At 36.5% G+C, this 213573-nt stretch overlaps 1 protein-coding gene across 1 annotated transcript; it reads right to left on the reverse strand.

Annotated features, from left to right (window-relative positions):
• Positions 1–56708: 56708 nt before the first annotated feature.
• On the reverse strand, positions 56709–213361 carry Tdh (L-threonine dehydrogenase). Its single transcript, XM_090380883.1, has 8 exons — positions 213297–213361; positions 192534–192725; positions 167456–167498; positions 126380–126450; positions 118964–119286; positions 96978–97065; positions 74184–74450; positions 56709–56836 (listed from the first exon to the last, which is right to left on the reverse strand). The coding sequence occupies exons 2-8, from the start codon at positions 192718–192720 to the stop codon at positions 56709–56711; spliced, it is 1107 nt and encodes a 368-aa protein (XP_090237009.1). The 5' UTR covers positions 192721–192725; positions 213297–213361.
• Positions 213362–213573: the final 212 nt, after the last annotated feature.

Genomic DNA, 213573 nt, shown 5'->3' on the forward strand with positions numbered 1-213573 from the left:
CAGCCCTTATTGAAGAGGCATTGAGAAACTCCTCTGGTATATGATGTGATTTGAACCCAGACTTCTCCAAACAGGTGACTGATTTTATACAACTACCTGTTACAAGTTCAACAAATACATATATTGTATACTGCTTTATGGCTATTGCAAAGGCAAAGTTTGTTTGTTATCAACTGTGTTTGAAGAGGATCAGTTTATAATCAAGAATTAGTCCTGAATAAATTCCCTGTTGTTGCCCATGTAGTGGTATTGGTCATCCAGTTTTAATTCTGGATCTGGCTACTATGAGCAATAAAACTATTGCATCCAGTAGGAGTTAAACTAGAGTTTAAATCCTACTGGCCATAGGAACACATGAAAGGGCAAGACAGTCTTCTTAACCTCGTGTAATTTCAGTGAGGCCAAATAACATTAGATTTTTTTATAATTTTGTAGCTTTATAATTTGTATAGTTAATTTAAAAAATAGTGACTCTGTACTTTACAGTTTTTTGTATTTTTATTTTATTGCATAAAAATAAAATCTAGATAAAATATAAAGTAAACAGTATTAGAAAGCAAGCACCAAAAATTTTGGATTACTTAAATATGTCACTGTCAAACATCGTAACTAGTTGATACAGGCGCCTCCGTAGCCAGGTGGGAAGGAGTAGCAGTGCGTAGCACACGCTTCTTGATTAGACTGGGGTTCGAGCCCATCACCACCAAATACGGAAAGGTCAGGGAATGACCACCGTATATCCCGGAGCAATATGGCCTTAGTTGCTAATGCTCCTAAAAATCAAATAACAAACAAATAACAGTTGATACAGCAGCATCCTGCTCCTCAGTTGAGAAAGTGTGTTGGCTGTTCATCTAGTTTTGAAAATGTATTGATGTGTGCAGGCAGAATGATATATACGGCATTCTACTTGCATACACTAACACAAATGCCATCCAACTTGAGTTTTTGAAAACACTCATCTAGGCTGCTGCATAGAAATACTTTGTTTACCTTTCAGCATATAAGACATTGCATGTTACTTGCAGCCTTTTGAATGCTTATTTGGCATTTCCCTTAAAAAATTATGTATTTTACTATAATCATTTCAAATTATTACAAATGTCCTATTGTTAGTTTTATTACTATCTGATTGTTGATTTTTGTATGTGCAATAGCAAATAAATTAATATAGCAGATAACGCACTGCAATCCCCAATACAAGTTTACACCCTCAATATGAATTTTTGGTGCAAGCCCTGATCTTAATTATAAAGTAATATAACCAGATATAATTATTAGGTTAATATGTTTACTGTCCGAACACAAACTTGCATCAAAACAAACTGCAATATTTTGTGCCTCAGTGCAAATATATGTCCATTGAATTCAGCTGTAAAAGGGAAAAGCACATGAAATGAGCAATATCAGCACAGTGGTTGAACCATTGGTTATATTATCTGGTGAGTATGGGCTTGGCACACCCAAGGTCCTGAGCTGGATATCATCATTCTTCTCTTTCTTGGTGAATCCGTTCTACTTCTGGCTCTTGTTTTTTCTCTCTCTCTCTCTCTCTCTCTCTCTCTCTCACACACACACACACACACACACACACACACACACACACACGGTAATTCAGAATTTTTTTTTTTTTGGCTGGTGCAGCATAAGCCTCGGGCTTCCTTGCACCATATAGCTAATAATAATAATAATAATATTGCATTACTGGGATTTTTCTTAGCATCAATTGTATTGTCTAGAGAGCGCTATAAAAGCTGGATACTTTGTTTACAGTTCCATATGTCTTTTGCTTATGTTGAAGTTATTTTATCTAGTTTAGTATTTTCCACAAGAAAAGGTAAATTTTTTTTAAGATTATGCTTGCTGAATTTTAATTCTTTAGTTTGTGAAAAACAAAATATCATCCTTAATATGTATCTACTGATAAAATTTTGTGTAAAAGTGTTTTCCTATAAAATTTTACCCTAAAGGTTTATTATAATGGATCCACAGCCTGGGATATTAGGACTGAAAAGGAACAGGGATGGACAGTATGTTGAAGCTGATGACATTGGATCAGCTCTTTATAATATGTTTACCTAATACTGAAATAGAATTATATTCAAGTGATGTGGATTATGAATCTCATTCAGATGCATCTGTTGATGCTACAAACAATAGATGCTGGCATTACTTGGAGTGATGATTCTTCACATATGCAATCCATTTGCTAAAAAGTACTGCCTATTTGTTCCAGTGTCCCAGAGAAGCACTCCAAGGCACAAATAAAGGACCAACCTCACAAATGTAAGTGGCAACAACCTGTTAATTAATAGGTTGCTTAATTCTTAACAATGATATTACTGTTTTATGTTGAAGAATACCAATAATATTATTGTTTTATGTTGAAGAATACCAATAATATTAGTTTTATGTTGAAGAATGCATAATAATCCTGCATCTGATTGGATACCTGCGGGTTAGGTTATCAGTAACTTTGCATTTTTCGGGTCAGGTGTAGGTTCAGTTTTTGAATGTAAATAATTTAATACAATAATATCAGAGTATATTAACTCATAAAGTAACTGTTTTTATTAGTTTTTTTTTTTTTCTAAGTAACATTATTTTCTAAGTCAGCGTTTCCCAAACCTTTTTAGTTATGGAACACTTTTCATCTCACAACATATTCACAGAACACTTAAGAAACACAAGTTTAAAGTGTAAAGTGTGTTTAGGGTGAAGCGGCACCAGGGGTTTCCCCCATCTCCGTGTAGTTTACATTGTGGGTGAACCAGTTGACTGGAAAAGCCAGAGATTCAAAAGTGTATGGACTTTGTATATGTGTGATGCCTTGTACCGTTGTTCATCTGGTCATTTAGCCGCCAGACCCCTACTGAGGCCCGACGTTGTCCCACTTTCGCCCCGTGGAGGCAGACCAGGTACTCACTAGTATATAGTTCACTCTGGCAGGTCCTGCCACCTAATTTCCTGAGATTTCAGTGGCTAGGACCTAAAAAAAAAAAAAATAAATAAAATATCGTGTACGCGTCGCGGGGAGTGCTAGAAGTCCAAAATGTTGGGCAAAATTAATTTATATTGATGATTTTAGATTGTCTGGGGCATGTTCACGTTGCTGTCAGATAGAGTGGGGTGAAGGCTGAAGACTGGGGGGCAGATAGACAGAAATATGGAGCCGAAAGGAAGGCAACTCCAGTTTACAGTGGGGCATGCCCAATGCCCCACCAGAGGGAAGAAATAGGGTGGCAGGGGGGAAGGGGACAGCAAACTGTCCCCTCCCCGCTCTGCCAGGAACAGGTAAGACAGTGAGCCAAACAAGGGAGCTGGCTCAGGTTGCCAATGTGGCCTGTGTGCATGAGTGGGAGCAAACCAGACCGTAGGGTCAGGTCCACACCATCCAGAAAAACTTGAGGCCCAGCAGAGGCGATCCAATGTTGGTTTGGCTGAATAGGTTGTGCAAAATGTCACAGTTGGGAGTCATTCTTGGGACTGTTGTCCTGTCCGGTAGTCAATGTTCTGGGAAGTGGAGTTTTGTCACTTCTCATAAGAGTTCCAGTTTTGTCTTGCATGAAGGATCAAGCAGTGAAACCTGACATCTGGTTGGGGGTCTCTGAGAAGCTTTGTTTGACACATCTATTCGAAGTTTGCAGGCAGAGGAATGGTCAAGCGTCTAGCATACAGGTTCTGGGCAAACTTGGTGAATGCTATATATGAGGCTTCATCTTCCAGTAAGTAGTGTTCCCGGTTTTTGGGATTAAGGCGCACTTGGATGATTAATTCAACACGAAGATCTTCATAAAATTCGCAGTCATACATCTGGTGTCCCCAGGTCTCCATAGAGCCACATGCACACATTGGGTTGTTTTCGAGTCCAAGAAGGTGTAATTTGTGGCGGATCGCTCCATGTCCTGTTAGGAGATACGTGCTGTACAATCCAGGGCAAAGTCATACCGGATACTGTGGGTATATTTGTTGTAGATCGGGGAGGAACCTCTGCGTGACTTCCCCTTTTGTGGAGGTCGTCCAGCGATGCTGCCATACTGATCGCAAATAGATCTGGAGTCTTTTCTTCTCCACTGTCCGATTTGCAATTGGGTCTGTGGTGTGATCCTGGAAGGTAGTTGGATTTTCGCGTCTAAGCTGCTGTAACATGCCTAGGCGAATCACTTCAAGATCAAGAGGGAAGGTCCCAATGAGTACTTGCAGCGCATGAGTAGATACAGTGCGGCACGCTCTGGTGAGGGTTATTAAAATCGGTTTAGCGGGAGCCAAAGAACTGTTGCTAATATTATATTACATATGACGCATTGTGCATTAGGAGCATCTTTATTTCCAACATATGTAAAGCCGAAATTCAAATAACTGTCATTATACTTTCGTTTTGGTCTTTTATTAGTTGGTTTCTGTTTTTTCACTTCGGATTTTTTGGGAACAAAAGGCTGCGATTGTTTGTCTTCACTTTGAAGTGTGACAATATTGTGTTCGTTTTCATCGACCACAGTTGCACTACTAGAAGTACTTTGCTTCTCGTTTTAAAGTTCCTGTTTTCAACCCCAAATCCATGGCCAAATATTTTAATAATAATATTTCAAAATACTAATAATTACCAAAAAAAATTTACACAAGAAAGTGAGTTTAATTATGATATCGGTTCGCTTCCTCCTCTCCTTCAACCCACATACTCCAGGCTAAATCGCATACGAATGGCATACTAGATCACCACATTGCTACTTTTTCGTAGATGTCATTACCCCTCTGCATACTTCTCTATGCAAAGTCCGCAAAAATAGCGTTCCATGGTCTATTTGATAGTCTATACCAGTATATTAATAACTGAAAAAAAAAAAAACTTATGTTAACTGTTATTATGATACAAAAGTGATGTACACTACAAATATGCAAAATTTCTTTTATTTTTTTAAATTATTAATTACGATTTTTCGTGAAACCCTTTTGCACATCTCATGGAACACTAGTGTTCCACAGAACACAGTTTGAAAAACACTGTTCTAAGTTATCAGGTGTATAGCATTATATTTTCCGTAGCCGAGTGGTCAGGAGCGGGAGTGCAGTAGCACACGCTCATTTGAGTAGACCAGGGTTCAAGCCCCTGACTGCTGAATATGGTCGATCTGCCAACCCGCACTGGACCAGCATGGCAGATTATGATCCATTTCCCTCAGCATGAATTGTTGAGGCTTCCATCCTGCAGTGGGTTGATAATGGCTGCACTTTACTTCTTTTTTTTTTACAACACTACTCCTCTATGATATCTTGATAAATTGTGTAGATACACCTGATAAAGTACAATTATACACCAGATAAAGTACAATTAGTTTTCTAAATTTCTTTATTTTCTAGATAAAAAGCCATTTTGCTGAATGAATTAATTTTCTAGATTTAAAACTATTATTTTTTAATCTTTCCCCCTCCCCCTCCCTCTCACATTTGCCAGACTTAAAAAGTAGAAAAAAAATCAATGTCCTTTTTCAATTTATGTATTAACCTTGATGATATTATTTTTGTTGTTGTTTTAATATTGCAGTTATGATTATGAAGCACTTAGTGCTACAGAATTAGAAACTGAATCTATACTAAAAATGAAATCTTGCAGTACAAAATTGAAAGAAGAACATCATTAAAAGTTTCCTAAAAATTGCAGCTTAAAAAGAATGCTTAACTTTTCAGAACTGTATTCATCCCAGGAAATTCAGAATTACTATATAATTTAAATAGCTTATTGTCATACATACAAAATTGTCTGCATTTACAGTTTTCACTTTTTATTAACATAACTTTTACAAATAAAAATATTTATGTTCAAACAAACCCTTCAAGATAATAAAGATATAAATATGGATATAAAAATTTGATTTGATTTTTTATGGTTCATGGGCAGCTAGGTCAACTTGATGTCTCAAGTCCAAAGATAGAAAGAAGGTGGGAGATATATGAAGATATAAAATAATACAGTATATAATTAAAAAAAATTAATAGAAGAAAAAATAATATATTATTCGTTATATTATATATAGGTATATTAGGGCTAGCTAGGATATATATATGAAGGGAAGCCATTATGAGTGTAAGACAGCAAATATCAGTAAGGCTTAAAGGAAGGTTTTATAGGACATTGGTGAGACCAGGACTACTATATGGAGCCATGTTGGCCTGTAAAGAGACAAAAGGAACAGAGGTTGCATGTAACGGAGATTAGGTGGATGTATTGCATTACAAGGAAGGAAGGATAAAGTGACAAATACTTTTGTCTTTCCACAGAATTCCCTCCTCCTGTTAATCCGCTTTTATTCTATTTAGGATTTTTAATATTTTTTCTCAGCTTTATGCCTTTTTATATTCTAATTTTCTTGTGTTCATCTACTTTACACTATACTATACTGTACTGTCAACAGTGGACCTAGGTTTAGCCTTTTTTTTTTTTTTTTTTTAATCATTTCACATTTGTGGTATTACTCCACATGGAATCTGCAAATTTTCTTCCATTATCTGCATAAAGTACTGTATCCTGGTGATGGTGGTGGTTGTGTTGGCACTTGACATTCCTCCATGAAAAGAATCTTCCAGCAAAAATTGTTGATTCAAGGTTGATGACAGACTTTCTCTACCTTCCTTGCTACCTATAGAGACTGTTTTACTGGAGTAGTTTTTGAAATGGAATTTTACACTTTTCACAAAAACTTTTTTTTTAATTAAAAAATATATTTGTGTGCATGTATTTTGTATTTTTTTTATTACTTCGATATATATTTAAACAAAAATAAGTTTAAATGTATAATTTTGAAATTTTTTTTGTGCTTAGCACCATGGGTAATCTTAAATAAGATTGAAAATGGAAGTGACTACTGGCAGCTAATATATATTTAAAACATTAAAGTAGTAAAATAAAATGTATAAGGTTTAAATGTAAGAATGAAAAAGATAAATGATAGAATAGGTTATAAATAATCACAAAAGAGCATAGGTGAGGAATATTCCCTAACCCTCAAAGGTTAATAGTGTGAAAAGGGAAGCGATAATGATAATTTTAAAAAATTCCCATATTAACAGTTCATTTTAATTATATATATATATATATAGTACACACACACACACACACATATATATATATATATATATATATAATTAAAATGAACATATAATAGTACATATTATATTTTACTATAATATAATATGTACTATTATAGATACTGAATATGTGTATAAACATAACTTATAAAAACTATGATAGTCTGTATAGGTCTACAATGCCATACCCTGGAAATAAACATAATCAGTAATAATATATAAATATATAATACAATAATGATTATGTAGCTAATTATTGATAAACAGATACATTGAAAGGGACTTTTTCAAGGGCTAATCCTTTCAGTATATCCCACCAATAATTAACGAGCTATCTGTTTCTGATTGCTATCTGCTTGTTTAACTAAGTCCAATTCTTAAACTTAAACAAAAGTAATGTATCTGTTTATCAATAATAAGCTACATAATCATTATTGTATTATATATTTATATATTATTACTAATTATATGTTTATTTCCAGGGTATGGCATTGTAGACCTACACAGGCTATCATAGCCTTTATAAGTTATGTTTATACACATATTCAGTATCTATAATAGTACATATTATATTTTTTCTATAATAACTAGATTACAGACTGATGTAATGTTCAATCTACTATTGATGGCATTAATCTGATCTGGAAAAAAACTTTTATACATTTATCCCTACTTTTCATATATATATACATATATATATCCGTATTAGGCGAAGAATTATTTGTAAATTTTAACATTATAGATAACTTAAGGTTGTTAATGAGATCAGCACCGATTAATGCCATCTAAGTGAAAGATTGTGCATTACATCGGTCTGTATTGATATGTTCTAGATATGATAGAATGTGGTAGAGTAAAAATATATTGGATTGGCAATGAGGTAGCGGGTTGAGTGAGATAAGGTGCAGTCTGCAAAAGACCTGTGCGTCAAAAACCCCCAAGTAACATGCAAAGGCCAACGCCGGCACTGTGGAAAAAACCTAGAAGTACAATATGTAATATAAGGTGAGAGGAAAACAAAATGAGATAAAACGTAAAGCAAAAAGAGATAAAAGTAGTAATGGTAGTAACATAAATTGAAATATGATAGAGCAAAATTATAAAATAATAAGGCAAAATTATAAAATGTGTTAATTATGGGTTAGTAGATATATTGAAAGGAGACTTTATTTAGGACTAACCCTCTCAATATATCAGCCCATAATTAACATAGCTATCTGTTTCTGTTGTCAACTACCTGCAAAACTACTTACTTGAGCGTTTTTGACGCACAAGTCTTTCGCAGACTGCACCTTCTCATTCAACCCGCTACCTCATTGCCAATCTGATATATTTTTACTCTACCATATTCTATCATATCTAGAACATATATATATATATATTATTTATTTTTCATTTTCAATGAAACAAAAACAAAAGTTTTTGTTTCATTGAAAATAATTCGTAAAAAATTACAAGATTTTTAGATTTTCAATTTTCAAATTGTTTTGTTAAAAAATAAAAATTGTATATAATTATTAATGAATTCCATTAACAAACGGTCATGCATTGGTATACCGTAAGTAGAATTCAAAAAATTTAAAAACATTTTTCATAAATAAAAAAAGAAATTTGGTGCCACGTGACCTTGTTTGCTGCTTTTTGGCAGCAAACAAGGTCACTTAATATAAACCACTGCCAGTTTATATTAAACACTCCGAATGTAATGAATATATTACTCAGAAAAACTTGCAGGGATAATAGATATATACAGGGTGATTCACAACCAGTGTGACAAACTTGCAGGAGGTGTAGGGGGCACAAAGACGAATCGGAATCACATACATTGCAGGGTCCGAAATGCCTTCGTAATGTGGTAGAGGATGTTGAACGGGAGGTCGCATGAACAGCGATCCCGCTGGAAGTCAGCATTTGCAAACCATTTCTGTTGAAGAAGCCAAGTAGCAAAAGTCCTCTGGAGTGGATAATCTACAGGCTCCAATGATTGGACGCGTTGCAGATGGTATGAACTCATTTGGTTTGTTGACAATATCCTCCATACAGTGGATTGGGAAATACCCAATCGTTGGCCTATCGTTTGAGTACTCGTACTTGGATTGCCTTCTGCAAGACATAGGACATTCTCCTCATTGTCTGGCATCCTTGTCGTCGTTCGCTCTCAATTCATGGTACCTCTCGTGAAACAACCAATCTCACATAACCTTCTGTGCACACATGCAAAAATCGTATGATGAGGAGCACGCCTGTGCAGGAAACGCTCCTGGTACAAGCGCAGAGCAGCACGCCTGTTACAGTCCGCAGCTCCATACGCGAGGTACATGTCAGCCAGTTCAACGTTTGAATACTCATCCATCCTACTGCCTCAGGAACCGGTTCGCAAATGCTGACTTCCAGCGGGATCGCTGTTCGCGCCACCTCCCATTCAACGTCCTCTACAGCATGACGAAGGCATTTCGGACCCTGCAATGCTATGTGATTCCGATTCGTCTTTGTGCCCCCTACACCTCCTGCAAGTTTGTCGCACTGGTAGTGAATCACCCTGTATATGTATATAATATATGCTCCATTCTGTTGTATAAAAATTGGAAATGTGATAACATTTTGCAATTATCAAAATTTCTCTTTGATTTTTAAAAGAAGGTATACAGCGGAGTGGAGGAGATATATCTCCTATCACCACAAGGTTATCTGGATAATACATTGGTAGCAATGTGAAAAGGCTAGCAATGACAATTTCAAAAATTTTCCATACTGACAGTTCATTTTACTTTTCCTATTTTTAAAAAAAGGAAATGGGGGAGATATATGTGTTATCCCTGCAAGTTTGCCTGGGCAGCATAGCACAGGATAACTCTGTACTTCACTCAGATAATGGAAGAAAATTCCCAAATGTGATTATCAAACTGGCTTTTACCAACATGAACTGCTAAATCCTTGGATTTACCACACAGAGCAGTAATAAAGTGAAATATGTTGATATTTAGGGCTTTTACAGCTTGAAATTGCCTTTTCCAGTAAATCCTAGGAATTTATGGATTTTTACAGTAACATATATACATTAATAGAAAGACCACTCAAAAACCAATAATATAAAGTCTAAAATTGATGTGAAATATAAAGTAATTTCGAGATTTCTCTACCATCTAAACTCAGTATTCAGAACCATACCTGTTGTTTGCACTCTTACCAGTATTCTTCTCAAGGTAATGGGACCTATTAGCCAGTCTTATTCTATTAATGGTGTGTGTGTGTGATGTGTGGTTGTTCAGGTGTATATTTGAGTGGAGATGGGAATGTGAATATGTGAATGCATGTTGGGGTGTGGGAGTATGTTAGTATATGTGAGTGTAATATTTGTTTAATGGATATAAATAAATTAAACAATATTGTGTGAGTCTGTAATTATTATTTTAAATTTCATCTTTATTTTTTAGACTTCCATTACTAGTTTTTGGGTGGTCACTGATGGTTATGGAATCGATGTGCAAGAATTTGATTTCAGCCAGACAGTAACTGATTATTTGGAACAAACTTTTATCTGGTGTTGTGGAAGTGGAGAGTTTGAATAAAATTAAGGATTAGATAAATTATTAGAATTGCATCACCTTGTTGCAATATGCTTAATTTTTTAATATTATATTTGTATATGTATATTGTTTGCTGTTTTTTATTAGAAAAATATTCCATTAAGTAACCCGAGTTCTGCATATGCTGCCAGTAAGAGAATGAATGCTTATAAATTGTGTACCCACACTTTATAACACATTAAGAAGGCATGCCCTACTAATGCTAGCTGTCTAGGCTGGTTATTGATAATAAAACTGTAGCAGTTGTTTCTGTTGCTACAGAATATAAATTTTCCATATTTAAAAAAAAAAAAAAAAAAAGGCATTAAACAATTAAGCTTTTAATTATTGACATTCTAGACTTTTCCCTTTTCAATCAAAGAATTTTTTCCTCCTCTATTATTGGGTTCTGGACATTTTTAAATTAAATTTAAAAAAGTATTTAAAATAAATTCATAGATTTTAATAAAACATTAGTAGTTTTGCTATAGGGAATAATAAAAGTCTTTTGATTATTCCTTCTGCATTCTATTGAACTCTAAAGCACAGTAAGCAAAGCAAAACAGTTTGGCCTGTTGTGTACTGCAGTGATCTGTGAAAGCTACCCCTTGTATTTTATGTATCTTGTCTTTGGTATAAACTTCAGATCTTCCTTGATTGGATCTTTTCCATTGTTTAGATATCCTATTCAAATCTGTCTCTTTGATTTTCAAGTCTGGTGATTTTATCAATCTTCTATTATGTCATCTATGTTCACTCCAGTTTCACTCTCCATTCCATTTTGATAACAGAGTGCAGGCATCACATTGTGCCTAATTTTGGTATTTTTAATTTTATCTTGTCTTTGCATTCCAATGTACTGTATTATTGTTCATTTTGTTAATTATTTTTGTATTTCTCTTCATGATAACTTCATAATCTGTTAGTTTCTAAATGTCTTTAACTCTAAAAATCAAATTGACATGATTTACATTGACAATTAATAAATTGTCTACGTTTGATGTGGTCTCAGTAAACTCTCTGCCGAATCTTCTTCATCAATGGAAATCTATTAAATTTATTTAACAACCTCCTGAATGAAAGGGTTCTTGTATCAAACTTTAATAATACATCTTATCACTCCATATGCTCTTCCGGAATCCCTCAGGGCAGTGTGCTATTTGCAATAATTTTCTTATGAAGACGTTAAAATCTTTTCCACTTCAAATTCGATTCAATTCAATCACTATCATTACACAAGACCTTATCTGTGATACACGTACTCTCAAAGAATTCTCCTCTTCATACCTTAACTCTTTTAAAAAAAATCTTTCCCTCAACCTCTCGAAATCTAGTCACCTTCACTTTTTTCTTAGAAAGAAAAAATTGAAGAAATTCAATTTTTTGAATTTCTTTGAATTGAAGAAAGAAGAAATTGGAAATTTCATCTTTCCTATCACTGCCTCGCTCATTTCTCAGACCATCCCTCTTGTATCTGATCATAAAGATCTTGGAATTTACTGACTCCAAATTCAACTTCTCCACTCATTTAAATTACCTTTCAAAACAACTCACAAAAGCCATTTGATTGGCAAAACATAACCTGCAACATATCCACTCCACCTATATTATCATCCAATTAGTCTCCCAAATGATCAAGCCAAAAATTCTTTATGCTTGGTTTGAAATGGTTTCAGGAAAAAGGAACATTTTGATGATTCTAGATTGTTGCACAGCACATTCTGCAGAGGTAGTTTTTGAGTTTATGAATATATGGCTATTGTTTATACCTCTCCATACCACCACTGGATCAAGGCATTATTTATGACCTCAAGAGAGAGCATATAGAGCCCATCTGAAGAAGGGAACAGTATGCAAAAGTGGAATGTCTTGGATGCTATCTGATGCTGTTATTGCTTGAGACAGTGTTGCACCAAGTGTAACACTGTCCCATTTTTTAAAATGTTTTATTTTTGCTATTTTATTTATTTTTTTTTGTTATTATTTCTTATTATTGTTAGCTATATAATATCGGTGTAAATACACCATAGTTTATCCATAAATTTAACTACATAAGTAGTGTAACAGCAATGTTTGATTTTTATCTCATATTGTGGCCACCTTGATGAGATACCAGGTATTGCACTACTTCGAATAAATAATGCTTCTCTAGTAGAGGAGACTACTGTTATTTATTCTCAGTGGGCACCACCACCCAGATGTGTTTCGGAGCTTGTTGGCTCGCTCATCGGTGGGCGGGTAGGTACCCTGTTAATGCAAACATGCCATCATGGTTGCAAAGTTAATTCCACAATATGAGAGATGCCAAATTTACACCGATATTATATAGTTAATTTCACCCATAACATATTATGCCTTGTGCATTTAGTCTTCAAAATATTATCATTATCTTCACCATTTGGCACCTCTCATATTGTGGAATTAACTTCGCAACTGTGATGGCATGTCTGCATTATCAGGGTAAACCGGCGAGTGAGCCAACAAGCTCTGAAACGTGTCTGGGTGGTGGTGCCCACTGAGAATAAATAACAGTGGTCTCCTCTATTAGAGAAACGTTATTTAATCGAAGTAGTGCAATACTGGTATCTCATGAAGGTAGCAACGATATGAGATAAAAATTAAACAATTCCATTACACTACTTACGTAGTTAAATTTATGGGTAAACTATGATGTATTTACACAGATATTATATCGTTAATTTCACCCATAACATATTATGCCTTGTGCATTTAGTCTTCAAAAATTATTATTGTTAGATATATGTATAAAAAAGAAAAAAAGAATGTAAAGTTTGACACTTTTGGCAGACCTCATTAATTTGAACCCCAGTATTAAAAAACATGAAGTTTTGTAATACTGAGGAATTTTGAATTTTGTAATACAATATGGCCTTTGAATTATTTAAGAAGATATATCTTGTTAATCTGTATATCTTAAATTTAAAGATGGCCAGAGCCTTATGAATCAGCATTTTCTCATTGTAGCAATGCATGCAAATGCAAAATTTAAGAAAGATTGGCAAATTCTGGACATATGGGGACCTCCATGAAAGCAAAATTATTGGCACCTTTTCATGATAATTCACAGGAAATGGTCAGAAGTGGCATTTATCAAACACAGCCATTGTATACACAACAGAGATCAAGGCATGATCTGAAGTCAGTTATCTATCATAGGATAGCAGCGGGAGCACTATCTGTTTTAATTTCTCATTAGATATAATTCTGCCAATGCATATATAAAAACACATATGTGACAAAATAGGTGGACAGACAATAAAGACAGGAGAGTATTGTGGTTATTTTCTTTTGTCGCTCATAGGAGCTGCATCTGAGCATTTTATTTCATAGTTAAGTACTCTGCAGATAAAATCTATAATTTCTAAAAAAAAAAAGTGTCCAGAATACAAGCATTTTTGTTTTATATAACAGAATATTAAATTTTTAAAAATATGTTGGAAACAACTGCTACAGTGATATATATATGCAATAAAGAAATGGTATATACAATAAAGAAAGCTTTTTGACACTGAAATTTAACACTGGGATGATTTTTTTTTTTTTTTAAGTTAATGGAACTGAAGCAAATTGGTAGGGTTAGTGAACATATATGGAATAAGTTAAATTTCAAACTAAGTATAATAATGTTTTTAATTATTGAAATTTCATTTCTTCATTTGATAAAATAAACTTATAATGTATCCACTGTGTGGAAATACACAATTAAAGAATAATTTTTACATGATACTTAAAGATAGTTAATTGGATCTCCTGTTATAATCCTGTCTGGGATTGAAAGAATGTCATAATTTTTATTGTAGAACAGGATTGGTGATCGGGTGGTAATTTTACACTGGAGACAGTTTGTGTATTTATAGAATTTTTTCTTCATTCAATATCCTCTGCACTCTATTAGTGCAATTCGTTCAAGCACAATATATAATCATGCTTGGAACTTTTATGTAATGTCTAAGCTTTCATCGTATACTTATTCCTTATGAAAATCATGAACATCTTGTATGTGTGTTGATATTTTGAAGAGCTGCAATTTAGATATAGTTTAGATTCAGCACTGTGAATTGTGTTTTATGTATGAAAATATACCATAATATTGTTTTAAAAATTTATACCCATCCCTAATTACTTGTTATAGTGAATTGATCTGTAAAACTTCTTGAAGGATTTGCGATTTCAACGAATCCTTACTCAAGGTTAAATAACAGAAGTTCAATGTTATTAATTCATTTGAATTTTGCAGGTGATACTCATACTGGAATCACATTAATTTTCAAACAAATATAGTGTACTAATATATTTTTTGAAAATTAAATCATGCAATGCACCACTGCCTTGCAAGTATACCCAAGTTTATTCTTTGATCAGTTGCTTGGCTGTACCTAACCAGTGATTCATTTTATTCCTTTCCTTAAAACAGATAAGTATTTGAATATTTTTAATTCAACAAATTAAGCATTCTAAATATGATTAATTTATAACTGTCATTAAAAATTTAGCAGACATTTTTCATGTAACTTAAGTTATATTTTACAGAGGGAAAAATCTGGAACCAGTAAGGTCATTGTTTTATCAGTGGCATAGCAATAGATCTACATTCTTGGGACAAAGTTCAAAATACCATCCTCTTTGGTGCCTGAGATAACCCTCCCCACTCCACTATGCTTTTGCATTTTTTAACAAGATTGTCAGATTGTATTGAGAATTAAGCTTACTTTTTCATATACGGGAAGGCTAGAATTAATATTAATATCATAATGTTAATATCATTAAAACAGATATGAACATGTTTTAATGTTTAAAATAACAATATACTTTCAGAACTTATTAATGTTGAAACTAAGTTCTATAACCCATTTCAGAAATACAGGGCTTACCATCAATATGAGATGGCAGTAACTAGTTGAAATGGCATTCTGAGTGGTGATATGCATTATATATAAACTAGAATACCTGTGATGCATATTTCGCCAAAACTGTTTCTGAGAATTAGTAAAGATTAATATTTGAAGTAAATACTCCCTCATCTCTCTTCGCTGCTAGCTAAGGTGTCAGTGGGATGAACTCGGGTAATAAAATGACTGAAATATGCAATTTGATAATTTTTTACATGGTATAACTATATGTCCCTAAAAAATTACCATTATTGTGCAAAAATTAACAGGACCTTGAAACTGCTTATAAAGTTGTCTGTGAGAAGAAACGCTAACTTTGTTGAAAGTCTGACCCTGAGAGATTTGTTGATTATGATGACAAAAGCTAAAAAATTGCCTTCTCTTCAAGTTAGCCTCATTGGGAACTAAATCAATTCTTGAGATTTGAAAATTGGTTGGAAAATTTTTTTTTGGAATTTTTTTAAAATTTCAATTTTACTGCTAAATAAAAGCTGTTGCTAAAGGAATCAGGTCAAAAGCTTATTTAGTCTCTGAGTTATTCAAGTTCAAAAAGTACCACGAACAGAGGGACACAAGCAAATTATGTATACAATTATACTTCTTATGTAGGAAGTGCTGTTTGTTTACCTATATTATAGTGAAATACCATGGCAAATTGTGTAATCTGGAGGATGAGAACCTACTTTGAGAATTTTATGCTTTTTTTTTTTTTTTTATTACAGGTAGTACAATGTACAAGAGTGATTCAGTAATGATCCTCATTTACCTGGAATCCCTGAAGATGGTAGGCTGAAACAAGGCACATTTATTAGTCTGTATCTACGTAGCCACAGGGACACATTTCTGCCACCGATTCTGGAGGCCATTTTTTTCTGCCACTGATTCTGTAGGCCGCTACTTACTCAGTCATCATCAGGAAAATCTGTCAAACAAAAAATGGATTTGAAATGTGAATTTAAAACTAACATATGAATTTTTAAGCAGGGAAGTTGTAATGGAACAACAATATCAACAGCACACCTTTAGTTAGCATTTCTTGTCATTTTTACTTTTGTTGGAATGTTCCACTGGTGGTGCCCTTCGGAAGATAATCAGTGAGGATTACTCTATTCTCTAATTCCATAAAACTGGCAGCATAACCTCTACAGCCACATTGCATTCTTTTTAGAGCAGTGAATGAGCATGCATACGAGTCTATTCTCTGTCTGGTAGATTAATAAATTTGTTTATTTCCTTATTTTTGTTTCTACTGTTTAGAATGGTCCTTGTTTGGGGGTTAGGCTGGTGAATCAAGATCTCTCCAACAGTCACTAATCTCATCTACAGTCTGGTTATTGTTATATATTCACCTTCTGGAAAGATGACACTAGTCAAGAGAGGTCTGTCAAGCAGAAACATTATACAGGTGCAAATAGTTTTGTTGTTGTTATTTGGTTTTTAGGAGCATTGGCAACTAAGGCCATATTGCTCCAGGGATATGCGGTGGTCATTCCCTGACCTTTTCGCATCCTCCGTATTTGGTGGTCACGGGCTCGAACCCCGGTCTAACCAAGAAGTGTGTGCTATGCACTGCTGCTCCTGCCCTGTTTTACTATTATCATTTCTTTTATTATCATTTGTTATTATTATTTTTCTATTTCATTAGTAAGGCCCAACATATGAAGATCAAATCTGTGAAGCACACTCCAATATTGGGTAAATAGATTTTATAAGCAGGAATAGTGTAGAATTTTTGAAGCAGCTAAGACTTTTTTCAGTGCCTATATCACTCAATGGCAGCAGGATGGGCAGTCCTTATATACTGCAATCTTCTCCTCATGAATTACTTTTTCACATTTATATTCTTGTAAAAATAGGAAACAGATAATTGATCTTTAATCCACTTTGTCCATGCTCAGTAACAAAATCAGAATCAGTTATGATTACTGAAATTTTTGCTACTATAGAGTGTGAGTTATCTGACAAAAAACAGTAATAAGTAAAATTTCTGCACTTATTCTTGTAGGTAAATATGGATCTTTACTGAACAACCCTTTACAAATGGACTAAATGCAATCATCTGAATTAGTTTTTTTTTTTTTTTTTTTTAAGCTAATTCATAATTTTCAATGGACAACTTTTACAAGGAGTTGAGATAATCAGGCATATCTCTAAATTAATGTATATGTGATACACTTTTTTTTTAAATTTTACATTATTGCAGATACCTGTTATGTCTTTTGATCTTTATATTATTATATAGATTATAACTTAAAACAATTTATGGCCTCTTATTGCAAGAATTTACTTACACAGGGATTTTGGAATTTCTCATATTGTGTAAATATTCACTTCTAGGTTGTCTGCTTAAATTCTGAGTGCCTACCTGCCCACTGATGAGGGAACAATAATTTTCTCTATTGGGGAAGCCATTATTTATTCAAAAGCCAAATGGATAGGCAAACTCATTGAAGGGTTTCAGAACATGAGATGTTATAATAATGATGCTGTTCTTTGCAAACTTTATTTGCATTCCTTATGAATTTACTGCATATTAAAATGATGCTTTTGTACTACCCAATAACATCTACGTTATAACAAAATTGGATCAGATGGATTTTGAAGCATAATGGTTAAACGTGTTAAAAAGTACAGAATTATAATTTCTTTCCATTTCAAAGTGAATGGAAAGAAATTATAATTCTATTGTCTCTGATTGTGTTTTGAATGTTTAAAGTTAAAATTCGGTATTCAAGTTATTAATAATCCTAAATACACCGGCGAAAATTTTAAAGTAATTATAGTTGGCTATGGAGTATATGACAAAAGGCTTCAATTTCCTCAGTATAAATCAGCATAATACAGTAATAAATCTGTATTCTTTCCTTTATTCTATTATTATCCTTTTTTTTCTGTTTTATTATTATCATTTGTTATTATTTTTTTTCTATTTCATTAATAAGGTCTGACATATGGAGATCACACCTGTGAAGCACAGTCCAATATTGGGTAAATAGATTTTATAAGCAAGAATAGTGTAGAATTTTTGAAGCAGCTAAGACTTTTTTCAGTTTCTTAGTGACAGAAACTGACAATCAGGCAGAATGAAATCCATCCTTGACTGAACATTTTTATTAATCATTATCTGCTAGCATGGCTTCTCAGGCAGATGCTACTTTTTAAAATTTTTCTGTTATTTTTTTAATATAATATCAGTGTAAAGACACCATAGACAACTCTTAAAGGAAAAACTATGATAGTAGTGTAAAGGGCATCATTTCAACTGTATCTCACATTGTGCACATCCTTCACAACGAGTTACCATGTATTGCACTACCTCAAATAAATAAATGCTTCACTAATAGAGAAGACTATTGTTACTTATACTTGGTGGGTACCACCACCCAGACGGCACCGTTTCAAGGCTTATTGGCCTTTCATCGGTGGGTGGGCAGGCACCCTGGTACAGCAAACATGACAACCCATTGTGAAGATGATCCCACAATATGAGATGCCAAAAGGTGTGCGTGATAATGTTTAAGTAAGACTAAATGCAACTGGGCATAATATTTTTAAGAGTTATAATTAAAAAAAATTTTAAACTCTTAAAAACTCTATACAATATTGGTATAAAAACACCATAGACAACTTTTAAAGGAAAAACTATGATAGTAGTGTAAAGTGCATCATTTCAACTTTATCTCATATTGTGCACATCCTTCACAACGAGAAGGACGTGCACAATATGAAAGGCCAATAAGCCTTGAAATGGTGCCGTCTGAGTGGTGGTACCCACCAAGAATAAGTAACAATAGTCTTCTCCAGTGCGTTTTTGGGACGGTACACAACGGCATAGCATACCGACACCTTTATTAACAATGATGTGTGACATTTGGATGCAGTACACTTCGAAATTTGTAATATTCCGTAACTTTTTTTCATGTTTACCTGCTATTCAAATAAGCTTAAAGTTATTTAACTAATTTTGCATTTTTCGCTGGTTATTGTTAAGATATTTTCAATATAAAACTTTATAACCATTTTTAGAATTCTAAATTACTAAGTCGGACCTCTGTTTAATGAACAGCAGATTTTTATAGCAGATTTTTTTTTTAATTCCCCTTGGAAGTTACATTTAAAATACAGTAGTTTCCACTGAGCGAAGAAAATTTTCATATAACAAACAGATTAGGACAAACTTAACTCAGTACGCCCTGTTCGCATTTCTGGCATTCATGTAATTAGTGCTGCTGCACAAATTAAGAGAGCTAATGGGATTACCATTCAACAACTTAGGGATACTTGTAAAATCTATCCAACCACCTGTTCCACATATGGAGAAGTTGCGCTGGTCAACAGTGAACAAATAAAGGGGTATTCCCGATGCTGACAATGGGCTTTGGTCAACCTTCTACTGTAGGTTGACCCTGTATGGGAAAAGGTTGGTGTCCAACCTTTTCCCATACAGGGGCCATATTCAAAAAATTCAAAGTTAGATTGCTTTTGCGGGCTGCACTGAGTGATTTGAGAAAATTAGTATGTTACATTTTTCCATATCTTGTTACAGTCAGTCCTCGTATAACACGTGTTTACACTACACGAATTCGATCATACATGATTTATAAATAGGGGAACGATATCTTATATAACACAAACCGAATTTGCTTTTGTGTTTACAAGAAATGGCAGTCGAACGCGGAATCACCCCAACCGAACGCAACATGATAGGAATGAAGAGAAGATTCTAAAAATGTATTTATGTTTTTTACATCAGTGAAGGGGAAACACATTTCACCATAATAACGTAAAATTCCAGCTATTGGTATTATCGCAAATGCAATTAGATCAAGTTTACTACCAGTTTATAACAGATTCCACTAACAGAAACGCAACTGGAAATTGTTTTATGGTAGTAACCCCTAGAAATGTGCTTTAGTAAAATGTGAGGTGTTAATATTGTATCTCTGCCTTTACAGTATTATTTATTCAGTTGCTACACGCACGCAGCTTTGTTTATGTGTATCAAGTGTGCCTCCTTGTTTTGTAATTGTGCTTTATTCCCTAAAAATGAGTAAAATACTTAAAATGTGTGAAAAGGAAGTGTCCTGGTGAAGACACTGCAGATTTAGAGAGAAAAAGAAAAGCAATATCGATAAACAGAGGCGGACTGGGTCAAAAATTCTTACCCGGGAAAATTTATAGTGGCCTCATACTATGGTTTATGGCCAAAATCACACTGGACTCCGGCCCATTGGGGTTTCCCCAGTAAGGCTTATGGCCAGTCTGCCTCTGTCGATAGAGAAAAAATATGAAATTGTGAAATGCTTTGAGCGAAATGAAAGACCGTGTGATATTGCATGTGCTACAGACCTTTGTGTCTTCCAGACACAAAGAACTGGAAGAGATGGAACGGCTGTCATCTGTTTGGATAGAAAATCAAACAAAAAACAAGTTTGCTTACGATAGAAGCAAAAGCATTAGTAATATTTTATTACGTAATAGTCGTAATAAAATACTTACGTATTTTATTACGACTACAATTTGGTTACAAATACTTTAGGTCGGCACCTAACCCTATTTTTCCCATAGGGCCTGTTGTTTATATTGCACGATTTTGCATTGCACGAAGGTTTCTAGGAACACAACTATCGTGCTATACGAGGACTGGCTGTACATGTAAAAGTAAAATTGAAAATATTTGAAAATTTTATTAAGCACAATACACAATTGCATTCACTGAACAAAACATTCAATGAGAAAATTTTTTTGATAATTAACAAAATTTAAAATGCTGTTTTAGTTCACTTTCTGCACAGGCTGTAGGTTGGACACCACTGTGAATCAACTGTAAGCACCCTGTTCGAGAATTAGGAGAGAGTGATTTTCTTTTACCCTGACAAATAATCATCTGTTGTTTCATGGAAGTGCATTATCCACAGTTTTCTGTAAATTTTCCCTATCTCTGTTTACATGGTCACAGTATCCGAATGACACCAACATTTTGGACAGTTTCAAAAAAAAAAAAAAAGAAGAAAAAATTCAAATTTAAGAACTAGTGAAAATATCAATGATTAGAGATGGAGAATGAGACAACGAGAATATTAAACCTTCTAAACATGAAATGTTGGCATTTGTTGAAAATGAAATTACAAAATTGTCAATTAGGTTACAGTTAAATGAAAGCGATGCAATTTGTGGGTTTCTGGGATAACTAATTGAAAAGACGGTTTCGGAAGAATTGAAGCATTTGATGAATGCTCTGAGTACAATACCAATTTCATCGAGTGAATGTAAATGAGGATTTTCACAAATGAATCTGATTGCCAGCCCAACCAGAGCTTCGTTGATGACAAAAACAATTTCTTCACTATTATTTCCATAAAATTGTAAGCCCACCGGTGACCTTTGATCCAGCAAATATGTCAATTCGTGGCTGCTTCAGAAGTGTCATTCAGCAACAGACAAGAACAGAAGTCAGCATAGTGCATCAGATGAGAACTTATTAAAAATTTGGAATATTTTGCAAAAACTTTATTATGAAATTATTTTTACTTATTTTATTTATTTTTACTTATTACTTATTTTACTCACATTATACTTATTTTTTTTATATGTACTTGAATAATAAATTTATGCTGAATAAATTGTGTGTTAATATACTTGATTTGTTGTTCTTATTCCAAAAACATTACTACTAAAGTAACAATATCAGGAAAAAAATTTTTAGTCTTTTCATATCTTTTTAATTTTCAATTCTTCCTGAGAGCAAAGAATGAGTACCAGCACCTATTTTTTTTTTTTTTACAAAAAAAGCACTAATCGTCTCCATTAGTGAAGCATTACTTATTTGAGGTAGTGCAATACATGGTAACTTGTGAAAGATGTGCACAATATGAGATACAGTTGAAATGATGCCCTTTACACTACTGTCATAGTTTTTCCTTTAAGAGTTGTCTGTGATGTTTTTAGACTGATATTATATAGATAATTATAACTCTTAAAAATATTACTTTTTTATTATTTTTTTAAATATACCTAAAAGAGGTACATAATTTTTTTATCTACCTTTCCCCAACAATATTCTCTAACCCGTTATACTGTATTTTCTGTTTTCATTTCGACATACTATGAATTACAAGACATTAAATGAGTATTTTGCATCTGCATTCACACATGAGGAGTTATTAAGGGAGTAAAATGCTGGAAGTTTATCAAACTGTAACAGGGTGCTTAATGATTTTGTTATAACTGAGAGCAAAGTGGAGGAGAAATTGTTGAAGTTCAACATAAGAAAGTCACCTGGAGTGGATGGGATCTATCCAGCTATATTAAAGGAAGCGGCACAGAAAATACGCAAACCCTTAGCCATAATTATGAGAGCATCCTTGGACTTGGGAAGTCCCCATGGACTGGAGATGTGCAAATGTATCCCCAATTCACAAAGGGGGATCTAAGGGAGGGTGACATGAGTAATTACAGACCAGTTAGTTTAACTCCTGTTCCGGGTAAAATAATAGAGTCACTGGTTAAAGAAGCATTGCAGGATCATCTAAACAAGACTGCAGTAATAATTCAGACAGCATGGGTTTGTTAAGGGAAAGTCTTGTCTGACAAATTTGATTGGTTATTATGATGTGTTTACAAAGGAACTGGATGCAAAAAATAATTTTGATATTATTTACTTGGATTTCAGGAAAGCTTTTGACACTGATGCGCATGGAAGACTACTGTACAAATTAGAGCACTATGGTATTAGGGGTAAGTTGCTACAACAGATAAAAGGGTGGTTGAGTGGGAGAAGACAGAGTGGTAATCAATGGACGCTGTTCTTCGTGGACTAATGTTATTGGGCGCCTCTGTAGCCAAGTGGGAAGAAGCAGCAGTGCATACCACACGCTTCTTGATTAGACCGGGGTTCGAGCCCGTCACCACCAAATACGGAGGATGCGGAAAGGTCAGGGAATGACCACCGCATATCCCAGAGCAATATGGCCTTAGTTGCTAATGCTCCTAAAAACCAAACAACAACAACTAATGTTATTAGTGAAGTCCCTCAGGATTCTGTGTTGTTTTGTATATTTATCAATGATATTGATGAAGGTATATCAGGCTTAGTGAAGTTTGCAGATGATACAAAGGTTGGCAGGGTTGTTAATGACAGTAATGGCAGTGTGCTACTGCAACAGGATTGAGAAACTTTGGGCAGATGGGCTGAGAAGTGGCAACTGAAGTTTAACTTTGAGAAATGCAAAGTACTGCATACGAATAACCCCAGAGAAACATACTAACTGTGTGGTTCTACACTTAGGGTTGGGGAAAATGAAAAAGACCTGGGAGTAATTGTGCAGTCAGATGTTTTCTGAGCAATGCAGACAGGCTGCCAGTGCAGGTCACGGGTTATTGTCGATTATATACAGGAATTTTGCTAGTAGGGAAAAGGTGGCGATTATCTCTTTGTATAAGACAGTGGTCAGGCCACGTCTTGAGTACTGCGTATAGGTTTGAAGGCCTCATTTTAGGAAGGATGTAGAGTTGTTTGAGTGTGTACAGAGAAGGGTAACAAGGTTTGTAAGGGGAATGAAGGGGTCCTCTTACCAATATAGGCTTAAATTCTTCAAATTGCAGCGGCTGGAGACAAAGCACCTGCGAGGTGATCTGATTGAGGTGTATAAGATAATCCATTCAACCTTGAATGGGTTGAGCACGCTGAATTCTGATGGGATTCTTCCGTTTGCTCAGATTACGAACCTGAGGGAGCATAAATTCAAATTGAAGAAAGACAGTTGCAGAATAATAGATGTGTAGAAATTTGCCAGTGGCCAGTTAATTGCTGGAACAAACTTCCATCTGTCGTAGAAGTTGATAGCTTAAATAAATTCAAGGAGGAACTGGACAAACTTTTAGAGGAATGGATGTGTGACATCCATTCCTCTAATTTTTTTTTTTTTTTTTTTTTTGGCTGATGCTACATAAGCTCATGCATCCATTACTATTACATAAAATTTTTGATTGGCATTTAACAGATACCAGGTGAGCTAAAGCATCTATCTTTCTTCTAGACAATTCTCATTCCCATGTGGTGGCTGTGAGATGCCAGCATTAGTTGTCTGATCTTGCTGTAATGCTTTTATTTCACCAGCTGAACACTAACAGCTGACAAAAATATAGATTTTCACATCGTCTGCCAGATGTCCGAGTTTCAGCCTGTGGGATCAGGGACCTTGAAAATTATAAAAAAATACATTAACAGTTTTATTATTATTATTGATTTCTCTCATTTATTGTTCATTCATTATTTTTAATTGGGTTTAGCAAATCATAATTAATATGATTTTAAAGGCTAAAAATTGATTGATTTTTTTTATAATTAAAACAAAACGTGACGATATAAAACTTAGAGGGCTGATTAGATTAAATTGTTCATAGATGTATAAATATCCTAATCTAAGCCAAGGCATAAGGCATGTAGTGAGTTTTTGGGCAATTTGATGCACTTCCATGAACTGGTCGTTGGAACTCCAGCATAATCTTTAAGCTTCTTATTAGAATTTATGCATGAGAGCATGGTACTGCTTAACAAATATGACATCTGTCTTGTGTCTAATAAATTAATGTCTAGTATCATATATTTAGAAATAATAAATTTCGGTAATGTAATTCAAAAACAAGCTGTTTTAAAGAACCCATTAATTTAAATAAACAGTATGTATTAGTTTACTATTTTATCAGGCATGAAAAGAATATATATAAATCAGAAAAGTGAGAAAAACAATTTCTGTGAAGTTTGAAAATCTATATATACATTACCTTCCAATAGGTATCCAGGCACACATTGGTTTCATGTTGATGTCACTGCCATTCATTTCAAGGGTGTATCAGAATTGTACACTGTACACCTCAGATACTTTCCTTTCCTAAAATGAGGTTTTGAAATCTGTATGTAGTATACCAAGAGTGGTCTAACCATTGCCTTATGCAGTTCAACCAAGTATCTCAGTATCTGTAGTATATTCAGAGATATGGTTACCCAAAGAAATTCTTCCTCAAAATCATTTCTCACACTATGAAGAAATCCCATCTTATCCCTTGAAGGTTTCTTCCCCTCTCAGGGAGAGAGGGGGGGGGGGAAGATACAACAAAAGAAACTTTTCCTATCATTCAGAGATAGGAGAAAAGACCTTCAGGATAAATAACTGACACCAGGCCAAATATTCTTCTTAAGTAATAAAAAGTTGAAGTGGATCCTCAGGGATCCCCTTGCCATAAGTGAAAACTATCAATTTCATATTAGAAATTTACATATTCTAGCCATAGACAACAACCAAAGGACGAGGAGAGAGAGTTTACACAGCCTAAGGGACAACATTAACAAAGGGAAGATAGTTCTCTCCCCTCCCTCAGCCTCCACTTCCTTCCAATATGTTCATCCAGACAGGCACTGCTACTACACTCAGGGTAGTGGAGAATGACCTGCAGGTAATTGTGCAGGCAGATATGAAGGTTTCTGAGCAGTGCAGACAGGCAGCCAGAGCAGCTCATGGCATCTTGTCAATGATATACAGGAATTTTGCTAGCAGAGATAAGGAGGTGATTATCTTTTTGTATAAGGCAATGGTGAGGTCACACACCTTAAGTACTGTGTACAGGTCTGGAGGCCTCATTTTAGGAAGGATGTAGATTTGCTAGAATGAGTACAGAGAAGGGCAATGAGGTTGGTGAGGGGAACGAAGGGGTGTCCTTACCAAGAAAGGCTTAAGTTCTGCAAATTGCAGGTTCTGGAGACTAGACACCTGCAAGGTGGTCTGATTGAGGTGTTTAAGGCATTCAATGAGTTGAGAAGGTTCAATTCTGATGAGATTCTTCCTCTTGCTCAGATTATGAACCTGAGGGGGGCATAAATTCGAATTGAGGAAAGACAGTTATAGAATAGACATGTGGAAATTTGCCCTTAGCCAGTGGGTTGCTGATTGCTGGAACAAACTTCCATGTGTCGTTGTGGAAGTTGATAGTTTAAATAAATTCAAGGAAGATCTGGACAAACTTTCGGAGGGAATGGATGAGTGAAATGGGAAGGTTTTTTTTTTTTTTTGGCTGATGTATAAGCTTGCTTTCTTGCATCATATGCCAATGCTAAAGGTACTCCCTCAACCCCACCCTAGGTGAAGTACAGAGATCCAGATCAATTACTCCACCAGCCATCATGCTCCTAGAAATCCAGATCAATTGCTCCACCAGCCATCACAGTTATTCTGTTGCTTTGTATCAAGTCTGGCAGAACAGAGATCTACCTGATTTGGTGCAAATAGAGTGAAAGCATAATTAATCCCCTTCCCCATAACAATAAACTTGCTGAAAAAAGCCACTCCCTGTACCTCCTCATCAGTCTACAGTACTGTACAATCAAGTCCATGCCAGTGAATTTGAACCAAAAGGACATTTGTCATTTGAGTGAACAAGCAACCCAGATGCCACCTGGACTTTTGCCCATATGCATCTAGTTCTTATCTGTATGAAAAGTCCAAACATTTAATTGGTCAACAGTAATACATATTGAGCTCTCAGTTAGGTTGCTTGTCAGCTCTGTATGTATTACTTATTTTGTTTGTTCCCAAAAGAACAACCAAAATAAGAGATTATATACTTGACCATTTGGCCTTGTGGCAGGGACAGGCCATCATACCTCCACCATGAGAAGGTAGGGCACTACTATCTTAACTCAACAATTACGATGACTTTAAGCTCACTCAACTAGAGAAGCAACATAAAATAAAAGTTCCATCACCTTTATTACTGATTAACTTCAAGGTCACCCATCACACAAGCAGGCAACTGTCTGGCTTGCATACCATCAAGCAACCTCATAGGTGATGCTCCCAGCAGTCAATCAGGTCTAAAACAGTTCACATATCCAACTGCAAGGACCATCACCCCCAACCACACCACTGATAAGTTAGCCATAATTGGTCCTATGCCATACAATGTCCAGCGCTCTTGTATATTCGGGACAATTCTTGTCCACAGTAGTGTGACTGGAGGGAACCTTTTGCCTTCAGAAATTGGCACATGTCGGGGACTCATCCAATTCGGGACAAATCTTGTATAAACTGTCACATCCTCCACAGTACCTGCAGAAGGGGTCAACTCTGCAGTGCTTAGCAACATGACTGAATTACCTGTCTGTTTGAGTAAGAATCGGGAGGTTCTTGACCTTGTGTTACATCCAGTCTATAAAGACCTTCACATGGTCCACTGAAGTCTTTCTTATCATCCCAGTCATCTGGATGACATAATTAAAAGTTGGATGATCACGAACCTTGTTCAGAACCTCTTCACAAACCTTGAACCTCTTCAGAAGTGTGTTTCCTCCCCAACTAATTGTAGCAGACTGCATATGATCTACTTATAGTACCATTAAATCCCTTAAATCGTATGCTCCTTCCACTGGTTCAGAATCCATACTGAGAATGCGTTGATTGCCACACCTCTCATCCCAGAATTGGTCAATGTCATTGTTCCATAGATGTAATCACTTTAAGGCCCCTCAATTCTGAACTCTACAAGGTTACTTACTCCACTTGAGCTTATCTGTCACTGCTGATGTCATTCTGGAATTAAAAGAAAATATTTAAAATTCAAAGCAAATTTTAGCTTATCTTATGTTAAGGTTGATTAAATAGAGTTAATATTAATATTATAGATTTTAGAATATAGCAAAACTATGGTATAAAAAAAAAGAAAATTTAATATTATGATACAATAATTTAAGGTATGCTGATTGTTTTTGTAACATAAAACTATTAGAAACATTATGGAAATGGTAGTGCATCAATGTGATTTTTTGCATTATTTTAAAAGTTATCATTATTAATTTTTTTTTTGTAATGAAACCCCAAAAAGAAAATGTATTAGAATCTATAGTACTTCATACTAATCATTATATTAAGAACTGTTGTCGTGTACAACTTGTCAGTACAAGATGGAAATGAAAATTCTTGTTGCAATTATGAATAGGTAGACCAAATGTGTCAAAGTATTTTGGTGGATTTTGAAATGACAGTTTTTATCATTGTGCTGCTATGTTTTTTTGGAAGTATAAGGAATTTTCACATTTCTAATAGGTGAAATTGTGTCAGAATTAAATAATGCATTATTTATACTGGAATGCTATGTTATCACAGATCTGCATTTTGGTTTAAAAAAGAAAAAAAAAAGAAAGTCACTTGTCAATCAAGTTTTTTTTTTTTTAAAGAAATTATAATTATATATACTGTTTTATAGTGAAAATCTGTTTATTGTATTCACCTATATTTGTTGTTAATTATTGAGAAATGTTGATGATAGTCATACTGAAGGTGTATTAAACTTGAAAGGGGAAAGTCCAGTATATGTTATAATTTTTTAAATACATATTCTCTTATTATTAGAAATACCCACCAATCCTTAAAATGTGTTCCTACCAAAAATTTTGCTCAATACAGTAATACATGAATGGAAAAAAGAAATGTTTTTTTCCATTCATGTGTATAAAACAAACAAACAAGCACTAAAATGCAGTTAATTTTTAATTTGTATGAGTCTAACCTGAAGATGTATAAATTGTGGTTGAGACAGTAGCCTGCATGAAACAGTAAGCAGATTTTCTTGTTGTCAGTACTACCTGAACTTTGATGTTAATTAAAAAAACAATGGAGAAAAATATTTTAATATATGGACCAGGTTAATCACTTGGGGCTTGTCCATTATTGTAAAATATAACTTAGACTCTATTTTATTAATCAAATATTTCTGTTTATTGTTTCAAGCAGGTATGAAATTGCTATATGACTGCCAATAAGCTTAAAAAAAAATAATAAATATATATGTATGTTGCTAGATAAAGTCATTCCCATATGTCAACAATAAGTAATAAATAATAAATGTTGAATTTTATGAGTATCAAGTAGGTTTTCTATTCACACTGAGGAAACTATAATGGAAAATTATAAAATTTTATATTGTTGAATAATGAAGATACGTGGAATTTATATGTCATATGTGGTTCTTAGAAAGTATAAAATGCCAGTAGAAGTAAGATATTGTATTATATGCAGTAGGCAATGTAGCTTGTTACTGAATACTAAAATGTATAATCCAATTTATATAGTCTGCAATTTTTTTTGGATATGTGAATAGTGCCTATAAAAGAATATATTATGAAGGACACTGCTATTCATATGGACCAGGAGTTTCTTCCTTGTAGTTTTGATTTGATATTTCTGATTTCAGTTAGCCCATATTATATATCTCTCCCAACTGATATGGATCTAGTATAATTATTCATAACTGTTTTACACCAAATCCAATCCATTTGTAAATTTTTTTCAGTGTTTTTTTTTTCTCTGTTAATGATGAGAAAAAAAATTTTAAAGTTTCCTTTAATCTTAAAGAATAGCTGAACTGCTAATATGGTGCTTTAAGCATTTTCCATTTTTAAAAATACATTTTGACTTAAGCAGATTGTTTAAAAAGAAGCAAAACCAGAATGCAAGCAGGGGTTATCTCACTTGAGCCTTCAGACTCACAATTATGTATTATAACTATTATACATTTAAATTACAGGTGTCCTTTGAGTTTAAGAGTAATACGTTCCTTAAAATGATCATGTAAGTGAAGACATGTATCTCAGAAAATAATGTAAGAGGATTATTACATTCTGGATCAAACTTTTGTTTCATGAATCTATTTCTTTGTATTAAGCATTTTTAATTAGAATGCAATTATAATTACATAAAATAATTTAGTATATGTTATATACATACCGAATGCAGAAATAATAAGCTATACTTTCAACAAGAATTATGTACATACTGAATCAGCAAAAGTATACAGATATATACAGTGCTAATGGTAAGGTGTTATTAATATGAAATCACATTATTACTTTTGCAAAACTGTTAACATAATTAAGATTAAATATTCATTACATGCTATTTCTAATTAATAAATAAAACTAGTTTCATTGTTCAAATGAGTTTTTCTTTATCTAGAAAAAAGTTTGTGGAATTAACTATTCACAGGTGTGGTCCCAGGGAGGGACTAAATAGGCTATACCCCCCATGATCAAAACAAGGTGGAATTTTTACTGCTACATCATGATAAAAGCTTAATTTCTCAGAACTGCTTTGGTATTCCCCTCCCACAAAATCCTGAGACAATCGTGATTATTTATAAGGTAGCAAACTCTAGAAAGCATGCATAAAACATTTATGTAAAGGATGCAACACAAATTAAGAATTAATCAGAAAAGTTTGCTGATGGAACAACACTTTGAATTATAAGGACATTGCTACAATGCAGGTTAAAGTGTTATTACCACAATACCTGCAAAATGAACTACAAACTATTTATTGCTAAATCACAAAAGATAAAATCACAATGTTTGAAAGCATGTGATAAAATCACATGCTTTCAAAATGTGGCTGATATCTAAACAACATGGGTAGATGTGGGCTATTTTAATTACATTCTATCCTACAGATATGCAGTCAAGCATACGACACTACCTCATCATGGATGATAGAGTTCTTTATAATATGCAGTTCTGCACAAAATATTTGTTTCTAAAAATATTTTTGCCCTTCCAATCAGATTTAGAATGCTTGTAGGACCCTCCAGTTTGCACAGTTTTTTTTTTTTTTTTTTTGTTGTTGTTGGCACATCAGCTTCTGTGGCCATAATGCACCTCCCAAGGTTTTTGCACTACTCTGATCCAAGCCCGAGGTGGGATTCGAACCCGCAACTTTTGGGTTGCCAGGCAGGCACTTTACCCACCCGGCGCTAGCCCGGTCGGCCGCACAGTTCTAAAAATTTCTCAAACGGCAATTGTAAATTTTAAAAATTCCTTAAAATGCTGGTGGAAAATCCGTTGCAGATTCATGTAATTGATCTGCCAGCAGATGAAAATGTTCTAAAGAATACAACTTGTGTAAAGATTAAAAAGAATACCTTGGCATGCAACTGAAGGTTACCTGTACATAAATTCTTTTGTGTAAATGATTATTAAAACCTATTTGCAATTTTTTTTGTAATAAGAAAAACCTTATTAGAATTTACTTGAACTTATTCTGCAACTTTACCAAATTTTATTTTATGATACTTTAATTCATATTCATGCGAAATACTGTTCTCTAATCTGAGATTACTGAATGAAAAAGTTCAATTCTTTATGTATTAGTTAATGATGTCATTCACTATTGTAAATAATGCATTAAAATACATCCAGCAAAAGTTTGTTTCATTTACTTTTAAACTGGTAATATATCTTGCATAAATCAATGTAATCAGTTATTACCATTGCTATTAAGTGAAAATAAAAATTTGTAGAACACAAGTAATTTTATATCTATTTTTGAATGAATGTTAGTACTTGTGTTTGAGATAAAATGAGGGGATGCAAGTGTAGTATGAATTAATTTAACACTATGTTGAATTAGTTCTTACTACATTTAGGCATTCAAGTAAAAATTCTTCAGTGGGTGAAACCTGTCCCTGAGTAAATAAAACTTAAATTTTTCAATAAACTTTTAAACCTTAATTTATTAGTTGTTTGTTTGTTTGTTTTAGTTATTGGCACATTGGGTTCTGTGGCCATAATGCACCTCCCAAGGTTTTTGCAGTACTCTGATCCAAGCCCGAGGTGGGATTCAAACCCGCGACCTTTGGGTTGCCAGGCAGGCACTTTACCCACTCGGCTAGCCCGGTCAGCAATTTATTAGTAGTTTTTTCAATCCACCACACAAAGTTACCTGTTAGAACATGTAGATATGTGAGGTGGCTTCAGAACTTTAGTTCAACTCTGCCATGGAACACTGTGATGATATAGAATTCTGTAAATGGCCAGAAAGGTATGTAATGTTGTTTGCACAGTGTAAATGTTGTTTAGTTGTTTCTGGCCACTTAATCACCAGGAAGCCTGCTGAGTGTCCATCTATACTGTGGGAGGATGGGCCACAACTATGTATGTACTGTAGCCCACCTTTTACAATTTTGTACCTAATGCCCAGTGAGAGCTTGGGATCATTCAAAAAAAAAATACACTACATAAACCCGAAGTCAGCTCACACAGACTCACTACTTGTTAGAACGATTGCAGTTTATTAGCATATACGTGGGAGAAATTTAGTCCCTTCTGGCAGTGATCTAAAACCAATTTCTACTCAAGGAAGTAAGGCCAGTTATGTTTGAAACTTTCAGTATGCTTGACAGTGTTTCACACAAAAGCCTTACCTTTCGTGTGGTACTTTGTGAGAAAGAGAGGTTAGCCCTGAATTACCATCACTTTGTGGTGGTATTTCAGAGTTATCATTGTTTCTGATCCATTGGTCTAAAGCTAATTAATATTCAGAAACAAAGTATCAATCGGCTTTGATGGTTTCAGCACTCATCATAGAAAAGCTGACATTTCATTTTTTAAAGCCCAAATGAACATCCTTATGGCGTTGACAATGCTCCGCTGATTGGGAAAAGTTGGTTTCTGGGCATCGTGTATTTAAGGCTTGGGAGAATATTGTTAATTAAGTTGTTTAAATTTTCTTGTGAGAAATTTGTTACTCTTTTATAGCTATGTAAAGGCAAAGAAGTTTTGTTTTATGGCTGGAAGCTACTTAAACTTTCCACTGCTTGTATGCTAGTGCCACTTTTTAAAATTTAAATCAAATCTTCCTGTGTATCTTTACCCACCAATATTCTCTAACTCATTTATGCAGTAGTTTCTGCTTTCATTTCAATATATTTTGAATTACAGGAAATTAATTTTTTTTGGCATTTAACAGAGATGTCAGGTGAGCAAAAGTATCTTTCTTCTAAGCGATTTCTATTCACAAGTGGGTTCAGTTGCTGAAAGACACCAGAAAAAGGTATCATTCTTATCATAGAGCTTTAGTTTTGCTAGCTACACACAAACAGCTGACAAAAATAGACATTCACGTTGTGTCTGCCAGATTCCACAGTATCTTTTTACCTCCAGGAATGAGCAACCATAATTTTTTTAAAAATATATAATAAAGTTTTTATTATTATTATTGTTTTCTCCTATTTTCATATTTTTTTAAATAGAGTTTAGCAAGTCCTAATTAATAGTCAGTTTTTAATTTAATAAAAAAAAGCTAAAAATAAATTTTTTTAATTAAAACAAAAAGGGGTGTCTAACAGATATCACACAAGCATCTTTGTTAAATTGAAGGCATGAGTGACAGAAGGTTAAGTAAAATATCATGGAGAGTTAAATGTTCTTTACTACAAGGAGTGGTACGAAAGTAATGGCTCCTATTTTTTTCCTCAGAAAATTTAATTCTTACAACTATGCCTTTTACATCAATTAATCCTCAATCATTAATAAACACACTTATTTTTCCACAAAGTCACCCATCAACAGATGCTGTATTCCAATCCTGTAAAAGTCTGTACTATTGCTCTGGAGGGCTTTGCAAACACTGTGCTTGAGCTGGGCATTGTCTGCAAAATGGGTTCCACAGAGTGCATCCTTCAGTGGGCCAAAGAGGTGTATTTGTATGGGTGGCTCCTAGAACAGAAGTTCATCTCTGCCTTGTTGCTCCATTCAGTTTTTACAGACTCTGTCAAGGAAAGGCCAGTGTACACTGATGAGCCAGAATATGACCACGCCATGGAAATAAAATTTCATGAAAATTTGCTGACCAAACTAAAGAAACCAAATAAATTTTTACAAACAGAACTTGATGAAAGCTTACAATAATTTTTTTTTTTTTTTTTTACAAACAGAACCACATAAAAACAGTACAAAGAAATTGTATTTACACCAATGAGCCAAAAGGTTATGACCTCCTACCTAATATGTTGGTCTTCCACATGCAGCCAAAACAGCTTGTGCCTGGTGAGGCATGGATGCTACAGATTTCTAAATGTGTCTTGTGATATCTGGTACCAACACGCAACCAGCAGATCCTTTAACTCCTGTAAGGTCTGTGGTTGCGACACCGCAGATCGGAGTTGCTGTTCCAACACAAACCACAACACACTGATGTCTGGGGAATTTGGAGGCCAGAGCAATACCTGGAAGTCTTCCTCATGTTCCGCAAACCAGTCTCAAACAATCTGGGCGGTGCGGCATGACACATTATCCTGCTGAAAGACGGCACCGCCAGAGGGGAAGACCGTTGCCATGAAATGGTGTTCCTGGTCAGCAATGATGTTTAGGTAGGTGGTAGATGTCAGTGCGCAGCACATGGATTACTGGACCCAGGGTATCCCAGCAGAACATCACCCAAAGCATGACACTGCCACCACCGGCTTGTTTTCATCCCACAGTGCATCCAGGTGCCATCACTTCCCCAAGTAAACAATGCACACATACCTGGATGTCCACATGGTGCAACAGGAAACGTGATTTATCGGACCAGACAACCTTCCAATCACTCAAGGTCCAGTTTTGATGCTTGCTTGCCCATTATTGGCGCCGGTGAACCGTGGTTAGCATGGCCACTCGGAGCGGCCTGCTGCTATGCAGCCCCATTTTCAGCAGGATTCGATGTACTGTGCATTGTGACACAGTACTCCCATCAACAACATTCCAATTACCGAAGAGTTGTGTCACAGTCGTCCTTCTGTTACCATGTACCATCCAGGAGAGCCTTTGCTCACCTTGAGCATCGATGAGCTGTGGTTGTCTAACACCTCACTGGTGGTTCGTGGGTTTTCCCTTGGACCACGTTCAGTAGGTACTAACTACGGCTGACCGTGAGCAGCCGTGCCGTTTCGGATATGCTCTGACCCAGTCGTCTGGCCATTACAATTTGGCCTTTGTCTCGCTTAAGTCCGCTTCCTTTACCATCAGAAGAACAAGAGTAACACTGATTAACGGAGCTCAGTATCAGGTGTTTTTTATACTGTGTCCCGACCCCCACACGCACCATAGTTCACCTGCAGTTGCTTCAATTTGCATAACAACTCGCTGGTCATAATGTTTTGGCTCATCAGTGTATGTTGTGTAATAAAAAATAAAATTTTCATCCAGCACTGGAGAAAGCGATAGGACAGAAAAATTTGGTCTGTGAGCTTGCATATAGGTCTTTTGGCTATATGGGAGCAGTGGTCACCTAGACTTCCATTTCCAAGTACTCGTCACAGGAAAGCAAGGACTTCCCTACTATCTGCTTGCTCTTCTCCCTAGGGAATGAGTTTCCCAGGGAAGAAAATCAAAAAAAGAAACTAGAGTAAGGTGAGGAGGGGACTCCCTGGCCCAGGGGGAGGCTATGCCCCAGTTCAGGATAAATTGTTAGGGGGAGAGAAGAAGAAGAAAAAAAAAACACCCTTTAAATTCCACATCACGATCACAGAAAGGAAGAGAGCATTGATTGGGTGTCAGCACAGGTAAATAGGAAAAAAAATAATAAAAAAAGGTTTTTTATCCCACACAAGGATTTTTATCCCATGTGGGACTGAGTAGCAGGAGAGTGCTATTGCTACTCTAGATCCAGGAACTAGTACCAGACCCAGAGTAGAACACGAGAGAGCAAGAAAAATCTATGATAGGACATTTATCATTTTGCTGAAGAGGTGATAGAAGGTGCAAAATCCGGACTATGAGAGGAATGAGGAAGAACAGTGCACCCGTTTTGCAGTGGCCTTCATCGAGCGTAGACTGGTGTGGAGTTGTGCATTGTTATGGAGAAGAAGAACCTCATTAAGGTTTTTGTCTGGTCTAACTTACAGATGCAGGTTTTCAACGTTCCACATATCAATCTGAGTCGATTGTGATCAATACTCCAAGAAAGACCTCATCTTTGTCCCAAAACTGGCCAGCCACTTTGTCACTTTTCCCACACGTTCTTCCCCCCCCCCTTACTCTTAAAGTGTCTTACCCAACATCTAACTGTACTCACATTTATGGTATTGTCACCATAAACATTTTTGAGATGTATGGATTTCGATAGGCATCATTTCTTCCTTGGTAAGAAATTCAATCACCACTCTTTGCTTGATACGTATATCTGTAACAACCACCATTTTGAACTATCCGTGTGCTGCACTCACGAGACTGATCACAGTGCTGCTGTGTGGTGAAACCAGAGAATGCTAGTGACCACTGTGACACATGAAATGATATACAGCGTCATTTTTGAAAGCAAAAAATTAGGAAGCATTACTTTCATACTGGCCCTCTTATGCTTTCTGCAATGACAAGAATTGCTTTCCAAAGTCAAAGTTTAATTAGGGAAACTTGTACAGCAAACCCGCCTCGTCTGCATTTAATACATCATTAAGGCTCTAATCATTCAGAATTTAAGTTAAACTTTTGCACAATTCATTCTAGCACTCATCATTAACATTTGAACTCTCTCTCCAAAAATGTTTCAAAAGACAATGTTATGAGCCATCCAATATTTGTTTTAAATCCATCATGGTTAAAATCTTTAGCAAACTCTCTCGCTAAAAGGAATATTAATTTCTTAGCACTGAAAAAATAACTCGAATACACAATGGTCTACATTTGGATAATCTGCACTTTTCAGTCATTTCATACTGCCAAGGATTGTGTAGGCTCCTTATTTGCTAGATAAGGTGAGAACACATTAGGAGGAATCACAAATTTAGTAGCAATTACAGACATCTTATCGATTTTACAGCCCAAATGACTAATTTTATCCCATACTGAACAATACTAAAACTTTCATTGAAGTGCAAATAGTAAACTACTCTGAACACAAAACCAAAACAGGCTAGATATAAACTGTGCTGGCAGTGCATTCATTCACAAAAAATGACATAATTTGCTGGCTGTATTATATGTATGTATAGTGTTACAGCTTTCATCTTACATGACACTCAAATTGCCAGAAACAATGCATTCTTAACAAAATTAATTTTATGTGAGACTTATTGACTGGCAAAAGATCATGTCATTTTACCAAAGTAATTCAGAGACAGAGAATTGTAAATTAATATAACAAACATGCCTAGTTCAATGGTATCAATCACAAATGTTGATTTATTGAGAACTGTATAAACCCAGACAGCTGTGTTGCTGTTTTGTGTGCACACACACACACAAATTTTAAATTTAAAGTTGCTATTGAAATGATGCAAGCATGAATTTTAATAATTACAGGTATTAATGACCCCAAGCATATGCTCATGACTGTATGCTTAGGACATTGTCTCCAAAAAAATGCACTTTCAGACTGATTTGCATATTGTGTGAACTGAAAAACCTAGCATAACACACAGGAGAACCTATTCCTCTGTCTGAGATAGGCTAACTAATGAAGAGTACTTTAGAAATTCTTCCAGTAGTTAACAGGAATCAAATCTGTACTTCTGCACCCCTGATTCTGCCGGCATTTGAGAAATATGTCCATTAACAAAAAAAAATCTAAGTATGTGGTTTTTCATAAATGGCAATGCATCTACTTGTGTAAAATAGGCTTATGCATTTGTTGATTATACCACAAGCTGGTAATAAAAATGAACTTCATGGGTTGGAAAAATCATCTATAGAGGGATACAGATGTCTTGCATTCATTTATTTTGGTTTTGATTTCATATCTTACATGTCACTGTTTTAGTGTGAATTGTGTTAATTGGATTATAATCTTCTGGTGCATAACATAATTCTAATTACAAGTTTTTGATTATAGACAAGACTACTGTTGTTAGTGGTCTTTACATTCTATGTAACTGATCATGTGAGTGGAATTCTTATTCCAATTTTTATAAATCTTCTTGCCAGTTTCCTAGTACTAGTTTTTTTTTTTTTTTTTTGATTTGGTAGTTGTTGGCGCATCGGCTTCTGTGGCCATATTGCACCTCCCAAGGTTTTTGCAGTACTTTGATCCAAGCCCGAGGCGGGAATCAAACCCGCGACCTTTGGGTTGCCGGGCAGGTACTTTACCCACTCGGCGTAGTACTAGTGTTCAGCTAACAGAGCCTGGCACACAAAATACAGCAGTCACCATTCAGTATGATGTGAAATTTCTTTATGCATATGCACTTCAATTCAGCATAGAACTGTCATTATATTAAAAAACTATCTGTCCACAATACTCAAAAATAATAAATTAAATCTTTATTATTATATCGGCATCCAAGATTATAAATTTTTTACTGCATACTTATGTTTATTTGTGATTCAATTTAATATTTGCTTAATTGAATTTCTGCAATCAAGCATTCATTCAGATTATCTAGATTTTTAAAATTATTCTTAAAATAAATATATAATAAAGAACTTAAGACTATTGCTTTAAATTTTTTAAACTTTTATTTTAAAACATGTTTCTGCCATATACAGTGTATATTTAAAATATATTTGACAGCATATCTACATTTGCATTTACATGCTTATGGAAATATCTACTAGCTGTTACATGCTATGTTTTTAATTTTGATGTTAACTTTATAAAAAAATATATAGATATTATTTATTCTTACATTCACTGTATAGTCAGCATTAATCAATGCATTAAGAAGTGCCCATTTTTAAACTACCAGTTGCCTTTATGCCAAATATTTCAATGATATCATGGAGGATTCAGAGGTACCTATCAGTGTGACTTTTAGTAATGTTTCTGCTAGAGGTCTAAATTGTAGGCCAAGTTAAAAGAATTTTAAAGAATTATTCTTATGATGGTTTCAGTTAATGTAACAGTGCCTCCGTAGCCAGGTGGGCAGGAGTGGCAGTGCGTAGCACACGCTTCTTGATTAGACCAGGGTTCGAGCCCATGACCACCAAATACGGAGGATGCGGAAAGGTCAGGGAATGACCACCGTATATCCCCGGAGCAATATGGCCTTAGTTGCTAATGCTCCTAAAAACCAAATAACAAACAAACAAAAAACAGTTAATGTAACTAAATTTAAAGTAACAGTTATCATTAAATAATTTTTTATCATTAAATTTTTTCTTCAATTGTAATGGAACATTCGTTATAGCAGTATTTTTTTTTAAAAAATCGCTTAAGCCTTGTTATAATAAACTATTACTGGATTTATTGCAACTGCATATTACAGTAGAAACTTGATTTTCTGCCACCCTTTTATTTGTCACTTTCTGTTAACTGTCATAGATCTTGTTTTTTTTTTTTTTTTTTTAAGAATTTCCAACTTAAAAATTTCTGTTATGTCTACTTATAAAATGACATTATATCAAACATTTCTCAAAAATATTTATTATTTTTCTCATTAATTCACAGAATGAATCATCTAAAATTTACCCACTGTATTTGTTAATGATTTTTGGAATTGATTGTTATGCAAAAACTTTGCATAACGATCATTATATATTTAATCATCAGAACGAATTGTCTGGATAACATCCAAACGCAAACAATGGTGGATAATTATCATGTGTTCGTGTCAGAGCCTAATTATACTGGTAGAATGATGGCTTAATTTGAATCCTCAGTACTCAATTTTTTTGCCTTTTCATGTTTTTGTTTAATTCACAGACATGAACCTCTCATTTCTTCAAATATATTGCTGTAAATTTATACATTAATATGGTGGAGAAATGGAAATGAATGTCATCAGGCTCTGTGAAGTCTGCAATTGTGCAATAATTAAGGAATGGTGAAAGTACTTCCATTTTGGGAAAATTTTATGGTGCTGAAGGAGCTACCATTAATGATCTGAAGTGAGACGGTAACAAAACTGAAGAATTCTTGTACAAAACAGAGGTCAGAGATGGGGATGTAACCTGAAGGAAGGCTGTGAACTGTGCCAGCTGCAACCAACTTGATATATGTCAGTGGTTCATTCAATAACAGTCATGGAATTCCTCTAACAGGATTACTAATAACAAAGGCCTTCGATATTATTATTTTAAAAAAAACCTTTTCTCCATTGATGGAATTTTTTCTGCCCCATGACAGGCACTGGTACCAAGTGCATGGGGGTGATTGGTTGTGTCTAGTTACTCTTATTAGTATTGTTACTGTTGGTTGAGGAACCCTCTTACTATCGTACAGGTGTTCTCAGGGATTGCAGCTTTCTGGAGTTCTGTGTACGTGTTCTCTGGAAGGCCTGTTGTTGTTAGGTTCTTATGGAGGCACTCTGACAACCATGCTGGTGGTGCATCATGTCAACCACCAGGAGGCATGCTGGTGGTTGACATGATGATTGGTAAGGTCATTGCTTGTTTCATATGGCACATATCTTAGATTTCCTATCTTAGGTCTGAATACTTCCTGATCTTCTCCTCATAGTTTCTGGAGGTTGCTGTGTTGGGCAACTCTGTATCAATCAGTTAGGTAGCCATTTTCTTCCTCTCAGTGAGGGTTGTCTAGTCTGTTATGCAGAATCGTTTTGTCTGTTATAATGGCAGGGTCCTGGTATAGTCCTCTAATATGGCTCGAGGCTTGTACTTGTAATACGATAAACTTTCCTTTATCAGCTGGTATTTTTGCACTAGCTTCTGATGTATTATTCTGGCCACCTGTGTTTATCTGTGAGTGTACTCCATCTGGGTGATCCTGCATCGATGTGCTGGATTGTTTTTGGGGCCAGGTGGCATTGTCGACACTTTCACTGTTACTGGGGGGTCCTTGGCAATGTATTTTTTGTAGTTTCTGGTGTTGATTACCTGGTCTTGGATGGCAAGCATGAATCTTTCAGTCTTAAGGATAGCGCCTTCCACTGGTGAGCCAAAGCACTGGAAACCATCTTATCTATGTAGGCTTGATGGAGGTCATTGTAATGTCTGCCATAGTGTCCTCTTCGCTCATCTTTCTGTCTTTGTTTCTTCTGTGTGAGTGTGGTCCCATTGTTGAGGTTGAAGGCACCTGCAGTGGATGAAATCTATCTAATTATATTAAGGGAGGCAGCAAAGGAGGTAAGGAAACCCTTAGCCATAATTATGAGCATTCTTGAATTCAGAAGAAGAGATCCTATGAAATGGAGAAGTGCGATTATATCCCAAATTCATAAAGTGGATCAAAAGGCAACATGACTAATTACAGACCTGTTAGTTTAATGTTTCCTTCAACATGAATTGTTGAGGAAGCTTCCATCCTACAGTGCATTGATAATGGCTAGTTTTTTTTAGTTTAATAATAATAAAGTTCCAGTGAAAATAATGGAATAACCAGTTAAAGATGTAATGCAGGACCCATCTAGACAGGAGCGCAGTTATACTACAATAACAGCATGGATTTGTCAAGGGGCAGTCTTGTCTAACCAATTTGATAGGTTACCATGATGCAGTAACCAAGGAACTGGATGCAAAAAATTGACTTAATATACACAGATTTCAGGCAGGCTTTTGATCCTGTTGCACATAAAAGACTGCTATACAAACTGGAGCAATGTGGCATTAAGGGCAAGTTACTGCTATGGATAAAGGGATGGTTAAGTGGAAGAAGACAGTGGTTATCAATGGGCACTGCTCTTTGTGGACTAATGTTATTAGTGGAGCTCCCGAGGTTTCAGTGTTGGGTCCATTGTTGTTTTCAATATTTATCAATGATATTAATGAAGGTATATCAGGCTTAATGTCTAAGTTTGCAGATGATACAAAGGTTGGCAGGGTTGTTAATGATAGTTATCAGGATGAGTTACTGCAACAAGATCTAGGAAAATTGAGCTGAGAAATGGCAGTTGAAGTTTAAAATTGACAAATGCAAGGTACTGCACATGGGTAGCATTAACCCTAGAGTAACTTATCAACTGTGAGGTACTACACTCAGGCTAGCATAGAATGAAAACGACCCTTGGGGTAATTGAGCAGTGTTCCTATGTTCCTGCCATTCAGCTTTGATTTTAGCAGGTTTCTCAGTCTTGGATGGTATTTCTCAGTCAGGTGTGCTCTCCGTGTGTTCTAACTGTTGGACCTTCAACATCCCCAGATATTTGTATATCACTGCCTCTGTCATGGCTTCAATCTCTTCACCAGTCTTCAGCTTGTAGTTTGTCTAGGCCAAATTGCATCCTGACGTCAGTGCTGAACTCTTTGGTGATCCAGAGTAGCTGTTGGAATTGCAGTTGCAACAGAGTTTTATGTCGTCATCCATGTAGATCAGGTGAGAGAGGGTGTACAGGTTCTTCCTCCCTTGTTTTAAGATATATCTGTACTAGCCATTATTGAGCATGATGAACAGTGGGTTGAGTGCTAGACAGAACCATAGTGGACTCAGGGCATTCCCCCGTAAGATTAGTCTTCTGATGGGTATCATTTTGGTCACGATTTTCTCGACCTTCATGGTAGTCCTCCTTTGCCATGGTTGTTCTAGAAGTGTCAGTGTTGGGTTGACTTCGTAGATCAGTGGTGCAATTTTTAAATTAAATTGCACCACTGAAATTTAAAAATTGATTTTAAAAAGGCAATTTTTACATAAAATTATTTTTTGTGTAGAGACCTTACTATTCGAATGAAGCCTGAGATACAAATGATCCCTACTGCCACTATTTCATTAGGGTGGTTACATGTGACTTCTCGGTACTACTCAATTGACGAACGGTAATCCATCTAGCTCTTAGTTTGTGTTTCCTACATTCACACCTATATTGCCCAAAGGCAATATAGGTGCAAACATGCAGTGGGAGTAAATATTTGTTATATAGCAAGTCTGTTGCGTGCATGCTTTATTCGGGGAATATATTATGCAAAAAGGATAGGTGGAACAGGACCAGAGTAGGTCTGCCAGGGACAAAAGTTGATGACATTGTAGGGCAGATATCATTTAAGGGCACAAAAGTTGATATTGTTGTACATGTTGGCACTAATGACCTTAAGAGTAAGAGATCTGCAGATTTACTTAGCAAGTAAAAGTTAATGCTTTAAAAAAGTCACGAGTTAGGGTTAAATTTGAAAGTATCTGCAATTCTTCTCAGACACGATAGGAGGGAGTATATGATGAGAGCCTTGTCAATCAATTCGGCCCTGGAGAGATTGTGCAAGGCTCACAGTGTAGAATTTTTTTCGGCGTGGTCTGTGCTTGCAAACAGGAGAGACTGCTTCTACAGGGATGGAATACACTTAAATAGAAAGGGTTCAAGAGTGTTTGCTGATGCTATTGAGGCAGTGTTAGGTGGGTTGGAAAACTGAAAATTTTGGGGATTCATAGACTAAGATTAACGGTAGCCGCAGGCAGAGGCAAAAATGATTCTTGCACTGCTTCTATTGTAATGAGCAGCAGCCTAGAGAGCAAGTTGCTGGGGGCTTCAAGAGCTACTGGGAGTCATCATGGAATAAGTAAATACATGGGTTGTGTTAGGGTAACTAAGAGTAAGAACAAGTGCATGTATACTTGAATGTACACTAATGCCAGAAGTATAGTAAATAAACTTGATTAATTTAAAGTGCTCAAGACATCAAAGGCAGATATTGTTGGGATATCAGAGACATGGTGTCACATAGATATAAGCAGTGCAGGATTGGAATTTGGGGAGTACAATGTGTACAGAACAGACAGACAGGGTAGGAAGGGAGGAGGGGTTATGCTGTTAGTTAAGAAAAAAAATCTAAGGAAGCGCATCCAGTTGACATGGGTGGACAGTGCAATGTCGAGTCTGTTTGGTCTAACATAAACGCTGGGAAAGGGAAAATGAGAGTAGAAGTATGTTATAGGCTTAATGACTCTGTTTGTTATTTAGTTTTTAGGAGCATTAGCAACTAAGGCCATATTGCTCCGGGGATATGCAGTGGTCATTCCCAGACCTTTCTGCATCCTCTGTATTTGGTGGTCACGGGCTCAAACCCCGGTCTAATCAAGCAGTGTGTGCTACGCACTGCTGTTCCTGCCCACCTGGCTACGGAGGTGCCCTAATGACTCTGATGAGTATAATGAACAGTTGTTCAGTGAAATAGAATGGGCCAGTAAATCAGAATGTCTTGTAATGGGGGATTTTAACTTTTCAAATATTGACTGTGGATTGGCAACTTGCACATTAGCAAGACTTTTGTGGATTTATTGGAGGATTTTCTACAGCAACATGTTCGAGGGGCAAACAGAGGGAGTAATACCCTTGATCTGATTATCAGAAGTGATTATTCATGCATTAAGAATTTGCAGATAAAGGAATCACTAGGTGACAGTGATCACAGTGTATTGATGTAGGATTTACTTAAAGATGTAACTACCATCAAGGTAAAGGGAAGGGTTTTTGTTTTCGTAAAGGTGACTACAGTGGTCTCGGATAGTTTTTAAATTCTATAACAGTGGAATCAACTGATGGCATTACCAACAGTGAATTCTAAATGGGAAGCTTTCAGAGACTTAATGTGGAGGCTACTAGGCTTTTCATACCAACTAAGAAATACTGTTCAAGGTTCAACCTAAATGGATGTCGGATGAATTAATGAGGCTTGTGGCAGAGAAGAAAAATGCATGGGATGCATACAAATTATCAGGCGACACAGAAGCCTATGGCAGACATAAGCTAGTCTGTAATCAAATCACAAAGGATGTTAGGCAGGCGAAGGCAGATTATGAGAAATATTTGGCAAAGGAGGCAAAGAGTTCTTTATTTAAGTAAACTCTAGAAAGGGATGAATAGGATTGGACCACTCAACATAGATGGGGTGACTACTGATGATCATGCTGAGGTAGCTGATAAACTGAATGAGTATTTTCCATCTACATTCACACTTGGAGTTATTCGATGAAGTGTCCCAGAAGTTAATCAAACTCTAACAGGGAGCTAAGTGATTTTGTAATAACTGAGGGCAAAGCGGAGGAGAAATTGTTGAAGTTAAACATAAAAACGGGCACCTGGGATGGACAGGATCTTTCCAGTTCTATTAAAGGAGGCAGCAGAGGAAGTAAGCAAACCCTTAGCCATAATTATGAGAGCATCCTTGGACTCAAGGGAGGTCCCCACGAACTGGAGGTGTGCAAATTTATCGCCAGTTCACAAAGGGGGGTTCAAACGGTGACACAAGTTATTTGGTTTTTTTTTTTAGGAGCATTAGCAACTAAGGCCATATTGCTCCGGGAATATGCGGTGGTCATTCCCTGACCTTTCCGCATCCTCCATATTTGGTGGTGACGGGCTCGAACCTCGGTCTAATCAAGAAGCGTGTGCTACGCACTGCTGCTCCTTCCCACCTGGCTATGGAGGCGCCGGTGACACAAGTAACTATAGACCTGTTAGTATAACTTGTGTTCCAGGAAAAATAATGGAATCACTGGTTAAAAAAGCACTGCAGGATCATCTAGATAAGACTGCAGTAATAGTTAAGACACAGCATGGGTTTGTTAAATAGAGGTCTTGTATGACCAATTTGCACACTAAATTGGAGAGGTATGGTATTAAGGGTAAGTTGCTACAATGGACAAAAGGGTGGTTGAGTGGGAGACTACAGAGAGTTGGTAATCAATGGACACTGCTCTTCGTGGACAAATGTTATTAGTGGAGTTCCCAAGGGTTCGGTGTTTGGCCCATTGTTGTTTTGTCTATTTATCAATGATATCGATGAAGGTATATCAAGTTTAATGTCCAAGTTTGCAGATGATACAAAGGTTGGCAGGGCTGCTAATGACAGTAAAGATAGCATGCTACTGCAACAGGATCTAGAAAGGTTAGGCAGATGGGCTGAGAAGTGGCAAATGAAGTTTAACATTGACAAATGCAAAGTACTCCATATGGGTTGCAGTAACCCAAGAGAAACGTACCAATTGTGTGGTACTCAGGGAAGTGGAGAATGAAAAAGACCTGGGGTTAATTGTGTAGTCAGATACGAAGTTCTCTGAGCAGTGCAGACGGGTTACAAGAGCAGGTCATGGAGTTTTGTCAATGATATATAGGAATTTTGCTAGCAGAGACAAGGTGATTATCCCTCTGTATAAGGCAATGGTCTGGCCACACACCTTGACCACTGTATACAGGTCTGGAGGCCTCATTTTAGGAAGGATGTAGAGTTGGTAGAACAAGTACAGAGAAAGGCAACAAGATTGGCGAGAGGAACAAAGAGGTGCCCTTACAAAGAAAGGCTTAAGTTCTGCAAGTTGCAGCATCTGGAGGTATTCGGTTTTTAGGAGCATTAGCAACTTAGGCCATATTGCTCCGAGGATATGCAGTGGTCATTTCCTGACCTTTCTGCATGGCGCCTCCATAGCCAGGTGGGCAAGAGCAAAAGCGCGTAGCACACACTTATTGATTAGACCGGGGTTCGAGCCGTGACCACCAAATACGGAGGATGCGGAAAGGTCAGGGAATGACCATCGCATATCCCCTTAGTTGCTAATGCTCCTAAAAACGAAATAACAAACAAACAACAACCTTTCCGCATCCTCCATATTTGATGGTCACGGGCTCGAACCCGGGTCTAATCAAGAAGTGTGCGCTACGCACTGCCGCTCCTGCCCACCTGGCTACGGAAGCACCACCACATCACTTCGTGATCTGATTGAGGTGTATAAGGCCTTGGATGGTTTGAGCAGGCTCATTGCTGACAGAATACTTCCTATTGCTCAGAATAAGAACCTGAGCAGGTATTGATTCAAATTGAGGAAAGACAGTTGTAGAATAGATGTGCGGAAGTTGATAGCTTAAATAAATTTAAGGCTGAACTAGACAAACGTTTGGACTGACTGGGTGGGTGAAACGGGAAGGTTTTTTTTTTTTTTTTTTTTTTGACTGATGCTGTATAAGTTTGCTTTCTTGCATAATATGCCTCAACTAATTCTAATGCTATTCTATGTCATAATTTGGTGCTTTCATGTCAACTTGGTTGTGTTTTTAATTCTATTGCTACTTTTTATATTGCCCATTTCATTATTATCATCATTTTTAAAAGAAAAAAAAAAATTTTTCCATGGACATTTGAATAATTAGAACTAAATGGCCAAGAAATGATGACAACAACATTCCTACAGCTATTTCAGAAGCTAATAAGATAAGAAATATGTCATTTGAAAATTTGTCCCACTTTATTTCAAGTGTAGTGCAACCACTAATTTCTGGTAGAGAGCCATCATATTCCAAATCAAAAAGAATGAAAAAGAACAAAAAATATCAAGAGGAATTTATGAAGTACAGCTTCACTTAGTGTTGCTGATGATGAGCAACATCCTGTGTGCATAATATGTTATGAAAAACTGGCTAACATGAAACCTATTAAATTAAAAATATACATACATACGAAGCATCCAGAGCTAATGAAAAAAACTGAATCCTTTTTCACTGAATCTCTTGTTCTCCCAGCTGCAATAAATATGATTTCAATTATGCATAGAGAAAAGTAAGCAACGGTTTAAAAACCATTCCTCTGTCTATAGACAGTGTCGCGACGTATTACAGTTATCGCAGACAACATAAAATTCAATTTATTAAATCAATTGAAAGTCCAATTTTTGCAATACAGGTAGATGAATCCATATATATATATATATCAAACCTTGCTCAACTTATTGTATATCAGATAATGCTATGAGTGGATATTTTGAAGGATTTTCTATTTTGCAAAGCCTTATTAAAAGTAGAAGGGTGGGTGATATTTTTGAACATTATAATTTCTTTCAAACAAATAGTCTAACATGGAACAACTGTGTTGCAATTTGTACTGATGGTTCTGCTACATTAACAGGAGAAAATAAAGGTTTAAAAGGCAAAGTAAAGGAAATTGCTCCAAATATAGTTTTTAATCATTGCATTATACACAGGGAAGTATTAGTAGCAAAGGAAATGCAAACTGATTTTCACAAAGTTTTGAAAGATGCAGTTAAGTGTGATCAACTTTATTGAAAGTAAAAGCTTAAATAGATTTTTCACTATACTTTGTAATGAAATGGGATCCACTTATGAAACGTTTCTTTTATATACGAAAGTGACGTGGTTGTCCAGTTGTAAAGTGTTGTGACGTCTTTTTGACCTAAAAACAAGAAGTTTTTAATGTTTTTATCCAATAAAAATCAGAACCTTGTTCAATTGTTTACAAATCAAAAATGGCTTAGGAAAACTTAGTTCCCTTAATGATATAAATTTAAGTCTTCAAGGGCAAGGACAAATATATTAAAACCCAGTGATAAAATAGAAGCTTTCAAAAATAAGCTTAATCTTTGGAAAACTGAATTTGAGTGCAACAATACTGAAATGTTCTCGTGCATTTCTGATTTTGTTCATAGCAATAATATTGACATTTTACAATTTATGGATATCATTGCCACTCACCTAACAATGCTAATTAAGAATTTTAACAAACAATTTAATGTATCTCCAGAAAAAAAGTTGTATTGGATTTGTGATCCATTTGCTTTTGAAATTTCTTCATGTCTTGATTACCATTCAGAAAAGATCTTATCGACCTGTCTTCTGACAATGCATTACATGCTCGTTTCAAGACTACAACTTGCAAAAAATTTTGGCTTTCTCTTTGAGATGAGTATCCAGAATTATCGAAAATGGCAATACAGACGTTGCTTTCTTTTGCGTCTACATATTTATGTTTATCAAAATTAACAGTTATAAAAACAAAACAGCATTCCAGACTTGACCCAGATATTGTGCCAAATATGAACCAAGTATTATCGGTTATCCAGGCTCATCCTTCTAATTTGTATTAGTGTTTTGTTTTGAATTGTTAATTTTTTATTATTTTGACACCTTAGTTGAAGAATAAGAATATGATTTGTTGTTTTTGCTGTATTCAAATAAAATTTTAATTATTTTAAAGCATAAATTAAAAGGAAACAATTTTTTTATTCCTTTCTCAGTAATCAAATAAAATTTTCTAATACATAATTTATAAAATGCCATCTTTCTTATCTAAAAATCTGGTCATCCTACCTCTGTGTTTACATTGAGGGGTTGCATCCATTTTATATTTAATAAAGGGGGTCACAAGCAAAATAAGTTTGCATGCCACTGTCATAGATCTTCTATTAGCCAGCTATGGGGCATGGAGTCAAAAGTAGGCCATTGCAGTCAGATATGAAGTTTTCTGAGCAATGCAGACAGGCTGCCTGGGCAGGTCATGGGGTTTTGTCAATGATATATAGGAATTTTGCTAGCAGGAAAAAGGAGGTGATTGTCCCTCTGTATAAGGCAATGGTCAGGCCATGCCTTGAATACTGCGTACATGCGTGAATACTGCATCTGGAGGCCTCATTTTAGGAAAGATGTAGATTTGCTTGAGCATGTACAGAGAAGGGCAACAAGATTGGCGAGGGGAATGAAGGGATCCTCTCTTACCAAGAGAGGCTTAAGTTCTACAAATTGCAATGGCTGGAGACTAGGCACCTGCACAGTGATGTGATTGAGGTGTATAAGGCCTTGAATGGGTTGAGCATGCTGAATTCTTAAGGGATTCTTCCACTTGTTCAGATTATGAACCTAAGGGGGCATAAATTCAAATCAAGGAAAGACAGATGTAGAATAGATGTTTGGAAATTTGCTTTTAGGCAGCGGGTGGTTAATTGCTGGAACAAACTTCCATCTGTCATTGTCGAAGTTGATAGGTTAAATAAATTTAAGGAGGAACTGGACAAACATTTAGAGGGAACGGTTGTGTGAATTTTTTTTTGGCTGATGCTCATACACTTGCTTTCTTGCATCACGTGCCACTACTACTACTACAGTGCTCCTTGTAGGCTTACATATTATTATTTATTTTATTTTATTTATTTATTTTTTGCATCCAGTGAAGTTCTTTTGTTAGTGGATTATAATATCCAGTCAGATCAGCCAGACAAGACATGTCCCCTAACAAATGCTGTAACTGCAGTATAAGTTCATTCCTGTCTAGATGGTCCTGCATTACTTCTTTAACTAGAGACTCCATTATTTTCCCTAGAACAGCATGATGATGAGTAACTACAGCTAAAAATTCTGCAATTACTCATGTTAACGTTTGATCCCCCTTTGGGAATTGGGGATATATTTGCACATCTCCAAGTCTATGGGGCCCTCTCCTGAATTCAAAGATGCTCTCATAATTATGGTTAAGGGTTTGCTTACTTCCTTTTGCTGCTTCCCATAATATAATTGGATAGTTCCCAGGCACTTTTTCCCACATGGAGCTTTCCTCTCAATTATCACAAAATCATTTAGCTCCCTGTTAGATTCTGATGAACTTCTGGAATTCCCCTCAATAAAGAACTCCTCATGCGTGAATGTAGATGACAAAATCATTTAGCTCCCTCTTAGATTATGATGAACTTCTGGAATTCCCCTCAATAAATAATTCCTCGATCGTGAACGTAATGCAAAATATCTGTTCAGTTTGTCAGCAATAAACCACCATCTTAAAGTTGGCCAATGTGATTCAACCCCTTCTTTCTACTATTAATATAAGTAAAGAGGTCTTTGCTGCATTTCTTCGCATTCTTTGACAGAGACTTCTTGTAATCTGCCTTAGTTTACCTAACCTCCTTCATGACCTGATTACAGACTAATGAAAAAACGAACAGACACATAACAGTGATGAAACTGGCTTAAACTAGATAGCTCGCCACAAAAAAAAAAAAAAACACTTGCATCTGCCTCAGGATACAAAATACAGAAAGAATCACAATGTGTATTCTAATGACAATGGTAATCGCTGATTTTTTCAATGACCAGCTTGAAGGCTGACCCTGAAAAATCACTGAAATTTCTCATGCTCATTAGTGTAATGAAAGTAACTTCAACTAAGTTCATTTCATTATACAGTAGGTATAGACTGTATGTTTAACAATATGGCTCCTAAAAGTGGGTAGTTTTGGCAATCGTTAACTTAATTTTGGCAAAAATTTACATTTGCGTTAATCTTTTATTCGTTTTAATTTCTGGAGAGTATCATATGGAAGTGTTCTATGTATCGTATTGAAGTAAATTTCTCTTATTCTTCCATAAATATTTTCTTGTTTAATGCTGTAGTACATGTTCTGAATTAGATTACATTGTACTGTATTGTTAGAATTACATAAAACTAATGTTCAAACATGTCTGTTCTTTTGCTGATATTCCGAACTATTGATATAAAACCCTTTCGATACAACAACCATTTTTTTTTCATTCCCTTGGGGCAGAGCCTACTTATGCTTGAACTATATAATACAGTCGATTCCGGTTAATTGGGACACATCGGGACAGATCACTTTGGCCCAATTAAGCGAAATTTTAATGAGCTGAAAAGCACATTCTAACGGAGGCAAAAAGGTATGAATAAAATAAAGGGAATGTGGTATTTAAAGAAAGCGTGCTGTATTTAAGTTATATTGGTGCAAACATTTATTTAAAAATAATTAAAGCTAAAAGCAAACAAAATGTACATATGTAAAATGAAGATACAGTACAGAATAATGTCCGTGTCAAGCAAAGGTTACACATTACTTAAGGGTTCTTACTCTTATGAAGTGTACCCTGATGTGTTCTCTTTATGGACTGCAATTGAACAAAGTCGGCGCAGGTATCTAATGCTGATAAAGGACTTCCTTCATTGCCTTCCTGCATGAAATAACATCTCAATTCAGCGATACATTTCCTGGCATCCTGGTTAGTCACTCGCTTAGGTATATCATTGTCATCATTTTCTTGGTCTTTTGGTGTCTCTGAGTGTTTTGCCACAATTTGTTCAATAATCGTTTCCTCATAATCTTCATTTTCATCGTGGAATTGAAGGCTATCGTCAATCGTTAAAAATTCTTCACAATTTTGGACCTGTTGCAGTTCCAAAGCCATTTCATTTTCTGTACAGCTTATCGCGTCTGAATCACAATTAGTCGTGAAACCACATTTAGCAAAACAGTTCCGAATTGTTTTGCTGCTTATTCCTCGCCAGCTATTGGCGATAAATTGTACAGCTTTTAACATTGAAACTTTTGCACTAATCTCTATTGATTTCGAAGATGTCAGCAGATTTTCCTCAATTGCTTCAAGGATGTCATTAACCAGTTTTCCGCGATAACAGGTCTTCAAATTTTTTATAATTCCCGCGTCCATAGGCTGTATCAGGGATGTGGTGTTAGGGGGTAAAAATTTCAGTTCAATATTTTTTAAACCAGCTACATTAGAGTGTGCGGTGCAGTTGTCCAATATCAACAGAATTTTTCTGGACTTCCGTTACAGTTCCGCGTCCCAGTTCATTAGCCATTGCGTAAAAATATGTGGTCATCCACGCCTTCTTATTGGCATAATACGAAACTGGCAAACTGCCTATTGTAAGCCCCTTGATACAACAAGGTTTGGCACTTTTACCAATAACCAAAAGTTTGAGTTTATCATTTCCTGACATGTTTGAGCAGCATAACACTGTTACACAATCCATTGCTTTCTTTGAACTGGACAGTGTTATGTGTTGATAGCTGAGGGAACCATCTGGCGTAGCACGATAATAAAGACCTGTTTCATCAGCGTTGTAAATGTCATCCCCACTAAATTTTTTAATGCTCGGTACTCGTAGCATCAGCACTGTCCTTCTCACCATGTGTTTTTTTTTTTGTAACTAATGTCATGTCTACACTTCCATCGAGACAACCAACCATCCGTCGCTTTGAAATTTACGTGACCTAGCTTTTTGGCCAACTATTCTTAATTTGTTTTTAGCATAGGGCCACTTACACGCACTCCTCGTTTAGATACAGTGGAAAACCATTGATTCAAAGCATCTTCGACGTCTGGATCTTTGCCTTCCCTCTTTCGCTTATGAGATGTTTTCTTTAAATCCACGTGCAATGTCCACTCCTCTCTAAGTTTTTCATGTTGCTGTAGCAGTCGTGAAATTGTAGATTTTGGCACCTTTATTATCTCCGCTAGCTGACGATGACTGATGTTAGGAGGTTGACTTTATCTTGTCAATAATAGCGATTTTTTCTGAAAGCGACAAATCTTTACGTGGCATCTTGACAGGGGTCTTAAATGTACTGAAAAAAAAGTGGAGGGGGAAACCAAAATCAGTGCACTGTTTAGTACAGTTTTTAATCTATTCTAACCCACAAGATGTATACATATGTACCTAGTGTGATCGTAAACAACTGCAAGCAAAATTTCTTCAGAATCCGATTACCACGACACAGAACAAACGTAAAACAACCACTGTACAGCACGACTTCGCAATAACTGATTCGGCTGCTGTCCGCATGATCTTTGTTATGAACCATCTAAATATAGTTTATTGTTCAATCAAGACCTTCATTGCCCCAATTAAGCGGCGAGTTGGCCCAAATAAGCGGAACAAATTCGGGCTAAATATTTGTTTTGTTTCTGTTCTTCATAATTTGCCCCAAATAAGCGGCTGCCCCGATTAACCAGTGCCCCAATTAACTGGAATGCACTGTGTGTGTGTGTGTGTGTGTGTATATATATATATATATATATATGTGTATATTTTTTTTTTTTTTTTTTTTTTTAAATTGTTGCAACAATATATTTGTGCCTGGGGTAAAGACCCACATCTGAGCCAAACCTTAGTTTATCAGAAAAAGCAATGTTATTGCTTTTTAATGCACTCTATTGACAATCTAGAATCTCATGACAGAAATAAAACTTGCTACCTCATCTCAGCTTCACCATTAATCCAACCAGCAGATCAAGGAATGATTTACGCTTAAAGCACCATTATCAAGAAACTGATTCAGAATCTTATTTGCACAAGTGATGTTGACATTCAAGCTTTTTGGAAAAAAATATACAATAAAGGATGGGATATACAACACTGCTGATTCTTGGAAAGATATTCCAGTATAAACTCCAGCACAATGGTGGAACAAAGTGTTGCTAAGCAGTGGCAGATTCAGGGTAGGGGCACTGGGGCAGGTGCCCCCCATCGTTTTTCGGAGAACTAATCATTTAAATTCCCTTTAGCTAAAAAAAAAAAAAAAAAAATTTTTTTTCATTGCTAACATAGGATTTTATCTATTTTTGCATTGTGGTTCAGCTATTTTCAACTGGCTACAGTTGGCAACACTGATGCTGATGTGATTGCCATTCTAGTTCAAGGCGTCTCAGTTTGGTTGTGTGTAGCGTTTACTTCAAAGTAATTCAGACTTTAGTTGTGTGCCTGTGTCCACCAGTCACATGTTTGAGTATCATATTTGTTCAAGGCACAAAATGGTGCCCACCCGTCATAAACGGTGCCCCTCCTGTCATTTTTTCTGGATCCCATTATTGCCAAGTAAGTCACAGAAATTGAAAAGTTACCTATGAATTCTGAAATATCAGAATTCATAGGTAAAATTTTCAAATGTTTCAAATATTCCTGCTTTAAAATGCTCCAAGAAAGGAATGTAAATGATTTGCCAGCAATGGATTTTATATAGTTATGGGATATAAGCATCAAAATGATGAGGAAATTGTGGCTTGTGATAAAGAATAAAATGAAACATAACTATGATCTTTCATCTCCTGTTATAAACTACCAGGATGCTGAAGACATGCTTTCAAAATGTACTGGATGGGTCAAAAACTAGGAAGAAGCAGAAATAAGGTGGATTTTATTACTAAGAAATATTTGTAATCTTGCTTTGAAACAAGCATGAAATAGACAAATAAAAAAAAAATTACGTTTTTAAAACATAAATTGCATACTTTGTTTCATTATTCTTATGCTTATGTGCACTGAATTGAGTACCAATGTATATGTACAATATAATCTAATATCTACTTTGTAGTGTAATTATAAATAAATGTTTTCTATGAAATGTCTTTTTCTTTAATCTGTTGTCCTCTCCCACTCCCCTAGTCCTGATAGAAAACAACACTGATAGAAAATTGAAGTTCTCCTGTATATTACAATAATATTATGCCAACCCTGGAAGCAATTTAATTTAAAGCTTAAATTATCCCCATCACAGAAGTATTTACAGGTGTTATTAAATAACAGTGTAAAGATTCTATCAGTCAAAAAAAAAAAAAATAAAAAATAAAATAAAATAAAATGTTTTCACAGTTTTGGATGCATGAAGAGAATTAACTCCTTCATGAGTGGAATGCATGTTGTATGTCTACACATACACACACAAACATACATGGAAATTCCTTCACAGAACTTACAAACATATTCTATGAAGTATGTACATATGTTTTGAAGGTAGTTTTGTTTCATTACAGCGCAACAAATTATGTCTGTAGATGTACAGACTGTCTTGAAACTCTACAAGGACATGGTGCTGTCTAGTAACTGTTTACAAGTAACAGTAACCATTTTTATATTTACAACTGTTTCACAATTTGATGGAGAAAGGAAATCCTTTCAACAAGGTTTGAGACAATGAGACATAGGTTTACACAAGCTGAAACTGAAGGAAGTATTTGTAATTTGGATCCAGAAGATAAAATATATCAAGTAATATATGTGTAAATAGAGGGGATATAAAAACATTAAAAAAAATTTACAATTTTTATAATTTTTTTATATTTTACTCCTTTTTTTAAAAGAAAATTTCAATTTTATTTTTGGCTATAATGTAATTCTGTTTGGCTATAAAGTAAAAAAAAAAAATAATAATAATATTTAAAAACATGTATGTAGATAGTTTTCAGTTTTTAAAAACTTAAATTCCTTAACAAAAGTATGCAGAAATTATGTGCCATATCTCTTGATGGCTTGCAAAATCTAGAAACTCACCTGCAAAAAAAAAGTTAAAGGAATTTATCAAATCTTTGATAAAGGAGTATTACCTCTGCTGTTGTACCACTGGTAACATAAATTACTATAAAACAACAGATAAAAATTTTAAAAATTATATTTACATTTCTTTTTTTTTTTTTAAAACTCATTTAAGAATGTGATTTTTTAGAGATCCTTCACCCTCCTCAAAAAAGCAAATAAAAATTTGCCTTACATGCAAATAATATATATATGGTTTATCAGAAGTCTGGACCATATGATATACATTTGCCATTTTCTTTAAGTTGGAAAAAAACATTTTAATATCTGTTTACATATTTCAGGAATTGAAATACCCTGATGACTTTCTATAAGGCTTTCTATTTCCCCCCCTAGGGGAATAGTCTGATTTATAGCTCCAAAACCAAAGCTATATGGGACTGAAGGAAACATTCAGAATGCCTGCTCTTAGATGAATGTTTCCAAAGAGAAACAGTAAAGATAACATTTTTACAAGAATTCATGTATGTATGAATGTTAATGGCAGTCTATTTGTATAATAAATGAATTAAGTGTATATGGTTTCATTTTCCTTGTGGGTCCAGTCCAGACTTTTGATACATCCTGTACATTTCTAACATAGCAAAAAAAAAAAAAAATAAAAATTACAATGTGTATATGTAGAGATTCTAATTTCTAAGCTTCATATTTTGGTTTCAGAGCTGATATCACTGCTTTACAGATTTCTTGAATATCATATCTATGTTGCCATTTCCAGTCTTTTCTAGCAGTGCTGTCATCAAATACCTGAGGCCATGTATCTGCTGCAATAAAAAGTTAAATTTCATCAGGCAACAGAAAAATTCTGAAATTTTCCAACAAGCTAATTTTAACACCTTAAAAAAAAATCACAATTTCATTCCTGTTTTAAAAAAAAAAAAAAAAAAAAAATCAGGCAAGCTAATATCTATATTTTAAGAACTTCACTTTGGGTTAATACTCAGTTTTCTAGGTGGGAATACACTGGATGACACATTCCTTTCTCCCCCCCCCAAAAAAAAACACAAAGCTTAAACTCTCACCTAAATCAACTAGCTGAATGTCAAGTATAATTTCTACTGAAAAGAGTTATACCTACAATATACTTTTCTACTGAAAAGCATATTGCAGGTATAATATGGTATAATATAAAGCATATTGCAGGTATAATGACAACCCATGACAGATATATACAGCCTCACCACATTACACATATAAAAAATACTAAGCATGTTAAAGAACTATTAATATTTCATATTCCAGAATTTCACCAGGTATCAGTAGCAAAACCCACTAATGCCATCAGAGTAGGGGGAAGAATCAAAGGGAGAATTTGCAAATCTCAGGGAGACAAGATTCGCAATTTAGCTACTGCCTGGTAATACAACCTGTTGGCTACTGCCTGTTGTCAGACTCCTGCTTGCCAATGCTTCCAAAATCTGATGTGTATACTGTTTTAGAAGCATCAGCAAGACAGTCTGACAGCAGCATGGTCTGGTGATGGGTATTGGTAAGATGCCTGAAACATCACCCTAAGTGTATAGTGATTTGGGTTATAAGCTGAATAACCTATATTATTAATTTCACGTGGTATAAGAGTGGTTATTCATTATAATAAATTTTCTTACCAGAGGTTACAATATACAGTTCATGTCTGTCTGCATTTTACAAAGATAAGAAAGTGATCGCTTTTGTGAAGGTCAGTTAACATTGTTCATTTAATGCTAGAGGAATACATGGAGGGGTCTAGCATGGAGTTCGATCTTGTGGATAGTTCAATATAAGTGTGTATACCCATGTTTAATAGTACTAGCTGAATGTCAAGTATAATTTCATCACATCCTCTACAATTCACGTTGAACCCATATAGTATAGTGTGTGTTTAAAATCTCCCATAAAAACACATGGAGTGGGGGAACTGATTTATTAAGTTGTCAAATTCTGTGGTGGAGCATGCTGGGCAAGATTGAACATAAACTGACACTAAAGTAATGTCAAGAACAATCTCAATATTACCACTTATGAAAAAGTACAAATCTGTGTAAATCTGGATGGCATGCTTGTTTGAACTAATGCTACTGCTCCTCCTCCTCTAGCTGTCTTTTCACCTCTCTTGTCTGATGACACATATCTTGAGAACAGAGGAGTACAATTTGTAGACAGATATGGTTCCTATAGAAAAGTGCAAGCAGGATCATGTTGATGTATTAAATCTTTCGATTCATGAATTATTTGCTACATTATTTGGTTTTAGATTTATAGGATTAGTCAAACTTGTTTTCCCTCTATCTTGCATGGATTTATCATGCTATAGAAATACTAGGTGACCAATATCCATCTCATCATCAGCACAAAGTAAAACAGCTGTATTCTCTCATCTCATAAAAAACTATACTGTGTTCCAGTTCATTGTTTAGGTGAAATTTGACTCATCTCTTCTGTCAACAGCCATAGTTTCAAGACGTTTCTAAGAGTAGAAACAGATACTTGCATGTACACCAATGCTAGGAGTATAGTTAATAAATTCGACGAGCTTGAAGTGCTAGTCAAGACATCAAAGGCAGATATTGTTGGGATATCAGAGACATGGTGTCACAGATATAAGCAGTGCAGAACTGGAAATTGGGGAGTACAATGTGTACAGAAAGGATAGACAGGACAGGAAGGGAGGAGGGGTTATGCTGTTAGTTAAGAAACACAAAATCTAAGGAAGTGCATCCAATTGATGTGGGTGGACATTGCAATGTTCCGTTTGGTGTGACATAAGCACTGGTAAGGGAAAAATGAGAGTAGCTGTGTGATATATAGCTAATTAATCTGATGAGTATAATGAGCAATTGTGCAGATAAATAGAGTGGGCCAGTAAATTAGAGTGTCTTATAATGGGGGATTTTAATTTCCCGGATATTGACTGGAATTTGTGGGTTGGTCACACACACACTAGCAAGGCTTTTGTGGATTTATTGGATGATTGTTTTCTACAGCAGCATGTTCAGGAGGTGACTAGAGGGAGTAATACTCTTAATCTGATTATCAGTAGTGATTCTTCATGCATCAAGAATCAGCAGATAAAGGAACCACTAGGTGGCAGTGATCACAGTATGCTGAAGTGGGATTTACTCAAAGAGGTAATATACCATCAAGTGTAATGGGAAGGGTTTTTGCTTTCATAAAGATGACTACGGTGGTCTGAGACAGTATTTAAATTCTATACGGTGGGACCAACTGATGATGTTACCAACCGCAAATTCAAAATGGGAAACATTCAAAGAATTAATCTTGGAAGCTACTAGGCTTTTCATACCAACAAAGAAATACTGTTCAAGATTTATGCCTAAATGGATATCAGACGAATTAGACATGTGACAGAGAAGAAAAATGCATGGGATACATATAAATTAACATGTAAACACAGAAGCCTATGATAGATATAAGCTGGTCTGTAACCAAGTTACAAAGGAGATTAGGCAGGCGAAAGCAGATTATGAAAAATCTTTGGCAAAGGATGCAAAGAAAAATAGCAAAGAGTTCTTTACTTATGTAAACTCTAGAAGGAAGGGATGAATCAGATTGGTCCACTTGATATCGATGGTTCAACTGTTGATGATCCTGCACAGGTAGCTAACAAACTAAATGAATATTTTGCATCTACATTCACACATGAGGAGTTATTCAGGGAGGGGAATGACAGAGGTGTGTTCAACTCTGGCAGTAAGCTAGATAATCTTGTAATAACTGAGAGTAAAGTGAAGGAGAAATTGTTGAAGATAAACATAAGAAAGGCACCTGGGGTGGATGGAATCTATTCAATTATATTAAAGGAGGCGGCAAAGGGAGTAAGTAAGCCCTTAGCCATAATTATGAGAGCTTCTCTCAGGGGAAGTACCTATGGACTGGAGATGTGCAAATGTGACCCCAATCCACAAAGGAGGATCAAAGGGAGACACAGGTAATTACAGATCTGTTAGTTTAACTTCTGTTCCAGGGAAATTAATGGAGGCACTGGTTAAAGAAGCATCGCAGTATCATCTAGACAAGACTTCAGTTATAGCTCGGACACAGCATGGGTTTGTTAAGGGGAAGTCTTGTGTGACAAATTTGATTGGATACTATGATGTAGTCACAATGGAACTGGATGCAAAGAATAACTTTGATATCATATATTTGGATCTTAGAAAGGCCTTTGATATGGAAGACTGCTGCACAAGTTGCAGCAGTGTGGCATTGGAGGCAAATTGCTGCTATGGATAAAGGGATGGTTGAGTGGGAGAAGACAGAGAGCGGTAATCAATGGACACTGCTCTTTGTGGACTAATGTTATTAGTGGAGTCCCTCAGGGTTCAGTGTTGGGTCCATTGTTGTTTTCTGTATTTATAAATGATACTGAAGATGGTATATCAGGTATATTAATGTCCAAGTTTGCAGACGATACGAAGGTTGGCAGGGTTGTCAAGGACACTACTGACACTATGCTGCTGCAACAGGATTTGGAAAGGTTGAGCAGATGGGCTTCGAGGTGGCAAATGAAGTTTATCATTGACAAATGTAAAGTACTACATATGGGAAGCAGTAATCCCAGAGTAACATATCAACTCTGTGGTACCAAGCTGACAGTGGTAGAGAATGAAAAGGACCTGGGGGTAATTGTGCAGGCAGATATGAAGTTTTCTGAGCAGTGCAGAAATACTGCTCAGAAAACTTCATATCTTGTATAAGGCAATGGTCAGGTCACACCTTGAGTACTGTATACAGGTCTGGAGGCCTCATTTTAAGAAGGATGTAGAGTTGTTGGAACGAGTACAGAGAAGGGCAACAAGATTAGTGAATGGAACAAAGGGTTGCTCTTACGAAGAAAGGCTTAAGTTTTGCAAATTACAGTGTCTGGAGACTAGGCACTGTGAGGTGATCTGATTGAGGTGTATAAAGCCTTGAATGGTTTGAGCATGCTCAATGCAGATGGGATTCTTCCTCTTGCTCAGAATAATCGCCTGAGAGGGCATAAATTCAAATTGAGGAAAGACGGTTGTAGGATAGATGTGCGGAAGTTTGCCTTTAGCCAGCGGGTTGTTGATTGCTGGAACAAACTTCCATCTGTTGTAGAAGTTGATAGCTTATATAGATTCAAGGCAGAACTTGACAAACATTTGGACCAAATGGGTGGGTGAAATAAGGGGTTTTTTTTTTTTTTTTTGGCTGATGCTATATAAGTTTGCTTTCTTGCATCATGTGCCTTTGCTAATGCCAGATGATTTGGTATTAGCTGACTCTTTTCTGTTGTGAAAATTTTGCCATCCAAATGGGAGGATCTGACCCACTGGGCAAGCAAGGTTTCAGGTGAAACTGTATCTGCTTGTACTGAAATGTTTTTATTGTTTTTAACTGCACTGGTATATGACTTAGAGGGTACTAAGTTTAGTATCTGTCTGCATACTTGTTGCTATGGAAAATTTTTTTCTACCTTGCATTTTAGAACTTTTTTTTACAAAGATTTTAGGACTTTGACACTGACAAATTAGGGCATTATAACATAGTGGCAGTGCATTCAAATTGAGAATGGTACACATGGAGACAGGTAGCCATACCTCTGTATGTATGCTGTTTGGAAGCGGCTACATTTCTAGAATTTAAAATATCTAATGGAGTTTGGAATATATGAGTGAATCTTACATGAAAGATAATCCACTGATGTAGGAGACAGAGATACTAAAAATAAATATAATGTTCAAGAACCATTTTTTTCGTCATCCATGCAAAAAGGACAAATCTTTTGGCATAGATGACGTGTTTTCAGTTCTTCAGGGATTTCTTCCTCAGAGACTAAGTAAGTCTCATTCCAAAATGAGTCCTTTTTGAGGTGTTCAAAGTTTTGGGGTGGGGGGTGCAAAAATGGGAAGATATTTGAAAGTAATTTGCTTTAAGAGTTGCCAGAAATGACTGTGATGAGATGTTATACATTTCCCAAAATAGAGTAAATTTAACTATTTTGGGAGTACCTCTCATGGCCTCTATCTTTTCTGAACAAGACGAGATGACAGGCTATTACGTTTCATTGCTAAAGATAATATAATTAAGAAGAGAGGCAAGTCCTCTTTGGGATTTATTTGGGATAAAGAATCATCCTCTTTGGGATTGATTTCTTATGTTCAGCATCAATGCTCTGGAAAAGCTGGGGTTAATGAGTCCGTGTTTACTCATTGTTAACCTGATTCCTCACAAATTTCCTCAAATAAACTCTTCATACTCATCCATGAACTTTTTCAATGCCCCTTATATAATTACTAAAAACAGGCACTAATCAATGGCCAACTGAGAGTCGCACAGAGGTCAGCTGAATAAAATCTTGTTAGTATATTAAATAAACTAACAAGCAAAAATAAAGTAAAATGAATAATGTATGATAAAATATTACTGAAGATAATAGTAAGGAAAATATTTTAAATAAAATCTTAAAATACAATTTATTAATTTCTATTTAATAAACAAATAGCATTATTACATACTCAAATTTTCTGCTTAAATGATTAACTTTTCAGGCCTTAACAGCTGCAAATCTTTGAATCATTTCATCCAGATCTAAATCATTGGCAATGGCATTTACAATTGAGAAGGTTGCCAAACTATCCAACCAATCTTGTGCCATTGTGTAATGAAGGTAGGTTTGATTAAGATCATCTTTGAATAAACTCCCTTCAGCACTAGAAATGTTACAAGGATTCTTCATAAGTGCCACAAAAAGATTTACCAATGATGTCAAATTGTTTGAGCACATCAATTACATTATTTTCGGTGTTAGCTGCCTTTCAAATGGTATTGTAAAAATTTTACAAAAATAAATTTGTAAAGCAAATTTCACATAAATTAATGTTGGAGATGAATTTCTAATCACCTGTACACAGAATTTTTAAATCCATATTGGAATTGATCATTTTTGCTTTATGATCAACTCAAACCTGTCTTTCAATGACTGAACAGCACTGTCAAAAAAAAATGTTGGGGGGAAAAAAAAAAAAAAAGCTCTTAATTTTTCTTCCTTATTATTCCGACTTCATCTTGGTGTTCATTGTCAAAAATTCTTTTTTAAGGAGGTGAATTCTTGTTAGCTCAAATTCGGGTTCAATTTCCAACTTTCTTGCATCATCTAGAACAGTGGTTCCTAACTTACTTTAATCGTGGAACCCTTTTCACCTTGATAAAAAATTTTTGAACCCTGACAATTTTTAGTGATTATAAATACAACAACAAATCAATCAAAAAATCAAAAATAATTTATTGAAAATACAAAAAAAAAAAAAAAAAAAAAAAACAGATTAATAATGGAAAAGCAAATATTATTAATTCAAACTGGTAATTAATGTGAAGGATTAAACATCATCTTTTCTTTCAATATTCTTTCAAAATTTGGTTTAATTGTGGACATCTGAATTCTAATATCAGGAGTGGCATCCAACTTACTTCTGTATTTTGTTTTTGTTGCAGTGTAGAGCAAAAATCCGCTTTCACACACAAATATGTGGTACTAAATGGCAACAAACAATGAATTGCCTTTTTGAATAAATTTGGATATTCTTCTTTTAAGTCACACCAAAACTTGTTTAATGAAACTTCATTAAATATAACTTTTATTTGGCTGTTTGATGTTTCCTATTCTGAAGATAGTACCTCTGGTTTTTCTTTAATATTGAAAGGATTGAAAACTCAATAGTTATTGTCATCTTTTAGTAGAGGAAAATATTCATTTAATGCCACAGTTATTGATTTTAGATGAGAAATAATTTCTTTTTGAATTTCCTCGTCAGTTTCACAGGTCTATTCCTGTAAAAAGTCATTTAAAGTTGGAAATGGATCCATATTATTTTTTTCAACAGCCGTAGTCCAGTGTTGTAACTTTCGTAATAATGATTGTAATTTATCTTTTGTGTTGAAAATATTTACATTTTTTCCTTGAAGGGAGAGAGAAACTTCATTCAATTTTGTGAATATATCCGCCAGATAAGCAATCTGACTCAACCACGAAACGTTTCTAAAGCAATCTGCTAATAGAAATTTGTCATTGTGTAAGAATATGGCAAGCTCTTCTCGTAATTCAAATAATCTGACAAGAACTCTGCCACGTGGCAGCCATCTAATTTCAGTATGTACCAGCAAAGATGTACGTTGGTTGCCCATATCTTCGCAACATATAATTTGGAATAATCTTGTTTTTAACTGTCATGTTTTCACAAAGTTAATAATTTTCACTGTTTCATCTAAAATACATTTTAAAGGTGAAGAGATATTTCGAGCAACCAGTGCATGTATATGAAGAACACAGTGATTACTCGTACATGTTTTAGCAACATTTTTAATTCGTGATACTGCCCCTTTCACAGGTCTTATCATTGACTTCACACCATTGCTACATACATCGACACATTTCTCCCAACTTATTCCACGAGTCTTCATAAAATCGTCGATACATTTAAATATCATTTCTCCTGTTGTACTGGTTTGTAAATTTTCACAGAGTAACACATCTTCAATGGGATTAATGTAGTAATAATGAATGAAAACTAATAAAATTGATGGGTTTCCAACGTTCGTTGTCTCTTTACAATTAGATGAGACAACGTCCGTTGTCTCATCTAATTCTAAAGTTCCTGCTCAATATCCTTAGCCATATCATGAATTCTATGTGAAACTGTATTATTTGAGAAAGAAATTTTTATCAATTTGTTGACAGGATTTCTCATTGAACATATACAGTGAACAACATCTTTGATGCATGGTTTTATGAGAATTTCAGAAATTGTATGCGCTTCACCTGCGAGCGATATACGGTAGCTTACTTTGTAGGAAGCCATTGTTGCCCTTTCGTTATCCGACAACATTTTCGACATAAAATATTTAGTTTTGTCAAGAGACAAGTTTTCTTTCAAAAAATTGACATCTTTATTTTTATATTCTGAATGGTTCGTTTCAAAATGTCTGCGCAATTTAGCTGGTGCTAATGAACTATTTGATAAGATCTCATTGCATAATATACATAACACATTAGGGGCCTCGGGATTTCCTGTGGTCATGAATCCAAGTAATAAATAACTCAAGTCGTATTTACGTTTTTTATGACTTAGCGATGTTTTAGTATTGACAAAAAACACTTCCCCTTTCCTCGATTCATCTGCTAAAGCAGATGAATTGCGAAAATACAGAGTAATGCTAGTGCCTTGTATTTTCATCAGTATCCACTTTACCAGTCTCCTTGCCACTAGAAACGTGTGAACTGCTTGCCACACTTTTTTTTAAAACTCCTTGTCTCAAATAATGATCCATGATATTTTAATTTTGGGTATACACAATCATAATATTATAAATCAATACGATTCCCACTTTATTTTTATATGAAAAGTACATAAGACATCACAAAATGATTGCAATGCAAAACACCACTGATCTATGACTAATATGTCCGCTCGTACGCTGTACCACTGCGCCCCACCTCACTTCAGATGATTTCGTCAGGGAATATGACTCAACTAGTGGTGGGAGAATCGAATGCAAGTATTCGATTCATTCATCCACCATTAGACTAACTGGATTTTATTTTCCACAAATGCGAGCCATGCAGAGTCTGTGTGCAGGTCCCTTCTCCCTATGAATTTTAATAATTTTTGAAACTTTATTTAAATAAATTTTTCATACATATTTCAAACTATTAATTAGAGCTCAAGAACTAATTTTATTGCGGAACCCCAAATGTTATTGGTGGAACAAGTTGGGAACCCATGATCTAGAAGGTATTTAAATTTGTCATCTGTTCTGCAATTTAAGGTTGATTAATTTCATTTGATTTTTTTTTTTTGAAACAGGTCAAATTTGACATATTCTCGATCTTTTTAAGAGTTTTTACTTTTGATGTTTATCTGGCTCAAAATGCTATAACAAACATAGGCAGCAGATAAGTTTGCTTTAATAGTGTTTTTCAACAGTCAAAAATTCAGTCTAATTTCTTATGTAGAATTCCCTTTTAAAGGAATTTATTGATTGAGATTTTTTTTTTTTTTTTCTGTTGCTCTTTCAATTTTCGCAACCTCTTTCCCCAAACTTCAGCATCCTGAGCCAATGCTACATTTGAACCCATCCAAAGGAGAGACTTACTGGCACCAACCCAAAGGAGAGACGTTGACCTTGTGTGCTGTAAACTGCATTTGAGACTGCCAACAAATTACAAAACAATGTGCAAGCGATGCCAACACAGTTCCTGCAAGACAGACCTTTTGTTTCCAGATATGAAGACAAAACATTAAATACATCTTGGCCTTTGCTTGTTTCGGGCAACTCTTTGCAGCATAAAAAGCTTTCTTGAATTTCATCATCATTTACAAACCTTACAAATGCTACAGCATGAGATTTATCGGTGAAATCTGTTGACTCATCAACTTGGATAGAGAAGCTGTTGTTTTTCAGTTTATTACACAAAACCGCCATCATGTGACATGTCATCAATACGTCGACTTATCGTACTTTTTTCAGAGTGGAACCTTTCCAATTTGTCCTAGCATTTTACTTACTATAATTTTACATGCTGCCATTATTAGATTCTCACCAACTGTGTGACTTTTCCTTTTCTGAGCAATAAGTTCTGCTACTAAATAACTTGCTTCCTGAGCCTTTTCACTGAATGTGACTTTTTTTAACACAAGCTTCACTCTGTTTTCAGATTACAATAGCCATTTAAAATAATCAGCATCTTTACTTATCAAGCAGCTGTGATTTGTAGTTAAATGTCTTTTCAATTTTGCTGGATCCACTGCTGCATTTTTAAGTTGTTTGCCACTGACGACGCACAGTGGAATAGGACAACTTTGATTATCGGCCGATGTAAAACCCATTGATAAGTAGCTTTCATTGTAAAGACAGACTTTGTGTCCCTTGTTGCACTAGTGCAGTGAAATGACTCAGAAGACTGTAATCCTTCATCACTAACCTTATCAGAATTGTCAGTAGGCCTAGGCCTAGAATCCTCCTCTTACATCTCACACCTCGTCTTCAAAAATTGTCACATTGAACCGTCAGACATGTTTGTAAAACACAAATGCTAATAAAGTATAAAACAGAAGGGCATAATAAATAGCTAAATGAGAAAATCGCAAAAAAATACGAAAACTTTACAATACAATTCACTTCTAATCTACACAATGCATGTTTTGCAATGGTTACAACTCAACAGTTGTGGGAGGAAGAGGCTGACGTCATCAGCCTGCCATCCTCCTCTCCATGCAATACATTGCTAACCAATTATCAACGGCCTCCCCTATCTTGCATCAAGAACTGAGAATGGACTCAACCAAATGAACACGGTCCTGCTGCTCACTGCCATATGGGGCTGAAAGACCTAACGAAACTGCTAACGGAGCTGCTTGGTCACTGTCCAGCACTGCAAACACTAGCATCTTGCAGCGTGCAAACTAAAAAAAAAAAAAAAAAAAAAAAAAAAAAAAAAAAGGAGGTCTCATGGAACCCTAGGGTTTCGCGGAAACTTCAGTTGAGAAACCTTTGTCTGAAGACTAGGCATCTGTAATGTGATCTGACTGAGATGTTTAATGCTTTAAATGGCTTAAGCAGACTCAATGCTGATGGGATTCTTCCTCTTGCTCAGACTATGCACGAGGGATATAAATTCAAATTGAATACGGATGGTTGCCAAATAGGTGTGTGGAAGTTTGCCATTCAGACAACGGTTGGTTGAGTGTTGGAACAAGCTTCAATTTTTCATCCATTGTTGTGGAAGTGGGTAGTCTGAATAAATTCAAGGAAGAACAAGACAAACAATTGGAGAGGATGGATGAAATTGGATTTTTTTTTTTTTTTTTTTTTTTTTTTGAATGATGTTGTATAAGCTTGCTTTCTTGAATAATTTGCCACCATTAATACTAATAAGTTACACTCTCAACACTTGAGCATTCGTGTTGCATTACATTTGATTGTTATAGCAGAATACTCAAGTGTATCTTCGTGAAGTGTCAGAAATTGGCAACTTTTAAATCTCTTATTTCAGAGATAAAGTCAGATATGAATAAGCTAAACTTGGTAAAGGTTGGCAGGTCATGAAGCCTCATCAGAAAGGTGAGCATTGTGTGAAGATTGTAAAATGTGATCTAATCACTAGTTCAAAACAGGAGGAAGCAAAAGAAGAGGAAATAAGATGAGAGAAAAAGTTTTATGTACTTAAAATTTTGGGCTATAAAAACTCATCTAGCATTTGTATAAACTAAAATTTGACAGGAGTGAGATATTGTTTATTCGTAAACAATTTTTGTTTTTGTAATGTATCCTTAAGTTCTTGGTCTCACAAACCTTAGAGATGGGAAAGAGGAAGTTTAGAGGCTGCATTAATGGCACAAGATAAACCATTTGGAAAGAAGTTCCATGTCAAGGATGCAGAATGAAAGCAAGTTTCCAGGAAAATATTTGAGGAGTTCAAGAGTCAATGCTGTGTTAAACAACTTGAAAGAAAAAGAAAAATTTTGTGTAATAAACCTTTTACTTTGGGATTATACATAAGGAATAATGTAGAAAAAACAATAAGTGGGATGTAAGTGACCTTAATCAAAGGAGAAATCCTATTCAAATTTGAAAGAATATTTATATACACATATAGAAAGCGATTCTGTTGTGCTGAAGTTACCTCGAAGAAGATCAAGAGAAGCAAGCTTCTCTGTTCATCAATCCAAATTCATAACTTAGCATATAGTGGAGAGGGAACATTAACACTTCCACCTATATTTGAGAGACTGTATTCCATGTGTTATAATTTTTGGAATGTTGTGAAACAACAACATTCTGAGAATTCATAAATAATGGCCGAAAAGTAAAAGTCTGGAATTTGTGGACAAACACAAACATTTACTTTTAGGCTGAGCTCTAAATCAGAACAAAACTCAAAATTTTATGAGAAGTTTATTCCATGTTTATAAACTAACCTCAACAGAAGCAAAGAACAAATATAACTATGACCAAGTCTATAAACAAAAGTTTCTGAAAACAGTTCAGAGTCCAATCAATGTGCAGATATTGAGCAGGTATTAATTTCATGTACCTTTACTTTTAGAACACTTGTTTACTGACTACTTAAAAATGACTGCTCATGTGCATTACAGCACACATTTTGGTGCCATTCTGAATGCTTATACACATAACGGGTCATCACTTCTAGTGCTGTTTGACACATCTGTCAGAGGCAGCAAGCATCTTAAAATCTTCAAAGAGAACTGTGGAAGCCTTCAAGCTGGAGTTCTTGATGAAGCTAGGGTAAGAAAGCAGCTTGCATAATATACGTTGATCACACTGAAACAAAATAAACCTATACACAATTCTGTAAGAATTTGCTCCTTATGAGAGGTTAAAATACACCATCATCACTATACATTACCATTTATTAAGGAAACACTAATAGCCAGAAGTAACAGGAAACAAATTTTCATTTAACCAGGTTTTTGAAAGACAGACTGCATCATATTTCTTGGGGAAGAGCATAATTATGAGTATATCCCCTTATAAGTATGTACAAGCCAAAAACACTGTGGCTAGTACACAGGTGTAAACCGATGTAAACAAGGGATCAAAGTGTGGCACTGACACCACATAGAAAGATGGCCTACCCTCTGTGTCACTAGGCAATACCAGATTATACTCTCATCATGCAGTAAAACATTTGACATAAGCAAAACAAGGGAAATTTATCAGGTGTGCACACATCAAGAAAGAAATATTTTGTAGATATTTATTTTTAATGTTTTATTTTACTATCCACAGAATAAAAGAAAAATAGAAAATAAACGAACACAGGGATTGTTGCCTTTAAAAATAATTACAAATAATTCATGTTGCAGAAACTTTCTTATCTACTTCTTATATAAAATATACATAGAAACCTTTTGCCCACTTTCAGTATCCAGCACAGATGCTCAAAAAAATTCCACAAAAGACATGCATAGTTCTCAGCATTGGTTGCCAGCAAAGCAGGCAATCTGCTTATAAAGCATTTTGCTCCTTAAAAAAAATTACTAAACAAGAAATGCAAGCCAGATAGGACAATAAAGAACTATTTATTTGTGCAAAGGAGGATGGGATTAGTGAAAGGAACAAAAGGGTGGTTTTACCAAGAAAGGTTTCAGTTCTGCAAACTGCAGCATCTGAAGTCTAGGCAAATGCAAGGTGATCTGGTTGAGGTGTTTAAGACCTTCAGTGGATTGAGCAAGCTCAATGCTGATAGAATTCTTCTTGCTTAGACTATGCATGAGAGGACAAAAATTCAAATCGAAGAAGGATGATTGCAGAATAGATGTGCAGAAGTTTGCCTTCAGCCAGCGGGTGGTTGATTGTTGGAACAGATTCCATCTGTTGTTGTGGAGGTGGGTAGGTTGAATAAACTCAAGGAAGAATTAGACAAATTATTGGAGGAGATGAACAGGTGATGTGGAATTTTTTTTTTTTTTTTTTTAAAACGACAACCCCAAGTACGAAAAATATTAGAACAAACAGTACTCAGTAATGTGCATGGGTTAAAGGCTGAGACGACAATAGATATTTACAAACTTTAGGCTTGAATTTCTGTGGATTGTAATTTTGAGGAATACATGGGAAGAAAGGTTGTTCCAGAAAACAGAAGTAGGAATAAATGAGGAAGAGAAAAGTTGGTTCAGTCAGTGTGGAGTTGGGCAAGAATGAATGTTGAATGGTTCTGGCTTGTGTTCAGACTGGTTTGAAATAGAACAGTGGAATTACAGATACCAACTGAGAAGAACAGTGCCCATAAAAATATCTATAGTGCCCACAAAGTCACTCTGCATGAGGTTACGTCCTCTGTTAATTATTTGTTTTATATTTTTTCTAGGTAGGACTTCAGTATGACAGAGACACCAGTGAATATACAATAGAAGAGAGACTGATTACTTGTGTTTGGATTACAAACATGCGTGAGAAGGAGTAAGTTTTGAAGACATAAGGACAAGATTTTCGCAGAAGTTCGATAAGGCTGCTCCTATGCATGAAATTCTGCAGGCATGGGAGAAGGCTTTTTCCACAGGAAGCATCCTTGATTTAAAGAATTCTGGTAATCTAGCATCACACCAACATCACATGGGCATTGTTGAAGCATCCTGCTCGAGATCACTACTGAAATCGTCTTGAAAAGATCTGAATTAGAGATTCCACAGTCCAAAAAATAATAAAAAGGGATTTGGGAACGAAGCCATTTAAGCCTGAATGTGTTAATGTGCTTTCTGATAGAGATTTGGCCCCTCGTGAGCTCACTTGCAAAGATTTCCCACCGTGGAATCAAAATAGTGTATTTTTTTCAGATGAGTGTGCTATTTACCTTAGTAATTGATCCAAGAATGTTTATTTTTGGTGTAAAGAAAATTTTCATTTTTATGAGGAAATTGAGCAGCATTCTGGTCATATGAGCAACAAAATTACAGAAGATCACTTGATAGGCCATATATTTTTTCAATACAAGTGTCAATCAAAGTTTCTGGCATCTCCCTCTTCTCCTTCAACACCCATTGTTGTTATTTGGTTTTTAGGAGCATTAGCAACTAAGGCCATATTGCTCCAGGAATATGCGGTGGTCATTCCCTGACCTTTCCGCATCCTCCGTATTTGGTCAACACCCATGCACAGTACTATACTAACTAGTACCACTACTGATACTAATAGCACTAATAATACAATAATATAATACTAATATGTACTAACGGGTGGTGAATGACTCATCAACCAGTGAAATACTACCACTTTGCTTATTGAAGGCTTAAAGTGATGAAACTCATGTTTAGTCACCAGAGCAAAGTTTCCAGCATCTAATCCCTCTCCATCTCCTTAAACCCATGCATGGTGCTAAGTACTACAGGTTTTCATTTAAAAAAGAAAAAAAAAAAAAAAAAAAAACGCACTGCTTCAACATGCTTCAAATGTGGTTTGTTCCACAACTGCATGAGAAAGGTCTTGAGGAAATCGCTATCCTGCAACAAGATGGTGCACCAGCACATTGTGCTCACCCAGTTAGAAAATATATACTGATGACAAATTCAGTGGACAATGGATTGGATGTGGATCTGATAATGGTGTGACTTCCTTTAAGTCCAGACTTAACAACATATGACAGTTCACTTTGGGGCATTGTGAAAGAGAAAATTCCTCAACTCCACCTAACAACAATTGAAGACCTAAAAACAGCTATCAGGGACTACTTTTACGACTTCCAACCATCAAGATGGATGATGTCTGGAAGGACATGGAGGAAAATTAATTTGTGTGAAGAATGGAAGAGGAGCATACAGATAACTTCTAACTAGCATGCAAAGAGACTTTGTGGCATCTGTACAGAAAAGGTATGTGGCAGAAACTGAATGAAGAGACAGAGAAGCTGTTTAGAGGAAAAGTAATGCCGGGGGGGGGGGACAGGAAGTTTTCTCTGATGCAGAGGAAACAATATTTGTAGTAATGATAATGCCTAAAAGAGATATGTGATCTTGAACATGACATGATGCTTCAGAATGACTGAAATTAACTAAGTTATCTTTGCCCCATTGGAGAATTACTTGGAGATACAGCACGAGTGGAGAAGTTAGAGAGAGCTCAACCACAGTGCATAATGAGAGAGAGAGAGAGAGAGAGAGAGATACGATTGGATGCCAAATTACAAAAAACAAAAATCCATTAGATGGGTGCTTCTTTAGAAGACCTTTTTCTAGCTAAAGATGATAAAAAGCCTTAAAATGCCAAGAGCAATTGCTTTAGTTTCATCAACTTTTGCGTTAAATTTGCTCAGAGATGAGTAACATAGCCAGTATATCACCTGTTGATTGACATTAATAGAAATAAGAATTGCAGTTGATGGATTTCTCCATTACTCTGAAAACAGCAGAAAAGTGCAATGGAGGCAGTAACTGGATAGGAAGGAAGGATATGCCACCCTTTATAGAACCTGGCTGGATATTAGCAAATCTGCAAGCAGAAGGAAACAGCAGTGGAATAGGAGAGTGTAAAAAGGCAACAGAGAATAGGAACAATGCTCAGAAGCACAGGTTCTGAGAATAACAGAAAAACCAGCAGGATGTGGAACTTGCTTGGCATCAACATTAAGAATTCTTTCTGCATCCTTCTGTTAAAAAACCATAAAAGGCACTGAATGGAGAGTCTTTGGCATGGTACAAGGGGATTTATTAAGATCACTGATGCAAAGGTTTAAGAAAAGTAGGATGCTAATAGGTCAGCTTTATCTTTAGCATAGCGCACATGCTTGTTTGTTTGTTATTTGGTTTTTAGGGGCATTAGCAACTAAGGCCATATTGCTCCAGGGATATGCGGTGGTCATTCCCCGACCTTTCTGCATCCTCTGTATTTGGTGGTCACAGGCTCGAACCCCGGTCTAATCAAGAAGCATGTGCTATGCACTGCTGCTCCTGCCCACCTGGCTACGGAGACACTGAGCACACATGCAAAAGCTCAATTGGGTGATAACAGAGGTGGATAATTTAGCTAGAAACTAAAAGAATTGACTACCATTTGGATAAGAAGAAAGTTTTCTACTCTTAGCCTGTATCTTTATAATAGGTGTTGTGCTTAATTGTTTTACAACTGTTGTGAGCTTTGAACACAAAGAGAATGAAGCTGGAATACTAGTAAGAAAAGCAGGGTGGTTTTCCCTCCAAGTGAATTAAAAATCCTATGCTAATTATTTGCATAAGGAAGCAGGCTAAGAAAAGTTTTGAGACACCATGCCAGATGGGGAACAACATTCCACGATAACACAGATTTGAGATTTGTAGTGAGAAGCTGTTTAGAAAAAAGTAATGCCAAGCAAAAGGACAATCTGTTATGGAGAGAGCAATATAGATCAATTCTGAAAACCATTCTAGTTTTACCAGATATTTCTTGGAATGCTCTGACACTTACAACTCATGAGTAAGACAAACCTAAATTATATCACTGTTATGAGGTATTTACAAATGAAACTAAAGATCCCAGAGTCAAACTAAATTTGCCTAATCTAAATAATAATGTTTTTGTTTTCCAAAACAAGACAAATAAGGAACATTAATCTAAAAAAAAAAAATTTGAAAAATGGGGGAAATTGGCTATTCCACTTACCTATACTTTGTCGAGAATCTGGCTTATATATCACTTCCAAGTGAGGGATATGTTCCCTAATTGCCTCCACTAATTCTTCTGGGGTAAAGCTAACTGCTGCAACATTATAGGTCCTGAGACTGAGACACGATTCTGGAGCTTCCATCACTTGTATAAGAGCATTCAGACAATCATCAATGTATATCATAGGTAGTCGAGTATCTCGTCTTAGGTAACACTTGTATCTACCATACCTGAGAGCATCATGAAATATTCCAACAGCATAATCTGAAAATAAATTTAGAAGCAGTAACTAATAATCAAAGAGTATAATTTAACATACATTTCAGTAAGAATTACACACTTTCTGCAATAGATATAAAATCAAAGCATTAAAAGAATATAAATCATACAGATCAGTTGTTTTGCATACATTTAATGTCAAACGTGAGAGAGAGAGAGAGAGAGAGAGAGAGAGAGAGAGAGAGAGTGCGCAACTCCATTATAGAAGAGATCATCACTAACTTATGAAGTGCTTTGAGCACCACTAACATTGATTGTGTACTTTGACGGGTTGCTGGTGAGAAAAAAAGATTGTTTGGCATTCTAGTAAGTTAAGTGGATAAACTAATGAGTTATGTCAGGCCATTAATCATCACAAAACTTCAGAATTTCAACCAGCTGGGTCCACGAGGAAAGTTAGACAGTGAGAGAGAAAAAAAAAAAAAAACAATACATAAGAAAATACAAATTATGCACTTCTGTCCTCATATAGGTAACTTATACAGTTGACCTTTGAATTTCTTCAAACTGTCAGCCTTCCTGCAAAGGAAACTTGTTCTAGTAACTCACTGGCTAAAAGAAAACTGCTCACAATCTAGTCTAAACCTCTTCTGTAATTTGAATTTATGGCCCCTAGTTCCTATGCAAATTCTTTATAACATAGTGGACACAGTGTTGAGGGTCAAGCAGCACTGGTGGTTTCCCACAACTCTGCTATTAGTTCTCTTGTGTTGAGATATAGTTCCTTATGAAGGCCAGAATGTATGAGTGATGTGTTGTTTATGTCGTATAAAGTAGTTATGTTTCTTCTGGCATCTTAGCCTAAGGATCCATGAAGCATCACAGACCCCTAGTTTCCATTCATGGCACAGGCATCTGAGCCAGGGAGTCCAGAATCATTACTCAGGTTAGGCCATTCCTAGAGTCACCTGAGCTTCCCAAAGATGGCTCAGACAAGAGAAAAAAAAAATTTATTTTTTCAATGGAAAAGAGTTAAAGGAGAATAGTCAAGAGAGATGGTGAGAAAAGAGAGGGTGGAAAGTAACAGCTGAATGAAAGGGAAGAATGTTCACCTGGACATTAGGCAAAGAGACAAAATGGAAAGTGGGTGGGCAAATGCCCAGGAAGAGAAGACACAGGGAGAAGGGGTCCCTGTATGGTAGCCAGTTGGCACAGTAGTCCAAATGGCTCTGTAGTTCCCACTCTGGAAGATTCCAGTGTCAGCAGTGTTAATCCAAGGATGTCTGCTAACATTACTGAGCTGAGAAAATACAAAACATGGAGGTAGTCGGGGTAAAAGCAATGGCATGAAGATCACTTTGAAGTCTAGTTCTTCATTCAAAAACAGCTTCTACAAAGAAGGCAAGGGTGTGATAGAAGAACTCTTTTATTAGATAGAAATGCTCTTGATTCATAAGATTATCAATAATATTTGTGATGAAGAGAATTGTGGTCTTAATAGGAAGGCAATGGTACACAATGTGGTCTCAGTCTTTGGGGAGCCACAGTGGCACAGGTGGTTTTTCACAACACCTTGATTTGTTAATTTCTGGTTATACAGGCCATGGTCAGTTAGTACAAAAGTGATGTAGAAGCCTGGGGAAAACCAGGGAGGAGGCAGCTTTGAGCTTGTTATGGCTATCCTTGGTATAAGCTTTTTTGCAATGGCTCCTTTGGTTGGTTTGTCACAATACTCCTGCCATTTTTGGTACATTTCTGTGATTTTTTTTTTTTTTTTTGCACTCTTGCTCTTGTGATCATTTGATGGTCTAGCAAGAAGCCTGAGATATCAACTTGTATATTTTTCTTTAGACAAAATATGCCATGCTGCAGGACTTCAAGATGGAGAGTGGGAAAGCCAGCAAAGACTTGGAGGTGGGTGTACTGAGAGAGTGTGTTTAGTGTCAAATGGCACCAGGAGTTCCCCCCCATCTCAGAGTAGTGTACATTGTGGGTGTGAAACAGAGCACTGTCAATGCCAGAGGTTTAAAGGTGTATGGATTTTGTATATATAGTGTTGTGTACTGTTGTTCCTCTGGTCATTTAGCTGACCAGAGGAGGCCGACCAGGTACACAGTATTATAGTCAAGGGTGCAAGCAATATTTTTATTAATATTTTCATTAATTTATTGAAACATAGATATTGCATGTACAGCCACTCCCCAACTTACGTAAGGGTTGCATTCTGCAGAACTCTGTGTAAGCTGGAATTTTACATAAGTCGGAATTTATTTTTCTAAATGCTTATGCGGCACTCACAAATTTGATTGAAGCAAATTGGATTGAATTTGAATGAAGCAAAAAAGAAATGTTCAACAAATATGTAAATAGAATTATTTATTCAATTTTTTTTTTTTATCTCATGCTCAGGAAAATTTATAAAAGTATACAAAATTACAAAAATTATAAAAAGAGAGAGGAGACAGACATAACATCAGCAAGTTTTACCTTTCAAGCATCATTGCCAGAATTAACTCTCCAGTCGATAAGCACGCCACTGTGGAAGTTGAGGGCTGTGAAGATTTAGAAGGGGTTTTTTCCAACACATTGCAAAATTTCTCTGCAGCTACAAAATTGGCACTGGTGACTTCCCCACATACTTTAATGCAGCATTTCCCAAACTTTTTTTAGTAACGGAACACTTTTCATCTCACAACATATTCACGGAAAACTTACAAAACACAAGTTTAGCGGGAGCCAAAGAACTGTTTGCTAATATTTTATTACATATGATGCACCGATATTCAAATAACTGTCACACCATACTTTCGCTTTGGTCTTTTATTAGTTGGTTTTTGTTTTTTCCCTTTGGATTTTTGGGGAACAAAAGGCTGTGATTGTTCATCCTCACTCTGGAGTGTGACAATATTGTGTTCGTTTTCATCAACCACAGTTGCACTACTAGAAGTAATTTGCTTCTCATTTTAAAGTTCCTTTTTTCAACCACAAATCCATGGTCTCATATTTTAATAATAATATTTTGAAATACAGGTAACCGTCATATAACATGGTTATTAGATTCCTGTAAAATGTAGTCTTGTGCAAAACCATGTTATATGGGACTAAGAAAAAGTACAAGATAGGGGGGATGGGGTTACTTTCCTAAAGCTAACAAAAATACACCATTTTGTTAACAAAATGTTAACAAAACTAACAAAAATACACCATTCCAGATTTCTTATATCTTCTGCTCTCTTTAAAAAATCAGTAATCTGGTTTTGTTTGCTTTTGCTTGATAAATCTTTGTGAATTTCATTGTATGGAACTAAGCATTTTTAAAGCTCAATTTTGAACTTTGGACTCCTTTCATTCAAAAAATAAGATACTAATTGCTCGACAAACTTTATGCCTTTAAACATGCTTTTTAGTGTAAAATTTGGAAGTTTAGAATTTTAATCTGCGATATCATCATCTGAATTGATTTGATTTTATCCCCAATTCCATTTGCACCAAATCCGTTATGCTGGCTTCAATTTCTATCAGAAATTTTTGAATGTCTTCAGTAATCATATCTTTTTAATTTTTTTAGAAGCATTGATGACTAAGGCCATGTTACTCCGTGTATTGACTATAAATTGCTTGTGTCCTGAGGTCGATTTTCTGTTTTGCTGGACAAAAAACCCCAAATTTCCAGGAGGAAAAAACCATGCCACCCTTGCCCGAGCCCACCTAACTCAGCCACGTGAAAAAGACCAGTAAAAATTCCTCCCTCCATCAATGGAATTTGAACTTAGGTATTTTCCAGCCAGTGTGGGGAGGAAAACAATTCTATCAACTGTGCTACCCACAAGGGCTTCAGTAGTCATATCATCAAAATTTTCCCTCCTACCGGCATAGCAAGTTCTACCTGGGAGTAAAAAATGTTGATGGAACTGATATTCAGATGACATTCAAGTCAAGTAGACCCAATTTCGGCAAAGTTCGGACAGTCTGTGACAGCCAAATCCTCTGTTTGCACCTTCATGATGGTGGGACTGTTAGTAAACCTGGGTATAACCTCCATGCACAAGCACACTGGGTGACTACCCAGGTATGAACCCACCCAGGTAAGCAGGGGTCGAGGTGTGATGCCCCACACCACAGGGAGGAATGTCGCTCCTCTGTGTTACCAGGCAATACTAGGTGGTAGATAATTCTCATCAACCAGTGCAACACCACCACTTTGCTTATTGGAGGCTTGAAGCGGTGGAACCCATGTTTAGTCTCCAGAGCTAAGTTCCGGTCAACCCTTACCCATCTCTTCCATCATGCAGTATGACTGATGACTTGAGGTTATGAGGAACATCATTGCGAGATCCAATCTTCCTTACATTTCGAGGGTACAGCTCTAAAATGGTGTTTTCAGGCCAGCCGCTAGTTAGTACACCAGACCGAATCTATTGGTAGCTCTTTGGGAGGCTTCCGGATCAGATAGCATATAATCTTGCTACCTCTACTCTGACAGATAGTGACTGGAGGGAGTCCGAGTAGTGTGCATGCAGGGAGCATTGTCGAGGCCAAGTTATATCACGGATCTTGGTATATCCTTACCACGTGTATGCCATATCCAAAAATTTCATTACTTCATACAGCATGTCCTCCCCCACTTTTCCTTACTATTGAGTACACCATGAATTGTCAAACTAATAGAGTAAGCTTATCTGCAAAAAGATCTAGTTCATTTCACAAATATACGTGGTCTCAATTCTAATCTCAACGATGTCCATTTCCACTTGCAGTCTGCCAAACCCCATGTACTTTTCCTGACAGAATCTCAGTTATCAGTTGATTCAACTATTGCTCATCTCAGTTGCCCAAATTATTTGCTGTATGATCCCTTTCGCCCGAAAGGTGGTACTTGTGCTTATTCCCATTCCGATATTCCCTATCAGAGACTTGGTAATTTGGAATCTCCTCTTTTCGATCTTCTCTGGCTTAAAATCTCTCTACCTCATTAAGTCGAATTCATCTGTTGTCTCTACTGTTCTCCCAACTTCACCAATCACTTGGAGCTCTTTGACTCTCTCTCTCTTTGCAACTTGACTTTCTCTAGTCCAACTTTCCTAAAAGTAAGGTAATTTTCCTTGGTGATTTTAATGTTCACAACTCCAGCTGGCTTCCGTTTTCTAGTCACATTGACCCAGCCGGTTGAGATGCTGAGACTTTTTCAATTACTAATGACCTTGCACAGTTTTTCATTTACCTACAAGAATACCGGACAATTCCAACCATACAGCCAACATGTTTGATCTTTTTCTCACAAACAACCCTTCTAAGTACACGGTCGAAATGAGTGGTCCTTTAGGTACCTCAGATCACAACTTGGTGATTGACACTTCTCCAATGGAGTCTATATTCCCAACATCGTATTGTTTGGCATTACAAGAATGCAAAATGGGATGATCTGTGAGATTTCTTTTCTTCTTTTCCTTGGTCAGATTACTGTTTCAAAACTTCTGATGTCAATGTTTGCTCAGATCGTGTCAGTGAAATTATTCTTGTAGGAATGGAATCCTTTATTCCACACTCCACTTTAAAATCTCGTCCCTTATCTAAACCACAGTTTTCCAATAAATGTGCTAAGGCTGTTCAAGAGAAGAACGTTGCATATCGTAATTGGCTTGTTTCAAATTCTTCAGTTTCATTTTCTGCCTACACCAAAGCTCGCAACAATTGTAAAGCAGTTATTAATCAGTCCAAATTAGAGTTTAAACAGGCTAAGAGTAGAAAACTTGCTTCTTGCTTGCCCTAACGGTAGCCGAGCATTCTAGTCTCTTGCCAAAGCAATTGGCCGTAACTTTTGGCCATCTCTGTTCCCACCTCTCTCAAAACCAGATGGTTCTGTTGTCACTTCAGCCAAGGATATAGCAGACCTGCTAGCATCCCACTTTTCTTCCAACTCGTGTATTAATAATCTTGGTAAAACACCTCCACCATGCTCCCTTCAATGCCTCCTGTGGTCTTCCGTCAAAAGGATGTCAGAAGGATTTTGACGAATCTCTATGCTAAGAAAGCTCCAGGTCCTGATGGTATTTCTCCACTTGTTTTCAAAACCTGTGCTCCTGAACTTACTCCTGTTCTTCGCCGCCTTTTGTCATTTTCTTATTCCAAAGGCATTTTTCCTTCTGCATAGAAATTTGCTCATATCCAGCCGGTTCCTAAAAAGGGTGACAAGCCCCTCCCAGCCAATTATCATCCCATTGCAATTACTTCTAATCTGTCTAAAGTAATGGAGAAATCAATTAACCACCAACCCTTAAACTACCTAGAAACCTTCCATCTGATCAACGATCACCAGTATGGATTCTGTCAGTGTTGATCCACTGGTGATATTCTGGTTTGTTACCCATATATGGACAAATTCGATGAAAAAGTTTGGTGAAACCAAGCAGTTGCTTTTAACATCTCAAAGGCTTTCGATCATGTTTGGCATAAAGGTCTTCTAAACAAGCTCCCATATTATGGTTTGCCAACTGTGTTTTGTAATTGGTTATCCAGTTTTCTCTCTGATCGCTCACTGAGGGTGATGGTAGCTAGCTCTCTGCCTTCTAACTTCTCCTCTAATGCTGGTGTCTCCCCAAGGTTCAGTTCTTTCCCCACTCTTTTCCTCTTATATTAATGATCTTCTTGCATTGACTGGAAATCCTATCCATTGGTTTGCCGATCTTATCCATTGCATTCCACTTTCCATTTTGAAAAACCTTGCCCTGCTCAGTCAGCTTCAACTTCTAGAATATCCGCTACCAATTCCTTAATGCCGATCTCCAGGTAATTCTCCAGTGGGGAAAAGACAACTTATTTGATTTCAATCCTTCTAAAACTCGGTCTTGTTTTATATCTTGCAAAAAGAATTCTTCTGCTCCTATGCTTATCTTTGGTGACACTCTGATTTCTAGGCAAAATGATATACCTCTTTTTGGGATTTTTTTTTTTTTTTTGTTTGTTTTTTTTGTTAGTTGTTGGCACATAGGTTTCCGTGGCCACATTGCACCTCCCAAAGTTTTTGCATTTTCTACTCTGATCCAGGCCTGAGACGTGAAAGTTGAATCAACTGATAACTGAGATTCTGTTATCTGGTAACCAAGACCACAAGTATTATTCTCTCTGGTTGCCTCTCTAATGTGTTGCCATAGAAAACAATCATCCAGTAAATCCAAAAAAGTCTTGCTGGTGTACAAGTGACCAACCCACAAATTCCAGTCAATATCTGGGAAGTTAGAATCCCCCATTATTAGACAATCTGATTTACTGGCCCACTATTTCTCTGTACAGTTGTTCATTGTACTCCTCAGAGTCATTAGCCCTATAGCATACTCCTACTCCTACTTTCATTTTCCCAGTGCCTATGTCACACCAAACTGACAACACTGCACTGACCATCTATGTCAACTGGATGCATTCCTTAGAATTTGTTTCTTAACTAACAGCATAACCCCTCCTCCCTTCGTATCCTGCCTGTCCTTCCATGTACACATTGTACTCTCCAACTTTCAATTCTGCAATGCTTATATCTGTGTGACACCACATCTCTGATATTCCAACATCTGCCTGTGAAGCCCTGATGAGCACTTCAAGTTCATCGTATTTATTTACTCTACTCCTAGCATTGGTGTACATGCAAGTATACATGCACCTATTCTTAAGCTTATTTACCATAATACATCCCATGTATTTATTTGTTCCATGATGACCCCCACCATTCCGTGAAAACCCCAGCACCACACCCTTTATTATAATAGAAGCAGTGCAAGAATCACTTTCACCTCTGCCAGCAGCTACTGCTAATCTTTTAGTCAGTGAATCCCTCCCAAATTAGCAGTTTTCCGACCCACCTAACACTGCCTCAATGCATCAGCAAATATTCTTGTACCGATTCTATTTAAGTGTATTCCATCCCTATAGAAGCAGTCTCTTCTGTTAACAAGCACAGACCACACTGAGAAAAGTCCTACCCCATGAGCCTTCCACCATCTCTCCAGTGCCAAATTAATTTACAAGCCTCCTGTCATGTCCGGGCAGAATTGCAGACACTTTCAAATTTAACCCAAACTCACGACTTTTTTTCAACATTAACCTGTACTTGTTAAGTAAGTCTGCAGATCTCCTACTTTTAATATCATTAGTGCCAATGTGTACAACAATATCACCCTTTGTGCTCTTAAAAGGTGATATCTGTTCTACAACATCATCAACTTTTGTCCCTGGCAGACATATCCTGGTCCTATTCCACCTATCCTTTTTTACACAGTATATTATCCGTCTCCCTGACAATAGAGTCACCGACAGTAACTCCTGTGGGACCAGCACATTCTGCCTTGAAGATTGATGCTGTGTTGCCTGATGCACAAGAGTGAGCTCCAGCATTGAACTGGGCAGCTGAGAGCTTGATGGGTCCTCCATTATAATACTTTCAAGGGTCTACCCGACTCTTCAAACTCTCATAAGCACCCATAAGAACACTCTGAGTTGGAGTCTAATTTCTTGACATGCTCTGCACCTAGCACACACAAAGATGTCCTCCTTGGCTAGATCATGTCCTGTTCCAGAAAGTTCCGCAAACATTTCAGAAGCTGCACATTTTTTTGGGCTGTGATGCATTGGAGAATCGCCCCACTCAGTTCACCCCCCCCCCAAGTCACAGCACTCCTGCCAATTTGAGCCCATTGCTTTGCTGCTCTAGTCTGGGGCATGATATTGAATTATATTGATTAACAATGAAAAATAATAAGATTAATAAAAATAATTAAATTATCAATACTACATTATCTAATAGATTCCTAAATGCAGTGATATGTAATATGCTATCTAGTTTTATGTTTTTTTTTTTTTTTTTATGAAAACCCCAAACACGAAAGGTATCAAAACCTATAGTACTTAGTACCGTGCATGGGTTGAAGGAGAAGTATGGGGGGAGGAGATGCCGGAAACTTTGCTCTAGAGACTAAACATGGGTTTAACCACGTTAGAGCAACCTATTTACCACAATTAAAAAGCGGAATTGCCTACCACTCACTCTATTCTATAACAATGTCTGCAAGATTCGAACAAAACAACGGTTTTATGTTTATTAAGTAGTAACCTATAAAAACTATATAAATTTAAATTAAAAATATCGAGCGTAACTACAAAGCTACTTATAAAGTACAATATAATATCACAATTAAATAAATAAGATGGCAAAACACTTATGCCTGTAATTCACAGCTGAAACTTGAAAAGACAGTCAGTGCCCTCTCAATTATATAGCTAAAAGCTTGAATCTTCTATGGGAGGAAAAATATTGAAGGGAAAGATAGAAAGCTTGACAGGAATCTAGTTATAATGCAATCACAGTGTAGATTTGTTAAGGAGAGATTTTGTCTGGCCAAACTAACTAGCTATTATGACACAGTAACTAAGGGAACTGTATGCAAAAAACAAATTTTGACATCATATACTTAGATTTCAGTAAAAGTTTTGATATTGTTCCACAAGAAATACTACCACAAATGTTGGAGTAGTGTGCCATTGGGGGAAAGTCAGGGTTGGATTAAGGATGAAATAGACGCCTGGCCATATTTAAATTTGAGGCCCCTTTAATATACAGGGTGTCTCAAAAATATTCATACAAACATTTAAGGGAGGTAGGTAACATCTAAAGGAATGCAAATCGCATAGGAACCCATAACCGGAAACATCATCGTATGTTGGTAGACAGCACTGTTCATCAGTTCGCGAGAGAGAAAATTTCTGGTTTACTCATTCAAGCAGTAGTCACCGCACGAACAGCATGCATTGATATACAAACTGTGAGCTGGTAGACATGCACCTAGTGTATGGATTAGCAGAGGGCAATGGACGAGCTGCTCAACGAATTTATGGAGAATGCTTCCCAGACAGACATGTACCGAATGACCGTTTGTTTGCGCGTGTGCATCAAAATTTGTGCAATTATGGGTCATTTAGAGGTACCAGGAGTAGTGCGGGCAGACCACGTTCAACGCGAACTCCCGTCATGGAAGAAAGTGTGTTGAATGCCATCCAGAATAATCCTACCATCAGCACACATGCTGTTGCCTCTGCCTTAGGAGTGTCTTATTGCAGTGTACAGCATGTCTGGCATGACGATTCCTTACACCCCTTTCATCTCCAAAGGGTTCAGTTACTGCTCCCCCAAGATCATCCTGCAAGTGTGGCTTTTGCGCAGTGGTTTCTCCAATAAAGTGTTCAAGACTTGAATTTTCCAGCCTATGTTTTGTTAATAGTGAGGCTTATTTCACTCGGGAAGGCTTATTCAATCAGCACAATGCTCATGTGTGGGCTCACGACAACCCACACGGTGTGCGCCCCCCCCCCCATGCAGCACAACATCACTTCGCAATAAATGTGTGGGCAGATAAGGTCGGTGACTGCTTAGTCAGCCCATACCTGTTACCATCCCACATGAACTCCGCTAAATATCAGATCTTTCTTGAACAAGTTCTACTAGGGTTACTTGATGATGTTCCAGCAAATGTGAGACGCAACATTTGGTTTAAACATCACGGGGCACCTGCCCATTATGGAAGGTGTGTTTGTGACCATTTGAACAGGCGTTTTGGGCGTCGATGGATTGGCCGTGGTGGACCCGTTTCCTGGCTCCCACGCTCACCTGATTTATCGAGCCTTGATTTCTTTCTGTGGGGGGCCCTCAAATCTATGTGTATGAATCGCCTGTGGAGACGGAAATGGATCTCATGGCGAGACTCATCTGCGCTGCTGCTGCTGCTGCTGCTGTCAAAGAAACTCCAGGTGTGTTCGACCGTGTCCGCCAATCCATGCTGCGTCAGTGTCATGCATGCATCGCGTCTCATGGTGGAACCTTCGAGCATCTGTTGTAACATCGTGAATTGCATCCATCTTGTACTCCATTGTTAATATTATGTCAAATAAATGTTTGCCACTAATTACTGTCTTGTGTCATTTCTGCTTCTTGTGCCTCTGCTACTACTTTCCCATGACGTTTCCGGTTATGGGTTCCTATACGATTCACATTCCTTTAGATGTTACCTACCTTCCCTAAACGTCTGTACCAATATTTTTGAGACACTCTGTGTATATATATATATATATATATATATATATAAAATTTGTATTAATATTAAATTAAATTAAGTAAATATAAATGGATGTGAAAGTTACACAAAGTGTCAGTAACTATAAGAGTGAAGAAAGTAGAAAAAGAAGAGTAGTAGATTAGTGAAAAGTGAAAGAATGTTAATAAATTAATAAATTAAAGAAAAGTGAAAGAATGTTAATAAATTAAGTAAATTGTGGGCTGAATTGCCAAGCCAATATAAAGTGGAGAAACTGTAAAGTAAAATTAGTACAACAAAATATTAATAAAACTCAAATAAAAATAAAATATTGATACATGAAAGAGGTATTTCATCAGGATGAAATACCTCTTCATTAGATCTAACATTTTTTGCATTACCTATATTACACCTTTTACTAAAATTGTTTCCTCCCATCTCTGATCACAGCTATACTGTTTTCATTTTTATTTGGTTTTCATTAATATTTTGTTGTACTAATTTTACTTTACGGTTCTTCCACTTTATATTGGCTTGGCAATTCAGCCCATTATTTACTTAATTCATCATAACCTCTAGGATATTAACATTCTTTCACCTTTCACTAATCTACTATTCTTTTTCTACTTTCCTCACCCTTACAGTTACTGGTACCTTGTGTAACTTTCACATCCATTTATACTTATTTAATTTAATTTATTATTAATACGAATTACATATATTCTTGCATCATTTAATGCTGCTTTGCACTTTTAGGTGCATCTGTCATACCTAATTTATTAATCTTGCTTTCACCGAAACCATTTCATCTACTGTTTACCTCTTTTCTACGTGACTCTTTACGCTTTTCTTTTAAAGAGTTACATTGAAGCCCCCCCACACACAAATACAAATACTACATAGGTTTTTATATTTATATTGTGAATAATAATTCCTTGATAAAAATGTAAACTAAAAGGTCAAAAATATTTTGTTTTTTGACACAAAAAAATAAAGTAATAATAAAAACAATTTCAATAGGAACTTTTAACTTTATTGTACAATAAAAAGGTAGAAGAATAAAATTTAAACACTTACGTTAAGTTTAGGAATGCTTTTATATTACATTTTCTTGGTTTATTATTATTAGAAATTTTATCACTACTTTAGAAAATATTTACACTGATAATGAGGCCCCTGGCCATGGCCGGTTTGGCTGTAGAATTAACGTGGCCCTGGGGAAAGTTAATGCTATGGATAAAGGGATGGTTGAACGGCAGAAGACAGAGGGTGGTTATAAATAGGCACTGCTCTTCTTGGACTAATGTTAATAGTGGAGTTCCTCAGGGTTCAGTGCCTGGGCTCCCTTAATGTTTACAATATGTTTTAATGATAATGATGAAGGAATATCAAGCTTATTGTCCAAGTCTGCAAATAATAAAAAGTTAAGTAGGGTGGTTAATGACAGGAATCAAGGCGTATTACTGCAGCAAGACCTAGAAAAATTGTACAGATAGACTGTGAATTGCAACTGAAGTATAAAATTCATAAATGTATCACATAAACAAGATATCACATAAGGGCAGCAGTAATCATAGCATAACATACCAATTGGGTGGTACCACACTTAAGATCATGGAGAGCAAAAGAGAGTAATTGTACTGAGGGTAATTGTTAATGATGGGCATAAATGAATGCTTTGTAATCAAGAGTTTTCAATAATCAAATGATTAGAAGTTGCTACTTACTAATCATTCAATTATTAATTATTTAACTGATATGAGTATAATCAATATAATCAAATGATTTGCTATAATATAAATAATATATTGTGACCTCTCAATTATGCCCATCAATAGTAATTGTACAGTCTACCATGAACTTCACTGAGCAGTGAAGACAGATAGCTAGGACAGTTCATGGGGTTCTGTTAATAAAATACAGGAATTTTGTTATCAGGGTCAAGGTAGTGACTATATTGTATAAGGCAATGATTAGGCTCTCGAAGCCTCTTTTCAAGAAAGGATGTGGATCTGTTAGAATGTAAGCAGAGGAGAGCAAGAAGATTAGTCAAGGACACAAAAGGGTACTCATACCATGAATACTTCAGTTTATTGCAGTGCTTGGAAAGTAGGCAGATGGAAAGAGAGCTGATCCAAGTGTTTAAAGCTTTAAGTGGGTTGAGTAAACTAAATAGTGATGTCATCCTTACTCTTTCTCAGGTAAGATACACACGCACGCACGCACGCACGCACGCACGCATGTGCACCACACACACCATAATTTTAATTAAAAAGGATGGTTCCAGGACAATGTGCCAAAAAATTTCTTTTAGGAAGGAGAGTAACAATCATTAGAATATGCATCCATCTGGTGTTATGGAATTAGGTAGTTTGAATAAATTTAAGAATAATTAGACAAATTATTAGATGGGATGGGTAGTTGATGTAGATAAATTGTTTAAGTTAAACATAGAAAGAAAACTGAGATGGATGGGATCTATCTAGTTATATCAAAGGAGGCAGCAAAGGAAGTAAGCTGGCCCTTAGCCATGATTATGAAAGCGTCCTTCGACTCAGGGGAGGTCCCCACAGATTGAAGATGTGCATGGTTGCTCCATGTGGTCAATCTTCAGGTCTTTTAGGGCTATCATTTTCAGCTTCATTAAGGTACCCATCCAGGTTGGAGGCAGGTGATGATTTAAGTACTGGGTAGAGATCTGCATTCATTTTGCTCCTTTAGCCCTGAGGGAAAGCTTGTTCCATTCAGGTTTTCAGCCCTGCTGTGTGGAAGCAGGAGCTGTGCTGCCTGTGATCAAGTAAGCGAAGGATGTACAGTATAATGCAAACAGAGCAGTACATTGTGAGCAAAACAGGGCAGTACGTTGTGAGTGAGGCAGTACAATGTAAGCAAGAAAATAAGGCAGTACAGTGCAAGGAAGAAAAGCAATAAGAGTTCACAGTAAGTCTAGCTATGAAGTTTCACTATTACTTGATCATAACTGCTGGGCCTAAATCCCAAGGTCTCCTATTCTTAATATCATTAGTACTAACATGTAAAACAATATCACCTTTTGTGATATTAAAAGATAACAGCTGCTCTGCAACATCATTAGCTTTTGTCCATAGCAGGCAAACATATCCTGGTCCTATTCCACCTATCCCTTTTACACAATATATTTCCCATTTCCATCATTGACAATGGCTACTTCCTGGCTACTTGTGTTGTCTAATGCATGAGTGTAAGCTCTACTGTTGAGCTGGGCTTCTGAGTGCTTAATATACTCATTTTAAATAATTCAAGTGCATCAACACTTCTTGAAGTCCTCATGTAGGCCTATCAAAATTCTGAATTTGAGTTTAAATTATTTGGCCATATCATGTCTCTCCCTCTAGAGATAAGGTCAGAAAAGTGGCAGTTATGTTTTAATGCTGCAAAATGCAAAGTCTTACCTGGGGAAAACAACAACCCAAATAGTTGAATTAGATTTGTATAGGAAGAGAGGGTTCCGTAGGTTACCACACAGGCAAACACAAAGCTTTCCTAGCAGCGTGGACAGGTAGCAAGGAAGGCCCATGATGTTCCTGTTGATGATTTACCAAATATTTATTTGTAAGAAATAGGGAAGTTATAATCCCACTGTATATGACAGCCATGAGACCACATTTGGAATACTGTATCCAAGTATGGAAAGTGCAACTAAAAAATTGCTGAGCTTCTAGAAATGCCTGAAGACATCCAAAAATACACCTTTTGTAATCAGCAAAACAATTTCAAACATGTAGGTTACAAAGCTTAGCAACTAGGCACCTTGATGGGGGAGAGGGGTATCTGATTGAAAAGACTGAGTGAGGATAGTGAAATGAATTAAGGACCACAAATGCAAATTACAGAAGAAGAGGTAAGAATGTAGAAAGTTTTTGAAATAATAGAATGGATTATAGGAAGCTTTTTTTAGCCAGCAAACTGTAAATTACTGGAATAAGTTATCTCTGTGAGCAGTTGAGGATGAGATGGCGACATGGGAAATTCAAAGGTCAGCCAGATCAGTACCAACATGAGGAGAGAAATATAGAGTTTTGAAATACATAGAATTTTTTGGCTGGTACAGCAAAGCCTGGAGCTTCTTTGCACCATATGACTAACACTAATACTCATTTATACCTGCATGTATCAAAGTCTCATCTTTTGTGTCCTTAAATGATGATAATTCTTCTACAGTATCACGAAAAGTTCTGACTCAATCTTACATATCAGATTAAGCATACTGACAGAATGGGCCTGTACATTACCAAAAAAAATGCACAGCCAATTGTTAAGTATTGGTATATCAGCTACAACCAAACATTTATGGTGAAGTTTAGATCAGTGGAGTGTAAACAGTTTTTATAAGTGGAGATATACGCTAGTCCTATTCCAACTATTCTTATTGCACAACATCTTCTCCATTGTTCTATCATTTGAATCATGCAGAATTACAACTGTGAGAGCAGCAGCTCTACCCCTACTGGAAGAGGGGCAAAGCTGATGCAGGAAAGTAAGCTCCAGCATTTAATTACTTTTTTTTTTTTTTTTTTTTTGGATAGCACACCAGGCCATTCAAAAGATTGAAGTCATCCAAACGTCGTTATTAGCATTAGCATTAGCAGAGGCATTTGATGCAAGAAAGCAAGCTTATGCAGCATCAGCCAAAAAAAAAAAAAAAAAAAAAAAAAACCACTTCCACTTCACCCCTCTGTTCGTTCGAAATACCTGTCCAGCTGAGCCTTAAACTTATTTAGGCTATCAACTTCCATGACAAGGGATGGAAGTCTGTTCCACCAACCAACCACCCGCTGGCTAAAGGCAAATTTCCTCACGTCTATCCTACATCTGTCTTTCCTCAATTTGAATTTATGCCCTATCAGGTGATTATTCTGAGCGAGAGGAAGAATCCCATCAGCATTGAGCATGCTCAAACCATTCAAAGCTTTATAACACCTCTATCAGATCACCTCGCTGGTGCCTAGTCTCCAAACACTGTAATTTGCAAAACTTAAGCCTTTCTTCGTAAGAGCACCCCCTTTGTTCCATTCACTAATCTTGTTGCCCTTCTCTGTACTCGTTCCAGCAGCTCTACATCCTTCTTGAAATGAGGCCTCCAGACCTGTACACAGTACTCCAGGTGTGGCCTGACCATTGCCTTATACAAGGGGATAATCACCTCCTTATCCCTGCTAGAAAAATTCCTATATATCATTGACAATACACCATGAGCTACTCTTGCAGTCCATCGGCACTGCTCAGAGAACTTCATATCTGCCTGCACAACCACCCCCAGGTCCCTTTCATTCTCTACCACTGTCAGTGTAGTACCACAGAGTTGATACGTTGCTCTGGAGTTGCTGTTTCCCATGTGTAGTACTTTACATTTGTCAATGTTAAACTTCATTTGCCACCTCTCAGCCCATCTGCTCAACCTTTCCAGATCCTGTTGCAGCAGCATAGTGTCAGTAGTGTCCTTGACAACCCTGCCTACCTTTGTATCGTCTGCAAACTTCGACATTAAGCTTGATATACCATCATCAATATTATTTATAAATACAGAAAACTATAATGGCCCCAAAACTGAGCCCTGAGAGACTCCACTAATAACATTAGTCCATGATGAGCAGTGTCCATTGTTTACCACTCTCTGTCTTCTCCCCCCCCCAGCCACCCCTTTATCCACAGCAGCAATTTGCCTCCAATGCCACACTGCTCCAGTTTGTGCAGCAGTCTTCCATGTGCAACAGTATCAAAAGCCTTTCTAAGATCCAAGTATATAATATCAAAGTTATTCCCTGCATCCAGTTCCTTTGTGACTGCATCATAGTATCCAATCAAATTGGTCAGGCAAGACTTCCCCTTAACAAAACCATGCTGTGTCCGAGCTATAACTGAAGTCTTGTCTAAATGATCCTGCAGTGCTTCTTTAAATAGTGCCTCCATTAATTTTCCTGGAACAGAAGTTAAACTCACAGGTCTATAATTACTTGTGTCAGCCTTTGATCCTCCTCTGTGAATTGGGGTTACATTTGCACATCTCCAGTCTGTGGGTACCTCCCCTGAGTCCAAGGAAGCTCTCATAATTATGGCTAAGGGTTTGCTTACTTCCTCTGCTGCCTCATTTAATATAAGTGGATAGATCCCATCCACCCTGGGTGCCTTTCTTGTGTGTTTATCTTCAACAATTTCTCCTCCCCTTTACTCTCAGTTATTACAAGATTCTCTAGCTTACTGCTAGAGTTGAATACACCTCTGGCATTCCCCTCGCTAAATAACTCCTCATGTGTGAATGTCGATGCAAAATATTCATTTAGTTTGTTAGCTACCTGAGCAGGATCATCAACAGTTGCCATCGATATCAAGTCGACCAATCTGATTCATTCCCTTCCTTCTAGAGTTTACATAAGTAAAGAACTCTTTGCTGTTTTTCTTTGCATCCCTTGCCAAAGATTTCTCGTAATCTGCCTTCGCCTGCCTAACCTCCTTTGTAACTTGGTTACAGATCAACTTGTATCTATCATAGGCTTCTGTGTTATGTGTTAATTTGTATGTATCCCATGCATGTTTCTTCTCTGCCATATGCCTCATTAGTTCATCTGACATCCATTTAGGCCTAAACCTTGAACAATATTTCTTAGTTGGTATGTAAAGCCTAGTAGCTTCCAAGGTAAGTTCTTTGAATGCTTCCCATTTTGCATTTGCTGTTGGTAACATCATCAGTTGGTCCCACTGTATAGAATTTAAATACTGTCTCAGTCCATCGTAGTCGCCTTTACGAAAGCAATAACCCTTCCCTTTACCCCTAATGGTAGTTACCTCTTTGAGTAAATCCCACTTCAGCACACTGTGATCACTGCCACCTAGTGGTTCATTTATCTGCAGATTCTTAATGCATGAAGAATCACTGCTGATAATCAAATCAAGAGTATTACTCCCTCTAGTTGCCTCCCGAACATGCTGATGTAGAAAACAATCATCCAATAAATCCACAAAAGCCTTGCTAGTGTGTGAGTGACCAGCCCCCAAATTCCAGTCAATATCTGGGAAATTAAAATCCCTCATTATAAGACTCTCTGATTTACTGGCCCACTCTATTTCCCTGTACAGTTTCTTATTATACTCATCAGAGTCATTAGGCCTATAGCACACTCCTACTCTCAATTTTGATCTCCCAATGCTTATGTCACACCAAACTGACTCGACACTGCACTGTCCAGCGATGTCCACCTGGCTTCACTTCCTTGGATTTTATGTATTTGTTAACTAATAGCATAACCCCTCCTCCCTTCCTACCCAGTCTATCCTTTCTGTAGACGTTGTACTCCCCAAATTCCAGTTCTGCATTCCTTATATTTGTGTGACACCTCGTCTCTGATATCCCAACAATATCTGCCTTTGATGTTTTGAGCAATACCTCAAATTCATCAAATTTATTTACTAAACTCCTAGCATTGGTGTACACGCAAGTATACATGCACCTATTTCTATTCTTAGCTACCCTAACACAACCCATGTGTTTACTTGTACCGCAATGACTCCCAGCAATCTCTGAAATATCCTGCATCTTGTTTTTCAGGCTTCTGCTCATTCCAATAGAAGCAGTGCAAGAATCTCTTTCACTTCTGCCAGTGGCTACTGTTAATCTATTCGTCTTTGTCTCCCCCCAAGCTAGCAGTTTTCTGACCCACCTAACACTGCCTCGATAGCATCAGCAAATATTCTTGCCCCCTTTCTATTTAAGTGTATCCCATCCCTGTAGAAGCAATCTCTCCTGTTAACAAGTACAGTCCAGGCTGAAAAACTTTGAGGACACGAACTCTTTCATTCATAATTCATTCATACCTTGGCCATCAAAATAATGAACTGTCACTGAATTTCCTCACTCTTATTGAATTTAATGTTTCACAAAAGTATGCATAATTTTGCAATATTATATTCTGCTGGAGACAGCTCCAAATACATACCACAATCAGTAATAAGTAATAATCATCTGCAGAAATTCCCCTCTAAATGATGCAGCCTTTGCTGTATTTGGCCTCAAACACACTGGATATTCTGGCATGTCTACCTTTGAAACACTAAAAAATCATCCAAAATTTTAAGGATGATTTATACAATCTTAAACTTCAATAAAAGGTAGATGGTCATGATTAGAAAGACAATATACAAATACATACAATTATGCCATATATATATATATTTTACACAAATATAAATTGTTGCTCTCCTTTTAAAACCCAAAAATTTATTCTTCTTCTTCATCAGATGGAAATAGTTCATGGAATTCACTCGGAGTTTTGAATTCCAGTCTACTTTATTATTGAACTTTGGCATAAGTTCTCAAAAACTCTCTTTTGAGATTGCCAATTTTTTTTTTTTTTTTTATATAACAAATGTGCTTCCAAATTGAAGCACTTTTAGAAAAAAACCAATATGCAGACAACAGATGGGTTTCAATAACAGAGATGTCATGTCGTCACCCATACTTGTCAGTTTTGGTTTTATGACCCGCTATATAAGAAAATACTGTATGTTTATTGCTTTCTTTACAGTGTAATAAGAGTATCTTTTGTGCCCTTAAATGATGTTAATTCTTCTACAGTATCATGAAAAGTGCTGACTAGTCTCAAAATTTAACTTTTAAAAGAAAGAGCAAAAATAATAAAATTAAAAAAAGCAATCAGTGGTTTTTAGTGCACATTTTATTGTAATACACCACTATGCAAAGCATGGGAGTTTACTGCAGAAAATGGGAATTGACTGATATGGTGAATATTGCCAGTGTGGCATTAGGGGCAAGTTATTGCTATGGATAAAGGGATGGTTGAGTAGGAGAATACAGAGTGATTATCAATGGACACCACTCTTCATGGACTAATGTTATTAGTAGCGTCATCAGGGTTTGGTGCTGGGCCCATTGTTGCTTTCTGTATTTATTAATGATATTGATGAGGGTATATATCAGGCTTAATGTCTAAGTTGGCAGAGTAGTTAATGACAGCATGCTACTGCAACAAGATACAAAAAAGTTAGGTGGATGGGCTAACACACACACAATGGAGCACAAATTAAATTGAGGAAGAATGGTTGCAGAACAGATGTGTGGAAGTTTTCCTTTAAGCCAGCAGGTGGCTAATTGTTGGAACAAAGTTCCATCTGTTGTTGTGGAGGTGTGTAGTTCAAATAAATTCAAGAAAGAACTAAAATTATTTGAGGGGATGGAAAGGTGATGTGGAAGGGTGTGTGTTTTTTTTGCATCATTTGCCACTACTAATAAATGATTAAGCAGAAATTTAAGCCAAAAATAGAAGTCAACTCATAAGCCAAAATATATGGCAGTTATGGCTAAAAAATTAAATTATAATTATAATTAAATTATTGTTGTTAAATTATTACAACAATGAATAGAGCAAAGTCTATTCGTTGTTGCTGATCACAAGACTTTAGTTCTTGCACTACATGAATCTTGTACGGGAACCAGTGTAAAATTATTCAAAGCACTTTATGTACAGTAGACCAAGAAAGGTTCAAGTCTCTTGACACACCTCTGGCACTACTGACTGGTAGTGTTTCGCATTCTGACCTGGAGGCCATTGCAACCGCAACTTCATCCACTACCTCCATTCCAATATGTGGTAGTCCCCTGCCTGGAATGACATCTAACTCCCAGTCGCTTAAAATTTCTTTATTAGTTTTCGAAGCCCCACTGACATTAAAGGTCCTTTACACAAACCTTTAAGTTTCCAATATTCACATAGTGTTGCTATAGCATTAGCAACTAAGGCCATATTGCTCCAGGATATGCGGTGGTCATTCCCTGACCTTTCCGCATCCTCCCTATTTGGTGGTGATGGGCTCGAACCCCGGTCTAATCAAGAAGCGTGTGCTACGCACTGCTGCTCCTTCCCACCTGGCTACGGAGGCACCTACACATAGTGTTGCATTAGCATTACTATTATTCTGGTAGAATAGTTTTACTAAAAGAGCAAGTTCCTTTTTTGTAAGATTCATAATGGCTATTGACGGTGGCATTGGCCTTTCTGCTTTTATCTAACAGGATGTCATTTGAATAAGTAGTATGTCAAAGTAAATGGCAACTTTTACATATGTGCAGTGCCGTTTCCCCCCTGGTGGTGGAAATTTGAATGAACATTCTCCCAAAAACCAAACAATTACTATATAATGCAATTTTTCAGAGTATCCTACTATATGGATCTGAGATTTGGACTATAAAGGAAAGGCAAAGGAAGAAATCACTAGCTGTTGAGATGGATTTTTGGAGATCAGCCCGAAGATCTAAACTAGAAAGAGTTAGGAATGAAGACAAGAAAAGCAATGGATGCTCAAATAAACATCATTGACAAAATAGAACAAAAAAGATTAGAATGGTATGGACATGTTATGAGAATGGGGGAAGAAAGATTACCTAAAAACGCAATGGAATGGACACCTCTAGAAGGAAGAGGAGAGGAAGACCTAGAAGCACATGGATGGAGGGAGTGAGGGCAGCTATGGAAAAGAGCAAATTGAAGAATGGAGACTGCAAGGCCAGAAAGGAGTAGTGGAACAAAATTAAATTAAAAAAAAAAAAAAAAAAAGTTAGGTCAAGGATAACTGTCAATACAATGGAGAAATCCAAGAAGAAGAAATGTTTTGATTACTTCTGGTTTATAATCCAATATATGTATGCTTCAGAGTGACTGGTTCCAGCATGCAACAGAAAGGATGATTACCAGGCCATGTTATATATATAGGCAGTCTATGAGTAGGTTCTTCATAACCAAGTGGTCAGGAGTGGGAGTGCAATAGAATATGCTCTGAGTAAACTGGGGTTCAAGCCCCTGACTGCTAAATACGGTCGATCTGCCAACCAGCATGACAGATTATGATCCATTTCCCTCAAAGTGCAGTTTTACCTTTTATGAATAGGTTCTTGAAATGAATTAGGTGTGACAGTTTTGGCATTATGGTGGTCTGAAGCTGCAAAAAGATAATGCTGGGTAAGTTGAATGTGGCCAATTCCAGTATTTTTTTTTTGTCAATTCAGACTCATTTTCTATTGATTTTCCTCTGGTTTGCTTGATTTCAAAATTTTTGCTATTCACTCGATTCTGCCAAACTGATCTATACACCAAGTTTTAATAAGGAATGAAAGTCCACGAAAGGTGTCTTTAACATAAGGTCAGAAGGTCCTTTGTTGTTTTGGAAGCAAGTTCACTAGATTTGTTCCTCGAGAGTAATGGCTGGGGTTCCAGCAGAGCCTCATGGTTTGTTTATTATTCAAGAGTTCTGTTAGTTTGAGTGTGATTTAGTCAAAACATTATATTATTTAATTTTTCATTGAAGAGCCAGAAGTTCATCGAGTATTATACTATATTTTGCAATGCTCTATACTGCGTTAACTTTAATTGATAAAAAAAATGGATATTCAATATAAAATAATTCTTGATTTTGAATACATTTTTAACATTTTGAGAATAGCTGCATTACATACCTGTTGTGCCACCACCTGGATTATCTGCAGATATCACACCTGGAAATCTGAGACACCTGAAGTCCAGACCATACTTATGATGATAATACTATAAGGAAATGAAAATTTTAAATAATATCAAAGCTTTTTTAAATACTCATACAGTGGCACACAATCATCATTTTGCTTTTAGTATTTTTTTCCATTAATTTTTAAATTGATTTCTCCAATGAGCAAATAATAATTATATAATATACTTTAATAGAAGAACACTTCATTGAGTGAATGGAGGATGCAAAAATAAATTTTAATAGAATAAATAAAAGTAACTGTTTGGAGAAGCTTATGCAGCTGCATTAGTTTGGAATTTGGAGGAGAGAGAAAGACTATAGCAAGCTCTTATATAATATATATAAATCTGTTATAAATCATGAAAACATTCTTAAAAATATGCTTGTCCACGATCTCATCCTCCAGTTTTGCACCTACAAAGAAATCATATATAGCATTCAAAAGGTCTTGGCAATGGATCAAACTTATAATATTAACCAGAATTCAATATACTTTTTAATTAAAAAATTAGTTAATTCAATGACCACCATCACCTGATCTCATGCATTCAGTGCAATACGCTGCATGGATGAATAGCAAACAACATACACAGTTCATGTTGAACACCATTTATTGGAACATGGATTTTAATATTCCACAGTGAAAGTTGAGATATTTTTCACATTTTAATTTTTTTTGACAAAAAAAATAAAAAATTGACATAAATCAGAAATACTGAAAAAAGAAAATAGAGTTTATGGATTAAATATTAACCACTGAATAAATCTGTTATAAATTGTCTTTACACCTTTTCAAGAAACTTAATATCTTTCTTTAGTGCAGCCTTCAGGTCTGAAGGATGCACTAAAGAATGATATTAAGTTTACACAATACTCAAAATGCACTCTTGCCATTGACCTTTTAAAGGAGGACAAACTTCTTTCTGCCTAGATGCAAAATACAAGTTTCATAGTGAGATTCCAAAGGCAGAATGTGCTGGTCCCACAGATAGTATCATCTTTTAAGGGCATAAAAGGTGATACAGTTGTACACATTGGCACTAATGATGACTGATGACAATGAGTAGATCATCAGACTTACCAAATAAATTCAGGGCAATATTAAAAAAAAGTCACAAGTTAGGATTATATTTGAAATTGTCTGCAATTCTGCCCAGATACAATAGGAGGGAGTATAAGATGAGAGCCTTGTCAATCAATTCAGCTCTAGAGAGACTGTGCAAGACTCGTGGGGTAGTGTGGTCTGTGCTTATTAACAGAGAGACTACTGTTACAGGGATGGGATACACTTAAATAGAAAGTGTGAAAGAATACTTGCTGATGCTATTAAGGCAGTGTTAGAGGCATCGGAAACTCCTAGCTTGGAGTTACACAGATTAATAGATTAACAACAGTCGCAGGCAGAAGTGAAAGTGATTCTTGTACTACTTCTGCTGGGACAAGCAGCAGCCTTGAAAGCAAAGTGCTTGTGATTTCAAGGATTGCTTGGCGTCATCACGAAACAAGTAAATATGTGGGCTGTGTTAGGGTAACTACAGTAAGATGGTTTTTTGGTTTTTAGGAGCATTAGCAACTAAGGCCATATTGCTCCGGGATATGCAGTGGTCATTCCCTGACCTTTCTGCATCTTCCATATTTGGTGGTGACGGGCTCGAACCCCGGTCTAATCAAGAAGCATGTGATAGGCATTACTGCTCCTTTCCACCTGGCTACGGAGGTGCCCACTAGAGTAAGAACAGGTACACATATACTGACATGCAAAAAATAATTTTGATATCATACCATATTTGTCGACTTAAAAGATGCACTTTTTTTCAATATAAATACCTTAAAAAAAAATTGCCCTGCATCTTAGAAGCCAAAAGTGGCAATACAGTACAAGCACAAAACCAAGAGTTAACATAAAGTAGTTAACAGATAGTCCACTACTATACATTAGTAGACTTTTCAATAATTACCAGGCTGTTGTTGGAGTAACAAGTGAATTCCAGTTATACATTTAAGCTGTAATCAATGGCAGGTGCATCAAGAAGGCAAAATTATACTATTGGATTTAGCTAAAAGTAATACAATATACCAAAGAACACGGGAACAGAGCAGCAGAACAAAATTTCGGACCAGCCAGTTACAGCCGTTAGATGTCAGCATCAATAAGTCATTCAAGAATTACATACGGGAGCAATGGAATAAATGGATGATAGAGGGGAACCATGATACGACACCTATGGGAAGGATGAAACGTCCATCAATAGCACAAGTGTGAGAATGTGTGCTTAAGTCATGGTATGATGTTAAGACAAATTGTGGTGAAGTCCTTTAAAAAATGTGGTATAAGTAAAGCAATAGATGCCACTGAAGATCATTTATTGTATGAGAGTGACAGTCATACTAGTGAAGGATGATGATTATGATGTTGAGGATAATGATGATCACGTCAGCAATGAATCTGAAGTTGAATAATACTAAAATAAAAAGAGTAATAATCTCATACCTTTCTTTATTGGCTTTTATTTTTATTGAATTTTAAATTTCCATTGTATTAATAATAAATTTTTTCTAAAGTTTTTTTTTCTTAAATTTACCATTCCAAAATTAGGGTGCTTCTTCCATGACAACATCTTATAAGCTGACAAATACAGTACTTAGATTTCAGGAAAGCTTTTGATACTGTTTCACAAAAAAGATTGCTGTACAATTTGGATCAGTATGGCATTAAGGGTAAGTTGCTGCTATGATTAAAGGGACTGTTGAGTGGGAGAAGACAGAGTGGTACTCAATGAACATTGCTCTTCATGGACATGTTATTAGAGGAATCCCCCAGGGTTCGGTGTTGGGCCCATTGTTGTTTTCTATATCTACTAATGAAACTGATGAAGGCATATCAAGGTTGGTTGGTTGGTTGGTTCTTGGGTTTTATTGGCGCATTAACATATCAAGCTTAATGTCCAAGTTTGCAAATAATACAAAGGTTGGCAGGGTTGTTAATGATGCTAATGACAGTATGCTACTGAAAATGATCTATTATTGTACATAAATGACTGCTGTACAAATTTGAGAAGTGTGGAAGTCATTAAGGGAAGTTGCAGATATGGATAAAGGGATGGTTGAGTTGGAGAAGACAGAGTGGTAATCAATGGACATTACTCTAAAAAACTGAAAAAGGTTTTAGGCTGAAAGAAACTCATTGTGAAGGTATTCATAATATGAGATATAATAAAAACGATGCCATTTCACCTACTTGGGGTGATTTTTATTTATGAACTAAAATGATACTTTGCACTAACTTGTTCATCTAGTGGACATTGATCTTTGTGAACTACTGTTAGTAGTGGAGCCTCCCAGGGTTCGGTTTTGGAACCATTGTTGTTTCCTATATGTGTCAATGATATTGATGAAGGTATATCAAGCTTAATGTCCAAATCTGTAGATGATACAAAAGTTGGCAAGGTGGTTAATGACAATAATTATGGTATGCTACTGCAACATGATCTAGAAAAGTTAGGCAGATGGGCTGAGAAATAGCAATTGAAGTTTAACATTGATAAATGCAAAGTACTACATATGAGTAGCAGTAACCCTAGAATAACATACCAACAGTGTGTTACTACAGTCAGGATAGTGGAAAATGAAAAAAATCTGGGGGTAATTGTGCTGTTGTTATTGTTATTGTTGTTATTTGGTTTTCAGGAGCATTAGCAACTAAGGCCATATTGCTCTGGGGATATGCGGTGGTCATTCCCTGACCATTCCGCATCCTCCGTATTTGGTGGTCACGGGCTCGAACCCTGGTCCAATCAAGAAGCGTGTGCTACACACTGCTGCTCCTGCCCACCTGCTACAGAGGCGCCAGGGGTAATTGTGCAATTGGATATGAAGTTCTCTGAGCAATGCAGACAGGCTGCCAGGACAGCTCCATGGGGTTATTCAATGATACACAGGAATTTTGCTAACAGGGATAAGGATATGTTTATCCCATTGTATAAGGTCACGTCACATCTTGAGTACTGCAGTGAGCAATGCAGTACTCAAAATCCTGAGTAAAGGTGTGGTGGCCTCATTTTAGGAAGAATATGGAACTGCTGGAATGAGCAGAGAAGGACGAGATTGGTAAGGGGAACAAAAGAAGAGTGATGAAAGTACCAAAGCCTACAAAAGCCACACCTATGTGGATACAAAGAAGAAAATGAATTGGATTGGACCCTTGTGCTCTGGGTATGGGAAAGTCTTAGACAACCCAGCTGATGTTGCTGATGAATAACAGCAACTGGGAGTTCTTCACAGTGGTGTTTACTGATTGATGAAAGACCATGCCGAGGAGGGCCTGTGAGACTGACATTGCGACAAATGAAGTGAGTGATTTCAAAGTTAGTTAACTGTTTTTTTTTAATTCTTTCAAGCCTAAAATCAAGTAAGGCTTCTGGAGTTGATGGCATATACCAAGTAGTATTGAGGAAGCCAGCCAGAAAATGTATTAAACTATTGAGGTTAATTATAATGGCATCTTGGCCATGAGTGAGTGAGAGAGAGAGAGAATGTTAAACTGGGAAAGTCATTAATGACCAGTGCCAAGCAGCTTTCCTTGAAAATGGCTTGAACAGGCATCAGGAAAGTGCGAGCTATATTTTAATGCAGCAAAATGCAAGAGTTTACACTTGGGAAATAGCAAGCCTAAAAGTAATTTTTACACCTGGCAGTCCAGAAAGCCCATGGTGTCCTATTAACGATTTATCAAACAATATTTTGTAGAGATAGGGAGGCCATAATCCCATTATACAAGGCAATTGTAAGACCACATTTGGAATTCTGTGCTCAGATATGGAGACTTCATCTGAAAACATTCACTGAGCTTCTTGAAAGGGCCCAAAGACAGGCAACTTGCATAGTAAGATTGGCAAAAGGGCAACTGTATAAGGAAACTGTATAGGTTATAGAGCTTACCAGACTCCTTAGTAGAGACCTGATTGAGGTTTGTAAGGCTCTGAGAGGGATTAGTAAAATCAATAAAAGGCACAATTTGCATGTTATAGAGAATTCCAGAACTAGGGGCCATAAATTCAAATTACAGCAGAAGTGGTTTAGACTGGACTGTAGGAAGTTTTCCTTTAGACAGTGAGTTTAGGCTGACAGTTCAAAGAAATTCAAAGGTCAACTGGATAGTTATATGCACAAGGAAGGAAACACTGATTTTGTATTTTTTTTTTTTTCTATCTACTTTTTTTTTCTTTCCTTTTTCTAGTCAGTGCAGCAAAAGCCTGTGGTTTCCACGCACTATATGGTTAATACTAATAAATCACTGATAAGATATTGTGAGTCTTCCTAGCCATCTACTTAGATTGCATGGTAACCTTCATAGGCAATTAGGATTAGTAGATGCAAGAAAGCAAGCTTATGCAGCATCCCATTTCACCCCTCTGGACAGGTATTTGGACAGGTATTTGGAACCTGTTTAAATTTATTTAGGCTATCAACTATACTATACTAAGCTAACTTTTTTATGAGATTACTAATTTTTATTAATATGATTTTAAATTTTCTTATTTAATTATGAGAGCTTCCTTGGACTCAGGGGAGGTACCCATGGACTGGAGATGTGCAAATGTAAACCCAATCCACAAAGGAGGATCAAAGGGGGACACAGGTAATTACAGACCTGTTAGTTTAACTTCTGTTCCAGGGAAATTAATGGAGGCACTGGTTAAAGAAGCACTGCAGGATCATCTAGACAAGACTTCAGTTAGAGCTCGGACACAGCATGGTTTTGTTATGGGGAAGTCAACATCCAAAACAATTTCAACATCCAAGACCCTCCTCCTCATTTATGCTCTTATCCCCCCCACCCCACCCCCATAGTGTATGCATTATTCTCAGGTTATTATTTTCCTAAATAAAGAATCTTACCTCCTGCTCCTGTAGTAACACGTGCTGTGAACCATGATCCTGCAGATATTTAAGTATGTACTATAGCATGTTAAGTATTACTGTTGATAAAGGAGGCAGATGCCTTTGAAAGCTACGGTTGTGTTTTTATCATTTTTATTCTGTGATTTAGCATTAGCAGAGGTATATGATGCAAGAAAGCAAGCTTATGCAGCGTCAGCCAAAAGACCCCCTCCCCCATTTCACTACTTCATTCATTCCAAATGCTCATCCAGCTTAGCCTTAAATTTATTTAGGCTATCAACTTCAACAACAAGAGATGGAAGTCTGTTCCACCAATCAACTACCCGCTGGCTAAAGGTAAATTTCCACACATCTATTCTACAACTGTCTTTCCTCAATTTGAATCTATGGCCCCTCAAGGTTCTTAATCTGAGCGAGAGGAAGAATCTCATCAGCATTCAGCTTGCTCAACCCATTCAAGGCTTTATAGACCTCAATCAGATCACCTTGCATGCCTACTCTCCAGGCACTGCAATTTTGCATCCAACTTCTTCCAAAATTACATGCATCCAACTCCTATGTGGATGCATGTAATTTTCATAGTATACTTTGCAGTGTCTAGTAAAGTCATTATTATTGTATGAGAGTAATTTACAGTATGCAAATATATAAATACACAGATATTTTCAACATAAAGGGAAGGCTGCATGTGAATTTCAGACAGCGAATGTAAATTAAAGAACTTAGTGGATTTCATTTTTGTGTTTTATTACTCTAATGCAGATTATTAAACGGTACTTGACAGTGGCTTTTGGTGAAGCAAAATTAACATCATAGAAGTCACAATTTCAACTTTAAATCCCTGAAAGGTACTAAAAGAAATCTGGTTAATTTTCTCTTACAGCATGCAGCTGTAGTTTGAACTGAAGTTATTGATTCTCCAGTACTTTCAGCTTTAAGTTTGAAATATACATTAATAATTATCTGTTTTGTTTGATGCAATAACTTAACAACTAAATTTATTAGTGTGCAGATGATACAAAGGTTGGCAGGATGGTTAACAACAGTAATCAGGGTGAGATATTACAACAAGATCTAGGAAAATTGGGTTGATGGGCTGAGAAATGGCAGTTAAAGTTTAATATCGATTTATGCAGAGTACTGCATATGGATAGCAGTAATCTCAGAGTAACTCATCTGCGTGGTATTACACTCAAGGTAGTGGAAAATGAAAAAGACCTGGGGGTAATTATGTAGTCAGATATGAAAATTCTGAGAGTGCAAACATGCTGCCAGGACAGCTCATGGGGGTTTTGTTAATGATTCAAAACCCCATGAGAAATGGGGTTTTGTATCATTAATGACAGAAAATTTGCTAGCAGGGATAAAGAGGTGATTATCTCTTTGCAGAAACCCATGTTTAGGCATGGGTTTCTACAAAGACAATCACTTGAGTATTATATACAGGCCTATACAGGTCAGTGCAATGGTCAAGCACAATCTTGACCATTGCACTGCATACAGGTCTGGGAGACTCATTTTAGTAAGGGTGTGAATCTGTTGGAATGGGAGAAAAGAATAGCAAAAGAGTAGTGAGGGAAACAAAAGGATGTTCTTATCAGGAAAGGCTTCCGTTCTACAAATTGCAACACCCGTAGACAAGGCATCTATGAGGAGATTTAACATGTTTAAGGCTTCAAATGGATTAAGTAAGCTCAATACTGATTGAATCCTTTCTATCGCTCCAATTGCATACATGACTCAGATATGGTGCACTAAAATCTCTGAGCATATCATATCTCTGTAGGCTCAACTACATCTGCATTAGTTAACTTGATTGAAAGCTCAAGTTTATTTAATTTGTCTACAATATTACTGAAATTACTGTATAGACAAATTAAGTTTTGAACTTTATTGCTTTTGATAACCTATACACCCTTTATAGTTACTGTGGTTTACGTGTTTTTTGATTGCTGATCGATATTTGCTTCTATTATATTTTCCATTTTAGTGTTTAAGGTGATTATTAGTATAAAGTGCTTTCTGAGAGTGAGGGAGAGAGGCGGACACCAGGGGATGCAAATGCAATTTTATCCCATGCCACTGACCTGTTTGTTTGTTGTTGTTGTTTGTTATTTGGTTTTTAGGAGCATTAGCAACTAAGGCCATATTGCTCCGGGAATATGCGGTGGTCATTCCCTGACCTTTCCGCATCCTCCATATTTGGTAGTGACGGGTTCGAACCCCGGTTGAATCAAGAAGCGTGGGCTATGCACTGCTGCTCCTTCCCACCTGGCTACGGAGGCGCCGCCACTGACCTGAGCTGATCATATGCAGGCTTTCCTACTCTCAACCTTGGAGGCTTAAAGTGGTGGAACCCATGTTTAGTCTCTAGGGCTTGGACAAGGGTTGACCGGAACTTAGCCCTAAGTTCTGGTCAACCCTTGTCCACCTCTTCCATCATGCAGTATGATTGATGACTTTTGAGGTTACGATGAACATCGTGGCAAGATCCAATATTCTTTACATTTCGAGGGTATCTAAAAAGGTGTTCGCAGGCCGGCCGCTGGTTAGTACACCGAACCGAACCTATTGGTAACTCTCTAGGAGGGCTTCCGGATCAGCTACTGTATAATCTTGCTACCTCTACTCTGCCAGATAGTGACTAGAGGAAGTCCGAGTAGTGTATATGCGGGGGGGGGGGACATTGTCGACACCACGTTATGTCAAAGATCTAGGTATATTCTTACTATGTGTATGCCATATCCAAAAATTTCATTAATTCATACAGCATGTCCCACTCACTTTTTCTTACTATTGAATACACCATGAATTGTCAAACTAATAGAGCAAACTTATCTGCGAAAAGATCTAAACCTCCCAAACACTTCCTAATTCGTTTCACAAATATTCGTGGTCTCAATTCTAATCTCAACAATGTCCATTTCCACTTGCAGTCTGCCAAACCCCATGTACTTTTTCTGACAGAATCTCAGTTAGCAGTTGATTCAACTACTGCTCATCTCAGATGCCCAAATTATTCGCCTTTCGCCTCAAAGGTGGTACTTGTGCATATGTCTATTCTGATATTCCCTGTCAGAGACTTGGCAATTTAGAATCTCCTCTCTTTGACCTTCTCTGGCTTAAAATCTCTTTATCTCATTGTGTCAACTTCATCTGTTGTCTCTACCGTTCTTCCAACTCCACTAATCACTTGAAGCTCTTTGACTTGCTCTCTTTGCAACTTGACTTTCTCCAGTCCAACTTTTTTAACAGTGAGGTAATTTTCTTTGGTGATTTTAATGTTCACAACTCCAGCTGGCTTCCGTTTTCTGGTCACACCGATCCAACTGGTTGAGATGCTGAGGCTTTTGCAATTACTAATCACCTTGCACAGACTGTTCATTTACCTACAAGAATACCGGACAATCCTAATCATACAGCCAACACGCTTGATCTTTTTCTCACAAACAACTTTTCTAAGTAAACACTCAAAGTGCGAGGTCCTTTATGCACTTCAGATCACAACTTGGCAATTGTCTCTTCTCCAATGGAGCCTTTATCTCATGGCTATTCCCAACTTCGTGTTGTTTGGCATTACAAGAATGCAAAATGGGATGACCTGCGAGACTTCTTTTCCTTGGTTGGATTACTGTTTCAAAACTACTGATGTCGACGTTTGCTCAGATCATGTCAGCGAAATTATTCTTGCAGGAATGGAATCCTTTATCCCACACTCCACTTTAAAATCTCGTCCTTTATCTAAACCTTGGTTTTCCAATAAATGTCCTAAGGCTGTTCAAGAGAAGAATGTTGCATATCGTAATTGGCTTGTTTCTAATTTTTCAGTTTCATTTTTTGTCTACACCAAAGCTTGCAACAATTGTAAAGCAGTTATTAATCAGTCCAAATTAGAGTTTAAACAGGCTAAGAGTAGAAAACTTGCTTCTTGCCCGAATGGCAGCCGAGCATTCTGGCCTCTTGCCAAAGCTATTGGCTGCAACTTTTGCCCATCTCTGCTCCCACCTCTGTCAAAACCAGATGGTTGCTGTTGTCACTTCAGCCAAGGATAAAGCAGATCTGCTAGCATCCCATTTTTCTTCCAACTCATGTATTAATGATCTTGGTAAAACACCTCCCACCATTACCAACACGATCCATTCAATGCCTCCTGTGGTCTTCTGTCAAAAGGATGTCAGAAGGATTTTGATGAATCTTGATGCTAAGAAAGCTCCTGGTCCTGATGGTATTTCTCCACTTGTTCTCAAAACCTGTGCTCCTGAACTTACTCCTATTGTTTGCCACCTTTTTTCATTTTCTTATTCCTAAGGTGTTTTTCCTTCTGCTTGGAAATTTGGTCACATCCAGCCAGTTCCTAAAAAGAGTGACAAATCCCTCTCATCCAATTATCATCCCATTGCAATTACTTCTACTCTTTCTAAAGTAATGGAGAAATCAATTAACCGCCAACTCTTAAGCTACCTAGAAACCTTCCGTCTGATCAATGATCGGCAGTATGGATTCCATCAGTGTTGATCCACTGGTGATATTCTGGCTTATGTTATCCATTTATGGACTAATTCAATCGAAAGGTTCGGTGAAACACAAGTAGTTGCTCTTGACATCTCAAAGGCTTTTGATCATGTTTGGCATAAAGGTCTTCTAAACAAGCTTCCATATTATAGTTTTGCCAACTGTTTTTTATAATTGGTTATCCAGTTTTCTCTCTGATCGCTCACTGAGGGTGATGGCTCTCTGTCTTCTAACTTCTCCACTAATGCCGGTTTCCAAGGTTCAGTTCTTTCTCCCACTCTTTTCCTCTTGTATATTAATGAGCTTCTTCCATTGACTGCAAATCCTATCCATAGTTTTGCCGATGATAGCACATTGCATTCCACTTTCCATTTTGAGAAACCATGCCCTGCTCAATCAGCTTCAACTTCTCGAAAATCTGTTACCAATTCCTTAAATTCCGATCTTCGGGTAATTCTCCAGTGGGGTAAAGACAACTTAGTTGATTTCAACACTTTTAAAACTCAGTCTTGTCTTATATCTTGCAAAAAGGATTCTTCTGCTCCTATGCTTATGGTGACGCTCCAATTTCTAGGCAAAGTGATATCTCTTTTGGGGATTACCTTGACTTCTAATCTCTCTTGGCACAAGCACATTACAAATATTGCTTCCTCTGCATCTAAAAAACTTGGTTTTCTCTTTCGCTCACAGCGTTACTTTTCTTCCAAAGAACTGCTCACTCTGTATAAATCGCAAATCCGCCCTACCAGGGAATACTGTTCCCACATCTGGGGTAGTGCCCCCAAAACCACTCTCAGGCTCCTTGATTCCATTCAGAATAGGGCAGTTAGGTTAACTAATGATTCATCTCTAACAGAGTCTCTCCACTCACTGTCTCATAGACATACTGTTTCTGCTGCAGGCCTCTTCTACAGATACTTCCATGGGCACTGTTCTTCTGAATTGGCTTCTATAATTCCCGCTCTCTCTCTCTTTCAAAACAGTCTGAACCCGTGCAGCCACCAGCCAACATCCACTTACTGTCCAACTTCAAACTCACAGAACCAATTTTTCATCTTCCTCGTTTATTCATTCAACTGCTGTTTTCTGGAACAACCTTCCTTCATATGTATTTCTTGAAAATTACAGTCTACAGAAGTTCAAGTCCAATGTCAACAAATATCTTTCTTCGTCTTCTCAACCTCCAACCCAAGTGCGGTACTAAGTGCTATAGGTTCTAATACCTGTGAATTACAGGCTCCGAAAAAGTGATAAATGTTTGCCTTTGTATTTACCTAATTGTTATTTTATATTGTACTTTATCCGTAGTCTTATAGTTATTGTTACACTGGTTATTTTTATTTTTAATTTAGATAAAGAGTTTTTGTATTTACTACTTAATATATGTAAAACCGTTATTTTGTTCGAATCTTGCAGCCATTGTTTTTGTATAGAGTAGTAGGGAATTCAAATTTTTAATTGTGTAACTAAGCAGCTCTAACGTATCATTATATAGCGTAATATGCATCACTGCATTTAGCATTCTATTAGATAGTGTAGTATCGACAATTAATTAATTAAATTTATTGATCTTATTAATTTAAAATATCATGCCCCAGACTAGAGCAGCAAAGCAACGGGCACAAAGTGGCAGGAGTGCTGTGACTCGGGGGAGAACTGGGGGGGGGGCAATTCTCCAATGCATCACAGCCTAAAAAAATTTGCAACTTGTGAAATGTTTGCCGAACTGTCTGGAACAGAACATGATCTAGCCAAGGAGGATGTCTTTGTTTGTGCCAGGTGCAGAGAGTGTCTAGAAATTAGGCATCAACTCAGCATTCTACTGGGCGTCTATGAGAACTTGAGGTGATGGCAGATGCTCTCGAAGAAATTAATATGAGGGGCCCGTCAAGCTCTCAGCTGCCCAACTCAACGGCAGAGCTCACTCCTGAGCATCAGGCAACACAGCAGCAATCTCCAAGGCAGAATGTGCTGGTCCCAAAGGCACTAGTTATTACTGGTGACTCTATTGTCAGGGAGATGGGGAATATATTGTGTAAAAAGGATAGATGGAACAGGGCCAGGATATGTCTGCCAGGGGAAAAGTTGATGACGTTGTAAAGCATATATCATCTTTTAAGGGCACAAAAGGTGATATTGTTGTACACGTTGGCATGAATGACATTAAGAGTAGGAGATCTGCAGATTTACTTAACAAGTACAGGTACAAAAAAGTCGTGAGTCAGGGTTAAATTTGAAAGTGTCTGCAATTCTGCCCAGACACGATAGGAGGGAATACATGATGAGAGCCTTGTCGATCAATTCGGCCCTGGAGGGAATGTGCAAGGCTCGAGGGGTAAAATTTTTTTTCATCGTGGTCTGTGCTTGTTAACAGGAAAGACTACTTGTTGTTGTTCTTTGGTTTTTAGGAGCATTAGCAACTAAGGCCATATTGCTCCAGGAATATGCAGTGGTCATTCCATGACCTTTCCGCATCCTCCGTATTTGGTGGTGAAGGGCTCGAACTCCGGTCTAATCAAGAAGCGTGTGCTATGCACTGCTGCTCCTTCCCAACTGGCTACGGAAGCGCCAGAGACTGTTTCTATAGGGATGGGATACACTTAAATAGAATTGGTGCAGGAATATTTGCCGATGCTATCGAGGCAGTGTTAGGTGGGTCGGAAAACTGCTAGCTTGGGGAGGGGAGGGGAAATCACAGTCTAAAAGGTTAAAAGTAGCCGCAGGCAGAGGTGAAGGTGATTCTTCTATTAGAAGAAGTAGTGACCTGGGGTGCTGGGGGTTTCAGGGACTGAGAGCAGTCATCGTGAAACAGGTGGGTATATGGGATGTGTTAGGGTAACTAATAATAAGGATAGATACATGTATACTTGCATGTATACAAATGCTAGAAGTATAGTAAATAAATTTGATGAATTTGAAGTGTTGGTCAAGACATCAAAGGTGGATATTTTTGGGATAGCAGAGACATGGTGTCACACCAATATAAGGAATGCAGAACTGGAATTTGGGGAGTACAATGTGTACAGAAAGGATGAACAGGATAGGAAGGGAGGAGGTGTCATGCTGTTAATTAAGAAAAACAAAATCAAAAGAAGTGCATCCAGTTGATACAGATGAACAGTGCACCATTGAGTCAGTTTGGTGTGACACTGCGAAAGCAAAAATAAGAGTAGGAGTGTGTTATGGACCTAATGACTCGAATGAGTACAATGAACAATTATAGAGAGAAACAGAGTGGGCTAGTAAATCAGAATGTCTAATAATGGGGTATTTTAAGTTCCCAGATATTGACTGGAACTTGTGGGTTGGTCACTCACACACTAGTAAGACTTTCGTGGATTTATTGGATGATTGTTTTCTGCAGCAGCATGTTCGAGAGGTAACCAGAGAGGGTAATACTCTTGATCTTGTTATCTGCAGTGATCATTTGTGTATTAAGAATTTGCAGATAAAGGAACCACTAGGTGGCAGTGATCACAGTGTACTGATGTGGGATTTACTTAAAGATATAATTACCATCAGGGGTAAAGGAAAGGGTTTTTGCTTCCGTAAAGGTGAGTACAGTGCTCTCCGACAGTTTTTAAATTCTGTACAGTGGGAGCAACTGATGATGTTACCAACAGTAAATTCTAAATGGGAAGCATTCAAGGAATTAATCGTGGATGCTACTAAAAGTTTCATACCTATTAAGAAATATTGTTCAAGGTTTATGCCTAAATGGTTATCAAATGAACTAATGAGACTCGTGACAGAGAAGAAAAATGCATGGGATCATATAAATTATCAAGCGACTCAGAAGCCTATGGCAGACATAAGCTAGTCTGTAATCAGGTCACAAAGGAGGTTAGGCAGGCGAAGGCAGATTACGAGAAATCTTTGGCAAAAGATGCTAAGAAAAACAGCAAGGATTTCTTTACTTATATAAACTCTAAAAGGAAGGGGATGAATCTGATTGGTCCACTTGATAGCGATGGTTCGACTGTTGATGATCCTGCTCATATAGCAAACAAACTGAATGAGTATTTTGCATCTACATTCACACATGAGGAGTTATTAAGGTTTGAAAATGGCAGAAGGTTATCAAATTGTAGCAGGGTGCTTAATGATTTTGTAATAACTGAGAGCAAAGTGGAAGAGAAATTGTTGAAGTTAAACAAAAGAAAGACACCTGTGGTGGATGGGATCTATCCAGTTATATTAAAAGAGGCAGCAAAGCAACTAAGCAAACCCTTAGCCATAATTATGAGAGCATCCTTGGACTCAAAGGAGGTCCCCACGGACTGGAGATGTGCAAATGTATCCCCAATTCACAAAGGGGGATCAAAGTAATTACAGACCAGTTAGTTTAACTTCTGTTCCGGGCAAAATAATGCAGTCACTGATTAAAGATGCATTGCAGGATCATCTAGACAAGACTGCAGCAATAATTCAGACACAGCGTGGGTTTGTTCAGGGAAAGTCTTGTCTGACAATTTTGATAGGATATTATGATGTGGTTACAAAGGAAAAAATAATTTTGATATCATATATTTGGATTTCAGGAAAGCTTTTGGCACTGTTGCGCACGGAAGACTATTGTTGCATAGCTGTTCATTCCCACAATGCACAGTACCATTTTTCACTCTGTCGGAACTTTACAGAACTTTTTTTGGTTATTGCATTATTCCTTTCCATACTGCCTGACTATTATCCATTCTAAACTTCAGCTCCGTGATTTGCCATTTTCTATCTACAAGCCTCTAAAGTTATATAGTTAAATTATAATCAGCCTATTTGTTATGTTTATTTATTAATTAATTTTTTTTTGTGTTTTAATATAAGATAAGTGCCACCTCCCACTGTTACCTTTGATGCTTAACATATGTATTTTTACTCCTTCACTGCTAAGCTCTCTGGCCTTAGCAGTACAGGGTAAGTGAACTGGGCAATTCTTATAAAAGAATTACTCACTACATTTATATTTATTATAGCAAACTTCCAATTTACTGGCAAAAATAATAGACAGCATCCAGTTACACAGGCTTTTCGTCTATATGGGACCTGGTGAAGTAACTGCCTCAGTCTGATGGAATTTATCATCAGTTAAAATATTTTAATTAATAGCAAAGAAACTTAATGCACAGCTAATGATGAGGCTTGCCTAGCTTTTTTCTTTTTTTTTTTTTTATAAATCAATACAGAATCAGATAATCAGACAGAAAATCTAAAATACTGTATGAAGCATTTTTTTTTTTTTTTCCATGACCATTGAAGTACCTTGGTTAAAATTTTTGTAACCTACATTGTGCTTACAACTGATGCTGCATAAAGAAACTGTAAGCAAAATAAATTTGTGCCCCGTATCTTTTATGCAATTCACGTTATAGACAGTACAATGGTGTCAGGATTTTCCTTATCACCACCTTCCATCAGCCTCTGAGTATGTCAGACTTTAGTATATATCATCTCAACCTCCGCCGACCGGGCTAGCAGGGTAGGTAAAGTGTCTGCCTGGCAACCCAAAGGTCGCGGGTTCAATTCCCGCCTCAGGCTGGATATCACGATGGTGCCAAACCAACCAGTTGGTTGGATATCCTGGCCACGATACATGAAGGAAGCAAGAAAAAACTGGTTCCTTCGTGTATTGATCACATCATATGAAATAAATAAAATCTCAACCTCCAGTGAGGGTACTCAAATGCTATACATTTTCAATAAGTCCAGTCTAAGTTTCTGACGGCACCACATGACACAGTAAAATTTCAAGCTCTTCTATTTCACACAAATAAAATACAGTATTACAACTTTTTAATGTTTTTTTTTATTTTGTAAGCACAGTGATGCCTCCGTAGCCAGGTGGGCAGGAGCAGCAGTGCATAGCACACGCTTCTTGATTAGACTGGGGTTCGAGCCCGTGACCACCAAATACGGAGAATGCGGAAAGATCAGGGAATGACCACCGCATATCCCCACAGCAATATAGCCTTAGTTGCTAATGCTCCTAAAAAAAAAAAAAAAAAAAAAATCAAAATGACAAACAAAAAAAGTAAGCACAGCATTTTTGCGATTTTCCCAATAGTATAATAGATGCACTAAGCACAGACCTAAGGTGCCTCCAATTTTTGGAGGCCCCAAAGTTTAAATACACAAGATTTGTAGCAGTAAGGGTTCAAAATCCCACACTGCCTTAGCCCCCACCCAGTTGTTCTTGTTCTAAATTCCTCTGAATTTTACATTAAAAAATGCCTTCCTATATAATTAACTATTAATTATTTCTTGTGCAAATTTGAAATTTGAATTTTCATTATATTCAATAATAGAACATTATTATAGTAATATGGGAAATGAGAAATTTAAATGCTTTCAACACTTAATTTATTTTAGTTTAATTAATTTCTTATGTTTATGTTCCAGAATTTCCTCCAAACACACTCTTACCTTATTTATATTAATTCATTGTGAGTCAAACTAATGGAATAAACTTAACTGAGAAATCCAAGATCTTCCTAGTTCATTTTACAAATATAAGTTGTCTAATTTCTTCCAAGTCCTGCTTTCTTTTTTCCTGAGAATATCTCTATCAGTTGGATTAACCACCATCTCTCATTTTGTCCTAATTAATCATTATACGATTCCTTCCACTTTACAAGTTTAACTATGCATAAGTCCATGATCTTCTTTGTTATAGACTTCTAATCTGAATCCTCTTTTGGATCTCTTTTCTCTTAAAATCTCTTTTCTTCCAAAATTAGCTTGAACACATGGCTTAACTAATCAACAACAATTCAACTCCAAACTCGCCAATTAACTTTTTTTCCTCTTCCTCATTTATCTCTTCTACCTCTGTTCTCTGAAACAACCTTCCTTGGTATGAATTCCCTGAAAATTATAATCAACAGAAATTCAAGTCCAATGTGAGCATCAATGGATATTTTTTTGTCTTCTCAACCTTCAAACCATACATGATAGTAATTATAGTTCCCAATACCCTCTGTGTGTCTGGGGTCATCACAGATGTATTCCGACACCAATCCACAAATATTGTATATTGTGCCAGAACATTCCCTATGCGTGTGTATCAGCTCATCAAACAACCAATATAAATCTCATGGGTCTGCCTGTGCATTAAAATCCAGTATAGGTTGTGTTTAGATGCCACAGAAGTAACCTTTCTTTGCATGCAACTGAAACAGGAAAATTTAACTTCCCAAACTAAACCTCCCAAAAGTGGCAGATGATATTCAAAGAAGGAAGACTGTAAGTGATACCTCAATGAAAGAAAGCCTGACAAACTCACAGAACATGCTCAATGAACTGTAAAGAGAGCAGAGTGCTTGAGTCAGGTTTGTGGAAAACATCATGATGCATATCCAAAATGCCACAGTAATATTCATCAGTAAGCCAACCATCAATAGAAAGTTGCACATAAGCTAAACATCTCTGTCGCCAATGCAAAATAGCATTTCGAGTATATTGTTCTTAACGTTCATAGAATTCAAAATGTCAGGTGCTATATAGTGATGAATCACATTACACAAATTTCATTTCAATGAACATGTTTGGGTGGGAAGAGTGCCAAGACAGCACCATCCTGCAGGACTGTATCACTTGAATCATAAAGTTTGGTGGAGGTGGTCTGATGGTATGAGACTGTTAACTGATTTAGACTTAGTCTGTGTGATAGTGCCTGAAACTATGAAGTCCATGACCTACTTAAATGTTTTGGACAATCAATGCAATAACTATACTATGACAGTAGTATGGAAATAGGTCCTGTCAGTATTAGAATAATATTACATGTCAATAAATAAGAGTAATACATAACTGGTCAGCTCAGAGCCTAGATCTCAACCTCAATGAACAATGGTGGGATGAAACGGACTGCTGGATTAGGCTCCTACTTTGTTGGAGGAATGAAGGCAAATTCTGGCTGACACCTATCAGAAGTTACTAGAAAGTACATCCAGGAAGGTGAAGCCTATCATGTCATGCAAGTCAAAAGTGACCCACTATGTATTAGAGAGAAAATAATATATTTCTTTTTTTTTTATGAAAACCCCAAACACGAGAAGTATTAGAACCTATAGTACTTAGTACTGAGCTTGGGTTGGAGGTTGAGAAGATGAAAGAAGATATTTGTTGACATTAGATTTTAACTTCTGTACACTGTAATTCTCAGGAAATACGAATGAAGGAAGGTTGTTCCAGAAAACGGCAGTTGAATGAATAAACGAGGAAGATGAAAAGTTGGTTCTGTGAGTTTGAAGTTGGACAGTAAATGGATGTTGGCTGGTGGCAGCACGTGTTCGGACTGTTTTGAAAGAGAGAGAGAGAGAGAGAGAGAGAGAGAGGGAATTATAGAAGCCAATTCAGAAGAACAGTACCCATGGAAGTATCTGTAGAAAAGGCATGCAGCAGAAACAGTATGTCTATGAGACAGCGAGTGGAGAGACTCTGTCAGAGAAGAATCATTAATTAACCTAACTGTCCTCTTCTGAATGGAATCTAGAAACCTGAGAGTGGTTTTGGGGGCACTGCCCCAGATGTGGGAACAATATTCCATAGTAGGGCGGATTTGCGATTTGTACAGAGTGAACAGCTGTTTGGAAGAAAAGTAACGCTGAGAGCAAAAGAGAAAACCAAGTTTTTTATATGCAGAGGAAGCAATATTTGTAATGTGCTTATGCCAAGAGAGATTAGAAGTCAGGGTAATCCCCAAAAGAGATACAGTCCATTCCGGTTATTTGGGACACATCGGGTCTAGTGCATTTTAGCCCGATTAAGCGGCTGCCCCAATTATCCGAAGTTTCACATAAATAGTTAAAAATATAATGTACCCCCCTTACAATTGGTTCACTGTACAATCAAATCAAGTTACGACAAACTCAACATAGTAAAGTACCGTTCACTATATGATGTGCAGTAAGTGCTGGTCATTGTGATCACGTTTGTGAATTGAATTCTAATTAGTGAAAACAGAAGGAACATTATCCACAGGCTATAAAAGCAAAGATATATTAAGCACAAATTTACCCTTTATTACCTTACCAATTAAAAAAAATAAATGATACATGATAATCGGACGAATATACGTGATAATCGGAATAATTAATATGTACACACGAACTAGTTGACATTTCTGTTCACTGACATTTGTGGGTGGGGATTAAAATTCAAAACAGTAAAAAGATAAGCAATCAATAACAAAGAACACGGCACACACAAATTGCAAGCAACACGATATGCGCAAGTGAGAATGGAGTAACGAGTTACAAAGCTTTAAAAATAGGAATGAAGAGAAAATCTGAAAATTAATTTTTTTATATGATTGAAGATTTCATGGAAGTGTAAACACATTTCACCAAAATAACCCACAGAATTCCAGCTGTCGGTATTATCGCAAATTCAATAAGATCGAGTTTACTGTCCGTGTATGATAGATTTCACTAACAGAAAAGCCCAATAAACAGGTGACTGCTAATTGTTTTTATTGTTTTATGGTTGTGACCTCCAGAATTTTGACCGAACCACATGGTACCGTCGGAGACAATCGTAGGGTTATCTCCAGTGCTGCGATCTCCTGCCCTGATTAAACAGCATGCTGTCCCAATTAAGCGAAGTAAACCCTGGCTATTTTCTCGATTGGTTTCTGTTTTTTAAGATTTGCCCCAAATAAACGGCTGCCCCGATTAACCGGTGGCCCAAATAACCGGAATCCACTGTATATCATTTTGCCTAGAAATCGGAGTGTCACCAAAGATAAGCATAGGAACAGAAGAATCCTTTTTGCGAGATATAAGACGAGACTGAGTTTTAGAAGGATTGAAATCAATGAAGTTGTCATTGCCCCACTGGAGAATTACGTGGAGATCGGCACTTAGGGAATTGGTAGCAGATATTCAAGAAGTTGAAGCTGATTGAGCAGAGCAAGAATTCTCAAAATGGAAAGTCGAATGCAATGTGCTATGATCGGCAAAACTATGGATAGGATTTGCAGTCAATGGAAGAAGGTCATTAATATACAAGGGGAAAAGAGTGGGGGAAAGAACTGAACCTTGGGGGGACACCGGCATTAGTGAAGAAGTTAGAAGACAGAGAGCCATCTACCATCACCCTCAGTGAGCAATCAGAGAGAAAACTAGATAACCAATTACAAAAAACAGTTGGCAAACCATAAGATGGAAGCTTGTTTAGAAGACCTTTATGCCAAACATGATCAAAAGCCTTTGAGATGTCAAGAGCAACTGCTTGTGTTTCACAGAACTTTTCAATTGAAATGTCCATAAATGGGTAACATAAGCCAAAATATCACCAGTGGATCGACACTGATGGAATCCATACTGGCAATCGTTGATCATATGGAAGGTTTCTAGGTAGTTTAAGAGTTGGCAGTTAATTGATTTCTCCATTACATTAGAAAGAGTAGAAGTAATTGCAATAGGACAATAATTGGATGGGAGGAATTTTCACCCTTTTTAGGAACTGGCTGGATGTGAGCAAATTTCCAATCAGAAGGAAAAACACCTTTGGAATAGGAAAGTGAAAAAAGGTGGCAAAGAACAGGATTAAGTTCAGGAGCACAGGTTTTGAGAACAAGTGGAGAAATACTCCCGCTATCAGGACCTGGAGCTTTCTTAACATCAAGATTCGTCAAAATCCTTCTGACATCCTTTTGACGGAAGATCATAGGAGGAATTGAATGGAGCATGTTGGTAATGGTGGGAGGTGTTTTACCAAGATCATTAATATATGAGTTGGAAGAATATAGTTCTATATTATAATTTTTCTAGTGATTAATGAGATTTTCTTCCTGGATGCTAGTAAAACTTCCTTGCTAGAATTGCTGAAAACTGTCAATAAATGCCAAGGATTATTTATTTATTTTAAATAAATAATTAGTTCTAGTATTAAAACCTAATTTCAGATTTATCTGCATACTTTTAATCTCTTTTGATATTCCTAGTAGTTTTAATCACTTCAATTTATTTATGAGCAAAAGTAAATCAATGCAAAAGATACAATAAAAAAACTAATTCTAATTATTATTACAGGACAGCAAATTTTCTAACTCTTAAATGAAATAGAACAGAAATTTGATATTAATATTATCTCAGAAGAGAATATTTGCAGAGAGGAGTTGGGTGGGAGGGGGAAGAGGCCCTTCTACAAAGAAATTTACCTTTCAGTAAGTGGTATGACAGAAAGCACTAGTATAAAAATGCCTTCTTTTCAAATCCTGTAATGCTTTTCCCATCTTTTTGTATATTAATTTTTATGAAATGCAGAACAAAATGCAATTAATGAAAGATTGAAATCTCTTAGGAAAATTTAATACCAACTAATTAGAAGGCATTATTATATAGGTCAGACATTCAAAGAGATTCTGTTATTCAAGCAATTCATTTTAATACCATCCATAAATTATTTCAACAGGCTAATTAGTTTCTTCTGAAAATCTGTCATCTTCACATTGAATACTGCACTGAAGAAAGATCATGAATGATCTTGCAGAAAAGTTAAAAAAATGGTTAACAACTGTCTTACCTCTCCTAGAAGTTCTGCATGAACTTTTGAAACTCCATAGATTGTTCTAGGACGTTGTACACACAAATCAGGTGTTGGATTTCTTGGAGAATCAGGACCAAAGGCACCAATAGTACTGGGTACAAATATTTTAAGTCGATATTGTTTAGCTAATTCCATGACATTATGGAGGCCCTCCACATTTACTCTCATGGCTAGGGAAACATTGCTTTCACCTACAGCACTTAACAAGGCACTAAAGTGGACAAGCCAATCAATACGATGATTAACAACAATCTCTTGGAGGTTCTTGAAATCCAAAATGTCAGCATAGATGTAAGGCCCTAAAAAGGATTTATATAAAGAGAATACTGAAAAAAAATATTCAGAAATTAAAACTATATTTAATTTATTTGTTTAAGAGAAAATTTTTTTTAACAAATAAACAGGCTCTGATAATTCTAGCTTAATACCATATTATTCTACATGTAATGCCTCCATATAAGAAACAAAACTTCTTTAAGGTAATTTGATAATGATAATTGGATATAAAAAGTCAGGATTTGAATAAGATGATCTTAGGAATGAACAGAAAGAGATCAGAATGATCTACTGATTATACAGCTGCAACAACTATGACAGCTACAGATGCCAGAAAAGAAAGACTGCTGATGGAAGTCAACGTTTTAAGAATTGATTTCCCTGAATACAAATTTTTAAATTATTAGGTTATCAATTTTGAATGAGAACTTTATATATATATATATAATCTACTACATAATGGAAAATTGTAGGTGTAATCATCACATCCTGACCGCTTCCAAGAATTACTTTGGTCAGTTTATACCTGATACGGGATTTCATTCAGAGCATGGCGCCTCCGTAGCCAGGTGGGAAGGAGCAGCAGTGCGTAGCACACGCTTCTTGATTAGACCAGGGTTCGAGCCCGTCACCACCAAATACGGAGGATGCGGAAAGGTCATTCAGGGAATGACCACCGCATATCCCGGAGCAATATGGCCTTAGTTGCTAATGCTCCTAAAAACCAAATAACATAACATTCAGAGCATTCATACACTGCTTCATTGTAATATGTATTAGAAGTTGTGCAAGTAGCTCAAGGAAATGGATAATTTTTCTGAATTCTGCATTACTACTCTATCTTGGATTTTAATGCAATGATAAATCTCTGTTTGGTATAGCATCTCATTTACTTCTGTTTATACTAATACATGACCATACAAATCAGAAAACCTTATAATTAATAATTTTGGACAACGAATATCATCATGAAATTCAAATGTCTTTATTGGTTATACAGGGCTTGAACCACAATCAACCCAAATGCCTATATTATTGCACTTTAGTTTGACCACTCTGACACATCAAGCCTAGCTTAAGAAAGGGATTGTGTTGAATTGTTTTTAAATTAGTGCAAAGGAAACCCATGATATCAAGGCATTGACAGTTCTAATGCTTGACGCCTTGGAATTAAAAAAAAAAAAAAAAAAAACCACACATTTATCCATGTAGTCAACCTAAATTAACCAATATTGCTTTTAATCAGATATCATCCATTAGGTGCATCCATTACCCTGTAATGTTAAAAACCAATTTCCTAGTGGGGAACACCCTCATGGACCTCTCTTAACACCAACTAACTTGACATCAGATGAAAAAATTTCTCAAGTCAGCAATTCAATTCAAAAACCCAGATAAGGAAGAGAAAACATTTTTGCTAACTTTTGAAAGAGGCACATAAATAACACTACTCAGCATTATGTTTTTCAGTCTATCATCTGGGGATATATATATTACTTACTATATGACTATATTAGACAACCTAAAGTAACTATTACAGCTTCTTTTAATCAGATAACATCCTCATTAAGTGAATCCATTTTCCATTAAAAACTCAAGGCACTAACTGTGACCAGTTTTGGAACTGGTTGGTTTCATTATCAGATAGCCCTATTAGCAACCTTACGTCACATAGTGAACAGATGTAATTGAATCCAAATGAGCAGCCAAGTGGTATATTCATAAAAAAACTCCTATATGGAAACAAAAAAACATCACTTGTATATTAAGCCCCTATTAGATAGGCAGTGTGAGCCCAATGGGGGGTGGTGGGAGAGGCTACCCCAATGCATGTTAAATACAAAATTTGAAATAGCTTCAACACTTTGCATTATGTTTTTTCAGTTGAGATTCTGGGGATGCTACTGCCCCTCCACTGATGCTGACTGCTTGAAATAAAAAAAAAAAAATACATTTGTCCATGTAGTCAACCTAGATTAACCAATATTGCTTTTAATCAGATAATATCATCCATTAGGGGCATCCATTACCCTTTAAAAACTGCTGTTCATCATCATCAGCCATTTTCAATCCACTGCAGGATGAAGGCTTCTCCAGCAACTTTCCATTTCCTTCTGTTTTGAGCACTGGTCATCCATTTACTACCCACAAACTCATGAATTTCATCTATCCATCTCCACCTTTGTCTTCCAGGTTTTCTTCTAGCTCCTCTTGGCTACCATTCTGTTATTTTCTTAGTCCATCTGTCATCATGTCTTCGAGCTATGTGTCCTGCCCAAGACCATTTTAGTTCTTTAGTTTTGATAAGAATGTCCTTTACTTGAGTTTGCTGCCTAATCCATGTGTTTCTCTTCTTATCTAACAGTCTGATTCCCAATACAATTTGTTCCATTCTACGTTGTGTAGTTCTCAGTTTCTCTTCCATTCTTTTGGTGAGTGCCGAAGTTTCACTTCCATAAGTCATGGTGGGGAGTATACAATGGTTCAGTATTTTACGTTTCAGACAAACTGGGATATTGTTCTTCAGTATATGACTATATTTCCTGAATGCTATCCATCCAAAATTTATTCTTCTCTTGACTTCCAGCCATTTATCATTATTACAGCTAATAACTTGTCCCAGATAAGTATATGACTCCACCTTTTCAATTACTGCTCCTTCAATCATTATTTCCCTTTCTGTGGCATACTTGTTCATCATTACTTTTGTTTTAGCCATATTCATCTTTAGTCCTAAATCCTTACTAACTGTGCATAACTGATTAAGATTTTCCTCTAATTCTTTGGGATTGTGGCTTATGACCACAATGTCATCTGCAAATTGTAAATGGTTTAGGTACTCTCCATTCACATTGACTCCTTTCTGCGCCCAGTCTAATCGTCTGAAAGCTTCCTCAAGGGCAGCAGTAAACAGCTTTGGAGATATTGTGTCTCCTTGCCGAACTCCTTTCTCGATTTTAAATTTCCTACTGTCTTTGTCTAGTCTAATAAAGGAGGTAGCATTCTCATATATTTTCTTCAAAATCATAATATGTGGGGTATCTATGCCTTGTCTTTCCAGTGCCCGAAACATTGCCTTATGCTGTATGGAGTCAAATGCCTTTTCATAATCCACAAATGCCAGGCATAATGGTGTTTTATATTCATTTGCTTTCTCCATTAGCTGTGATATTACGTGAAGGTGATCCATAGTTGAGAATCCTGTCCTAAAGCCAGCTTGCTCTTTCGGTTGATTCTCATCAAGTATTCTTTCTAATCTGTTAGTAATGACCCTTGTGAACAACTTGTATATGTGGAATAGCAAGCTAATTGGTCTATAATTTCCAATTTCTGATTTATCTCCTTTCTTATGTAGAAAAACTATGATTGCATTATTCCACTGCTTAGGCGTCACACCTTTTCTAACGCACTTTGTGAAGAGCCTTGCCAGTTTGTGTTATGTCTCTTCCTCCCAATTTTAACAATTCTACAGTAACATCATCTTCCCCCGGGGCTTTCTGATTCTTCATTTTCTTCAATGCAGGTTCTACCTCATAAGGAAGACTATCGGGTATGTCGTATGTGTTGCTACTTTGCAATCCATCTTCCCCACTGCTGGCATCATTCCCTCGCTTCTTGTATAATTCTCTATAGTAGTCTTCTACTATTTGAATTATGCCCTCTCTGCTGTTTATAAGTACACCATCGCTATTCTTCAGTTTCAGTATCATTTGTCTTTCTGCATTACTGCTCATGGCTCCTGATTTAAATTCTTTGTTTTCCCTTAATGTCTGTTCTACATTTCTTGTGTTAAATCTTCTTATATCCTCTCTGAGTCTCTTTCTAATGGCTTTGCATAACTCAGTATACTAAATTTTTTCCCTGTCAGTGTTTTTCTTGCGCTTCATTTGTCGTCTTCGGTTCATCTTGACAAGTGTTTCTTGACTAATTTTTTCTTCTTTGGATTTCTTTTTCCCTATAGGTTTCTTGGGCTTTATCACTTTCAGAAAGTTGTAGTATTCCTCGATATCTTGGTCCTGAGCAGTCGGTAGAAGCTCAAACTTGTTCTTAAGTTCCAGTACATACTGCTTTTTCTCCTCCTGTTATCTCAAAGACCTTTGTATTATTTACTCAAGTCAGTTTTTTCCTTTCCTTTCCTACATCTATATCAAATGTACATCTTACCATTCTGTGATCACTTCCAACATTTACCTTATTCAGGACGGTAACATCATTCACAATATATCTTCTGTTAGTGAGGATGAAGTCGATTTCATTAGTTGTTAATCCATTTGGACTCTTCCATGTCCACTTTCTGCTCACTCTTTTCTTGAAAAAAAGTGTTCATTACTGACAGTCCTTGAAATTCTGCAAATTCCACAAGTCTTTCACCTCTTATTTCACCAATTCCAAAATTTCCTATAGTTCCTCTTTCTGCGCTGTTTTGCCTTTTTCCAACCTTAGCATCAAAGTCCCCCATAATAATAGCGTAGTGGGTTTTCTGCTCATCTACAAGACTCAATTTCGGTGTACATTTCTTCAACCTCTTCATCATCATGGCTCGATGTTGGTGCATAAATCATTATAATCTTTAGCTTGTACCTCTTAGAAATCTTGAGTATTAGTTTTGACACCCTTGGTGATGTACTTTTGAATCCCAGTTTGTCTGAAACGTAAAATAGTGAACCAATGTATACTCCCCACCATGATTTATGGAAGTGAAACTTGGACACTCACCAAAAGAATGGAAGAGAAGCTGAGAACTACACAGCGAAGAATGGAACAAATTATATTGGGAATCAGACTGTTAGATAAGAAGAGAAACACATGGATTAGGCCGCAAACTCAAGTAAATGACATTCTTATCAAAACTAAAATGGTCTTCGGCAGGACACATAGCTCGAAGACATGATGACAGATGGACTAAGAAAATAACAGAATGGTAGCCAAGAGGAGCTAGAAGAAAACCTGGAAGACAAAGGTGGAGATGGATAGATGAAATTCATGAGTTTCTGGGTAGTAAAGGGATGGCCAGTGCTCAAAACAGAAGGAACTGGAAAGTTGCTGGAGAGGCCTTCAACCTGCAGTGGATTGAAAATGGCTGATGATGATGATCCAATTAAAAGCAATACTGGCTAGCTACTTTTATGTTGATTATGTGGGAAAACAATTGATTTGATTCTAGAGAGCTTAATTCTGAGCACTGTCATCATCACTGAGGAACAACAGTGTCAACAAAAGATCAACTGAAAAACATAACACAGATGCATTACTTGAATATTTCTTGATTTGGCACACACCAATACAAATTAGCACCAATTAGTAATACATCTGAATACTTTTCTTGGATCACACACATCCAGTTATCACAGGTACAAGTGTTCTTGGAAGCAAGAAGCACACAATATTTATTACAATAGTACATAATTAATGGGGGACTTTTCTGGACTTTTAAGTAGATATTTTTTAAACGATATTCAACATTTTTTTTATTTTTTGCATTTTGTCATGCATTTTAATTTAAGTTGATCCATAGTATTCAGGTTTTTTCTTTTTTTCTTCTTCTTAAGTATTATCACTCTAATGCAATCAAAAATTGTGATTACAAAAATTGGCATTATCCTTCAGTATCAAGCCGGCACCAAGTTTGGCACACTATTAAAAATGATTTGCCATAATTTACACAGACCTTTCCACTCAATAGATTATTTAGGACAATAATGTATAATTTTTTCACTAATACTAGAAAAATACATTTTTCTGTATTCCTATATAGACTTACTCATATTACAAGACTACAAATACTGCTCTATTTAAAGTTCCCGCTTATTAGCATTAGCATTAGTAGAGGCATATGATGCAAGAAAGCAAGCTTATGCAGCATCAGCCAAAAAAAAACACTTCCATTTCACCCCTCCGTTTGTTCGAAATACCTGTCTAGCTGAGCCTTAAATTTATTTAGGCTATCAACTTCTACAACAAGGGATGGAAGTCTGTTCCACCAACCAACTACCTGCTGGCTAAAGGCAAATTTCCACACATCTGTCTTTCCTCAATCTGAATTTATGCCCTCCCAAGTGATTATTCTGAGCAAGAGGAAGAATCCCATCGGCATTGAGCATGCTCAAACCATTCAAGTCTTTATATACCTCTATCAGATCACCTCGCCGATGCCTAGTCTCCAGACACTGTAATTTGCAAAACTTAAGCCTTTCTTCGTAAGAGCAACCTTTTATTCCATTCACTAATCTTGTTGCCTTTCTCTGTACTCGTTCCAGCAGCTCTACATCCTTCTTGAAATGAGGCCTCCAGACCTGTATACAGTACTCTAGGTGTGGCCTGACCATTGCCTTATACAAGGGAATAATCAACTCCTTATCCTGCTAGAAAAATTCCTGTATATCATTGACAAGACACCATGAGCTACTCTTGCAGCCTGTCTGCACTACTCAGAGAACTTCATATCTGCCTGCACAATTACCCCCAGGTCCTTTTAATTTTCTACCACTATCAGTGTAGTACCACAGAGTTGATACGTTGCTCTGGGGTTGCTGTTTCCCATATGTAGTACTTTACATTTGTTAATGTTAAACTTCATTTGCCACCTCTCAGCCCATCTGCTCAACCTTTCCATATCCTGTTGCAGCAGCATAGTGTCAGTAGTGTCCTTAACAACCCTGCCAACCTTTGTATCTTCTGCAAACTTGGACATTAAGCTTGAGGGCTTTTCCCTCAAAGTAAAAAGTGGTCAATATTTTTATGATTTTCATAAAAAGTTTGACTTGTAATTTTTTAACATTTACACAGGAATTTAAGTGACTTGACACAGAATAAGTTTTTTTTAAAATTCCCTACAACATTTGGAATTAAAAGCAATAATTCTAAAGAAGAATGAAATGAAATAAAAATGATAATATTAATTAATAATAATTAAAGTGATATTTTGTTATGTAATTTTAAAATATTACATTTCCTTTCTTTCTGGACTTTTATCATGATGTTGAATACAACTTATAGTCACCAAGAAGAACACCTCACATAGCACAAAGGAAGTCCATATAACTAGGTACTTCACTTCTGGGCTTTTTCATAAGAAATTTCCAAAGTCTATAATAAGATTTCAAACAATTCACTCACCACTACTTAGAATTTCCTCTGGTGCTTTGATAATATCAGACATAATAACATTTTCAGCTCCATATTTTTTCCTGAAAATTAATAATGAATACAAAACTTTGTAAATCTCTGAAGTGAACAGAAAAAAACTGATAATTACTGTCTTAATAACAAACTTAAAACTTTTTAATGAAAACAACAGCACACAAAATACAAGACAATGTATTTTGTGTTTCTTGGAAATTTGTTTATATATCATTTGCGAAAAATTATATTCTTTAAATGTCCAGTGTCCACCATCACTAGAGAAAAAAAATATTGTCAAAATAATGATGATGAACACTGAACTTTTAAATGATATAATTTTTCACAAATGATATATAAACAAATTTCCAAGAAAACAAAATAAATTGTCATGTACTTACAAATACGTTTTTTAGGTAACCACACAAAAAAAAAAAATCAAATAAATAAATTTGGGGCTGATGAATCAGATGAGCAGGCCAATTAACATCCCTGAAGAAAGAAATTAGGCAGTTTTGGAAAAGATATCTTAAAATCCTCATTGTTTCTCTTTTTATGTGGGCTGTCACTAAATCCTGTTGAAACCATATATTTACTAGGCCAAGCTGTTGCAAAGCAGTTGTTCTGTACCTTTCTCCATCACCAATTTCAATATGACTAACACTGTTGAAGTACAAACTGAGAATTGTGTGAATGTAAAGGCTTGACTTCACTAACAGTGACACAACTTAGATGCATCATTCAAAGCTCACTCTCGGGTTCTCAATAACTTGCAATTCTGCTTATTAACAAATCCTTGCAAATGAAAATGTACTTCACTCATTATCAATTTCGAAAATCATTATCTTCAGCTGAAATATCAAAGAGTACATGTGAATTCTAGTTGGGTTTTCTCAATGCACTGGAATTAATTCTTACAGTAATTGGATTTTACAAGGGAAAAGTTTTTGACAAAGACTGCAGTTTGAACCTGCGTCACACCCAGTCAGCACTCTTTCCAAGTCCAACCTTTCCTCTTTCTAATTTATCCCTCTTACTTCTGTTTTCTGGAATAACCTTCCTTTGCACGTATTTATCAAAAACTACAACCTATAGAAATCCAAATCTGATGTGAACAATCTTCTCCTTCCCCAACTTATGCATGGTACTACACATTCTAACTTCTTTTGTCTTTGGAGCTCTCATAAAAAAAAATAATAATAAAATATAATAAAGACAAGAAACAGACTAAAATTATATAACACAAATTCCATTCTTTCGCATTTTATCCATCAAACAGGCCTACTTAATCGACAGATTCATTCACATGACCTCATAGATTACAACATTAAATTAACAAATTAAACAAATTATATTTGAAAATTGGAGATTAAGTTTAATTTGTACATTTCCTAGAAAATCAGAGAAAGAACACACAAATTGAAACTAAATTTCAAAACAACAGTCAAATAATATAAAGTTAGGGAGGCCAACGAGTTTTTCACTTAGGTGAATACAAAGAGGAGGAAAATGAATCGGACTGGACCCTTGTGCACTGAGTGTAGGAAAGTCCTATATAACCCAAAGTATGTTGCAGATAAACTGATTAGGTGCCTCAGATCTGTCTTTACTGACGAAAGACTCATTATGCTGAGGAGACTGTGCAAATGAGGCTGAGCCATATGAAATTAGTGATTCGGAAGGTATTAATGGCTGTTGTTAGAAAACTTTGAGCCTAAAGGCAAGTAAGGTTCCTGGAGTTGACGGTACATACCCAGTAATTTTAAGGGAGACAGCCAGAGAGTGTATTAGCATTAGCAAAGGCATCTGATGCAAGAAAGCAAGCTTATACAGCATCAGCCAAAACAAAAAAGAAACCATTTTACCCAACCATTTGCTCCAAAATTATGTCCAGTTCTTCCTTGAATTTATTTAGGCTATCAACTTCCACAACAGCAGATGGAAGTTTATTCCAACAATCAACAATGCACTGGCTAAAGGAAAATTTTCGAACATCTATTCTACAAACTGGTTGGTTGGTTGGTTGGTTATTTGGTTTTTAGGAGCATTAGCAACTAAGGCCATATTGCTCCGGGATATGCGGTGGTCATTCCCTGACCTTTCCGCACCCTCCATATTTGGTGGTGACGGGCTTGAACCCCGGTCTAATCAAGAAGCGTGTGCTACGCACTGCTGCTCCTTCCCACCTGGCTACGGAGGCGCCTGATTCTACAAACTGTCTTTCCTGAATTTATGTCCCCAGGTGCACAATCTAAGCAATGGGAAGAATCCCATCAGCATTCAGCTTGCACAAACCATTCAAGGCCATATGCACCTCAATCAGATGACCTTGCAGGTGCTTAGTCTCCAGAGATACTTAGTCTGAAGAACTTAAGCCTTTCTTGGTAAGAGCAACCCTTTGTTCCCCTTCTTTGTGCATTCCAGCAGCTCTATCTTTCCTAAAATCAGGCCTCCAGACCTGAATGAAGTGCTCAAGATGTGGACTTACCATTCCCTTGTATAAGGGGATAAATGCCTCCTTATCCCTGCTAGCAAACTTCCTGTATATCACTGACAAGACCCCATAAGCTACTCTGGCAGCCTGTCTGCACTGCTCAGAAAACTTCAGATCTCACTGCACAATTACACCCAGGTCATTTTCATTCTACACTACCATGAGTTTAATACCACACAATTGATACGTTACTCTGGGGATACTGCTACCCATATGCAGTACTTTGCATTTGTCAATGTTAAACTTCAGTTGCCACCTCTCAGCCCATCTGTCATACTTTTCTAGATCCTCTTGCAGTAGCATACTGCCATTCTCATCATTAACAACCCTGCCAACCTTGGCATCATCTGCAAACTTGGACATTAGACCTGATATACTTTCATCAACATCATTGATAAATAAACAAAACAATGGGGCAAACACTGAACCCTGAGGCACTCCAATAACATTAGTACACTAAGAGCAGTGTCCAATGATTACAACTCTGTCTTCTCCCACTCAACAATCCCTTTATCCATAGCAGCAACTTTTCCTTAATGCCATACTGCTCCAATTTGTACAGCAGTCATCCATGTACAATAATATCAAAAGCTTTCCTGAATACAAATATATGTTATCAAAATTATTTTTTTGCATTCAGTTCCTTTCTGTATCATAGTATCCAATCAAATTGGTCAGACAAGTCTTACCCCTCATATACCATGCTTGTTTGTTATTGTTTGTTTGTTATTTGGTTTTTAGGAGCATTAGCAACTAAGGCCATATTGCTCCGGGATATGCGGTGGTCATTCTCTGACCTTTCCGCATTCTCCGTATTTGGTGCTGACGGGCTCGAACCCCGGTCTAATCAAGAAGCGTGTGCTACGCACTGCTGCTCCTTCCCACCTGGCTATGGAGGCGCCTTTATACCATACTGTGTCTGATCTATAACTGCAGTTTTGTGTAGGTGATCCTGCAATGCTTCTTTAACCAGAGACCCCATTATTTTCCGCAGAACAGAAGTCAAACTAACAGGTCTGTCTAACTTGTGTCACCCTTAGATCTCCCTTTGTGAAATGATACATTTGCACCTCTCCAGTCCGTGGGGAACTACCCTAAATCCAAGGGTGCTCTCATAATTATGGTTAAGAGTTTTCTTACTTCCTTTGCTGCCTCCTTTAATGTAACTGGATAGATTCCATCCACCCCAGATGCCTTTTTATGTTTAACTTAAAGAATTTTCTCCCCACTTTGCTCTGAGTTATTACAAAATCATTTAGCTCTCTTTTAGAGTTTGATAAACTTCTGGTCTCCCCTTCCCCACAGAATTCCTCATGCGTGAATGTAGATACAAAATACTCATTCAGTTTGTCAGCTACCCTGTGCAGGTTCATCAACACTTGAACCATCGATATCAAGTGGTCCAATCTGATTCATTCCCTTCCTTCTAGAGTTTACATCAGTAAAGACGTCTTTGCTGTTTTTCTTTGCATCCTTTGCCAAACATTTTTCATATTCAGTCTTCCCTCCCTAGCCACCTTTGTGACTTGATTACAGACTAGCTTATATCTACCACAGGCTTCAGTGTCACCTGATAATTTATATGAATCCCATTAGTTCATCTGACATCCTTTGAACAGTATTTCTTATTATTATTTTTTTTTAAATGAAAACCCCAAACATGAGAGGTATTAGGACCTATAGTATTTAGTACCACGTATGAGTTAGAGGTTGAGAAGAAGAAAGAAGAGATTTGTTAACATTAGACTTAAACTTTTGTAGACTGTAATTTTCAGGAAATACGTATGAAGGAAGGTTGTTCCAGAAAACGGCAGTTGAATGAATAAAAGAGGAAGATGAAAAGTTGGTTCTGTGAGTTTGAAGTTGGACAGTAAATGGATGTTGGCTGGTAGCAGCACATGTTCGGATTATTTTGAAAGAGAGCAGGAATTTTAGAAGCCAATTCAGAATAACAGTGCCATGGAAATATCCGTAGAAAAGGCATGTAGCAGAAACAGAATGTCTATAAGACAGAGTATCTGTGGAGAGAGTTTGTTAGAGATGAGTCATTAATTAACCTAACAGCCCTCTTCTGAATGGAATCTAGAAGCCTGAGAGAGGTTTTGGGGGCACATTCCCAGATATGGGAACAATATTCTATGGTAGGGCTGATTTGTGATTTGTATAGAGTGAACAGCTATTTGGAAGAAAAGTAATGCCGAGAACGAAAGAGAAAATAAAGTTTTTTAGATGCAGAGGAAGCAATATTTGTAATGTGCTTGGGCCAGGAGAGATTAGAAGTCAGGGTAATCCCCAAAAGAGATATATCATCTCTTTTGGAAATCAGAGTATCACAAAAGATAAGCACAGGAGCAGAAAAATCCTTTTTGCGAGATATAAGACAGGACTGAGTTTCAGAAGGATTGAAATCAACTAAGTTGTCTTCGCCACACTGGAGAATTACCAGGAGATGGGCATTTAGGGAATTGGTAGCAGATATTTGAGAAGTTGAAGCTGATTGAGCAAGGAGAGGGTTTTTTCAAACTGGAAAGTGGAATGCAACATGTTATCAACAGCAAAACTATAGTTAGGATTTCCAGTCAATGGAAGAAGGTCATTAATATACAAGAGGAAAAGAACTGAACCTTGGAGGACTTCAGCATTAGTGGAGAAGATAGAGAGCCATCCACCATTACCTTCAGTGAGTGTTCGAAGAGAAAACTGTATACCCAATTACAAAAAAAAAGTTGGTAAATCATAAGATGGAAGCTGGTTTGGAAGACCTTTATGCCAAAACATGATTGAAAGCCTTTGAGATGTCAAGAGAAACTGCTTATGTTCCACCGAACTTTTCCATTGAATTCGTCCATAAATGGATAATTTAAGCCAGAATATCACCTGTGGATCAACACTGACAGAATCCATACTGGCAATCGTTGATCAGAGGAAGGTCTCTACATAGTGTAAGAGTTGGCGGTTAATTGATTTCTCCATTACTTTAGAAAGAGTAGAAGTTCGTTCGTTCGTTATTTGGTTTTTAGGAGCATTAGCAACTAAGGCCATATTGCTCCGGGATATGCGGTGGTCATTCCTTGACCTTTCCGCATACTCCGTATTTGGTGGTGACGGGCTCGAACCCCGGTCTAATCAAGAAGCATGTGCTACGCACTGCTGCTCCTTCCCACCTGGCTACGGAGGCGCCCAAGAGTAGAAGTAATTGCAATGGGATGATAATTGGATGGGAATGATTTGTCACCCTTTTTTGGAACTGGCTGGACATCAGCAAATTTCCAAGCAAAAGGAAAAACACCTTTGGAATAAGAAAGTGAAAAAAGGCAGCAAAGAACAGGAGTAAGTTCGGAAGTGCAGGTTTTGAGAACAAGTGGAAAAATACCATGGATCTGGAGCTTTCTTAGCCGCAAAATTCGTCAAAATCCTTCTGATGGAAGACCACAGGAGGCACTGAATGGAGTGTGCTGGGAATAGTGGGAGGTGTTTTACCAAGATCACTGTTTGTTTGTTTGTTATTTGGAGCATTAGCGACTAATGCCATATTGCTCCTGGGATATGCGGTGGTCATTCCCTGACCTTTCTGCATCCTCCGTATTTGGTGGTCACGGGCTCGAACCCTAGTCTAATCAAGAAGCGTTTGCTATGCACTGCTGCTCCTGCCCATGGGGGAGCCACCAAGATCACTGATACATGAGTTTGAAGAAAAATGGGATGCTAGTAGGACAGCTTTATCCTTGGCTGAAGTGACAATAGAACCATCTGGTTTTGACAGAAGTGGGAGCAGAGATGAGCAAAAGTTGCACCTCAGCTTTGGCAAGACACCAGAATGCTTGGCTACCATTAGAGCAAGAAGGAATTTTTCTACTCTTAGCCTGTTCAAAATAGTTTAGACTGATTAATAACTACTTTTCAATTGTTGCGATCTCCATTGTAGGCAGAAAATAAATTGAAGAATTGGAACCAAGCCAATTACGATATGCAAAATTTTTCCTTGAACAGCCTTAGCACATTTATTGGAAAACCAAGGTTTAGATAAAGGACAAGATTTTAACATGGAGTGTGGAATAAATGATGCCACACTCCATGTTAAAATTCCATTCCTACAAGAATAATTTCACTGACACAATCTGAGAAAATGTTAACATCAGGAATCTGACCAAGGAAAAGAAGAAAATAAATCTCGCAATTCATCCCATTTTGCATTCTTGTAATGCCAAACAACAAAAGGCTGGGAATAACCATGAGATAAAGGCTCCATTGGAGAAGAGACAATCAACAAGTTGTGATCTGAGATGCCTAAAGGACCACTCACCTTGACCATGTACTTAGAAGGGTTGTTTGTGAAAAAAAGATCAAGGCTGTATGGTTAGGATTGTCTGGTATTCTTGTAGGTAAATGAACAATCTGTGCGAGATCATTAGTAATTGCAAAAGCCTCAGAATCATCACTAGCTGGGTCAGTGTGACTGGAAAACAGAAGCTAGCTGGAGTTTTGAACATTAAAATCATCAAGGAAAATTACCTCACTGTTAGGAAAGTTGGACTGGAGAAAGTCAAGTTGCAAAGAGAGAGAGAGTCAAAGAGCTCCAAGTGATTAGTGAAGTTGGGAGAACAGTAGAACAACAGATGAATTTGACAGAATGAAGTAGAGAGATTTTAAGCCAGAGAAGATCGAAAAGAGGAGATTCCAAATTATCAAGTCTGTGACAGGGAATATCAGAACAGACATATGCACAAGTACCACCTTTTAGGCGAAAGCAATCATACAGTGAATAATTTGGGCAACTGAGATGAGTAGTGTTGAATCAACTGGTAACTGAGATTCTGTCAGAAAAAGTACATGGGGTTTGGCAGACTGCAAGTGGAAATGGACATTGTTGAGATTAGAATTGAGACCACGTATATTTGTGAAATGAACTAGGAAGTGTTTGGGAGGTTTAGATCTTTTCGCAGATAGGTTTGCGCTATTAGTTTGACAATTCATGATGTATTCAATAGTAAGAAAAAGTGGGGGGGGCATGCTGAATGAAGTAATGAAATTTTTGGATGTGGCATACACATGGTAAGAATATACCCAGATCATTGACATAACGTGGCCTTTACAATGCGACCCCGCATACACACACTACTCGGACTTCCTCCAGTCACTATCTGGCAGAGTAGAGGCAGTAAGATTATACACTAGCTGATCCGGAAACCTCCTAGAGAGTTACCAATAGGTTCAGTCCAGTGTACTAACTAGAGGTCGGCCTGTGAACACCATTTTAGAGCTGTACCCTGGAAATGTAAGGAAGTTTGGAGCTCACCAAGGTGTTCCATCATTACCTCAAAGGACATCAGTCATACTGCATGATGGAAGAGATGGGGGAGGGTTGACCGGAACCCGTGTTTAGTCTCTTTATTCTAGAGACTAAACACGGGTTCCACCACTTCTAGCCTCCAATAAGCAAAGTAGTGATATTGCACCAGTTGATGAGTGTCATCTACCACCTGGTATTGCCTGGTAACACAGAGGGGCAGCATTCCTCCATGTGGTGTGGTGCCCACACCACAACCCCTACTTATGTTGGTTCACACCTGGGTGGTCATCCACAGTGTGCTTGCACATGGGGATTATACCCAGGATTACTAACAGTCCCAACATCGGGAAGGAGGAATCAGAGGATTTGGCAGTCACAGACCTTCCGGACTTGCCGAAATTAGATCCACTTGACTTGCGTGTCACCCGAATACCAGTTCCATCACAGTCTTAGACTACTATGTAGCAAGCACAGCTTGTTTTGCATATCTGAGAGAAAGTCTGCGACAGCCTCAAGGACCAAGTTGGTATGAAAATCCTAGTAGCTGCCAAGATCAATTCCTTGAATGCTTCCCATTTTGAATTTACTGATGGTAACATCAAATGGTCCCACTGTATAAAATTTAAAAACTGTCCGAGACAATTGTAGTCACCTCTACGAAAGCAAAAACCCTTACATTTACTACCCATGATGGTAGTTACATCTTTCAGTAAATTCCACATCAGTTCACTGTGATCAATGCCAACTAGTGGTTCCTTTATCTGCAGATTCTTAATAAATGAATAATCACATCAAGAGTTGACTCTCGAACATGTTTGTGTAGAAAACAATGATCCAATAAATCTACAAAGGTCTTGCTAGCGTGCAGGTAACCAAACCACAAGTTCCAAGCCATATCAGTGAAGTTAAAATGCCCCATCATAAAACAATATGATTTACTTGCCCACTACATTTCTCCGTACTGTTGTTTCTCATCAAAGTGATTAGGCATATAACACATTCTTACTTCCAAATTTGCTTTCTCAGTGCTTATGTCATACCAAACTGACTCAACATTGTACTGTCCACCCATGTCAACTGAATGTACTGCCTTATATTTTATGTGTTTCTTAACTAACAACATAACTCCTTCTCCCTTCCTATCCGGTCTGTACAGATTGTACTCCCCAAATTCCGATTCTGCATTACTTATATCTGTGTGAAACCACATCTCTGATATCCTACAATATCTACCTTTGTCTTGACCAGCACTTCAAATTCATCAAATTTATTTACTATACTCCTAGCATTGGTGTACATGCAATGATTGTTTTCTGCAGCAGCAGGTTTGAGAGGCAACCAGAGACAGTAATACTCTTCATCTGGTTATCAGCAGTGATTATTCGTTCATTAAAAATTTGCAGATAAAGGAACCGGGTGGCAATGATCAAGCGTACTGATGTGGGATTTATTTAAAGAGATAATTACCATCAGCGGTAAAGGGAAGAGTTTTTTCTTTCGTAAAAGTGACAACAGTGGTCTCTGACAGTTTTTAAATTCTATACAATGGGCCCAACTGATGACCTTACCAACAGCAAATTCTAAATGGAAAGCATTCATTAATCTTGGAAGCTACTACAGTTTTTATACCAATTAAGAAAAAATTTTCAAGGTTCAGGCCTAAATGAATGTCAAATTAACTAGGGGAAGTCCCCAAGCATAAGAAATGTGCAAATGTACATTTCCCAATTCACAAAGGGTGTTCAAAGGGTGACACGAGTAATTACAGACATGTTAGTTTAACTTCTGTTCTGGAGAAAATAATGGAATCACTGGTTAAAGAAGCATTGCAGGATCATCTAAACAAGACTGCAGTAATAATTCAGACAGCATGGGTTTTTTAAGGGAAAGTCTTGTCTAACAAATTTGATTGGAAACTATGACGTGGTCACAAAGGAACTGGATGCAAAAAATAATTTTGACATCATATATCAAAATTATTTGGATTTCAGGAAACCTTTTTATACTGCCACTAATGGAAAACTACTGTACAAATTGGAGCAGTATGGTATTAAGGGCAAGTTACTACAATGGATAAAAGGGTGGTTGAGGGGAGAAGACAGAGTGGTAATCAATGGACACTGCTCTTTGTGGACTAATGTTAATAGTCCATGTTGTTTTGTGTAGTCATCAATGATACTGATGAAGGTATATCAAGCTTATGTCCAAGTTTGCAGAAGATACAAAGTTTGGTAGGGTTGTTAATGACAATAAGGAAGGTATGCTACTACAACACAATCTTGGAAAGTTAAGCAGATGGGCTGAGAGGTGGCAACTGAAGTTTAACATTGACAAATGCAAGTACTGCATATGGGTAGCAGTAATCCTACAGTAACATACCAACTGTGCAGTATTATGCTCAGGGTAGTGGAGAACGAAAAAGACCTGGAGATAATTGTGCAGTCAGATATGAAGTTTTCTGAACAATGCAGACAGGCTGCTCATGGGGTCTTGTCAATGATATATAGGAATTTTGCTAGCAAGAATAAGGAGGTAATTATCCCCTTGTATAAGGCAATGGTCAGGCCACACCTTCAGTACTGCACAGGTCTGGAGGCCTCATTTTAGGAAAGATACTGAGCTAGTAGAACGAGTACAGAGAAGGGCAATGAGATTAGTGAGTGAAACAAAAGGTTGCTGTTACAAAGATAGACTTAAGTTCTGCAAATTGCAGTGACTGGATTCTCTCATAATTATGGCTAAGAGTTTGCTTAGTTGCTTTTCCGCCTCCTTTAATATAGCCTGGAGTATACAGGTTGAAGGAGAGGGGGAAGCAAACCAATATAAATAAACTCACTTGTATAAATTTTTTTGATAATATCAGTATTTCGAAATATTATTAAAATAAAGGACCATGAATTTGTGGTTGAAAAAAGGAACTTTAAAAAGAGAAGCAAGTACTTCTAGTAGCACAACTGTGGTTGATGAAAACTAACACCATATTGTCACACTTCAAAGTGGAGATGGACAATTGGAGCCTTTTGTTCCCCAAAAATTTGAATTAAAAAAACAGGAACCAACCAATAAAAGACCAAAATGAAAGTATGGCAGTTATTTGAATTTTGGCTTTACATGTGTTGGAAATAAAGATGCTCCTGATGCACAGTGTAATAAAATATTAGCAAACAGTTCTTGGGTCCCGCTAAACTTGTTTCATAAATATTTTGTGAGATGAAAAGTGTTCCATGACTAAAACAGTTTGTGAAATGCTGCTCTACATTATCAATTACAGCTCACAGCAAAATGCATGCCAACACTGCAGTTCAGTACCACCACACTCTTATCAAGTGATTGGCAACTGCCACCTCGTTCTGCATCACATAAGTTGTCGCCTCAAATGAGTCTTAATTCTGTTGCAGAATTCTCGAATATGGCTAGATACTGGGTGATTTTTTTCTCAGTCAACAGTTGTTCTCTGTGAGATTCCTAATTTTTGCACAGTATTAATGTTGTGTAAGAATAATATATTCCGTAATTATGCGAATAGTCCAGATGACTTCTATTATGTATGTGGAGAAGTCACGTTAGCTTCAAGACAGCATCCCTTAACTCAAGCCATAAAAAAGGCCTACTTCTTGTACTTTGAGTGTAAATTAGGCTCCACACATATGCTGCACTACATGTTCAAACTCAATGCGTGGGTGAATTGAAAGGGATGTTTTATGCCTTTTGCAGTGTCCATGATATGAAGGGAGCCAACAAAACACATCACAGAATGTTACTTCTTAATGGTTCCTCCTATTAGAAAAGGGATGACAATGAAGAAAAAGTGGATATTGATGTACTCGAATATACCATCTGCAATTTGTCCCGTGTCTCATGGTGAAGTACTACCTATTCCTGCAGACTGTTTTTCTGTACACTCTGATGAAGATAAAGAAACTGATGAACATCAACTTGATATACATGAAGTACAGCAGCCGTCTATTCAAGGGTTTCACCATTTTGTCCAAACCTTTACCTTCCGAACCACATAAGATCACAATGATCTCATCAGCTATCTCAAACTGCCGAAGAATAAGGCAGAGCTTTTGCCCTTGAGGCTACAACAATGGAATCTTCTAGATCAGTTTCCCAAACTGGGGTCCGCGAACCCCTGGGGGGGGGAGTCTGTAGACCAGTTTCAGGGGTTCTGCAAAATGTTCAGAAGGTATCAAATATGTGCTTATTTTCTTAAAAAATATACTGATAGAATCACATGAATTTCGTTATAGAACATTACTTATTTTTGATATAATTAGTATATATATATAATTGTATACATATTTCAAATTATTCATTCTATGTATAACAAATTGATGATAAATCATCTAGCGTCTGATATATAGCTACACATGCTTTACTCCTTGTTCTTTCTAACTTTGCTTTTACTGGTGGTAAGCATGCTTATTTCTTAATCTATATCTATTAGGAGATATGTATTGATACATCTAACATAACGGTCTATCTAATCTATATTTATCGGCTACTTACTAGCCTTTCCTGTTATTATTACATATTATGCTATATAATTTTGGCTATATCTGCAGCATCCTATACCATACTACATGGTGATACTTATATAAAATAAACCAGGATTCCTTACTATAAGGATCGGGAAGTTACGCTCCCAGTTTTATCCTACGTACCATTATGCTTAATCTTTTTCTATACTTTGTACTATTTGCTGTATAAACCTACTTTTCATACCTCATGAACTATTAGAGCAATTCGAGGGGGATCGAGGTTACTACTGCTATACTTTACTCTACTTCCGTTCTCCTGCTGTTAGCTTACGCTACTATTGATACCAATATAGCACATTATACCACATACTTATATGAACAACAGTGGATAGATCTCTTTCTACATTGTCTTTTGCTTTTTTAATTCTAGGTATCTTTCTATAAATTTGTGATTAAGCTATCTGCCGGGCTAATAGTCATCCAGCCAGTTAAAAACTAAATTGTGATATACCATGGTGCTATTTTGTAGCATAACCATTATCTTACATCTTATTAATAAGTTTTATTTTTCGCTTAACATATACTATTTTGCTTTCATCTGGACTTCGTTAAGCTGGCGGATGACAACAGAAACAGATAGCTACATATTATTATATGTATAATTATGGTTGATACATTGAGAGGGTTAGCCCTAGAAAAAGTCCCTTTCAATGTATCTTTTTACCCATAATTAACATCATTTAATCTTTTAATTTAATTTTAATTGTAATTTTTACTTTGCTTTGTATTCCATATATGTTTTCAGGAATGGCCATCGGTGCCTGCATAGGCTATTATATGTTACTTGGGTTGTTATGTCATTTGTCGTCTGCACGTTAACCTGCATTATTTGTAACCGTACTTCAATATAGATTCAGTATCTTACATATTAGCCTCCTCTAAATAGATAAATTACTTAGACTATATTAAATAATATACAGACTGATGTAATATTCAATCTCTTATATAGATGGCATTAATCTGTTCTGGTTAATTCATTTATTTATACTATTATAATCATCTTATAATAATCCTATAATTTATTCTTATATTCATTATTCATATATACATTTTGCATATCACAGGTGTGTGTGTGTGTGTGTGTGTGTGTGTGTGTGTGTGTGTGTGTGTGTGTTATTTGCGAGAATTTGGCATAAGTAATTGGTAGTGAAATGGTGGCATCCTGAAGAGATACCGTTTTACACACATCACAGCCAGTTACCCACTAAATTTAAAAAACACTAGTTTTTTTAATTTAAATATAAGAGTATACATTAATTAACATAAGATTATGGTAGATATACAGACAACCACTTCAAAATGCAGAAAGGCATATGATGTAAGAAAGCAAGCTTATGCATGCTGCATAAGCTTGCTTTCTTACATCATATGCCTCTACTAATGCTAATGTTCAGGGCCTTTACTAACACGGACGGGAACTTGCACTCCCAGATTACCCAAGCACCAGCTTTATATTCTTCAGTCATATACTTTTCACTTACTTACCACTAAAATTCTTCCACAATCTGAGCTATTAATGTAAAATGAGGGCAAGAGTGTCTATTTCTATCCTAATTACCTTCCTAACTTCGTCTCCCATTAGCTAAACAGCCAGACATTGACTGCTAATTATAATACAACATTCATATTAAATATATATATATATATATATATACATAAACACTGTACTGACTGAATTGCACAAATTTCATTAAAGATCATTACTTATTTTCAATACAATTAGTATACACAATGATACACATTTCAAATTATTCGTTCCATTTAGAGAAAATACATGATATATATATTTGTAGATACAGCCACTCCCCAACTTATGTAAGGGTTGAGTTCCATGGAACTCTACGTAAGTCAGAATTTCCCCTAAATGCTTATGCAGGACTCTCAAATTTGAATTTGATTGAAGCAAAAAAGAAATGTTCGACGATAATGTAAATAGAATTATTTATTCAATTTTTTTTTATCTTATGCACAGGAAAAACAACAAATGTGTACAAAATTTCAACATTTTCAAAATTATAAAATTACAAAAGGAGAGAGGAGACAGGCATAACGTCAGAAAGTTTTACCTTTCGAGCATCGTTGCCAGAAACACATCCTAGTTCATTTCACAAATATATGTGGTCTCAATTCTAATCTCAATGATGTCCATTTCCACTTGCTGTCTGCCAAACCTCATGTACTTTTACTGACAGAATCTCAGTTATCGGTTGATTCAACTACCGCTGAGCTCAGTAGCCCAAATTATTCACTGTATGATTCCTTTCGCCTAAAAGGTGGTACTTGTGCATATATCTGTTCTGATATTCCCTGTCTGATTTTCAGGCCAAACTAGATGTTGAACAGGCTAAGAGTAGACAACTTGCTTCTTGCCCTAATGGTAGCCAAGCATTCTAGTCTCTTGCCAAAGCTATTGGCCACAACTTTTGCCCATCTCTGCTCCCACTTCTATCAAAACCAGATGGTTCTGTTGTCACTTCAGCCAAGGATAAAGCTGACCTGCCAGCATCCCATTTTTCTTTCAACTCATGTACTAATCATCTTGGTAAAACACCTCCCACCATTCCCAACATGCTCCATTCAATGCCTCCAGTGGTCTTGTCAAAAAGATGTCAGAAGGATTTTGACAAATCTCGATGCTAAGAAAGCTACAGGTCCTGATGGCAGTTCTCCACTTGTTCTCAAAACCTGTGCTCCTGAACTTACTCCGATTCTTTGCTGCCTTTTTTCACTTTCTTATTCCAAAGGTATTTTTCCTTCTGCTTAGAAATTTGCTCATATCCAGCCAGTTCCTAAAAAGGGTGACAAATCCCTCCCATCCAATTATCGTCCTATTGCTATTACTTCTACTCTTTCTAAAGTAATGGAGAAATTAATTAACCGCCAACTCAGCAAAGGAAGTAAGCAAACCCTTAGCCATAATTATGAGAGCTTCCTTGGACTCAGGGGAGGTACCCATAGACTGGAAATGTGCAAATGTGACCCCAATTCACAAAGGAGGATCAAAGGCTGACACAAGTAATTATAGACCTGTGAGCTTAACTTCTGTTCCAGGAAAATTAATGGAGGCACTGGTTAAAGAAGCACTGCAGGATCATTTAGACAAGACTTCAGTTATAGCTCAGACACAGCATGGTTTTGTTAAGGGGAAGTCTTGCCTGACCAACTTGATTGGATACTATGATGCAGTCACAAAAGAACTGGATGCAGGGAATAACTTTGATATTATATACTTGGATCTTAGAAAGGCTTTTGATACTGTTGCACATGGAAGACTGCTACACAAATTGGAGCAGTGTGACATTGGAGGCAAATTGCTGCTATGGATAAAGGGGTGGTTGAGGGGGAGAAGACAGAGAGTGGTAATCAATGGACACTACTCATCGTGGACTAACGTTATTAGTGGAGTCCCTCAGGGCTCAGTGTTGGGTCCATTATTGTTTTCTGTATTTATAAATGATATTGATGAGGGTATATCAAGCTTAATGTCCAAGTTTGTAGATGATACAAAGGTTGGCAGGGTTGTCAAGGACACTACTGACACTATGCTGCTGCAACAGGATCTGGAAAGGTTGAGCAGATGGGCTGAGAGGTGGCAAATGAAGTTTAACATTGACAAATGTAAAGTACTACACATGGGAAACAGCAACCCCAGAGCAACGTATCAACTCTGTGGTACTACACTGACAGTGGTAGAGAATGAAAGGGACTTGGGGGTGGTTGTGCAGGCAGATATGAAGTTCTCTGAGCAGTGCAGACGGGCTGCAAGAGTAGCTCATGGAGTATTGTCAATGATATACAGGAATTTTTCCAGCAGGGATAAGGAGGTGATTATTCCATTGTATAAGGCAATGGTCAGGCCACACCTAGAGTACTGTATACAGGTCTGGAGGCCTCATTTCAAGAAGGATGTAGAGCTGCTGGAACGAGTACAGAGAAGGGCAACAAGATTACTGAATGGAACAAAGGGGTGCTCTTACGAAGAAAGGCTTAAGTTTTGCAAATTACAGTGTCTGGAGACTAGGCACCAGCGAGGTGATCTGATAGAGGTGTATAAAGCCTTGAATGGTTTAAGCATGCTCAATGCTGATGGGATTCTTCCTCTAGCTCAGAAAAATCACCTGAGAGGGCATAAATTCAAATTGAGGAAAGACAGATGTAGGATAGACGTGCGGAAATTTGCCTTTAGCCAGCGGGTGGTTGGTTGGTGGAACAGACTGCCATCCCTTGTGGTGGAGGTTGATAGCCTAAATAAGTTTAAGGCTCAGCTGGACAGGTATTTTGAACGAACAGAGGGGTGAAGTGGAAGTGGGTTTTTTTTTTTTTTTTTTTGGCTGATGCTGCATAAGCTTGCTTTCTTGCATCAAATGCCTCTACTAATGCTAATGCTAACTCTTAAACTACGTAGAAACCTTCCATCTGATCAACCATCGCTAGTATGGATTCCATCAGTGTCGATCCACTAGTGATATTCTGGCTTATGTTACCTATGTATGATGTATGGACAAACCCAATGCAAAAGTTCGGTGAAATACAAGCAGTTGCTCTTGACATCTCAAAGGCTTTCGATCGCATTTGGCATAAAGGTTTTCTAAACAAGCTTCCATCTTATGGTTTGCCAACTGTTTTTAGTAATTGGTTATAAACTTTTCTTGATGGCCAGTCACTGAGGGTGATGGTAGATGGCCCTGTCTTCTAACTTCTCCACTAATGCTGTATCCCACAAGGTTCAGTTCTTTCCCCCACTCTTTTCCTCTTGTATATTAATGACCTTCTTCCATTGACTGGAAATCCTGTCCATAGTTTTGCTGATGATAGCACATTGCATTCCTCTTTCCATTTTGAGAAACCTTGCCCTGCACAATCAGCTTCAACTTCTTGAATATCCGCTACCAATTCCTTAAATGCCGATCCCCAGGTAATTCTCCAGTGGGGCAAAGACAGCTTATTTGATTTCAATCCTTCTAAAACTCACTCTTGTCTTATATCTTGCAAAAACGATTCTTCTTCTGCTCCTATGCTTATCTTTGGTAACATTCCGATTTCTAGGCAAAATGATATATCTCTTTTGGGGATTAGCATGGTACTAAGTATTATAGGTTCTAATACTTCAAGTATTTGGGGTTTTCGTTTAAAAAAAAAAAAATTTAACTCTCCAACTGATAAGCATGTTGCTGCGAAGGTTGAGGGCTGTGGAGGTTTAGAAGAGATTTTTTCCAACACATCACAAAATTTCTCTGCTGCTGCAGAATCGGCACTGGCTACTTCACCGCATACTTTAATGTTTTGGAAACTAGTGCGATGCTTGAACCTATTAAACCACTCATTGCTTGCCACGAATTTGATTTGGGATTTGCCATACTTAACCTTAATATCTTCATAAATACTTCTTGCTTTTGCTTGAATGGCCATTGGACTAGGGGGCACTTGCTTCTGAATCTGATTTTCCATCCATATTATTAATAGCTTTTCCATCTTCAATATAGCACCTGAACGTTGTTTTGTGATCACTGTTGATCTTAAATGCATTGATCCTTTAACATGTTCTTTTATATGCACACTGTGCCATAAAATAGTATTCACTGCAGAAGCAGTGAGACCTAATTCCGTGCAATAGATGACAAACTTTGTCCTGCTCCGTACTCCTTAATTAATCATCTCCATTTTTAAATCAATTTTGTTTTGTTTCCCAGCACTTGCACTTTCCATTGGCCCTTTTCCCTTCACCATTGTAATAAGTAAATAGGAATGAAGAGAAGTTTCTGAAAATTTATTTATATCATTGAAGAATTCAGTTGGTTGGTTTTTTTTTTAGGAGCATTAGCAACTAAGGCCATTTTGCTCTGGGGATATGTGGTGGTCATTCCCTGACTTTTCCGCATCCTCCATATTTGGTGGTCACAGGCTCGAACCCCGGTCTAATCAAGAAGTATGTGCTACGCACTGCCGCTCCTGCCCACCTGGCTATGGAGGTGCCTAAAGATTTCAGTGAAGGGAAACTCATTTCACCATAATATCGTAACGTAAAAACCCCCAGAATTCCAGTTATCGGTATTATTGCGAATGCAACAGACCGAGTTTACTACTCATTTATAATAGATTTCACTAACAGAAAAGCCCAATAAACTGGAAAGTGCAAATTGTTTTTATTGTTTTATGGTAGTGACCTCCAGAAATGTGTTTTAGAAAAATTTTTTTACAAAGGGGTTTCAAAATTGATTCTTATAACAGAACATATGATAATGATGAAAGTGTAGTGTAATTTCCATTATAAATATAACTTTTTAGAGAGATAAATAGCTTAGCTTTATAGTGAAAATTTCAATTTCCAAGGTTTTGGAAAGAATTACCAAAAAAAAAAACAATGTATTATTGGGTTAGTATTACGATATTTTCATGATACCTCCATTTATTCCTACGGGAGGCAAAACAAGTTTCCACAATTTTTTTAAGTTTGCACCAGCCAGAAGAAACTAATGTAAAGTCGAATTTCCATAAGTCGAGTATTATGTTTGTTATTTGGTTTTTAGGAGCATTAGCAACTAAAGCCATGTTGCTCCAGGGATATGCAGTGGTCATTTCCTAAAACTTTCTGCATCTGGTGGTCACGGGCTCGAACCCTGGTCTAATCAAGAAGCGGGTGCTACGCACTTCTGCTCCTGCCCACCTGGCTACGGAGGCACCCGAGTATTATGTAAGCTGGGGAGTGGCTGTATTCTTGATCCAGTTATCAGCAATGATTCATCATGTATTAAGAATCTTCAAATAAAGAAGCCTATGGCACATTTATACAGGATTTATTCAAAGATATAACTACTGTTAAAGGTAAATGGAAGGTTTTTGCAAAAAGTTGATTATAATGAGATATGATTTTTAAACCATTTTTTCAGTGGGATCAACTGATGTTTTTTAAAAAAATGTAAATGCCAAATGGGAAGTTTTCAGAGAAGCAATCAGATATACCACTTACGAATTTTATACCAACTAAGAGATTATTTGAGACAGACCAAAATGGATGTCAGATGAACTGATGAGATTAATGGCATCAAAGAAAAGTGCATGAAATGATTATAAACTGTCAAAGCATACAGAGTCCTACAATTAATAAAAACTTATTGTAAATGTGTGGTCAACTTAATCAGAGGTTAGACAGGCTAAGACAGATTTTGAGAAGTTTTTGGCTAAGAGCACAAAAGCAGCAGGGAATGCTTTGCATATGTTAACGCTAGAACGAAAGGGATATTTCACACTGGTCCAAGGGACATGAATAGCATAACTGTTGATAATCCTCAAAAACAGATTTCTGATAAATTGAATAAATATTCATCATTTACTTTACACATGAAGTTTTTATATAAGGGGTTAGCAGAATTGGGACTTAGACAATTTTATAATAAGATAGTTAGGAGGAAGAAACACTGCTGCAGAAAAAAGTGAACACACCACCTGGGGTGGATGAAATATATTGTAGCAACTGCTTCACAGACTGCTTCAGAATGAACTATTGGCTGCTCAACAAATGCATAGTTGTACAAGAAATAAAACTGTATAAACTGCTACTTGTGAACTGCATCCCATTCAAAGAATGATGATATTTAAATATATAACGTTTAATGTTTTAATGATTAAAACGTTGTTATTCTTGATACTAATCATCTCAAATAAATATTGTTTAGAAATTACTTATCTTTTATGTTGTAGATAACAATTATTAGGCACAAATTATCTGTGTCACATTATCATACATGTGCTCCCATGTTTACTAAGTATGAGCTTGCGAGCAAGAGAGAGAGAGAGGGAGGGGGGGGAAAGGGGAGACAGTTTGAGCGTTACTTACCTGTCTTAAAGAACAACACAAGAATAGAGACTTACAAAAATTAATGAGTTGATTTTTCTCTTTCATTAAGTGCAATTAATGCTTATTAGATGCGAGAGCTTAATAATAAGGTCCAAAATGTTTATTTAATTTCTTGAAGAAAAAAACTGTCAACGAAATTTGAGCAAAAATTATCCTTTGCTAATGATATCAGTTAAATTTGGCTTAATAAATGGTAAATAAGTTACTATGATCTGATTCATAACAGAAACAAAAAACTCTTAAAGGATAGGGGATCTCTGCTAGAATGTTCCTTTTAACAAAACTGCTGTGAAGATTCCAGGAAAGTTGTTTAGATGCCTCCAGATCATAAACAACCTTTTTTATCTAAAAATTCTTGTCATATATAACTATAGGCTGACATTAGTGATATTAAGCAAGTGCAAACTGTTTTTGATGCAAGAAGTTTAAGTTGTGTTTATATCATTGGACCATCTCTAAAGTTTTTAAAGGCTGCAGAAAAAAAGAAACTAATAGTTTCAATAAAAAAAGATAATGATTGTTAATTTTTGCATGTTCTCAGAGATGATGATATTTAGTTATATTAATAATGACAATACATTTTCTCTCATGATATTTAATTATACTGATTCATATTCCTTAAAAGAAAGTGTCTAAAAAGTAAAAGTAGATTATAAGCTAGTTAATATGAAGGTAGCTATATATATACTTAAGTCTGTTTAAATTGATAGATGCACTGTAATATGTATAAGTCTGTTTCCTTTTCAATGTATATAATTTTTGTAGTTGTTTTAATATTTAGAATATAATTGTAGATGTTCCTTCTCAGAAGTTATATTTTGTTATTTTTCAGATACAGAATTTTACGATTTCGGTCACATACCAACAGAAACAAAATACTTCTGGGCTTGTGCAATTATCAGAATCCATACTAAGCTACAAGATATTGTTTAACATGTTCACTCTCTCCCTTTAAGCTTATGTGTGTAAAATTACACTAAAAATTATGTGCTGCAATGCACAACTGCATTCAAAATGCACCCAACAGGTGCTGTAAATATAAAGATCACAAAATTAACAACTACTCAGTATTGGCACACTGACTGAATGCTTTGCAGTAATGTTGGCTTTTGTTTATAGACTTATCACACAGTTTTATTTGTTTTTTTGTTTGACTGTATTGCTAGCATTAATGTATTAATGCTGATTTTAGCTAATGCACAAGTGTAAATTTTATATAAAATTAAGATTTATTCAGATTTACAGCTCATCACAAAAGTGTTTTGTTTTCTTTTAGCAATGAATTCAACTTATTTTTCAACCATTATGTATAAATTTTCAGAATGCTAGGACATCAGACTCCTGATTTTTTTCCCAACATTCTAAAAATTACAACACACAGAAAAGTTCTCTCACATTTAGGTGGCAGTGACTGAATTAAACAAATACTCTCCAGTAAAATGGTGGAAAAAAGGAGGGAGGGAAGGATATTTACCAATTATTTACTTGGTAAATATCCAAATTATATAATTAATTCATGTATTTACCAAATAATGTCACTTGGCAAGCTGTTTAATAATTTTTCACGAGCAGATGCACTCTTAATATGCAAATTAAGAGTTGGCAAGATGAAGCATACCGATTAGAATTTGTACTCAACTATCTGAGGAACACACAAGGAGAGTTACAGTCTCAGTTTTTTTTTTTTTTTTTTAATTTTAGTTTTCTTTAATTATTATTATTTTAATCTACCCAGCACAAAGCATTCAAGAATTGCATGACTAGCTAGGGAAAGATGCTATAACACTGGCAGATTTTTTTTTTTTTTTTTTTTTTTTGATTTGGTAGTTGTTGGCGCATCGGCTTCTGTGGCCATATTGCACCTCCAAAGGTTTTTGCAGTACAGTGATCCAAGCCCGAGGCGGGAATCGAACCCGCGACCTTTGGGTTGCCGGGCAGGTACTTTACCCACTCGGCTAGCCCGGTCGGCTAACACTGGCAGACTGTAAGGTGATGCTGGGGAACAGTCTAGACAGAAAAGTACATGTCCTTTCTGTACACTTGTACTTACCATGTTCAAAATCTAAATTTCCTGTCTCAGTGGCACCATGTTTCTGATAGTCACATAACGTCTACATTTGAGGACTTAGCCAATACTTGAAATTCATCAAATTTGTTTACTATATTGCTAGCATTAATGTATAAATATGTATACATGTGTCATTTTTGCTCTTAGGAACCTAACACAGTCCACATATTTGCTTGCATGAGGGACCCCCCCCAGCAGACATTGTAATCCCACACAGCTTGCTTTTCAGACCGCTGTATACCCCAATAGAAACAGTGCAAGATAAATTACACAGCTGCTTGTGGCCACTGTTAAACTATTAGTCTACATATCCCCCAAACTAAGCAGTATTAAGTGGGTTTTCTGACCCACTTAATACTGACTCGAGAGCATCAGCAAATGTTCTTACACCCCTTCTATAAATCCCTGCACTGGTGGCAATGGAACGGGGGGGGGGGGGTTCTCTCAAAAACAGCTTGCGTTAAGTAATATTTGAAAATAAAAATCCTTGGTTTTTCTGTACCTTCCTAAATATAAACAAATATTTACTTGGTATGGTTTTTATATTGTTTTTAGAATAGTTTCACACACACACACACACACACACACACACACACACACACACACACACACACACACACACACACACACACACGTGAAGTTCTCAGACTCAAAAACAAATCCGAAGTAATTTAGGATGCATTTTTGAGCTGCTGGTGAATTTATAACATGGTTTCATCAGGTACAGATAGCCATATGAAATGAATCTCTCACACACACCTATTTCTGTAGTCCCAAACAGTTTTACTACTTTATTTACATACTTCCATTTTTAGTATAGCCAAAATAAATTTTGATAATTTATGACTGAATGTTAATTTTAACCTATGCTTGGTACCTACAGCAAATCAGGGCTGGAACCCAAAACCCAATGGGTATGCATCAGCATAAAGCACTCAGCATAATTTAATAAAATACACTATTTACCTAAAATCTCCAAAAAACCCATTACAGTCTGCCCCCAACATACATAAGAGATACGTTCCAGGACTTTTTATGTAAGTTGAGTTTTATGCAATTTAGGAATGACTTATAAAATATTGCTACTATATCCCTGATAGCCAAAATTACAAAAAACACAATATCCTCAGAAGAATGAAGAAAAGTATTTATATACCATAACAATTAAAAAGTTTATCTGGGGACAGTGGTGAAGTAGTACCATTCTCACTTATTTTCTTAGGCAGCACCATAATAATGAAATTTTCTGTAAAGAACTTCACAGGGTACAAGAGATGCTCTCACACCTTATGACATGCAAATAAAGCACACACTACGTGGTGATAGTTTGATGCAAAATCATTAAAAATGATTGGACAATGTGAATTTAAACTTCACCACAATAACCTGACATGTAACAAATATTACATACAAAATACAAAAAAAAACTCCCACTTCACTCTCTAACAAAACTGAACTGGCTCTACAATCCAGAAAGAAAGGAAGGAAAGGATGTAGAGATGAAGAGCTAGAGTAATTCTCTGAAGAAATAGCCAATGGTACACAGTACTTCAGAATTTTTAAAGCAGAAAATTAATAGTTAACTCGTTATTTACCTAGATTCTAGTTATGCCACATGTTATTTTCCAACATAGTTGTATTGGAAATAAAAACTTATACTTATTGGTCCTTCATTCAACTTCACTCTTAACAATTATACATAAAGTATCGTTACGATTTTACCAAAAAAAAATTACACAAGTCCAAATTTACATAACTCAGGGACTAACTGTATAGGTGGTGGCGGCCAGCAAGAACATTTTACAGTCTACCACTGGATTGCAGGGACATCACCTGGCCAATTGCATTAATCTGGCAGATAGAATAATTAGAATATTATACATATATACATATATATATATAATCTTATAGAATAATAGAATGGAGAAGCTATTGGTATATGCGGGGGGGAAGAAATTAAGATTTAGATAAGATTAGATAAGCAGTATTACGATAACATGAAATATGGATCAGGGTCACTGCTAACGCAAAAATACCCTACAACCATAATGTATATATAAAGAATTATTTAGATAAATACATGATGCACTAACTCTCGGACATTCGTTCAGGGTCCTAACTATAGGAATGGGTTTGCAACCCCAAACCACCCTAGCCAAACTACATATTTCTACTATAATCATCTTTTTACTTTACTTTGCTAACCTCTACATATTATGCCCTGTGTGCCATTAGTTTACTGACCGCAACATCAGGGCTCTATTTTTCGCCTTAACAAAGTTTAGCTGCCTTCTACTGCTACTTTGTCAGCTATTATATTTCTTACTATCCTGGGCAGTTGGAGTATCATGTACTTAATCCTAGCGTAGTTTTCACTGCCCACATAATTTCATTTCATCTCAAACATACACCGAAATTTGTTCTAACGCTAGGCGCCGCTAATGTGCCCACGCATAAATACACTGGTAATCCTCTGACAGTCTTTTCTGTCAGTCCGACCAGTAGCGGTAAGTTCCCGTCATTCGAATTTTCCTTACCTCTGTCTGGTTTTTCCACCTTCTTAGCGCTCTACTTACTTCTGTAAGGTCATCCACGATCTGTATGTATTACTTTATCAACACAATTTTTGTATTGGCAAACTTTATTCTAAATTATATTCAAAATTTATATTAGATTTACCACGTGGTTTTTCGCACGTGTACCTTGACATACAGAACATGTAGAAAACAGAAGTAAGAGCATTGCTGTCTTTTTCATTATTTTGGTGGATGACCTCTGAAGAAGACACTAAAATTATGAATGACACTGCAATGCTATTTCCACCTTGGTCATCTCTTCAAAAATTCCATTTGGTTTATTTTTTCTTTTGTTATATTTATTTTAATTTCGATTCCTATCTCCCCCCCCCCCTTTCGGTCAACATGTATATCGCTCCCAGGGTACACCGTATTTTCATTAGTCTATTTCTAAGCATAATTATCTACCTACTATATTTTACACTAATAATTCTTATATATATATATATATATATATATATATATATATATATGTATAAAAAGAAATACATATAATACTTAAAGCTATAGATCCAATGATTTTTAACTCGTCATCAAGGATCAGCAGTCAAAATCAATGGAAATATAGCAAGAAGCAAGGCTTCCGTTTCTGATATGAAATATATGCAGTAGGAGGTAAAAAAAAGTAGGTTGATGTATATTTTATTGCCAACTCAACATAGACAACAAGGAAAGGAATGAAAACCAGATCAAATCAAACCAACTCAACATAGACAACAAGGAAAGGAATGAAAACCAGATCAAATCTAAAAAATAAAAATAAAAGTAAAAATTAAGATAATATTAAATAAAAAGAAATAAAATAAAATAGCAAATCACCCAAGAGGAATATAAAAACAAAAGTAATGTAAAATGCAGATGAGATGATATTGACAAAGGCAGACAACTTATGGTGGTGCCAAGCAAGAGCCAGTGAAATGAGCTGAGGGGAGCAAACGTCAGCCAAGCTCTATTGGTGAACCGAAGAAGTTAGCAAATTAGTTCTTGGTGTATTTATAACATGTTAAAGTAACCCCAAATGTGGGAAGGGGAGAAGGTGTAAATTAGGGAGGTTGGCAATTAAACAAATGAAGCATAAACAACACAGGATAGGGGAGAAATATCACACTGAATATCAAACAAAGTAGAGAAAAAAAGATTCTAAACTTTGTTGGAGACAAAAAGTCACCTGTAACATGAAATAGGTAGGCCAAACTAGTAATAGACTGCACCTTAGATCCAACCTACACAGATCAAATATCAAGAACTACAGTAACCGCAATAACTGTAGCAACTCTGAACATGAAATCGAATACAAGCATTTCCAGTCTCATTGCTTTACCAACATTTACAGCCTAGCACAAGTAACTGACCCTGGCACTAGAAATAGACAGGAAGAATTATTCATGCTAAAATTAAAAACCCTTTATCTATATGGACTCTAAGTTCAATCACAAAATCATCACCAACAATATAACAGATATTTGCATTTATGACAAATTTCAAGTCACCAAAGGCATTAGTAAACCCAGACCTTATAGGAAACACAAACCTAACGGCAATATAATGCTACTTCTAAATACAATCTGAAAATCACTGAATGGGACAACAGTCAGTTTAATGTACAGAAGATTCACAATCTATTATTTTGCACTAAACATAGTATTCTGAAGGCTCTTTACAGGTTCAATTACAAACATTTACTTCATCTTTGAACAGATATCTACAAATTCAAATTAAAATCTGCATTAATAAGAATAACCATGAGCATACTACCATCATACTTAAATATAATGCCAACATGGACAGCGTAAACATCAATAGTTGCATTAATGAATTTTTGACCTACTTCCCACAAGCCTCCAGAATATGAACATTATATATAGATTCAGATATTGTAAACCTTTTGGACTCATAGCCTGCAACTATAAATCTCTAGCCACTAACATGGATAAATTTAATCCTAAGGTTCACTGAAGTATTTGCCATCAGTCTAGCTTCCAACTCTTTGTAGATACATATTTTGGTCATATTATAACTGGCAACTTAAATATCCAACCAGGAACTTATGGCTTTAAATGTAGGCTATACACAAAAATCAGACTTACAATTTTCAAAAAGCAATTATATCAAGATTTACTCAACTTCTGTTTCAAGCTATCTTATATTCATAACAATCCCCATTGAAGCCTTCCACCCATGGATCAATTCAGTGTTAGATTATATATTCCATAATTATAAATCTTTATTGCCTCATGGTCACTCTTCTGCTGGTGTTAAATGCCAATTTTCCAAATTTAAACAATTAGCAGATCTACATACACATTTTTTTTATCACTCCAGTGGACAAAGCCTCTAGCAACTATGCCATTATTTGTAAAACTTTTCATTTCCAGACTTTAAATGCAGAACTTAATTCCAGTGTTACCTAGAAATCTATCACCAATAACAGCAGTATAATCACCAAGAAATTAATAGCTTTCAGCAAGAAGTTAAAAATTAACATCAACAACTATAGATTTCCCAATATTTACTTCATACCTAAGTTCCACAAAAACCCCACTGGTTTCAGGTTCATCACTTCTTGTAAGTACAGTTATGCTCACAAGGCTGGCAAAGCCTTAGAACAACTATTCAAACTCAAACCTATTATGGATATCCTGCCAGACAGTAGAATTATAAATAACAACATACCTGTAATAAATGCACTGAATAATGGCAATTATTATTATTATTATTAGCTATACAATATTACACACATTGAAACATTTGACTTTAATAGTCTTTTTACAAGCATAGATTTAACCAATTTAAAATCAGTCTTGAATAAAATATACAATAATTATAAACACATTTTAAATTGCAATCCAGGATATTGGAACAAACTAATCAACCTCTGTATTTCCAATAACTACATATTTGATGGCAACACTGTATGCCTGCAAAACAAAGGTACTTCTATGGGCAGCCCTGCCAGCTGTGTCATAGCTAACCTATATCTATACTGGTCTGAAACCACCATACCCTCAGATATACGTCTGTACACATACATAGATGACCTGTTGATTATTAACTATCCAGATTTCTACAGGACTTTGCTAGTATTTATCCACAAAGAACTGAAAAGAACTAATAACAATGACCTTTCTGCCAATTACTTAGACTTGGACATTAGCTTCAATAATATGGGGATATTATATTTTTATGGTTATTTGCATTTTTTATATTATTTGACATTTTTATGATTATATCATAACATTACCAACATAAACACACGAAGCATACTCCAAGACCTATGTCCAGGGTCCTACTACACGTACAGGTTTCACAACCCAGGACTTTTCATTTTTTTTTTATTTCTTGTGTGCGATTAGGTACACCAAAAGCAATATTCGAGATGCTATATTTTTCTGCTATCTCTCATTTTTTTTTGTCTCCAACAACATTTAGAGCCTTTTTTCTCTACTTTGTCAGTTTGATATTTATCCCCTATAGTGGGTTGTTTATGCTTCATTTGTTTAATTGCTGACCTTCCTACTACATATATTATAGGTTGGTCACTCGCACACTAGCAAGGCTTTTGTGGATTTATTGGATAATTGTTTTCTACAGCAGCATGTCAGAGAGGCAACAAGAGGGAGTAACACTCTTGATCTGATTATCAGCAGTGATTATTCATGCATTAAGAATTTACAGATAAAGGAACCACTAGGTAGCATGATCAAAGTGTACTGATGTGGGATTTACTTAAAGATGTAACTACCATCAGGGGTAAAGATAAGTTAAATCTTTTTTGCTTTCGTAAAGGCAACTACAGTGGTCTCAGAGATTTTTTAGGTTCTATAGAGTGGAACCAACTGATGATGTTACCAACATCAAATTCTAAATGGGAAGTATTCAAGGAAGTAATCTTGGAAGCTACTAGGCTTTCTGTTCCAACTAAGAAATACTGCTCTATGTTCAGGCCCAAATGGATGTCAGATGAACCAATAAGACTCATGGCAGAGAAGAAAAATGCATGGGATGCACATAAATTGTCAGGCAACACAGAAGTCTGTGGTAGATACAAGCTAGTCTGTAACCAAGTCAAAAAAGGAGGTTAGGCATGCAAAGGCAGATTATGAAAAATCTTTGGCAAAGAATGTAAAGAAAAACAGTAAAGACTTCTTTTATTATATAAACTCTAAAAGGAATGGGATGAATTAGATTGGTCCATTTGATATCAATGGTCTGACTGTAGATGATCATTCTCAGATAGCTGCAAAACTAAATGGGTATTTTGCATCTACACTCACACAATAAGAGTTATTCAAGGAGGAGAGAACCAGATGTTTATCAGAATCTGATGGGGAGTTTAATGATTTTGTAATAACTGAGAGCAAAGTGGAGGAGAAATTGTTGAAGTTAACCATAAGAAAGGCACCTGGGATCTATCCAGTTATATTAAAGGAGGTGGCAAAGGAAGTAAGCAAGCCCTTAACAATAATTATGAGAGCATCCTTGGACTCGAGATGTGTAAATGTATCTCCAATTCACAAAGGAGGATAGGATCAAAGGGTGAGGTGACACAAGTAACAGACCTGTTTGTTTGACTTCTGTTCCAAGGAAAATAATGGAGTCACTGGTTAAAGAAGAATTGCAGGATCATTTAGACAAGACTGCAGCAATAATTCAGACACAGCATGGTTTGTTAAGGGGAAGTCTTGTCTGACCAATTTGATTGGATACTATGATGTGGTCACAAAGGCACTGGAGGCAAAAAAAAATATATTTTTATATCATATACTTGGATTTCAGGAAAGCTTTTGATACTGTTGCATATTGGAGCAGTATGGCATTAAGGGCAAGTTGCTACAATGGATAAAAGGATGGTTGAGTGAGAGAAGACAGAGTGGTGGTCAATGGGTACTGCTCTACGTGGACTAATGTCATTAGTGGTGTCCCTCGGGGTTCGGTGTTGAGCCCATTGTTTTGCATATTTATCAATGCTATTGATGAAGGTATATCAAGCTTAATGTCAAAGTTTGCAGATGGTACAAAGGTTCGCAGTGTTGGTAATGACAGTATGCTGCTGCAACAGGATCTGGAAAAGTTATGTAGATGGACTGAGAAGTAGAAAATGAAGTTTAACACTGACAAATACAAAATACTGCATATGGCTAGCAGTAACCCCAGAGAAATGTACCAACTACATGGTGTTACACTCAGGGTAGTGGAGAATGAAAGAGACCTTGGGATAATTTGCAGTCAGATATGAAGTTGTCTGAGCAGTTCAGACAGGCTGCCAGAGTAGGTCATGGGGTCTTGTCAATGATATACAGGAATTTTGCAAGCAGGGATAAGGAGGTGATTATCCCCGTGTATAAGGCAATGGTCAGGCCATACCTTGAGTGCTACACACAGGTTTGGAAGCCTCATTTTAGGAAGGATGTAGAGTTACACAAGCACAGAGAAGAGCAACAAGACTGGTGAAGGGAACAAAGGGGTGCACTTATGAAAAAAAGCTTAAGTTCTGTAAGTTGCAGCTTCTGGAGACTAGGCACCTGTGAGGCAATCTGATTGAGGTGTATAAGGCCTTGAATGGATTGAGTAGGCTTAATGCTGATGGGATTCTTCCTCTTGCTCAGATTACAAACCTGAGGGGGTATAGATTCAAACTAAGACAGTTGTAGAATAGATGTGCAGAGGTTTGCCTTTAGCCAGTGGGTAGTTGATTGCAGGAACAAACTTCCATCTGTTTTTGTGGAAGTTGATAGCTTAAATAAATTCAAGGCAGAACTAGACAAACATTTGGAATGAATGGATCAGTGAAATGGGGAATGTTTTTTTTTTTTTTTTTTTTGGCTGATGCTATATAAGCTTGCTTTCTTGCATCGTGTCTCTATTAATGCGACATAGGTAACTTTGACCTATTTACACCTTTCCTCCTTCCCACACTTGGGGTTACTTTAACACAGTTGTTTTCAACCAGGGGTGCCGCAACAACATTCCAGAGGTGCTACGTAATTTGGGTTTAAGTTACTAAACTTTTATTTTATTTTTTTTAATTTTATATATTTATTTCATTATAAAAATGTGTACAGTATCTTTTTAAATTTTGTGGTGATCTATAATTGATGTTTATTTAGTACCTGTATATAAAGAATAAAATTATTATTATATATATATATAATTTGTATTATGAATTGTAATTATGTTTATAGTTATATTATTGTGGTAACAATCATATAACATTTTTTTTAATATTAGATATATATATATATAGATATAACAAGCAAAAATCATGCAAAAATCTATACAAGCCTCATACAAGCTCTACAGGACCAAACTAATAGTGAGGTTTTCATCATGTTATTTTTATTTGGTTTTTTTTTAGGAGCATTAGCAACTAAGGCCATATTGCTCCGTAGGGATATGTGGTGGTCATTCCCTGACCTTTCTGCATCCTCTGTATTTGGTGGTCACGGGCTCGAACCCCGGTCTAATCAAGAAACGTGTGCTACGCACTGCTGCTCCTGCCCACCTGGCTACGGAGGTGCCTTTTCATCATGTAGTCCTACATATTATTATTATTATTAGTAGTAGTAGTAGTAGTACAGGTCGACAGTCACTAATCTGGCAGCGTTGGGACCAGTGGGGTATAGGATTACACCCCACTGGTAAACTGTATGTGCTAAAATAACCACTGGATGTATGTGGTTATTTTAGCACATACAGTTTACCCAACAGCTAAGCACCTCATCCTACCTTTAACATGTTGACTGCCAAGTTAATTTAAGAAAAAAATTCCCCAGGGACCAAAAAATATTTAGCAAATAATTTGATTAATAATTCTAAAATAAATATTGTAATGTCAGTGTTGTAATTTTTCGCTTAAAACATAAAAAAAAAAAAAAAGTATTTTTTTTTATGTCGCATATATGTGGCCGACAGTAGGCTACTTTATTTCTTGAGAAACCATGTCAGCCACATACGTGCGACACTATTATGGCATACATATGAAGGTCGTATGTGATTAGTTTATCGCACGTGTGGCGAACGCTGAAATAAAACTAATTGCGATAAAATAAACTCTCAAGCATCGCCATAAGTTTGTCAGTATTATTAGAGATTTTGTGAAAACAAGTTCGTTAGCACGCTGTATTATCTATCATATTGTGTTGTGATTTTCCACAAGTTTGTACAAGTGTGTTGTATAAAAAAAAAAAAAAATCTAAAAAGGAATGGCTAAAAGAAAATTACTAAGATAAGAGGAACTGAGAGAAATTGCTGGAATTTACAATTAAGCAGAGTTAAACTTCTCACAGACACACCGCTGTCAAGTTTTCTCAGAAATTCAACTTTATCTGTTATGGAAAATGTACAGTGTTTGCGCTTTACACAACGAGAGGCACTTCCTGTATGCATTGGAACCATGGCTGGGGCTAAATATGAGCAGGTTTATAATAATAAATGCAGAACAACAAGTGAGAACGGCTTGCCAGTGTTTACGAGTTAGCACCAATAGCTGATGCTGCAACCAATGCCACCAAAACAGTAGTGGCAGGTCGGTGCGCCGACCCGGGAAATTTGAAATTACATTTGCGGAAATTGTCTGAATTAGCAGTGGAACCAGATTACTGGTGGCCGGTTTAGTGATGGTTGACCTATAGTAGCAAATGATGCAAGAAAACAAGCTTATATAGCATCAGCTGAAAAAAAAAAAGCCAACACCTCCCATTTCACTGTTCACTCTAACAGTTTATCTAGTTTTTTCTTGAATTTAATTATTATTATTATTATTATTAGCTATATGGTGCAAGGAAGCCTGAGGCTTATGCTGCACCGCCAAAAAAAAAAAAAATTTCCCCAGTTACCCTGAGAGAGAGAGAGAGAGAGAGAGAGAGAGAGAGAGAGAGAGAGAAAAGTAAAAGGGAATCACCAAGAAAGAGAAGAATGATGATATCCAGCTCAGGACCCTGGGTGTGCCAAACCCATACTCACCAGATGTGAGCATCAAACTACCCAAATTCACAATACCAGATAGGAGTTTGCTTCAACAATCAATCGCCCTCTGGATAACGGCAAATTTCCCACATACATCCAATCTGAAGCCTAGGCACCTGCGAAGAGATCTGATTATTGAAGCGTTTAAGGCCTTGAATGGATCGAGTAAGTTTAATGCTGATGGAATTCTTCCTGAATCAATTTAAAGCCTTAAACACCTCAATCAGATCTCCTTGCAGGCACCTAGTCTCCTCATGCTGTGTCTGCAGAAATCTGGAGACAGCACCAATTTGCAAAAAAAAAAAAAAAAAAAAACTGAAGCCTTTCCCTGGTAAGAGCAAACACCCTTCTACTGAACTCACTGATCTTCTTGCTCTTCCTTTCATCCATTCCAACAAATCCGCATTCTTCCAGAACTGTATACAGTATTCAAGCTGTGGACTAACCATTATTGCCTTATACAAAGGGATAATCATTCCCCACCCCCTGCTGGCAAAAGTCCTGTGTATTAGTGACATAACTCCCATGAGCTATCCTGGCAGCTTATCTACACTGATTGGAGAACTATATCTGTGTGCACAATTATCCCCAAATCTTTTTCATTCTTCACTGCATTGTGCATAGTACTTACAGAGCAAGAGCATTAATTTGAGATTGCTGCTCCCAAGATGAAGTACTCTGTGTTTGTCAAGATTAAACTTTAATTGCTACTTCTCAGGCCATCTGCCTAATTTATCTAGATCTTGTTGAGTAGCATACCCTGATTATTGTGATTAATTAGCTTATTCATATACATAAACATGAGCAGTACTAATTCATAACCACTCTCAATCTTCTCCCAATCAATGATCCCTTTATCTATAGCAGCAACTTTCCCTTAATTTCACACTACCCACAATTTGTATAACATTTTTGTGCAGCAGTATCAAAAGCTTTTTGAATATGTCAAAATTATTTTTTGCATCCAGTTCATTGTTACCATGACATAACATCCAATCACATTCAGACGACATTACCCCTTAACAAATCCATAATGTGACTGCAGTATCTGCATCCCTGTATAGATGGTCCTACATTACTTCTTTCACCAGTAACTCCATTATTTGCCCTGGAGCAGAAGCCAAGCTAACAAACTATAATTACTCATGTCTCTCTTTAATCTCCTTTGTGATTGGGGATACATTTAGCATTAGCATTAGGATTAGTAGAGGCATATAATGCAAGAAAGCAAGCTTATTCAGCATCAGCCAAAAAAAAAAAAAAAAAAAAAAAAACAACCACTACTCCCATTTCACCCCTCCGTTCGTTTGAAATACCTGTCCAGCTGAGCCTTAAATTTGTTTAGGCTATCAACTTCAACAACAAGCGATGGGAGTCTATTCCACAAACCAACTGCCCACAGGCTAAAGGCAAATTTCTGCACATCTATCCGACATCCGTCCTTCCTCAATTTGAATTTATGCCCTCCCAGGTGATTATTCTGAGCAAGAGGAAGAATCCCATCGGCATTGAGCATGCTCAAGCCATTCAAAGCCTTATACACCTCTATCAGATCACCTCGCCAATGCCTAGTCTCCAGGCTCTGTAATTTGCAAAACTTAAGCCTTTCTTCGTAAGAGCAACCCTTTGTTCCATTCACTAATCTTGTTGCCCTTCTCTGTACTCGTTCCAGCAGCTCTACATCCTTCTTGAAATGAGGCCTCCAGACCTGTATACAGTACTCAAGGTGTGGCCTCACCAATGCCTTATACAAGGGAATAATCACATCCCTGTCCCTGCTAGAAAAATTCCTGTATATCATTGACAAGACACCATGAGCTACTCTTGCAGCTCGTCTGCACTGCTCAGAGAACTTCATATCTGCCTGGACAATTACCCCCAGGTCCTTTTCATTCTCTACCACTGTCAGCGTAGTACCACAGAGTTGATACGTTGATCTGGGGTTACTGTTTCCCATATGTAGTACTTTACATTTGTCAATGTTAAACTTCATTTGCCACCTCTCAGCCCATCTGCTCAACCTTTCCAGATCCTGTTGCAGCAGCATAGTATCAGTAGTGTCCTTAACAACCCTGCCAACCTTGGTATCGTCTGCTAACTTGGACATTAAGCCTGATACACCATCATCAATATCATTTATAAATACAGAAAACAACAATGGACCCAACACTGAACCCTGAGGAACTCCACTAATAACATTAGTCCACGTTGAGCAGTGTCCATTGATTACCACTCTCTGTCTTCTGCCACTCAACCATCCCTTTATCCATAGCAGCAATTTGCCTCCAATGCCACACTTCTCCAATTTGTGCAGCAGTCTTCCATGCGCAACAGTATCAAAAGCCTTTCTAAGATCCAAATATATAATATCAAAGTTATTCCCTGCATCCAGTTCTTTTGTGACTACATCATAGTATCCAATCAAATTGGTCAGACAAGACCTGCCGTTAACAAAACCATGCTGTGTCTGAGCTATAACTGAATTCTTGTCCAGATGATCCTGCAGTGCTTCTTTAACCAGTGCCTCCATTAATTTTCCTGGAACCGAAGTTAAACTAACAGGTCTATAATTACTTGTGTCAGCCTTTGATCCTCCTTTGTGAATTGGGGTTACATTTGCACATCTCCAGTCCATGGGTACCTCCCCTGAGTCCAAAGAAGCTCTCATAATTATGGCTAGGGGTTTGCTTACTTCCTTTGCTGCCTCCTTTAATATAACTGGATAGATCCCATCCACCCCGGGTGCCTTTTTTATGTTTATCCTCAACAATTTCTCCTCCACTTTCCTCTCAGTTATTAGAAAATCATCTAGCTCACTGCCAATGTTTACTTCACCTACGACATTCCCCTTCCTGAATAACTCCTCATGTGTGAATGTAGATGCAAAATACTCGTTTAGATTGTTAGCCACCTGAGCTGGATCCTCAACTGTTGAACCATCAACATCCAGTGGACCAATCTGATTCATCCCTTTCCTTCTTGAGTTTAAATAGGTAAAGAACTCTTTTCTGTTTTTCTTTGCATCCTTTGCCAAGGATTTCTCATAATCTGCCTTTGCCTGCCTAATCTCCTTTGTGACTTGGTTACAGACCAACTTATATCTATCATAGGCTTCCATGTCACCCATTAATTTGTATGTATCCCATGCATTTTTCTTCTCTGCCATATGTCTCATTAGTTCATCTGACAACCATTTAGGCCTGAACCTTGAACAATATTTCTTGGTTGGTATGTAAAGCCTGGTAGCTTCCAAGCTTAGTTCCTTGAATGCTTCCCATTTTGAATTTGCTGTTGGTAACATCATCAGTTGGTCCCACTGTATAGAATTTAAATACTGTCTCAGACCATCATAGTCGCCTTGACGAAAGCAAAAACCCTTCCCTTTACCTCTGATGGTAGTTACCTCCTTGAGTAAATCCCACTTCAGCACACTGTGATCACTGCCACCCAGTGGTTCCCTTATCTGCAGATTCCTAATGCATGAAGAATCACTACTGATAATCAGATCAAGAGTATTACTCCCTCTAGTTGCCTCCCGAACATGCTGGTGTAGAAAACAATCATCCAATAAATCCACAAAAGCCTTGCTAGTGTGTGAGTGACCAACCCACAAATTCCAGTCAATATCTGGGAAATTAAAATCCCCCGTTATAAGACTCTCTGATTTACTGGCCCATTCTATTTCCCTGTACAGTATCTTATTATACTCATCAGAGTCATTAGGCCTATAGCACACTCCTACTCTCAATTTTGATTTACCTATGCTTATGTCACACCAAACTAACTCGACACTGCCCTGTCCATCAATGTTGACTGGCTTCACTTCCTTGGATTTTGTGTGTTTTTTAACTAATAGCATAACCCCTCCTCCCCTCCTGTCCTGTCTATCCTTTCTATACACATTGTACTCCCCAAATTCCAGTTCTGCATTCCTTATATCTGTGTGACACCACGTCTCTGATATCCCAACAATATCTGCCTTTGATGTTTTGAGCAATACCTCAAATTCATCAAATTTATTTACTAAACTCCTAGCATTGGTGTACACGCAAGTATACATGCACTTGTTCTTTTTCTTAGCTACCCTAACACAACCCATGTGTTTACTTGTCCCGCAATGACTTCCAGCAGTCTCTGAAATATCCTGCATCTTGTTTTTCAGGCTTCTGCTCATTCCAATAGAAGCAGTGCAAGAATCTCTTTCACCTCTGCCAGTGGCTACTGTTAATCCATTAGTCTTTGTCTTCCCCCAAGCTAGCAGTTTTCAGACCCACCTAACACTGCCTCGATAGCATCAGCAAATATTCTTGCACCCTTTCTATTTAAGTGTATCCCATCCCTGTAGAAGCAATCTCTCCTGTTAACAAGTACGTTCCAGGCTGAAAAAAATTCTACCCCTTGAGCCTTGCACAATCTTTCCAGGGCCGAATTGATCGACAAGGCTCTCATCATATACTCCCTCCTATCGTGTCTGGGCAGAATTGCAGACACTTCCAAATTCAACCCTACTTCACGGCTTTTTTTCAACAGTGACCTGTACTTGTTAAGTAATTCCGCTGGTCTCCTACTCTTAATATCATTAGTGCCAACGTGTACAACTATATCACCTTTCGTGCCCTTAAAAGATGATATCTGCTCTACAACGTCATCAACCTTTGCCCCTGGCAGACATACCCTGGTCCTGTTCCACCTATCCTTTTTACAAAGCATGTTCCCCGTTTCCCTGACAATAGAGTCACCAACAACTACTAGTTCCTGTGGGACCAGCGCATTCTGCCTTGGGGGCTGCCTCTTTTGCACCATTCCATCCATAGGACCTCTCCTCAATTCTGAGTTGCCCTCATAATTATGGTTAAAGGTTTGCTTACCTCTTTTCCTACTACCTTTAATATAACTGGATAGATCTCAACCATCCCATGTGCCTTAGCTTCAACAGTTCCTCTTCCACTTTCCTCTCAGTTATCAAAATCATCCAGCTCCAACCAAAATGACTCATTTCTGGCATCCCCATTCCTAAAAAATTGCTCATGGATGAATATAGATGCAAAATATCCATCCAGTTTGTCCACAACCTGAGTAGGATCATCAACAGTTAATACCCATTTATATCTAGTGGATCAATGTGATTCAACCTCTTCCTTTTACATAAGTAGTCTTTGTTGCTTTTATATGCATTCTTTCCAGAGACTTATTATTTTCCTTGGCTTCTAACCTCCTTTGTGATTTGATTGCAGACAATTTTACATCTACTGTAGACAACTATATTGCCTGATAATTTATATGCATCCCATGAATTTTTTTTCATGTCACAAGTCTCATCATTTCATCTGACATCCACTTAGCTGTATGCCTTGAACAGTATCTCTTAGTTGGTATAAAAAGCATAGTAGCTTCTGTGATAACATCCCTGAATGCTTCCCATTTAGAATTTACTGATGGAACGTCATCAGTTGGTCCCACTGCACAGAATTTAAAAACTCTTCTGTAGTCACTTTCACTAAAGCCCTTTCCTTGCCTTTGATGGTAATTACATCTTTAAGTAAATCCCATATCAATACATTGTGATCACTGCCACCTAGTGGGTCTTTTATTTGCAGATTTTTAATGCAAGAATGGTCACTACCAACAATCAGATCAAGAGTTAGAGTTGCTTTCTCTTGTTGTCTCTCTAACATGTTGGTTTAAACAATGAACTCCATTATATCCATAAAAGTCCTGCTACTGTATGAGTGCCTGTAAAGTTAAAGTCCTCCATTATAAGACATTCTGATTTACTGGCCCATTCTATGTCTGTACACAGTTGTTCATTATACTCCTAGTCATTAGGCCTATAACACACTCCTACCCTCATTTTTGATTTCCTAGTGCTTATTATCATGCCAAACTGACTCAACATTGCACTGGCCACTCATGCCCACTGGATGTATCGCCTTAGATTTTGTGCACTTCTTAGCCAAGCGCATAACACATTCCCCTTTCTGTCCTGTCATTCCCTTTTGTACAAGACTGCACAAGGACTTCAGTGAGTGTGAATGGGTGTAGTTGGGTCCACCTTGATGCAGAATGCAATTACACACAGGTCAGTTCTGCAACTGACCTAGTTGCGGCACTCGATATCAACAGTGGATACTGAATCCTAAATCAGTATTAAAGACAGCAAAGTGTGTTTTATATATTGGATTTTCTTTACTTACTTTATGTACAATAGATATGTCATAAATGCAAGATAACATATTTAGACTAAGGTAGATTCTGTGTTTTTAAAGTTCTTAGTGAGACCTGGACACTTGAGATTCCTAAACAAAAACAATGGTGCTCGTGATGATGGCTGCTATTGTTACTACATAGGTACCCTCTGTTTTTTTTCCAGGAGTCTACCTGCCATGTACATTTCTCACTAAAACTTAATGGAAATTATAGTATAGACATTGATATTAAAGCAAACCTTTTGTAACCACTGTAAAATTGCTTCTGACAAAGTTTTTGTTATTATCAATTAACATTTTACCAAGTGAGAATAATTCACGTTCACCCCCCCCCCCTTGGCAAACTTAGCTTAGACACTGATATTATACCAGCACCACTGCGTTTTTAGGTTTATAAGTTCCCACTGGAAATCCCAAGACACAGACCCTATCAATTCCAATACAATATTACCTAAAGTTTCATTCCATCATAAGTCAAAAGACAACTCACTGTCCAAAAAATACGATGAGAAAATGAAGGATTCTGACCTATCATTAAAGAGATCAAAAAATGAGGGCAGTAAATCAACAAAACCCAGATAATGAAGACAGCAACCTAGGACAGACTTGACTTCTAGCAAACTGCAGTGAATTAAAACTCGTTTGAGCAGAATCGCCTCAGTGTGAAGCGATACTGCTCTCGAATGATTCTGAAAAGATACTGCATATACCAACATGAAGGAACAAGACAAAACCACGGGGGAATTAGACAAAACCACGGGGGAATTAGACAAACAACCCCGGTCTGCCCTGGACAAAGTAACTGGCACAAGATCAAGACTAGAGGATTTTAAGACAACTCAGTCTGGGAGAATAACATCTACTGTTAGGAAGAAAATCATCAAGTAATGCACTGAGTTAGAGTGTACAGTCACTGACCTGTACACTGAAAATCAAATCCTAAAGGAAAAAAATGGAAACTAAAAGAGACCGAGTAAGCAACACAGTGCTAACAATCCCAAACCTATTCCAATGTCTTGAAAAATAACCATTTGAATCCTTTTATAACAAAAAAGGACATCCTAACATATTCTGCAGGCAATGTGAAGGGAGTGATATAGAACAGAAGTGCTAAATGGTAAGATTAGAGAATTAGAAGGTGCCTCGAAGAAAAAAACATGAAAAGTAATGTAAACGGGATTAGCTATACAGCTTCACATTATATTCATGTATTCAGTCTGACTATTTTCAGCAGTTTTGATCAGAGTTTTTTAGTTTAGACAAGCCTGGAGAAACAAATTCAAGATGCACACAGCATCAAAAACTGTGAATGGTAGTTTATATTAGCATTGGCAAAATGATCCAAGGAAGCAAAGCTTATACAACAACAGAAAAAAAAAACTACTCACTTCCGCAACATCAAGTGGAAGTTTATTCCAACAATCAATTTCTCTCAGGTTGAATTCAAATTTCCACTTATCTTTTCTACGACTATCCTCTCTGAATTTAATTTTGTTCCATCTGTTAAAGAGTAAATATGCCACACGAATTTACTTTATATTTAACCCTTTTAAAATCTTGAACTTTCTGTCACCATGCAGAGATGTACAGCTTTAAAATATTTCTTGGTAAGAATATCCTTCTATATCCTCAACTATCTTAAAACTTAAATAAATCATTTTGAATAAGTTAAGATCATTAATAGATATTAGAACACCTCTTACAACTGATTTGTATATTTTATTGATATCAGTGGTTGTATGTGTGGGGTATAGGAATTCATTTATTATTTTTGTAGAAAAAAGTTTTTTTAACAACAGAAATGAAGAAATGGTTCTTTATCATGCCAGAGATGAACACCTTAAGATGTCAGTTGTGCAATCGAAAAATGATAAAATGTAACAGATTCATATCTACTAAACTCGTATTTTTTGTCTCTAGAGCAAAAATGTGCACAAATATCACAGCCTACAACCTGACAATGAATACTACTTCCACTATACTGACATTTCGCATTTGTAATGTAATGTAATGTACCATGCAAGTAAAATCCATTGTTAAGTGAATAACAGTCTAATGCTGCAATACATGCTTACCGTAATAATTTGGCCAGTCCAGTTCCAAGTTGTCCAAGACTACCTGCAAAGCATTTCAAATGTTTTGTGTCAGCCTGAAAAATCATGTTCCATGACATGCTGTTAATAATAAGCAGTTAATGTTCAATTATGCAACTATTACTGAAAAAAAAAAAAAAAGAACTAAGAGCATTCAATCAAGACATAGGCAGACCAACATTTTTGTAATCTGTTTTTGTTAGGAATATTAATATCACAATACTACAATTAAAGTAACTGAAAGAAGCTATTTGCTTGTTTAGTATTATAATAAAATAAGTTGCATATTCCAAGCAACAAACGTTCTCAAAAAAAAAAAAAAAAAAAAAACATAATAAAAAATAATGATGATAAAATAAAACAAAAAATAAAAATAAAATAGGGCATATCACTGCACAGTACAGAATAATATATGACATATGTATATTATTGTTTATCATTTCACACAGAATAATATATATTTCTATAAATAGCTTTTTTTTTTTTTTAACCGCTTTAAATCAGTTTAAGCAAATAAATTTTAAATGTTAATACGATAAAAACTCAAAACTTTATATTCATTTTGTCTCTCTTATTCAAAATATAACTTTTATTTACATTTTCTTTCAATATCAGCCTGATGGGTACAATAAGAGTCAGCCCAAACTACAGACCAGAGGTTCTTGGAAGAATGTATCACTTTAATTGTTTAAATAAAAAGCATTATTTCAACTTTAAAGATATACAAAGATAAGTATATCTAACTATAAAATATAATTATCATAAATATAATATAATTATCAGAGAACCAAAGTCCAAAAATCATCAGTTTCACATAAAAACTGAAGATTTTTCATGAAAATGAATGCAAGATCTTGAAAGTAAAAAGAAAAAAAAAAAAAAAGATAAACTGCAGCCATTATCAACCCACTGTAAGATGGAAGCCTCCTCAACAATTCATGTTGAGGGAAATGGACCATAATCTGCCAAGCTGGTCCAGTGCAGGTTTGCAGTCAGGGGCTTGAATCCCAGTCTACTTAAACAGCGTGTGCTGCTGCACTCCCGCTCCTGACCACTCAGTCAGGAGCGGGAGTGCAAAGACACGGAGGCCTCAGGACCACTAAAGATGTGGGAATATTTCATAAGTGCGAACAGTGTATTCTCACAGTGAGCAGATCAAGGGGTATTCTCTGCAGTGGTGTCCAACCTTTTCCCGTACAGGAGCCATATTCAAATTTAGATTTCTTTTGGGAGCCACTTGATTGAGTGAGTGATCCGACTGAGTGATTTGAGAAAAATTAGTGTGTTACATTTTCTATATAAATAAGATCTTTATTGTAAAGTTCATCGGTACACGCAGGTACCACAACCCTACAATACTCTTCGCGGCATCATGCCAGGGGTTATCTTGTTACATGAAAAAGGAAGTTTCTGTTTTCATGTTACTATTTTTTTTATTTTCAGGCTATATATAAAAAAATGCAAATTCCCAACACTTATGTGTAACAAATCTATGTCACTAATTTATTTTTTAGATTTTATTAAAATTATAAAAATATGACTTTCTTTTGTTTTTCAAAAAAAACCTTACTTTTGCCTTTAAATGCTCACTGCTTAAGATGAATATAAGGTGAATGAATAAAAATAATGATACACCTAAAATTGAAAATATTCGAAAATTTTATTAAGTACAATACACAATTACATTTACTAAACAAAACATTTAATCGGAATTTTCTTTTTTGATAATTAGCAAACTTTAAAATGCTGTTTTAGTTCACTTTCCGCACGAGCCGTATGTTGGACACTGCTGTGAATAAACTGTAGGTGCCCCGTTCGAGAATTAGGAGGGAGTGCTTTTCTTTTACCCCGACAAATAATCATCTGTTGTTTCGCAGTGCATTATCCACTTTCCCTCTCTCTGTTTACATGGTCACAGTAGCTGAATATCAGAATGACAACGACATTTTGGACATTTAAAAAAATAATAAAAAAAAAAAGAAAAGAAGAAAATTCAAATTTAAGAACTATTGACAATATCTATGACGAACAAAGGAAAATGAGGACAATGACGGTACTAAAACCTTCTAAACACGAAATGTTGGCATTTGGTAAGAACGAAGTTAGAAAATTGTCAATTAGGCTTCAGTTTAATGAAAGAGATGCAATTCATGAATTTCGAGAATACCTAATCAAAAAGACGGTTTTGGAAAAATTGAAGAGCATTTGATGAAAGCTCTGGGTACGACATCAATTTTATCAAGTGAACGTGAACGAGGATTTTAACACATGAATCTGATTGTTAGCCCAACCTCGTGGCTGCTTCAGAAACGTCATTCAGCAACAGACACAAACAAGAAAAGAAGTCGGGCATAGCGTGTTGGATGAGAACTCAATAAAATTTTGGAATATTCTATAAAAACTTTGAATTTTTTTTTTACTAATTTTTACTTATCACTTATTTTTTTATATTTATATACATTAAACATTTTTCCTCCTAGTGATATTTATTCGGCCAATAGGAGAAGAGGGATGCAGGTTACGTGCGAATACGCAACAAATACTAAAATATGTACCGGAAGCTTGTTTTACCACAGTAAAACAAGCTTCTGTTTAAGCGTGTTCATGCTAATAAACCTTGTGCACACACTTTGTTTATCTAACATGACCATGCGGTACCATTCTCGATTTCCATATGTAACGTATTTATGTATTCATAGCTGAGGAAGAGAGAGACAGCATCGAAAGCATCTGTAAGTATTTTATTTTATCAAAAGCGAGTGCAGCCAGCAGGGGCGAAGCCCCTAATATACTTGAATAATAAATTTATGCTTAATAAACTTTATGTTAATATACTTAATTTGTTGTTCTTATTCCAAAAACATTACTACTAAAGTAACAATATCAGGAAATAATTTTCTAGAATACTGTACTTTTCATGTCCTTTTAATTTTCAATTTTTCCTGATAGCAAAGAATGAGTACAGGCACCTATTCTTTTACAAAAAAAGTACTGTATATATATATATATATATATATATATATATATATATATATATATATATATGTTTGTCTGTTTGTTATTTGGTTTTTAGGAGCATTAGCAACTAAGGCCATATTGCTCCGGGATATGCGGTGGTCATTGCCTGACCTTTCCGCATCCTCCGTATTTGGTGGTGACAGGCTCAAACCCAGGTCTAATCAAGAAGCGTGTGCTATGCACTGCTGCTCCTTCCCACCTGGCTACAGAGGCGCCATATATATGTGTGTGTGTGTGTGTGAACTAAACAAAGTAATTTAAAAGAAATTTAATTTAGTTGTAAAGCATTTCTTTCTCCTGATTCGCCCACTATTAACAGAGTGACATAGCCCAGCTGTGTCACTATTAACAGAGTGACATAGCCCAGCTGCAAAGGAAACGGTGGAGAAACTTTAAGACATTTCTCATCACTGAAATTGCCTCACCTAGAAACAATGAGTAGCATGAAAATTTAAATTTATAACTGCAACATATATGTAGAAGTTAAACTATTAGTATGTCAAGCTGATTGGCATAAAATAATGTTCAGTAACATTCTACAGTGTTGATCATGCATTCTCTGAAATAGGAATCTGAAAGTGCTATCAAAATGTGTAAGCTTTGGCAGACAAACCAGTGAAGCTGAATAACCATGTAAGAGTGCACAATGCCTGTAACAAGTATAAGGCAATGTTATGTACACTGACTAATTTTGAAAGGGGTTGGATCACTAGGTTGTCAGAAGCTGGATGGTCCAAATGGCAAATGTTCACGTTGATAATGATACCAGAACCACTGGATGCCATTGGTAACAACAAATATAGGAAGGTACTTAGACACCATTCCATCACTCTGGTAATATCAGAAGAATGTCAGAATGGAAGAATTACAATAAGAGCAAACATCTCAGTATCTGCCACATTTCCAGAATTGTTATGCATCCTTGTCGGCATCTACAGATGGGAGCATGATTAGCACACAACTATGAGATGTGAGGCTGAATTCCTGGCCCAGTACATCACATCCTGATACAGGCTGAATTATCTTTGCTCGTAGGTGTTTTCACACATGCATATGGCTGTCACTGAATCCCAAACAAAACAACAATTCATCACTAAAGAAAACACAATACCATTCTTGTCCAGTGACAAGACAATCTCTGTGCACCACTGCAGATGCTGGAATGGCATTTGAAGAAAGCAAAGCAACAGAAGGTGTTGCAGAACAATGTTACTTATATACAATTGAGTAAAACTGTTCCCTAATATTGGCAGAGATGGGAACAATATTATGATGTTGCAAAATTATTTAGATTGTATCAGATCTGTTTCCTGTCACTAATTAGAAGAGTCAGTGATCCAGCCATTCTTAAATTCTTTTACACTACCATAGCCCTGTGATGTCTTCATGTACATTTCTGTACCCATTGTTGCTGAGACCATCTCACCATTCGGGAATAGTAAACCATACAAATAGCAATTTCCCCACGTTGACCAACCAATGATCCTATCCTTTTCAAAGTTTGTCAGTTGTACTCATTACCTTACACATTTTAAGAATACTGCACTCTCTTAATATGCCATTCACTCACCATTCTGTTTGCCTGACAATCCACTGATTTTCCAAAGCCTTCAGATTCTTACATCAAAGAAGTAATAGACCTATTATTGGAACATTCTTCTGCACAAATCATATTGACATGCTAATTGTTTATGTTTCTATATATGTCACAGAATGCACATAAATTTTCATGCAAATTCATCCATTCTTTCTAGATGAGGTAATTTCAATGATGAGCTATGTATAATGGCTTTTCAGCTGCAGAAGCCGGAAAGTTACAAGAAAGATAAGCATAATTCTTGAATATTTAAGAAAATATTCTAATAGTGAATAATTAATATTATTTACTATTATCCAGATTTTATAAATTTTATTAAGTATTTAATAAATTTTGAATAACACATACTGCTATAAAAGCTGGAAATAGTGTGGTATTATTATTGTATTTGCATATCATAGTTTTACTGTGGTTAGTAATGTAGTAGTGAAGTAAGATGCTGTAGTCTTAATTTTTTAAATGAAATTATGCATCACTAGATCAGCACAGCATATGCAAAAAAGCAGTGAGGATGCTTAGACTTGTTAGTGGGTAAAATTATCAAAGACAGTTCAACAAATAAAGACATTACTTGCACTGTGTAATAAGCATGTAGAACTGCCTACAGCTGGGCACCACACACAGCAGATACCTTTGTATAAGCAAGAAGAACAGAGAGTGAGAAAATTAAGCAGAAATTTTGCATTTTGTTGAATGAATTTGGATGCTTGAAAAAAAAAAAAAAAAAAAAAGAGCAATGGGCTGAAAGAAACAAAACTCAGCTGCCTAACACAAGTCTACCCACATGGTCCGACTGCACAAACACCACCATAAGCAAAACAAAATGGTTTCATCAGGTAGCAGGTAAACTGGAAATATCTTATGCAATAAGGATAGGTGAAATAAGAACGTGGTACATTTGCCAGAAGAAAAATCTGATACTGTAAAACATTAATCTTTTAGGAGTACAAAACAGCAATCATTATTAGTAGCAACGTGTACAGCAATATCATAAAAGGTGACACTGCTGTATATGTTGGTACACAATAATGTTAAGCATACACAATCCGAGGTTTATTTGACAGGTGTGATGTGATGTTGAGAAGCCAAAGAATGGTAGGAGGCAGACTGTGATGGGGACCTTGTCAATCAATTCAACCATGGAAAGATTGTGCAAATCTCGTAAGGATAAAATTTTTCTCAGCATGGTCAAGAACACTTATTAACATTAGAGACTTTTTACAGAGATAGGATACACTTGAAAAGAAGAGGCACATGAATATTTGCTGATGCAATGTCAAGGCAGGATAAGGTAGATTGGAAAACTGTTAGTTTGGCAGGGAGGAAGGAGAATACACAGACTAATAGCATAATGACAACCATAAGCAAAAGTTCGAATCGATTCTTGCATTGTATCTATTGGGACATGTAACAGCTAGGAGATAGCAGTGGTGGAATTACAAGGTTTACTGGAGGTCCAAATGGGCCTAGTAAATATATATGGCAGTTAATAAAAACACAAAGAGGTATACATTTACTTGCTTATACCCTAATTCTAGGTATATAATAAATTTTGATGAATTTAAAATATTGATCGAGTCATCAAATGCTGAAATGTACAAGTATCAGAGACGTGGAGTCACTCTGATACAGGGGCCACAGAATTTGAATTTAACGATTACAACAGGCATAGGAAGAACAGACCTTACAAGAGAGGGAGACATATTGACATGTGTTTTTGTAAAGAACAGCTCCAAGAATTTCAGTTCAACTCCACCTCTCGTCTCTGTAAAGAACAGTATACCTCTATAAAAGGGCCAGATGTGTGATTAGTGTGAATTGTGTGTTATGTTCTTCTGGCCACCTTGCTACCCAGAAGTATCTATCACCTGGAAAGGTGATTCCTGGTACTCATCCACACTGCAAGAAGGTGGGCCAGTCCCAGTAGGGCACATACTGTCTCAATTCAAGACAGTCTCATCCCTGATGTTGCCAAAAGGTGAGAGATTCCTCTGGGGCCCCACTTCAGAGCAGAGCAGAGAAGGGGGAGGAGGAAAACATGGTGTTGGAAAAAAAAAAAAAAAAGAGAGAGAGAAAGGAAGGCTGGGAGCAAATCCCAGGAGGGAAATCCACTGAGAAACACTGCCTTCCACAAGAAAAAAGATAACGCTGCAAAAAAAAAAAAAAAAAAAAAAAACATACATTCATTCGTACATATAAATTCCATAGAGAACAGTATGCCCTTCAATCCAAGGGCACTCTCATAATTATGGCTAAGGGTTTGCTTACCTCCTTTGCTACCTACCGTAATATAACTGGATAGATTTCATCAACCCCAGGTGCCTTTTTTTTTTATGTCCACCTTCAACAATTTCTCCTCCACTTTCCTTTCAGTTACCATAGTTATTTAACTCTTCATTAGTTTTATAAACTTCTGGCATCCTCTCCCCCAAAGAATTCCTAATGTGTGAATGTAGATACAAAATACCTATTCAATTTGTCCACAACCTGAGCAGGGTCATCAGCAGTAAAACCACAGACAAGTTTCCCAATATTTATATGCATTCCATGCACTTTTCTTCTCTGCCACATGTCTCAATAGTTCATCTCGCATCCATTTAGATCTAAGCCTTTTATAACATTTCTTCATTAATATGAAAAGCCTAATAGCTTCTTTGATTACTTCCCATTTAGAATTTGCTGTTGGTAACATCATCAGTTGGTCCCACTGTGCAGAATTTAAAAACTGTCTGCAACTGTAGTCACCCTTACAAAGGCAAAAGTCTTTCCCTTTACCCTTGACAGTAGTTATGTCCTTAATTAACTTCGATTGCTGCCACCCAATGTCTCTTTTACCAGCAGATTCTTAATGCTGGTAAAAGAGACTGAGCTGAGTGAGGTCTCTCAAGAAAACCCTCCAGACATACTATCAAGCAGTTTTCCTCCCTATGGTTACCTGTGCTGCTCGGGCATGGTTCCATGGGATGGTGATTATTAGATTACAAGCCAAACTTTTGTCAATTCAGAGGACAATACTTTTGACAGTTTTACAGGTTTGCCTCACTGTATTCACAGGTGACAACTATAACCATACCTCCTTGACCTCTTCCTGGTTTTTCAAGGCTTATATTAATGAATGCGAAAGCAGATTCATAAAGAATATATGGGCATTACGATAGATATACATTAGGATGTAAAATAGGTTGGAGTGACCTTGTCAATATGTGGCAAACAAGATGGGACACATCATGAACTGGTTAAGAAAGTGAGATATTCATTCCAGAGGTCTTTTTCATGATGGATAGAAAGCATGAACCTGCGATAGGTTTAAATGCTCTCCATGCCTATGCAAATGAAGTCTTCAATAAACTGAAGCTTTTAATTATGGCTACAACAACAAATAGGGCTAGTCATTTGTAATACAATACTTCAGATATATATTGAACAGTGTTGAAACTGGTTATCAGCAGTGATTCTTCATGCATCCTAGAGATAGCTGCAGTAAATTTTCCAACTTTTCTAAACAAAAATGAGAGATGAGAGTAGAAATTAAGTTTATAATCAATTGTAACTCTGAGATATTTTGCTTCTGTCCATTTATTTTAACCTGGGATGGTCCATTGAAATCCAATTTAGTTTTAGTGGGACTAGTAGTTAGTTTATTTTGAATGGTCCATCTGTACAAATCAATTAATACGAGATTTGTGACTGTCTCCAAAGCATGCCTTGAACTGCCTCCAACTAGTATAGTAAGAGTATATATGTAATCATTTTGAGTAGTATTCCACATGAGTGGACCCAGGATAAAGTCCTGGGGACACCCTCAAGTGACATTACGTGTAAACCAGAAAAACTTGATTTTAACAATTATCTGGAGCTGAGAGAAATAGGTGCTAAGTTATATAGTTGTTTAGGGCAGTTGGCAGATAATCTCTCAAGAGAGTTTTCCCACCAGATGGAGTTGAATGCTCCCTCAACGTCCACGGAAATAGCTAATAGATATTTATCAGGGAGTTTGATATGAAGAACAAAGTCCACCAACGCAGCTCTACAAGATCTTCCGGCACAAAAACCATATTATTGAGGTGATAGTAAATTAGCTTCTTGTAAAACAGGTAATTCCAGAAGCCATATGACATTCCAGGATTTTCCTCATATTTGCCAGTAAAGGCAAATATGGGGAAATAAGATTGTGATCAGTTTCAAAAGTGCTACCTTCCACATGGATGGGAAAGTTTCTTCCATTAGATATTTATTAAAGAGTCTAAGCAAAATATCTGGTCATATCTTAAAAAACTTTAAAATAAAAATATTCTCTAACAGATCCATACAGGGCATTTTGTAATGTTTATTTTCTTAGTGACTGGAGCAAGCTCATCCATAGTAAATAAATCAGTGTTTCTGTTAGTTGTGTAATTAAAATTAGCTTCCTGAATATAGGAATGGATATCTGTGTCCAAATCAACATCTTCCAAAGGAAAAGATTTTCTAATAGTATTAGTATTGGCCATTTGGTACAAGGAAGCCTAAGGCTTATGCTGCACCAGCCAAAACAAAAAAAGAAATAAAATAATAATAATAAAAAAATATAAAAGAAAACATATAATTAATAAATAATAAAAGAAAAGGAAACAGACACCCTACATATTTCTCTCCTCCTGTAGGTAACCACCCAGCTGACCTCTGAATTTCCCCAAATTGTCAGTCTCTACCACCCATCATCATCACCACCAGCCATTTTCAATCCACTGCAGGATGAAGGCCTCTCCAGCAACTTTCTAGTTCCTTCTGTTTTGAGCACTGGTCATCCATTTACTACCCATAAACTCATGAATTTCATCTATCCATCTCCGCCTTTGTCTTCCAGGTTTTCTTCTAGCTCCTCTTGGGTACCATTCTGTTATTTTCTTAGTCCATCTGTCATCATGTCGTCGAGCCATGTGTCCTGCCCAAGACCATTTTAGTTCTTTAGTTTTGATAAGAATGTCCTTTACTTGAGTTTGCTGCCTAATCCATGTGTTTCTCTTCTTATCTAACAGTCTGATTCCTAATATAATTCATTCCATTCTTCGCTGTGTAGTTCTCAGCTTCTCTTCCATTCTTTTGGTGAGTGCCCAAGTTTCACTTCCATAAGTCATGGTGGGGAGTACACACTGGTTCAGTATTTTACGTTTCAGACAAACTGGGATATTGCTCTTCAGTATATGACTATATTTCCTGAATGCTATCCATCCAAAATTTATTCTTCTCTTGACTTCCAGCCATTTATCATTATTACAGCTAATACCTTGTCCCAGATAAGTATATGACTCCACCTTTTCAATTACTGCTCCTTCAATCATTATTTCCCTTTCTGTGGCATACTTGTTCATCATTACTTCTGTTTTAGCCATATTCATCTTTAGTCCAAAATCCTTACTAACTGTGCATAACTGATTAAGATTTTCCTCTAATTCTTTGGGATCGTGGCTTATGACCACGATGTCATCTGCAAATCGTAAATGGTTTAGTTACTCTCCGTTCACATTGACTCCTTTCTGCGACCAGTCTAATCGTCTGAAAGCTTCCTCAAGGGCAGCAGTAAACAGCTTTGGAGATATTGTCTCCTTGTCAAACACCTTTCTCGATTTTAAATTTCCTACTGTCTTTGTCTAGTCTAATAAAGGAGGTAGCATTCTCATATATTTTCTTCAAAATCATAATATGTGGGGTATCTATGCCTTGTCTTTCCAGTGCCCGAAACATTGCCTTATGCTGTATGGAGTCAAATGCCTTTTCATAATCCACAAATGCCAGGCATAATGGTGTTTTATATTCATTTGCTTTCTCCATTAGCTGTGATATTACATGAAGGTGATCCATAGGTTGAGAATCCTGTCCTAAAGTCAGCTTGCTCTTTCGGTTGATTCTCATCAAGTATTCTTTCTAATCTGTTAGTAATGACCCTTGTGAACAACTTGTAGATGTGGGATAACAAGCTAATTGGTCTATAATTTCCGATTTCTGATTTATCTCCTTTCTTATGCAGCAAAACTATGATTGCATTATTCCACTGCTTAGGCGTCACACCTTTTCTAATGCACTTTGTGAAGAGCCTTGCCAGTTTTTGTGTTATGTATCTTCCTCCCAATTTTAACAACTCTACAGTAACTTCTTCTTTCCCCGGGGCTTTCTGATTCTTCATTTTCTTCAATGCATGTTCTACCTCATCAGGAAGAATATCGGGTATGTCGTATGTGTTGCTAATTTGCAATCCATCTTCCCCACTGCTGGCATCATTCCCTCGCTCCTTGTATAATTCTCTATAGTAATCTTCTGCTATTTGAATTATGCCTTCTCTGCTGTTTATAAGTACACCATCGCTATTCTTCAGTTTCAGTATCACTTGTCTTTCTGTATTACTGCTTATGGCTGCTGATTTAAATCTGTTTTCCCTTAATGCTTGTTCTACTTTTCTTGTTTTAAATCTTCTTATGTCCTCTCTGAGTCTCTTTCTAATGGCTTTGCATAACTCAGTATACTCAATTTTTTCCTTGTCAGTGTTTATCTTGCTCTTAATTTTTCGGCTTCAGTTCATCATAACAAGTGTTTCTTGACTAATTTTTTCTTCTTTGGATTTCTGTTTCCCTATAGGTTTCTTGGGCTTTATCACTTTCAGAAAGTTTTAATATTCCTCGTCGATATCTTGGTCCTCAGCAGTCTGCAGAAGCTCAAACTTGTTCTTAAGTTTCAGTACATACTGCTTTTTCTCCTCTTCTGTTATCTCAAAGACCTTAGTATTATTTACTCGAGTCAGTTTTTTCCTTTCCTTTCTTAAATCTATATCAAGTGTACATCTTACCATTCTGTGATCACTTCCAACATTTACCTTATTCAGGATGGTAACATCATTCACAATATATCTTCTGTTAGTGAGGATGAAGTCGATTTCATTAGTTGTTAATCCATTTGGACTCTTCCATGTCCACTTTCTGTTCACCCTTTTCTTGAAAAAAGTGTTCATTACTGACAATCCTTGAGATTCTGCAAATTCCACAAGTCTTTCGCCTCTTTCATTTCTTTCACAATTTCCTTTAGTTCCCCTTTCTGCACTGTTTTGTCTTTTTCCAACCTTAGCATCGAAGTCCCCCATAATAATAGTGTAGTAGGTTTTCTGCTCATCTAGAAGACTCTCAATTTCGGTGTACATTTTCTTTAACCTCTTCATCATCATGGCTCAATGTTGGTGCATAAATCATTATAACCTTTAGCTTGTACCTCTTAGAAATCTTGAGTATTAGTCTTGACACCCTTGGTGATGTACTTTTGAATTCCAAAATGTTGTTTTTTAAATCTTTATGGACCAGAAACCCAACTCCAGCTCCACTCCTTTCACTGTTTCCATTGGTGTACAGAAGATTTCCACTTGATAAACTTATAAGTGATTCATTTCTTCTTCTTCTTTCAGCCAAACCGATGATATTCCAATTCACATTTTCTAATTCCTTTTCCAGCTCTAATATCCTGTCTTCACCGATGAGCAATCTTACATTGTAACAGGCCAAGTTCAGTTTCCGTGCATGGCAGCCTGGTTGTACCCAGAGATTCTTAGTACCCTCTGCTTCCACTCTGATCCTCTCGCTGCCATAAGAGGGGAAGTGAAAGCCGCTGGGGACTGAGGGCCATTTGTTTTGTCGTGCTGTCATATGCTGGAGGGTTTGGTCTTTTCCTCTTCACGCTGACCAGGCGTCTTGAAGAGAACCACTCTACGTTTGTTGCCACCTAAGTGACGTAACTGGGCTTACCATCGAGAAGATGTGCATGAGTGGATTTTAGGGAGGCAGGCCAACCTGAACTCCTAAATCTTCTGTAATAGAAAGATATTGGATCCATCAGTGTTTTAGACTGAGTGGCTGATAACACACAGGATCTGTTTCCCTCTAAGCCCCTATAAGCAACTTATTCCAGTAATTTATAACTCTCTGGCTAAAATAAAACTTCCTGCAATCCATCTAAACTTCTTCCACATAACTTGAATTTATGGACCCTGGTTCAAGAATCATTTATAAGAGTGAAAATTTCGTCTGCATTCATTTTACTTAAGCCTCTCAGAGCCTTAAACACCTCAATCAAGTCTCCTCTAAGGAGCCTAGTTTCCATTTTTTTTTTTTTTTTTAGGTGCAGTCCCCATACTTAAACACGGTATTGCAAGTGTGGTCTAACAATAGCCTTGTATAAGGGGATTATGCCGTCCTTATCTCTACTAGCAAATATTTGATAAATCATTGATAGGACACCATGAACCTTCCTTGCAACCTTTCTGCAATACTCTGAGAACCTCATGTCTGACCATATCGTAACTCTCAAGTCCCTTTCTTCCACTACTGACTTTAGTTCAACTCCACCAAGTGTATAAGTTATTTTGGGGTTACAGTTCCCAAGGTGTAAGACCTTGCATTTTGCTAGATTAAAACAAAGCTGCCATTTTTCTAACCATCCCTGAAGTTTATCTAGGTCCCTCTGAAGAAGCTCTGCTTGACAGTGATCATTAATTACTCTACCATTCTTGACATCATCTAAAAATTTAGACATCACACCCTCTATTTCTTCATTGATGTCATTTAAGAAAATCAAAAACAACAGTGGTTCCAATACTGATCCCTGGGGAACCCCACTTCTTACAGTAACACAATCTGAGGAATAACCATTTATCACAACCCTCTGCCTCCTGCTCTCCATCTAGGGATTTTCCCTGTGATCCCAACCTGTTCCAGGTTATAAAGTAACTGCTCATGTGGGACTGAGTCAAATGCTTTGCTAAGTCAAATCTAAATAAATAATGTAGAAATTATTCCCTAAATCCAGCTCATGAGTGACCCTGTAAAAATAGCTATTCAGGTTTGTTAAACATGATTTTCCTTTTACAAAACCATGCTGTATCCTTCAGAATTCCATTTCTATCTAAATGATCCTGTATTCCACCCTTGATCATTGCCTCAATGATTTTCTGTATTACCGAAATTTGACTGAACAGTCAGTAATTTCCCACTACACTCTTAGAACCGCCTTTATGTAGTGGCATTACATTGGCACTTTTCTAATCCAATGGAATCTTTCCTAAATCCAGCGATGCTCTCATAATTAGCCTTAAAGGTTCAATGCACTCACTTGTCGCCTCCCTTAAGATTATAGGGTATATGCCATCAACCCCTGAAGTTTTACTTGCCTGTAGGCTTGAAAGTATTTTCATTAAATAATCATGGGAAATTTCAATATCATTAATTACATATTTTTCAACTTCACTTCCAGAATTTCTCATTGACAAAGGGTTTTTCTTCTGTAAATATCGATGCAAAGTAACTGTTGAGTTCATCTGCAACATTAGCTCAGGTTGCTAATACTATCCACATCCATTACATAAGGGACCAATCTGGTTTGTCCTTCTCTTCTTTGCATTTATATATGTGAAGAATTCCTTATCACCACTCTTTGCCAGCGATTTCTCATAATCTGCCTTTGCCACCTTCACCTTTTCTGTGGCACTATTACAGATCAATTTGTAGCTGATATAGACTTCAGTACTTTTTATTGCTCTAACTTTTCCATGCTATCTTTTTCTTCTCAAGTAATCTGGTAACTTGATTATTCATCAAACTTGGAATCCTCCTTGTGGAGTATTTTTTTTAATGGTATATATGCATTAAAGGCTTCTGTGTTTTAAAGGTATACTATAATTCAATTGTATTCACTCTCTGTGAGATATCTACACAGTAAATAGAGGCCATGTAACAACCTTAAGCAATCATAATTTCCTTTCCTGATATTATAACCCATTCCTTTGCTTTTAACTACTGTTACTTCTCTCATCGTCATCCATGTAGATCACTTCCTGCTATTGGTTCCTGTACTGTCAGCCTTATTATGTCATTTGGTTCTTGGGTGAGGATCAGATCTAGAATATTCTTTTCCCTAGTACTTTTCCTGACATGTTGATGCAAATAACAATCATCTAGTTCAGTGCTTCTCAACCATTTATCATTCTCTTACCACCTCAAGCATTCTTTACTTACTGCAGACCACCCAGGTAGGGTTTCTTTGTATCTACAAAAAAACTAGTATTTTGCTGACATTTCAAAAATTCTGTTTTTAGCCACGTATCCATGTTGTTCAGTATACTAGTTGTTGTTGAGTATAGGGCTGATATTAAATTCCTAAAATAAATAATTCCAATCAGTGGTGGATTATGCATTTGAGGAACCTGAGATGCAAAGTCTGAAGGCCCACCTAAAATTTTTAAATATTGAAATTGAAAAATTTCAATCTGATTCATCCCTTTCCTTCTAGAGTTTACATAAGCAAAGAACTCTTTGCTGTTTTTCTTTGCATCCTATCGAGGATTTCTCGTAATCTGCCTTCACCTGCCTAACCTCTTTTGTGACTTGATTACAAGACAAGCTTATATCTGCCATAGGCTTCTGTGTCGCCTGATAATTTATATGCATCCCATGCATTTTTCTTCTCTGCCACTAGCTACATTAATTCATCTGATATCCATTTAGGCCTAAACTTTGACCAATATTTCTTATTTGGTATGAAAAGCCTAGCCGCCTCCAAGATTAAGTCCCTGAAAGCTTCCAATTTAGAATTCAACGTTGGTAACATCATCAGTTGATCCCACCGTACAGAATTTAAAAATTGTCTGAGACCCCTGTAGTCACCTTTAGGAAACAAAAGCCCTTTCCTTTAGCCTTGATGGTAGTTACAACTTTAAGCAATTCCCATATCAATACATTGTGATCACTGTCACCCAGTGGTTCCTTTATCTGCAAATTCTTAATGCATGAATAATCACTGCTGATAATCAGATCAAGAGTATTACTCCCTCTGATTTCCTCTCGAACATGCTGCTGTAGAAAACAGTCAAAAGCTGCTGTAGAAATAAATCCAAAAAAGTCTTCCTAGTGTGAGAGTGACAATCCCACAAGTTCCAGTAAATATCTGTAAAGTTAAAATCCCCCATTATAAGACTTTCTGATTTACTGGCCCACTATTTCTCTGAACAATTGCTCATTATACTCATCAGGCCTATAACACACACACACACACACACACACACACACACCTACTCTCATTTTTCCTTTCCCAGTGCTTATGTCACACCAAACAGACTCAACATTGCATTGTCCACCAACATTAATTGGATGCACTTCTTTAAGTTTTCTGCATTTCTTAACTAACAGCATAGCCCCTCCTCCCTTCCTGTCCTGTCTATCCTTTCTGTACACATTGTACTCCTCAAATTCAAATTCTGCACTGCTTATATCTGTGTGACACCATGTCTCTAATATCCCAACAATCTGCCTTTGATGTCTTGACCAGCACTTCAAGCTCATCAAATTTATTAACTATACTCCTAACATTGGTGTACATGCAAGTATACATGCACCTGTTTCTGCTCTTAGTTACCTTAACACAGCCCATGTATTTATTTGTTCCACTATGACTACTGGAAATCTCCATTGCCTTGCTTTCCATGCTGCTGCTCATTCCAATAGAAGCAGTGCAAGAATCACTTTTGCCCCTGCCTGCGGCACTGTTAACCGTTTACTCTGTGTATCCCCCCTTATTAATATGCTTTGTATAAACTACAATACACTTAATATTAAACACATTTTATTTGTCTGTAATTTTAAAACCATATGCTTAATACTAACACAATTTATTTCTCCGTAATTAAAAACAATACTAATTAATAATAAACACTATTTCCTGTTTAGTCGCAGTTGTAGACGTCTTCGTCATTGAAATCTATCCTGATTTGTGCCCAAACATGGTCAATCATTTACCATTATTGGATCTGCAGATCGAGATTCTCCACTAATTTTTGCATAAACGATGTTATGTTGGTTTTTAAATCGATCCAGCCAGCAGTCCTTGCATGCAAAATAGTAGAGTCCAAATTGTTTAGAAAATTTTTATGCTTAAGCCTTCAATATCAAGACCGTCTATTGAAAATTCAGACTTCTTTGTGTAATGAACCATTGAAGCAATACTTCGTCAACATTTGTAACCTCACACTTTCTAATTTATTATTATTATTATTATTTTTTTTTTTTTTCGATTATGTTCTTTTCCAGTGCTGATACGTAAACATGTTTATTTTTCCACAATGTTGATACGTAAACATGTTTATTTTTCCACAATGTTGATACTGCTGAAGAGAACAAAGAAAACCTGTTACACACTCCAACATTTTTTGCACAATGTTCTAACTTACAAATAATTTAGACTCTTTCACGAATAGAGAGACACTTGCTTTTGTTAGTAGACATGTTTCTGAAGGAAAGGTTCGTTTCTAACTGATTTTACTTTAAAATGACAGTAAAGTAATTTGCATGCAAACAATTGTTTCCAAAATTCTTAAAGTCCCAAAATAAATTTATGGTTCAGTGAATACAAAACAATCTGTAAATAGGTTAATGGGACCATAGTAATTACAAGCAGAACACCAATGCGCTATTGTATAGTAGCTCTGTTCCCGAAAGGACAAGGTTAGCTAAAAAAAAAAAAACTGGCCCCTAATCCGATCTGGGTGATCATAAAAGCTAAGTCGCTCCTTTCATTTTTGTCTATTCCAAGAAATGTGTTTTTTCAACTACCCGAGCAATTAAGAACGTTTTCATAGTTACCAAAATTGGTAAGGTATATCCGTGTTGTACATTCATTATAGCAGTGAGCAATTGTACGAGAATACGCATAAATTAAAATCATTGTGATTTTTGCTCATTACAGCAGTGATTTCTGTGCTCGTTGCAACCAAGTTCGACTGTGCATATATATATGTGTGTGTGTGTGTGCACAGTCGAACTATATATATATATATATATATATATATATATATATATGTGTATAGTATTAGGGTCAGGTGCCACCTGCGGTTTCCCACATCTGCGCCATATGGTCACTGTGAAGGAATACAGTACTACTGTAAATGCCAGAAAAGTGTTGTGTGTTGTATGTGACATATTGCGTTAGGTTCTGCTGCGTGTCCTGGCATTTGGCCAGGTGGGACTCCACATTGCCTGCACACACCACTAGGTAGCCAGGCTGCCCATTATACTCTGGCTTGTCTCCACTAGCGTCGCCAGAGCTTCCTGGATGGAGACAAAAAAAAAAAAAAAAAGGTAGAGTCGGGGAAGTACAGAGTGTACGCAAGAAAGGAGGGTATAGCTAGAAATATGGAGGATGTAGGCAAAGGCATCCTCTCTGTTATCAATGGAGCAATAAGCACCATTGGGTGAAAGGGGAACACGGGAAGGAAGATAAATAAGACACATCAAGAGAGCTGCTGTAAGTTGCCACTGAGGAATCAGGTGACCCGTATGCCAGTTGATCCTATCCAGGTTAAGATCGGTTGGCCAGTTGGGTAAGGATCAGATGTTTGGGGTGTTCCTATTTTGTGTTGGCAATAGAGTACTCCGTCTTGTGAAAACTTGGTAAACTCATAGTAGTAGTAGTTTTCTTCTGTGATGAATAAGTGTTCATTTCCTTGAGGGTTATCTTGTATACAAGTAAACAGGATGCTGCGGAGGTCCTCATAGTGTTGACAGGTATATACTAGATGGTTCCAGTCTTCTATTTCACCACATGCACAGTAGGGGTTGACAATGATTCCCATGGATGTTAGTTTGTAGTTTATTGATCCGTGTCCGGTGATGAGGTAGGTGGCATAAAGACCAGGAGAGAACCAATTTGGAGACTTGGGAAATACGGCATTCACATAAGGTATAAATTTCTTGGTGATTGGGCCCTTGTCGGTAACAGCCCATCTGTCCTGCCAAGTCTGAAGTAGTAGGGTGACAATTTGTTTCTTTTCCTGCCTGATTTCATTCAGGTTATTGATGGAGTGTCCAAGGTATGCTGGTATGCCCCTGGATAGACAGTAGTGGAGGCCCCTTCGAATAACCTCCAGATCAAGCGGAAGGACACCCACAAGAACCTGAAGGGCTGGGTTGCTAACCGTGCGGCATGCCCTTGTAATAGTAAGAAGGATGGTGCGCTGGATGGTTCCCAGTTTACGTTTGTTGTTGTAAAGAATTGCCCTGCGAAACCAGACACCAGATCCATACGTTATGAAGGGAAGGAAGATTGATTTGTACAGAACCTTAAGGGTGCATCGATTCAATCCCCAATCACGACGACTCACCCGTGCAATGAGAGCAGTGTAGTTTTTCAATTTCGCATGGAGGTGTGCAAGGTGCAGAGAGAAAGTGAGCCCAGGGTCAAGTACTATTCCCAGTAGTTTTAACGTAGAAACTAGCTTGATGGTTTGGCCTTGAAGTTTGATAGTGGGGTTTCTAGTAGGCTGCAGTGATCCCTTCAGGAGAATGGAATGTGTCTTTTGGGGTGATAGTCTTAGCTTGTGTAGGGCTGCCCAGTTCTGAAGGATTTGAAGTGCCTGGTTTCCTCTGGCTTCCAGAGAAGCTCTGCTGTCAGCCTCAATGGAGATGGTCACATCATCAGCAAAGGCTTGTATAGCTACAGCACCTAAGTCCAGTCCAAGGAGCTCATCCAAGACAACGTTCCACAGAAAATTAATATCTCTAATTATATATATATAATTAGAGATAAATAGTTACAAGATTGATAAAATTACAAAATCAGCAAAATAAGGATGTTGTCACACAATTTACAAAACTGGCCTCTCATCAGGTGTCAAATGGCCAGGATTTCAAGCAAAATAGCAATGTTTTCATTTCTGATGTAAACCATAAATCAAAGGGTAAAAAGCATAAATATAAATAAAACTGAGAATACAGTTTTTACTGAAATAAATGAAAATTAAAATAAAATTGTGAGAAATTAAAAAAAATTTTTTACGAAGATTAGAAAGGGGGTTTATGAAAATGGCTTGTGAACTTTTGACACTATAAAGACAAGAAATTAAAAACTGGAATCAGCAACAGAAATTTCTAGAAACATATAACTTATAAGTCTACAATGTAAAGAGATTTGAAAACATAGTAAAAAGCAAGTAGTCTTGGAAAAAATTACTTACATTGTCTCTAAAATGAAAGTTATTTTTCCCAAGGCTACTTGCTTTTTACAATGTTTTCAAATCTCTTTACCTTTACTTGGATTACATTAATTTATATGTTTATAGAAATTTCTATTGTTGATTCTAGTTTTTAATTTCTCGCCTTCTTAGTGTTAACTGTAAAGTTCACGAGCTGTTTTCAAAAAAACTTTTTAATCCTTGTAAAAAATTTATTTTGCTCACAAAATTTTATTCTCATTTTTATTTAGGCTTACGCTTTTTATCTTTGGTTTGTGTTTACATCAGAAATGAAGACGTTACTATTTTGCTTGCCACATTTTTCCCATCGATGGATGAGGCTACGGTTACCGTTTTTATAGAAGTGGCGAGGTTTGTCTTTGAACCATGACTCTGTTGCAGAAATGAGTGTCTCGTCATGGTGGAAGTGGGTCCCTCGAAGAAATGAGTTGAGGGAAGGAAACAAGAAGAAGTCCGATGGTGCAAGATCGGGTGAGTAGGCTTGATGGCACAGTATTTCATATCCACAAGTGGCCACTTGCATTGTTGCAATTTCAGAAGTGTGAACTGGAGAATTGTCTTGAAGCATTCTCGCATCTTTGCATAACATACCACACCTACATGTTTTAATTTTCTCTCATAATTTTGTGAGTAAAATTGGCACCTGTAATTGTTCTACCTTTTGGCAGGTAATCGGTCATTATTATTAGTAAAAATAATAGGACAGAGAAGTAATACTCACATGGAAAAACCAAACTACTGAACAGACAAAGAAACTGCTAAACATATAAATCTGGAAATAAATTAGCAACTGTAAACATAGCCTTTGTATTTTCACCAGTTTAGTTTTTCCATGCGAGTATTACTTCTCTGTCCTATTATTTTTACACTACATATGGACCACTGTTGTACAGATCTATTGCACCAGCAGTGTGATCCTAGTATCATTCTTTTGCAGCATGGATTTGTGTAGCGTTCAAAATGTAGTGGTTCCCTGACCAATGGCCTCGTGGTCCACTGATGAGATGGGGCATAATGGTCAGTCTTTTCTATTCGATATTATGGTATGTTCTACTTTTTATTTTTACTTTTTTCTCTATTTTTACTTATTTCTGTATTGTTGGCCAGTTACATTTACATATAGTGATATTTCATGCAATCCGAAACTGGTACTTAGAAAAGGGGCGCCGCTAAATTTTCCTTTAATTTGGACTCTTGTTTTCTAAATTATTTAATAACGTTTTTCCAACAGTACTCTTTTCTTAATTTTTACATGTTAAATTCTTTGCTCTACTGGTTTTCCACACTACTAGCATACTTTTATTTCTTTTTATTGAAACATAATACTACAGTTTTTTATATAATATATATATATATATATAAATATATTTCCCAAAGATTTTCCCAAAGAAAGTTTTCCCAAAGATCAGTTCAAAAGAAAATTGCACAACACAGTACTAAAGCAAACAATTTCTCTGTCAGAGTCACACACCTTCTCCTTTTAATAAGAGATAAAATGAAACTGCCAATAAATGTTGTTCCGATTTAAGTCTGTTTGTTTCCAAAACTATATTGAGATAGTGTACAATTAGTAACAGTAGCAAGAAACAGTTTGTATTCCAACTTTAATTATTGTTTGAGTGAAGAAAAGGAAAGTTTCTTACCTTTCTTTTCATCAAAAAAAATGTGGCTGTAGACTTACATGCATGCATGTTGTTTCCCAAACCTTTATTTTTTATTTGTATAAATAAAAGTTGTTTTCCTGAGAGAATGAGAGTTGTCTGTTTTCATTTATCCCTGGTGAGATCTGTCCCAGAGTTAAATTCAATAAGATGAAGGTTTTCAATACTGCAACACTTCAGAATGTTTGTATAGTTCTACTACACTCTTCAATCAAAAAACAAAAAAAATAACAAATAACTCAACTCATTAAATAAAATTTAGATGTATTTCACAAACAAAAAAAAACAAAAAAAAACTACATTAATCCACAGATATTAACTAACAGGTTCTTTCTAAAGCTAAACTGTTTTCAGCTCTAAATTATTCCAGTCATAACAGTATTCTTTCACTCCCTGTAAATCTCTTCTAACACCAGTTTCCAGATGGACAGTAAAGAGCAACATGTTCTAGCAGTAATCTAGAGGAAACACCATGTGTTGCACTATATCACTTTTTTAGCACTTCCTTTAGTTACAGACACTCATTTTATTATTCTTCCAGTGCAGCATGATTTACAAGCAGAACATAATGATTCTAGTAAAGAGATTTATATACCAACATACCCAAATAAAAAAATTAATTAATTCTACATATAATAAATAACTGCAGCATCAGAGTACTTAACACAGATTTGTGGAAACCACAGAGACCACCTAACAATCACACTATATCCACTATATAACAAATAACTGTGAACAACAAAGGTAAGTAATAATTTGGTAATAACATTTATCCCTGTTGCTTTTCAATTCCCAAAACTCAGACAATAGTGTGTCTTGTAACTACGATATATATTAGACCTAACTAGGTACATTATTTATACATACATACATTCAGAATAAAAAACTTTTAAAATTGCTAGAACAGACAGATACATTTTCCTGAATTGACTCCAATTGAATTCTTAATTTACAATAATATAAGGAATTCTACAGAATCGCATTCACTCTGAGTCTTAATTAATCAGTTGACATCCAAGTTCAAGACAGGTCCGTAGCTAAGTTTAACATGTTCACTGCTTACACACACACAAATATGCGACATCAGACTTTTAATCTAAGTGGAGGGGAAACCACCCTACTTTTAGAACTTTTTCTTCCAATTTGACAGAAAAAAAAACTGGATATTTCTGTCAAGCAATTTTTGCCTGAAGCTGAATAATTCAGTCATAGTGAGAAGAAAGCACAAAAATGTCTCTGGCCTCTTCAATCCAGATTGACCAATCCCATGGTTTTCAATCCAAAGTCAAAAAGGTAGTCAGAAAAGACAGCAGCAAAAGTGTTAAACAATCCAAATATTATCACAATTACAAAAGTCTGAAGGTTATTTTAATATAACATAGACTTCAGATGCCCAGAGATACTGGACCTCTGGAGGCTAATTATACACAGGTGTAGTTAAGAAGAATAATTCCATGTTCTACTGATTCTTCAAATTCTAACTAAAAAGTTAACTATGGTTGTAAATTTGCAGGAAGGATGGGGAAATCAGATTGGAAATCCAGCAATTCTGTTCAAAATTATTTCCAGAATGAGGTATTTCTTTCTTCTGTAGGATGCTTCCCTCTTGAAGTTAATATTAGTACTTTCAGATACAACACCATAAATTCAAGACATTATTTAAAAAAAAAAAAAAAAAAAATTTACAATACTCACAAAAGTTTCATGCAGTAAAGATTAGGGGGGAAAAAAAAAAAAAAAACGCTAGCTTAAATGTTTAATTATCTTTGAAGAGGCCTATAAAACAGAAAACTGTAATAATGTAACACATGCATTGCATACATTTCTGACATGTCCAATTATCAAATAACATACCTCAGAGATCAAAAAACACTTTCATGATGAGTAGCCTCATCGAGGTGAAATCTCTGTAGTTGTTTTAGGAGGTGGGTGGTACAAGAATGAATTCATGGGGCAGTGTGTGGGGAGGAGGGAAATATGGGCTAACTTATCAACAAGAAATTCAGCACAAAGGAAGGACCAGAAAAATATTTACAATATTTTTAAAAATTTCCTTTTCCAAAAAGCTTTCCTCTGATCCTTTTCCAAATTTATAATAATGTTCCTATGGAATTATAAATGGGCTTAAAAGCTACCCAGAGATGAATGAAATATATGCTGCAAATTTGGTGTTGATCTGACTTTTCTCTTCAAGTATTGCTTGAACAACAAAATTAATTCTGGAAGGTTATTCTAGAATCTCATTTTCGGAGGGGAGGGAGACTGTGGAACTGAAATTTTTCCAAAAAAATCTCCAGGTACTAAGAGCAGATACACCGAAAATTTGGTGTCAATCTGACTTTTTCTTATTGAATAATGCTCAAAGATTTGAAACACTCTTCCATTTAGGCATAAAGTTTAATTTTGCTTAAATAACAAGCAATTTTTGCCTGAAACTGAATAATTCAGTCATAGTGAGAAGAAAGCACAAAAATGTCTCTGGCCTCTTCAATCCAGATTGACCAATCCCATGGTTTTCAATCCAAAGTCAAAAAGGTAGTCAGAAAAGACAGCAGCAAAAGTGTTAAACAATCCAAATATTATCACAATTACAAAAGTCTGAAGGTTATTTTAATATAACATAGACTTCAGATGCCCAGAGATACTGGACCTCTGGAGGCTAATTATACACAGGTGTAGTTAAGAAGAATAATTCCATGTTCTACTGATTCTTCAAATTCTAACTAAAAAGTTAACTATGGTTGTAAATTTGTTCGTAGTTGTTTGTAGTTGTTTTAGGAGGTGGGTGGTACAAGAATGAATTCATGGGGCAGTGTGTGGGGAGGAGGGAAATATGGGCTAACTTATCAACAAGAAATTCAGCACAAAGGAAGGACCAGAAAAATATTTACAATATTTTTAAAAATTTCCTTTTCCAAAAAGCTTTCCTCTGATCCTTTTCCAAATTTATAATAATGTTCCTATGGAATTATAAATGGGCTTAAAAGCTACCCAGAGATGAATGAAATATATGCTGCAAATTTGGTGTTGATCTGACTTTTCTCTTCAAGTATTGCTTGAACAACAAAATTAATTCTGGAAGGTTATTCTAGAATCTCATTTTCGGAGGGGAGGGAGACTGTGGAACTGAAATTTTTCCAAAAAAATCTCCAGGTACTAAGAGCAGATACACCGAAAATTTGGTGTCAATCTGACTTTTTCTTATTGAATAATGCTCAAAGATTTGAAACACTCTTCCATTTAGGCATAAAGTTTAATTTTGCTTAAATAAAAGGCCAAATTTCTATTGGGCTCAACAAATTTTTCTAAAAGATCAAATAACACCATGAAAATCCATCCCTTAGGAGTCTTCCATGCAGATATATAGACATGGCGAAGACAGGCACTTTATGAATATGCAAACACACCTAAAAAGATATAAAATTATATCAAAAAATTTTAAATATTTGATAAAATCTCATTTTGCAATAAATGTTGGCATTAACAACAATGAAAAAACACACTTTCGGAAATAGCAAAACTCGGGTAAATAAAATAAAGGCTAAGAGAGAAAATATCTTCCTTGTGGAAAATTAGCTAACTTCAGAAAATATATGAACTTAGTAATAATTGAAGAAACATTAAGATGAAGTAAAGAAAGTACACAAAACTGAATATGTTCAACTTAACAGATGTGGGATAATTTCATTATCTTTTTCTTTCCTGCCCATTGTAATTAGCAATTTATGCACAATGAGACCACTCAATTACCTGTTATAAGAATTCGAGGACATTCTGCTCTGTCAACTGGACTGCTACCATACTTCCAATAATGAGAACTCAATGACAAATGTCGAAACAAAAATGTTTTACAGCCAAACTTTTCAAACGTAGATAATTCTCTCAGAAAACTGCGCAGAACAGGAACTAATGTAGATGCTGTCATTTTCTGAAACATTCTTACTGAAAAAATAAAAATTAATTAAAGAAAAATTATCAGTTATTATAATAATTTTTTATTCAGAATGTTGTATTTAAATGTAATATTTAAAAGCAGTCTGATACAAAAATATAAATTAATACATAAAATTATGTTGAATAAAAAAGTGTTGTGAGATTTATTAAATAAGGGCAGATTTCCTTTTAAACTAATCATTCAATTTTTAAATTAGTCCCACGAATCAAACAGCCTCAATAAAAAACATCATATGCAATGGTATATTTCTATTTTTTTTTTTTTTTTTTTTTTCCCCCATTATAGTTGTAGTTACCATGCATCCCAGGCTGCTAAATGAAGAAGTTGGTGGTGGGTCTATTTGGAAGGAAAATAAATATACTTTATTCCATAAACAAGATAGAATTTTATCTTATTTGCCAATCTTCAGGTAATTCTCCCATTGGAGAGTTACCTGAAAATTAGCAAGTAAGGAATTGGTGGATATTCAAGAAGTTGAGGTTGATTTTATCTTATGTATGCAATAAAGGACACTTCAGTTCTTCAACAATAGAGGCCAACCTTTGGCCATTAAGGCCAAAGGGTGGACTCTATTATTTCTAATGGGAATATTGGCTTATACTCCCCTTAGAAATTACACCATTATCAATGAGTCAACCTAAATTATAAAAATCACTTTATACAAATAGCATCACCAAAAACGTTTTCTAGCAGAAGCCATCATTATCTGATGAGATGAGTAATAAATTCAAAATAACTCTCAATGGTGCCCTTCATTTTAGACAAATAGCAGACATGCCTTTTTTGGTGATTTATTTGTAAAAAATGATATAAGCAATTTAAGTCTAATTGTGGATAATGGTGTCATCTTTAATATGACCATAAATCAAAGTCTTGATGGCCAAAAGTAGGCCTCTTGCTGGAGGGTTCAAAGAATTCTCAGGATGTAAACTGAAAACAGAGACATTAGCATTAGCAGAGGTATATAATGCAAGAAAGCAAGCTTATACAGCATCAGCCAAAAAAAAAAAAAAAAAAAAAAACACATCCCGTTTCACCCAACCATTCGGTCCAAATGTTTGTCTAGTTCTGCCTTGAATTTATTTAAGCTGTCAACTTCTACAACGATAGATGGAAGTTTGTTCCAGCAATCAACCACCCACCCGCTGGCTAAAGGCAAATTTCCGCACATCTATTCTACAACCATATTTCCTTAATTTGAATTTTGAAACGTACCATTTAAATTTTTTTTTAATTTGCAACAAACTTCTTAATAAACTGTCCAAAATTAATGAGCAATTCATTAGGAATTTATTATTTTTGCAGTTTATACAATGTATCAGCAGCTGCTGCAATGCAGCAAGACAAAAAGTGCATGGCCTCAGTTTGCTTTTAGAATAGTAGCAATTCACTTCAGCATGACTCACCAGTAATGGCAGCATTGTTTTTTATTATAATTATTATTTTTTTAATGAAAACCTCAAACACAAAAGGTATTATAACATATAGCACCTAGTACTACATGAAAGCCAAGAAGGCACAAGGATACGTGTTAACATTAGACTTAATTTTTGTATATTGTAATTTCTGGGAAATATATGTGAAAGAAGATTATTCCAGCAAACAGAAGCAGAAGGAACAGAGGAGGAGAAAAAGTTGGTTCTGTAAGTTACGAGTTGGACAGTGAATGGATGCTGACTGATTGTGGACTGTGTTTAGATTGGTTTAGAAGACAGTGGGAGATTACAGATGTAAATTCAGAGAACATGCATATGGAAGCAGCTGTAGGAAAAGGCATGCAGCAGAAACTGAACATCTGAGACTTCGTAAGAAGTGGGTCATTAATCAACTTGACAGTCCTCTTTTGAATTGATTCTGGAAGACAGAGAGAGGTTTTGGGAGCCACTCCAGATGTGTGAACAATATTTCATGGCACAGCGGATTTGAAATTTGTACAGAGTGATAGTTGTTTAGAAGAAAAGTAACTCTGAGATATAATAAAAAGAGAAACCAGTCACTTGGGTGCAGAGGAAGCGATATTTGTGATGTGCTTATGCACAAGACATAAGTCAGGATGACACCTAATTGAAATATGGGATCTTGTCTAGAAATAAGAGTGTCATCAAAAGCGAACATAAGAGCAGCAGAGTTTTTTTTGTTTAAAATAAGACAGGACTAAGTTTTAGGATTGAAGTTAACTAAGATTTCTGTCCCATTGTAGAATTACCTGAAGACTGGCAATTAAGGAATTGGTGGCAGATATTCAAGAAGTTGAGGCTGATTTGTCAAACTGGAAAGTGGAATGTAATGTCATTAGCAAAACCACGGATAGCATTCACAGTCAGGGAAAAGTCATTAATATACAAGAGAGGAAAAGAGTGGGAGAAAGAACTTTGTGGTACACCAGAATCAGTGGAGGTCATTAATATACAAGGCAACTTAGTCAGAGAGATAAAACTGGATACCCAATTGCAAAACATCAGAAATCCATAACTTAGGAGTCAGTTTAGAAGACCTTTATGCCAAACATGATCAAAAGCCTTAGAAATGTCAAGAGTAACTGCTTGAGTTTCAAAATGAGTAACATTGAGTAACAATGAGTAAAGATGATAACATTTAACCAGGGAACTGACACTGGCAAAATCACACTGATGATCACTAATGACATGTAAGGTTGAGATAGTTTAAGAATTCAGTTGGATTTCTCCATTACTTTAGGAAAATTAGAGGTAATTGCAATGGGGCAATAAATGGATGGGCAGGATTTGTCACCATTTTTATGAACTGACTGGATATGAGTAAATTTCCAAGCCGAACAAAAATCAGTGGAATAAAAAGTTGAATCGCTAGTTGAATAAAACTTTGACACAGTACAAAAATGTGAAGAAATGTAATTAGGATCTAGAGCTTTCTTGGCATCAAGAATGTTCAGAATTCATCTAATATCCTACTGTCAGAAAGCCATGAAAGGCATTAAGTATAATGTACTGGGTGTTCACCAAGATCATTGATACAAGCCCCTATTTAAGTCAAAAAGACTAAATAATTCTGCACATAAGACTGCTGTACATATATGAACAATATGGCATTATGGCATTACTGCTATGGATAAAGGTTGAGTTGGAGTTGTTGTTGTTATTTGGTTTTTAGGAGCATTAGCAACTAAGGCCATATTGCTCCGGGGATATGCGGTGGTCATTTCCTCAACTTTTCCGCATCCTCCGTATTTGGTGGTCACGGGCTCGAACCCTGGTCTAATCAAGAAGCATGTGCTACGCACTACTGCTCCTGCCCACCTGGCTACGTAGATGCCTTGAGTTGGAGAAGACAGAGTTCTTAACAAGAGGAACTGTTCTTGGACACTTAAATAGGAATGGGATTTGCAAGAATATTTGATAATACTATTGAGGCAGTGATAATACTATTGTGGGGTGGAAAGCAAATAACTTGGGACAATATACAGACAAACAGATTAACAATAGCTGCAGGAAGAAGTGAAAGTGATTCTGCACTGCTTCTATTAGAAAACATGGCGGCTCAGAAAGTAAGTACTGAGGATTTCAAGGCCAGCTGTGAATCACTGTGAAAAAAGAAAAGGATATACATGAGCTGTGTTAGGGTAACTAACAGGTGCACATATACCAATGCTAGGAGCATAGTAAATAATTTGATGAATTTGAAGTACCGGTCAAGTCATCAAATGTAGACATTATGAGGATATATTAGAAACATGGTGTCACTGATATCCTCACATCATGGAGATAAAAGGAATGCAGAAATTAAATATGAGGAGTATGTATACAGAAAGGACAAATGTGTCTAAAGTACTTGGTGGCAGATGCAGGGTTCCCCCACCACTGACAGCTGTAGCATCTGTAAGATCAGCGTAATCCTAGCCGGTCGTATGCATAGTGTGTTTAGTTTCAGCAAGTCTATTCGAAAGATCCAAAATGTTGTGGTTGTGATAGAAACAGGGACGATCCAACAATATCCAATCTAGGACTTACAGCGGAGCCCCAAAGGAAGAAAGGCACATCCATCATCATTTTTTATGTGGATAAAGACCTATGCCCGACTCAAGAGTCGGGCATAGGTCTTTATCAATATCTTCGTTATAAAGTACCTACAAACAAACACACAATGGTCAGTGGCAGACCAGATTAAGATAAAGGCCAATGAAGAATGTACTGACATTCTAATCTGGCAAGAGCCTTATACCTATTCCAAACAGGTCAGAAGCTCTCCCAGTCCCTCATATACAAGCTCATCCAGACCAAAGAGAAAACACTGCAGTGATTGTAGTGAGGAACCCTGATGTCACAGCAATAAAAATCCCTAATCTGTGCACAGCCTGGGCTGTATATGCTCATATTATTAACTCCCTTGGACCCTTCTATGTCACAGCCTTAAGCTGCAGGCAAGGGAATGATATCCTACCCTACATAAGGTACCTGGATACTCTACAACTACTCTACAAAATCTTGCAATGCTACCCAACGAAAAGATCATAATAGGAGCTGTTGCAAATTGCAGAACGCCCACTTGTTTAGCAGAACTGCTGACCAGCAAGGAGGCAGGAATAGCTAGCAGCAAGAAGAATTTCTCACCAATGTGCAAATCACAATAACATCCCCACATTTTGAAAAACCTTGTGGGAGTCCACTATAGATGTCACCCTGGCTACTAGGAAATTGGCAAGCAACATCTCGGCCTGGATGGTTCAGGATTCCTGGACCACTTCAGATCATAGGGCCATCACCTTCCATATGGCAATATCCTTCAATAGAACCCTTGCCTCCAGTGTCTCGCTACTTAGATATGCCATCTCAAAGGCAAATTGGGATCTCTTCAGACTTATCAAGTTGATCCAGACTTGCACCAGAAAAAAGTCACTTCTGCCATCACAACAGTTTGTAATGCAACCATACCAAGAAAGAATCCTGCCCCAGGTGCAGTCCCTTGGTGGGGTCCGAAGCTGCAACAGCTGCAAAGGGAAGTTAACTCCCGAAGGAAATCCTTTCAATGTGCCAGGAGATCTGCAAAACCTCATCACAGCTGCTACAAACACTACCAGGAAATATTTCCTTGTGGTTTCCATAGACTTTGCTGAGGGATTCGACTCACTTTGGTGGCAGAGTGTCCTCAGCCACATCCAATGCTACCTCACCAACCGGAGTGCCACTGTAAACGTCCCATACCATGGAGTCACCTGTCTGGTCCATAGGGACTTACTTCTAATCTTTCTTGGCATAAGCATATTACAAACATTGCTTTCTCTGCATCTATAAAACTCTGTTTTTTCTTTCAGTCCCTTTACTGACTCACACACACACAGTACTATAGGTTTTAATACCTCTAGCATTTGGGGTTTTCATATAAGAAAAAAAAAAAAAAAAAATCTAAGATAAGTTCCATTCTCCTAAAAGGAACACTCAATCTGAGAAGACCCCCTCACAGATCAAGATAGATGGAACCTACTGCTGGACCCTATGTCTCACCTTCCTACCACATCTGAAATACCTGCAATCTAAAATTAGAAACTACACTGCCTTTGTAGCCAGAGTTACGTGCAGGGATTGGGGCCTCAGCAATCGCACATGCTCACTCTTCTACAGGGCGGTCAACCTACTGGCAATAACCGAGATAATCTTATACCCATCAGGAAAAAGCTAGATATCATCCAGAGATCTGGCCTGCTCACCATCATACAGGCCTGCTGTACAGTGAGCACCCATGAACTGCAGATGCTGGCTAGTGCCCTCCCACTGAACCTGGAAGTAGTCCAATGAGGGCTCCTTTACCATCTATCTAGGGGTACAGTCACCTTCATGAACTTTACCACAGACCTCGCCAACAATCCAAAAGTAGGAAAAAGACGGCTCGCCTCCATCTTGCAGCAAGCCTGGCAGACAAGACGGACGAATTCCACCAAAGGGAAAATAAAAGTTTGCTCCATATGTACACAAAGCCTACCTTAAATCTTCAACATGGCTTCCTCCTGGCCTCCATATAACATTCCTTCTGACAGGACATAGGTCCATCAAAGCCAAACTCCCATCCTTACAAATTACTGAGGATCCATAGTGCCTTTGTAGAGCTCAGTACACTGTGTTCACTGCCACCTAATGGTTCCTTTATCTGAAAATTCTTAATGCATGAATAATCACTGCTGATAATCAGATCAAGAGTATTACTCCCTCTGGTTGCCTCTCAAACATGCTGTTGTAGAAAACAATCATCCAACAAATCCACAAAAGTCTTGCTAGTGTTAGAGTGACCAACCCACAAGTTCCAGTCAATATCTGGGAAGTTAAAATCCCCCTATTACAAGATATTCTGATTTATTGGCTCACTATTTCTCTGTACAACTGTTCATTGTACTCCTCAGAGCCATTAGGCCTGTAACACAGATTTAGGTAAACTGTGGACCTGGCACATTTTTTTTTAGTTCTTTGCCAATGTGAGCCAGTGCATAAGGTAAATAATTTTCATTTTAACTTTCCAGCTAGATGCGCCAAATTCATATCAGTAAGCAGGTGCTGGTAAATTTCGTACAAGATTTCTGGGAGAAAAAGGCAGGGAATAATTAAAAATGAGCAGACTTAAAATTTTATTCATAATTATAATAGCATTAGTATGGAATATGATGCAAGAAAGCAAGCTTATATAGCATCAGCCGAAAAAAAAAAAAAAAAAAACACCCTTTCCATTTCGTCCACCCATTCACTCCAAATGTTTGTCTAGTTTTCCCTTGAACTTATTTAATTTACTGACCTCCACTACAACAGATGGAAGTTGGTTCCAACTATCAACTACCCGCTAGCTAATTGTTAGTTTGTTATTTGGTTTTTAGGAGCATTAGCAACTAAGGCCATACTGCTCCAGGAATATGCGGCGGTCATTTCCTTGACCTTTCCGCATCCTCCGTATTTGGTGGTGATGGGCTCAAACCCCGGTCTAATTAACAAGCATGTGCTACGCACTGCTGCTCCTTCCCACTGCCTAAAGGCAAATTTTTGCACATTTATTCTACAACTGTCTTTCCGCAATTTGAATTTATGCCCTTCAGGTGAGTAATCTGAGCAAGAGTAAGAATCATATTAGCATTGAGCTTGCTCAATCCATTCAAAGACTTATACACTTCAATTAGATCACCTCGCAGGTGTTAGGAAGTCTCCAGAAGCTGCAATTTGCAGAACTAACTTAAGCCTTTCTTCGCAATACCAACTCTTTGTTTCACTCACCAATCTCATTGCCCTTTTCTGTACTCATTTCAGCAGCTCTACATCTTTCCTAAAATGAGGCCTCCAGACCTGTACACAGTACTCAATGTGTGGCCTGACCATTGCCTTACACAAGAGGACACCACCCCCTTATCCCTGTTAGCAAAATTCCTGTGTATCATTGACAAGATAACATAAGCTACTCTTGCAGCCTTTTTGCACTGCTCAGAAAACTTCATATCTAACAGCACAATTAACCCCAGGTCCTTCTCATTCTCCACTAGCCTGAGTGTAGTTCCAACCAATTCATACATTACTCCGGGGTTACTGCTACCCCATATGCAGTACTTTACATTTGTCAATATTCAGTTGCCACTTCTCAGCCCATCTGCTCAACTTTTCCAGTTCCTGTTGCAGTAGCATACTATCATTAATGTTGTTAATACCCTGTCAACCTTTGTATAATTCTGCAAACTTAGACATTAAGCCTGACATACCATCATCAATATCATTAATAAATACAGAAAACAACGATGGACCCAACACTGAACCCTGGGGGACTCCACTAACGTTAGTCCTCAAAGAGCAGTGTCCATTGATTACCACTCCCTGTCTTCTCCCACTCAACCATCCCTTTATCCACAGCAGCAATGTCTCCAATGCCACACTGCTCCAATTTGTGCAGCAGTCTTCCATGTGCAACAGTATCAAAAGCCATTCTAAGATCCAAATATATGATATGAAAATTATTCGTTCCATCCAATTCCTTTGTGACCACATCATAGTATCCAATCAAATTTGTCAGATAAGACTGCCCCTTAAAAAAATCATGCTGTCTGAACTATAACTACAGTCTTGACTAGATGATCCTGCATCGCTTCCTTAACCAGTGACCCCATTATTTTTCCTGGAACAAAAGTTAGACTAACAGGTCTGTAATTACATGTGTCATCCTTTGATCCACTTTGTGAATTATGGACACATTTGCACATCTCCAGTCTATGGGTACCTCCCCTGAGTCCAAGGAAGCTTTCATAATTATGCTAAGAGTTTGCTTACTTCCTTTGCTGCCTCCTTTAATATAACTGGATAATCACGTCCACCCCTGGTGCCTTCCTTATGTTTAACTTGAACAATTTCTCCTCCACTTTGCGCTCAGTTATTACAAAATCACTTAGCTCCCTGTTAGAGTTTGATAAACTTCTGGCATTCCCCTCCTTGAATAACTCCTCATGTGTAAATTTAGATGCAAAACACTCATTCAGTTTATCAGCTACCTGAGCATGATCATCAATAGTCAAACCATCTATGTTAAGTGAACTGATCTGATTCATCCCTTTCCTTCTAGAGTTTACATAACTAAAGAGGATACAGTCAGTCCTCATATAACACGTGTTTACACTATACGAATTTGATTATACACGATTTATAAATAGGGGAACAATATCTTATATAACACACAAACCGAATTCGCTTATGCACGATTCGCCTTTGTGTTTACAAGAAATGGCAGTCGAACACAGAATCACCCCAACCGAACGCAACACGATAGGAATGAAGAGAAGATTCTGAAAATGTATTTGTTTTTTATATGTGAAGGGGAAACACATTTCACCATAATAACGTAAAAACCAACACAATTCCAGCTATCCGTATATAATCGCAAATGCAATTAGATCGAGTTTACTACCAGTTTATAACAGATTCCACTAGCAGAAACGCAACTGGAAATTGTTTTTATTGTTTTATGGTAGTAACCCCTAGAAATGTGAGGTGTTGATAGCATATCTCTGCCTTTACGGTATTGTTTATTCAGTTGCTACACATGCTCAGCTTTGTTTATGTGTATCAAGCGTGCCTCCTCATTTTGTAATTGTGCTTTATTCCCTAAAAATGAGTAAAATACTTAATTAAAAGGTGTGAAAAGGAAGCGTCCTGGTGAAGACACTGCAGATTCAGAGAGAAAAAGAAAAGCAATATCGATAAACAGAGGCGGACTGGATCAAAAATTCTTACCCAGGAAAATTTATAATGGTCTCATACTATGGTTTATGGCCAAAATCACACCGGCCACCGGGGTTTCCCCGGTAAGGCTTATGGCCAGTCCGCCTTTGTCGATAGAAAAAAAATATGAAATTGTGAAACGCTTTGAGCAAAATGAAAGACCATGTGATATTGCACATGCTACAGACCTAAATGAGGCAATGCCGAGAATTACAAAGAATGCAGAGAAAATAAAAACAACTTTCATAGCAGGAACAGCTCAAAGTATAATTAAAATCCATTAGATCAAGACACAAAGAATTGGAAGAGATGGAACGGCTGTCATCTGTTTGGATAGAAAATCAAACAAAAAACAAGTTTCTTACGATAGAAGAAAAAGCATTAGCAATCTTTTATTACGTAATAATTGTAATAAAATACTTACGTATTTTATTACGATTATTTATTGTGTTTGGCAATGTTTTGGTTACAAATGTGTGTTCAATCTTGGGTGGTCGGCACCTAACCCTATTTTTCCCATAGGGCCTGTTGTTTATATTGCGCGATTTTGCATCGCACGAGGGTTTCTAGGAACACAACTATCGTGCTATACGAGGACTGACTGAATTTAAAAATATTGGATAAAAAGATCAAAATATATCATAAGAAACAAAAGCTTTGTTATCAAAAAAAAAAAAAAACCATGGAAAATTAACATAGGAACCAATGTTTTTTGATGAACATTATGTCAAATGTGTTTTCTTAAGTCTATACTTCTACAATTAAAAAATACTTACTAATGCAGACTGTAAGTGAATACCATACTACAGGAATACTGATATTCACACTGATGCAGTTCTAATAGATATTTAACCCATTTATGCCAAGCATCCTATATATAATCCACCTCAAAAAATATTCATAGAAAATGTGTTTACATAAAAAAATGGAAAACTACTACGCTCATGTATTCCCAGAGTTTTTGGAGAAAATATACTCAGTGTTGTTAATGTCTTTTAAGTGATAGGTTTGTTTCTCAGGGTTTTCAAATAAGGTAAATTTTTGAGTTTCGATTTTAACACAGCTTATTCACACAGGGGAGTGTTTCAGTATTTGTCAGTTTTCAAATTATCAAATTTTTTATGTTTATTTTAATCAAAAAGTATTAAAAATTTTTACCAGTATAGATTTTAAGTTTACCAACTGAAATGTGCTTGAGTTATATGCATTTTCAAATCAGTGTCCTATATTTAGGATGCAAGGCATTTTCATAGAAAAATGTTACAAATATTATATTACAACTGTACAATTCTTCCAGTTTACATATATATACAATACAATACAGCATTGGCTGAGGCATATGATGAAGAAAGCAAGCTTACAGAGCATCAATCAAAAAAAAATAAAAATAAATAAATAAAAATAAAATAAAACTTCCCATTTCAACCATCTGGTCACTACAAATATGTCTAGTTAAGCCTTAAATTTATTTAAGCTATCAACTTTGACAACAACTGATGGAAGTCTGTTCCAGTAATCAACTACCCACTGGCTAAAGGAAAACTTCTGCGAATCTATTCTACAACTGTTTCCTCAATTTGAATCAATGCCCCCTTCAGGTTCTTAATCTGAGCAAGCGAAAGTATCCCATCAGCACTGAGACTGCTCAAACCATTCAAAACCTTGTACACCTCAATCAGATCATCTTGCAAGGTGCCTACTCTCCAGATGCTGCAACTTACAGAATTTAAGCCTCTCCTGGTAAGAGAACCCCTTTGTTCCTCTCACCAATCTTGTTGCCCTTCTCTGAACTCTTTCTAGCAATTTTACATCTTTCCTAAAGTGCAGCATCCAGACCTGTACATAGTTCCTAATTCATTTCACAAATATACATGGTCTCAATTCTAATCTCAACGATGTCCATTTCCACTTGCAGTCTGCCAAACCCCATGTACTTTTTCTGACAGAATCTCAGTTATCGGTTGATTCAACTACTGCTCATCTCAGATGCCCAAATTATTCGCTGTATGATTTCTTTCACCTCAAAGGTGGTACTTGTGCATATGTCCGTTCTGATATTCCCTGTCAGAGACTTGGCAATTTGGAATTTCCTCTCTTTGATCTTCTCTGGCTTAAAAATCTCTCTACCGCGTTGTGTCAAATTCATCTGTTGTCTCTACCGTTCTCCCAATTCCACTAATCACTTGGAGCTCTTTGACTTCCTCTCTTTGCAACTTGACTTTCTCCAGTCCAACTTTCCTAACAGTGAGGTAATTTTCCTTGGTGATTTTAATGTTCACAACTCCAGCTGGCTTCCGTTTTCTAGTCACACCGATCTTCTTTGATCTTCTCTGGCTTAAAATCTCTCTACCGCGTTGTGTCAAATTCATCTGTTGTCTCTACCGTTCTCCCAATTCCACTAATCACTTGGAGCTCTTTGACTTCCTCTCTTTGCAACTTGACTTTCTCCAGTCCAACTTTCCTAACAGTGAGGTAATTTTCCTTGGTGATTTTAATGTTCACAACTCCAGCTGGCTTCCGTTTTCTAGTCACACCGACCCAGCTGGTCGAGATGCTGAGGCTTTTGCAATTACTAATGACCTTGCACAGATTGTTCATTTACCTACAAGAATACCGGACAATCCTAATCATACAGCCAATACGCTTAAACTTTTTCTCACAAACAACCCTTCTCAGTATACGGTCGAAGTGAGCGGTCCTTTAGGCACTTCAGATCACAACTTTGTAATTGTCTGTTCTCCAATGGAACCTTTATCTCATGGCTATTCCCAACCTCGTGTTGTTTGGCATCACAAGAATGCAAAATGGGATGACCTGCAAGACTTCTTTTCTTCATTTCCTTGGTCGGATTACTGTTTCAAAACTTCTGATGTCAACATTTGCTCAGATCGTGTCAGTGAAATTATTCTTGCAGGAATAATTTCAATGGAATCCTTTATCCCACACTCCACTTTAAAATCTCGTCCTTTATCTAAACCTTGGTTTTCCAATAAATGTGCTAAGGCTGTTCAAGAGAAGAATGTTGCATATCATAATTGGCTTGTTTCTAATTCTCCAGTTTCATTTTCTGCCTACACCAAAGCTCGCAACAATTGTAAAGCAGTTATTAATCAGTCCAAACTAGAGTTTGAACAGGCTAAGAGTAGAAAACTTGCTTCTTGCCCTAATGGTAGCTGAGCATTCTGGTCTCTTGCCAAAGCTATTGGCCGCAACTTTTCCCATCTCTGCTTCCACCTCTGTCCAAACCAGATGGTTCTGTTGTCACTTCAGCCAAAGATAAAGCTGACCTGCTAGCATCCCATTTTTCTTCCAACTCATGTATTAATGATCTTGGTAAAACACCTCCCACCATTCAACATGCTCCATTCAATGCCTCCTGCTGTCTTCAGTCAAAAGGATGTCAGAAGAATCTTGATGCTAAGAAAGCTCCAGGTCCCAATGGTATTTTTCCACTTGTTCTCAAAACCTGTGCTCCTGAACTTACTCCTATTCTTTGCCGCTTTTTTTACTTTCTTATTCCAAAAGGTGTTTTTCCTTCTGCTTGGAAATTTGCTCATATCCAGCCTGTTCCTAAAAAGGGTGACAAATCCCTCCCATCCAATTATCGTCCCATTGCAATTACTTCTACTCTTTCTAAAGTAATGGAGTAATCAATTAACCGCCAACTCTTAAACTACCTAGAAACCTTCCTCTGATCAACGATTGCCAGTATGGATTCCATCAGTGTCGATCCACTGGTGATATTTTGGCTTATGTTACCCATTTATGGACATTTCAATTGAAAAGTTCTGTGAAACACAAGCAGTTGCTCTTGACATCTCAAAGGCTTTTGATCATGTTTGGCATAAAGGTCTTCTAAACAAGCTTCCATCTTATGGTTTGCCAACTGTTTTTAGTAATTGGTTATCCAGTTTTCTCTCTGATCGCTCACTGAGGGTGATGGCTTTCTGTCTTCTAACTTCTCCACTAATGCCGGTGTCCCCCAAGGTTCAGTTCTTTCCCCCGCTCTTTTCCTCTTGAATAATAATGACCTTCTTCCATTGACTGGAAATCCTAGCCATAGGTTTGCCAATGATAGCACATTGCATTCCACTTTCCATTTTGAGAAACCTTGTCCTGCTCAATCAGCATCAATTTCTCAAAAATCTGCTACCAATTTCTTAAATGCCGATCTTCAGGTAATACTCCAATGAGGCAAAGACAACTTAGTTGATTTCAACCCTTCTAAAACTCAGTTTTGTCTTATATCTCACAAAAAGGATTCTTCTGCTCCTATGCTTATCTTTAGTGACACTCCGATTTCTAGGCAAAATTATATATCTCTTTTGGGGATTACCCTGACTTCTAATCTCTCTTGGCACAAAACTTGGTTTTCTCTTTCGCTCTCGCCGTTACTTTTCTTCCAAATGGCTGCTCACTCTGTATAAATCGCAAATCCGCCCTGCCATGGAATATTGTTCCCACATCTGGGGTGGTGCCCCCAAAACCTCTCAGACTTCTTGATTCCATTCACAAGAGGGTAGTTAGATTAATTAATGATTCTTTTTTTTTTTTTTAGGAGCATTAGCAACTAAGACCATATTGCTCCGGGATATGCGGTGGTCATTCCCTGACCTTTCCGCATCCTCCGTATTTGGTGGTGACGGGCTCGAACCCCGGTCTAATCAAGAAGCGTGTGCTACGCACTGCTGCTCCTTCCCACCTGGCTACGGAGGCGCCAATTAATGATTCATCTCTAACACAGTCTCTCCAGTCGCTCTCTCATAGACGTACTGTTTCTGCTGCAAGCCTCTTCTACAGATACTTCCATGGGCACTGTTCTTCTGAATTGGCTTCTATAATTCCTGCTCTCTCTTTCAAAACAGTCCGAACACGTGCCGCCACCACCAGCCAACATCCATTTACTGTCCAACTTCAAACTCACAGAACCAACTTTTCATCTTCCTCGTTTATTCATTCAACTGCCATTTTCTGGAACAACCTTCCTTCATACATATTTCTTGAAAATTACAGTCTACAGAAGTCCAATGTCAACAAATATCTTCTTTCGTCTTCTCAACCTCCAATCCAAGCACAGTACTAATACTATAGGTTCTAATACCTCTCGTGTTTGGAGTTTACATAAAAAAAAAAAAAAATACTCAAGGTGTAGCCTGACCATTGCCTTATACGAAGGTATAATCATCTCGTCTCTGCTAGAAAAATTCCTATATATCTTTGACAAAACTCCATGATCTGTTCTGGCAGAACTCCATCTGCACTGCTCAGAGAACTTAATATCCAAATACACAATTATCCCCAGGTCTTTTTCCTTCTCCACCTCCCTAACTGTAGTACCACACAGTTGGTACATTTTTCTTGGGTTACTGCTATCCATATGAGTACTGTGCATTTGTCAATATTAAACATCAGTTGCCACTTCTCAGCCCATCTACCTAAGTTTTCTAGATCCTGTTGCAGTAGCATACTGTCTTTACTATCATTAACAACCCTGCAAACCTTTGTATCATCTGCAAACTGGCCATTAAGCTTGATATACCTTTATTGATATCATTAATAAATACACAAAAGAACAATGGGCCCAGCACCGAACCCTGGGGGACTCCGCTAATAACATTATTCAACATAGAGCAGTGTCCATTTATTACCACTCTCTGCCATCTCCCACTCAACCATCCCTTTATCCATTGCAGCAAATTGCCCTTAATGCCATACCACTCCAATTTGTACAGCAGTTTTTCATTCATGACAGTATCAAAAGCTTTTCTGAAATCCAAGTATATGATATCAAAATTATTTTTTGCATCCAGTTCCTTTGTAACCATATAATATCCTATCAAATTTGTCCGACAACTTTCCCTTAATAAACTCATGCTGTGTCTGAATTATTGCTGCAGTCTTGTCTAGATGATCCTGCAATGCATCTTTAACCAGTGACTCCATTATTTTACCAGGAACAGAAGTTAAACTAACTGGTCTGTAATTACTCATGTCGCCCTTCGATCCCACTTTGTGAATTAGGGATACATTTGCACATCTCCAGTCCGTGGAGACCTCCTCTGCTTCCAAGGATGCTCTCATAATTATGGCTAAGGGTTTACTTAGTTGCTTTGTCGCCTCCTTCAATATAACTGGATAGATTCCATCTGCCCCATGTGCCTTTTTTATGTTTAACTTCAGCAATTTCTCCTCCACTTTGCTCTCTGTTATTACAAAATCATTTAGCTCCCTGTTAGAGTTTAGTAAACTTCTGTGCTCCCCTTCGTTATAGAACTTCTCATGTGTGAATGTAGATGCAAAATACTCATTCAGTTTGTTAACTATCTGAGCAGAATCAGCAACAGTCGAACCACCAACGTCAAGTGGATCAATCTGATTCATTCCCTTCTTTCTATAGTTTACATAAGTAAGAGAAGCCTGTTGTTGTTGTTGTTTTTCTTTGCATCCTTTGCCAAGGATTTCTCATAAACAGCCTTCACTTGCCTAACCTCCTTTGTGACTTGATTACAGACTAGCTTATATCTGCCATAGCCTTCTGTATCACCTTCTGTATATGCATCCCATGCATTTTTCTTGTCTGCCACAAGCCTCATTAATTCATCAGATATCCATTTAGGCCTAAATGTTGAACAGTATTTCTTAGTTGGTATGAAAAGCCTAGTAGCTTCTAAGATTAATTCCTTGAAGGGTTCCCATTTAGAATTCACTGTTTTTAACATCATCAGTTGATCCTACTGTATAGAATTTAAAAACTGCCAGAGACCACTGTAGTCACTTTTATGAAATCAAGAACCCTTCCCTTTACTCTTGATGGTAGTTACATCTTTAAGTAAATCCCACATCAGTAGACTGATGACTGTGACATAGTGGTTCCTTTATCTGCAAATTCCTAATTCATGAGTCATCACTGCTGATAATCAGATATATTAATTCTTACCTATATACATAAATACATACTTATGCATGCATTCACACATAATACTTGATTTTTTTTTTTTTTTTTTTTACCAGCAGAATGAACCCTAAACAGTTCTGCAGTAAACACAAAATTTCCTCAACCCTAAATGACATTTTGGATTCAGCTGAAGATGGCTCTCTACCCATGAAGGATAAAGAAAAAGAACTTTTTATCACTATATTACCATCCAAGAATGTAACTGGGAGTATTACCGATGAAGAAGATGGTCCAGAAATGATAAATAATTTGCCTGGAAGCATGCTTAATGCTTAAGCTGCTTTAGATGATTCTGCAATTGAAGATGAGGAATCTAAATCCCTCTTAAGAAAAAAAGGAAGAAATATCTACCTAAGTGCAAATTGGAAAAGAGAAACATTCAGCCTAAAATTGCAGCTTGGTCAACAGAAGGCATTCACATAGAACAACTCGAAAACCAAAATCTGTCACCATTGCAATATTTCAAATTGTTCTTTAATGATGATATAATAAGTGTAATTGCCACAGACATGAATATGTATGATTTTCAAAAAATCAAAATTTGCAAGTAACTAATGAAGAAATGAAGTGTGTCTTAGGAATAACGCTGTTGAGTGACTATTATTCATCATCAAGGATATTTTGGGAGAATGCACCTGATACTCATCATTCTCTTGTTTGCCAATGCAATGAGATGTGATAGATTCGACGCTGTCTTTTCAAATTTATACTTTGCTGACAACACTAAATCAGATGATTCTGATAAATTTACTAAACTCAGACCTCTGATGAATCCTCTGAATGAAAAGTTTCTTTAGTACACCCCTTGGGAACAATTTTATAGCTTTGATGAGTCAATGTGTGAATACTTTAGAAAACATGGATGTAAACAGTTCATTTGTGGAAAACCAATTTGTTTTAATTATACGATTTGGTGCAGCGCTACAACACATGGATATTTGGTGTGGTTTGAACCATATCAAGGAAGAACATCCACAACTGGAGCAGGAAAAGAAATTAGCTTTGGGTCAGGGAGAGATCTTGTTGTCAAATTTTCTGAAATTCTATTGAATTGCAATCCAAAACTTTTTTTATTTATGCTCTGACAACTTTTTTACTAGTATAAAGCTAATGGCAAAGTTAAAAGAGATGTTAGTCAAAGCTGCAGGAACCATCTGTGATAACAGATTCAAAAATTGCCCAGTGAAAAATAAAAATGATTTAAAAAAGGTAGAGGCTCATTTGATTTTGGAACAGATGTAAGCGGTTAAGTATTGGTATGTAGATGGAGCAATAATAATGTTGTGAGCCTTTGTTCAAATGCAGTGGGGTTTAACCTGATTATTCAGGCTTCACGCTATTCATCAGTATCTAAAAATACAGAACTTGGTATTCGTGAGAAAAAAAAAAAAAAAAAAAAAAAAAAAGGTATTCTAGCCTTATTGCAAATTTGACTGATGTAGCTGTGAATAATGCCTGGCAGCTACCTTGAATTTGCATCTTTGCATATTACGTTTTTGTAAAACTATTACGTTTTTGTAAAACTATGGTTAGATTTTATTTAGAGTGATACTGCAATACATCACAACATTTCCAGCAAGGAAGACCACAGCAAAACTTGAAAGTCGATTTGACATGCATGCATGCACATTGGGTTGTTCGCCAAGAAATCAAAAACACCATGTGCACATTTTCACATAAAAATAACAACCAGATGCGAGAAATGTAATAGAGGGTTCATTTAAAATACTTCAAGGCTTATCATATTCAGTAACATTTAAATAACATACTTTGTTTTTGTAAGGTATTTTCCTAGCATTCTACACATTGGACACCTTGTATTTTCATTGTAAATCATATTTTGATGAATAAAACTGCATTTCTCATGTCATTAGGTTTTATTTGTCATATAATTGTAAAATTCATAAATAATTCTGACTTTAGGCATAAATGGGTTAAATATTTAAGTTTTTTTGTTTCTGGAGTAATAAACACAGCACAGCTAGAGCAGTTTTAATATGAATAGGATTTGAAACAATAGAGAATAGAAATAAATAGATTTAAAAGGCAATAAACTGAAACATCAATAATTGCAGAAAATTAAATGCAATTGAAAGCTAAACAACTTTATTCCTTACAATAACTGCACTCCTGGAGGAAAGAATATATATATATATATATATTAGCATAATGAAGTAGTTAAAAAATAAAAAAAAATGGTAAAAAATATAATATGAAAATTAAGAAAATAAATATAAAGCTATCATTAGAGGCAGCAAAATGCACATTCCTCCATATGATGCCCAATATATAACTGATATTAAATAGTAAATCAAAATTAATGCCAGTAGCATGGCAAAACTGTTGAGCAAAAAATAATAAATTAAACATAATAATTAATCAACAGGGAGGGAGAAGAAAATGTAAGACTAAAAATTGTAACAGAAAATCTCCAAATAAATTTATAAAATCCAATTCAAAATAATAAATCAATTTTAAAATTTACAGCCAATTACATAAGAATTTAGCAGCACCCCCCCCTTAAGGTGTCCCATATCTGTTGATATTATGACAGAGGTTCTCGTTGATATTATTACAAGGACCTCTTGATATTATGAGGCATAATATCAACAGGGACCTCTGTTATGGGGCATAATGGTAAATCAAATAGTGGAACTGGCACCCTCGTAAGGTGCCAGTTCCAAATACTACATTATTTGTAGTATTTGGAACTGGCACCTTACGAGGGTGGTTTGCCGCTAAATTCTTATGTAATTGGCTCTAAATTTTAAAACTGATTTATTATTTTGAATTGGATTTTCTAAAATTATTTGGAGATTTTCTGCTACAATTTTTAGTCTTACATTTTCTTCTCCCTCCCTGTTGAATAATTATTAAGTTTAATTTATTATTTTTTGCTCAACAGTTTTGCCATGCTACTGGCATTAATTTTGATTTAATATCAGTTTATATATATATAGAGAGAGAGAGAGAGAGAGAATATATATATATATAGAGAGAGAGAGAATATATATAGAGAGAGAGAGAGAGAATATATATATATATATATATATATATATATATATATATATAGAGAGAGAGAGAGAGAGAATATATATATATATATATATATATATATATATATATATATATATAGAGAGAGAGAGAGAGAGAGAGAGAATATATATATAGAGAGAGAGAGAGAGAATATATATATATATATATATATATAGAGAGAGAGAGAGAGAGAGAGAGAGAGAGAATATATATATATATATATATATATATATATATATAGAGAGAGAGCTACTGCACTTCATAAGGGCTCATGTCTGGTGAGAATGGGCTTAGCACACCCAGGGTCCTGAGCTGGATATCATCATTCTTCTCTTTCTTGCCGATTCCCTTCTACTTGTTTTGTTTCTTTCTCTCAAGGTAACTCATATATATATATATATATATATATATATATATTTTTTTTTTTTTTTTTTTCAGCTGGTGCAGCACCATATTGCTAATAATAATAATAACAATAATAATGTCAGCTCTTGCTGATATGTTTTAATTCTTATGCTGCTCATTTTGATTTGTAGGCAATATTTGCTTGCCTGGCAACTGAGTATTTTTATATTTTACAAGTATTGAGTTTAAATTCCAACTGTAGGAAATAACCTGCTGCCAAATAATATTAAAAAAATAATACTGCAATTTTTACAAAAATACTTAACAATAAAATGACAATACTGTACAATAAAATGTAATGGTAGCCATGTGAGAGAATTCCAGAAACATTATTATATACTATGAAATGAGTAGAGACGACCGGGCTAGCCGGGTGGGTAAAGCGCCCGCGGGTTCGAATCCCGCCTCGGGCTTGGATCAAAGTACTGCAAAAAACCTTGGGAGGTGCACTATGGCCACAGAAGCCGATGCGCCAATAACTACCAAAAAAAAAAAAAGAAGTGAGTAGATTTTCAGTGGGTCCGTTATAATTCATAACTACAATAAAAATATTAAGCGAGCGAAAAATAAAAAATACATTAATTATATAAAAAACGATAAAGACAGCAATATGAATGCATTCATTAAATATTTCGATCTCACTATAGTCTATGAAGGGAGTGATCTCTGCTGGGCTCTTCTTGAAGCTCTAAATTTCAGACTGACCTACAAATTAGAAGAGAAAAATTTCGAGTCATCAACCTAACAAACGCATACCTTTGCGCTTCATTACCCATAGCCTATTTTCACTCACTGCAAATGTTTTATTCTGCTACAGTTACCATATTCATTATTAAAATTTTTCAGATTAGTTTCCATAAAATTAAATCAGGTGCAATAACACAGACCTCTGATAAATTTCATGCTAAATCTTTCATATACAGTTTTCATATAAAGACACGTTTTACTTTACTTACTCAATCCAGATAAAATACGGCGAATGTAGTTCAACAGCGGCTTCTATTCTCACGCTCACTTCTCACTCGCCACTAAAATGAATGAAAATTACTTCTTACAAATACCGGGTAAAGTTAAACCGCAGAGCAAACTTAGTAAAATTCATTACGTGATGTGATTCCACGTATGGTGTATTGCATCACCAGCTACCTTTCATTTTTTAGCCAATAGAAGCTTAACAATATGGAGGTGTGTGCTAAGCAACAGTACATATGGTAGACTCGTCTAATGTCCTAC

This window comes from Mastigoproctus giganteus, chromosome 9, assembly GCF_048544385.1.
Source record: "Mastigoproctus giganteus isolate SK-2022 chromosome 9, ASM4854438v1, whole genome shotgun sequence".
In the NCBI taxonomy this organism is placed as follows: domain Eukaryota; kingdom Metazoa; phylum Arthropoda; class Arachnida; order Uropygi; family Thelyphonidae; genus Mastigoproctus; species Mastigoproctus giganteus.

Excerpts from the sequence above, each read along its gene's own strand:
- Tdh (XM_090380883.1), bottom strand. The coding sequence starts at position 192,720 with ATGTTTCAGAAAATGACAGCATCTACATTAGTTCCTGTTCTGCGCAGT. Across the intron at positions 119,287-126,379 it reads AGAGGAAATTCTAAGTAGTG|GGCCTTACATCTATGCTGAC; the intron begins GTGAGTGAATTG and ends AATCCTTTTTAG. Across the intron at positions 74,451-96,977 it reads TCCAGGTGGTGGCACAACAG|ATTATGCTGTTGGAATATTT; the intron begins GTATGTAATGCA and ends ATTTATTTTCAG.